This window comes from Hyla sarda, chromosome 13, assembly GCF_029499605.1.
Source record: "Hyla sarda isolate aHylSar1 chromosome 13, aHylSar1.hap1, whole genome shotgun sequence".
In the NCBI taxonomy this organism is placed as follows: Eukaryota; Metazoa; Chordata; class Amphibia; order Anura; family Hylidae; genus Hyla; species Hyla sarda.
Window position 1 is genome coordinate 15,081,805 of NC_079201.1, and position 288,358 is coordinate 15,370,162.

The following is a 288,358-nucleotide window of genomic DNA, read 5'->3' on the forward strand; positions in this document are numbered from 1 at the left end:
AGATGGATGCTAAAGAGGTTATCCAGGATTAGAAAAACAGAGGTGATTACTTCAAAATACAGCACCACCCCTGTCCCCAGGTTGTTTATGGTATTGCAGCCCATTTCAACTGGAGCCAATTTGCAATACCACACAAGTATATGTGCGGCACTGTTTTTTAAAGAAATGATCCCCCCCCCCCCCATGCCAAACATTTTGTTTTCCGATTTTTCCATCTTCACCTTCCAAATAATCTCTTTTTTTCCCATTGATAAAGCCTTGTGAGGACTTGTTTTTTTTTTACTTTTAAATGTTACAATTTGGGGTTCATATATATTTTAAGTTACCGTAAGTCTTCTTATGATGTGAAAATAGAAAAAATTTTGATTTTGACATTTCTTAGTTAAGTTTTAAATTTACACCATTCACCATACAGTAAAAAAAATATTTGGGAGATTTACCAAAACTTGTACAGAGGAAAAGTTGCCCAGTTGCCCATAGCAGCCAATCAGATCGCTTCTTTCATTTTTAAAAAAGCCTCTGAAAAATAAGTGATCTGATTGGTTTTTATGGGCAACTGGTTAACTTATCTCTACACAGGTTTTCATAAATCCTTACCTTTATTCCGTGGGTCAGTACGACTATATCGATACCAAATGTAGATTTTTTTTCTTACTTAAAAAAAAAAAAAAAATTATAATAATAATAATAATTTGTGTCGTCACACTACAAGACCTATATCTTTTTTTTCCTTTGATTTTTTTTCCTCTGATGACACGATGTAAAGGGTCGTTTTTTGTACCATTTTGGAATACATATTTTTGTTATTATTGTTTTCTTTTTTTGTTTTGTTTATCGCATGTCAAAAAAATACAATAAAAAAGGTGTTTTTTATTTGTTGTTATTGTTGATATTTTTCTTTATGTTTTAGGGAAAATGTGTGATTTATTTTTGGATTTTTCTATTACCTTTTATTTTATTTACATTTTAGTACTTTTTCACTTTTTAAAAGTCCCCTCAATGCAAGAATATAGGAGAGGGCGTGGTGGCTGCTACGCCCCCACCCATAGACTTGCATTGAGGGGGCGTGGCATGATGTCACGATTGGCGTGGCCGTGACTACATGAACCCCGCAGCCTGCACCCAGCTCTTTACCAAGCTCGCCGGCTTCAAAGTAAATTCTACCTCAAGTCTGTACCGTCTAAATTGTCTACTATATTTTATAGATCTGCAACCAGTTCAGTTAAGTTTAAAGGGGTACTCCAGTGGGGAATTTTTTTTTTTCAAATTAACTGGTGCCAGAAAGTTATACAGATTTGTAAATTACTTCTATTTAAAAATGTTAATCCTGCCAGTACTTATCAGCTGCTGTATACTCCAGTTGTGTGGTTCTTTCCAGTCTGACCACAGTGCTCTCTGCTGACACCTCTGTCCATGTCAGGAACTGTCCAGAGCAGGAGAGGTTTGCTATGGGGATTTGCTTCTACTCTGGACAGTTCCTGACACAGACAGAGGTGGCAGCAGAGAGCACTGTGGTCAGACTGGAAAGAAATACACAACTTCCTCTGGAGCATACAGCAGCTGATAAGTACTGGAAGGATTAAGGGGGAGATTCATCAAATCTTGTGCAGAGGAAAAGTTTACAAATCTGTACAACTTTTTGGCACCAGTTGATTAGAATTTTTTTTTTTGCCGGAGTACCCTTTTAGGTGATTATCCAACATCATGGCATTTGAGGCTTTATTTCCTGGCACCGTGATGCAGATGACGGCTTTATCGGAGTCGTGGTAAGTGGAAATTCCCACAGCACTACAACCACCATTATCACTGCAGGTCCAAACCACTGCCACGCTCCTGGCATCACAAACAAACCACTGCCAGCCTGGTAACTCTCACATAGAGACTGCTCATATACAACCATTGACACCTCACTACAAATCTTTGGCGCTATTGCACATGCATTACGTTTTAGAGAACAGCAGACTATAGAAAAGCTGGTTTTCCCTCTATCCTTAAAGGGGTACTCCAGGGAAGAATATATATATGTGTATATATATATATATATATATATATATATATATATATATCCATCCAGGAAAGTATATAAAGGGGTCCTCCAGGGAAGTAGATATATATATCTCCAAAGCCACCACACTACTTGGTTATGTTTCCTGTAAATCATCCTGACTCATATTTATGGCTCCTGTGGCCCCTGTTGTCTTATCTGGCTGCTTAATATTCTTTGCCATAATTCCCTCCCCTTGCTAACATCTCCCAGCAATCATTGCTGCTCTGCTCTGCCAGACAGCTCACTCTCTGAGAGTAGCCCCCATCCTCCTGCTCTGATCAGCAGAGAGAGGTTCAGTATCTGATTGGTTGAGGCTGCATACACCTCCCAGTTCTCAGCAATAAAGAGAGAATGACTCATCAGTGCAGGGCAGAAACCACATGGTCTGTGTCTCAGGAGGGTGGGGGCTGCTTTCAGAGAGGGATTTAGACAGAGACAGAGTGGATGGTTGGATGATGTAATTTCCTCACTTCATATATGTAAGAGGGGAAATTGCTCTATATAGCTAATAAATTATATTTAGACAATTAAATAGGTTGGTGAAAGGAAAAGGATGAGCTATGGGTTTAGTTCCCTGGAGTACCCCTTTAAGACAATGCAGATAATAGAATGTAAGACAATTTAATATTATTGTAACAGTAAAACATCCATTGCTCATTTATGACACTTGATTCTCGCCATGTAGTTGTTTTTGTAAACACTATGGCATATATATCCCGGGTGCATCCCCAAAATAAACCTAAACCTCGGCGGCTTCCTCATTCTTTAGGTTCCACTTCATATTCAGTATTAGAGATGAGCGAACTTACAGTAAATTTGATTCGTCACGAACTTCTCGGCTCGGCAGTTGATGACGTTTCCTGCATAAATTAGTCCAGCTTTCAGGTGCTCCGGAGGGCTGGAAAAGGTGGATACAGTCCTAGGAGACTCTTTCCTAGGACTGTATCCACCTTTTCCAGCCCCCCGGAGCACCTGAAGGCTGAACTAATTTACGCAGGATAAGTCATCAACTGCCGAGCCGAGAAGTTCGTGACGAATCGAATTTACTGTAAGTTTGCTCATCTCTATTCAGTATATATAATTTTCTGCTGTATTTCTACCTAGATCACTTGCAGCAAAGATGGCACCGGGGTATACACTGACCATGGCGCTCTGTGTGGTTCTGCTCGGAGCAACATACGCTGGAAATCCTGGACTCGTGGCACAAATCAGCCAGAAAGGGCTTGAATATGGTAAGATTCAACATATATTATTTGTGTATAAGCTGTATATACAGTAAATATATATATTTATCATTATATCCTTGTATTGAGTAATAAAAGGAATGGGTGCTTCTCTGTTCCTCTAATCGAGTGTTTCCCAAATATTGTGCCTCCAGCTCTTGCAAAAATGTGGAAAACTACAACATGCTGGAAGTTGTAGTTTTGCAACAGCTGGAGGCACACTGGTTGCAAAACTACAACCCCCATTCTGTCCTAATAACGTGTGGGTGTCCTGTTGTAGTTTTCCACATTTTTGAGATTTATGATATAAAATATGTAGGTAGGTGGATAGGTAGATAGCCAGGTAGGTAGGAACACAGGTAGGTAGATAGCTAGATAGGTAGGTAGCTAGGTTTCCAAGTAGTGTGGTAGATAGATAGCCAGGTAGATATGAAAACATGTAGGTAGGTAGCTAGCTTGCCAGGTAGGTAGGTAAGTAGTCAGGTAGGTAGCTGGGTTGCCAGTTAGGTAGGTAGTTAGGTAGGTAGCTAGGTAGGCAGGTAGATACGTAGGTGGGAATACAGTCAGGTAGGTAGGTAGCAGGAGACGGAATAAAACTCTCAGAAAGTAGCATGGGTAATACAGTGTTTCTCAACCAGAGTGCCTCCAGCTGTTGCAAAACTACAACTTCCAGCATGTTGTAGTTTTCCACATTTTTGAAATTTATGATATAAAAATATGTTTTGAATTAATTCTGCTTTCTACCTATCCAGATTAGTAACTGCACTCGCCCAGGGCACGTAAAGGGAGTTGGCATGTAAAGGGAGAAGGGTTTATTCATGCACTTGGTTTGCAAGAAAACAACAGCAGCAGGATCACAGCAAGGAAAGGGTTACACTAAGCACCGATCTTCTACTGTTGTTGATGCGGCTGAGAAGCTACAGGGAGGAAGGAGATTACACTGCAGCACTGTGAACAAACAGCATTAGGTACACTGCTATTTACACAGGGGACAGCTACCTTGAGTGTCATCGTTGGCGAGAGATGGGAGGGAAGCCTTCATTTACCTCTTAGGGAACAGTGTGGGTCTTCTTTAGCAAACTGGCTCAGCTTGCAGGTACATTACACAGCACATGCTAAGCCCCACTCCCACTTCCTGTATTTTGTCCTGTTACTGGAGACAGAATTCCCCTAACAACAGGTAGAGAAGAGTAGATTGCAGGCACGGGAGACACCTAGAAACCAAGACTTCATTTCTGGAGGGAAGTTTGAAACAACAGTGACCATTTAACCATTGGTAGCACTGAAAGATCTAGGATGAACCATGTGTTGACCGACTCAATGAGATCTCAAATTGGTTGTTCCCAATTGTTGGAGATATCAGCGTTGTGCTCTATAGAAAAACTCTGTAAACAAGGCACAATACCTAGCAGTGATCTGCACAGCATGCCTTTTCTACCACCTCCTATACATGGATGTGCACAGATTCAGCCTTCCCAGCCTACAATTTTGTTTCTGGTGTCCTTCGACAGCTCTTTGGTCTTGGCCATAGGGGAGTTCGGAGTGTGACTGTTTGAGGTTGTGGACAGGTGTCTTTCATACTGATAACAAGTTCAAACAGGAGCCATTAATACAGGTAACGAGTAGAGAAAAGAGGAGACTCTTAAAGAAGAAGTTACAGGTCTGTGAGAGCTCAAGTAGAAAAAAGGGCACTTCTAATTAAAAAAGGTTTGTAAAAACCTTACATATGTTAACACAACACAATTTCTGACGTAAGGGACCTCTGGCAGTCATGTCAGCTGAATGAGACAATTGGAATAAATCCCGGCACTCACTTATCTTCCTATAATGCAGAATGAATTTTCATTACGCAAGACGCGTTTCGGCTACAAGCCTTTGTCAATTGCAAACATATATCAGCAGAATGAGACCGGCATCACCCCATGGAGATCCCAATCAGAGAGGGAATTATGGGGCATGTGCATTAAAATGGCAGGGCCTCAAGCCCCCTTTTGAGTCTATGTGTGCACATCCCTGCTCCTATATGTAGGTCATCTTCATGGGGGTTGCTTAGGTTTATTTTCAGAACGGGGGGGGAGGGGTCATAGTTTTCCAAGGACTGTATTGAATAGAGATTAACCAACGGAATGGGGTGAGGCACAAGTTTGTATTCCATATGTTAGGTCTGTAAATTCTACGTAAAAATCCAGGAAAACCAGTTGGCCAGGTATTTTTTTTCCATTCATGCTCATATGTCATTTGTGAGCACATTGATAACATCTGAGCAGATATTCATATATATCATATATCTTCCATTGTTTTCACAGCACTAGCTTACTGCATGCCACAAAACTACAACTAGAAGCATGCCCGGACAGCCTTTGGCTGTCCGGGCATGTGTCACGATTCGGCTGGCAGGAGGTGGATCCTCTGTGCCAGAGAGGGATTGGCGTGGACCGTGCTAGTGGACCTTTTCTAAGCTGCTACTGGTTTTCACCAGAGCCCGCCGCAAAGCGGGATGGTCTTGCAGCGGCGGTAGCAACCAGGTCGTATCCACTAGCAACGGCTCAACCTCTCTGACTGCTGAAGATAGGCGCGGTACAAGGGAGTAGACAGGAGCAAGGTCGGACGTAGCAGAAGGTCGGGGCAGGCAGCAAGGATCGTAGTCAATATGGCAATAGCAGGAGGTCAAGTACACAGTATGGACAAACACAGTAAACGCTTTCTCTAGGCACTAAGGCAACAAGATCCGGCAGGGGAGTGCAGGGGCAGTGATCAGATATAGCCAGGGAGCAGGTGGAAGCCAATTAAGCTAATTGGGCCAGGCACCAATCATTGGTGCACTGGCCCTTTAAGTCTCAGAGAGCTGGCGCGCGCGCGCCCTAGAGAGCGGAGCCGCGCGCGCCAGCACATGACAGCAGGGGACCGGGACGGGTAAGTGACTTGGGATGCGATTCGCGAGCGGGCGCATCCCGCTGTGCGAATCGCATCCCCGACGGCCATGTCAGAGCAGCGCTCCCGGTCAGCGGGACTGACCGGGGCGCTGCAGGGAGAGAGACGCCGTGAGCGCTCCGGGGAGGAGCGGGGACCCGGAGCGCTCGGCGTAACAGTACCCCCCCCTTAGGTCTCCCCCTTTCTTTGTGCGGTAACTGCTTCCCATGGGATGAGGACACCGGGAATGATTGAAGGGTTTCCTCAAAGGCAGGCCGTACAACAGGAGTGGGAATGGGGAGGGAGGGCAGAGGGTGAAGCTTGGCACGGGGCAGGATGACACCAGGACGGGGGCCATGAGGAGGCACTGAGGCTTGCCTGACGGGACTGGGAGGGAGGGAGAGGCATTTCTTGTGGCAAGCAGGGCCCCAATTCTTGATCTCCCCGGTGGTCCAGTCAAGGGTGGGAGAATGAAGCCGGAGCCATGGCAGACCGAGGAGGACCTCAGAGGTACAGTTGGGAAGGACGAAGAACTCAATGACTTCATGATGGGGTCCAATACACATCAGGAGGGGTTCTGTGCGGTAACGCACGGTGCAATCCAACCTGACTGCGTTGACCGCGGAAATGTAGAGCGGCTTGACGAGACGGGTCACCGGGATGCGGAATTTATTCACCAAAGAATCCAGAATAAAATTCCCAGAGGCACCAGAGTCCAAGCAGGCCACGGCTGAGAGGGAGGAGTTGGCTGAAGGAGAAATCCGCACGGGCACCGTGAGACGTGGAGAAGCAGACTTTGAATCAAGAGACGCCACACCCACGAGAGCTGGGTGCGTGCGTGCGTTTCCCAGACGTGGAGGACGAATAGGGCAATCCACCAAGAAATGTTCGGTACTGGCACAGTACAAAGATTTTCTTCCCTACGGCGATTCCTCTCTTCCTGGGTCAGGCGAGACCGATCCACTTGCATGGCCTCCTCGGCGGGAGGCCCAGGCGTAGATTGCAACGGAGACTGTGGGAGAGGTGCCCAGAGATCTAAGTCTTTTTCCTGGCGGAGCTCTTGATGTCTCTCAGAAAAACGCATGTCAATGCGGGTGGCCAAATGGATAAGTTCTTGCAGGTTGGCAGGAATCTCTCGTGCGGCCAGCACATCCTTGATGCGACTGGATAGGCCTTTTTTAAAGGTCGCGCAGAGAGCCTCGTTATTCCATGATAATTCGGAAGCAAGAGTACGAAATTGGATGGCGTACTCGCCCACTGAAGAATTACCCTGGGCCAGGTTCAGCAGGGCAGTCTCGGCAGAAGAAGCTCGGGCAGGCTCCTCGAAGACACTACGGACCTCAGCGAAGAAGGACTGGACTGTGGCTGTGGCAGGATCATTGCGGTCCCAGAGCGGTGTGGCCCAAGACAAGGCCTTTCCTGAAAGAAGGCTCACTACGAACGCCACCTTAGACCGTTCTGTAGGAAACAAGTCCGACAACATCTCCATATGCAGGGAACATTGAGACAAAAATCCACGGCAGAGTCTAGAGTCCCCATCAAATTTGTCCGGCAGGGACAAGCGGAGGCTAGGAGCGGCCACTCGCTGCGGAGGAGGTGCAGGAGCTGGTGGAGGAGATGGTAGCTGCTGTTGCAGATGCTGTAGCTGCGACTGAAGTTGCTGCACCATGGTGGACACTTCCGACAGCTGGTGACTTAGATGGGCGATCTGTCGGGATTGCTGGGCGACCACCGTGGTGAGGTCAGAGACAGCTGGCAGGGGAACCTCAGCGGGATCCATGGCCGGATCTACTGTCACGATTAGGCTGGCAGGAGGTGGATCCTCTGTGCCAGAGAGGGATTGGCGTGGACCGTGCTAGTGGACCGGTTCTAAGCTGCTACTGGTTTTCACCAGAGCCCGCCGCAAAGCGGGATGGTCTTGCAGCGGCGGTAGCAACCAGGTCGTATCCACTAGCAACGGCTCAACCTCTCTGACTGCTGAAGATAGGCGCGGTACAAGGGAGTAGACAGGAGCAAGGTCGGACGTAGCAGAAGGTCGGGGCAGGCAGCAAGGATCGTAGTCAATATGGCAATAGCAGGAGGTCAAGTACACAGTATGGACAAACACAGTAAACGCTTTCTCTAGGCACTAAGGCAACAAGATCCGGCAGGGGAGTGCAGGGGCAGTGATCAGATATAGCCAGGGAGCAGGTGGAAGCCAATTAAGCTAATTGGGCCAGGCACCAATCATTGGTGCACTGGCCCTTTAAGTCTCAGAGAGCTGGCGCGCGCGCGCCCTAGAGAGCGGAGCCGCGCGCGCCAGCACATGACAGCAGGGGACCGGGACGGGTAAGTGACTTGGGATGCGATTCGCGAGCGGGCGCGTCCCGTTGTGCGAATCGCATCCCCGACGGCCATGTCAGAGCAGCGCTCCCGGTCAGCGGGACTGACCGGGGCGCTGCAGGGAGAGAGACGCCGTGAGCGCTCCGGGGAGGAGCGGGGACCCGGAGCGCTCGGCGTAACAGCATGCTTCAAGTTGTAGTTTTGCAACAGCTTGTATAGCTTATAGTGCGGCGGCAGAAGCTGATAACATCACCTACACAACCCCCAACAGGATGCTAGACCCTCCCAGAGAGTTCTTTTTAAATGGGCACTCTCATAAAATTTTTTGCTACTGCACTCCTTATGGAAAATAAAAAATCTTTCTAATATATTTTGTTTAAAAAAAATGTTTAAAAAAGTTTTCTAAGGACGCAGGGCGTACCTGTACACCCTGCGCCCGGTTCCAATATATAACGCGTGGGTCACGAAGCGATCCCGCATCATACCGGGTCAGTCCCGGCGGCTTATGACAGCCAGGACCCTGGGCTAATAAAGTGCGGCACCGACCGTTGTGCCGCGCGCTATTAACCCTTTAGATGCTGCGTTCAAAGTTGATCGCTGAATCTAAAATGAAAGTAAACGCTTCCCGGCAGCTCAGTTGGGCTGATCAGGACCATCGCGGTGAAATTGCGATGTCCTGATCAGCTAGAACATGAGCAGAGGTCACCTTACCTTCCTCCGTCGCGTCCGATCGGCGATTGATTGCTCCAAGCCTGAAATCTAGGCTTGAGTGATCGAATGCTGATAACACTGATCTTTGCCGTGTTAATGCACGGCAATGATCTGTGTATGAGATCGGTATGTGCAGTGAAATAGCCACTAGGGGGGAAAAAAAGTGTAAAAAAAAGTTAAGAAACATCATTTAACCCTTTCCCTAAAAAAATTAAGAATCACCCTCCTTTTTCCATAAAAAAAAAAAAAAACAGTGTAAATAAAAATAAACATATGTGGTATCGCCGCGTGCCTAAATGTCCAAAATATAAAAATATATAGTTCATTAAACTGCATGGTCAATGGCGTACGTGCAAAAAAATTCCAAAGTCCTAAATAGCTTATTCTTGGTCACTTTTTATATCATGAAAAAATTAATAAAAAGCCATCAAGAAGTTCAATCAATACAAAAATGGTACCGCTAATAACTTCAGGTCACGGCGCAAAAAATTAGCCCACATACCACCCCATATGCAGAAAAATAAAAAAGTTATAGGGGTCAGAAGATGACAATTTTAAATGAATACATTTTCCTGCATGTAGTTATGATTTTTTTAGAAGTAGAACAAAATCAAACCTATATAAGTAGGGGATCATTTTAATCGTATCGACCTACAGAATAAAGATAAGGTGTCATTTTTACCCAAAAATGTACTACGTATAAACGGAAGCCCCCAAAATTTACAAAATGGCATTTTTTCTTCAATTTTGTCACACAATGAATTTTTTTTCTGCTTCGCTGTAGATATTTTGATAAAATTACTAATGTCACTGCAAAGTAGAATTGGTGGCGTAAAAAATAAACCATCATATGGAATTTTAGGTGCAAAAGTAAAAGCGTTATGATTTTTAGAAGGTTATGAGGAAAAAATGAAAATGCAAAAACGGAAAAACCCTGCGTCCTTAAGGGGTTAATAAAGCTGCCACTAGGTGTCTCCCTACTTGTCCAGAGCACATTTCCCCCCCATCTCTTGTACAGACTTTGGACTCCTGCTGGTCTGGCAGAAGTCCAAAATCAGGTATACTGGTGTATACAATATTACCATAAATATATGTAAGACTTGTTGTGTTCCCTTACAGCTCGTGAACAAGGGATTACTGTTCTTCAACAGAAGCTCTCAACTATTCATTTGCCGGATTACTTGGGATCTTATGAGTTCCTGCTGGTAGATGTGGACTACAACTTTAATAGGTGATGAGCATGAATCCACTTCAGTAACTGTGCAGTCATTTATAATAATAACCAAATAGGTCAATGAATAATTGATAGAATCTATTTACCTTAGCAACATGGCTTCCACCAAAGCTTCCATTTGTAATAGATGTATATTAAAGGGGTACTCTGGAAGGAAATGTTTTAAAATCAACTGGTACCAAAAAAAAGTCCTTCAGAGTACTTACAGTGGGACAAAAAAGTATTTAGTCAGCCACCAATTGTGCAGGTTCTCCCACTTAAAAAAGATGAGAGGGGCCTGTAATTGTCACCATAGGTTATAACCTCAACTATGAGAGACAGAATGAGAAAAAAAATCCATAAAATCCATTCTCTGACTTTTTAAAGAATTTATTTGCAAATTACGGTAGAAAATAAGTATTTGGTCGATAAGAAAAGTTCCTCTCAATACTTTGTTATATCCCCTTTGTTGGCAATGACAGAGGTCAAACGTTTTCTGTAAGTCTTCACAAGGTTTTCACACACTGTTGCTGGTATTTTGGCCCATTCCTCCATGCAGATCTCCTCTAGAGCAGTGATGTTTTGGGGCTGTCGCTGGGCAACATGGACTTTCAACTCCCTACAAAGGTTTTCTATGGGGTTGAGATCTGGACACTGGCTAGGCCACTCCAGGACCTTGAAATGCTTCTTACGAAGCCGCTACTTCATTTCCTGGGCGGTGTGTTTGGGATCATTGTCATGCTGAAAGACCTAGCCACGTTTCATCTTCAATGCCCTTGGTGATGGAAGGAGGTTTTCACTCAAAATTTCACGATACATGGCCCCATTCATTCTTTCCTTTACACGGATCAGTAGTCCTGGTCCCTTAGCAGAAAAACTGTACCAAAGCATGATGTTTCCACCCCCATAATTCACAGTAAGTATGGTGTTCTTTGGAAGCAACTCAGCATTCTTTGTCCTCCAAACACGACGAGTTGAGTTTTTACCCAAAACTTCTACTTTGGTTTCATCTGACATTCTCCCAATCCTCTTCTGGATCATCCAAATGCTCTCTAGCAAACTTAAGACTGCTCCGGACATGTACTGGCTTAAGCAGGGGAACACGTCTGGCACTGCTTGATTTGAGTCCCTGGTGGCTTAGTGTGCTACTGATGGTAGCCTTTGTTACTTTGGTCCCAGCTCTCTGCAGGTCATTCACTAGGTTCCCCCATGTGGTTCTGGGATTTTTGCTCACCGTTCTTGTGATCATTTTGACACCACGGGGTGAGATCTTGCATGGAGCTCCAGATCGTGGGAGATTATCAGTGGTCTTGTATGTCTTCCATTTTCTAATAATTGCTTCCACAGTTGATTTCTTCACACCAAGCTGCTTGCCTATTGCAGATTCAGTTTTCCCAGCCTGGTGCAGGTCTACCATTTTGTTTCTGGTGTCCTTCGACAGCTCTTTGGTCTTGGCCATAGTGGAGTTTGGAGTGTAACTGTTTGAGGTTGAGGACAGGTGTCTTTTATACTGATAACAAGTTCAAACAGGAGCCATTAATATAGGTAACGAGTGGAGGACAGAGGAGACTCTTAAAGAAGAAATCTTGCTTGTTTGTAGGTGACCAGATACTTATTTGGGAAGCTACTACACTGGCATTTCTGAGGGCAATCTTAAAGTTTTAAAATCTCCTACCCCCTTAAAAAAGAATTCACAATTTGATGTTGACAAAAAGTATGACTGGTCCCAAAAAAAAAAAAAAATATTTATATATATATATATATATATATATATATATACATTTGAATCCAAACTGTAGGGTCTGTGGGTTTCAGTCTGATTTTCTGCCACAGTTTGGAGCACAGGCAATGCACCAGAATTGTGTCTCATAACCCCAGATAAAAGTGTGATTTCACAATAATAATCCCCATCATTGAGGCCTGTGCATTCACTCCACAATTTTGGCACTCTTTTTAGTGCACACAAAATACGCCCCCTTTCTAACCCCTTAAAGGGGTACTTTACTGAAACACATTTTGTTTTTTAAATCAACTGGTGCCAGAAAGTTAAACAGATTTGTAAATTACTTCTATTACAAAAATCTAAATCCTTCCAGCACTTATCAGCTGCTGTATGCTCCAGAGGAAGTTGTGTAGTTATTTCCAGTCTGACCACAGTGCTCTCTGCTAATACCTCTGTCCGTGTCAATAACTGTCTGGAGCAGGAGAGGTTTGCCATGGGGATTTGGACAGTAACTGGTATGAACAGAGGTGGCAGCAGAGAGCACTGTGGTCAGAATGAAAAGAACTACACAAATTCCTCTGGGGCATAAAGCAGCTGGATATTATAGCAGTACTGGAAAGCCAAAGACTGTCCAGGCATGCTGGGAGTTGTAGTTTTGCAACAGCTGGAGGCACTCTGGTTGGAAAACACTGCTCTAATCGTCTAACTGTGTCTGTCAGGCATTGCAAAACTTTGTAATCCCCTTGTTCAGTGTCTCTATATGAACAGACAAGACACTGTTCAGTATAATATCTATTACCTGCCAGCAATAATTAAATAAAAACCTTGTTTATTACCAGAGGATGAAAATCCCTTCCAGTCATATGGTGATTTATAGACATGTGCACGAGAAAAAGTTTTGTTTTGTTTCTTTATATTTTTTGTGTTTGGGTACTTTTTTCGGTTCAGCATTCTTTTTCGGATTAGATTTTTCAGATAGATTCCGTATTCAGAGTATCATATACATTATTTGTTTAACTTTTGTTAAAGGGGTACTCCGGTGGAAAAAATTTTTTTTTAATCAACTGGTGCCAGAAAGTTTAACAGATTTGTAAATTACTTCTACTAAAAAATCGTAATCCTTCCAGTACTTATTAGCTGCTGAATACCACAGGGGAAATTATTTTCTTTTTGGAACACAGAGCTCTCAGCTGACATCACGAGCACAGTGCTCTCTGCTGACACCTCTGTCCATTTTAAGAACTGTCCAGAGTAGGAGAAATTCCCCATAGCAAACATATGCTGCTCTGGACAGTTCCTAAAATGGACAGAGATGTCAGCAGAGAGCACTGTGCTTGTGATGTCAGCAGAGAGCTCTGTGTTCCAAAAAGAAAAGAATTTCCTCTGTAGTATTTAGGAGCTAATAAGTACTGGAAGGGTTAAGATTTTTTAATAGAAGTAATTTACAAATCTGTTTAACTTTCTGGCACCAGTTGATTAAAAAAAAAAAAAAAAGTTTTCCATCGGAGTACCCCTTTAAAAAAAAAAAAAAAAAAGAAACCTTGTTTAAGTTACTTTGTTTTGTTCTTTTTCCGTTTTTGCCCTTTTGCCGGGGTACCACAAAAAAAAAAAATGCTGTAGGGAAACGAACTGTTAAAAAAATTATTTTTTATTTATAAGCAGGGGGGCGTTATCGGGAGCGGGTGCAGGAAACAAGGGAGCCGCAGAGTTAGGAACAATGGAAGACAGGTAAGACAATGTTTAATGTTATGTGATTTATTTATACATAATGTAATGTTGAATGAATGAATGATTGATGTGTTTGATCGATGTGTTTCATTGACGGGTGATTTATGTATAACGTGTCATGGTGGTTATTTTTATTATATTTTTTTATGTAGATATTTATAGTAAAATATGTGATTTTAATATATACTTATTGTTAATACATTAATTTTTATGTAATGTGGATTTTTTTTAAACATATAAAATATGTTGGATACGTGTTTTACACTTGTGCTAACCCAGTGATTCACAACTAGGGTGCCTCCAGCTGTTGCAAAAACTCTACAACTCCCAGCATGACCCGATAGCCAAAGGCCCTGGCATCACGAAATAGTTAATTCACACATTACCCTCACCCGATACCACAATTGTATGTGCTGTCGGACTCAGGTGGATGCTCCCGACCTTTCTATGGGGTTTGGTTTTTAAAGGGGTACTACGCCCCTAGACATCTAATCCCCTATCCAAAGGATAGGGAATAAGATGTCTGATCACGGGGGGGGACCCCTGCAATCTTGGATGCGGCACCCCAGCATGGAGCAAACTTCACTCCAGGACAGATGACCTCTCGTCACAACACGGTCACACCTCTTGTGATGTCACAGCCATGCCCCCTCAATGCAAGTCTATGGGAGAGGGCGTGACGTCAGTCACGCCCTCTCCAATAGACTTGCATTAAGGGGGCATGGGCATAACATCCCAAGGGGTTTGTCCATGCCACCTCAAGCCTCCAACACTTTACCCGACACTCTAAACTAACGCCGGGTGCAGCAGGGAGATCACGGGGGTCCGATCAGACATCTTATCCCCTATCCTTTGGATAGGGAATAACAAGTCTAGTGGCAGAGTACCCCTTACCCCTTGTTGTATGTATTGATTCCATGATAAAGATATTGTACTATTGTGGTATACAGTATAGGGTCAGTTATTAAGGATCTTATATTTGTATTTGACATATAAGAAACATGTACCAACTTTAAACAAGATTTCTCCAGCTATGAGGTTATGCTGGATCATACATTGGCCCTGTCCATAGTTACCTTAAGATAATGCATATAAAACATCCATTGTTCATTAATGAGACTTTATTCTTGCCATGTTGCTGTTGTTGTTGGGTATAATATCACATAAATATCCCAGGGACGTCCCCGAAATAAATCTAAACCTCGGCTTCCTCATTCCCACTTTAGTATTTAAGCTTCACTTCATATTCGGTACATAGTTTTCTTCTTTCCATCTCCTTCTATATTGATGCTTATATCACATGCAGGAAAGATGGCACCGGGGTATACACTGACCATGGCGCTCTGTGTGGTTCTGATGGGAGCAACATACGCTGGAAATCCTGGATTCGTCGTACGCATCACCCAGAAAGGGCTCGAATATGGTAAGATTCTATGTACTTTATCTGTGTATTAGTTGAATATGCATTTATATATCCATTAGCCCAGACCTCTGATGAAGCTCTGAGGAGTGAAACCTGTCAGGGGGTGCTAAAGTAACATGGAGCCGCCCCACCTGGTGTCCAAAGGAGCCGCTAACCCTGGCACAGGTAAAAAGTAGTACAGAACATGTCATACCTCCCTATACTGTAGGGGGCGCTACCAGACACTAGTCAGTGCATACACTTCAGTAATACAGGTAAAGAGTACAGAACATGTAATACCTCCCTGTACTGTAGGGGGCGCTACCAGACACCAGTCAGTGCATACACTTCAGTAATACAGGTAAAGAGTACAGAACATGTAATACCTCCCTGTACTGTAGGGGCGCTACCAGACACTAGTCAGTGCATACACTTCAGTAATACAGGTAAAGAGTACAGAACATGTAATACCTCCCTGTACTGTAGGGGGCGCTACCAGACATCAGTCAGTGCTTACACTTCAGTAATACAGGTAAAGAGTACAGAACATATAATACCTCTCTGTACTGTAGGGGGCGCTACCAGACACCAGTCAGTGCATGCACTTCAGTAATACAGGTAAAGAGTAGTACAGAACATGTAATACCTCCCTGTACTGTAGGGGGCGCTACCAGACACCAGTCAGTGCATACACTTCAGTAATACAGGTAAAGAATAGTACAGAACATGCAATACCTCCCTGTACTGTAGGGGGCGCTACCAGACACCAGTCAGTGCATGTACTTCAGTAATACAGGTAAAGAGTACAGAACATATAATACCTCCCTGTACTGTAGGGGGCGCTACCAGACACCAGTCAGTGCATGTACTTCAGTAATACAGGTAAAGAGTACAGAACATATAATACCTCCCTGTACTGTAGGGGGCGCTACCAGACACCAGTCAGGGCATACACTTCAGTAATACAGGTAAAGAGTCTAGAATAATGTAATACCTCCCAGTACTGTAAGGGGCACTACCAGACTCCAGTCAGTGCATACAATTCAGTAATACAAGTAAAGAGTACAGAACATGTAATACCTCCCTGTACTGTAGGGGGCACTACCAGACACCAGTCAGTGCATGCACTTCAGTAATACAGGTAAAGAGTAGTACAGAACATGTAATACCTCCCTGTACTGTAGGGGGAGCTACTAGACACCCGTCAGTGCATGCACTTCAGTAATACAGGTAAAGAGTAGTACAGAACATGTAATACCTCCCTGTACTGTAGGGGGCGCTACCAGACACCAGTCAGTGCATGCACTTCAGTAATACAGGTAAAGAGTAGTACAGAACATGTAATACCTCCCTGTACTGTAGGGGGTGCTACCAGACACCAGTCAGTGCATACACTTCAGTAATACAGGTAAAGAGTAGTACAGAACATGTAATACCTCCCTGTACTGTAGGGTGCGCTACCAGACACCAGTCAGTGCATACACTTCAGTAATACAGGTAAAGAGTAGTACAGAACATGTAATACCTCCCTGTACTGTTGAGGGGCGCTACCAGACACCAGTCAGTGCATACACTTCAGTAATACAAGTAAAGAGTAGTCCAGAACATGTAATACCTCCCTGTACTGTAGGGGGCGCTACCAGACACCAGTCAGTGCATACACTTTAGTAATACAGGTAAAGAGTCCAGAACATGTAATACCTTCCTGTATTGTAAGGGGCGCTACCAGACACCAGTCAGTGCATACACTTCAGTAATACAGGTAAAGAGTACAGAACATGTAATACCTCCCTGTACTGTAGGGGGCGCTACCAGACACCAGTCAGTGCATACACTTTAGTAATACAGGTAAAGAGTCCAGAACATGTAATACCTTCCTGTATTGTAAGGGGCGCTACCAGACACCAGTCAGTGCATACACTTCAGTAATACAGGTAAAGAGTAGTACAGAACATGTATTACCTCCCTATACTGTAGGGGACGCTACCAGACACCAGTCACTGCATGCACTTCAGTAATCCAGGGGTTTAGCAGTGAATGCTCCTTCTGATAGGTCCGATCTACCTTATGTAGTTAAATCTCTAATAATAATGAAGATGCCTTTTCAATGGAAAATTGAAAGCTGTAATCCGGTTATGAGGTTACTGCTCCCCTTTATTCTGAACTCAACTTTACAAATAAGGACTGGTGTACACACTATTACCATAAATAAATATGTCTTTTCATGTTTTCTTACAGCCCGTGAACAAGGGATGACTGTTCTACGACAGAAGCTCTCAACTATTCATTTGCCGGATTACTCGGGAGTTTATTCGGGATTCATGGGAAAAGTAAAGTACAAAATCAATAGGTGATGAATAATAATAACCAAATAGGTCAATGAATTATTGATAGAATCTATTTACCTTAGCACCACGGCTTCCATTTGCAATATATGTTTATTAAAGGGGTATTCCGCTGCTCAACGTTTGGAGCAAACTGTTCCTAACGCTGGAGCCGGCGCCGGGAGCTCGTAACATCATAGCCCTACCCCCTCATGATGTCACGCCCCGCCCCCTCAATGCAAGTCTATGGGAGGGGGCGTGACAGCTGTCATGCCCCCTCCCATAGACTTGCATTGAGGGGGTGGGGCGGGACATCATGAGGGGGTGGGGCTATGTCTTCACAAGCTCCCGGCTCCAGCTCTCGGAACAGTTTGTTCCAAACGCTGAGCAGCGGAATACCCCTTTAACTAATAAAATGAATGCCAGAGGTAATAGCAGATGACATTGACCTTACAGAAATTCTTTGCTTAAAGGGTTTCTCCACTCCTCAGCGTTCAAAACAAAATGTTCTGAATGCGCAGAGTCGGCACCAGGGCTCGTGATGTCACTTCCCCGCCCCCTCCTGACGTCACAATCCGCCCCCGCAGTGTCAGTCTATGAAAGGGGAGGCGGTTTGCTGCCCCGCCCCCTCCCATAGACTTGCATTGAGGTGTCGGGGCGTGATGTCACGAGGAGCGGAACCATGACGTCACGAGTCCCAGAACTGGCTCTAAGCGTTCAGAACATTTTTTTTCCGAATGCTGAGCAGCGGAGTAACCCTTTAATGCAATACCTACTAGTTAGAAGCCCCCCCCCACACACACACACCCAGTATAGGGTATATGTGTAATGGCTCAACCTAGTTTTGCCCAAAGGGCACGCCCCCTCCCATAGACTTGCATTGAGGGGGTGGGGCGGGACATCATGAGGGGGTGGGGCTATGTCTTCACAAGCTCCCGGCGCCGGCTCCAGCTCTCGGAACAGTTTGTTCCAAACGCTAAGCTCAACCTAGTTTTGCCCAATGGGGTAAACCTTTCTAGTCTGTGTCAAAACTTGTGGTTCTCGTGGCAACTGGCCCTGGCCTATCAAGTCTGTTTTTTCTCTGGTTGAGCCTACACTCTGCATTTTGGCTATTACAGTTCTCAGTTGTCTCTTAGACTTACTCTAACTTACTCTACGACTTTGGCTCTGAAATTGGTTAACACTTTTTGCTTTCATTCAAGCCTTAAAGAGGTACTCCCCAGAAAAACATTTTTTTTAAATCAACTGGTGCCAGAAAGTTAAACAGATTTGTAAATTACTTCTATTTAAAAATCTTAATCCTTCCAGTACTTATCAGCTGCTGTATAATACACAGTAAGTTCTTTTTTTTTTTTTATTTCCTTTCTGCCTGACCACAGTGCTCTCTGCTGACACCTCTGTCCATGTCAGGAATTGTCCAGAGTAGGAGCAAATCCCCATAGTAAACCTCTCCTACTCTGGACATTTCCTGACATGGACAGATGTTTCAGCAGAGAGCACTGTGGTCAGGCAGAAAGGAAATTAAAAAATAAAAGAACATCCTGTGGAGCATACAGCAGCTAATAAGTACTGGAAGGATTAGATCTTTTAAAAGAAGTAATTTATAAATATGTTTTGCCCCTTAAAGGGGTACTCCACTGGAAAACATTTTCTTTTAAATCAACTAGTATCAGAAAGTTAAACAGATTTGTAAATTACTTCCATTAAAAAAAACTTAATCCTTACAGTACTTATCAGCTGTTGTACACAGAGGAAGTTCTTTTCTTTTTGAATTTCCTTTCTGTCTGACCACAGTGCTCTCTGCTGACACCTCTGTATATTTTAGGAACTGTCCAGAGTAGGAGAACATCCCCATAGCAAACCTCTCCTGCTCTGGACAGTTCCTGAAATGGACAGAGGTGTCAGCAGAGAGCACTGTGGTCAGACAGAAAGGAAATTCAAAAAAGAAAAGAACTTCCTCGTGAGCAATCAGCAGCTGATAAGTACTAGAAGGATTAAGATTTTTTTATAGAAGTTATTTACAAATATGTTGAACTTTCTCACACCAGTTGATTTAAAAGAAAATGTTTATCAGTGGAGTACCCCTTTAACGAACACGGACGTATATTTACGTCCATGGCCGGCTCCCGATCTGTGAAGCGTACTCAGAAGCTGAGCAACCGGGACCCGCGATCGTGCTGATGTCCGGTATTAACCCTTTAGATGCTGCAATCAAAGTTGATTGCAGTGTCTAAAATGGGAGTAATCCATTCCGGCTAGCTCAGCGGAGCTGTTCGGGACCACCTTGTTGAAATCGCGGCGTCTCGAACACCTGGAGGCTCCCTACCTGGCTCCACGCTGTCCGATCGGCGTTTGATTGCTCCAAGCCTGAGATCCAGGCTTGAGCAATCAAGTGCAGATAACACTGATCAATGCTATGCTGTTGCAAAGCAGTGATCAGTGTCTGCAATCAATGTATTGCATGTTATAGTCCCCTATGGGAGCTACAACATTGCAAAAAAAAGTGTAAAAAAAGAGTTAATAAATGTGATTTAACACATTCCCTAATAAAAGTTTGAATCACCCCCCCTTTTCCCATTAAAAAAAAAAAGAAAACAGTGTAAAAAATAAATAAAAATAAACATATGTGGTATCACCGCGTGTGTAAATGTCCGAACTATAAAAATATATAATTAAACCGCAGAGTCAATGGCGTACGCGCAAAAAAAATTCCAAATCCAAAATAGTGTATTTTTGGTCACTTTTATACCATAAAAAAATTAATAAAAAGCTTTCAAAAAGTCAGATCAAAACAAAAATGGTACCAATAAAAACTTTAGATCACGGCACAAAATATGAGCCTCATACCGCCCCGTACGCGCAAAAATGAAAAAGTTATAGGGGTCAGAAGATGACAATTTTTAACATATAAATTTTCCTGCATGTAGTTATGATTTTTTTCCAGAAGCACGACAAAATCAAACCTATATAAGTAGGGGATCATTTTAACTGTATGGACCTACAGAATAAAGATAAGGTGTCATTTTTACCGAAAAATTTACTGCGTAGATACGGAAGCCCCCAAAATTACAAAATAGCGTTTTGTCTCCAATTTGACTCACAATGATTTTTTTTTCATTTTGCCGTAGATTTTTGGTTAAATGACTAATTTCAATACAAAGGAAAACTATTGGCGCAAAAAAAAAAAGCCCTCATATGGATTTTTAGGTGCAAAATTGAAATGCTAATAAAAAAAAAACAGAAAAACATTTGGTCCTTAAGGGGTAAACTTTCTGGCACCAGTGGATTTAAAAGAAAATGTTTTCCAGTGGAGTACCCCTTTAAAGGCTTGTCCCATCTGAACAGAAGCTTTCTATGGGATCTGTTAGACATAGATGGTCATCACCAGGGATCTTTCACTCTATACTATCCATGCTACAATTTTTTTGACGAGCACCGTGCCCTATGTTATGTTTCATATGTATTTTGTGGCAAAGTTTGGTGCTGATTCTCAGGCTGGTATGACGGAGTAGTAGAACTTGCCTAGAACATATACAAAGTCTTAAAGGGGTACTCCACCCCTATACATGTTATCCCCTATCCAAAGAATATGGGATAACATGTCTGATCGCGGGGGGTCTGACCATTGGGAACGTAAATCAGCTTTGCAGTCACGGAAGCCTGGGGCTTAGGTGATCGTAATATCACGCCACGCCCCCTCCATTCATGTCTGTGGGAGGGGGCGTGACGGCTATAGCCGTCACGCCTCCTCCCATAGACATGAATGGAGGTGGCATGGGGGCTGTGTTTGCCAGTCATCCGTCACGGAGCAGAGTTCACTCCGTGCACCGCAGCAGAGATAGGGGGTCCTTTGGATAGGGGATAACATGTCTAGCAGTGGAGTACCCCTTTAAATGTAGCAGAAGTCACATGATGCAGATATCTGATAATAATTGTTCACATTTGGTCAGTGAGGTTGGGATATTTATCCTAGACTATGGTCACTCTTTATTATTATCATCCTCAGATATCAAAGAGGTATCCAGCTAGGCCGATAAAGCTCAAGATTTTATCGCCTTCTGCTCCGTCTCTGGCCGTGAAACCGGGAAATTTGACCCTTTCACCAGTTTTGGACATCCAGGCTTATGCAGTATTACCAAAGTCAGCTCTGGCTCCTCTTTTCCGAATAACCTTGGTAAATTATTTCCTGAACTGAAGAAATAACAGTGTGAAGAAGATGTTAAACTGGATCTGTCATGTTTACCATATTGCCCCTGTGTGTGGGTAGATTGCTATAGGCCGGCTGTCAAAAACTATGTCACACTGTCCTCCAAGTGCATACCCCAGCAGGAGCCAGGGTTCTCATGTTACCAATAGGATTGCATGTTCAATATGACAGATTCTCTTTAAACACTATACACCATGCATTTCACAGCCATCTGGCTTGGATTTGTGCCGAGTTTTACACTGTTTACTATATGTCCCACAGAGATAAGTGGCAATGCTTTGCATCGCCACTTTACTACCTTACACTCAATGGGCCAAAGGAATTTAAAGTACAATCTGAAGTGAATTTGATGGCTCCTTCTATCTACCGTAACCTCCCAAAACAACTCTTGTGAGGCTCTTTTAATATAAAAAATATTCATCAGTCATCTCTCCTCATTGGTGTGTATACTATTGTAATGTGTGTGTGGTCATATCGCAATCTTTATAGAGATAATCTGTTGGATTTTTTTTATTTTTTATTAACTGGTGCCAGACAGTTAAACCGATCTGTAAATTACTTTTATTTAAAAATATTAATCCTTCCAGTACTTATCATCTGCAGTATGTTCCAGAGGAAGTTGTGTATCCTTTCCAGTCTGACCACAGTGCTCTCTGCTGACACCTCTGTCCATGTTAGGAACTGTCCAGAGCTGGAGAGGTTTCCTATGGGGATTTGTTTCTGCTCTGGACAGTTCTTGAAAAGGACAGAGGTGTCAGCAGAGAGCACTTTGGTCAGACAGAAAAAATACTCAACTTCCTATGGAGCATACAGCAGCTGATAAGTACTGGAAGGATTAAGATTTTTATATAGAAATAATTTACAAATCTTTTAACTTTCTGGCACCAGTTGATTTAAAAACAAATTGTTTTCCACCCGAGTACCTGTTTAACTTCAAGACCTTTTTGTTTGTTTTTTTACAGTCAACTCATGCTGTGGCAAACGTGAGAGTGAATTCAAACAGGATTGTGGGGTTCCTGGTGCTTAACAGGTAAATAATAAAAAGATTTAAAAAATTGAAATTATTTGTATCATTCAAGAATAAAACTTAGTTAAGGAATTATTTACAGTATTTAGTTAGTTAGTTAGTATTAGCTATAATAGTGGTCTCCACATGTTGGACCTCCAGATGTTGTAAAACAACAATTTCCACTGCTAGGGCTACCTGTGATCACATGGAACCTAATAGAAAGTGTTCAGTTTTCAATAAAAATTACACCTTATCTTTATTCAGTAAGTCCATACAGTTACAAGGATACCCAACTTAGATTTTATTTTATTTAACTTATAATTTAATTATTTTATAAAAAAAATTAAAAATTATTTAATTAAAAATTATAACTACATGCACCAAAATTAGTATGTTTAACCCCTTAAGGACCGGGGTTTTTTCCGTTTTTGCATTTTTGTTTTTTCCTCCTTACCTTTAAAAAATCATAACTCTTTCAATCTTTCACCCAAAAATCCATATGATGGCTTATTTTTTGCGACACCAATTCTACTTTGTAATGACGTCAGTCATTTTACCCAAAAATCTACGGCGAAACAGAACAAAAAAATAAATGTGAGACAAAATTGAAAAAAACACCATTTTGTAAATTTTGGGGGCTTCCATTTCTGCACAGTATATTTTTCGGTAAAAATGACACCTTATCTTTATTCTGTAGGTCCATACGGTTAAAATGATCCCCTACTTATATAGGTTTGATTTTGTCGGACTTCTGGAAAAAAATCATAACTTCATGCAGGAAAATTTATACGTTTAAAATTATCATCTTCTGATCCCTATAACTTTTTTTTTTTTCCGTGTATGGGGCGGTATGAGGGCTCATTTTTTGCCGTGATCTGAAGTTTTTAACGGTACCATTTTTGCATTGATAGGTCTTATTTTTATTCATTTTTTTCATGATATAAAAAGTGACCAAAAATGCACTATTTTGGACTTTGGAATTTTTATGCGCGCACGCCATTGATCGTGCGGTTTAATTAACAATATATTTTTATCATTCGGACATTTCCGCACACGGCGATACCACATATGTTTATTTTTATTTACACTTTTTTTTTTATGGGAAAAGGGGGGTGATTCACACTTTTAATAGGGGAGGGGCTAAATGATCTTTATTCACTTTTTTTTTGCAGTGTTATAGCTCCCATAGGGACCTATAACACTGCACACACTGATCATTGTTATCCCATAGGGACCTATAACACTGTACACACTGATCATTGTTATCCCATAGGGACCTATAACACTGCACACACTGATCTATTACATTGATCACTGGTTTCTCATAGGAAACCACTGATCGATGATTCTGCCGCTTGACTGCTCAAGCCTGGATCTCAGGCACTGAGCAGTCATTCGGCGATCGGACAGCGAGGAGGCAGGTAGGGGCCCTCCAGCTGTCCTGTAAGCTGTTCGGGATGCAGCGATTTCACAGCGGCTATCACAGCCCACTGAGCTAACCAGCATGGTTTCACTTTCATTTTAAAGGGTTAATAGCGCGCGGCAGAAAGATCAATGCCACGCGCTATTAGCCACGGGTCCCGGCCGTGGCCCCACGTTATAGATCGGGAGCGGACTCAGGGCGTACAGGTATGCCCTGGGTCCTTAACAGGTTAAAATTGTCATCTTCTGACCCCTATATTTTTTATTGTTCCATATACGGGGATGTATGAGGGCTCATTTTATGTGCCGGAAGTTTTTATTGTTACCATTTTTGTTTTCATGGGACCTTTTGATCGCTTTTTATACATTTTTTTATGGTATACAAAGTGACCAAAAATACGCAATTTTGGACATTGGAATTTTTTTTTACGAGTACGCCAATGACTTTGCGGTTTAATTAATTATATATTTTTATAGTTCGGACATTTATGCACGCGGCGATACCACATATGTTTATGTATATTTCTGTTGACATTTTTTTTTATGGGAAAAGGGGGGGGGGATTCAAACTTTTATTAGGAAAGGGGTTAAATCACATTTGTTAACTTTTTTTTTAAACTTTTTTTTACACTTACTTTTAGCCCTTATAGGGGACTATTACATGCAATCATTAGATTGCATATACTGTTCAGTGCTATGCCATAGCATAGCATTGATCAGTATTATCTGTGCTCGATTACTCCAGCCTGTGAGCCTGGTTGGAGCACCGAGGCACAGATCGGACGGCGAAGAGGCAGGTAAGGGCCCAGCTGATTGGGATATTGCGATTTTCCAGAGATGATCCCGATCAGTCTAATTTCGGAATTTTAGACACCACAATCAACTTTGATCGCAGCGTCTAAAAAGTTAATGCCGGGCATCGGCCAGTCCGCCGATGTTCGGCATTAGCCATGGGTCCTGGCTGCTGATAGCTCACTTCATAGATCTGCCGCACGACAGCGCCATAAATATAAAGGGGTTAAAAGAGATATATCACAAACAAAAATTTACCCCCTATCCCCGCAGGATAGTGGATAAGTTTCAGAGCACGGGGGGTGGTCTGACTGCCGGGACCCCCTGCAATCTCCTGTATGAGGTTCCTAATCTCTCAAGTAAAGGGACATGTAGAGGGAGCCGGGACCCAGTACAGGAGAACGCAGGGGGTCCCAGCAGTCGGACCCCCTGTGGTTTAAAACGTATCCTCTATCTGCAGGATAGATTTTGTTTATGATACTTTTCCTTTAAGCATTGCACAATGAAATCTATGAGCTGCAGAACAGTAAGTCTTCCAGAGCGAGAGAAACTCTTTGCTGCCACTGTTAACCTTCTAGAACAATGTTTCCCTAGCAGAAATCCTGAGAACATGACCTGCTAAAGTAGTGGCTGTCACGCCCCCTCCCATAGACTTGAATTGAGGGGGCGGGGTGTGACATCATGAGGGGGCGGGGTTATGACGTCACGAGGTCCCGGTGCCGGCTCCAGTGTTCGGAAGAGTTTGTTCCAAACGCTGAGCAACAGACTACCCCTTTAAGGGAAGTTGAGGACCGCATTTGGGAAGTATTGTTCTAGACTATAAAATGGGTTTTCTTAATCAGTATCCCCAATAAACGGAAACTGTCATCAATGTCACCTGCACTAAACTGATGGTACAGGTGTATAGTGCAGGTGACAATGATGATACCATACTTACCTACCCCCATTCCGCGGTCCCATTGGCCCGTTATTTTCCTTGTTGGGCAGCAGAATTGGGGAGGCAGCAGCGGTGACGTCATGGTGTTCCTCAAGCTCGGCCCATGCACCAAGCCCTCTACATGAATGAGGAGGATAACGGACGAACAGGACCATGGATCAGGGGTAGGTAAGTATGGTTATTATCAGTGTCATCTGCACTTTTCACCTGTACGAACAGGCAGAGGCGTAGCTTGTAGCTTTTGGGCCCCAATGCAAAATATGCAATAGGGCCCCATATGCCAAATATAATACTGGTCTTTTATAGGGCAGTTGTGCTTTGGGGCCCCTGTGCGACTGCTACCTCTATAGCTACGCCCCTGAGAACAGGTTAGTGTGGGTGAATCTGATGACAATTTCCCTTCTAAACATATCATATATGAAAGTCCAAACACTCCCTTCCAGCAGATACTAGAATTCAGGAGTCTAAACTTGTGGACCCTCTGCAAGATGATTGAACTAATCAATACTCTGGTTTTAATGCATACAATACATATTCCCAAACCCAGTCCTCCACACCCACCAACATTCTGGGTTTTTCAGTTACTCCGTTGGAATAAAACAGAAAAAATTCCAATCCTGGACTTTTGGCGGTCCTGGAGGACCAAGCATGTCTATGAATTACATGGGCAGCCGACTAATTTCAATGAACTCTATGTAATGTTTCCTTTTTCCTGTGGGGGTGCTACAGGGGAATCATACACATGCTCACACATAATCTGATCTCAGGGGCATCCTATAGTCAGCTAATTTTTGGGAGGACTCTTTTAGCAACAAGGATTGTGAAAATATTAACGCTTCTACTGCATATTGAGTGTAATTGAAGACCTTCGTACAAAATTGTTTCTTGTATATTTTTTCTTCTCCAGCATAAAGATTGATCTCAAACACTCAGATGTGGGGCCCTTCCCTGTGAGTATATGTCTGTGTATATATATATATATATATATATATATATATATATTTATTTATTTATGTAACCCAAAAAATTATTTGTGCAAATTCCTTCTGCTATTATTGATTGATGGCCATTATTATTATTGTCACTTACCTGACCAGTTTTCTCTAACCACAAGGCCATGGTAATCTTCTCTACTTGCACTCGGGCCATGCTCCCTCCCATTGTCACGCCTGTAGGTGGTGCACAATCCTTTATTCCTCCCTATCGTTTGTGGGACGGGTGGCGGTAGGACTAATTACATTGAGGAAGCCCGCACCCTGGCGTCACGACAATTAAGGGTTAAACCTATACCCTACACTACCACTCTGCAACACCCCTGTTCACTATTACCCCTACAAGCTCACCACATAGCGACCTGGTCGTCTTCTACAACAAAGACCAAATCTTTATGGATGAAAACAGGAGACTACCCTGTAGTGGTCAAAAGTAACACAGGTTTAGGGTGCACAGTGGGTCCGAACCTTTTGGTCAGTATTCAAGGATTCAGTTAAATCTCAGCATTTATTTACTATTCCACAAGTCCCTTTATGACTTATTCAATAAGAATCAGGCTTATTATTCTGTCTGATGGGACTGTATTATAAGAACTGTAAATCATTTTTACATTATCCGTTTCAACCAAGTGTTATATCTCTATGGTTCTATCTCTATATCTTCCAGGTGGAGCTTCTAAACTTGGTTCTGAACTATTACATCTCACATATTCTGCTTCCCCAAGTTAATGGTATGTACACGATTGTCCATTTATACTGAAATTTGCCAAAATTAGTATTGAAATAAATGGATACATTCCTATAGTGAAGAACACTCTCTTGGGTTGACATATAATGAGATCTATCTTTTAGGTTTAATTCTTAAGTCCGTTTGATGCATCTTTGGAGTCCCCAATGTTTAGTGTTAGAGCTGGCTCTGTCAGAAAAGTTTAATTCTATTTAAGTTGCTAAGTCTAGTAAGCTCTGGGTCGGTTGGAGTGAACCACATTATTGCGTGACACTTAAGAGTTGTATAACCAAAGAACTGTCTCCAGTCAAAGCTAAAGGAGTATTTACCGTATTTTTCGCCCTATAGGACGCACCGGCATATAAGACGCACCCAATTTTAAAGGTCCAAAATCTAGAAAAAAAAAAGATTCTGAACCCAGCAGTAATCTTCAACCTGCGGACCTCCAGATGTTGCAAAACTACAACTCCAAGCATGCACGGATAGCCAACGGCTGTCGGGGCATGCTGGGAGTTGTAGTTTTGCAACATCTGGAGGTCCGCAGGTTGAAGACCACTGGTATAGGAGGTAGTACTCACATGTCCCCGCCGCTCCAGACCCGTCACCGCTGCCCTGGATGTTGCTCCATCGCTGTCGCCGCGTCCCCGTGGTGACCCCGACACTCCGGACGTCTTCTTCCCCCGGGATCCACGCTCTCCGTCATCACGTCGCTATGCACGCCGCTCCTATTGGATGACGGGACGGCGTGCGCGACGACGTGATGACGTCGAAGGAGAGCGCCGGCCATGGAGGGGATCCCGGCCCGAGGAGGCAGGTAAAGTCCTTCCCGGTGTCCTGTAAGCTGTTCGGGACGCCGGGATTTCACCGCGGCGGTCCCGAACAGCCCGACTGAGCAGCCGGGTTAGTGTTATTTTCGCCGGGTTAGTGTTATGGCCGCAGGTATTCGCCGTATAAGATGCACCAACTTTCCCCCCAACTTTTTGGGGAAGAAAAAGTGCGTATTATACGGCAAAAAATACGGTACTTCTACAATTGTTTTCCTACTCTGAAAGGAGAAAGTTTCATCCCAGAAGAGATAGAAGCTGTACAAGTGCTTTTCTGCTTCAATAGGACTCTTTGTTTGTTGTAGTCAGAGCCATGTCTTACAAGACACAACCTTTTCACCTTACGCCCTGCTATAGGGAATTGTAATGCAGCACAGGGAGCTTAAATGTAAAGGCTCCTCTCAGTAGAGTTAATCTTATCTGGACTGAGGGTATATTTTAAAATACTTCCAGTGTTGTCAGAGTCTTATTACCGTACTTCTTCTACCAAAGCTACAAAAGTGGATTGTGCCCAAAACATATACACTGAAATAAAAGAGTGTATACATTACTTAGTACAGTACTCTATAAGGAGTCTATCATAGTTCCCACCTGTGTCTGGTTCAAGTCATTTTCACCCACCATCATGGGCACACCAGCACCCAGACCCTGAGGGTAAATGGCTTCTTTTATTGAGTAGCCCCCCATTACAAAAGTTGCAGAGACCACAGGAGGATATTCAGGGCTCAGCTAGTCCACTAAGCTACTGTGAACTTATAGGCTTTGCTAGGTGAACTATTACCCCTAGCTGGCCCTGCACTACAAATCCCATTATCCTTCTGGGCATCACAGGTAGAAAAATGGAAGAACAAATTGAAATCTCCAGATCTTGCATTCTACTTTTACTTCTATTTCTTCTAGAAATTCTGGCGAATGGCTATCCTCTCCCCCTGCTTGATGACGTTGGACTCTCCAATGTTGTGATAAAGCTACATGAGGTATGTCCATGAGTTACTCGTTCGAAGACCTTACATGCTGATTCAAACATATGAAACAAGCAAGCACAAATTATTATTGTACTTGTATGAATCCTACAGGACATGTTTAGATCATTTTTCTGTTTAAAGGGGTACTCCGGTGGAAAACTTTTTTTTTATTTTTTAAATCAACTGGTGCCAGAAAGTTAAACAGATCTGTAAATTACTTCTATTAAAAAATCTTAATCCTTCCAGTTCTTATTAGCTGCTGAATACTACAGAGGACATTATTTTCTTTTTTGAACACAGAGCTCTCTGCTGACATCACGACCACAGTGCTCTCTGCTGACATCTCTGTCCATTTTAGTAACTGTCCAGAGTAGGAGAAAATCCCCATATCCCCATATTTCCTCTGTAGTATTCAGCAGATAATAAGAAATCTGTTTAACTTTCTGGCACCAGTTGATTTAAAAAAAAAAAAAAAGTTTTCCACCGGATACTACAGTGGAAATTCTTTTTTTTTTTTTGGAACAAAGTGCTCTCTGCTGACATCACGAGCACAGTGCTCTCTGCTGACATCTCTGTCCATTTTAGGAACTGTCCAGAGCAGCATATGTTTGCTATGGGGATTTTCTCCTACTCTGGACAGTTCTTAAAATGGACAGAGATGTCAGCAGAGAGCACTGTGCTCGTGATGTCAGCAGAGAGATCTGTGTTCCAAAAAGACAAGAATTTCTTCTGTAGTATTCAGCAGCTAATAAGTGCTGGAAGGATTAAGATTTTTTTAATAGAAGTAATTTACAAATCTGTTTAACTTTCTGGCACAAGTTTATTTAAAAAAATAAAAACAATCTTTCCCCCCCCCGGAGTACCCCTTTAAAGGTCACTTTATTTGAACATTGAGCGAAGGAATAAAAACAAAAAATCTAGCAAAACGCATTTCACTTAAGTTATGAATTGATTTGCATTTTACTAATAAGTATTTGCACCACACTAAAACAGAAAAAACTGATTGTGAATCGGCACTCATATATCTGACTGTCCTTGTTTGTCGGGTGGGGATTAATTGGATGTGCTGATAAATGAACCGGGATCTCGGGAGGTGCTCACGCGCAACTAAAAGACTCCAATGAATATCAAAACATAAACAGATGAGTGAGTGTTCCGATAGATAACGGAGCACCCACCCGGTCAAACGTCCCAGGCTGGGAAACTGTCACCGACATGTAGTCATATTTTGGCAGGGAGGCGGTGGATGGTCTGGGGGGAGTTCGGACGCCGGCCACAGACCGTATCACGCCACTTGGTGCACCGAAGCACCGGTGCGACCTGACGAAGCGCCAAGTGGCATGATACGGTCCATGGCCGGCGTCCGAGCTCCTCCCGGACCATCCACTGCCTCCTGTCACGATGCCGGCTGGCAGGTAGTGGATCCTCTGTGCCAGAGAGGGATTGGCGTGGACCGTGCTAGTGGATCGGTTCTAAGTCACTACTGGTTTTCACCAGAGCCCGCCGCAAAGCGGGATGGTCTTGCTGCGGCGGTAGTGACCAGGTCGTATCCACTAGCAACGGCTCACCTCTCTGGCTGCTGAAGATAGGCGCGGTACAAGGGAGTAGACAGAAGCAAGGTCGGACGTAGCAGAAGGTCGGGGCAGGCAGCAAGGATCGTAGTCAGGGGCAACGGCAGGAGGTCTGGAACACAGGCTAGGAACACACAAGGAAACGCTTTCACTGGCACGATGGCAACAAGATCCGGCAAGGAAGTGCAGGGGAAGTGAGGTGATATAGGGAAGTGCACAGGTGAAGACACTAATTGGAATCACTGCGCCAATCAACGGCGCAGTGGCCCTTTAAATCGCAAAGACCCGGCGCGCGCGCGCCCTAGGGAGCGGGGCCGCGCGCGCCGGGACAGGACCGAGGGAGAGCGAGTCAGGTACGGGAGCCGGGGTGCGCATCGCGAGCGGGCGCTACCCGCATCGCGAATCGCATCCCGGCTGGAAGCGGAATCGCAGCGCCCCGGGTCAGTGGATCTGACCGGAGCGCTGCAGCGGGGAGAGTGTAGCGAGCGCTCCGGGGAGGAGCGGGGACCCGGAGCGCTCGGCGTAACAGTACCCCCCCCCTTGGGTCTCCCCCTCTTCTTAGAGCCTGAGAACCTGAGGAGCAGACTTTTGTCTAGGATGTTGTCCTCAGGTTCCCAGGATCTCTCTTCAGGACCACAACCCTCCCAGTCCACTAAAAAAAAAGTTTTCCCTCTGACCTTTTTAGAAGCTAAGATCTCTTTGACAGAGAAGATGTCCGAGGAGCCGGAAACAGGAGTGGGAGGAACAGATTTGGGAGAAAAACGGTTGAGGATGAGTGGTTTAAGAAGAGAAACGTGAAAGGCATTAGGGATACGAAGAGAAGGAGGAAGAAGAAGTTTGTAAGAGACAGGATTAATTTGACACAAAATTTTGAAAGGACCAAGATAGCGTGGTCCCAACTTGTAGCTAGGGACACGGAAGCGGACATATTTAGCGGAGAGCCATACCTTGTCTCCAGGGGAAAAAACGGGAGGAGCTCTTCTTTTCTTATCCGCGAACTTCTTCATGCGTGATGAAGCCTGTAAGAGAGAATTTTGGGTCTCTCTCCATATGATGGAAAGGTCACGAGAAATTTCATCCACAGCGGGCAGACCAGAGGGCAAGGGGGTAGGGAGGGGGGGAAGAGGGTGACGGCCGTACACCACGAAAAATGGGGATTTGGAGGAAGATTCAGAGACTCTGAAGTTATACGAGAATTCGGCCCATGGAAGGAGATCTGCCCAGTCATCCTGGCGGGAGGAAACAAAATGTCGCAAATAATCACCCAAGACCTGGTTAATTCTTTCTACTTGTCCATTGGACTGGGGATGATATGCAGAAGAAAAATTTAATTTAATCTTGAGTTGTTTACAGAGAGCCCTCCAGAATTTAGACACGAATTGGACGCCTCTATCCGAGACGATCTGCGTAGGCAACCCGTGAAGACGAAAAATGTGTACAAAAAATTGTTTAGCCAACTGAGGCGCTGAAGGAAGACCAGGAAGAGGGATGAAATGTGCCATTTTGGAGAATCGATCAACGACCACCCAAATAACAGTGTTGCCACGGGAAGGGGGTAAATCAGTAATAAAATCCATACCAATCAGAGACCAAGGCTGTTCGGGGACAGGCAGGGGATGAAGAAAACCAGCGGGCTTCTGGCGAGGAGTCTTATCCCGGGCACAGATAGTGCAGGCTCGCACAAAGTCCACAACATCCGTCTCCAGAGTCGGCCACCAATAGAAGCGGGAGATGAGTTGCACAGATTTCTTGATGCCCACATGACCTGCGAGATGGGAGGAGTGACCCCATTTGAGGATTCCGAGGCGTTGGCGTGGAGAAACAAAGGTCTTTCCTGGAGGAGTTTGCCTGATGGAGGCTGGAGAAGTGGAGATCAGGCAGTCAGGTGGAATGATGTGTTGCGGAGAGAGTTCAACTTCTGAGGCATCCGAGGAACGAGAGAGAGCATCGGCCCTAATGTTCTTATCGGCAGGACGAAAGTGAATCTCAAAATTAAATCGGGCAAAGAACAGAGACCACCGGGCCTGGCGAGGATTCAGCCGTTGGGCAGACTGGAGGTAGGAGAGGTTCTTGTGGTCGGTGTAAATAATAACTGGAAATCTTGATCCCTCCAGCAGATGCCTCCATTCCTCAAGTGCTAATTTAATGGCTAGAAGCTCTCGATCCCCGATGGAGTAGTTCCTCTCCGCCGGAGAGAAGGTCCTAGAAAAAAACCCACAAGTGACAGCATGCCCGGAAGAATTTTTTTGTAGAAGAACAGCTCCAGCTCCCACTGAGGAGGCATCAACCTCCAATAGGAAGGGTTTGGAAGGGTCAGGTCTGGAGAGCACGGGAGCCGAAGAAAAGGCAGACTTGAGTCGTTTAAAGGCGTCTTCCGCTTGAGGAGGCCAAGACTTGGGATCGGCATTTTTTTTGGTTAAAGCCACGATAGGAGCCACAACGGTAGAAAAATGTGGAATAAATTGCCTGTAATAATTGGCGAACCCCAAAAAGCGTTGGATAGCACGGAGTCCGGAGGGGCGTGGCCAATCTAAGACGGCAGAGAGTTTGTCTGGATCCATTTGTAGTCCCTGGCCAGAGACCAAATATCCTAGAAAAGGAAGAGATTGGCATTCAAACAGACATTTCTCAATTTTGGCATAGAGTTGATTGTCACGAAGTCTCTGAAGAACCATACGGACATGCTGGCGGTGTTCTTCTAGATTGGCAGAAAAAATTAGGATATCGTCCAGATATACAACAACACAGGAGTATAACAGATCACGAAAAATTTCATTAACAAAGTCTTGGAAGACAGCAGGGGCGTTGCACAGGCCAAAGGGCATGACCAGATACTCAAAGTGTCCATCTCTGGTGTTAAATGCCGTTTTCCACTCATCCCCCTCTCTGATGCGGATGAGGTTATAGGCACCTCTTAAGTCCAGTTTAGTAAAGATGTGGGCACCTTGGAGGCGATCAAAGAGTTCAGAGATGAGGGGTAGGGGGTAGCGGTTCTTAACCGTGATTTTATTAAGACCGCGGTAGTCAATGCAAGGACGTAGGGAGCCATCTTTTTTGGACACAAAGAAAAATCCGGCTCCGGCAGGAGAGGAGGATTTACGGATAAAGCCCTTTTTTAAATTTTCCTGGACGTATTCAGACATGGCAAGAGTCTCTGGGGCAGAGAGAGGATAAATTCTGCCCCGGGGTGGAGTAGTGCCCGGGAGGAGGTCGATAGGACAATCATAAGGCCTGTGAGGAGGTAGAGTCTCAGCTTGTTTTTTGCAGAAAACATCCGCGAAGTCCATATAGGCCTTAGGGAGACCGGTTACTGGAGGAACCACAGAGTCACGGCAAGGGTTACTGGGAACCGGTTTTAGACAGTCCTTGGAACAAGAGGGCCCCCAACTCTTGATCTCCCCAGTGGACCAATCCAGGGTTGGGGAATGAAGTTGAAGCCAGGGAAGTCCAAGGAGAATTTCCGAGGTGCAATTGGGGAGGACCAAAAGTTCAATCCTCTCGTGATGAGATCCGATGCTCATTAGAAGGGGCTCCGTGCGGAAACGTATGGTACAGTCCAATCTTTCATTGTTTACACAATTGATGTAAAGGGGTCTGGCGAGACTGGTCACTGGGATGTTGAACCTGTTGACGAGAGAGGCCAAAATAAAATTTCCTGCAGATCCAGAGTCCAAGAAGGCCACAGTAGAGAAGGAGAAGGCAGAGGCAGACATCCGCACAGGCACAGTAAGACGTGGAGAAGCAGAGTAGACATCAAGGACTGTCTCACCTTTGTGCGGAGTCAGCGTACGTCTTTCCAGGCGGGGAGGACGGATAGGACAATCCCTCAGGAAGTGTTCGGTACTAGCACAGTACAGGCAGAGGTTCTCCATGCGGCGTCGTGTCCTCTCTTGAGGTGTCAGGCGAGACCGGTCGACCTGCATAGCCTCCACGGCGGGAGGCACAGGAACGGATTGCAGGGGACCAGAGGAGAGAGGAGCCGAGGAGAAGAAACGCCTCGTGCGAACAGAGTCCATATCTTGGCGGAGCTCCTGACGCCTTTCGGAAAAACGCATGTCAATGCGAGTGGCTAGGTGAATGAGTTCATGTAGATTAGCAGGAATTTCTCGTGCGGCCAGAACATCTTTAATGTTGCTGGATAGGCCTTTTTTAAAGGTCGCGCAGAGGGCCTCATTATTCCAGGATAATTCTGAAGCAAGAGTACGGAATTGTACGGCATACTCGCCAACGGAAGAATTACCCTGGACCAGGTTCAACAGGGCAGTCTCAGCAGAAGAGGCTCGGGCAGGTTCCTCAAAGACACTTCGGATTTCCGAGAAGAAGGAGTGTACAGAGGCAGTGACGGGGTCATTGCGGTCCCAGAGCGGTGTGGCCCAAGACAGGGCTTTTCCAGACAGAAGGCTGACTACGAAAGCCACCTTAGACCTTTCAGTGGGAAACAGGTCCGACATCATCTCCAGATGCAGGGAACATTGGGAAAGAAAGCCACGGCAAAACTTAGAGTCCCCATCAAATTTATCCGGCAAGGATAGGCGTAGACCAGGAGCGGCCACTCGCTGCGGAGGAGGTGCAGGAGCTGGCGGAGGAGATGACTGCTGAAGCTGTGGTAGTAACTGCTGTAGCATAACGGTCAGTTGAGACAGCTGTTGGCCTTGTTGCGCTATCTGTTGTGACTGCTGGGCGACCACCGTGGTAAGGTCAGCGACAACTGGCAGAGGAACTTCAGCGGGATCCATGGCCGGATCTACTGTCACGATGCCGGCTGGCAGGTAGTGGATCCTCTGTGCCAGAGAGGGATTGGCGTGGACCGTGCTAGTGGATCGGTTCTAAGTCACTACTGGTTTTCACCAGAGCCCGCCGCAAAGCGGGATGGTCTTGCTGCGGCGGTAGTGACCAGGTCGTATCCACTAGCAACGGCTCACCTCTCTGGCTGCTGAAGATAGGCGCGGTACAAGGGAGTAGACAGAAGCAAGGTCGGACGTAGCAGAAGGTCGGGGCAGGCAGCAAGGATCGTAGTCAGGGGCAACGGCAGGAGGTCTGGAACACAGGCTAGGAACACACAAGGAAACGCTTTCACTGGCACGATGGCAACAAGATCCGGCAAGGAAGTGCAGGGGAAGTGAGGTGATATAGGGAAGTGCACAGGTGAAGACACTAATTGGAATCACTGCGCCAATCAGCGGCGCAGTGGCCCTTTAAATCGCAAAGACCCGGCGCGCGCGCGCCCTAGGGAGCGGGGCCGCGCGCGCCGGGACAGGACCGAGGGAGAGCGAGTCAGGTACGGGAGCCGGGGTGCGCATCGCGAGCGGGCGCTACCCGCATCGCGAATCGCATCCCGGCTGGAAGCGGAATCGCAGCGCCCCGGGTCAGTGGATCTGACCGGAGCGCTGCAGCGGGGAGAGTGTAGCGAGCGCTCCGGGGAGGAGCGGGGACCCGGAGCACTCGGCGTAACACCTCCATGCCAAAATATGACTACACATCGGTGACAGTTTGCCAGCCTGGGACGTTTGACTGGGTGAGTGCTCCGTTATCTATCTTTATGTTTTGAAATAAGTATTTGAACCTCTATTGATCAGTAAGAAGTAATGAGCTGAGATTAGGAGCATCTCAATCATTCAGATGATCATTGGTAAACCTCAGCTAGTCCTGTACATGTGATTTCTTGAGCAGGGGGACCTTGCGGACACTGCAGGATTTCAGTCCTTCACATCATAATGTGTTACCAATTGTTTTCTTGATGACCATGGTCCCAGCCATCTCAAGACCCTCCCTTGTAGTTCTGGGCTGATTCCTCACCGTTCTCTTGATCATTGAAACTCCACGAAGTGAGATCTTACATTAAGCTTCCGACCGAGGGAGATGGACAGATTATTTTGTGTTTGCTCCATTTGTAAATAATGGCACCGACTGTAATAAACTTCTCACCGATCTGCTCGGCGATGGTCTTGTAGCACATTCCAGCCTTGTGTAGATCTACAATCTTGCCTCTGACATCCTTTGACGGCTCTTCGGTCTTGGTCATGGTGGAGAGTTTGGAATCTGATGGATTGCTTCTGTAAACAGGTGTCTTTTTTACAGATAATAATCTGAAATTAATAGCACTCCCTTCAAGAGAGTGCTCCTAATCTCAGCTACTTACGTGTATAAAAGACACCTAGGTGACAGAAAATAGGAATTATTCTTCACCATTAATTCGGTTTCCATGAATCATTCATGACTGCGTCATCACTATAGGTACAGGAAACAAAGAAGCCTGCCATAGACACACCCCGGTGCTACCAAATTACTACCAGGATGAAGCCAACAACATTATTAAAGGGTGAGAATTGTGGTGGTGCCGTCATGGGGGAATCTTGTAAACCAATTTGACTGTCAGGAATAATTCCTATTTTCCACAGCATCCCCCTTCATGATGGCACCATGACAGAGCCCTAAGAGATAAGTAGCTCTAGGGCGGGACCACTGCTAGAAGGACATTATACCCCAAAAGAGCAGTCTTTATTGCCAAACCTATAATGACAAGCATTGTAAAAATACTCAACCCCCATGGCTGCCCTGCAGATTTGTTCCGAATTTAGTTCCGAATGCTGTGTACAGGGTGCGGTGGTCGGCCATGCCCCTTTGTGACATCAATGCAAGTCTATGGGGGGGGGGGGGGCGTGATGGCCACCACGCCCCCTCCCATAGACTTGCATTGAGGGGGCGTAGCATGATGTCACAAGGGTGTGTGGCTGACCCCCGCAGCGCACACACAGCGTTCGAAACTAGATGTTCCTAACGTTGGCCAGTGGAGTACCCTTTTAACTCCTATGCGCGGGAAAATGGAATTATTATAATACATCAGAAACCCCTACCATGGGGTGGAACACATCGGTTTTTACAGTCAGGGGACCCCTGTCCAGAGAAGAACTAGCTATGGAGGGAATCTAGTGGAGGAAGGAGACCACAAAGACCCAGATTGACCACCCCTCCCTGTAGGGAAAGAAAGAACTGGGGTGTGTCTGGGGACTTTCCTGTCCCCACAGGGATGAGCGAGCATCCTCCACCATGCTGCCCTCATGAAGGGCGATGCTGTGGAAATCTTGCTGATTGATAGGGGATCAAATACTTATTTCACGCAAATCAATTCATTTTTTATTTGAAATTCGTTTTTCTGGATTTTTTGGTTGTTGTTATTCTGTCTCTTACTGTTGGAATAAACCGAATATTTACATATTTATAGACTGATCATTTCTTTGTCAGTGGGCAAATATACAAAACCAGTAGGACTATTTAGCGGTTCTCACCGCTGTGGTGCCCACACTGCACAGTGTCCGGGGGTGGGGGACCGTGTTGCTGGAGGTCAGCTCCCATTTAAGTGAATGTGAACTGAGCTGCAGTAACCAGGCCTGGCCACTATGTAGTGAATGGTGCATGTGCTCTGTAGCTGCGCCTAACAGCTGATCGGCGGGGTCTGTTGTATATCAGCACCCAACCAGCAAGTGATTGATTGCCTATCCTAAGAATAGTCAATCCATTATATTAGCCTGGTGAGGAAAAAAAATTCATATCAACTTGCTCCAGTAAATTAAACAGATTTGTAAATTACTTTTATTAAAAAATCAATCATAATCCTTCCAGTACTTATCAGCTGCTGTATGCTCCATATCTAATACTTACTATACAGAAGGTATCAACTTATTATTACTAAGGATCAACTCTCTAGTGACTGCAGCCCTTTCTATGGGTTTTCTATCAGTCCCTTTATAGAAACCCATATAGTTCAGATTTAAAGTGGCACTCTGGTGTAAAACATTTATTTATTTTCAAATCAACTGGTGCCAGAAAGTTAAACAGATTTGTAAATGACGTCTGTATAAAAATATTAATCCTTCCAGTACTTATCAGTTGCTTTATGCTCCAGAGGAAGTTGTGTAGTTCTTTCCAGTCTAACCACAGTGCTCTCTGCTGACACCTCTTTCCATGTCAGGAACTTATAGAACAGGAACAAATCTAATCCCCATAGCAAACCTCTCCTGCTCTGGACAGTTCCTGACATGGACAGAGGTGTCAGCAGAGAGCACTGTGGTCAGACTGGAAAGAACTACACAACTTCCTCTGGAGCAGAAAGAAGCTGATAAGTACTGGAAGGATTAATATTTTTATACAGAAGTAATTTACAAATCTCTTTAACTTTCTGGCACCAGTTGATTTGAAAAAAAAAATAATAATGTTTTCCACCAGAGTGCCCCTTTAAAGCTGAAATATATGGGTTTCTATAAAGGGACTGATAGAAAACCCATAGAAAGGGCTGCAGTCACTAGAGAGTTGATCCTTAGTAATAGTAAGTTGATTCCTTGTGTATAGTAAGTATTAGATATGCTGTGGGGGGCAAAATGCAATTGACTCATTGTAAGATGACCTTATTATTTTAATATGATTCTATTTCTTCACATTCTAGCATTACCTTCTTCTGGGAGCAGATGTCAAGTATGGATAATTTTGCGGCGGCAAGAGCTGAAGATCAAAGTATCCTGACACTCCCTCCAAAGATGATAATAAATAATAGACCTGAGAAAATTAGAAAATATACAGAAAATGAGATGGGGGCCGACCGGGGTGATGACTCAATATTAACTTTGCTCGATAATAAAAATGTATGATGAAGATGACCTCATCTTAATCAATATATGATGGTACCTTGCGGGGCCCAAGCCCAGACCCCATGTGTGTCCCTTGCTTTTGAATTTCACCGGAGCCCCAGCCCGGCTCCCGAGTGTCTCCACTCCCAGTACTGCTGGCCCCCGACCAGGCTCCCAATAGTGCCTAGCATTGGGAGGAAGTGATCTTTCACTTGGTGAAGTCACTTACAGCACTCTATGGTACAATATATGCAACAGAGCAGCATGGGAGGGAAGCTCCTGGAGTCGGAATGGCTGAATTCAGTTCAGGTATACCATGTAAAAAAAACACCCACTTCCCAACGACTGATTGAAACTTGACTCGTTTCGAGCGCATGCGCTCGAAACGCGTCAAGATTTTAATCAGTCATTGGGAAGTGGGTGTATTCTTATTCATGAGGATTATAATAAAGCTGTGTATTTTCCCAAAGTGCTGGATCATCTTTTTCTTTGTTTCATTGGATTCGACACCATGAGCCTGAGTGTGGATCAGTGCACGGGAACTCGTGGAGGGGAGCTGGCACTTTTTTCAAATACTGTAGATTGGCCATGAAATAGGAAGGATTAAAGTTCATTCCTCCCCATTCCATATCCAATCAACTCCATTGGATTGGACATAAAAGGGGGGGGGGGTCATCTTAAAATCAGGATTGTCTTATAATCGAGCAAATACGGTACTTGATAAAATGCCGCTGTAAATAGTTGGCTGTCCCGACACCGATACCAGACATTTGCACCAGTACTTGTACGAATGTTACTGATACCCATCCCAATACCAGTAGACCATAAAAAAAAAAAGAAGAAAAATCCCTCTCACGCTCCATTATCTGGAGTGGTGTGGGACCTGCCGCACAATGATGTCATTTTATTGTGTGGCAGGTCCTGCACCACTCCGGCTTGCAGAAGGTCCTGCAACACTAACAGAGCAGAGGATATCCAGGTCTGTTCAGCCTGGGAGAGGAGAGACAGTGGGAGTGAGATTTTTATAATTTTCTTTTGAAAAATACTTATTGGGGGAAACTACTTAATGGTGGCATCTACCTAATAGGAGATTCTATACCTACCTGATTACCTAATTACTGGGGGGCTTCTACCTAAAAGGGGAGGATTCCCTATCTATCTTCTAGGGGGCTTCTACCTAATAGGGGTAGATTCCCTAGCTACCTACTTACTGGGGCCTTCTACCTAATGAAGGGGGGTATTCTCTACCTACTGGGGGCTTCTACCTAATAAGGGGGGGGGGGGGGTATTCTCTACCTCGTTACCTCGCCTAGCAGGACTGCCTCCCTTTTTATACTATTGGTATTCTCTACCTACTGGGGGCTTTTACCTTATAGGGGAGGAGATTCCTTACCTTCCTACTGGGGGTATATCCTAATTATGAGTGTCAGTGAGGGCCTCATGTTCAATATTTGCCTAAGGCTTCACAAAGTCAACAGCCACCTCTACTGTCACATGACATAAAAATGTATTGGTAATTGGTATCGGTGAGTTCTTTAAAAATAAGTGTTCGTACTCGCACTGGGTCTTAAAAAATGGCACCGAGACATCCCTAATTTTTTGTAATAATTTTCCTGCATATACAAAACATGTTTATTATGGATGATACATGTAAAGTGATTAATAAAGATTTTTATTTATATTCAAAAAATATCAGTGCATCTCATACTGAATCTTTCTCCTATTAAAGGGGTACTCCGCTGCTCAGCGTTTGAAATAAACTGTTCCAAACGCTGGAGCCGGGAGCACGTGATGTCATAGCCCCGCCCCCTCATGATGTCATGCCCTGCCCCATCAATGCAAGTCTATGGGAGAGGGCGTGACAGCTGTCACGCCCCCTCCTATAGACTTGCATTGAGGGGGCGGGGCATGGCATCATGAGGTGGCGAGGCAACGACATCACGAGCTCCCGGTGCCGGCTCAAGCGTTCGGAACACTGAGCAGCGGAGTACCTCTTTAATCTTTCCTGTGGCTATTTAGGGTACTCCAGCATTTGATAACTTATCCTATATCCCCTGTGGATAGGGGATGAGTTATCGAACGCTGGAGTACCCCTTTAAGGTAGTGGAGGTTTATAGTATTGTGGTGACTAAAAGGTGGCGTGTTTGGTGTACTGTGTGGTGTTGTGACTGTGACTAGAGTTCGTGACGCCAGGAGTGTTAACCATCACACTACCAAGGATAAGCGATTGCCGGTGCCAAGTGCAGGGTAAAGAAATACCTCAGATGCCAGATTAGGGAAACCACTTTAACTTTACTTCAGGAATCTGCAACATTGTACAAAAAGGAACAATTCACTTTAGTGCAATATTCGCTGAACAATGCTTTTGGGAATCACAGTTTCTTGGCACTTTGGGACTGCTAGTCCTTTCTGACTAACTTGTGACTTGGAATGGTGTGAACCTGACTTGGACATACTTGACTTGACTGACAGACTGAAGACTTGTTTGGAGACAGTGGAGAAGACAAGAGGTTCCAGGGTAAGGGCTTACTGTCCAGGATCAACCTATTTACCCATCTACAGTCTGCTATTACATCTATAGCCAGGTGCCGTTTACAGTTTTTCCATAGTGAATATTGGCCCCAAAGAGAAGGAAATCCTAAACGAAAAGAAAAGTATTGTTAGAAATGCCACTAAATAGTATTGTTAAATTAAATGAGATTTAAGAACTGTTCTTTACAGATTCACATAAAATTTAGGCCCAGGCAAACTGACAGCACAAAGGCAAACTGACAGCACAAATGGTTGATAGAGCAAACTGTCCAAAAAAACTTTATTGGGCAAAAAAAGCTGCGGTCCGATGTTAGCTGGGAGTCAATAGAGAAATCTGAAACACTAGACCAACTTAGCTTTTTTTTACTATTCATTGGCAATTTTCAAAATCGCAGCATGCTGTGATTGTGGCATTCTTTCAGGGTATCTTGTCGTGTTTTTTTTTTCAATAGACTTCTATGAGAGGAAAAAAAGCCAAGAAAATCGCATAAAATCCTTGAGTCACATGATGAAAAAAAATCACGCGACTTGTAATGAGAAAAATGCAGAGGGAAAAAACACCAAGACTAAAAAAAAAACATTTTTTGAAAGAAAGAAACAAACAAAACACCACAAAGACGGCTTATTGGGAGAGCATAATAAGGGGGGCAGATTTTAGTGGCTTTATTTTTCCAGGTCAAAAAAAAAAATAGCAAGAATAAAGTTGTGTGAAAACTTAGCCTGATGGTAGGGTTACACGAAGCATACATGCAGCATAAGTCACGTTGCGCACAATCCGCTGCAAAGCTGGAAATACACTGTGTAGTCTCCTATGAGCAGACACACATGGTTACCTGGGGGCAACCCTTTGTGCGCAGTGAGTTTTGGGTAATGTCTCTTTGATGCCTCCAAACCTCACTGCGCACACAGGGCTGATGTGGGCAGCAGATATGCTATGTGTGCCCTACCCTTAAAGGGGTTTTCCAGGACATTGATAGTTCATTAATGTTTGAGAGGTCTGTCACCTTGTGCTTCTCCTAATAAGCAAACTTAAAGGGTTACTCCACTGGAATTTTTTTTTTTTTTTATCAACTGTTGACAGAAAGTTAAACAGATTTCTAAATTACTTCTATTTAAAAAATCTTAATCCTTCCAGTACTTATCAGCTGCTGTATGCTCCAGAGGAAGTTGTGTAGTTCTTTCCAGTCTGACCACAGTGCTCTCTGCTGACACCTCTGTCCATGTCAGGAACTGTCCAGAGAAGGATAAGTTTGCTATGGAGATCTGTTTCTATTCTGGATATTTCCTGACATGGACAGAGGTGTCAGTAGAGAGCACTGTGGTCAGACAGAAAGGAAATTAAAAAAGAAAATAACTTCCTGTGGAGCATACAACAGCTGATAAGTACTGGAAGGATTAAGTTTTTTAACACATCTGTTTAACTTTCTGGCACCAGTTGATAAAAAATAAATAAAAATAAAGTTTTCCACCGGAGTACCCCTTTAAAGGGGTTTTCCAGGACTTTTTCATTGATAGGCCATTAATGTTTGAATGGTCTGTCACCTGGTGCTTCTCCCAATAAGCAAACTTAAGAGTATATTCACACGGACAGGTTACAAACAAGTGTGTTTTTTGTTTCAGATTTGAGCAGCAAATTTGTAGCAGATTACATTGACCTGAATGGGAAATTCCACTGCAAAAACACCCACAGCGGCAAACACGCTCGCAACTTGCCTGTGTGAACGTACCCTAAAACACAGTAAATGAGGCTGATGGCAGAAGGCTTTATACCAGCAGTACTCAACTGGTGGACCACGGTCCAGATCCGGACCACAGCCGCCAGTCATCTGGACCGCCCACTGGTTCTCCCCTCATTCATTTGTTTAGGTGTCTCTAAGACAGTATTATATTCAGGGGCACAGTGTGTGGCAGTATTATATTCAGGGGCACAGTATGTGGCAGTATTATATTCAGGTGCACAGTGTGTGGCAGTATTATATTCAGAGCACAGTGTATGGCAGTATTATATTCAGGGGCACAGTGTGTGGCAGTATTATATTCAGAGCACAGTGTATGGCAGTATTATATTCAGAGCACAGTGTATGGCAGTATTATATTCAGAGCACAGTGTATGGCAGTATAATATTCAGAGCACAGTGTATGGCAGTATTATATTCAGGGTCACAGTGTGTGGCAGTATTATATTCAGAGCACAGTGTATGGCAGTATTATATTCAGTGGCACAGTGTGTGGCAGTATTATATTCAGGGTCACAGTGTGTGGCATTATTATATTCAGGGTCACAGTGTGTGGAAGTATTATATTCAGGGTCACAGTGTGTGGCAGTATTATATTCAGGGACACAGCATGTGGCAGTATTATATTCAGGGGCACAGTGTGTGGCAGTATTATATTCAGGGGCACAGTGTGTGGCTGTATTATATTCAGGGTCACAGTGTGTGGCAGTATTATATTCAGGGTCACAGTGTATGGAAGTATTATATTCAGGGTCACAGCGTGTGGCAGTATTATATACAGGGGCACAGCATGTGGCAGTATTATATTCAGGGGCACAGTGTGTGGCTGTATTATATTCAGGGGCACAGTGTGTGGCAGTATTATATTCAGGGGCACAGTGTATGGCAGTATTATATTCAGGGGCACAGTGTGTGGCTGTATTATATTCAGGGTACAGTGTGTGGCAGTATTATATTCAGGGTCACAGCGTGTGGCAGTATTATATTCAGGGGCACAGTGTGTGGCAGCATTATATTCAGGGGAACAGTGTGTGGCAGTATTATATTCAGGGGAACAGTGTATGACAGTATTATATTCAGGGGCACAGTGTGTGGCAGTATTATATTCAGGGTACAGTGTGTGGCAGTATTATATTCAGGGGAACAGTGTGTGGCAGCATTATATTCAGGGGAACAGTGTGTGGCAATATTATATTCAGGGACACAGCATATGGCGGTATTATATTCAGGGATACTCAATGCGGCAGTATTATTTTTAGGGGTACAGTATGCGGCAGTATTCAGAGAATACAGGAAACAGTATATTTACATCCTCCACACTTCAGTTGAGTACCGCTGCTCTATACCATTATGTATTAGGCCTGATCTGCAGTAACTTAGCAAGGCCATTATACAATGTACCATCTTTTGACTTGTACTGTGTAAAAGCCTGGAAAACCCATTTAGGGTACAGTCCAACATTACGTTGTGCAAAATCTGCTGCGCAGTGGGAAATACGCTGCGTATTCTCCGATGAGCATACACACAGGGCTATCCAGCAGCCCTGTGTGTTCAGTGAGGTTTGGAGGCAGGGTCGCGTGCGGCCCCGCCTCCAGACCTCACCGAACACCCAGGGCCGTTAACGAGTTTAACTTTCATGACAGGAAAAAAATTGTTTGCATTTGTTTCCACGTGTTCTATTAACTATACTTTTTTTATTTCAGTTTTTGCATGACATAGCTACTGTAACCGCCCGGAATCGGACCCGGTCTTCCAAGGATAAAACCACTAAAACTAAGTCAGCCAAACCTATTTATATGGCTAACATATATATATATATATATATATATATATATATATATTTGTCTCTTTACCAGTGAAAATATGGCAATACCTATATTTGCCATTTAACCACTGATGAAGAGACATAAAGGTCTCGAAACCCGTTTGGCACTGGCGATTAAATATCTATGTTAGTCAACTGAATGAGCTGGAGGTACTCAGGTTAGGAAACACTGGCAAAAACAAACCTGCTGCGGCCTTAGGACCACGTCTGACAGCTGTACTTTATCCAGAAGCGGGAGAGGAAACCCCTTGTTCAGTCTCTCTATATAAGCAGAATAGACATAGTTCATCATCAGGATATATTGAGGAATACATGGACACATAGTATAATATCTGTAACCTGCCAGCTATAATTAAATAAGAATTTTGTTTATTACCAGAGGATAAAAATTCATTTCAGTCATATGGTGTTTTATGATATGCAAAATAGAGCCAGTACTGTAACTGTAATGAGTGGTGCCTCTATGTAATAGTCACATGACCACAACATGTCTAGGAAGCAAGCAATGATGGTTTCCATTTAAAGGGGTACTCCGGTGGAAAACTTTTTTTTTTTTTAATCAACTGGTGCCAGAAAGTTTTGTAAATTACTTCTATTAAAAAATCTTAATGCTTCCAGTACTTATTAGCTGCTGAATACTATAGAAAAAATGCCTTTCTTTTTGGAACATAGAGATCTCTGCTGACATCATGACCACAGTGCTCTCTGCTGACATCTCTGTCCATTTTAAGAATTGTACAGAGTAGGAAAAAATCCCCATAGAAAACATATGCTGCTCTGGACAGTTTCTAAAATGGACAGAGATGTCAGCAGAGCACTGTGGTTGTGATGTCAGCAGAGAGCTCTGTGTTCCAAAAAGAAAATAATTTCCTCTGTAGTATTCAGCAGCTAATAAGTACTGGAAGGAGTAAGATTTTTTAATAGAAGTAATTTACCAATCTGTTTAACTTTTTGGCACCAGTTGATTTAAAAAAACAAAAAAGTTTTCCACTGGAGTACCCCTTTAACGACAGCATCAACAAGCCAGATACAAATCCTGCGCATCAAATCTGCGCAGAATCCTGTACGTGTGAACGTACCCTAAAGAGAAGTAAGCACTGAAGAACTTACCGTTAACCTGAGGCAATAATACACTTGATAAGTAATAGTTCACAGCTACATTCAGTAATGTCACCTGTAACATAGAACAGATAATACTTACACATTTACCAGTCATCTAGAACAATTTGTAATACAGAACTGAGGTCAGGGAATATTTTAAGTAAAAACATAAAATAGTACTAGCAAATAATACAGCCACATCCTGACCACATATTACTACTGCCACTATACACAGACCAACATTAACGCCCTGGAATTACAGTGCAGTTACATTCAGTGACTTACAGGTGGCGTCTTCTTTGGAGTCATAAAGATTTCTTTCAGCCATCACTAATGTCCTAAGAATTGGACAGGCAAGTATCTAACACCATCCTACTGATTAACCCACACAGTGTCCCAGATGGTTATAATGTCCCCCCCTTGGTAAGTAAGTAGATCCCCCCACCACCACCACCACCGCCGCCAGGGGAGTATGAAAGGTGAACAGGTGACTTATCTGCCCAATGGGGTCTCTCTAAACTGTCCCCCTTATATAGTGAGGTCAGGGTTCAGCTCACTTTCTTAGAGCTGAGGTACAGTGAAGACAAGTCTGAGGAGTCTGTGGAGTGATCCTGAAGGAGGCCTGAGGCCTAGTCCAGCAACCTTCTACTTCAAGTCAACCCCTGCACCGTGGGTGAAAGTCAAAGCCCACGGTAGGACCTAAATATATTGGGAATTCTGCTGAAGTCCAGTCATGTCCAAGTAGTCAGTAAAGTCAGTCTGTTAATTACCTGGCACAGGTAAAGCTGGGCTGCTTTGGGTGGTGTATAGATCAACCATGCCCTGGTGTCACGAAGAGGTTAATACACACATTACCCTGTCCAACACCACAGAGCTACTCCTAGTAGGTATAGATGCCACCCTAGTATATAGAATGACAATTAGTAGGTGGAGTTGCCCGCCCCTAGTAGGTAGAGCTACACCTAGTAGGTATAGTTGCCCTTCCTAGTACGTAGAGCTACACCTAGTTGGTATAGTTGCCCCCCCAGTAGGTATAGGTGCCCCAAGTAGGTATAGTTTACCCTCCTCCAGTAGATATAGGTGCCCCTACTAGGTATAGTTTCCCCTCCTCCAGTAGATATAGGTGACCTTAGTAGGTATAGTTTCCCCTCCTTTAGTAGATATAGGGGCCTCTAGTAGGTATAGTTTCCCCTCCTCCAGTAGATATAGGTGCCCCAAGTAGGTATAGTTTCCCCTCCTCCAGTATATATAGGTGCCCCAAGTAGGTATAGTTTCCCCTCCTCCAGTAGATATAGGGGCCTCTAGTAGGTATAGTTTCACCTCCTCCAGTAGATATAGGTGCCCCAAGTAGGTATAGTTTCCCCTCCTTTAGTAGATATAGGTGGCCCTAGTAGGTATAGTTTCCCCTCCTCCAGTAGATATAGGTACCCCTAGTAGGTATAGTTTCCCCTCCTCCAGTAGATATAGGTACCCCAAGTAGGTATAGTTTCCCCTCCTCTAGTAGATATAGGTGCCCCTAGTAGGTACAGTTTACTCCCCTCTCCAGTAGATATAGGTACCCCTAGTAGGTATAGTTTCCCCTCCTCCAGTAGATATAGGTACCCCAAGTAGGTATAGTTTCCCCTCCTCCAGTAGATAAAGGCACCCCTAGTAGGTATAGTTTCCCCTCCTCCAGTAGATATAGGCACCCCTAGTAGGTATAGTTTCCCCTCCTCCAGTAGATATAGGTGTCCCTAGTAGGTATAGTTTCCCCTCTTCCAGTAGATATAGGTGCCCCAAGTAGGTATAGTTTCCCCTCCTCCAGTAGATATAGGTGCCTCTAGTAGGTATAGTTTCCCCTCCTCCAGTAGATATAGGTGCCTCTAGTAGGTATAGTTTCCTCTCCTCCAGTAGATATAGGTGGCCCCTAGTAGGTATAGTTTCCTCTCCTCCAGTAGATATAGGTGCCCTTAGTATGTATAGTTTCCCCTCCTTTAGTATATATAGGCACCCCTAGTAGGTATAGTTTCCCCTCCTCCAGTAGATATAGGTGCCCCTAGTAGGTATAGTTTCCCTTCCTCCAGTAGATATAGGCACCCCTAGTAGGTATAGTTTTTCCTCCTCCAGTAGATATAGGCACCCCAGTAGGTATAGTTTCCTCTCCTCCAGTAGATATAGGTGCCTCTAGTAGGTATAGTTTCCTCTCCTCCAGTAGATATAGGTGCCCCAAGTAGCTATAGTTTCCTCTCCTCCAGTAGATATAGATGCCTCTAGTAGGTATAGTTTCCCCTCCTTCAGTAGATATAGGTGCCTCTAGTAGGTATAGTTACCCCTCCTTCAGTAGATATAGGTGCCCCTAGTAGGTATAGTTTCCTCCCCTCTCCAGTAGATATAGGCAGCCCTAGTAGGTATAGTTTCCTCTCCTCCAGTAGATATAGGCACCCCTAGTAGGTATCGTTTCCTCCCCTCTCCAGTAGATATAGGTGCCCCTAGTAGGTATAGTTTCCTCTCCTCCAGTAGATATAGGTGCCTCTAGTAGGTATAGTTTGCTCTCCTCCAGTAGATATAGGTGCCCCTAGTAGGTATAGTTTCCCCTCCTCCAGTAGATATAGGTGCCCCTAGTAGGTATAGTTTCCTCCCCTCTCCAGTAGATATAGGCAGCCCTAGTAGATATAGTTTCCTCTCCTCCAGTAGATATAGGCACCCCTAGCAGGTATAGTTTTCCCTCCTCTAGTAGATATAGGTGCCCCTAGTAGGTACAGTTTCCTCCCCTCTCCAGTAGATATAGGTGCCCCTAGTAGGTATTGTTTCCCCTCCTCCAGTAGATATAGGTGCCCCTAGTAGGTATAGTTTTCCCTCCTCCAGTAGATATAGGTGCCTCTAGTAGGTATAGTTTCCTCCCCTCTCCAGTAGATATAGGTGCCCCTAGTAGGTATAGTTTCCCCTCCTCCAGTAGATATAGATGCCCCTAGTAGGTATAGTTTCCTCTCCTCCAGTAGATATAGGTGCCTCTAGTAGGTATAGTTTCCTCTCCTCCAGTAGATATAGGTGCCCCAAGTAGGTATAGTTTCCTCTCCTCCAGTAGATATAGGTGCCCCTAGTAGGTATAGTTTCCTCCCCTCTCCAGTAGATATAGGTGCCCCTAGTAGGTATAGTTTCCTCTCCTCCAGTAGATATAGGTGCCTCTAGTAGGTATAGTTTCCTCCCCTCTCCAGTAGATATAGGCAGCCCTAGTAGATATAGTTTCCTCTCCTCCAGTAGATATAGGCACCCCTAGAAGGTATAGTTTTCCCTCCTCCAGTAGATATAGGTGCCTCTAGTAGGTATAGTTTCCTCTCCTCCAGTAGATATAGGTGCCCCAAGTAGGTATAGTTTCCTCTCCTCCAGTAGATATAGGTGCCTCTAGTAGGTATAGTTTCCTCCCCTCTCCAGTAGATATAGGTGCCTCTAGTAGGTATAGTTACCCCTCCTTCAGTAGATATAGGTGCCCCTAGTAGGTATAGTTTCCTCCCCTCTCCAGTAGATATAGGCAGCCCTAGTAGGTATAGTTTCCTCTCCTCCAGTAGATATAGGCACCCCTAGTAGGTATCGTTTCCTCCCCTCTCCAGTAGATATAGGTGCCCCTAGTAGGTATAGTTTCCTCTCCTCCAGTAGATATAGGTGCCTCTAGTAGGTATAGTTTGCTCTCCTCCAGTAGATATAGGTGCCTCTAGTAGGTATAGTTTGCTCTCCTCCAGTAGATATAGGTGCCCCTAGTAGGTATAGTTTCCCCTCCTCCAGTAGATATAGGTGCCCCTAGTAGGTATAGTTTCCTCCCCTCTCCAGTAGATATAGGCAGCCCTAGTAGATATAGTTTCCTCTCCTCCAGTAGATATAGGCACCCCTAGCAGGTATAGTTTTCCCTCCTCTAGTAGATATAGGTGCCCCTAGTAGGTACAGTTTCCTCCCCTCTCCAGTAGATATAGGTGCCCCTAGTAGGTATTGTTTCCCCTCCTCCAGTAGATATAGGTGCCCCTAGTAGGTATAGTTTTCCCTCCTCCAGTAGATATAGGTGCCTCTAGTAGGTATAGTTTCCTCCCCTCTCCAGTAGATATAGGTGCCCCTAGTAGGTATAGTTTCCCCTCCTCCAGTAGATATAGATGCCCCTAGTAGGTATAGTTTCCTCTCCTCCAGTAGATATAGGTGCCTCTAGTAGGTATAGTTTCCTCTCCTCCAGTAGATATAGGTGCCCCAAGTAGGTATAGTTTCCTCTCCTCCAGTAGATATAGGTGCCCCTAGTAGGTATAGTTTCCTCCCCTCTCCAGTAGATATAGGTGCCCCTAGTAGGTATAGTTTCCTCCCCTCTCCAGTAGATATAGGTGCCCCAAGTAGGTATAGTTTCCTCTCCTCCAGTAGATATAGGCACCCCTAGTAGGTATAGTTTCCTCTCCTCCAGTAGATATAGGTGCCTCTAGTAGGTATAGTTTCCTCCCCTCTCCAGTAGATATAGGTGCCCCTAGTAGGTATAGTTTCCTCTCCTCCAGTAGATATAGGTGCCTCTAGTAGGTATAGTTTGCTCTCCTCCAGTAGATATAGGTGCCCCTAGTAGGTATAGTTTCCCCTCCTCCAGTAGATATAGGTGCCCCTAGTAGGTATAGTTTCCTCCCCTCTCCAGTAGATATAGGCAGCCCTAGTAGATATAGTTTCCTCTCCTCCAGTAGATATAGGCACCCCTAGCAGGTATAGTTTTCCCTCCTCTAGTAGATATAGGTGCCCCTAGTAGGTACAGTTTCCTCCCCTCTCCAGTAGATATAGGTGCCCCTAGTAGGTATTGTTTCCCCTCCTCCAGTAGATATAGGTGCCCCTAGTAGGTATAGTTTTCCCTCCTCCAGTAGATATAGGTGCCTCTAGTAGGTATAGTTTCCTCCCCTCTCCAGTAGATATAGGTGCCCCTAGTAGGTATAGTTTCCCCTCCTCCAGTAGATATAGATGCCCCTAGTAGGTATAGTTTCCTCTCCTCCAGTAGATATAGGTGCCTCTAGTAGGTATAGTTTCCTCTCCTCCAGTAGATATAGGTGCCCCAAGTAGGTATAGTTTCCTCTCCTCCAGTAGATATAGGTGCCCCTAGTAGGTATAGTTTCCTCCCCTCTCCAGTAGATATAGGTGCCCCTAGTAGGTATAGTTTCCTCTCCTCCAGTAGATATAGGTGCCTCTAGTAGGTATAGTTTCCTCCCCTCTCCAGTAGATATAGGCAGCCCTAGTAGATATAGTTTCCTCTCCTCCAGTAGATATAGGCACCCCTAGAAGGTATAGTTTTCCCTCCTCCAGTAGATATAGGTGCCTCTAGTAGGTATAGTTTCCTCTCCTCCAGTAGATATAGGTGCCCCAAGTAGGTATAGTTTCCTCTCCTCCAGTAGATATAGGTGCCTCTAGTAGGTATAGTTTCCTCCCCTCTCCAGTAGATATAGGTGCCTCTAGTAGGTATAGTTACCCCTCCTTCAGTAGATATAGGTGCCCCTAGTAGGTATAGTTTCCTCCCCTCTCCAGTAGATATAGGCAGCCCTAGTAGGTATAGTTTCCTCTCCTCCAGTAGATATAGGCACCCCTAGTAGGTATCGTTTCCTCCCCTCTCCAGTAGATATAGGTGCCCCTAGTAGGTATAGTTTCCTCTCCTCCAGTAGATATAGGTGCCTCTAGTAGGTATAGTTTGCTCTCCTCCAGTAGATATAGGTGCCCCTAGTAGGTATAGTTTCCCCTCCTCCAGTAGATATAGGTGCCCCTAGTAGGTATAGTTTCCTCCCCTCTCCAGTAGATATAGGCAGCCCTAGTAGATATAGTTTCCTCTCCTCCAGTAGATATAGGCACCCCTAGCAGGTATAGTTTTCCCTCCTCTAGTAGATATAGGTGCCCCTAGTAGGTACAGTTTCCTCCCCTCTCCAGTAGATATAGGTGCCCCTAGTAGGTATTGTTTCCCCTCCTCCAGTAGATATAGGTGCCCCTAGTAGGTATAGTTTTCCCTCCTCCAGTAGATATAGGTGCCTCTAGTAGGTATAGTTTCCTCCCCTCTCCAGTAGATATAGGTGCCCCTAGTAGGTATAGTTTCCCCTCCTCCAGTAGATATAGATGCCCCTAGTAGGTATAGTTTCCTCTCCTCCAGTAGATATAGGTGCCTCTAGTAGGTATAGTTTCCTCTCCTCCAGTAGATATAGGTGCCCCAAGTAGGTATAGTTTCCTCTCCTCCAGTAGATATAGGTGCCCCTAGTAGGTATAGTTTCCTCCCCTCTCCAGTAGATATAGGTGCCCCTAGTAGGTATAGTTTCCTCCCCTCTCCAGTAGATATAGGTGCCCCAAGTAGGTATAGTTTCCTCTCCTCCAGTAGATATAGGCACCCCTAGTAGGTATAGTTTCCTCTCCTCCAGTAGATATAGGTGCCTCTAGTAGGTATAGTTTCCTCCCCTCTCCAGTAGATATAGGCAGCCCTAGTAGATATAGTTTCCTCTCCTCCAGTAGATATAGGCACCCCTAGAAGGTATAGTTTTCCCTCCTCCAGTAGATATAGGTGCCCCTAGTAGGTATAGTTTCCTCCCCTCTCCAGTAGATACAGGTGCCCCTAGTAGGTATAGTTTCCCCTCCTCCAGTAGATATAGGTGCCCCTAGTAGGTATAGTTTTCCCTCCTCCAGTAGATATAGGTGCCCCTAGTAGGTATAGTTTCCCCTCCTCCAGTAGATATAGGTGCCTCTAGTAGGTATAGTTTCCTCCCCTCTCCAGTAGATATAGGTGCCCCTAGTAGATATAGTTTCCTCTCCTCCAGTAGATATAGGCACCCCTAGAAGGTACAGTTTTCCCTCCTCCAGTAGATATAGGTGCCCCTAGTAGGTATAGTTTCCTCCCCTCTCCAGTAGATACAGGTGCCCCTAGTAGGTATAGTTTCCCCTCCTCCAGTAGATATAGGTGCCCCTAGTAGGTATAGTTTTCCCTCCTCCAGTAGATATAGGTGCCCCTAGTAGGTATAGTTTCCCCTCCTCCAGTAGATATAGGTGCCTCTAGTAGGTATAGTTTCCTCCCCTCTCCAGTAGATATAGGTGCCCCTAGTAGGTATAGTTTCCCCTCCTCCAGTAGATATAGATGCCCCTAGTAGGTATAGTTTCCTCTCCTCCAGTAGATATAGGTGTCTCTAGTAGGTGTAGTTTCCTCTCCTCCAGTAGATATAGGTGCCTCTAGTAGGTATAGTTTCCTCTTCTCCAGTAGATATAGGTGCCCATAGTAGGTATAGTTTCCCCTCCTCCAGTAGATATAGGTGCCTCTAGTAGGTATAGTTTCCCCTCCTCCAGTAGATACAGGTGCCCCAAGTAGGTATAGTTTCCTCTTCTCCAGTAGATATAGGTGCCCCTAGTAGGTATAGTTTACCCTCCTCCAGTAGATATAGGTGCCCCTAATACGTATAGTTTCCTCTCCTCCAGTAGATATAGGTGCCCCTAGTAGGTATAGTTTCCTCCCCTCTCCAGTAGATATAGGTGCCCCTAGTAGGTATAGTTTCCCCTCCTCCAGTAGATATAGGTGCCCCTAGTAGGTATAGTTTCCTCCCCTCTCCAGTAGATATAGGTGCCCCTAGTAGGTATAGTTTCCCCTCCTCCAGTAGATATAGGTGCCTCTAGTAGGTATAGTTTCCTCCCCTCTCCAGTAGATATAGGTGCCTCTAGTAGGTATAGTTTCCTCCCCTCTCCAGTAGATATAGGTGCCCCTAGTAGGTATAGTTTCCTCTCCTCCAGTAGATATAGGCACCCCTAGTAGGTATAGTTTTCCCTCCTCCAGTAGATATAGGTGCCCCTAGTAGGTATAGTTTCCCCTCCTCCAGTAGATATAGGTGCCCCTAGTATATATAGTTTCCTCCCCTCTCCAGTAGATATAGGTGCCACTAGTAGGTATAGTTTCCCCTCCTCCAGTATATATAGGTGCCTCTAGTAGGTATAGTTTCCCCTCCTCCAGTAGATATAGGTGCCACTAGTAGGTATAGTTTCCCCTCCTCCAGTAGATATAGGTGCCCCTAGTATATATAGTTTCCTCCCCTCTCCAGTAGATATAGGTGCCTCTAGTAGGTATAGTTTCCCCTCCTCCAGTAGATATAGGTGCCCATAGTAGGTATAGTTTCCCCTCCTCCAGTAGATATAGGTGCCTCTAGTAGGTATAGTTTCCCCTCCTCCAGTAGATATAGGTGCCTCTACTAGGTATAGTTTCCCATCGTCCAGTAGGTATAGTTTCCTCCTCCCCCAGTAGGTAGATGTGCCCCTGATAGGTATAATTGCCCACCCTGTAGTTCGTTACCCCCTATAAATAAACTCATCTCTGTTCCCAGTCACGCACAAAGACTGATTTTATCCTGTGCAACTGCACCACTTCTGTCTCCAAGGGGAAAGAAAAAAGCTGTCGGACTGGGTAACTTACAATGATCTTCTTTCACCCGCTTAAACCACTGTGACTGTAGCTTAGTCAGTGTTGGCTGACTGACTATTTGTCCCTCAGTGGGTGGAGATACCCCTAGTAGGTTTAATTGCAACCCCAGCAGGTATAGATTTGTCCCCCAGTAGGTACAGGTGCCCTCCACAGTAGGTAGAGCTACCCTTAGTAAATATAGTCCCTTCCAGTAGGTAGAGCTACTCCTAGTAGGTATAGTTGCCCCCTAGTAGGTAGAGCTACTCCTAGAAAGTATGGTTGCCCCCCTGCCCACTGTGAGTGTAGCTTAGCCAGTGTTGGCTGAGTCAATGATGGGATAAGCGGTGTAGAGGCAGCACCGTAGCCTCCCCCACCAGAGAGCCACATTCTTCCGTCTGATGTTAGATGCTCAACTCGCCTCATGACTGTGGTAAGTATTTAGTAAAGCAAATGTTTCCCCTTCAACCTCAGTTTACACTGTCTAACCACTGCATGTCACTGAATGCCAGTCACCTGAGTAAGCTCTGTGCAGACATTGAGGAATTCTGGGAAATTTCAGTTCTGAATGCCCCATAATTGTGATTAAAGCCACAATTAAATCCATAATTCAGGGTCTGTACAAAATAAGTAATGTAATACATGTACAAAATGGCTTTAATTAAATGGGACTTTTGGTATACTTACAGAGAAAGGTCCAACATCAGAGTGTTTGAGATCCATATGCACCCTGGGAAGAAAAGCAAGAAAAAAAAAGTTCAAAGTAAAGTCTACATCACTGTACATGTGCCCCCATAGTGTGGCAGAATCCCATAAAGATCAATGGAAGCGGAACTTCTGCAGTGTGAACAGGTTCTTACTGTTCCTGGCTATAGGGGCATTTGGCTTAGAGTATTAGATGTATAGAAGCTAACAATAAGGGGGCACTGTGGCAGACCCTAAGGGGAGGTGTCACGATCACACCCTATCGGTCCAGCCAAGACATTAGAGAGAGTGTGATGGTGCAAGGGTTAAAGCCGCCAGACCTCTGGGTATCCACTACAAGTCCCAGCAAATCACCAAATTAACCCTTAGATAAACGTGTTTTACCAGAGCCTCCTTCAGAAAGGTGAGCTCCTATATTTAGAGATCAAAGACCAGAGCTGATTAATTAAACATTCAATCTGATAAAAGGTATCACAGTGCTGACTATATAAAAATACAGGAACAAATGACATACAGGTATAACAATATATAAAAGACAAAAGCGAAAATAGAAGATAGTCAGCTACTCCTTTCCTTCCGGAGTGCCGGTATGTGTACTATCCTGTTACCTGTTTATACCTCTTGAATAAATCTAAAGACCGTGCGCTGGCTCTTGCTTTCTTTCTTAATATATAAAAGAGTTTAGCAAGGCAAGTTCAGAAAACAAAAGATGAAGTTCTTACAGCATGATGATATAGCAGTCCATGAGAGTGAGTTCCAGCTGTACTTAGGATGGTCTTGTCAGCTTGTTGCACAGCATTGAACACCCTGAGTCTAGCATTGTTAAATATTATATATCTGCCTTTTTGGAGGGAGACTCCATTCCCCTCTCCCCTCTGATCCCACCAGGGGGTCTTCTCTCTTCCTGGCCCCTTATCTGTTTGATTATATGATGGGACCAGAGTGCATGACTTCAAAAAAGCCTTTGACTTCAAAGGAGATGTAAACAAACAGCCAGACCCCCAAATGAAATGCAATACACAAAAAACAAAGGATACACAGTCTGAATTACCCCTCACCCATAGCTTGGATAATACATCACACAGTTATAATTATAATACACATATAGGATTTTAATAATCAGGCCTTGGGCCTGACACCTCCCCCTTAAGATGGGGACACAGAGATCTTGCCTGTCCAGGCTGATTGTTCTGTCTCCCTTAACCATCTATTTCTTTTCTTGACACCACAGGCCCTGCATTCCCAGGCAAAGATGGCACTGAAGGGGCCTAGTACCTGATTAAGCTGCCTCCTCCTTTCATCTGAGAGCTGTGTATTGATCTCCACATCCTGAAGGGATCCCTGGCTCTTAGCCTCCTCCACTAGGTCTAGTAGGGGATCACTACCCAGCCCTTCCTCTGGTGCACTGCATACACTGAGTACCACCTCCTCAGGGTCATAGTATGCCATATTAATGTGGTACTGTCTCTGCCTCTGACCTTTCTCATCAAGGGCAACTACATATGTGGAGGGTTCTAGGCGCTGCAGAATGGGGAAGGGACACTCCCAGGAAGCCTGCAACTTATTCTGCCTGATGGGGTTCAGAACCATTACCTTCTGTCCCACTTCATAGACCCGATCCCTTGCATTGCGATCATACCAGTACTTCTGCCTGGACTGTGCTGCTGTGAGGTTGTCATGTACAAGCCCAGTCAATGCCTGCATCATGTCCCTGAATCTCAGAACATACTCCACCACAGAAGTCTCAGGGGCATGTAGCCCCCTTTCCCATTTTTCCCTAACTAAATCTCGGGGTCCCCGCACTTTGTGACCATATAATAACTCAAAGGGCGAGAAACCTGTAGACTCTTGGGGTACCTCCCTGTAAGCAAATAACAGATGGGGTAAATACTTTCCCCAGTCTCTGCCCTCCGATTCTACAAATGTTTTTAGCATTTGTTTCAAGGTGTCATTGTTACCGGACACCCTGTCCAACCAATGTAGAGGGTTGTGATCAGTTATGACAGTAAAATCCCTCTCATACAGGTATGGCTGTAATTTTTGCAAAGCCCAGACCACAGCTAGACATTCCTTCTCTATGACCGCATAGGCCACTCCCAAATGTCCTGCCAGGGGGGTCTCATGGGCCAACCTCAGCAGCTCTTTCCTGTACTGCCTAGGAACCACTAACAGCCTTTCTCTCTCCTGGGCCCCTAGCATGCCTTTGGAAAGGGACTCCCAGTACTAGATTTCATTTTCCCAATATACCCGATGCCCCTCTGTGTCAACACCTGTATGCTCAGCACGTTGTCTCAGCCCTTCAAGAGAAGGGGCACTGCGCAGAGCTTCCCGGAAATGCAAATTTTCCTCCCCCCATCTCGCGGTATCAGGGAGCACATTTCCCCCAGGTGAACTAGCATCTCCACCTTCCTCTGCTGGGGCTTGCAAGTCACACAGCTTGCCCCTTGCATCACCATCCTCCCTTCCTTTTAAAGCTGCAGCCCTGGCACGCTGCTGACGCGTTACCACTGCCACCATTGGTATGCCTCCCTGGGGTTTACCTTCCTCCCCCTCAGTTCCAGACATAACAATACAGGCATCATACACAGGGCTATCGCTCCTTCCCTCCTCCTCCTTAGGCTCACAGGATTGGGACATATCACTCACTGCTGGTCCCTCATCCTTACATGTCACCAGGGGCACACCAACCCCTCCCCCTAGCCCATCTCCACTAGGTTTTGGCATTGGCAATGCATTGTCACCACATTTTACAATACACCCCATTCCACTTTTGGGAAACATTACTGGTTCAGTCACAGGTAAACAATTATCAATCCCCTGCACTCCCTCCCAGTTTCCACATTTCGCTGCGTCTCCCAAAGTCTCGCACAGTACCTCAGAATGAACAGGGCTCTCTCCTAGCCCATCTGGTGTGAAGGTAGTGTCCTCTGGAGCATAATGACAGAGCATCCGACCCAAATCATTCCCCAACAGAACATTAACAGGGATGTCCTAGGAGACCCCACCTCCCGCAAACCTTGGCCTGTACCCCAATCCAGGTACACACGGGCCATGGGCACAGCAGGCCGCACACCTCCAATTCCTTTTAAAGCCATGGTTCTTCCAGGGATGATGTCCTCTGTATCCACCACTTCAGGCCGCATCAAGGTAAATGAGGCTCCAGAATCTCGTAACCCCACTGTCACCCGGTCACCCACAGTTACACTTTGCAGGTTATCCGCTCTTTTCTCCACCGCTCCGGACACCAGAAGAACGGCTGTGTGTTCTCCAGCTACTGGTGGAGAATTCTTTTTGTTGGGGCAAGTGGCACTCAGGTGCCCAATATTGTTGCATCTGTAACATCGGCGGGTGTCCCCCTGACCCAATGTGGCTCCTGTTGCTTTTGGGAATGATGGCAAGAATTTCCCGGCTGACCTGGTGGTGCTTTGTGGTTGTGTGGCTCCCCTCTAGGTACTTGCTCCAGCTTTTGCAGATCCACGCTTTGCTGCTGGCGCCCGGTTGTTGGCAAAGTCATCTCCTAGTTCTGCTACTTCCATGGCTGTCCACTCTCTGGCTTCAAAGCTCTGTGTTTGGAGAAACTGATCCAGGACCATCAAGTCCTCCAGGGCCTCATAGGTAGTGACTTGTAGGCCCCCAGTCCATTGCCTGAATGCAGTCCTTAGCTGACCTGCATGTTGAGTGCAGCTTTCTGTGGCACTTTGTTGCAAAGTCCGAAACTTTTTCCGATAAGTCTCTGGAGTCAGATTAAAACTTTTGAACAGGGCAGATTTTATTGCCTCATAGTTCTGGTCACTCTCAGAGGAGAGAGAAGCAAACACATCCAGAGCTTTTCCTCGCAACCGTGCGGTTAGATATCGTCCCCACTGTTCCTTAGGTAGATGGAACTGCCGGCAAACCTTTTCAAATCCCCGGATTAAGCATCCCCTCTCAGCCTCAGAACCTCCAGTTCATGCCTTCGCTGGGCCTCTATTTCTGCGGCTTGTGCCTCTCTCTCAGCAGTTTGGTACTGGAGAAGCAGTTGGAGTTTCATATTAGCATCCACATTCCCAAGGTGTTGTAAGGCAGTCCGCATATAAGAGTCCAAGGCCTCATGTGGAGTACTGTCCTGATGGGGAGTAATGTTGTATTCCCCAGGAGAGATCAGTCCTTGGATGGCAGTTCCAGCTGTAGGACTTTGTCTCATGTCACTCAGCTCTTCTGCACGGGCATCATACTCCACAAGATCAGCAATAAGTTGTTCCTTGTTCTTTCCTGCAGTAGGGATGTCCTTTTCTTGGCACATTAGCTCCAGTGCAGGCTTGGACTGCTTGCGATATGCCTCCATATTTCAGAGATGAGACAGAGGAGGTAAAACAGGAGATGGGGAGGACAGAACTGTCTTGCACTCTTTTTGTATGTCTTTTAAACCAGCACTGAGCTCTGTCTTTGAAATTTACACACAAGAAGATGTATGCAATTTCTTTTTAGTGCTAAGATTTCCCTACAGGTAAAATCCAGCAAGCACTAAAAATCTCTAAATATATCCCGACGCTACCACCAGTTGTCACGATCACACCCTATCGGTCCAGCTAAGACGCTAGAGAGAGTGTGATGGTGCAAGGGTTAAAGCCGCCAGACCTCTGGGTATCCACTACAAGTCCCAGCAAGTCATCAAATTAACCCTTAGATAAATGTGTTTTACCAGAGCCTCCTTCAGAAAGGTGAGCTCCTATATTTAGAGATCAAAGACCAGAGCTGATTAATTAAACATTTAATCTGATAAAAGGTATCACAGTGCTGACTATATAAAAATAAACATATGACATACAGGTACAAAAATATATAAAAGCGTTTAGCACGGCAAGTTCAGAAAACAAAAGATGAAGTTCTTACAGCATGATGATAGCAGTCCATGAGAGAGTTCCAGCTGTTCTTAGGATGGTCTTGTCAGCTTGTTGCACAGCATTGAACACCCTGAGTCTAGCATTGTTAAATATTATATATCTGCCTTTTTGGAGGGAGACTCCATTCCCCCCTCCCCTCTGATCCCACCAGGGGGGCAACTCTGTTCCTGGCCCTCTTATCTGTTTGATTATATGATGGGACCAGAGTGCATGACTTCAAAAAAGCCTTTGACTTCAAAGGAGATGTAAACAAACAGCCAGACCCCCCCCCAATAAAATGCAATACACAAAAACACAGTCTGAATGACCTCTCACCCATGTCTTGGATAATACATCACACAGTTATAATTATAATACACATATAGGATTTTAATAATCAGGCCTTGGGCCTGACATGAGGGTATTGTTAATACTAGTATTGAGGCAATACGGCAGACATTAAGCAGTGTTAAGGGCACGGGGACTGGTCTGGGGTGTAGCTGTAGGCTGTACTGGCTGTAATGTAATGTCTGCTTTACGATTGGACACAGAGTGCCGAGGTGAGTGTACAGTACAGTGCAGATATGTAAGTGTACAGTACAGTGCAGATGTGTAAATGTACAGTACAGTGCAGATGTGTAAGTGTACAGTACAGTGCAGATCTGGAAATGTACAGTACAGTGCAGATGTGTAAGTGTACAGTACAGTGCAGATGTGTAAGTGTGTGTACAGTGCAGATGTGTAAGTGTACAGTACAGTGCAGAGGTGTAAGTGTACAGTACAGTGCAGATGTGTAAGTGTACAGTACAGTGCAGATGTGTAAGTGTACAGTACAGAGCAGATGTGGAAATGTACAGTACAGTGCAGATGTGTAAGTGTACAGTACAGTGCAGATGTTTAAGTGTACAGTACAGTGCAGATGTTTAAGTGTACAGTACAGTGCAGATGTGTAAGTGTACAGTACAGTGCAGATGTGTAAATGTACAGTACAGTGCAGATGTGTAAGTGTACAGTACAGTGCAGATGTGTAAGTGTACAGTACAGTGCAGATGTGTAAGTGTACAGTACAGAGCAGATGTGTAAGTGTACAGTACAGTGCAGATGTGTAAGTGTACAGTACAGTGCAGATGTGTAAGTGTACAGTACAGTGCAGATGTGTAAGTGTACAGTACAGTGCAGATATGTAAGTGTACAGTACAGTGCAGATGTGTAAGTGTACAGTACAGTGCAGATGTGTAAGTGTACAGTACAGTGCAGATCTGGAAATGTACAGTACAGTGCCGATGTGTAAGTCTACAGTACAGGGCAGATGTGTAAGTGTACAGTACAGAGCAGATGTGTAAGTGTACAGTACAGTGCAGATGTGTAAGTGTACAGTACAGTGCAGATGTTTAAGTGTACAGTACAGTGCAGATGTTTAAGTGTACAGTACAGTGCAGATGTGTAAGTGTGTGTACAGTGCAGATGTGTAAATGTACAGTACAGTGCAGATGTGTAAGTGTGTGTACAGTGCAGATGTGTAAATGTACAGTACAGTGCAGATGTGTAAGTGTACAGTACAGTGCAGATGTGGAAATGTACAGTACAGTGCAGATGTGTAAGTGTACAGTACAGTGCAGATGTGTAAGTGTGTGTACAGTGCAGATGTGTAAGTGTACAGTACAGTGCAGAGGTGTAAGTGTACAGTACAGTGCAGATGTGTAAGTGTACAGTACAGAGCAGATGTGGAAATGTACAGTACAGTGCAGATGTGTAAGTGTACAGTACAGTGCAGATGTGTAAGTGTACAGTACAGTGCAGATGTGTAAGTGTACAGTACAGTGCAGATGTGTAAGTGTACAGTACAGTGCAGATGTGTAAGTGTACAGTACAGTGCAGATGTGGAAATGTACAGTACAGTGCAGATGTGTAAGTGTACAGTACAGTGCAGATGTGTAAGTGTGTGTACAGTGCAGATGTGTAAGTGTACAGTACAGTGCAGAGGTGTAAGTGTACAGTACAGTGCAGATGTGTAAGTGTACAGTACAGAGCAGATGTGGAAATGTACAGTACAGTGCAGATGTGTAAGTGTACAGTATAGTGCCGATGTGTAAGTGTACAGTACAGGGCAGATGTGTAAGTGTACAGTACAGTGCAGATGTGTAAGTGTACAGTACAGATGTGTAAGTGTGTGTACAGTGCAGATGTGTAAGTGTACAGTACAGTGCAGATGTGTTTGTGTGTACAGTACAGAGCAGATGTGTAAGTGTACAGTACAGTGCAGATGTGTAAGTGTACAGTACAGTGCAGATGTGTAAATGTACAGTACAGTGCAGATGTGTAAATGTACAGTACAGTGCAGATGTGTAAGTGTACAGTAGAGTGCAGATGTGTAAGTGTACAGCACAGAGCAGATGTGTAAGTGTAGAGTACAGTGCCGATGTGTAAGTGTACAGTACAGTGCAGATGGGTAAGTGTACAGTACAGTGCAGATGGGTAAGTGTACAGTACAGTGCAGATGTGTAAGTGTACAGTACAGTGCAGATGTGTAAGTGTACAGTACAGAGCAGATGTGTAAGTGTACAGTACAGTGCAGATGTGTAAGTGTACAGTACAGTGCAGATGTGTAAGTGTGTGTACAGTGCAGATGTGTAAGTGTAGAGCACAGAGCAGATGTGTAAGTGTACAGTACAGAGCAGATGTGTAAGTGTACAGTACAGAGCAGATGTGTTTGTGTGTACAGTACAATGCAGATGTGTTTGTGTGTACAGTACAGTGCAGATGTGTAAGTGTACAGTACAGATGTGTAAGTGTACAGTACAGTGCAGATGTGTAAATGTACAGTACAGTGCAGATGTGTAAATGTACAGTACAGTGCAGATGTGTAAGTGTACAGTACAGTGCAGATGTGTAAGTGTACAGTACAGTGCAGATGTGTAAGTGTACAGTACAGAGCAGATGTGTAAGTGTACAGTACAGTGCAGATGTGTAAGTGTACAGTAGAGTGCAGATGTGTAAGTGTACAGCACAGAGCAGATGTGTAAGTGTAGAGTACAGTGCCGATGTGTAAGTCTACAGTACAGGGCAGATGTGTAAGTGTACAGTACAGTGCAGATGTGTAAGTGTACAGTACAGTGCAGATGTGTAAGTGTGTGTACAGAGCAGATGTGTAAGTGTACAGTACAGTGCAGATGTGTAAGTGTAGAGTACAGTGCCGATGTGTAAGTCTACAGTACAGGGCAGATGTGTAAGTGTACTGTACAGTGCAGATGTGTTTGTGTGTACAGTACAGAGCAGATGTGTAAGTGTACAGTACAGTGCAGATGTGTAAGTGTACAGTACAGAGCAGATGTGTAAGTGTACAGTACAGAGCAGATGTGTAAGTGTACAGTACAGTGCAGATGTGTAAGTGTACAGTACAGAGCAGATGTGTAAGTGTACAGTACAGTGCAGATGTGTAAGTGTACAGTACAGAGCAGATGTGTAAGTGTACAGTACAGTGCAGATGTGTAAGTGTGTGTACAGTGCAGATGTGTAAGTGTACAGTACAGAGCAGATGTGTAAGTGTACAGTACAGAGCAGATGTGTAAGTGTACAGTACAGTGCAGATGTGTAAGTGTGTGTACAGTGCAGATGTGTAAGTGTACAGTACAGAGCAGATGTGTTTGTGTGTACAGTACAATGCAGAAGTGTTTGTGTGTACAGTACAGTGCAGATGTGTAAGTGTACAGTACAGTGCACATGTGTAAGTGTCTACAGTACAGTGCCGATGTGTAAGTGTACAGTACAGTGCAGATGTGTAAGTTTACAGCACAGAGCAGATGTGTAAGTGTACAGTGCAGATGTGTAAGTGTACAGTACAGAGCAGATGTGTAAGTGTGTGTACAGTGCAGATGTGTAAGTGTACAGTACAGTGCAGATGTGTAAGTGTACAGTACAGAGGAGATGTGTAAGTGTACAGTACAGTGCAGATGTGTAAGTGTACAGTACAGTGCAGATGTGTAAGTGTACAGTACAGAGCAGATGCGTAAGTGTACAGTACAGTGCAGATGTGTACAGTAAGTGTACAGTACAGTGCAGATGTGTTTGTGTGTACAGTACAGAGCAGATGTGTAAGTGTACAGTACAGTGCAGATGTGTAAGTGTACAGTACAGAGCAGATGTGTAAGTGTACAGTACAGTGCAGATGTGTAAGTGTACAGTACAGAGCAGATGTGTAAGTGTGTGTACAGTGCAGATGTGTAAGTGTACAGTACAATGCAGATGTGTAAGTGTACAGTACAGTGCAGATGTGTAAGTGTACAGTACAGTGCAGATGTGTACAGTAAGTGTACAGTACAGTGCAGATGTGTACAGTAAGTGTACAGTACAGTGCAGATGTGTAAGTGAACAGTACAGTGCAGATGTGTAAGTGTACAGTACAGAGCAGATGTGTTTGTGTGTACAGTACAGTGCAGATGTGTTTGTGTGTACAGTACAGAGCAGATGTGGAAGTGTACAGTACAGTGCAGATGTGTAAATGTACAGTACAGTGCAGATGTGTAAGTGCACAGTCCAGCAGGGCTGTGTGTGTACAGCACAAAACTGTGTGTCTACAGTACAGTGCAGGGCAGTGTGTGTACAGTACAGTGCAGAGCTGTGTGTGTACAGTACAAAATGGTGTGTCTACAGTACAGTGCAGGGCAGAGCTGTGTGTATACAGTGCAGAGCTATGCAAGTGTATAGTACTGAGGTGTGTGTGTACAATACAGAGCTGTGTGTGTACAGTGCAGAGCTGTGTGTACAGTACAGAGGTGTGTGTGTGCAGTATAGGGCTGTGTCTCTTCAGTACAGTGCAGGGCTGTGCAGAGTCCTACTACAATTACAATACTGCTGTGACAGTCCGGAGCTTCAGACAATCAGCAGCGTCCTAGGTGAAGAGCCGCCCCCTACCCTCCCAAAGATGCAGATTTTTATCAGACAGGAGGCAGTTAAAAAAAAAAGTGTAATTATGATTAGAGCGCCGCCCTAGGCACTGGCCCTTCACTGCCTAGTGGCTAATACAGCCCCTGTGATCCCAAAAACTAAAGATTTCACAAGGATCTTAAAATGTTATCCATGTTAAACTAGTAAATATATAAAACATAATGTTAAATGTAGAAATGCATATATATAAAATAAGAACTTCCATGTGTTCTCATGTACATACCTGCTAAGCTCTAGGTTACCAACAATTCTCCCCGCGTTAACAGCCACTTTGGCCAGAGCTGTGGTCGTCTAAAGAAAATAATATGAAAACTGAGAATTATCATTTAAGGAAGAATACATCTTAAAAATGACACCCTGGATATCTACATGTTGACCACTTCATATAGATACTTTGTATATTGTATAGTTTTGATACTTTAAGGGGTACTCCAACATTTAAAAACTTATCCCCTATGCACGAGACAGGGAAGAAGTGTCTGACCATTCAGACCCCACACAATGTAAAAAACAGGGGTCTGAACATGCTCCATGCATTCTTTCTGAAGGCACTGGAGATACCAGAGTACAGTGTTCGTGTATCTCTGGAGCTCTAATAGATAATGAATGTAGTGTGCGCCGACCCCTAATCTGTACCTGTTGTAATAGGCAGCACCAACCTATAACTACAAGCATAATTAGCACAGCTGGTGGCGCTATGCTGCTTTTGCAACTCTCATTTTGGCTTCCTGACTACCTCCAGTGGCCGCAAACAAGAAGAGATTAAAGGAGTAGTGCAAGGAAACATAACTTATCCCCTATCCAAAGGATAGGGGATAAGTTATAGATCGCAAGGGGGGTCCCAGTGGTCGGATCTCCTGAATAGGGCCCCGTCAGTCTGCTGGAATCAGCCATTCCGATCTCTGCAGAAAGTTGCAGCCAACGCATCCCCTCCATATATCTCTATGGGAAATATGGAGGGGGCGTGTCCACCACCGTTTCCATGTGTTGATCAACACGCCCACTTCCAGCAGACTGCCAGGGCCCTTTTCAGGAAATCAGGTCCCAGTGGTGCCCCCTCGCAATCTATAACTTATCCCCTATCCTGTGGATAAGGAATAAATTATGTTTCACTATAGAACCCCTCTAAGACATGAGACTACCCCTTTAAGATTTCTCTTTCTTTGGATGGTGTAAAATCTTACCAGGTTTAGAAGGAAGGCCGGTGCCAGAGAGGAGTTGGGCAGGATGACATAGGCCTGAATATCTAGTTTCGGAGAAAGGGTCAGATTCCCCGGCTTGATGTCCAACATTGGAGCGGAAGTGGACGAAATCTGCAGTTTCATTAGCATATCGGGGTACATCTTTGACAACTGTAACAAAAAACAGATGATAACGTGAAAAACGTTATTGTGTTGAGTCAATGTATTATATATGTGGCGTCCCGGTACCGGATTGCATCCGTTACCTTGTGGTGAGGTCCCCAAAGTCAGAGTCCCTAGGTACCAGTGGGATCCTCATCTATAGTTAGCCCCTAGTCACCCCTTTAATAATTAAAATTATTCAAATTCTAATTGTCTATATGTATATAAAGTGTACTTACCTTGTTGTTGGTGTCGCAGGACCTGCGGGTCACGTGATGCGTTCCAGAACTCTATGGTTTTTACTCAAGGACCTTTGGAGGTAGTCAGGTGATCACCCTCCATGCTTTGTAACGGTGAGTGACAGCTGACATGGACCAATCCAAAACGGCCCTGCCCATATAAGGGAGCGGCGGCCATTAATCCTCGTGGGCTGCTGATGAGGACGGATCTGCGCAGCTATCATCGGCAACCACTAGGCCAAAGCCTTGCGGCAACGGCCATCATTCCAAAACTGTGAGTTACTTCAATTCCCTATTACTGATCACTGGACCTAAACAGACCCCTAAATCCAGCGGATCTCTGCAAAACCTAATTCTACTAATCTCAGGATAACTTATCGGTCCTAAGCATCTCTCAGTCACTGCTGCGCTGATAATAGACTCTGTTACTAAGACTGTTACCGTTACTGAATGTACCGCAATTCATCAGTAAAGTTCATGCAAGTTCAAGTTCAGCACTGCCGTGGACAATCGTTTATTTCTGCACGCACCTATCGTTTCTGGGAAGGGTGGCGATAGGCCTACAACTACATCAGCGTATTAACCCTCAACCTGGCGTCACGAGTGACAAGGGTTAAATTAACCCCTCATATTCCAACACAGCAACACCCCAACTACCCTATACCCCCCAAGGGCTACCACATATAGGTAACATAAGTGATCTTCTTGAAGGTTTCTTACCTGAGGGATCAGTGTCCCAAATGAAGTAGTGTTTAGGCGAACGTTGAAATCCTTAGGAATCTACGGTGGGGACAAAATCGCAACGCAAACAACGTTAAAACAATGATAAAGAACCTTAAGATCCAATGTTGTTCTAGTGAACTAATACTTGTACTATCACCATATAGACACTTGCCGCTTTTGGTCTTGACATCATGCCACACCCCCCTTGTGACGTGACGGGTGACTACTGGGACCCCGTGATCAGACATCTTATCCCCAATCCTATGGATAGGAGATAAGATGTCTAGCACTGTCAGTGCACACTGTCAGATCCAAAAACGTTTTATATGTTGTTACTGATGAAAATTTTAGAATATCATAAAGAAAACGGCCCCTAAAAATCCCACCACTAGGGGTCCCCATATCTATTGGGGCACTAAGCAGACCTGCAGCAGCATCAGGCTTGTCCATGGGTCATGGACAAGAGATGAGTCATGGACAAGGCTGCATGAGCAGGGGCACCTATCACCTTCCACCACCACAAGGGAGGGACACTCCCCCTCCCACTACACACCAATCAACTCCCACCACCACAAGGGAGGGACACGTTCCCTCTCACTACACATCAATCATCTCCTACCACCACAAGGGAGGGACACATTCCCTCCCATCACACACCAATCACCTCCCACCACCACAAGGGAGGGACACGCCCCCTCCCACCACACACCAATCACCTCCCACCACTACAAGGGAGGGACACGTTCCCTCCCAGCACACACCAATCAACTCCCCAAGGGAGGGACACACCCCCTCCTAATACACTCCAATCACCTTCCACCACCATAATGGAGGGACACGCCCCCTCCTCACCCCAAACATCTCCCAGGCAACCAACACCTGTGTACGTTTACAATGACATACCATGCTGTCAGTGACATCAAAGACAAGCTTTCCAGCCGAGAAATAGACAAAACCGGCAGTGTTAAACAAATAGTCAGAGACTCCGAAGTAAACCATGAGGTTGTGGTCATCGGGCAAGGCCAGGGTTGGTGGTGAGAAAGGAGGAGGAGTATGATGGGACAGTGCGAAAAATTCCCCCTGTGAAGACAAACAGTTATAACAAATGATGAGTGATTGCATAGGAGTAAGTGCACATGAAAATTCATATATTTGTACACGTAGCATAGATGAATGGATTGGTCTGTAACATGCTGTAAACTTTCACTGTATAAATCATCTTCACGTGTGGGTTCAAAAACGGATATGACATTAAAGGGGTACTCCGCCTCTAGACATCTTATCCCCTTTCCAAAGGATAGGGGATAAGATGTCTGATCGTGGGTGTCCCGCCGCTGGGCTGTGGCATCCCAGACATCCGGTGCATGGAGCGAACTTAGCTCCATGCCGAATGACTGGCGATGCGGAGGCTCGTGATGTCACAGCCACGCCCCCTCAATTCAAGTCTATGGGAGGGGGCGTGGCGGCCCTCCCATAGATTTGAATTGAGGGGGTGTGGCCGTGATGTCACAAGCCTCTGGAGCTGCACCCGACGCTCTAAACGAACGCCAGGGGCAGCAGGGAGATCGCAGGGGTCCAGACATCTTATCCCCTATCCTTTGGATAGGGGCGGGAACCACTTTAAAACGTCTCCCTTAGTTAGCACACACAAGTTTTAAGGCTGTAATTGTTACGACTGTGAAATAAAACCTATTCAATATCCACAGGATGAGGAATAAGTGTCTGATCGCGGGGGTCCGACTGCTAAGACTACAGGCAATCTCCACAATGGGACCTGTCAGGCCAGCCACAGAAGTGTGCTACCTCAGACAGTGGCCTGATCAGCAGTCACGGTCAAGACCAGTTTGTTTCGGAAGGTGGGGACGGGAGTGCTCAGAGGTAAGAGACAAGCCCCGTTTTTGAGATTGCTTGGAGTCCTGGCAGTCAGACCCCTCACGATCAGACACTTATCCCTTGTAATGTGAATAGGGGATAGGTTTTATTTTACAGCCATAGCAATTACAGCCTTAAAATGTATATGTGTGGTAACTAAGGGGGACGTTTTACCATCAAGTTTAATTTAGCGTAAAACAGCTTTTTTGGGGGCAGACCAATGTCCCCCAAAAATTGCTCAAAACATAGTGAGAACATAACCTTACAGTCCCATATGTATTTTTAGGTGCAAATCAGTACATTCCTGTAGGCTACCTGTGGGATCATGTGACACTTTTCTACAGACAACTTTATAGTTCAGAAAATCCCTTTCAGCCAATCAGCATGTAGAATGCTCTTCCTTTTTACTCCCTAAATTTGGCATTGGGGGACAGTAGGGGGGTATTACCACTAGCATTTAGGGCAGGGGATTTATTTTTATCTATTTTTTGTCTTTGCTCCTACACATCTAATCACCTTCAGCTGAACATCCACATAATCTGCTATCACTGGCGGGGGACCGGTCAGAGAGTAGTCGATAGCAGCAACATTGTCTATCTTTGCCGTCACTGAAAAAAAAATAAAGTCATTGTATGGTATGTTGAACCTTTTTTGTGTATACTTCATTAACACACTGCCACATTCACTGGAAATTACAGACGGAAATACTGAATATTACACTTTAAAGAAGAACTCCGTCAGAAAAAATCGTATCCCCTAGACAAAATTCTAGACAAGGATAAGGATAAAATAACAAAGGTATATTGGGTTGGACAATGGATTTTGACGGCTCTGTCCTCTTCATCAGCTCCAGAGTCTTTAAAATGTGTTGTCCAACCAAACAAACCTTTGATTTTTAACCTTATTCTTATTCGCATTTAGAAAGCTTCAAATCTGACCAAGAGGGCTGTGCCTTTGAAAATTATTGTCCAACCCAATTAACCTTTGTTATTTTATCTTTATCCTTGTCCGGAATCAGACAACTTATTTCAAAAGCTCTGGACCTGACGAAGAGTGCCAAGCCTTCAAAATGCGTTGTCCAACTCAATAAACCTTTGTTATTTTATCCTTGTCTGAAATTGAACAACACATTTCAAAAGCTACGGACCTGGCTAAGAAGATGAAGCCTTCAAAACCCGTTATCCAACCCTACAAACCTTTATTATATTATCCTTGTTCAGAATTACCGTAGACAACGCATTTCAAAAGCTATGGCCCTGAAGAAGGCGAAGGTGAACACCTTGTCCAACCAAAAAATCTTTGTTATTTAATCCTTGTTTGGAATTGAACAACACATTTCAAATGCTACAGACCTGACGGAGGGTGCAGCCTTCAAAACGTGTTATCCAACTCAATAAACCTTTGTTATTTTATCCTTGTTTGGAATTGAACAACACATTTCAAAAGCTACGGACTTGACGAAGAGGGTGCAGCCTTCAAAACCCCTGTCCAACCCATCAAACCTTTGTTATATTATCCTTGTTCAGAATTGGACAACACATTTCAAAAGCTAAGGACCTGAAGAAGAAGGTGGATCCTTCAAAACCTGTTGTCCAACCCAATAAAGCTCTGTTTTATCCTTGTCCGGAATTTTGGGTGTATGTATAGATTTTTTCTTAACAGCCAGGAGCGCCATCTTTGGGCATCTATCCATTTACTTTTCGAGGATCTTCTGAGGCTTTTTCAAGGGTCTATTCCTTTAATTACAATTACCGCCTCAACTCTCCTGAGCCCCCTCCCACCAGCTGCATAAACTTTCTTCTCTGAAAATCAGCTCTGCTTTGTTCTGTGTCTGCAAGACACACAATACAAGTCTATGGAGGGGTGAGGAGGGAGCTCCACCTACCAGCTCGGGGAGAACTGCTTACAGATGAAGCCTGCAGAGCATAACCCTGATAAAAAAAATACTATATACAAGTTATATAGTGGCCAGAAATGGTGCTGCTCCTCAAGTACACACACAGGGCAACGCTTTAACATATGTCTATAACCAACTTTGCTTGCAGTAGTTAGCCTACCTGGTAAAGTTTGCAGTACCGGTTGCAGTTTGCTGGTTATAGCATTACTAACCAGAGGGCAGATCTGATGGGATAAGCAAACAAAATGATGTAAGATAAAGAAAATTACTGGATAGTGACAACAGGTAACTTTGTATCTATAGCAGTGTTTCACAACCAGTGTGCCTCCAGCTGTTGCAAAACTACAACTACAACAGCCAAAGGTTGTCCGGGCATGCTGTGAGTTCCAGTTTTGCAACAGCTGGAGGCACACTGGCTAAAAGACACTGATCTAGAGGATGTATACGAAAGAGGATTGTTAATGGTTTATAATGTAGCCAGTTTTGAACTAAGAAGGGGTTGGGAACCACATCAAATCTAGGATTAGAAAAACAGAGCTAATTTCTTCTTTAAAAAAAAACAGCGGTATTATGGTATTACAACTTAGCCCCATTTGCTTCAATGGAACTGAGCTGCAGTACCACACACACAACCTGAGGACAGGGGTGGCGTTGTTCGTAGAAGAAATTAGCTCTGTTTTTCTAATCCTGGAGAAAAACATGTCAAAAAAAGCATTTTCTACTAACCTGATTCTCTATAGCTTTTCTTAATGAATTTTCAACATTGTGGCGGAAGAGATCAACCATCCAACTGCAATAGAGCAAGAAAGACCTTATTGCTGTGTAAGAAACATATTATCTATTTCCCCTCCTGAGTTTATGCAGTGTCCCGGTACCTTTCCCAGTATAGGATTGTCGTATGGCTGAGGAACTCCTTTCCAAAGGCCTAAATCTTTACCGGATTGTCACCCTGCCATTTTGGTATCCACTGAGGTATTAAAGAGGTGTAAGGGTTAACATTTGCACTCTTTGCTGCCACCATTGCTGGATTACACGTATAAAGGATGGGTGGAACATTGGTCGCATTACTCACCCACAAGGTTTCTAATAGAAGCCTATGCTAGGCACTGTGGTTGGAGTCTTTCTATAGTTCAACCATTTTTCCCTGTATTAGAACCAGTCTCTGCAAACCTTAGTCCAACCCTCTCTCCAGGGGGATAGAACCCAAAGTCCAGCTTTAAAGGGCACTCCACCCCTAGACATCTTATCCCCTATGCAAAGGATAGGGCATAAGATGTCTGATCGCGAGGGTCCCGCTGCTGGCACCCCCTGTGATCTCCCTGCAGCACCCGCCGGCGCAACTGAAGGCTTTTGACATCACGGTCATGACTCTCGTGACGTCAGGGTCATACCCCCTCAATGCAAGTCTATGGGAGGGGGCGAGGCGACCGTCACGCCCCCTCCCATAGTCTTACATTGAAAGGGCGTAGCCATGATGTCGCGAGGGTTGCGACCGTGACGTCATGAGCCTCCGGTGCCGCCGGGTGCTGCAGAGAGATCGTGGGGGGTTCCAATGGGGGTTCAAACTGTGATGTCACGTCTCATCGCTAGTCATCAGGCACGGAGGGAAGTTCACTCCATGCACCAGATGACTGCGTTGCCGCAGGAGAGATCGCAGGGGTCCCAGCGGCGGAACCCCCACAATCAGACATCTTATCCCCTATCCTTTGAATAGGGAATTAGATGTCTAAGGGTGGAGTACCCCTTTCATCTGGCTTAGGTCAAAGAAGTGTGCACATCTAGTCAGAGTATTTCTTGCTAGGACCATTCGGTAAAGTTCAGGCCTAGCACACAACCTGTTTCAGTTCAAGCCTTGTAAGTAGATGGACATGCAAAGATGGAGCTTTGGACCATAAAGTAAAAAATCTAAACCTATACCCGAAACTCCGGACAAGGATAAAATAAAGTTTTATTGGTTTGGACAACGCGTTTTGAAGATTCCACTGTCTTCGTCGGGTCCGGAGCTTTCAAAACGCATTGTGCAATCCATTATATGTTTGTTATTTTATCCTTGTCCGGAATTCGGCAACGCGTTTCGAAAGCTCTGGACATGAGGAAGAGGGCTAAGCCTTTTAAATGCATTGTCGAGACCAATAAACCTTTGTTATTTTATCCTTATCCAGTCCATGTTATAAGGGCATTTTTTTCCCAAAAATCTACCAGTCAGTGAAAAACCAGCTGAGCAAGGGCCCTTCTGCACACACTAATCTCTTTGTAAGCACCCAGCAGGAGTTAGTGCCGCGTGGCCAAACACATCACAAAAGGTTCTTCACCTTGCACCCTGGGGTAGGGTATCATGCCGCAAAGCCGTCAGTAAAGTCTTCAAGCATTTTTTTGCGCCACAGTCAACCAACCTGTGTAGGCCCTCCACATTAGACTTGAAACTTATTGGACTGTACCTGTTCCTGTAGCTTTACACCACCACTAGTATCAAAAAAGCAAGAAGCACAAGAGACTTTAGACAGTATAACTGCTACCAAAGTTTTCCTAAAGGGAACTGTGACCAAATTCCATCCGGGAGTTGTAGTTTTGCAACATCGGGGGGCAGGGATGTGCATAGACATTTTGGGGGGCAGGGGCTTAATTAGAAAAAAGGGGCACTTCTAATTAAGCCCCTATATACATAATATATAATATATCTGGCAGTCATGTCAGCTGAATAGGACTCACATCACCCCATAGAGATCCCAATCAGTGAGGGCATTATAGGACAAGTACATTAAAAGGCAGGGGCTCAAGCCCCCTGCACATCCCTCGCAGGAAACACTGCTGTATATACTTCTGTACATGTATAGATCCGAGGACAGTACCCTTACAATATTCTCTGGATACCGTAGAAATGATAAAAAAAATTTAATTGTACCTTAATGCCCCTGACACATGGATACTGACATCTGAGATGTGGCTGCTGCAGTCAGAGAGGCCAATGGTGGGTCTTCCTGCTTCGTCACTTCCTACTCTCAGCCCCACAGATATGCTGATTCCTTGCACCTTCAGATCGAAGCCGCCTGATGTGGAACTATCAATAAAATAAAAAATAGAATAATTTCAGAACAATAACCTAAATAGTCAATGGGCAAAAAAAAATTAGACATTCAATAAGATTGGTACACAGATGCCAGAAGAACATGGGTGTCAATGAGCAAGTACTTTCTAAGGAACTTTTTAAGGAACTAAACCACTTACCGAGAGAGATTTGTGGCCGGAAACCCGCCAGATATGATCTTCCCCTTTCCTTTAACCACAGTATTCTTCTACTTGTTACATGAAGAGTTCCATCTAGCACACAGTTAAAGGGGTACTCCCGTGCCCCAGCATTCTGAACATCCTGTTAGGAATCTTGAAGCGGGCGGCCGCGGTCAAGACGTCACGGCCACACCCCCATCGTGACATCATACCATGCCCCCTCTATTCATGTCATGTCCATAGACACTAATAGAGGGGGCGTGGTGTGACATCACGAGGCGGCATGGCGGTGACGTCACAAATACGGCCGCCCACTTCAAGCTTCCTAACAGAATGTTCAGAACGCTGGGGCAAGGGAGTACCCCTTTAAGGGTCCTCAAGGGTTCCTTGGGTTAGTAAAGGATAGTGGCAGAGGAAGGGGGCATGGCGCCATTTTGGAAGTTCTACTGCACACAAAGGTTTATAATTGCCGCTGACTAATGCTGCAAAATAATGCTCCCTTCTGAGCTGGTTATGTAACAGACCACCCAAAATTGCATTGGAAAAGTTGTCTACCGTACTTGTAAGTGGTTTTCTCAAAGAAAATGGCCACTGTGCAAAATATATGGTGGACTGAAAATGTGTAACACAGAATCTGGTCGGGGTAGGAGGTCTTCTCTAAGGGGTGGTCTTTTAAAGACATTTTACTATATCTTGCAGCCCTCGTTCTAGATACACCCTCTTTTTATGTTTTTACTTGGTCAGCACTCTGACCCTCCCCCTCTGCCCAGGCCTATATAAATTTGGCAGGAAGCTGCATAGGGCCCCATTCTTTCTGGCACTCTCCCAGTCTCTGACTGGGAGCACATGGTAAGTAAGCTTTTACACGTGTTCCCACTGGTGCGGCGTCCATTGCCCTGTCTGTGGGGAGGCGTGGCCTTGGGACTGGTTTGAGTGGCATTGCGGCTGCTCTGCCAATGGGTCGTTCCCCCTGTGGGCACTGGTGTTGCGGCGGTGGTGGTCGCAGGCTTGGACTTCATGATCATAAAGTACATTAAGGACCCGTTAGTTTAATAACTGTTGCTGAGAAGACTTAGATCATTGTGCATGTTGTGGATGTGCGACCATGTCTGTTTTCTCTATTTGAATTCACTAGGGGCGGAGTACCCCTTTAAGCTCTTGTAGGTGAAAAATGGAGCTGTCCCTGTTGGACCATATAGTGTATACTGTGTGTCCCTGGAACTCTTCCCAACCCTCTTACATGGTCAGTCTGAATATCTCCATCTTCCACCATACTGATAAGTTCTTGTTCCTGCTGTAGAGATGCAGATCTAAGTTTTTTCCAGCCATATAGGTTTTCTATGATCATTACGTGGCCAATGTAATGGCCCTATACAGAGCTTGTTTCCAAGGAAAATAATGATGATGTGACATTGTAAAAACAAAAGGAATATAACTATAATGTTTCGATCTCTTACAAGATCCATGTCTTCTTGACTCGCCATCTTCCAGTAATCTCGATATAGGCTCCAGAGATTGACAGCTTCAATCCAACATTGGGGATGGGGCTGATCTGGGAGCTGGGTAACTGGAATTTCCGGATAGTCATGCTGTAAAAGAATAACACACCAGGTTAACTATTAACTCAGTTCTCCTGTATAACTTTAAGAAAAATAAATAATGCATGCCAAGGCCGATACAGGAGCAATGTTTCAGACTCTTTTATAGTGAGAGGTAATTTATAGCTACTGAAAGAAGGGAAGAACTAAAACAATTAAAGGGGTACTCCTGTGCTCTTGTGTTCTGAACATTTTGTTCAGAATGCTCGGAGCCGGAGGCCATGATCGTGACATCACGGTCCCTGCCTTTCGCGATGTCACGCCACACCCCCTCCATTCATGTCAATGGGAGGGGACGTGCCGACAGACACACCCCTCCCATAGACATGAATGGAGGGGGCGTGGTGTGACGAGGGGGCGTGGTTGTGACATCACGGACCACTGGCGCAGGAACCCGGCGTTGTTTAGAACATGAAGTGCTGTGGGAGATCGCAAGGGGCTCCAGCAGCGGGACCCCAAGATCAGACATCTTATCCCCTATCCTTTGTATAGGGGATAAGATGTATAGTAGCGGGGTACTCCTTTAAGGTCAGAAACTAAGCAATGTATCATAATTTGAAATGAAACAGTGAACACTTGAAGAAAGGAAGGTGCAAAAAGGCATGGAAAGCCAAGACAACCATAATTAAAGGGGTATTCCAGGCAAAAACTTTTTTATATATATCAACTGGCTCCAGAAAGTTAAACAGATTTGTAAATTACTTCTATTAAAAAAATCTTAATCCTTTCAGTACTTATGAGCTTCTGAAGTTAAGGTTGTTCTTTTCTGTCTAAGTAATCTCTGAGGACACCTGTCTCGGGAAACACCCAGTTTAGAAGAGGTTTGCTATGGGGATTTGCTTCTAAACTGGGCGTTTCCCGAGACAGGTGTCATCAGAGAGGACTTAGACAAAAAAGAACAACCTTAACTTCAGAAGCTCATAAGTACTGAAAGGATTAAGATTTTTTAATAGAAGTAATTTACAAATCTGTTTAACATTCTGGAGCCAGTTGATATATATAAAAAAGTTTTTGCCTGGAATACCCCTTCAAAAAGCAATTCTGAAGAATGATCAGAAGAGTTGTCCGAGAGCCAAGGACACTTGTGGAGAGCTTCACCTGGAATTATCAGGCACTGTTGTCTCAAAGAAACAATAAGTGAGAAAAATGGCGACGTGTTCAATACTTATTGCACCTGTTGTATGTAAGCATACAGGATACTCCAATATATACAGTATTTTTCACTTCTGTAGGACATGTACAGTATAATTCAGAATTTTTTTTTTTACCTATAAAAACTGTATTTGACTTTACCCACAGGGGTATGTGCATAGCCTGTGAAATCTGGAAGATGAATTTTAGCCAGTTCCTGTTGCAGAACACCCATTCCCTCCTGCCGAGCTGAGGAAACAAAATCAAGAAATCCAATGTACAGGATGTAATGGTGCAATAGCTTATAGGGTCACATGTAGCAGCGCGGTTTGGTGGTCACGTTCTGTATGAACAAACACACAAAATGTATTAGAATTGAAATGCTACCCAGTAATATCATGATTTATTAAATCTGTTCCCCACTTCCTTAGATCAGGCATATAGCAGTCTTGCAGCAATAACACTTAGAAGACACATATAGAGTTACCAATACCATAGGGTCCTCTTCCCTGAAGTGATTGTTATATAGCTTCCAACTGAACGGGTTTTGCAGTGCTCCTGGACTCCTTCCTCAGCAGTAGAAAAGGTTTTGCAGCTGAGGAAGGAGTCTAGTAGCACTGCAAAACACAGATACTTGTATAGAAGGAGCTGGAATACCAAGCATAGCCATACCTAATCAATCTAAATTATGCTATATAAGATCCAAAATGTAAAGAATATATTCTCACCACCAAACATTAAAGAGGAAAACTTTTTTTTTTTTTTTTTTTAAATCAACTGGAGCCAGAAAGTTAAACAGATCTGTAAATTAGTTTTATTAAAAAATCTTAATCCTTCCAGTACTTTTTAGGGGCTGTATACTAAAGAGGAAATGCTTTTCTTTTTGGATTTCTCTTCTGTCACAACCACAGTGCTCTCTGCTGACCTCTGCTGTCCATTTTAGGAACTGTCCAGAGCAGCATATGTTTGCTATGGGGATTTTCTCCTGCTCTGGACAGTTCCAAAATGGACAGCAGAGGTCAGCAGAGAGCACTGTGGTCGTGACAGAAGAGAAATCCAAAAAGAAAAGCATTTTGTCTGTAGTTTACGCTCCTAAAAAGTACTGGAAGGATTAAGATTTTTTTAATAGAAGTAGTTTACAAATCTGTTTCACTTTCTGGCACCATTAAAAAAAATATCTGCCCTAAAGTTTACCCCTTTGCGTGGCTTCACCTCCTGTCCAGTCCTAGTTTATATTGTGAAACTCTTCTAGTAGGAAGTTCACATTTTGCAATAATAAAGGTTTTACTATTTCACAATGGATAGTTTATAGAGGGACACATGAAGGGATTTTCCCACTGAAATGTTTCTTAGACAATAAACCGAGTGTAGTATAATAGTAATGCTATGTACACTACTATTATTCTACTTTTTATGCCTTCAGATGAAGAACACAGGTAAATGCTTGGTGCACCTTTTTTGCAACCATTTTTATTACTGCATTGCATCGAAAATGAAAAGAAAAAAAGAACATTTGCAATAATAACAACAAAACTTGCTAACATTTATTTTTCCATTGTGTATATTACACCTGACTTTATTCCATCTCAGTTTTCTCAGAAGCAGTGGCAGTCCTTTCTGGGAGCCAAGTCCTCGTTTTAGGCAGCCTCCTTCACTCCAGTTCAAGCTTAAAATGGAACTCCGCCCCTAGACATCTTATCCCCTACACAAAAGAGGCGGGATCCCTGCGATCTCGGCTGCGGCACCCCAGACATCTGGTGCACGGAGCGAACTTCGCTCCATGCCAGATGACTGGCGATGCATGGCGGAGGCTTGTAACATCGCAGCCACGCCCCCTCAATGCAAGTCTATGGTAGGTGGAGTGACTCCATCACACCCCCTCCCATAGACTTGCATTAAGAAGGCGTGGCCATGACGTCTCAAGCCTCCGGCTCCAATGCTCTAAATGAATGCTGGGTGCAGCAGGGAGCCCCACGATCAGACATCTTTCCCCCTCTCCTTTGGATAGGGGATAAGATGTCTAGGGGCTGAGTACCCCTTTAAATCCCACTTACTTTTACCTATAGTTCTCTTACTATGGCTGCATAATAGAATTATGTTGCTAAGGTTACCTGCGCCCAAACCTGATGCCAAACCTTGTGGCCTACCTAATGGGGTCTCATTCTGGGACCCATCCTGCTATGGACTAATATTACCTCTGCCTCACCCCTTGGATTGCTCGTCTGGTACTTGTTGTTCTACTTATGGATCTAACCTGACTATGCTCCTGTCTCATACTCTGGTCTGTAACATCTCAATCCCTCTCCTGGTAATACCCTTTCTGTTCCAGTGTTAACTCCTTGAGTATTCTATGGACTGCAACCTGTCAATCCTCTTGAAGCACAGTCAACGCCTCCTTGCAAAGTTTAAGACTGGATATAAGGTGATCCCTCAGATCAGAGGTCCCCAACCAAAACCTCAAGACCCACCAACAGTCCAAAAATTTTAAGTCTCCTGTTCTATACCAATGGACCGTTTCTTAGCAGGAATGAGCTATGACAGCAGATACTGTACCAACTTCAATGCCATTGCTGTCTAAAGCAATGGTCCCCAACCCAGTCCTCAAGGCCACCAACAGTCCAGATCTATATATGAGTGGTACAAAGCAGAGGTCCCCAACCCAGTCCTCAAGGCCACCAACAGTCCAGATCTTTATATGAGTGGTATAGAGCAGAGGTCCCCAACCCAGTCCTCAAGGACACCAACAGTCCAGATCTTTATATGAGTGGTATGGAGCAGAGGTCTCCAACCCAGTCCTCAAGGACCACCAACAGTCCAGATCTTTATATAGAAACATAGAATGTGTCGGCAGATACGATCTATATATGAGTGGTATAGAGCAGAGGTCCCCAACCCAGTCCTCAAGGCCACCAACAGTCCAGACCTTTATATAGAAACATAGAATGTGTCGGCAGATAAGAACCATTTGGCCCATCTAGTCTGCCCAATAAGTTTGCCCAATATGAGTGATATAGACCAGAGGTCCCCAACCCAGTCCTCAAGACCACCAACAGTCCAGATCTTTATATGAGTGGTATAGATCAGAGGTCCCCAACCCAGTCCTCAAGGCCACCAACAGTCCAGATCTTTATATGAGTGGTATAGAGCAGAGGTCCCCAACCCAGTCCTCAAGACCACCAACAGTCCAGATCTTTATATGAGTGGTATAGAGCAGAGGTCCCCAACCCAATCCTCAAGGCCCCCAACAGTCCAAATCTTTATATGAGTGGTATAGAGCAGAGGTCCCCAACCCAGTCCTCAAGGACCACCAACAGTCCAGATCTTTATATGATTGGTATAGAGCAGAGGTCCCCAACCCAGTCCTCAAGACCACCAACAGTCCAGATCTTTATATGAGTGGTATAGAGCAGAGGTCCCCAACCCAGTCCTCAAGGTCACCAACAGTCCAGATCTTTATATGAGTGGTATAGAGCAGAGGTCCCCAACCCAGTCCTCAAGGCCACCAACAGTCCAGATCTTTATATGAGTGGTATAGAGCAGAGGTCCCCAACCCAGTCCTCAAGACCACCAACAGTCTAGATCTTTATATGAGTGGTATAGAGCAGAGGTCCCCAACACAGTCCTCAAGACCACCAACAGTCCAGATCTTTATATGAGTGGTATAGAGCAGAGGTCCCCAACCCAGTCCTCAAGGCCAACAACAGTCCAGATCTTTATATGAGTGGTATAGAGCAGAGGTCCCCAACTCCGTCCTCAAGACCAACAACAGTCCAGATCTTTATATGAGTGGTATAGAGCAGAGGTCCTCAACCCAGTCCTCAAGGCCACCAACAGTCCAGATCTTTATATGAGTGGTATAGAACAGAGGTCTCCAATCCATTCCTCAAGGCCACCAACAGTCCAGATCTTTATATGAGTGGTATAGAGCAGAAGTCCCCAACCCGGTCCTCAACAGTTGTTTTTGTGGCAAATGAGGCATTTTTGGCGGCATTTTTTTCTCTTATTACGTACCGTAGTCCAGGCCTTTCTGGGTGAGCCTCACCACAAAGCCGGGGTTCCCAGCACCCGCTGCAGACAGACAGACCGCCAGGGAAAGCAGCAGGGGTGTTATAGAGGAGGACGCCATCTCTGCAGGTGCTGTCCCTCCGTCCTGGTCCTGCAATACTGCCGGAGATCTGAACTATTGTATTTATACAGAGGTCTATGGGGAAACCCAACAAGGAAGTAAGAAAAGAATGAGGAAGTGTCACATTGTTGTTAGCAACATAGATAGAAGCCATGAAGAACAGAAAGCTTTTCTTTCTTTTCATTAAACAACAAATACGATCAACAATGCAATATTCCGTGACAATTATAGGGTAAAGAGAGGACCAAAGAGCTGGTAGCAGGACGGGGGCAGTAAGGTTCATACAACAAAGCTCAGGGCAACAGGGCAAATTGCATGGCCCAAAGGAGGATGACCAGCTCCGATAGTAAATTGTGAGCCTTGGCGGGCAGGGTCCTCTCTCCCTTTATTTATTTTAATTCATTAGTATTCTATTTGCTTTTGCCTTATATTATGTATTTTAAACCCTGTTATCTTATATACAGCACCCAGGAAATAATAGGTAATAATAATTGTAATAATAATAATAATATCTATAATAATTATAATAAAAATTATAATAATAATCATAATAATAATAATAATGATAATTATCATTAAAATAATTATAATAAAAACAATTATCATTAAAATTATAATAATAATAATAATAACAGAAATTATAATTATCACTAATAATAATAGCATGGAAAAAAATGAACATCCTGAAAAAGTCTATTAAATATTTAAGACCAGTGTTTCCCAAACAGTGGACCTCCAGCTGTTGCAAAACAACATCATTCTTTCATTATTTAAAGGGAAAAAAAAGACAATAACAGGTAAGTTATATTTTTTATTTTTATTTATTTTGTTGCATTAAGCTGTAAGGGATACAGTGTAGCGGAGACAAAAACGTGGCGTGAACCTTTTCCAAAAATGTTGTGCAGATCATGACCAGCAGAGGGCAGATTAGTCCTTGGTTTGGACTTTTACTGCTCAGCATGACCTGATCTCATTTAGTCTTCTCACCTGGTTAAGTTGTTTCTGATCTTTCCCAGTGAACTCTGTATCGTAGCTCAGTGTTTCCCAATCAAGGTGCCTCCAGCTGCTGAAAATCTACAACTCCCAGCATGGACAGCCAATGGCTAAAAATTGTAAGGAAGTTGTGTAGTTCTTTCTATTCTGACCCCAGTGCCCTCTCTATTGACACCTCTGTCCATGTCATATATATGTATACACATATATAAATATTGGGTATAGTTATAAAGTATATAGTTTTCTATTATTGTACTACTTTAGAAAAAAAAGAAAAAAAATTTAAGAAATGAGTATGTTTAAAATTGTCGTCTTCTGACCCCTATAAATTTCTTGTTTTCCCATATACGGGGATGTTTGAGGCTCATTTTTTTGTGCAGTGATCTGTAGTCTTTATCGCTATTATCTTTGTTATGATGGGACTTTTTGATCACTTTTGATACATTTTTCATCTCATATATAATGTGAGCAAAAATCGTCATTTTTGTCGCTTTTTTTTTTTTTTTACGTTTATGCCATTCACCGTGCGGGATCATTAACATTTTCATAGTTTGGAAGATTCCGTAGACGACGATATCAAACATGTTTATGTGGTTCGTCACAGGGTGTGATGTGAGGTGTAAGGGGGCAGATGTTATGGCCCCAGGGGTAGATGGTATTAACCCGTTCTTGTCATGACACGAGGGTGTGGTTTGGCCTTATAACGACCCTAAGGTAGTACCGCTAATCCTAGGTTAGGCAGGCGCGATAAAGAGTCCAAGGCCAGGCTGAGGTAGACAGATGGTACAGTCTATGCAGTTCAGCCAATATCCCGGAGAGGTGGCCAATGACACAGGGAGACCTCGTAGGCTTGCTGGGACTTGCAGTGACTTGACAGACTATAATGCAGGCCATGGTGACTATAGATGACTTGACTTGAGATGGTGACAGACAATTTAGATGACTTGACTTACTCAGGACAGACTGGTGGCTGCAGTAATTTAGACTTGAGGCCTCCAATGGCTGGACACAGACACTGGAACACTTGACTGCACTGGACCTCACCAGGAACTCAAGAGCATGGAAAAGAGAGATTACAGCCCCTTCCCATATTATATAGGGGGCTGTGCAAGGAGCCCATAGGTCACTTGGGAGGTCACCTGGTCACTGTGTTTCTCTGGGTAACAATACAATCATGTTAGATAAAAATATTCTCCAAATACCAGCAGGATAAAATCAAGCGCTGAGACCAGGATAAAATACGGGATGTTTAATAACCCATAATGCAACGCGTTTAGCGGAAGTTGCATTGTGGGTAATTAAACATCCCGTATTTTATCCTGGTCTCAGCGCTTGATTTTATCCTGCTGGTATTTGGAGGAGATTTTTTTTATCCATCATGGTTATGTGAGCTTGGAGCAGCTGCAGAGACCTTCACCTTTGTCACCTTTATCCATTGTTGTACTTGGAACGAGTGCAACATCATCTGGTAAGCACAGTTCACATTGTGAAGATATTACACTACAGAGCACATCCTTTTGTCTTTATAATACAATCATGTGGTAGAGATGTAAAGGTATATTACACTTATAATACATAACTACATATAACCTGTAAATACTATAGGGTTTGCTGCAGGAGAGTCCCAAGGCAGAAGTACAGTACGGTAACATCCCGTACTGGGACATTACAAACCCCCTTACTTAAATGAAGTCACTCTCGACACCAGTCCTGGAGGGCAGAGGAGCTAGGTGGCCACGGGGCCGCATGCAGTCCTGCGGCATTACACTTAACATCCATATCCATTCTGTACTTAAAGAGAATGGATGATGATTAAGAGTCTCTTTACAAATGTCCATACATGCTCTGACAACTGATAATCTTGTTAACTGCAGGACTATCGGAGAATAAGGACTATATATGACCAACAACATACTTATGTTATAAACACGGCTTATGAGACTATGACTATGCATATGACAACTATACATATGACTACAACTGAATATTTACTTTAGAGACAGAATGATTGCGGATTGGATTGCCTGATGCTTTCTGCCCAATGCCTTGGCTACTGGGGTCCCTCTGCAATAAACACTTCTCCCCAGAACACTTGATATATAGATTCTAGACAACAATTGACACTTGTTATCTTAGACTTTTTAGTTACGTGCGTTGCAGGTACAGGAATACTGTCACGATTCGGCTTCCAGGTAGTGGATCCTCTGTGTCAGCGAGGGATTGGCGTGGACCGTGCTAGTGGACCGGTTCTAAGAGGCTACTGGTTTTCACCAGAGCCCGCCGCAAAGCGGGATGGTCTTGCTGCGGCAGTAGCAACCAGGTCGTATCCACTAGCAACGGCTCTACCTCGCTGACTGCTGAGAAGGCGTGGAACAGAAGGACTAGGCAGAGGCAAGGTCAGACGTAGCAGAAGGTCGGGGGCAGGCGGCAAGGTTCGTAGTCAGGATGGGTAGCAGAAGTTCAGGTACACAGGCTTTGGACAACACTAAACGCTTTCACTGGCACAAGGCAACAAGATCCGGCAAGGGAGTGCAAGGGAGGAGACTAGATATAGCCAGGGAACAGGTGGGAGCCAATTAAGCTAATTGGGCCAGGCACCAATCATTGGTGCACTGGCCCTTTAAGTCTCAGAGAGCTGGCGCGCGCGCGCCCTAGAGAGCGGAGCCGCGCGCGCCAGCACATGACAGCAGGGGACCGGGACGGGTAAGTGACCTGGGATGCGATTCGCGAGCGGGCGCGTCCCGCTGTGCGAATCGCATCCCCAACGGCCATGACAGTGCGGCGCTCCCGGTCAGCGGGACCGACCGGAGCGCTGCAGGGAGAAAGACGCCGTGAGCGCTCCGGGGAGGAGCGGGGACCCGGAGCGCTAGGCGTAACAGTACCCCCCCCCTTAGGTCTCCCCTTCTCTTTGTCCAGTAACTGCCTCCCCTGGGATGAGGACACCGGGAAAGAATGGAGGGTTTCCTCAACGGCAGGCAGTACAGCAGGAGTGGGAATGGGGAGGGAGGGCAGAGGGCGAGGCCTGGCACGGGGCAGTGTGACACCAGGACGGGGGCCATGGGGTGGCACAGAGGCTTGCCTGACGGGACTGGGAGGGGGGGGAGAGGCACTTCCTGTGGCAGGCAGAGTCCCAGTTCCTGATCTCCCCGGTGGTCCAATCAATGGTGGGGGAATGAAGCCGGAGCCAAGGCAGACCGAGGAGAACCTCAGAGGTACAGTTGGGGAGAATGAAGAATTCAATCCTCTCAAGGTGGGGTCCAATAGACATGAGGAGGGGCTCTGTGCGGTAACGCACGGTGCAGTCCAATCTGGCTCCGTTGACCGCGGAAATGTAGAGCGGCTTGACGAGACGGGTCACCGGGATGCTGAATTTATTAACAAACGACTCCAAAATAAAATTTCCTGAGGCACCGGAGTCCAAGCAGGCCACGGCTGAGAGGGAGGAGCTGGCTGAAGAAGAAATCCGCACGGGTACCGTGAGACGTGGAGGAGCAGACTTGGAACCAAGAGACGCCACACCCACGTGAGCTGGGTGCGTGCGTGCGTTTCCCAGGCGTGGAGGACGGATAGGGCAATCCACCAAGAAATGCTCGGTACTGGCACAGTAAAGACAGAGATTTTCTTCCCTGCGGCGATTCCTCTCTTCCTGGGTCAGGCGAGACTTATCCACTTGCATGGCCTCCTCGGCGGGAGGCCCAGGCGTAGATTGCAACGGATACTGTGGGAGAGGTGCCCAGAGATCTAAGTCTTTTTCCTGGCGGAGCTCTTGGTGTCGCTCAGAAAAACGCATGTCAATGCGGGTAGCTAGATGGATGAGTTCTTGCAGATTGACAGGAATCTCTCGTGCGGCCAGCACATCCTTAATGCGACTGGATAGGCCTTTTTTAAAGGTCGCGCAGAGAGCCTCGTTATTCCAGGATAATTCTGAAGCAAGAGTACGGAATTGTACGGCATACTCGCCAACGGAAGAATTACCCTGGACCAGGTTCAACAGGGCAGTCTCGGCAGAAGAAGCTCGGGCTGGCTCCTCGAAGACACTCCGGAGTTCAGTGAAGAAGGCCTGGACTGTGGCTGTGGCAGGATCATTGCGGTCCCAGAGCGGTGTGGCCCAAGACAAGGCCTTTCCTGAAAGAAGGCTTACTACGAACGCCACCTTAGACCGTTCTGAAGGAAACAAGTCCGACATCATCTCCATATGCAGGGAACACTGAGACAAAAATCCACGGCAGAGTCTGGAGTCCCCATCAAATTTGTCCGGCAGGGACAAGCGGAGGCTAGGAGCGGCCACTCGCTGCGGAGGAGGTGCAGGAGCTGGCGGAGGAGATGGTTGCTGCTGTAGCAGAGGCAGAAGTTGCTGTAACATGGCGGTCAACTGCGACAGCTGCTGTCCTTGTTGGGCAATCTGCTGCGATTGCTGAGCGACCACCGTGGGAAGATCAGCGAGACTTGGCAGCGGCACCTCAGCGGGATCCATGGCCGGATCTACTGTCACGATTCGGCTTCCAGGTAGTGGATCCTCTGTGTCAGCGAGGGATTGGCGTGGACCGTGCTAGTGGACCGGTTCTAAGAGGCTACTGGTTTTCACCAGAGCCCGCCGCAAAGCGGGATGGTCTTGCTGCGGCAGTAGCAACCAGGTCGTATCCACTAGCAACGGCTCTACCTCGCTGACTGCTGAGAAGGCGTGGAACAGAAGGACTAGGCAGAGGCAAGGTCAGACGTAGCAGAAGGTCGGGGGCAGGCGGCAAGGTTCGTAGTCAGGATGGGTAGCAGAAGTTCAGGTACACAGGCTTTGGACAACACTAAACGCTTTCACTGGCACAAGGCAACAAGATCCGGCAAGGGAGTGCAAGGGAGGAGACTAGATATAGCCAGGGAACAGGTGGGAGCCAATTAAGCTAATTGGGCCAGGCACCAATCATTGGTGCACTGGCCCTTTAAGTCTCAGAGAGCTGGCGCGCGCGCGCCCTAGAGAGCGGAGCCGCGCGCGCCAGCACATGACAGCAGGGGACCGGGACGGGTAAGTGACCTGGGATGCGATTCGCGAGCGGGCGCGTCCCGCTGTGCGAATCGCATCCCCAACGGCCATGACAGTGCGGCGCTCCCGGTCAGCGGGACCGACCGGAGCGCTGCAGGGAGAAAGACGCCGTGAGCGCTCCGGGGAGGAGCGGGGACCCGGAGCGCTAGGCGTAACAAATACCTTCTGGCCAGCAAAGTATTGTGAGCACCTGGACACAAGAAAATCACATTAGACATATGACAATTTAAAGACATTTATATGGACTGATGTGTGGTAGTGTTACAGTCCTAATGACATGACTGATACATGTATGTGATGTCCCAGTATGGGATATAGTCCCGTACAGTACTTAGGCCCTGTCAGGTTGAGTCCTTCCATGTCCTAGGGGCCCTCCTGCAGTGTGTCCCCCAGAGTAACATATATATATATATTGTATAGCGTTAGGTGTGTTATGTATTAAGGACCTTTGAGTTAGTCACATGATAATGTGTTCACATGATGTGTTTGTTACCCAGAGAGCACCAAGTAACCAGGTGACATGCAGCTTGACCTAAGGGCTTCTGGCTCAGCCCCCCTTTATAAGAAGCGCAGCCATTACAATCTCTCTCTTACACCTTACCTGCTGCTGAGGTACAGTAAAGAACATACTTCTCAGAGCTGATGCTACAGCCTCATGCCAGCAAGTCAAGTCATCTATGTCTATTGTCTCTACCTACAGTCAAGTCTATAGTCAGCGTGTCTGTCCTAAAGTCTGTCAAAGTCACTACAAGTCCCAGCAAGCTGCGAGGCCCTTCTGTGTTACTGGCCTCTCTGGGACTATTTCCATCTGTCTACCTCAGTAAAGCTACCGTTAACCCTAACCTGGTCTTGGAATATTATTGCCCTGCCTAACCTTGGGATAGCGGTACTATCGTTCAGGTGGTTACTGGGAATACCACACCCTGGCGTCAAGAACATTTAGGGGTTAATAACACCTTGCCCCTGGGTTAAAACATCTTCCCCATACACCTCACCTTCACACCCCAAGACACCACATGTACATGACTGTCTGTACTTAAGGACTTTGTGTGGTACTAGACTGTACATGGTGTTAATCTTTGTATCTGGCAGGTAGCTGACCCTGGGTAGACTGTTGGTATCTACGTAGCACCACCTCTTGTGAATCAGGAACACTTCCTTCTTCGGGAGCTCTTGGCACGACTGGAGTGATAGAGGTCTCTTGAAGATCCATTTCCAGAGTTGGAGCTGGTTCTGGACTATCTGAACTCGGACTGGCTGGCAAAGATAAAGGAGACATGGAGACAGGAGTGTAGACTGGTACCAAAGGTGACAGGACTGGAGCCGATGGGGTGATTAGAGGTGGCTGCACCGGCCCCTGACATGACATGACACAGAAGATTGCACGTTGACTGGGAGAGAACACGGGGACATTCAAGGATGGGTGGATCCCTTTTCCAGGCACGTACTCCCGTGTAGGTCTGACAGCTGGTGGAGGAGGCAGGCAGGTCTTCCTTGCAACATAACTTTATCCGGTTACGGTGGACCCTGCTTTATGGATTGCGTACAAATCTGGGAAGGGTACGGCCGTCACCATGTAGGGCTCTGTTTCCCAGGTGAAGTCCAGTTTGTGGGTCCTCGGGAACTTCCGCAGCCAGACCTTGTCGCCTAACTGGAGGGGTTTGGCAGAGGCAAGACGGTTGTAATCTTGCTGTTGCCTTTGCTGAGCCTCGCCCATCTTTTTATTGACAATCTCTTTTGCTTCCTGGGTCCATCTTTGGTGGTCAGAGACCCATTCCATAGAAGCTTGCGGAGAGTTGTTGAAGGGAGCTTGAAGTCCAAACGTCCGATCTTTTGGCAGCTGCCCGTGTTGACCAATCAAGTAGAACGGGGTGTATCCAGTAGACTGTGTTATTATAAATTTCCAGCAATTTGGGCACCAACCAAGGCCACTCTTTGTGCTTTGACATGGATGTTGATTGCAGCATGTGGATAAAAACGTAATTGATGCGCTCACAGAGCCCATTCCCTTGAGGTTGGTAAGCAGTAGTCTGCAGTTTTTCATACAGGCGTGGAACTGACATTGTTCCTGGAAGATTTAGGCCTCAAAGGCCGTTCCTTGGTCCATTAGGACAGACTCTGGAGACCCAAGGATTTGTACCCAATGAATATAGAACATCTGGGCCGTGGTATTGGCTGTAAGGTCCTTAACGGGCACTACAACAACCCACTTGGAGTAGTGGTCCACCATGGCGAGAGCATAAGTGTACCCGGACCGGGTATGAGACAATTTGACATGGTCTAGCTCGACCAACTGGTTAGGCCTTTCACTCTGGATGGAATGGAGGGGTGCTCTGGCGTCCTTGCGCCTGTTCTTGGTGACGTTGCAGACGGCACACTCACTGCACCATTTCTCGATGTCGCTCCACATCCCAGTCTTGTGGAACATTTGTCAGACAGTAGCTTTGGTTTTGTGGACTCCAAAGTGTCCCGACTGATCATGGTTGAGGACCATCGCTGCGTCTCTTCGGGGAACCAGAATCTGATGAAGTTGATCACCAGAAACCGGATCCAAAGGGTTTCGGTACAAGAGGAACAGTCGCTTCCTCTGTCGCTAAAGACATTCCAACTCGTAGTCACACTGGGCCCGACAAAGACGGTAGTCCAAAAGATCCCCCATTACTCGACTTTCCTCTTGTAGAGTCTTCCAGGTGTATAGGTCTTCCTGGACCTTCTCACACCTGGGTTCACTCTTTTCAAGGGTGCCGTGAGGGGTTCTGCAATGTGAGCGAAGTGGAGAATGAAGTGGCAGTAGTAGCCGTCAAATCCCAGGAAGCTCCTGATGTCTTTCACCGTGTGCGGGGTAGGCCAGTTCTTGACAATCTCTACATTCTCAGGATTAGGCTGGACTCCCTCGGTGCTGACAACATGACCTAGGTAGTGTACCTGAGGTTTGAGCAGATGACACTTTGATGGCTTAATCTTCAGCCCATGTTTGATCAAGACTTGGAAGACGGCTGACAGGTGAATAAGGTGTTCCTGGTAGGACTTGGGGTACATGATGACATCATCTAGGTACAACAGGACACTTTGAAAGTTTGGATGGCCCAGGCACCGCTCCATGAGATGCTGGAAAGTAACAGGGGCATTGCACAGCCCAAACAGCATACTCTTGAACTCGAACAGTCCCATGGGTGTCACGAAGGCTGTCTTTTCTTGGTATTCCTAAGCCATAGGCACTTGCCAATACCCACTGGTTAAGTCCAGGGTGGAGAAGTAAGCAGCCGACCCAAGGACTGTAAGTGACTCTTCGATTCTTGAAAGAGGATAAGCGTCCTTATGTGTGACAATGTTCAGTTTCCTGTAGTTAACACACCAGGAAAACCCTCTGGCCAGTAGAGTACCCTGTACACGATGGACAGGAAAATAGTTAAACATTAGATATGACATTGAAGGTCTGATGTGGACTGAGAATATAAACTGGTTAGCTACAGTCCTAACTAGACATGACATTTGACTAGTTTATACACACAAAACACTATGTACACTACTGATTCTTTCTCTGTACATAAAATGAAATTAGAATTAGTTAGAATATTTATTCTATACTGACTATGGGTATACTATGGACAAAACTTTTGTACAAAGGTACTATAATTCTCTGTACCTGGCTGGTAACTGTCATGGCAGTGAGGTAGTGGATACGCTTCACCTGACAGGGTCAGGATACCTCCTATACAATTGCCACGTGTGAAAGGACATTTTACACTTCTGACATTTTTGTATAAACATGCTATATACATTTTATTACAATGTGCCTTAAACAATACAACAATGACAATATTTGCATTCACTGGTGCCAAAAGAGTATACAGTGTATATATTACTCTAAATATATATATATTTTTCTTTCTGGAGTACCGCTCCACAATTCTGGTACATTTAGAGTTCTCAGTAAAGGATCTTGGCTAGAAGCCGGGCACATGAACTTACGTAAATGGTTACAGGAGTTCTTGGTGAGTCCACCAGGCACTTTTTCTTAACCGTTGCAGGAACCTGAAAACAACAATAATGCTTCACAAAACAAAATTAGTCTCTCAACGAAATAGCAATGACATTACACACATTCTTCAGCCTGGGAATTTTCCGTTCCAGCCTCGCCTATCAGACTGCTTCCTAGGCTGGGGCATACAATGGGGACCACGGGACGGGGCCCCCTCCAAAGAACTCACTTGGGTGTTCCAATTTACCCTGGTCAGGGTAGACTCAGTGATGGTGGGACTGATGGTAACCACCATCTGAACTGCAGCAGCTTGCACCACTGGGGGAACAGACGTTGATGCCTGGTGGGCCGGCAAAACCTCCTCCTCAGCAGGAGTAGGCCGAGGCACTTTAGTTGGTGCCCGCTGGTTAGGCCAAACCTCCTCAGCAACAGGAGAAGGCCTGGGCACATCCGCAGATGACTTGTGCAGGTACTTCGGTGCCATGACAGGCGCCACGGGCAGGTAGGTTTCTTCCTCTTACTCTGGACAAGACTCTTGGCGCACCTCATATGGTAGCATCTTCGGCACATACTCCTTCCTTCTTTGTGCCCTCATCTCCTCCACTATTTCGGCCACCTGGGCTTCTCTCGTAGCCCTCTCGGACAGGGTCGTTGGGACCTGGGGATGAGGCTTCCCTGACAGGGGTAAAAGGTTCTCTCTCACGTACTGGATCAAGCTGGGCTCATTGCCAAACAGCCACCGGGGCAGCGGTGGTGACCGGGGGCGTGCTGTGTGCTTCTGAACCTGGGGGGTTTGCTCTGGACTGGGAGTAGAAGGAAGGGTAGAGAAAGCAGCCTCAGCCAGGGTACTCACTTCTGACTCCTCTGTGTATCTCTGCCCAGGATCTCCAGGTCCGGTGACGAGGGGACAGCCTCACCAGCGACGCTCCTCTAGAAGATGCCGGCGTACCTTCCGCCGGCATTGCTGGACAGTCTCAATCATCCTCGGGCAGTGGAACTTTAAGATAGGCCTCCTCGGCCCTGATGGAGATTCTTTGCAGACGATCTGCCAGCTCTTGAAACATGTGCGCCGTGGCTGCGGCGAATCTCCAGGCCTCCGGCGCCATCTTGGGACTCTCCGATCTCATGCTTGCCTGATCCGCCATGTTGCTCCAGCAAACTGAGGAGGTCGAGCGACGCCATGTTGCTTCCAGCAAACTGAGGAGGTCGAGCGACGCTGCTTCTTTTATGCAGGACTTCTGGAAAATGGCCTCTGGACGGAAGTGCGTCAGCAGTGCAGCGCTAACTTCCACTCCCCCGGCAACAAGGGGCGGACCTTCCCAGTTCCACTTTGGATCTGACACAGCAACATGGCTTCCACGCCCAGGGGTGGGACGCTGACCAGCGCGGGACATTTTTGCACGCCTCTTCAGCAAATCTTTAACCCGTTCAGGTACAGACAATACTTTGTGACGTATAATAGCTTCGGATCTGATTTTACACATGGTTGGCACAATACTTGTACAATTCACAATGGCAGATAACAGTCATAAGCACCTCGGAATAAACACTTTTTTCTGACAAAGTCCCGTACACTTTCTGGCGCAATTTTTTTTCGCTTTTTTCGTTCAGACTGAGGGGTTCTTCTCGCATAAGGCGCACACCCGTATCCCGTTTGTGATGCCAAAAGTTGTGGTAAGGGTGTGATGAGGGAAGATGGAATTACCCTAGGGGCAGATAACATTAACCCCTTGTGTTCGTAACACCAGGGCGTTGTTTTACCTCTACACTACCTGAAGGTATACCGCTGGATCTTGGGCTAGGCACGGGGGCAAATAATGACTCCGACGCTGGTTACGGAACAACGGCAGCTATACTGAGTCAGACAGATGTAACATTCTATACAGCTTGGCTAAGCCCTAGGAGGAGACCAGTGACTTCAGATACCACAGGGCTTGCTGGGACTTATAGTGTACTTGGACAATTTGATGCAGGGCCACGCTGACTTGACAAAGACTTGACTTGGACTGACTTAGACTGACTATGAAAGACTTCACCCTGTTTGTAGCTAACGAGGCTCTGACTTTCACCTGTGGGGCAGTAGACTTGTGGATCCGTGGCTGCGTGGTAGACTTTAGGCCTCTTGAGGACACCAGATACTCTCTCCAGACTTGACCTCACTGCAACTCAGCACTAAAGAGACTGAGGAAGCTCCACTCAGGGCTTATATGGGGGAGACTCAGGAGGGGTCCCATAGGTCACATGGTCCAGGTACCTGTAGGTCACATGGTCCAGGTACCTTCCCTGTTTACAATCACATCACAACCACACTTAAAAGGTATATAACATTATATGTACATTACACTATATAACATAGGAATTTAGGAGAATACATAGGACATAAGTACAGGGGGGGGGGGGGGCAGGGGCCACGGAATGGAGTCTGCCAGACAGGGCAGCAAAGGTACAGGGGTGCAACTCCTGTACTGGAACACCACAAAAACAAAATGGAATCCTAGCCTGAATGTGTGTGGGGCTTAGTTTTCTGGTATTTTCCTTCACATTCTTCAATAGAAATCATTTAATCACCTGATCAAATTAACTTGTAATGAGAAAAATACAAGTAAAAAAACACCACAAAAAGGCATATACTTATACACACTATTTTAGTGGCTAAACCCCACAACAACTGCATTACGGGGAGACAAAAAGGGCAATTTTTTGTAGCTTTGTTTTTTTTCCCCCAGTCGAAAAAACACATGACAAAACTGTGACTGAAAGAAGCTTGAAGCAAACCCATCTCTTTTTAAAAAAAACCACTTCTGACATGTCAGTCATAGCACCTGGACATCCACTGATCCCTGAAACGAACGAGCAGCACCGCTCAGCTGAGTCTGTTTATATCTTCACCACTCCACTCTGCTCTGTTGGGCCAGATTCACACTTGACACTTTTTTGGAATACTACCACTGCAGTTTTTGAGCCAAATTCAGAAGTGAGAGGAGAAGGATCCACTTGGATCCTTTATATTTCCCATTTGTTTTGAAAACGTTTCTGTTTTTTTGTTTTTTTGTTTAAAAAACTATTTTCAAAAAATTGCCAAGTGTGAACCCAGCTGAAGTGCTGCAAGCAGTGTGCAACTAAATGGAGACTGCAGTATGCCAGGGAGACAAAAGCATAATTGCACTCTTCTCCTCACTCATTATGGGGGAGATTTATCAAAACAAAAATGCACAGTTGAACATAGCAACCAATCAGCTCACGTCTTTCATTTTTAACAGGGCCTCTGCAAAATGAAAGAAGCAATCGGAGTGGTTGCTATAGGCAACTGGGCAACTTTTCTTTGCACCGGTTTTAATAAATCTCCCCCTATAATCAATGGTGGGGGCCTCAGCACTGAGACCAGGACTGATCAAAACTTTTGACATGTCTCTGCAAGTATTTCCAAATAACAGGGACTCTTAAAACAGTGTGTAACAGTACTGCTGTCTTTTTTTTTACCCTCTTGGGTAGCGATGTGGAAAACAGAGTTTGGTAAGAATGTTGCTACAATAACATCAGCCACATGGCAGAAAGGGGGAAGGAGGAAGGATCACATGACCTCAGGAAATCCCATAATGCCTTTCAACAGCTCTCCAGCCAATCAGGAGATAGTGTAGGGGGTGTTGTCAAACCCACTATAAAAGCTTATGCTCATAGCTTCAGCAGCCATTTTAGAGATAGCAGTTGTTAGGGGAAGATCTCTGAGAGGGACAGTGAGCAGTGAACAACACAGATAGGAGTAAGAGCCACATATATAATAATTGTAGTAAAGCAGCAGAGAGCGTTCTCCATTTTTCACAGCTTTTAACACCTAAAATGGGGCGGAGAGCATGCCCATATGCAGTCTCCTGCTTGTATTTTGATCTACTTGCGTATGTAGAACTTTTGAAAAGTTTGTTCCACTCTACTATTGGGGCACCAGCCAAGTTTGTTGGATGATCATAACTAGTGATGAGCAACATAGGCCATATTCGAATTTGCGATATTTTGTGGATATATGGGCAAATATTCATCCTATATTCGCAAAATTCACCCGTTTTTTTTTTATGCGCAAAATCGTCATGCGAATATCGCATATATTAGCATAATGCGCATAACGAAAGTATGCGTATGCACACAATGAAGTATGCAAATGTGAATACTACTACCGAAGTTTGTAGGTAGCACATGGCTGAAACATGGTTGGGGATCAATATTCACGAATTATCGCACATGCGAATATTCTCGCGCCAGTCTCACACAGTAAATAATACTGGAGCCTTCTTTAGACCACAAGCTGGAAGCAGGAATGGATGATCACTGTGATGTGTACTGTGAAAAAAAAAAATTTGAATATTCGTAATTGCAAATATATAGCGCTATATTCGCAAATTCTTATATATATATATATTGGCTTCAGACACTCTACTTCCCTCACACGGCTCTCTAAGGCTAGGTTCACAATGAGGAAAATTGGCGGCCAGAGATTCCGAGTGCACCCAATGTCAACTGAATGTTAGCACCTAGTCCACGTGGACATTGAGGTCTCCATAGACGTCAATGTATTATGTGCAGATTCTACCTAAAGAATGGCTGAGATCACTCTTTTGGTGGTAGAAACTCAATAGTGTGGACTTCATAAGAAAGCTGCAGTATCCATGTGTCCATTGTTTAGAGGCCTAGCCACAGCACTGTTCATCACACCCACTCACCTGCTTTGGCACATCAATACTTCTTATAGCCTTGGGCGCCACCTCCTGGAAGAGGTGCAAAATGATTGAACCCTTCCAGGCACCTGATCACCTATTGGACTCTAGGTACTACCAGGACCCAGCTGTAAACCAGGTACCATGGCTATTAAAGGGGTAGTCCGCTTCTCAGCGTTTGGAACAAACTGTTCCGAATGCTGGAGCTGGCGATGTCATAGCCCCGCTCCTCATGACATCACGCCCTGCCGCCTCAATGTAAGTCTATGGGAGGGGGTGTGACGGCTGTCACGCCCCCTCCCATAGACTTGCATTGAGGGGGCGGGGCGTGATGTCATGAGGGGACAGGGCTATGATGTCACGAGCTCCCGTCGCTGGCTCCAGCGTTCGGAACAGTTTGTTCTAACGCTGAGCAGTGGAGTACCCCTTTAATTGTATTCAATGGGATTCTGCTACACTGTGTTTTCCGTTTTCACAGAAATAATGAACCTGTCCATTCTTTCTGCAGACACGGCACAGAATGCATAGCTGTGTATGAGACAGCGCATTCCCGTGCAGTCCTAGCACCGGCATATTGTGTGGGGCCTGCAGCCTTTGGAATGTCCGCACAGAGATTTTCCATGAGGAGATTCTGGATGTATGAACATGGCCTTACTAGTGGGTTCAAATGCTAGCAACTACAGTAGTAGATGGAATTAAAGGGGTACTCCGCTCCTAGACATCTTATTCCCTATTCAAAGGATAGTGGATAAGATGTCTGATCGCAAGGGTCCCGATGCAGCACCTCAGACATCCGGTGCACGGAGTGAACTTTGCTCTGTGGCGGATGACTGGCGATGCGGAGCGTAGACTCGGGACATCACGGTCACGCCCCGCATGTGATGTCACGGCCATGCCCCCTCAATGCAAGTCTATGGGAGGGGGCGTGGCCGTGATGTCATGAGCCTCCAGCACTGTACCTGATGCTCTAAACCAGGGGTCCTCAAACTTTTTAAACGGGGGGCCAGTTAACGGTCCCTCAGACCGTTGGAGGGCCGGACTATAGATAAAAAAACATGAACAAATTCCTATGCACACTTATATATCTTATTAGTGGACTACCCCTTTAAGTACGCAGCACAGTTCCCCCACATTAGGTGCAGTAAAATTCCCCCACATTAGGTACAGCACAATTCCCCCACATTAGGTGCAGTACAATTCCCCCACATTAGGGGCAGTTCAATTCCCCAACATTAGGTGCAGTACAATTCCCCCACATTAGGTGCAGTACAATGCCCCCATATTAGGTACAGTTCCCCCACATTAGGTGCAGTACAGTACCCCCACATTAGGTGCAGTACAGTTCCCCCACATTAGGTGCAATATAGTTCCCCCACATTAGGTGCAGTATAGTTCCCCCACATTAGGTGCAGTATAATTCCCCCACATTAGGTGCAGTATAGTTCCCCCACATTAGGTGCAGTATAGTTCCCCCACATTAGGTGCAGTATGTTCCCCCACATTAGGTGCAGGATAGCTCCCCACATTAGGTGCAGTATAGATTCCCCCAAATTAGGTGCAGTATAGTTCTCCACATTAGGTGCCCAGTACAGTTGCCCCACAGGCATACAGCCTCCAGCCATACAGTGTATGGCTGGAGGCTGTATGCCTGTGTTCTGCCCCACTTCAGTGCTCCGACCACCGCTCCTCCGGTCCGGCCATAGCACCGAAGCTGACGTGCCGCTGGTAACACTTACCAAACTGGCCAGCGCACGTCCTCATCGCTGCTCCGCGCTCCGTTGCTATGGACGCACACACGAGACACCAGTGATGTCGCTGCGTGCGCCACCTTCCTGGCGGCCCCTGCATTTTTAAAGTAAACGCGGGGCCACCGAGAGCGCATCCCTGTGTCCCGAAAACATCTTTTGGGACACAGGGATGTCCCAGGCCGCGGCGGGCAGGATAAATGTCCTCGTAGTTTGAGGACCCCTGCTCTAAACGAACGCCGGGTGAAGCAGGGAGATCGCTGGGGTACCCAGCAACAGGACCCCTGTGATCAGACATCTTATCCCCTATCCTTTGGATAGGGGATAAGATGTCTAGGGGCGGAGTACCCCTTTAATGGACATAGAAAGGTTATTAAAATTGTGGTCGAGTTGGAAACCTATGGGGGGAATCACATAATTTGGTCACATTCACAAACAATCTACAGACACATAGGAGGGCTTGGTTGGTGTAAATCGGTCTACCATTCAGTAATATGTCTAGGCCAAGGACGACTCACGTCTCAGTCTCAATGACCCATCAGTGAATCTTCTAATGTGACACCGTGTGGACCCAAGCACATTCATTAGATAAGAGGCGAATTCCTGGCACCATGTCTGACTCATGTTCCGGGGTCACAGCTCGCTGACTCAGTTCTAGTTGTTTATCCACATGTCTCAGAGGGGGAACTTGACTTTTAGATATGGAACAGTCCTTGCACAGGGAAATAGAAGCAGGAATACAGAGATATTTTACATTTTTTGCTAAACGGCAACAGCATTTCTAAAAGTCAAATAAACACAGGAACAGTCTGGAGAAATGCCGGCCAAGTGTCCATTGGTATTTACAGCAAGATTCCCTGGCTGTCTCACATACAGTAGCTGAATAGACAGCAAGCCAGGGATAGCATTCCAGCGGGTACGGCTTATCGCGGACAACTACCTAGATGGGATATGTGGTGGGAGATCCATTGCAAGCCTAGCGGAGGGAGTGCTCAATACTTCAGCTGCCATATTTATTCTTCTATTATCACCAGGGCCAAAAAAAAGATTAGGTGCAGAAGGTGACCGCCTAGGGAGCAGAAGGTGACCACCTAGGGAGCAGAGTATGGATTAATGGCTTCTTACACCTCATCCTTAATCCCAGGTTGGCACTACAATGCAAAGTCTGGTGCTGCTCTGTATTAAATATCAACTTGCATGGAGTGTAATAAAAGACTTGCACAAAGGAATGTGGAGTTGTTGTCCATAGCAACCATCTTGCTAGTTTGCAGTATTTGTCCCATTTAACAGTATTTGGACTTGCAGCGGCAGGCGGCACCCAGGTCGCTACCCCTGACACGACTCGTCCACACAGGCAGCTGAGGTGTAACGTGGCACAGGAAGGATGAGGCAGTTTACGTAGTCAGGACAGGCAGAAGGTCAGGGCAAGCGGCACAGGTGTAAGGTCAAGAACGTAGCTAGGAGGTCTGGTACACAGTAAGACGATACACAATCGGAAACGCTTTCTCTTAGGCTAGTGAGCACAAAGATCTGTCAGGGAACAGCAGGAAGTGCGGGGTTAAATAAGGTCAATTCCAGGGAAACACCAATCAGTTGTGCACTGGTCCTTGTTGTGCACTGGAATTGGCGCGTGCGCACTCTAGGAGGCGGGTATGTGCGTGCTGGCCACCAGGGATGACAGAGGGAGCAGGAATATGGCGAGGCAGGTAAGAACCGGCTGACCGAGCACTATCGCATCATGTGAAGCGCATTGCGGCCCGTGCAGGGAGTGGGGCAGAGAGTGCGCCCACGGCCAGCGGTGCTACACATAACACATATTCTGTACTCTTTACCTGTACCAGGGTTAGCTGCTCCTTTGGACACCAGGTGAGGGCGGCTCCATGTTACTTTTTTGGGACACTGTGTGTATTGTACAGGACCTTGAAGAAGGTCCTGTCCTCCACATAGACAGTGATTACTGCTCCCAGCAGCTCTTTATTACTTTTATATGTAAGGAATTGTTTTATCTATATTAGTTATCTACTTATTTTTCTTTAAAGTGGTTATCCAGGAAAAAAACATATATATCTCAACTGGCTCCAGAAAGTTAAACAGATCTGTAAATTACTTCTATTAAAAAATCGGAATCCTTTCAGTACTTTTGAGCTGCTGAAGTTGAGTTGTTATTTTCTGTCTAAGTGCTCTCTGATGACACCTGTCTCGGGAACTGTCCAACTTCAGCAGCTGATAATTATTGGAAGGATTACGATTTTTTAATAGAAATAATTTACAAATCTGTTTAACTTGATATAAAAAAAAAAAAAAAGGATTTTTCCTTGAATACCGCTTTAATCCTCCCTTTTTCCTATTTTTGGATGACATTTTAGGGCTTCAGGACCAATTAACAGGTTTCCATAGAGTTATGATCTCAACATACAATGGCCATCCTGGAACCAATTAATATTGTAACTTGAGGGATCACTGTACTTCAGCATAGCCATGGTAGCTAGGGCAGACCTACCGGCCGCATGGACCTTGCTAGCTCAAATAGCAGTGGTTATAGGGGGACTGCACCAACATTTAGGTGATGCAGGGCCGCCCCCACCTATAGGCTAAGGAGGCAGCTGCCTATAGCGCACTTTTGATGGGGGGCGCACTGCCCGCAGCAACAAAGTTCCTGCACAGTGTCACACCAGCACTTCTGCACAGAGCGCTAAGACATCAACCCGCCCCGATATATTACATTCCACTTGTCTGCTGATGTTGTCACGTTAGGTTGTGAAGTTGTTTCCCTCAAACAACACTGGCGGTGCTGCGCTTCTCTATCTGTCAGGAGCGCAGCACTGTCACATTACCCCTCCTCCTTCTCAGCAGGCTTTATAAATGCTGGTGGTATAGGACCTGTGATGAGGTCATCATCATGTGACCTGTCATTATGTTGGGGGCGGAGCTGGCAGGATAGAAGAAATGAAGACTGAAGGACCTGTGGTATGCTGTGGAGGAGAAAGAATGCGTTTGGGGGGGTGTTGCGGTGGGGGTGGTGCGATGCGGTGGGGGGGGCGGTGCGGTGGTTGGGTGGGCGGTGCGGTGGGGGGAGGTGGTGCGGGGTGCGGTGCTGGGCTGGGGGGGGGGGGCATTATCGGATTATCGGCAAGGTAATTGCCGATACCGATAACGTCCAAAATCGTGAATATCGGCCGATAATATCGGCCAAACCGATAATCCGTCGATCCCTACTCAAAACCTGACTAAACTGTATCAAAACGTGTGTACAAATTTCAACCCGTATACGGTTAAAAACATTTACAGTTTGAAAAATGATGTCCGGTTGCATCAGTTTTTTTAAGAAAAAAACCTATACTTTTTTAATTTTTCAGTCCTCTTGGAATAAAGTTTAACTTGTTTTGTTGAAATTCCAAGAAAAAAAATCTGTGCAAAGTCAAAAGCCATATGGTGCAACCCGGATGGAACCGTAGTCACATACGGTTCTGTACGGTTCCCATTGAGTTCTTTTTACCCAACTAGAGAACTCTACCCAAGAAGGATCTAGTAAGCCACATGTGTGGAAAGACCTATGGACTTCTATCATAGCCTTATATCAAGCTAAAGAAGCTTTTTCTACACAGTGTAGTTTACAATTCTTCTTGCTGACTGTTTACAGCAGATGCAGTCGGCTCCGGCGGCAAAGTGTCCCCACTGTAGGGAATGCCAACTTGTGACCTCAAAAGTCTCATATAAATTCCTTGCCAGCTTCCAGTCTATGCAAGAGGAGACCACTGGCCATAAAACTAAGAATGGTCCTCTCTGTGATCTCGGACACCTGCTATATGCTACGGAACTCCTCTATTCATGATATCTCCTGGTGGTGACCTCACCAGGTTATCTCAGCTGTTCTGCCAGGGTCAGCAATACGTGATGGACATGCCAGTGACACATGGCACGTCATTTCCCCCAATGGTAGTTGAGCGTTGAGGTTGTCTTGTAGCTCCAGGGTCTTCGGCGTTGTTCTAAAAAGGACAGTACAGCACTGTGTTTGCTAAAATTATTGGGTATTAATGGATATTTTGGTGTTCCAATATGCTTAGAATAATATTATAGGAAATGTGCCGTACGTGTAAGGCTCCCTGGGGACAGTGCGTTCTTCATACAACATATACAGACATGGTGGAGCTATCTACATGCCTTTAGGACCAAAGGATATGAGTATTATGCCACTTCTTTAAAAAATATATGGTATAGAAGATTCAGTCTGGCACTACTGGTATATGAGACTCAGTTCACATTATTGGGAAGGCTGTGCCAATAGATGATGCAATTCAAAGCCACTACTCTGGAGGTGCTCTGTTCACAGTGTATCTCCTATCCAAAGGATAGGGCATAAGCAGGTGTGGAGAGCCATGGGGGTGAAATGTGAGGTGTATGGGGCAGATGTTGTAGCCCAGGGGAAGGTATTAACCCCTAAATGTTCATGACGCCAGGGCAGGGATTTACCGAGAACCACCCGAACGGTAGCACTGCTAGTCCTAGTTAGGCAGGGCAAATAAGAGTCTAAGGTCAGGTCAGGGTTAACGGTAGCTTTACTGTGGTAGACAGATGGAAATACTCTTTACAGCTAGGCCAGGATCCCAGAGAGGTGGCCAGTAACACAGAAGGACCTCGCAGCTTACTGGGACTTGTGGTGACTTTGACAGACTTTATCACAGCCACGCTGACTATAACTGACTTGACTTGACTGAAGGTAGTGACAGCAGACATAGATGAGTTGACTTACAGACTTGTGGCTGTAATTTAGGCTTGAGGCCTCCAGATGTGTTGGACACTGGCTCTGAAATGTCTGGACTGGACCTCAGCAGAAAGAGAATCACAAGAGAGGGATTGTAGTACCTCCCCCTCTTATAAAGGGGGCTGAGCAAGGAGCCCATAGGCTAGCTGCGGGTCATCTGGTCACCTGATGTTCTCCGGGTAACAAAACATGTGACTTTCACATGTGACAACATTATCATGTGACCAATAATCATGTGACCATATCAAAGGTCCTTAACACATAATTTACAATTATACAGATTAAAGGGGTACAATGCAGGTGTGCCCTGGGAACGTGCAGGGACTCAAGCTGATAGGACTGTGGGATGCATATACTGTACTGGGAGATCACACTGGCGAAAGCTAATTTTGCCCCCCTTGATTCGGCCCATTGGCTCTGCCCTTTGACACACCCCACCTTACTACTGGGGTGACAAATTGTATGAAACCTCCTCCTCATGGGGCAGATGTATGAAGGACCTGCCTGTCTGGCCTTGGAGGTGGCACTGTTCTCCTCCAGCAGGCTCAATAATGCAGATTATTATGGTACCAGGGGGAGAGTTGCGACAGTGGTGCTGGCTGGGCGGGTGCTTTGGATGCTGGCTGCTAACTTTCTTGCAGCGAGCAGAGTGGCGCCTCCATCAAGAGGGCCCTCTAGGTGGTTGTCAATTTGAAGAACCGGCCCTGGGGATATGTGTCTTATCGCGGGAGGTCCAACTGTTGGGACCCCCTATGATCTCCTGCCCGGCAACCAGCTCTCTTCGTGCACAGAACGATCTCCGTCATCCCCTGCACGAAGCTGTGGTCAACACACCCTCTTCATGCATCTCTAGGGGAGAGCTGAAGATACACAAACGGCTCTCCCATAGAGATGCATAGAGGGATGTGTCAGCCACCTCTTGCTGTGGGGGTCAACACAGCTCCATTCATGGGGAGAGCTGGAGTGCTGTGTAGGAGATCGTCGTAGGTCCCAGCATCGTCGTAGACCCCCCGCGATCAATCACTTATCCCCTATCCTTTGGATAGAGGATAAATTTCCTGCACCACGGTACTCCTTTAAAATTTGTAATAGTAGATACAGAACAAGAAAATACCTAAAAATACAATAGGTTGATAAAGAGTGTAAAGAAAGGTAGGAACAAATAACGAGAGAAGGATAGGTTTGGGGATAGGTGAGGTGGGTTAAAGGGGTACTCCGCCCCTACACATCTTATCTCCTATCCAAAGGATAAAGGATAAGATGTCTGATTGCGGGGGTTCTGCCGCTAGGGACCCTGCGATCTTGGCTGCGGCACCTCAGACATCCGGTGCACGGAGCGAACTTCGCTCCGTGCTGGATGACTGGCGATGCGGGGCGGAGACTCGTGACGTCATGAGCATGCCCCGCTTGTGACGTCACGGTAATTTCCCCTCAATGCAAGTCTATGGGAGGGGACGTCCGTCATGCCCTCTCCCATAGACTTGCATTGAGGGAGCGTGGCCATGACGTCACAACCCTCCGGCGCTGGACCGACGCTCTTAATAAACACCGGGTGCAGCAGGGAGATCGCGAGGGTCTGCACCGGCAGGACCCCCGCAATCAGACATCTTATCTCCTATCCTTAGGCTAGGGGATAAGATGTCTAAGGGTAGAGTGCCCCTTTAATTTGAGCCATGAAATGTTAGGTCAAGTGATAATGAGCAAAAACATGTAGGGTAATGTTGTGCTAAGTGGTACCCTAATGGCAGACCAATCTAATTACAGTTTAGACTCCAAACAAACGTTACAGTGATTGAATACGAATATTTTTTCCCGGTATGTTTTATAGTAATATGTGGTGGCCCAGTACGGGATGGTGTTTCCCCATACCTCTCCTGCCCTGTCCGGCAGTGTCCCTTCATGTCCCCAGGGCCCCCCCTCCAGTGTTACCCACAGTGTACATATGTTATACATTAAAAGTGGAATGTTTCTTTAATTGCAATGACCATGTGATTGTTACCCAGGAGTCACTAGTGACCAGGTGACCCCCCAAGTGATCTATGGGCTCCTTGCACAGCCCCCCTATATAACCAGGAGAGGGGCTGCAATCTCTCTCTTTGCTCATTGCTATTTCTGCTGAGGTCCAGTGCAGTTGTCTCAGTGTCTGTGTCCAGAGCATTGGAGGCCTCAAGCCTAAAGTCTGCAGCCACAAGTCAGCTCAAGTAAGCTACCCTGCATTGCACCCCGCTGACACCACAAATACATAGGGTAAAATGTGGTGTCCCATGGTGATGACGGGACCACGGGGTGTAGCGGTGTAGGTGGATGGTGCAAGATGGTATTAACCCCAGGGTCAAGGTGTTATTAATCCCTAATGTTCGTAACACCAGAGTGGTTTTTGGGTACTGGAACCACCCAAACCATATCTCCGCTATTCCAATAGCTAGGCAGTGAAATTGAGAGTCCACAACCAGGTTATGGTTTAACGGAGGCTTTACTGAGGTCAGATAGGTGTTATCATATTTACAGCTAGGCCGGAATCCCAGAGTGGTGGCCAGGAACACAGAAGGACCTCGCAGCTTGCTGGGACCAATAAGACTTGTAATAGACTTTAGATAATTGACTTGAGGCTTGACTAGACTGTAGATAGTGACAGCAGACATAGACTTGACTTACTGGAATGACTGTAGATTTGAGGCCTTCCAGGTACTGGACACTAGCACTGAGATCTCTGGTGTCTGCTGGTCTCAGTAAAGTGATGATGGTACAAGAGAGAGAATTGTAATGGCCGCCCCCTTATATAGAGGGGGGCTGGGCCAAAGCCCATTGGTCAAGCTGCGGGTCATGTGTTAAACTGGTGCCCTCTGGGTAACATGTGATAACATAAACATAACATGTGACATTTCACAGGTCCTTTAGACAATTACTGGAGTCCTCCAAAGGTCCTTTATACTGACTATACATTGACATACTGACTATAATCATATTACATTAAATAACACTATAATAACAGCTGGGAGACACTGCAGGAGAACCTCCAGGTCACCGAGGGACTCAACCTGACAGGGCCTAAGAGTAGTGCAGGACCATGTCCTGTACTGGGACATAGCAAAAACATGTGCTGATATGGCCCTAAGTGCAATGAGCCAGACTGGTAATAAATGTGTCACTGCTGTGTGGAAATGGCTTCTGTTTGTTCTCGATGACAGCTACATGATGTCCTACACAACAGTGGAAACACTGAAGACACTGATGGGAGGAGATGAAGTCGATCACTCTGACCATTTATGTCATCGAGGGCACAGATAGTGACTCCACCTTTTTTCCATGGCTAATAAGTAAAATTAGGAGATGTGAATATGAAGACCACACATCATTCAAGAACAGTTTTTGTACCCAAGGCCAACCTTCTGCCATGTTGTTCATTAGATCTTTTTTTGCCCACAGAATTAAAGGGGTACTCTGCCCCTCTGAAGGATAGGGGATATGATGTCTGATCGCGGGGGTCCCGCCGCTGGGGACCCCCGCAATCTCGGCTGTGGCGCTTCAGACATCCGATGCATGGAGCGAACTTCAATCCGTGTCAGATGACTGGGGATGCCAGGCAGAGGCTCAAAACGTCACGGTCACACCCCATTCGTGACGTCACGGCTGCGCCCCCTCAATGCAAGTCTATGGGAGGTGGCGTGACGGCCGTCACACCCCCTCCCATAGACTTGCGTTGAGGGAGCATGGCTGTGTTGTCACGAGCCTCCTAAACTGCACCCGACATCCTAAACAAACTCCAGGTGCAGCAGGGAGATCAGACATCTTATCCACTTTCCTTTGGATAGAGGATAAGATGTCTAGGGGCGGAGTACTACTTTAAAACACAGGAACTTGAATATATTTACAATGCATTCAAAAAGTTTTCAGACCCTTTCACATATCAAGTTTCCCCCCATCATTCTGCACTCAATACCCCATAATGACAAAGTGTAAACAGAATTATACTGTAGAATAATACATACACTAAGGTAGAAGAATATAGGGGAGAGCACTCCCCGTATGCTGTCCAGGGATCACGGGACAGCATACCGGGATGTGCTAAAGCGCTCAGAGGCTATGCCGGTCATTTCACGCGACTATGCGCGCCTCTTCCGGCCTCTGAGCACTTTGGCACATTTCGGTACGCTGTCCCATGATTTCGGACCTTTGGATGCCTAGACACTATCCTAGCGGTGAGTGCATGCTATTGTTCTTGCTTTGTCAGAATTATAGAATGTTTTGCAAATTTAGGACACAAAATTGAGCTTAAATTATTAGACATAACATGGAAAGACAAAGCCCTGTGTATATAAGGTCTTACAGCTGACAATGCATATCAGGGCAAAAAAAGAAAAAAAATTTATGAGGTGGGGGACTGCCTGTAGAGCTCAGAGACAGAATTGTGTGGAGGCACAGACCTGGAGAAGGGGACAAAACCACTTTTGCTGCACTGAAAGTTCTCAAGAGCACAGTGGCCTCCATAATACTTGGATGGAAGAAGTTTGGAACAACCAGGACTCTTCCAAGAGCTGCCCCCCTCCCCCCCCCCACCAAACTAAGTAATCGGGGGAGAAGGGCCTTGGTAAGAGAGATGACCAAGAACCCAATGGTCACTCTGTTTGTGCTCCAAATATTTTGAGTACAGATGGGAGCAACCTCCAGAAGGTCCAGAACCATCTGCAGCCTCTACCAATCTGGGCTTTATGGTTGAGTGGCCAGAGAGAAGTTTCTCCTCAGTAGAAGATACATGAAAATCCTAATGGACTCTCAGACTGTGAGGATCAAGACTGTGGGTACAATGGGTGCAATGCTCATGAGTGCCGTGACTACTATACACATCTGATCAGTGGGGGTGCTGAGGACCTGACCCCTCAACAATTTAATATTATTGGTCTTTACTGGCGATAAGCCATACATTTTTAACGACTGGATAACCCCTTTAACAAAAGAGGCTACCAGTCCTTGTTTAAAGGGGTACACCCCTAGACGTCTTATGTTCAGAATGTTGGGTCTCGGCAGCCATGGTTGTGATATCACGCCATGCCCCCTTCATTCATGTCCATGGGAAGGGGCGTGATGGGCGTGGAGGGGGCGTGGCGTGATGTCATGACCATGGCCACCCAAACCCAGCGTTCTGAACATAATGTTCAAAAAGCCTCTATGCCGGCCCGAATATCGCAGGAGGTCCCAGAGGCCGTATCCCCCCGATCAGACATCTTATCCCCTATTCTTTGGATAGGGGATAAGATGTCTAGGGATGGAGTACCCCTTTAAATGTTACACTTGCCTCTATCCATATTCCTGTTCTTTACCTCCTTAATCCTATTTCCAGCTCTGATTTCTTTTCTTTCATCGTCATCAGAATAATCCATTGCTTCTCCTCCCATATTGGCCTCCTCAATGTTTCCAACATTATCGAGGAACATCATGTTATTGAGAAACGTTGCAAACGCCAGACCGAGAAGTCATTGGTTACAACAACATGCACTTCCCAAGGGATCGGTGATAGTACGTGTAGTACAACTGTGTTACTATTATGTCATTTTTTGGGTGCGTACCACCCAACCAGGCATAAGAACATGATGTATCTTTTAGTAACAGTTTTACGGTAATTGTGATAGTAAACTATGGCGGGGACATATTTTCCATATAAAAAACATCCAATCCAGACCGGCACTAATATCAACACCACAATGCTGAGGTTTCCAATAAACATTCAATAAAAGTATAAAATAAACCAAGGATTCCCTATTTAACTGGAATATATTGTCAATTGCTGATTCATGATGCCCATCACCAATTGCTAGAACAAGGGACACCATCGCTTTTAAATGTTCAATGCACTGTGCAGGTTCTGGTACTCAACCCCATTCATTACTGGGCTTAATATAAATGGCATCCAATGAGACAATAGATGACAGAGACGGCACTCACCGAAAATGGTCTTTATTCAAATTCTGCGGTGCATACAGACAAGGGCAGGTAGAAGTGAGAGGGCAAAGATGTGCCCATCCGCTCTAAATGACAGATCGAAAACTTGGAGCCAGTCCCTTCCTTGCGCTAAAGTACATGGGCTTACAAAACAAACAAAAAGTCTCACTCACTCCTAGACAGACGGATTAGCACAAGGCTCAGAACAGGATTCTATCGTCCGAGTTGCAGGAACAAACAAGGTCAAAAAAGGACTGACAAAACGCACAGTGTGAATACAGACTAAGGCAACACAAAGCAAATGCAGAACGAACATACATAAATACTAAAACTCGACAAATGTACTAAAACAAAGCAGGCTAAAATCTATATATCAAACAGGTCATATAACCATGGTTAAAACTCAGCATATGTGCTCAGACAGACATAGCTAAGATGCATCATAAACAAGACATGGTTAGAGTTTGTGTCTAATCCAGCACAGAATTCCAGCAGAGCTAGGGTCTAAATAACCCAACCCGGGATCCCATAGGCTGGAAGCATTAACTCTTCCCCAACCAGGGAGAATTGACACAGAAACTGTTCAGACACAAACGTAATGTCTGAACAGGACCCAAAGCAGAAAAATCCAAAAACACAGAAACGGATATTACAGCTGGTCGTTACAATGAATTTCTATAGATCCACCATATGTCTGGGCTAAATTTTACATTGCCATCTGATTTGTTAATTTACTATATTGCCTCTGTGTTCACTTTGCGTGTTGTTTAAGGGTGTGGTGCCCTTTTGGGTGTCTCTCCTGGAGGTCTGCATTTTCAACTCTTTGGCTGAACTTGGATTGGAGCCCAGTGGTAGCCAAGAGCATCATTGGTCTAGAATCTACATTACCTATTGTCCGAGCTATGGACAATGGGCGATGTAGATTCTAGGCCCTTGCAGGTGCCTTCTGGCCCGGATGGTAAAGGATGGTTTGTGTGGGTCTCTCTCCTTTCGGAAAAGGGCTTGCGATAGAACGGATCCTTGTGCACTTTGTGTGTGACATGTCGGCATATTTTATCGACTTCATCATCATCATTTTGTCAGATAGGAACTATATTTTATACATGCCAATTCCCAGAGCGGACTAACTTACAGTCTCCTCAACTTAAAGGGGTACTCCGGTGTAAACCATTTTTTTAAAATCAACTGGTGCCAGAAAGTTATACAGATTTGTAATTGACTTCTATTTAAAATCTTAATCCTTCCAGTACTTAGAAGCTGCTGTATGCTCCACAGGAAGTTCTTTTCTTTTTGAATTTCCTTTCTGTCTGACCACAGCGCTCTCTGCTGACACATCTGTCCATTTTAGGAACTGTCCAGAGTAGAAACAAATCCCCATCGCAAACCTCTCCTGCTCTGGACAGTTCCTGACATGGACAGAGATGTCAGCAGAGAGCACTGTGGTCAGACAGAAGGGAAATTCAAAAAGAAAAGAACTTCCTGTGGAATATACGGCAGCTGATAAGTACTGGAAGGATTAAGAATTTTTAATAGAAGTAATTTACAAATTTGTTTAACTTTCTGGCACCAATTGATTAAAAAATAAAAAGGTTTTCCAGTGGAGTACCCCTTTAATGCTGGGTCTCTGCATGTAGAATAAGTACATGTCCTAGTAAGGATACCTTCACTTAGATCGCGGCCACCTATATAGGTGGAGCTTAATAGACACATTTATGAAGGAAATAATTTTTGCACACTGTATCTAGGAGGAAACAGATGTGACACCTGCACTAGTTCCACTTCACACTCACAAAGCACATCTAGGAAACACTGACCAACACTTCCTAATAGCTATGGTTACAATGTTATTCCTGAACTGTACAATGATGTGTGAACCTGCAAAATGATCTCTAACGCCCAACGATTATTAGATTATGTCCATGGAATATCTTCCATTATTTTCTTCAATTTACCTTCCACACAGATATGTAAAGAGAAGTCGCTGTGTTATGGTCATTTCCAGAAGTCAGAGGCTGAACTGAATCGGAACATGCTTCATCCTAAGGTAATCTTCTCATCGGATCAGGGCTTAAAGGGGTCCTCCAGAACAAAATTGTGTAATAGTCTAAGATCTGTATACATATATACTGCTGGGTCATATATATGTTATATCCTATTGGTATAGGCTACTAGCGCATATGGGTGCCATAGATGAAGTTCCCACATATGGGATCCATGTCTGTGAACCAGAGTGAAAGCAAATAAATGGCTTCTGCTCTGCTGGACTGACTTAGTGTGAAAAGCTATTATAATGTGTACTATACCTTTAATTTATTTGGGCAAGCAGTTGTCCCTCTTTTTAACATTGAGACTTTGAGTCTGAACACTGGGTGGAGCCTAAAGGGGTACCGTTAATGGGGTACCCCTAAACATCTTATCCCCTATCCAAAGGACCCCCGTGATCTCGGCTGCAGCTCCGTGACGGATGACTGGCGATGCGGGGTGGAGACTTGTGACGTCACGGTCACACCCCGCTTGTGACGTCACGGCCGGGCCCCCTCAATGAAAGGCTATGGGAGAGGGCGTGATGGCACGAGCCTCCGGAGCTGCACCCGATGCTCTAAACGAATGCCCGCTGCAGCAGGGAGATTGCGGGGGTCCTTTGGATAGGGGATAAGAAGTCTAAGGGCAGAGTACCCCTTTAAGTTATAGATGACTGTTTAGTGTAGTCTGGCTGTCAGCGACAGCAATGCATATCAGTCAGTCAGACTGTATAGTCTGTGAATGATAATGGAAGGAGATTACAGTTTGTGCCTAGGCCCTAGACCTCTGCCTGGCCTAGTAACTTACGTAGCTGCATTTTTAAAAACCTGCACCCCACAGTTGGGAATTTCAGTACAAGAAGTTGTGCATAAAAGAACTGTCCTACAAGAATTGCCTTTTTGACGTTTTGCACCCTGATGAGGGCATTGCAGTCAGGGAAACTGGTTGCTGAAATTTTGAGAAATTTAGTATTAAAAAAAACCTGATAACCAAGGGTTTTTTGGAGGGACACCTGTTCTTCACATGACAGTGTGATGTCTACTCATCTGCTCCTTTGACCGTATGATATTCACCTGACATATATATATATATATATATATATATATATATTGTTGTTGCAGCTGCTCTGTGTTTATTTGGAGTATTATTAGCACTAGTGTTTATTATGTTTTGGATTTCTTAATTATTTTCACTTGATATTTATTAGGATTTGTACTGTAGCAGCTAGATGTACTTATTGTATTCCTATATTGTGGGGCCATCGGTCAATAGAGAGGATAGTGTTTACATTTATTGATTAGAACACAGATGGGTGTCCTTGCTTTTTGAGGGGGAATCGCCAGATTAGTTCTGGGGTCACTCTCTGTGGTAGAGGTGGTCCAGTGTGATTCATGGGCCTCCTTTTTAAATGGTTTTAACTGTGTCAGGTTATATGTACCTTTTGATAATAAAGTAATTTCTGTATAATTTTTGGTGTGCTATTGTTTTCTGCTTTGCTTTTTTCTACTTGTTCGCATGTCTTGCACAAAAGCATAAATAAGCACCCAGTTGTTCTATTATTGTTTGAGGTAGAGCCCACTTCTTTTGGATACAGACTGTATAGTCTGTGAATGATAATGGAAAGAGATTACAGTTTGTGCCTAGGCCCTTGACCTCTGTCTAGCCTAGTAACTTACGTAGCTGCATTTTTAAAGACCTGCACCCCACAATTGGGAATTTCAGTACAAGAAGTTGTGCATAAAAGAACTGTCCTAAGCGAATTGCCTTTTTGAGGTTTTGCACCCTGATGAGGGCATTGCAGTCAGGGAAACTGGTTGCTGATATTCTGAGAAATTTAGTATTGAAAAAAACTGATAAAACCCTGCTCCAGCCTACAATGCCCACTGTTGGAAAATTACTTTATGTGCCTTCATCTTGTTTGGAAATGTTCTCTTGCCTATTATTTTGTACTCTAACACTAAAGGTACTCCACCTTCCTCCAGCTAGAAGATCATTGCAAGAGCAACCCACTCATCACTGTGCCAGCCCAGGGAGTTTTCTGGATTGGTGGAAGAGATCTCAGCTACTATAAACCTCCTAACCAGATTGTGTCAGGGGAACACAACACCATAATCCTGTCATTAGGCCACTGGGTCACCTCACACTCCCCCTGAGTTGCCACACATTCCATAGCAAGGATGGTTGTTCAATATGAATGTCACGATGCCGGCTGGCAGGTAGTGGATCCTCTGTGCCAGAGAGGGATGGCGAGGACCGCGCTAGTGGACCGGTTCTAAGCCACTACAGGTTTTCACCAGAGCCCGCCGCAAAGCGGGATGGTCTTGCTGCGGCGGTAGTGACCAGGTCGTATCCCCTAGCAACGGCTCACCTCTCTGACTGCTGAAGATAGGCGAGGTACAAGGGAGTAGGCAGAAGCAAAGTCGGACGTAGCAGAAGGTCGGGGGCAGGCGGCAAGGTTCGTAGTCAGGGGAGATAGCAGAAGTTCTGGTACACAGGCTTTAACACACAAAACGCTTTCACTAGGCTCAAGGGCAACAAGATCCGGCAAGGAAGTACATGGGAGGAGGTCAGATATAGTCAGGGACCAGGTGGAAGCCAATTAAGCAAATTGGGCCAGGCACCAATCATTGGTGCACTGGCCCTTTAAGTCTCAGGGAGCTGGCGCGCGCGCGCCCTAGAGAGCGGAGCCGCGCACGCCAGCACATGACAGCAGGGGACGGGAACGGGTAAGTGACCTGGGACGCGATTCGCGAGCGGGCGCGTCCCGCTGTGCGAATCGCGTCCCCAACGGTCATGACAGTGCAGCGCTCCCGGTCAGCGGGACTGACCGGGGAGCTGCAGGGAGAAAGACGCCGTGAGCGCTGCGGGGAGGAGCGGGGGCCCGGAGCGCTAGGCGTAACAATGAAGAATACATTAGGAGCCTGGGACTGCCATTCCCCTCAGGTGAAGTTCATCAAGTAGCAATAAATGGTGTCAATGGTAGCTAGAGTAAAAGCTGAACCAAGCAATAACACTGGGGAACACTAATACTAGTGGTGGTAGGGGGCTGCCATGTGTTGTGGAGGATGTTAGTGTGGTGTCCCAGTACAGGTACATTGTGTCAAGGTATTTTAGGCCCTGTCAGATTGAGACCTCCAGTGTCTTGGGGGCTCCCCTGCAGGGACTCAACAATTTCTAATGTGTATTTGCACTGTTATAACTTAGCAATCCGTTATTAGGTGTCTGTAGCTTTAAGTATGTTACTTAGCAACCTCATGCTCAGTCAGGGTATGTGAGAGTGGAGGACTGAGGGCTAGACTAAACTTTTGTGTAAGTTGTTATATTATGTTATTACTTGTATGTAACTTTATTGTAAATCCTAAAGGGGATACAGACAACTCTATGATCCACAGCTGCCTGGCCAATGGGCTTTAGTTTAGCCTTCCCTGATAAGGGGTGGCATTTCCTGTGTAGTTCAGTTCAGAAGCAGAGTTCAGAGGTGGAGTTCAGAGGCAGAGTTCAGGTGTGGAGAGAAGCTGAGTGGAGAGTAGTGCAAGAGTTCAGAGTGAAGAAACAGCAACTCATTTCAGTTCAGAGTACAGAGTGGAAAAATATCAAGCCTTTACTTCAGCCTTGATCAGAGAATTTCTAAAGGACAATTCAATATATTTCGGCGAAAAGCCACAAATCTACCGACACTTCAGTAAGTGACTTTAATCTCAAGCCTAATATAGCGCAGACCTAAAACTCCTAGTCCGGCCGTAAGAGCCAAGCATATATGCAATATCAAGTCCAGGCACTGCAAGCTGTGTGGTCCTCTAAAGACTGTCTGTTAAACCTTTGGGAGACTTTGGTTGAGCGCTGTGGAGTTGTACCACCTATCTTCAAGTTAGTAAAGTCTCCGTTAAACTGCAACCTAGTGTGGAGTCAATTCTTTCCTTGCTAGCCTGTGGGGAGACGGAGTTCCCCGGACCTGTAGTACCCCGGGAGATACCAAGACTACAGTGGCGTCACATGACATTAAGGGTTAATACCATCCGACCCTGGGTTCATAACCCCCCAAGAACCAAGTAGCTAACCCCAGCGTAGCGGTGGCTGCGGACCTCACCCGTGGCCACCACATTAGTCTCTTCTTTAGTTGTTCCCCTGGGACACTTCCTTGTGCAGTGCCAATGGTATCTTGTAGTGCCCTTAGTGATATAGTCGTGCAAATATAGCTGGGTCACCAGGAGATGGAAGAACAAGGCCAGAAAGGAGAGCATTTTATTGAGTAACATTACTTAAAGGGGTATTTCGGGCAAAAACATTTTATCCCCTATCCAAAGGATAGGGGATAAGATGTCTGATCGTGGGGGCCCCGCTGCTGAGACCCCCCGCGATCTCCCTGCAGCACCCGCATTCTATGCGGGTACTGCGTCTCTAGTTTCAGGAAACCTCCGGGTTTCTGGGACTGGGGACGTGACGTCACACCACGCCCCCTCCATTCATGTCTATGAATGGAGGGGGCGTGGCGTGAGGTCACGTCCCCAGTCCCCGAAACCTGGAGGTTTCCCAAACTGGAGATTCAGCACCCGTCAGACCTCGGCCCCCGGCCCGTCAGACCTCGTCATGTGGCCCGCGTAGCCACTGACGGCCGCCAGCCTTCACCAACATCTGCCCTCCAGCGCTCCTCCTTCGGTCCTCCTGGTCCTCCGCATCTATGGTTGTACGCACAGGACGTCAGTGACGTCCCGTGCGTACAACCATAGAGACGCGGGAGGACCAGGAGCACAGCAGGATCATCGCAGGAGGACGCTCTCCGGCCGGGGCCTGGTAAGTGACCGGCGGCACGTTATCTTCTTCTCTTCAGCATTCCGTTCACCGCTCGACCGGTCCTGCCACCTACTGCTATGGTCCATAGGCCATAGCAGTAGATTGTGACCCCGGGCCGGAGGAGTGGTGACTGGATCACAGTGGGGGCAGCACACAGACATACAGCTTCCAGCCATACACTGTATATGGCTGGAGGCTGTATGTCTGTGGGGAGGGAGGGAGGGGGGGTGCTGCCAACCTAATGTGGGGGTAACTATACTGCCAACTAATGTGGGGGAACATGCTGCCAACTAATGTGGGGGAACATGCTGCCTACCTAATGTTGGGGGGACTATACTGCCTACCTAATGTGGGGGGAACTATACTGCCTACCTAATGTGGGGGGAACTATACTGCCAACCTAATGTGGGGGAACTATGCTGCCTACTAATGTGGGGGGAACATGCTGCCCACCTAATGTGGGGGAATATGCGGCCTACCTAATGTGGGGGAACATGCTGCCTACCTAATGTGGGGGGAACTATACTGCCTACCTAATGTGGGGGGAACTATACTGCCAACCTAATGTGGGGGGAACTATACTGCCAACCTAATGTGGGGGGAACTATACTGCCAACCTAATGTGGGGGAACATGCTGCCAATCTAAGGTGGGGGGAACTATGCTGCCAACATAATGTGGGGGGGAACTATACTGCCAACCTAATGTGGGGGGAACTATACTGCCAACCTAATGTGGGGGAACATGCTGCCAACTAATGTGGGAGAACATGCTGCCTACCTAATGTGGGGGGAACTATACTGCCAACCTAATGTGGGGGGAACTATACTGCCAACCTAATGTGGGGGAACTATACTGCCTACCTAATGTGGGGGGAACTATACTGCCAACCTAATGTGGGGAGAACTATACTGCCAATCTAATGTGGGGGGAACTAAACTGCCAACCTAATGTGGGGGGAACTATACTGCCAACCTAATGTGGGGGGAACTATACTGCCAACCTAATGTGGGGGAACATTCTGCCAATCTAATGTGGGGGGAACTATACTGCCAACCTAATGTGGGGGGAACTATACTGCCAACCTAATGTGGGGGAACATGCTGCCAATCTAATGTGGGGGGAACTATGCTGCCAACATAATGTGGGGGGGAACTATACTGCCAACCTAATGTGGGGGGAACTATACTGCCAACCTAATGTGGGGGAACATGCTGCCAACTAATGTGGGGGAACATGCTGCCTACCTAATGTGGGGGGAACTATACTGCCAACCTAATGTGGGGGGAACTATACTGCCAACCTAATGTGGGGGAACTATACTGCCTACCTAATGTGGGGGGAACTATACTGCCAACCTAATGTGGGGAGAACTATACTGCCAACCTAATGTGGGGGGAACTAAACTGCCAACCTAATGTGGGGGGAACTATACTGCCAACCTAATGTGGTGGGAACTATACTGCCAACCTAATGTGGGGGAACATGCTGCCAATCTAATGTGGGGGGAACTATGCTGCCAACATAATGTGGGGGGGAACTATACTGCCAACCTAATGTGGCGGGAACTATACTGCCAACCTAATGTGGGGGAACATGCTGCCAATCTAATGTGGGGGGAACTATGCTGCCAACATAATGTGGGGAGGAACTATACTGCCAACCTAATGTGGGGGGAACTATACTGCCAACCTAATGTGGGGGAACATGCTGCCAACTAATGTGGGGGAACATGCTGCCTACCTAATGTGGGAGGAACTATACTGCCTACCTAATGTGGGGGGAACTATACTGCCAACCTAATGTGGGGGAACATGCTGCCTACTAATGTGGGGGAACATGCTGCCTACCTAATGTGGGGAGAACTACAAGGTACTGTACATTGCGGTAGCAGGGGTAGTCTTATATGGCGAGTATATCCCAAACTCTACATTTTAACTGTAAAAGTTGGGGGTCGTCTTATACACCCATTCGTCTTATACGCCGGCATATACGGTATGTGTGGGGGGGGAGGGGTCCTACAGATACAACCGGCCCTTTGAGGGTGACCAAACTGCTGATGCGGCCCCTGATGAATTTGAGTTTGACACCCCAGGTGTACAGTTAACCCAAGATTCAGTAATTGTCAGTTCCTGAGATGTTTAAAATACCTGAGATGACGAGCATCACACTGGTTTGCTCCTAATGGGGAGAAATCCTGAACCCAAGTGAATGTCCACCAATAATTCATATTTGTCAAGAGGTTTTTGACAAAATGTTATGCTCTCAGGCTAAGAAAACTGACACTGGACTTTATCTAGAAGAAAACTGTCCCTCAGGACAGAGCAAGGCTGGTATGCAGGTGGAGTTCCTTGCAAGAACATCGATTCGGTACTAAGTGACCCTGGGTAGGCATTGACAACTAACTTTTCTACTCTCACTTCTCTACCTACTTTCCTTTAGATTAATCTGCTCAGCTCCCCCTGCTCTATAACATGATACCTGCAGATTGTACTGTATTGTATATATCATCTGCTCAGCTCCTCCTGCTCTATAACCTGATACCTACAGATTGTACTGTATTATATATATCATCTGCTCAGCTCCTCCTGCCCTATAACATGATACCTGCAGATTGTACTGTATTGTATATATCATCTGCTCAGCTCCTCCTGCTCTATAACATGTTACCTGCAGATTGTACTGTATTGTATATATCATCTGCTCAGCTCCTCCTGCTCTATAACATGATACCTGCAGATTGTACTGTATTGTATATATCATCTGCTCAGCTCCTCCTGCTCTATAACATGATACCTGCAGATTGTACTGTATTGTATATATATATATATATATCATCTGCTCAGCTCCTCCTGCTCTATAACATGATACCTGCAGATTGTACTGTATTGTATATATATATATCATCTGCTCAGCTCCTCCTGCTCTATAACATGATACCTGCAGATTGTACTGTATTGTATATATATATATCATCTGCTCAGATCCTCCTGCTCTATAACATGATACCTGCAGATTTTACTGTATTGTATATATCATCTGCTCAGCTCCTCCTGCTCTATAACATGATACCTGCAGATTGTACTGTATTGTATATATCATCTGCTCAGCTCGTCCTGCTCTATAACATGGTACCTGCAGATTGTACTGTATTGTATATATGGAATAAGTCTGCAGCATGTGGAAAAGGGTTGTCCAGCATGAAGAACTTTAATATCTGTAAACATGAAGGGCTGGTTCTTGAAATCCCTCCAAGAAGGCAATAAATGTGTCATAATGAGGAGTTAACCCTTAGTCAATATATTTCCTGGTGGTAGTAATGTTCTGATGTTTGGATTCTGAAGTTAGTATACATCTAGACCAGTGGTCTCCAAACTGGGGACCTCCACATGTTGCAAAACTACCTCCCCCAGTATGCCCGGACAGCCAACGGCTGTCCAGGCATTCTGGGGGTTGTAGTTTTGCAACATTTAGAGGACCATTGATCTAAACTGATTTGTACTATAACCTGTATTTTAAATACTCGTTTCCTCTTGTGCGCTCAGCTTTTGATTATGATACAATAGCCTTTGTGTTTGCTTTTATTAGATACATTTTTCTAATGTTACGAATCTTCGCGTCTCGTAAGAACACTCGCGCCGATGCGTCTGTATTCTTCCTAATTATTCCTTTTATGATGTTTGAGGTTCCGGCAGGTGTGTAATTAAATAATCTATATATTTTATAGTATGCTTAAGGGAGTATAAAAATAAAACACAGGTTTTTTTTTTTTTTTCCTTTTATTGTAAGTCGTAAATGTTAATGCGATTCTTTTGTCAGGGAGTATTTTGTGTACTACTATTTTTGTTCAACATTTTAGTGAACTGTAAACGTCTACATTTATAATCCTTTCACTTCTTTGTTTTTGAAGAATAATGGCGAGCGCGTTAGATTATTGGCTTTTCGGAAGAATATTGCTCCATTATAGTCGGGGCTGGAAAATATACTTCAGGAGTCTCACTTTTGAATTAAAGGAGTACTCCAGCGCAACATAATTTATCCCCAGTCTGCAGGAAGTGCAGTTTCGTCCCCAGCAGAAAGCCGCGGCAGACACGCCCCCTCTATGTATCTCTATGGAGGGGGCATGTCGGCCGCCGCTTCATGGGGAATGGAACGCCCCCTTTCCAGCATACTGCCACGGCCCCGTCCAGGAGATCCCGGGGGGCCCCAGCGCTCGGACCCCCCGTGATCTATAACTTATTCCCTATCCTTTGGATAGGGGATAAGTTGTATTGCACTATAGATGTCCTTTAAAGGAGAACTCCAGGATGTAACAACTTTGCCCCTATCCTAAGGATAGGGGATAAGTGTCAGATAGCTAAGGGGTCCGACTGCTGGGACCCCCCACGATGTCCCGCAGAGCAAACCAGCTCTTTGCATAAAATGAGCGGTTTCAACCACAGCATAAAGCTGCGGCCAACACGCCCCCTCAATACATCTCAATGGCAGAGCCGGAGATTGCCGAAGGCAGCGCTTCGGCTCTGCCATAGAGTTGTATTGAGGGGGCATGTCAGCCGCCGCCTCGTGCGGAGGTCGACGCGCCCCCTTCCTGCGGGCTGTCGGGGCTCCGTACAGGAGATTGCAGGGGGCCCCAGCGGTCGGACCCCCCGCGATCTGCAACTTATCCCCTATCCTTAGGATAGGGGATAAGTTGCTCACCACTGAGTCACCACTGGACTACTCCTTTAAAAATAACTCTTCGGGTGCCATATTTAAATACATTCTGGTGGGGCTGGTGTTGGACCATGCAGGCATTGACCTCTAACAGCAGATGGAGACCACCGCAGTCTGGGTGCTAAGTTGTTGTTGACCTCTAGGCTCCTGGATGGATTGATGACTGTTTCATGGAGTGAGGTCAATGGCCAAAGATCTGACAAGACACTTAACATGGCAAATTACTTGTCACAGCTGAAATTCCTGAATCAATGGATAGTTGTAAGAACGCCACCCTGAAGTTCATCCTCAGCTCAGTTAGCGGAGGGCATGCTGGGAGTTGTAGTTTTGCAACAGCTGGAGGTCCACGGTTTGGAGACCACTGGCCTAAAAGTTCCGAGTGGACATTTTGCAGATAGTGGGCGCCACCAAAATATGCCGGCGCTCGGAAGTTCACCACCTCTATAGGCTGCAATGCATTTCCGAGGGAGGTATATCAAAACTTGTGCTGAGGAAAAGTTAATCAGTTGCCCCTAGCAACCAATCAGATCGCTTCTTTCATTTTCAGAGGCCTTTTTTTTTTTTTTTTAATGAAACAAGAGATCTGATTGGTGTACTGCTTATGTACCTGCTACCGGCGGGGCTGGGATTCGCATCGCGGGACACGCCCGCATGCGAATCCCAGCCCGTCACTTACCTCCCTCATCTTCCGCCTCTCCCTGTCCTCGCAGCCCCGGCGCGCGTGCCCCCGTCTCCTAGGGTGCGCGAGCGCCGGAGCTCTTTCACTTAAAGGGCCAGTGCTCAATTAATCAAGTGACTACACTTGTCCCCTGTCTTTAAGTATCAGCTCCTCCCTTTGTTCCCTGCCGGATCTTTGTTGCCTTTGTTTTCAATTAGAGGGGCAAAGGTTTAAAAGTAATATCAGGAAGTATTACTTTACTGAGAGAGTAGTGGATGCATGGAATAGTCTTCCTGCAGAAGTGATCGCTGCAAATACAGTGAAGGAGTTTAAACATGCATGGGATAAGCATAAGGCTATCCTTCATATAAGATAGGGATAGGCATAAAGCTATCCTTCATATAAGATAGGGATAAGCATAAGGCTATCCTTCATATAAGATAGGGATAGGCATAAGGCTATCCTTCATATAAGATAGGGATAGGTATAAGGCTATCCTTCATATAAGATAGGGATAAGCATAAGGCTATCCTTCATATAAGATAGGGATAGGCATAAGGCTATCCTTCATATAAGATAGGGATAGGCATAAGGCTATCCTTCATATAAGATAGGGATAGGTATAAGGCTATCCTTCATATAAGATAGGAATAGGCATAAGGCTATCCTTCATATAAGATAGGGATAGACATAAGGTTATCCTTCATATAAGATAGGGATAGGTATAAGACTATTCATCATATAAGATAGGGATAGGCATAAGGCTATTCTTCATATAAGATAGGGATAGGGATAAGGTTATCCTTCATATAAGATAGGGATAGGTATAAGGCTATTCTTCATATAAGATAGGGATAGGCATAAGACTATCCTTCATATAAGATAGGGATAGGCATAAGGCTATCCTTCATATAAGATAGGGATAGACATAAGGCTATCCTTCATATAAGATAGGGATAGGTATAAGGTTATCCTTCATATAAGATAGGGATAGGCACAAGGCTATCCTTCATATAAGATAGGAATAGGCATAAGGCTATCCTTCATATAAGATAGGGATAGGCATAAGGCTATTCATCATATAAGATAGGGATAGGTATAAGGCTATTCTACATATAAGATAGGGATAGACATAAGACTATCCTTCATATAAGATAGGGATAGACATAAGGCTATTCTTAATATAAGATAGGGATAGGCATAAGGCTATTCTTCATATAAGATAGGGATAGGTATAAGGCTATCCTTCATATAAGATAGGGATAGGCATAAGGCTATCCTTCATATAAGATAGGGATAGACATAAGGCTATTCTTCATATAAGATAGGGATAGGTATAAGGCTATCCTTCATATAAGATAGGGATAGGCATAAGGCTATCCTTCATATAAGATCGGGATAGACATAAGGCTATCCTTCATATAAGATAGGGCCAGGGACTATTCATAGTATTCAGATTATTGGGCAAACTAGATGGGCCAAATGGTTCTTATCTGCCGACACATTCTATGTTGTGCCCTAGAGAGATCTACTGTGTTCCTGTGCTCCTGATATCTGTGTACCTGTTCCTTGTTACCTTACCTACCCTGCACCTATGTTACCTGCCCTGACCTACTGCCATCTTGCCACGTCCTGCCAGTCTCCTTCTGTGCCACCTCCCAGCTACCTGTGTGGACGAGTCGTGCCGGGGGTAGCGACCTGGGTGCCGCCTGCCGCAGCAAGCCCGTCCCACTTTGAAAACCAGTGGCACCTTAGACTCCGCTCCCTGGCACGGTTCACGTCATCATCCACACGGGCCCAGAGGATCCACCACCTGCCGTGACCCGTTACAAGGAAATTCTTTTCTTTTTGGATTTCATTTCCGTCAAGACCACAGTGCTCTCTGCTGACACCTCTGTCCATGTCAGGAACTGTCCAGAGTAAGAGCTGACCCCAGTAAGATCAATGACTCCTTCCCCTTCTTACATACATCCGAATATTTATTTTCACAGTTATGTGGATACAAATAACATGAAAAGGTGGAACTAAACATAAAAATGTCTTTTAATATTTAAAGGGGTAATCCCATGGAAAACTTTTTTTTTTTTTAATCAACTGGTGCCAGAAAGTTAAACAGATTTGTAAATTACTTCTATTAAAAAAAATCTTAATCCTTCCAGTACTTTTTAGGGGCTGTATACTAAAGAGAAATCAAAAAAAGAAATGCATTTCCTCTGATGTCATGACCACAGTTGTTACGCCGAGCGCTCCGGGTCCCCGCTCCTCCCCGGAGCGCTCGCTACACTCTCTCCGCTGCAGCGCTCCGGTCAGATCCACTGACCCGGGGCGCTGCGATTCTGCTTCCAGCCGGGATGCGATTCGCGATGCGGGTAGCGCCCGCTCGCGATGCGCACCCCGGCTCCCGTACCTGACTCGCTCTCCCTCGGTCCTGTCCCGGCGCGCGCGGCCCCGCTCCCTAGGGCGCGCGCGCGCCGGGTCTTTGCGATTTAAAGGGCCACTGCGCTGCTGATTGGCGCAGTGATTCCAATTAGTGTCTTCACCTGTGCACTTCCCTATATCACCTCACTTCCCCTGCACTTCCCTGCCGGATCTTGTTGCCATTGTGCCAGTGAAAGCGTTTCCTTGTGTGTTCCTAGCCTGTGTTCCAGACCTCCTGCCGTTGCCCCTGACTACGATCCTTGCTGCCTGCCCCGACCTTCTGCTACGTCCGACCTTGCTTCTGTCTACTCCCTTGTACCGCGCCTATCTTCAGCAGCCAGAGAGGTTGAGCCGTTGCTAGTGGATACGACCTGGTCACTACCGCCGCAGCAAGACCATCCCGCTTTGCGGCGGCCTCTGGTGAAAACCAGTAGTGACTTAGAACCGATCCACTAGCACGGTCCACGCCAATCCCTCTCTGGCACAGAGGATCCACTACCTGCCAGCCGGCATCGTGACAGTAGATCCGGCCATGGATCCCGCTGAAGCTCCTCTGCCAGTTGTCGCTGACCTCACCACGGTGGTCGCCCAGCAGTCACAACAGATAGCGCAACAAGGCCAACAGCTGTCTCAACTGACCGTTATGCTACAACAGTTACTACCACAGCTTCAGCAGTCATCTCCTCCGCCAGCTCCTGCACCTCCTCCGCAGCGAGTGGCCGCTCCTGGGCTACGCCTATCCTTGCCGGAAAAATTTGATGGGGACTCTAAGTTTTGCCGTGGCTTTCTTTCCCAATGTTCCCTGCATATGGAGATGATGTCGGACCTGTTTCCCACTGAAAGGTCTAAGGTGGCTTTCGTAGTCAGCCTTCTGTCCGGAAAAGCCCTGTCATGGGCCACACCGCTCTGGGACCGCAATGACCCCGTCACTGCCTCTGTACACTCCTTCTTCTCGGAAATCCGAAGTGTCTTTGAGGAACCAGCCCGAGCCTCTTCTGCTGAGACTGCCCTGTTGAACCTGGTCCAGGGTAATTCTTCCGTTGGCGAGTATGCCGTACAATTCCGTACTCTTGCTTCAGAATTATCCTGGAATAATGAGGCCCTCTGCGCGACCTTTAAAAAAGGCCTATCCAGCAACATTAAAGATGTTCTGGCCGCACGAGAAATTCCTGCTAATCTACATGAACTTATTCACCTAGCCACTCGCATTGACATGCGTTTTTCCGAAAGGCGTCAGGAGCTCCGCCAAGATATGGACTCTGTTCGCACGAGGCGTTTCTTCTCCTCGGCTCCTCTCTCCTCTGGTCCCCTGCAATCTGTTCCTGTGCCTCCCGCCGTGGAGGCTATGCAGGTCGACCGGTCTCGCCTGACACCTCTAGAGAGGACACGACGCCGCATGGAGAACCTCTGCCTGTACTGTGCTAGTACCGAACACTTCCTGAGGGATTGTCCTATCCGTCCTCCCCGCCTGGAAAGACGTCCGCTGACTCCGCACAAAGGTGAGACAGTCCTTGATGTCTACTCTGCTTCTCCACGTCTTACTGTGCCTGTGCGGATGTCTGCCTCTGCCTTCTCCTTCTCTACCGTGGCCTTCTTGGACTCTGGATCTGCAGGAAATTTTATTTTGGCCTCTCTCGTCAACAGGTTCAACATCCCAGTGACCAGTCTCGCCAGACCCCTTTACATCAATTGTGTAAACAATGAAAGATTGGACTGTACCATACGCTTCCGCACGGAGCCCCTTCTAATGAGCATCGGATCTCATCACGAGAGGATTGAACTTTTGGTCCTCCCCAATTGCACCTCGGAAATTCTCCTTGGACTTCCCTGGCTTCAACTTCATTCCCCAACCCTGGATTGGTCCACTGGGGAGATCAAGAGTTGGGGGCCCTCTTGTTCCAAGGACTGTCTAAGACCGGTTCCCAGTAACCCTTGCCGTGACTCTGTGGTTCCCTCAGTAACCGGTCTCCCTAAGGCCTATATGGACTTCGCGGATGTTTTCTGCAAAAAACAAGCTGAGACTCTACCTCCTCACAGGCCTTATGATTGCCCTATCGACCTCCTCCCGGGTACTACTCCACCCCGGGGCAGAATTTATCCTCTCTCTGCCCCAGAGACTCTTGCCATGTCTGAATACGTCCAGGAAAATTTAAAAAAGGGCTTTATCCGTAAATCCTCCTCTCCTGCCGGAGCCGGATTTTTCTTTGTGTCCAAAAAAGATGGCTCCCTACGTCCTTGCATTGACTACCGCGGTCTTAATAAAATCACGGTTAAGAACCGCTACCCCCTACCCCTCATCTCTGAACTCTTTGATCGCCTCCAAGGTGCCCACATCTTTACTAAATTGGACTTAAGAGGCGCCTATAACCTCATCCGCATCAGAGAGGGGGATGAGTGGAAAACAGCATTTAACACCAGAGATGGACACTTTGAGTATCTGGTCATGCCCTTTGGCCTGTGCAACGCCCCTGCTGTCTTCCAAGACTTTGTTAATGAAATTTTTCGTGATCTGTTATACTCCTGTGTTGTTGTATATCTGGATGATATCCTAATTTTTTCGGCCAATCTAGAAGAACACCGCCAGCATGTCCGTATGGTTCTTCAGAGACTTCGTGACAATCAACTCTATGCTAAAATTGAGAAATGTCTGTTTGAATGCCAATCTCTTCCTTTTCTAGGATATTTGGTCTCTGGCCAGGGACTACAAATGGATCCAGACAAACTCTCTGCCGTCTTAGATTGGCCACGCCCCTCCGGACTCCGTGCTATCCAACGCTTTTTGGGGTTCGCCAATTATTACAGGCAATTTATTCCACATTTTTCTACCCTTGTGGCTCCTATCGTGGCTTTAACCAAAAAAAATGCCGATCCCAAGTCCTGGCCTCCTCAAGCGGAAGACGCCTTTAAACGACTCAAGTCTGCCTTTTCTTCGGCTCCCGTGCTCTCCAGACCTGACCCTTCCAAACCCTTCCTACTGGAGGTTGATGCCTCCTCAGTGGGAGCTGGAGCTGTTCTTCTACAGAAAAATTCTTCCGGGCATGCCGTCACTTGTGGTTTTTTTTCTAGGACCTTCTCTCCGGCGGAGAGGAACTACTCCATCGGGGATCGAGAGCTTCTAGCCATTAAATTAGCACTTGAGGAATGGAGGCATCTGCTGGAGGGGTCAAGATTTCCAGTTATTATTTACACCGACCACAAGAACCTCTCCTACCTCCAGTCTGCCCAACGGCTGAATCCTCGCCAGGCCCGGTGGTCTCTGTTCTTTGCCCGATTTAATTTTGAGATTCACTTTCGTCCTGCCGATAAGAACATTAGGGCCGATGCTCTCTCTCGTTCCTCGGATGCCTCAGAAGTTGAACTCTCTCCGCAACACATCATTCCACCTGACTGCCTGATCTCCACTTCTCCAGCCTCCATCAGGCAAACTCCTCCAGGAAAGACCTTTGTTTCTCCACGCCAACGCCTCGGAATCCTCAAATGGGGTCACTCCTCCCATCTCGCTGGTCATGTGGGCATCAAGAAATCTGTGCAACTCATCTCCCGCTTCTATTGGTGGCCGACTCTGGAGACGGATGTTGTGGACTTTGTGCGAGCCTGCACTATCTGTGCCCGGGATAAGACTCCTCGCCAGAAGCCCGCTGGTTTTCTTCATCCCCTGCCTGTCCCCGAACAGCCTTGGTCTCTGATTGGTATGGATTTTATTACTGATTTACCCCCTTCCCGTGGCAACACTGTTATTTGGGTGGTCGTTGATCGATTCTCCAAAATGGCACATTTCATCCCTCTTCCTGGTCTTCCTTCAGCGCCTCAGTTGGCTAAACAATTTTTTGTACACATTTTTCGTCTTCACGGGTTGCCTACGCAGATCGTCTCGGATAGAGGCGTCCAATTCGTGTCTAAATTCTGGAGGGCTCTCTGTAAACAACTCAAGATTAAATTAAATTTTTCTTCTGCATATCATCCCCAGTCCAATGGACAAGTAGAAAGAATTAACCAAGTCTTGGGTGATTATTTGCGACATTTTGTTTCCTCCCGCCAGGATGACTGGGCAGATCTCCTTCCATGGGCCGAATTCTCGTATAACTTCAGAGTCTCGGAATCTTCCTCCAAATCCCCATTTTTCGTGGTGTACGGCCGTCACCCTCTTCCCCCCCTCCCTACCCCCTTGCCCTCTGGTCTGCCCGCTGTGGATGAAATTTCTCGTGACCTTTCCATTATATGGAGAGAGACCCAAAATTCTCTCTTACAGGCTTCATCACGCATGAAGAGGTTCGCGGATAAGAAAAGAAGAGCTCCTCCCGTTTTTTCCCCTGGAGACAAGGTATGGCTCTCCGCTAAATATGTCCGCTTCCGTGTCCCTAGCTACAAGTTGGGACCACGCTATCTTGGTCCTTTCAAAATTTTGTGTCAAATTAATCCTGTCTCTTACAAACTTCTTCTTCCTCCTTCTCTTCGTATCCCTAATGCCTTTCACGTCTCTCTTCTTAAACCACTCATCCTCAACCGTTTTTCTCCCAAATCTGTTCCTCCCACTCCTGTTTCCGGCTCCTTGGACATCTTCTCTGTCAAAGAGATCTTAGCCTCTAAAAAGGTCAGAGGGAAAACTTTTTTTTTAGTGGACTGGGAGGGTTGTGGTCCTGAAGAGAGATCCTGGGAACCTGAGGACAACATCCTAGATAAAAGTCTGCTCCTCAGGTTCTCAGGCCCTAAAAAGAGGGGGAGACCCAAGGGGGGGGGTACTGTTACGCCGAGCGCTCCGGGTCCCCGCTCCTCCCCGGAGCGCTCGCTACACTCTCTCCGCTGCAGCGCTCCGGTCAGATCCACTGACCCGGGGCGCTGCGATTCTGCTTCCAGCCGGGATGCGATTCGCGATGCGGGTAGCGCCCGCTCGCGATGCGCACCCCGGCTCCCGTACCTGACTCGCTCTCCCTCGGTCCTGTCCCGGCGCGCGCGGCCCCGCTCCCTAGGGCGCGCGCGCGCCGGGTCTTTGCGATTTAAAGGGCCACTGCGCTGCTGATTGGCGCAGTGATTCCAATTAGTGTCTTCACCTGTGCACTTCCCTATATCACCTCACTTCCCCTGCACTTCCCTGCCGGATCTTGTTGCCATTGTGCCAGTGAAAGCGTTTCCTTGTGTGTTCCTAGCCTGTGTTCCAGACCTCCTGCCGTTGCCCCTGACTACGATCCTTGCTGCCTGCCCCGACCTTCTGCTACGTCCGACCTTGCTTCTGTCTACTCCCTTGTACCGCGCCTATCTTCAGCAGCCAGAGAGGTTGAGCCGTTGCTAGTGGATACGACCTGGTCACTACCGCCGCAGCAAGACCATCCCGCTTTGCGGCGGCCTCTGGTGAAAACCAGTAGTGACTTAGAACCGATCCACTAGCACGGTCCACGCCAATCCCTCTCTGGCACAGAGGATCCACTACCTGCCAGCCGGCATCGTGACAACAGTGCTCTCTGCTGACCTCTGCTGTCCATTTTAGGAACTGTCCAGAGCAGGAGAAAATCCCCATAGCAAACCTATCCTGCTCTGGACAGTTCTTAAAAGGGACAGAGGTGTCAGCAGAGAGCACTGTGGTCGTGACAGAAAAGAAATCCAAAAAGAAAAGAATTTCCTCTGTAGTAAACAGCCGCTAATAAGTACTGGAAGGATTAAAAAATTTTTTTTTTTATAGAAGTAATTTACAAATCTGTTTAACTTTCTGGCATCAGTTGATTAAAAAAAAATATATGTTTTCCACGGAGTACCCCTTTTAAGGACTTTTTTTGTAACCATTTAACAATGTATTTTTTTCTTTTTTGGTTGCATAAGATGATAATAAATGTTCACACTGGGGACCAAAAAAAAAAAAAACGTATTCTTCTATGAAATGACACAAATGTGTCATAAAGTGATAAAAGTGCCGGAAGGGCTGAGTGTGGGACCTCCAGTCCTCAGAGGAGACACAATATAGCCAAGTATGAATCATCTGCCATCTCCTGTGCTTCACTACACCCACAGTACCTGTGCGACGACCTGGAACTTGTTGCAAAGCCGTCGCCATGGCAACACGAAGTCAGCAATAATTGCTTCCGTCACGACGCCCGCTGCGCGCATGCACTGTGGGTACATACCAGCACCGGGAGGGAATCTTGCTAATAAAATTAGTGCACAGTGAGATTTCTATTAAAAATAATAACATTAGGAGAAATCTTATGGTTTGGTGACGGTACGAGATCTGCCAGATATCATGGTGTAGACTGTGAGCAGCAGCAAGTCAGACGCACGTGAGGAGGTGGGCTGGGACCCACTGAGATTACTGCGGAAAATTACTTATCACATCCAACGGGAACTAAATGTGCAGGTGTACGCCGCTGTGCTCGCAACGCATAACCAAACAAACACGAAAAATGCAGCGAAATACTGCCAGCGCTAAAACATTGTTAATTAATAATGTAACATATAAACAACATAAATCGAAAAAAAAAATATAAATACTCTTATATATGTAAATATATATATATATATATATATATATATATATATATATATATATCTTACACACATGCAAACATTGGATTATTTTTCCGCATTGTACATTTAAAGGGGTACTCCTCTGGAAAAAATTTTTTTTAAATCAATTGGTGCTAGAAAGTTAAACAGATTTGTAAATTAACCAAAATAAGCCAAGTAGCGCGTGTGCGGCGTGCGTCTAGTGCAGAGTTTCCCAATCAGGGTGCCTCCAGCTGTTGCAAAACTAAAACTCCCAGCATGCATCAAAGTGAGCAGGGGAGTTGCATAACTCTGCAGCTAATTATTGCACGTAGGGAGTTGTAGTTTTTCCAACAGCTGGAGGTTCACAGTTTAGAGACCACTTGTACTAGAGCAGGGGCTCTCAAACTTTTTAAACGGGGGGCCAGTTCACGGTCCCTCAGACCATTGGAGGGCCGGACTATAGATATCAAAACATGAACAAATTCCTATGCACACATATATCTTATTAGTGGACTACCACTTTAAGTACGCAGCACAGTTCCCCCCCCCCCCCCCCACATTAGGTTGTAGTTCCCACACATTAGGGTTGGCAGTACAGTTCCCCCACATTAGGTGCAGTACAGTTCCCCCACATTAGGTGCAGTACAATTCCCCCACATTAGGGTTGGCAGTACAGGTCCTCCACATTAGGTGCAGTACAATTCCCCCACATTAGGGTTGGCAGTGCAGTTCCCCCACATTAGGTGCAGTACAATTCCCCCACATCAGGTGCAGTACAATTCCCCACATTAGGTGCAGTACAGTTCCCCCACATTGGGTGCAGTATAGTCCCCCCACATTTAGTGCAGTACAATTTCCCCACATTAGTTGCAGTATAATGTTCCCCCACATTAGGTGCAGTATAATGTTCCCCCACATTAGGTGCAGTATAATGTTCCCCCACATTAGGTGCAGTATATATCCCCCAAACTAGGTGCAGTATAGCTCCCCACATTAGGTGTTGCATGTTTCCCCACATTAGTTGCAGTATAGATCCCCCAAATTAGGTGCAGTATAGCTCCCCAAAATTAGGTGCAGTATAGCTCCCCACATTAGGTGCAGTATAATGTTCCCCCACATTAGGTGCAGTATAGCTCCCCACATTAGGTGCAGTATAGATCCCCCAAATGAGGTGCAGTATAGCTCCCCACATTAGGTGCAGCATGTTCCCCCACATTAGGTGCAGTATAGATACCCCAAATTAGGTGCAGTATAGCTCCCCACATTAGGTGCAGTATAATGTTCCCCCACATTAGGTGCAGTATAATGTTCCCCCACATTAGGGGCAGTATAGCTCCCATTAGGTGCAGCATGTACCCCCACATTAGGTGCAGTATAGATCCCCCAAATTAGGTGCAGTATAGCTCCCCACATTAGGTGCAGCATGTTCCCCCACATTAGGTGCAGTATAGTTCCCCCACATTAGGTGCAGTACAGTTCCCCCACATTAGGTGCAGTATAGTTCCCCCATATTAGGTGCAGCATGTACCACCACATTAGGTGCAGTATAGATCCCCCAAATTAGGTGCAGCATGTTCCCCCACATTAGGTGCAGTATAGATCCCCCAAATTAGGTGCAGTATAGCTCCCCACATTAGGTGCAGTATGTTCCCCCACATTACGTGCAGTATAGTTCCCCCACAGACATACAGCCTCCAGCCATACAGTGTATGGCTGGAGGCTGTATGCCTGTATTCTCCCCCACTTCAGTGCTCCGACCACCGCTCCTCCCGTCCGGACATAGCAGTAAGTCCCGGGACCGGAGGAGCGGTGGTCGGAGCACCGAAGCTGACGTGCCGCTGGTAACACTTACCTAGCTGGCCAGCGCACGTCCTCATCGCTGCCCCGCTCCTCCGCGCTCCGTTGCTATGGGCGCATGCACGGCGTCAGTGAGGTCCCTGCGTGCGCCAGCTTCCCGGCGGCCCCTGTGTTTTTAAAGTAAACGCGGGGTCTCCGAGAGCGCATCCCTGTGTCCCGAAAACATCTTTCGGGACACATGGATGTCCCAGGCAGCGGCAGGCCGGATAAATGTCCTCGGCGGGCCGCCGTAGTTTGAGGACCCCTGTACTAGAGCATCTGCACACAAAAAGAGACAATCAAAGTGAGCAGGGGAGTTTTATAACTCTGCAGCTAATTATTGCATGTAGGGAGTTGTAGTTTTGCAACAGCTGGAGGCACCCTGGTTGGAAAACACTGGTCTAATGTGTAAGCATTTTGTTGATGTCATATCTCACCTGGCCACCGAAAAGAGGTAGAGGAGGAGCCGAGCCACTTCTCTTACCGAACACCACGTGGCATCCCAAGCTGTGCTGTCTGTGGTCACTTGGATGATGGCCCTGCCCAGTTTATTTCGACTTCCTAAAATCATACATATTAGGGTTAATACAGAAGAATAAAACCAATATGTAAGTATTCTACATTTAAAGGGGTACTCCGGTGAATTTTTTTTTTTTTTTTTTTATCAACTGGTGCCAGAACGTTAAACAGATTTGCAAATTACTTCTATTTAAAAATTCTAATCCTTCCAGTACTTATCAGCTTATCAGGAAGTTCTTTTCTTTTTTAATTTATTTTCCGTCTGACCCAGTGCTCTCTGCTGACACCTCTGTCCATTTTAGGAACTGTCCAGAGTAGGAGCAAATCCCCATAGCAAACCTCTACTGCTCTGGACAGTTCCTGACATGGACAGAGGTGTCAGCAGAGAGCACCGTGGACAGACAGAAGAAGAAATCCAAAATGAAAAGAACTTCCTCTGTAGTATACAGCAGCTGATAAGTACTGGAAGGATTTAGATATTTTAATAGAAGTAATTTACAAATCTGTTTAACTTTCTGGCACCAGTTGATTAAAAAATAATGTTTTCCAGCGGAGTACCCCTTTAAGTGCCCGACTGCGTTGCGTGAATGCCCGACTGAATGCCCGGATGCGTGAATGCCTGACTGCGTAGCGTGCAGGTCAAAGAGGTGGGTGCAGAATGGCGGGACCCACGCGGTCAGACATCTTATCCCCTATCCAAAGGATAGGAGATAAGATGTCTTAAGGCCGGAGTACCCCTTTAAAGAAGCACTTGCTTATATAGTGCAGCATAGGTTATTATTAGAGAACAATATAAAGGCTCTTGTGCATACCTTATGCTTACCTGTATTAGCTGATGTGGAGTTTGCAGCCATACTGGTTGCAATCCTATCCCTGAAATGATTTCCCAGCGCTGCCTACATTTCTCTATAAATCCTCAGGCTCCGTATATTGTGTAGTGGCCGAGCTGAGTTACCTCCCTTTGAAGTGAATGGATGTTGGTTCACTGTGTGCATAGCAGAATCATGGCTCTGGCAAACAGCTGATTGGTGAAGGTGCTGGGTTTCGGCACCCCACCAATCTTATATTGGTGACCTAACCTGAAGATAGGTCATCAATATATTTTGTTCAGAAAAGATACTTTTACATTACATATCCTGTATTCATAATGAAGGATATTAAATGGGTTTTCCAGGCAGAAGCTTTTATCACCTTTACACTATACAGTGGTCCCTAAAGTTACAATATTAATCTGGGACGACCATTGTATGTTGAAACCATTGTATGTTGAGACCATAACTCTATGGATACCTGGTAATTGGTTTTAAAGGCACCAAAATGTCATCCAAAAATAGGAAAAAGTGAGGATTAAAGGAAAATAAGTAGAAAACTAATAGGGATGTAAGAAAAAATAGATTTGCGCGATTATCGTGATTTTTCACTTGGCGATACTGAATCGATTCAAAATATTTTTGAATCGATCCTTTTAGGGATGTGGAATTTGTAACTCCTGACTCCCTGAACAGCATGTCCCGGACATCCGGAGATACAAATTCCACATTTGTGGAACAGGGCATGCCGGATCTGACGCGGCGTCGCTCTGGGTGTATGGAGCGGGCTCCGACTTGTGCCCGCTCCGTACTCTGCGGCCCCCCGGCTGATTTCAGTAGCCGGGGGCCGCTGAGGCATCACCACCGCTAATATCCAGCATACGGTGCTCAGCAGTCTGTATGGACCGGGCTCCGGACTCGTGCCCGCTCCATACTCTGCAGCCCCCAGCTGATTTCAGTAGCCGGGGGCCGCCGCTAATAGCCAGCATGCAGCGATCGCCGCGGCTGGCTATTAACCCTTTAGATCGCCGCTGTCAAAGCTGACTGCGGCGTCTAAAAGGGATCTGTGAATGCTCCCTGGTGGCCTAGTGGTGTTGATCGGACCCCCCCCCCCCACGCAGCTTTGATCGTGGGCGGGTGATCCACTGTGGAGGTAGCCGGAGGGTGTACCTCTGCTTCCTGCTGTCCCATGGCTCTGTCATTGATAGATCATGGCTGGACCAGGCTCTATCAATGGATCGCAGATCAATGTAGTTCAATAGAACTCTATTCATCTGTCTGAGGAATCTAATGATTCCTCCTAAAAGTCTAATAAAGTGTCCAAAAAATTAAAATAAAGGTTTATTAAAAGTGTAAAAGACATTGTTTTTTAGACAGAATCGGGATATATCGCGATGTATCGTCACCTAGACGGTATCACGATATATCGTGATATATTCAATCGCCACACTGGTATCGCGATTCAATCGTATCGCCAAATTCTTGGCGATTCACACCCCTAATAACTAATATAGATAAAGCAAATCCTTACATATAAAAGTGAGAAAGATCTGCTGGGAGCTGTAATCACTGTCAAAAGGCTGTCCGGGCATGCTGGGAGTTGTAGTTTTGCAACAGCTGGGGGCACCCTGCTTGGGAAACACTGGTCTATGTAGATGACAGGAGCTTCTTCAGGGTCCTGCACAGTACATGCAATGTCCTAAAAAAGTAATGGAGCTGCCCTCACCTGGTGTCCAAAGGAGCAGCTAACCCTGGTACAGGTAAAGAGTACAGAACATGTAATACCTCCCTGTACTGTAGGGGGCGCTACCAGACACCAGTCAGTGCATGCACTTCAGTAATACAGGTAAAGAGAACAGAACATGTAATACCTCCCTGTACTGTAGGGGGCGCTACCAGATACCAGTCAGTGCATGCACTTCAGTAATACAGGTAAAGAGTAGTACAGAACATGTATGTTATGCCGAGCGCTCCGGGTCCCCGCTCCTCCCCGGAGCGCTCGCAGCGTTCTCTTATTCACAGCGCCCCGGTCAGACCTGATGACCGGGTGCGCTGCGATATTGCTCCCAGCCGGGATGCGATTCGCGATGCGGGACGCGCCCGCTCGCGATGCGCATCTCGGCTCACGTACCTGACCTGTTCCCCATCTGTGTTGTCCCGGCGCGCGCGGCCCCGCTCCTTAGGGCGCGCGCGCGCCGGGTCTCTGCGATTTAAAGGGCCACTGCGCCACTGATTGGCGCAGCAGGCACTCCCTACTTATACCTCACTTCCCCTGCACTCCCTCGCCGGATCTTGTTGCCATTGTGCCAGTGAAAGCGTTTCCTTGTGTGTTCCTAGCCTGTGTTCCAGACCTCCTGCCGTTGCCCCTGACTACGATCCTTGCTGCCTGCCCTGACCTTCTGCTACGTCCGACCTTGCTCTTGTCTACTCCCTTGTACCGCGCTTATCTCAGCAGTCAGAGAGGTTGAGCTGTTGCCGGTGGATACGACCTGGTTGCTACCACCGCAGCAAGACCATCCCGCTTTGCGGCGGGCTCTGGTGAATACCAGTAGCAACTTAGAACCGGTTCACCGACACGGTCCACGCCAATCCCTCTCTGGCACAGAGGATCCACCTCCAGCTAGCCGAATCGTGACAATGTAATACCTCCCTGTACTATAGGGGGTGCTACCAGACACCAGTCAGTGTATACACTTCAGTAATACAGGTAAAGAGTGCAGAACATGTAATACCTCCCTGTACTGTAGGGGGCGCTACCAGACACCAGTCAGTGCATACACTTCAGTAATACAGGTAAAGAGTACAGAACATGTAATACCTCCCTGTATTGTAGGGGGCGCTACCAGACACCAGTCAGTGCATGCACTTCAGTAATACAGGTAAAGAGTAGTACACAACATGTAATACCTCCCTGTACTGTAGGGGGTGCTACCAGACACCAGTCAGTGCATACACTTCAGTAATACAGGTAAAGAGTAGTACAGAACATGTAATACCTCCCTGTACTGTAGGGGGTGCTACCAGACACCAGTCAGTGCATACACTTCAGTAATACAGGTAAAGAGTACAGAACATGTAATACCTCCCTGTACTGTAGGGGGCACTACCAGACACCAGTCAGTGCATACACTTCAGTAATACAGGTAAAGAGTACAGAACATGTAATACCTCCCTGTACTGTAGGGGGCACTACCAGACACCAGTCAGTGCATACACTTCAGTAATACAGGTAAAGAGTACAGAACATGTAATACCTCCCTGTACTGTAGGGGGCGCTGCCAGATACCAGTCAGTGCATACACTTCAGTAATACAGGTAAAGAGTACAGAACATGTAATACCTCCCTGTACTGTAGGGGGCGATAAAGGTGTTTTACGAGTAAATTGCCCATTCTGATTGGTCGGTTCTTCCGGCAATTGACATGTTTCACAGATCTGGACTGTCTGTACATTGTATGGTGAGTCTGGTTTCAACTTAAAATGGTCCAGAAAAGACCATTGTATGTTGAAACTATTGTATGTTGAGGCCATTGTAAGTTGAGGGATCACTGTATAGGTGATTAATGCTAAACCAGATATTCCAACCAATCACTGATGGTTAGAACCAGGGATCTCGGTCACTGCGGATAGAAGGAACATGAAACGTGTAGTAACCCAGCATGTTCAGCGCTATACCTGGCTCTTTCCATCAGTGCCAGAGATATTGAATGGAGCAGCTGGGTACATGCCGGACCGCTATTCCATTCAAACTCCCCCTAGGCGGGATCTTGTGGCTGGAGGGAATAGAGGACTTGGGCCCTCTTTTCTGACAATTGGTGAAGGTCCCAGCAGATGAACCCCCATCAATCTAACAATTATCACCTAGGCAGCAAAGAGTTAATAATAGAAGTCATGTGACTGTTTAACGTTACCCTATAGCTGTGTTGGTAAATGGTTTTGAGGATAACACTAGTGCAGTGGTTCCCATCCTTTTTCTTTTTGCCCTAATACCCCTTCGCAGCCCATTTAGAAAAACTGTACCCCCCACCCCAATTTTAGCGACAGTTTTAATTAATATAGTTGCTGCTGTTTCAAATGTATATGCTTTTCTTTAGTCTACACCACTCGAGGTATGGCCGCTGGTAGAGATGAGCGAACTTACAGTAAATTCGATTCGTCACGAACTTCTCGGCTCGGCAGTTGATGACTTTTCCTGCATAAATTAGTTCAGCTTTCAGGTGCTCCTGTGGGCTGGAAAAGGTGGATACAGTCCTAGGAGACTCTTTCCTAGGACTGTATCCACCTTTTCCAGCCCACCGGAGCACTGGAAAGCTGAACTAATTTATGCAGGAAAAGTCAGCAACCGCCGAGCCGAGAAGTTCGTGACGAATCGAATTTACTGTAAGTTCGCTCATCTCTAGCCGCTGGTTCCTGGGCCAGGCACGGGGCAAATAATCACTCCGATGCAAAGTTACGGAACAACGGCAGCTTTACCGAGGCAGACAGATGTTATAGTCTTTACAGCTCAGTTTAGGCCCAAGGAGATGACCAGTGAACTTCAGGAGGCTTGTTGGCTCTCTGGGACTTGTAGTGGACTTGGATCAATTATGCAGTCCCACGCTGACTTTAGACTTGACAGACTTGACTATGCCGACTAGACCTCTCCCCTGTAATTGCGTTTACCAGGCTTTGACTTTCACCTGCAGGGGGTTTCACGGATAGGTGCTGCATGACTGCATGATTTTGTTCACGTGTACCCCAAGGAGAACAGCTAAGTACCCCTGTGGATACATGTACCCCAGGTTGGGAACTGCTGCACTGGTGGATTCACCAGCTCCTCAGATGGTTGGTTTGCCTTTATGACTCCCTCTGGAACCCCATATAGTAGTAGGCTTCCTCCAAACAGTAGTATGCCACATATAGTTATAGGCACCCATATAGTAGTAGGCTTCCTCCAAACAGTAGTATGCCACATATAGCTATAGGCACCCATATAGTAGTAGGCTTCCTCCAAACAGTAGTATGCCACATATAGTTATAGGCACCCATATAGTAGTAGGCTTCCTCCAAACAGTAGTATGCCACATATAGCTATAGGCACCCATATAGTAGTAGGCTTCCTCCAAACAGTAGTATGCCACATATAGCTATAGGCACCCATATAGTAGTAGGCTTCCTCCAAACAGTAGTATGCCACATATAGTTATAGGCACCCATATAGTAGTAGGCTTCCTCCAAACAGTAGTATGCCACATATAGCTATAGGCACCCATATAGTAGTAGGCTTCCTCCAAACAGTAGTATGCCACATATAGCTATAGGCACCCATATAGTAGTAGGCTTCCTCCAAACAGTAGTATGCCACATATAGCTATAGGCACCCATATAGTAGTAGGCTTCCTCCAAACAGTAGTATGCCACATATAGTTATAGGCACCCATATAGTAGTAGGCTTCCTCCAAACAGTAGTATGCCACATATAGTTATAGGCACCCATATAGTAGTAGGCTTCCTCCAAACAATAGTATGCCACATATAGTTATAGGCACCCATATAGTAGTAGGCTTCCTCCAAACAGTAGTATGCCACATATAGTTATAGGCACCCATATAGTAGTAGGCTTCCTCCAAACAATAGTATGCCACATATAGTTATAGGCACCCATATAGTAGTAGGCTTCCTCCAAACAGTAGTATGCCACATATAGTTATAGGCACCCATATAGTAGTAGGCTTCCTCCAAACAGTAGTATGCCACATATAGTTATAGGCACCCATATAGTAGTAGGCTTCCTCCAAACAGTAGTATGCCACATATAGTTATAGACACCCATATAGTAGTAGGCTTCCTCCAAACAGTAGTATGCCACATATAGTTATAGGCACCCATATAGTAGTAGGCTTCCTCCAAACAGTAGTATGCCACATATAGTTATAGGCACCCATATAGTAGTAGGCTTCCTCCAAACAGTAGTATGCCACATATAGCTATAGGCACCCATATAGTAGTAGGCTTCCTCCAAACAGTAGTATGCCACATATAGTTATAGGCACCCATATAGTAGTAGGCTTCCTCCAAACAGTAGTATGCCACATATAGCTATAGGCACCCATATAGTAGTAGGCTTCCTCCAAACAGTAGTATGCCACATATAGCTATAGGCACCCATATAGTAGTAGGCTTCCTCCAAACAGTAGTATGCCACATATAGTTATAGGCACCCATATAGTAGTAGGCTTCCTCCAAACAATAGTATGCCACATATAGTTATAGGCACCCATATAGTAGTAGGCTTCCTCCAAACAGTAGTATGCCACATATAGTTATAGGCACCCATATAGTAGTAGGCTTCCTCCAAACAGTAGTATGCCACATATAGTTATAGGCACCCATATAGTAGTAGGCTTCCTCCAAACAATAGTATGCCACATATAGTTATAGGCACCCATATAGTAGTAGGCTTCCTCCAAACAGTAGTATGCCACATATAGTTATAGGCACCCATATAGTAGTAGGCTTCCTCCAAACAGTAGTATGCCACATATAGTTATAGGCACCCATATAGTAGTAGGCTTCCTCCAAACAGTAGTATGCCACATATAGCTATAGGCACCCATATAGTAGTAGGCTTCCTCCAAACAGTAGTATGCCACATATAGCTATAGGCACCCATATAGTAGTAGGCTTCCTCCAAACAGTAGTATGCCACATATAGTTATAGGCACCCATATAGTAGTAGGCTTCCTCCAAACAGTAGTATGCCACATATAGCTATAGGCACCCATATAGTAGTAGGCTTCCTCCAAACAGTAGTATGCCACATATAGTTATAGGCACCCATATAGTAGTAGGCTTCCTCCAAACAGTAGTATGCCACATATAGTTATAGGCACCCATATAGTAGTAGGCTTCCTCCAAACAGTAGTATGCCACATATAGTTATAGGCACCCATATAGTAGTAGGCTTCCTCCAAACAGTAGTATGCCACATATAGTTATAGGCACCCATATAGTAGTAGGCTTCCTCCAAACAGTAGTATGCCACATATAGCTATAGGCACCCATATAGTAGTAGGCTTCCTCCAAACAGTAGTATGCCACATATAGCTATAGGCACCCATATAGTAGTAGGCTTCCTCCAAACAGTAGTATGCCACATATAGTTATAGGCACCCATATAGTAGTAGGCTTCCTCCAAACAATAGTATGCCACATATAGTTATAGGCACCCATATAGTAGTAGGCTTCCTCCAAACAGTAGTATGCCACATATAGTTATAGGCACCCATATAGTAGTAGGCTTCCTCCAAACAGTAGTATGCCACATATAGTTATAGGCACCCATATAGTAGTAGGCTTCCTCCAAACAATAGTATGCCACATATAGTTATAGGCACCCATATAGTAGTAGGCTTCCTCCAAACAGTAGTATGCCACATATAGTTATAGGCACCCATATAGTAGTAGGCTTCCTCCAAACAGTAGTATGCCACATATAGTTATAGGCACCCATATAGTAGTAGGCTTCCTCCAAACAGTAGTATGCCACATATAGCTATAGGCACCCATATAGTAGTAGGCTTCCTCCAAACAGTAGTATGCCACATATAGCTATAGGCACCCATATAGTAGTAGGCTTCCTCCAAACAGTAGTATGCCACATATAGTTATAGGCACCCATATAGTAGTAGGCTTCCTCCAAACAGTAGTATGCCACATATAGCTATAGGCACCCATATAGTAGTAGGCTTCCTCCAAACAGTAGTATGCCACATATAGTTATAGGCACCCATATAGTAGGAAAAAATATGCCTATGATAATAGTACGGTCTGCATATGACCAATATATTCCCGGATAATTGAAGTAGAAAAAATCAACAAAAAGTAGTAATATTTCTTGTGCTGATCGGAGGGGAACTCCATAAAATCTAGCTTTTAATGTTTATAGTTAAAAGCCACCAGAGTAATCAGAGAGGAGTGCTCAAAACTAAATCCAACACCAAATCATAAATCAAAAGGATTACCACATGTCAATGTGGATTTATCAAAAATGATCCCATTCTAATGCTCGTAGTGTAGACCCAACGCGTTTCTACCACATTTGTGTGGTGTCATCAGGGGACTAAAGAAGATACTAGTATGAGGCTATTTGTTCTAAGCCTACCATACCATGCACTAGAAGTAGTACAATTAGAAAAAAGTTTAGAAACTGAGAACCACGATTACTCATGGAAGGGGTACACCCGATACATAGTGTGCCCCATGCAAACTTTCAGGACACGGACTCCTAAGCAACAGAGTTAGTTGTCATCAGTGGATCTGTAAAGAAAACGTACACAGAATAGATGGTTTCAATAAACATTCCTCAACAGTACTAGTGGATTCCACTTATAAAATCACTCACATAGCCCTGAAGAGTCCAAAAGTACCTAGAGGGAAATAGAATATAACTTCCATAAGTGTACTGCTTATGTGTACCTGAAAGGAAAAGGGTGCAAAACGCACCAGCAGAAGTACTCACTGTTAGGATGTACTTGCTTCCGGCAAATAGGGTCTCAGTGCTGCGCTCCAACCCGCAGTGGCGGGGAGCCGTCTAGTAATCACGGCTGCTGAGCGCACACTGAGACCATGCCGGCGTCTGACGTCATATCCGCTGCCAACCGGAAGCCGCGTCTTAGCGCCCAGCCCTCTAGACGCGAACAGAGGGCGGCGCTAGGTGAGACAAAACAGCGTCCTTAGTAACCGCAGCGATATAATGATATTAATCTGACAATATGCCTGATAAACAGAGGGAACCCCAATGTGTCACTATATATGTATATACTCGGAGCGAGATAAGTTAGTTCCTAACAGAGGACAAATCATTAGAGACCAAAGCGTGTAAGAATTACGTCACAGACAAAATTAGGGGGTTTGTGTGCCTAGCTAGGAGAGGAAGGGGAGAACTGCAGCGCATCCATGACCTTTAAAAGGGATGCAAGGTCCCGCGAGCTAACTAAGCAGTAAAAACCCATGAATTATGACTCTCCTCACAAAGTAACCCCCATTTAGGTGGAAGAAATGATTGGACTATGATCTAGAGCACCCACATGTCTCTATGCTATTCTAGAGTATATGTGTATATAAATATAGATGAATACTAACCCCCACACACAAAAATGATAATCGCTGGTGTGAATAAGTACAATAGGGGTAAAAGACTCTTGGTCCATATCTCTAGAAAAATAAACGGTCATAGTAATACCAAAAGGAATGGTAGTTATTGATATAGTGAATGATTAGAAAAAGATAATGACTAGAGAAAGCGCATGACCTGCAAGGATCAACCCAACCAATAATTGAGGAATATGAGCAAGACCTGCAAGGATCAACCCAAACAATAAATGAGGAATAAGAGGTCAGGGTAAATAGTACATATGGAGATTGATCCAACTATGTGGACCCTAATTAGATATCCTAAATAGGTAGATTAGGAAATTCAAAAACCAGATGGTTAGAGGCTCAAGAGCTGGAGCGGCTTGGAAATCCCAAGGGGGGGGGGGGGGGGGAGGGGATAACATGCGGGGGCCCCCCTTGTGACCTGCAACATACACCAGGGCAAAAACTAGAGGAGAGTGACAGGGGATAGACAGGGGCCTAGGGTGCCTAATCTATCCCTGATCTAGCTAGAATGCCCTAATCCCTAGGCAGGGTGGACGCCCTAATAAGGGCGGCCCCGCTCACGTACCTCCTACTTGGCCTCATAGAGCCCTAACTATATGGTGATACTAACTGATAGGCCCACTAGGGTCTCCACTAACTGCCTAGGGATCACCATAAAGGTGAGAGCAGGTCACAGGAAGCACGCATAATTAAGTTGTTCATTTAGCCCCTCCGGGCCACAAGTACCTAATTCATAGATCCAGCGACACTCTTTCTGTAATAACCGTTGATCGAAATTTCCCCCTCTGGGTGAAGGTTCCACTTTTTCAATCCCAAAGAACTTTAAATTGTTGGAGTCATTCCTGTGAAAACAGTTCATATGTCTAGCTAAGGGAGTATCTCGGTCATGCCTCACATCTCCAAGGTGTTCAAGGATCCGTTTCTTAAATTCTCTAAAGGTTTTTCCTATGTACTTTTTAAGGCAGGGACAAATGGCCATGTAGATGATGCCTCGTGTGGTACAGTTAATAAAATTACGGATCCTGAACTCTCTACCTGTGCTTGCACTTCGAAAGGATTTATTCCTGAGAATATAAGGGCATGCTTTGCAATGACCACAAGGGTAGTTACCCATTGGTTTATGTGTTCTATCCAGCCAAGTCAACCGATCCGATGTCACTGGGGAGAGATGGCTATTAGTGATCATATCCCCCAGGTTACGACCTCTTCTATATGTGACCTGGGGGTAATCAGGAATTACGTCCTTAATGTCAACATCCATTTGAAGGATGCCCCAATATTTTTTCAGGACATCCCGCATATAGGTGGCACCTTGGTCAAAGGTGGCGATGACACGCATAGATGGAATAGTATCCGGGCTTTTCTTAGGTACTAGAAGTGTGTCTCTGGGGGTCCTCAGGGCATGTTGATATGCTGATCGTAAGGTGTATTGAGGATAACCTCTATTGGTAAATCTCTTCCTCAGGTCATGCGCTTCTCGAATGAAATCATGTTTGTCAGAGCAATTCCTCCTGAGGCGGAGGTACTGTCCCCGCGGTATCCCCCTTTTAAGGGGGACCGGGTGACAGCTCTCCCACCTCAGGAGAGAATTGGTAGCAGTGGCTTTGCGATGTACTGTGGTACGGATGCTACCGTCAAAATTCTTATGTATGGCTATATCCAGGAAGGAGAGGGACTGTTCATGATATTCATAAGTAAAAGTTAAACCAATATTGTTCACATTTAGTGACTCCAAAAATTGCTCAAACTGCTGCGTGTTCCCCTGCCAGAGAATAAAAATATCGTCAATATAGCGTGCCCACAATAGGGCATGCTCAGTAAACTGTTCTCTGAAATCATAAAAAACTTGGGTAGCCTCCCACCAGCCCAGAGTGAGATTCGCATAACTGGGGGCACAAGGGCTCCCCATAGCGGTCCCTCTGAGCTGGTGGAAGAATTTCCCATTAAATAAAAAATAATTGTGGGTGAGTGTGAACTGCAGCAGTTCGAGAATGAAATCATTATGTGCCTTATACTGGTTACCTCGAAATGCTAAGAAATAGGCTACAGCCTTCATTCCTATTTCATGGGGTATTGAAGAGTACAACGCTTCCACATCGATACTAGTTAAGATAGTGTTCCTATCTACGAATATCCCCTCTAGTTTTTTGAGGAGGTCGGTTGTATCTCGAGTGTAGGAAGGAAGAGCTTCTACAAAATCTCTTAGTATCCGGTCAATGTAAATCCCAGCATTCTGTGTGAGACCTCCTATCCCTGCCACTATAGGTCGTCCTTTAAGGGGCGTAACACCCTTGTGGACTTTTGGCAGGGCATAGAAGGTCGGAATGGTGGGATTTTTTGTTAGTAAAAAATCTAATTCCTGGTCACTAATCAGTCTCCTGGATCTAGCTTGTGTCACAATAGTCTTTAATTCCTGTTTATAAATATTCGTAGGATCTAAGGTCATTATCTCATAAGTAGATCTATCGTTCAATAATCTATTACACATATTAATGTACTGGAAACGATCCAGTACAACGATGTTGCCACCCTTGTCTGCAGTTTTTATTATCAGATGTTCATTTTTTTGTAATTGCTGGATGGCTTGTTTTTCTACACGAGAAAAATTCATCCTAGATGCAGATAGGGTGGGTACCTCCATCATCTCCATATCTTTACAGACAAGTTCTAGAAATACATCCATACAAGACGTCTCTCCAATCGGGGGGAAGGCTTTGTTAGATAGTTTGCAAGTAGTAAATGGTCCCTCACCTCGAATGTTGGGGTTATCGTCAAGCAGAGATGCTAGGTCACGTACCACTGGGAGTTCTTGAATACCGATTCCTAGTTCTTGGCATTCCTTTCTTTCTCGAATTTTATGGAATTTATGCCATTTCAATTTGCGTATGAACAGATGGAGGTCCTTGGTCCACGTAAAACGGTCAAATCCCACAGTTGGGACAAATGACAGACCACGGCCAAGGACCCCCATCTGTGCAGGAGTAAGCGTGAATTTAGATAGATTAATCACTTGTAATGAACCCTCATCATTGTAGTTTATTTTCGGGGTTCCCTGACTCGCTGAGGGTAGGGGTCCCTGGAGGTTTCCCGAGAATCCCCCCCTAAAAAAGGCGGAATAAAGGATGAGCCCGAGGGAGAGGGCCCAGAGGAATTTTCGCCAGACCATTCTGTACCTGGATAGGGCTACCCATATAGTAGTAGGCTTCCTCCAAACAGTAGTATGCCACATATAGTTATAGGCACCCATATAGTAGTACGCTTCCTCCAAACAGTAGTATGCCACATATAGTTATAGGCACCCATATAGTAGTAGGCTTCCTCCAAACAGTAGTATGCCACATATAGTTATAGGCACCCATATAGTAGTAGGCTTCCTCCAAACAGTAGTATGCCACATATAGCTATAGGCACCCATATAGTAGTAGGCTTCCTCCAAACAGTAGTATGCCACATATAGCTATAGGCACCCATATAGTAGTAGGCTTCCTCCAAACAGTAGTATGCCACATATAGTTATAGGCACCCATATAGTAGTAGGCTTCCTCCAAACAGTAGTATGCCACATATAGCTATAGGCACCCATATAGTAGTAGGCTTCCTCCAAACAGTAGTATGCCACATATAGTTATAGGCACCCATATAGTAGTAGGCTTCCTCCAAACAGTAGTATGCCACATATAGTTATAGGCACCCATATAGTAGTAGGCTTCCTCCAAACAGTAGTATGCCACATATAGTTATAGGCACCCATATAGTAGTAGGCTTCCTCCAAACAGTAGTATGCCACATATAGTTATAGGCACCCATATAGTAGTAGGCTTCCTCCAAACAGTAGTATGCCACATATAGTTATAGACACCCATATAGTAGTAGGCCTCTGCAAAGTAGTAGGCAGTCCCCGTACAGTGGAAGGCCCCATATAGTTGTAGGGCCCTATATAGTAGTAGACAGCCCCTATATTGTAGGCTCCTCCTCTCTGCCCTCAAATAGTTGTAGGCCCCCAGTACCTAGAACTAAGAGCCAATTCCACTGTATGGGCCACTTTAGAAGTATTGAACAGTGGCTGTGGATGCCATTATTGATTTTTTTATGCGTACAGCTAAGTACCCCTGGGGCCTAATGGTTGTCTTGCCTCTGGTGGGGCCAATTCTGCACATACAACCGTCTACCACAGTAAATCTGAATTGTAAATCTACATGGAGATGATGTATATCCGTGGTCTCAAACTGTGGCCCTCCAGATGTTGCAAAACTTCAACTCACAGCATGCCCGGACAGCCAACGGCTGTCCGGGCATGCTGGGAGTTGAAGTTTTGAAAAGAGAAGCCTTGATTTACCTTTCATGATCAGTGGAAATCCTGTGGAGGAGACAGACAGGTGTTTGACTGTCCGGGCATGCTGGGAGTTGAAGATTTGCAAAAGAGAAGCCTTGATTTACCTTTATTGATCAGTGGAGATCCTGTGGAGGAGGCAGACAGGTGTTTGACTGTCCGGGCATGCTGGGAGTTGAAATTTTGCAAAAGAGAAGCCTTGATTTACCTTTCATGATCAGTGGAGATCCTGTGGAGGAGGCAGACAGGTGTTTGACTGTCCGGGCATGCTGGGAGTTGAAGTTTTGCAAAAGAGAAGCCTTGATTTACCTTTCATGATCAGTGGAGATCCTGTGGAGGAGGCAGACAGGTGTTTGACTGTCCGGGCATGCTGGGAGTTGAAGTTTTGCAAAAGAGGAGCCTTGATTTACCTTTCATGATCAGTGGAGATCCTGTGGAGGAGGCAGACAGGTGTTTGACTGTCTGGGCATGCTGGGAGTTGAAGTTTTGCAAAATAGAAGCCTTGATTTACCTTTCATGATCAGTGGAGATCCTGTGGAGGAGGCAGACAGGTGTTTGACTGTCCGGGCATGCTGGGAGTTGAAGTTTTGCAAAAGAGAAGCCTTGATTTACCTTTCATGATCAGTGGAGATCCTGTGGAGGAGGCAGACAGGTGTTTGACTGTCCGGGCATGCTGGGAGTTGAAGTTTTGGAAAAGAGAAGCCTTGATTTACCTTTCATGATCAGTGGAGATACTGTGGAGGAGGCAGGTAGGTGTTTGACTGTCTGGGCATGCTGGGAGTTGAAGTTTTGCAAAAGAGAAGCCTTGATTTACCTTTCATGATCAGTGGAGATCCTGTGGAGGAGGCAGACAGGTGTTTGACTGTCTGGGCATGCTTAGTTGAAGTTTTGCAACATCTAGAGGGCCACAGTTTGAGACCACGGAACATTCTTTATGATTTGGAGACTTCTAATCTTAAGTAATAATCTTCCACCTGTTCTTGGTAATGGATCCTCCCCATAGTACCATTATTCAGAATCTGTTCGAGCAGATCCATTATCCATTCCCCAGCAGGACCATTCGGGCTAGAATATCGTCTCCCGCAAATAACAGCTGTCTGCTTTGTAGCGATCGCGAAAAGAAGAGACGAGGAGACCCTAATGGTGTCTATGACCTCAGCCGACTCGTTTCTCTATCTTGTTACTGTTTGCACTTGACAAGGATTCTGCAAGGCTCGAGTGGTGTCCACTTAACACTGTCATGCAGGGTGGGTGTTGGGATCATAATAATAGAGAGATGAAGAGTTAAAGGGGTATTTTTTTTTTTTAATCAACTGGTGCCAGAAAGTTAAACAGATTTGTAAATGACTTCTATTAAAAAATCATTACCCTTCCAGTACTTTTTAGCAGCTTTATGCTACTTACAAGTGAAAGGTTAGAATACATTTGTTCTCGCAATGTTATAGAACTCTGTATGTCTGAGGACACCCCCGCCCCCTTAAAGGGGTACTCCGGTGGAAAAATTTTTTTTTTTTTTAAATCAACTGGTGCCAGAAAGTTAAACAAATTTGTAAATGACTTCTATTAAAAAATCTTTAACCTTCCATTACTTTTTAGCAGCTGTATGCTATAGGGGAAATTCTTTTCTTTTTGAATTTCTTTTTTGTGATGTCCACAGTGCTCTCTGCTGACACCTGATGCCCGTATCAGGAACTGTCCAGAGCAGGAGAAATTCCCATAGCAAACCTATGCTGCACTGGACAGTTCCTGACACGGACAGAGGTGTCAGCAGAGAGCACTGTGGACAAGCCAAAAAAGAAATTAAAAAAGAAAAGAATTTCCCCTATAGCATACAGCTGCTAATAAGTAATGGAAGGGTAAAGATTTTTTAAAAGAAGTCATTTACAAATTTGTTTAACTTTCTGGCACCAGTTGATTTAAAAAAAATGTTTTCTACCGGAGTACCCCTTTAAGGGGGCGGGGTGTCCTCAGACATCCAGAGTTCTATAACATTGCGAGAACAAATGTATTCTAACCTTTCACTTGTAAGGCAACACTTTTTACTGTTCTTTTAAAGGGGTTATCCAGGGAAAGAAAAACAGAGCAAATTTCGTTCAAAAACCGCTCCCCGTCTGTCTCCAGGTTGGGTTTGGTTCTGCAGCTCAGTTCCTTTGAAGTAAATAGAGCCAAGTTGCAATACCGCACCCAACCTGGGGACAGACGTGGAGATGTTTTTAAAAGAAACTAGCTCTGTTTTTTTTATTCCTGGATAAACCCTTTAATGTGTTACTCTACCCCTAGACATCTTATCCCCAATCCAAAGGACCCCTGCTGGGGACCCCTGCGATCTTGGCTGCGGCACCCCAGACATCCAGTGCACAGAGCGAACTTTGCTCTGTGCCGGATGATTGGCGATGTGGGGCGGAGGCTCCTGACATCACAGTCATGCCCCCTCCCATAGACTTGCATTGAGCGGGTGTGGTCATGATGTCACAATCTGGGCGCGGTCGTGACGTCACGAGACTCTGGCACGGCACCCGATTCTCTAAACGAACGCCGGGGGGATCGCCGGTGGCCCCAGCAGCAGGACCCCCACGATCACACATCTTATCCCTTTATCCCCTATCATAAATGACCGCGCCAAGATTTTTGTAAAATAGGCAGAAAGTGATGGATTGGTCAGTAAAATAGCTTAACATTGGCGCAAATTTTTTTTTTTATTGCAATAGCCCCATGTTTTTTTTTTCACCTAATTGAAACGGAAACACGATAGTATATAAAACTTTATGTGTCAGGCTCCTTATAAACTGCAGCGTTCAGACAGCGATTCATAGTCTTGGGAAACTTTAGCCGGGTCATCCGGTATTTTTTCGGCGTTCTCTATTCTTATGGCTTTTGTTTTATTGGAAGTCCATTGATTCTATAGGATTATGCTCCTTAGCATTAATACTACGACGACCACAATTGCTATCACTACTACTATAACCACAATAAGGAATCTGAAGAGTATAATAGTATAATAAACAACCCCGAGAACCCCATCATTACTTATAGTTCTCATATACCAAGCCTTATAGTTTCCCACACCTTAAAGGCAAAAATAGCGTTGCTTCGCTTTTGCATGCTAAGAATCTACCCCGACGGAGTGAGACAAAAGGGGGATTTTCCAAGACAAAAGGCGACCATTTCGGGATACAATGGCTACTTCTTAAACTGCTGGCCCAGCTGCTCTCTCGGTCCGAGGGTCTTATTCTTTCTGAATGGGAGGGGGGGGGGGGGGGGGGGGGGAAGTGGTGAGCCTTAAAGGATTGCAACAAGTGAGTTCGTGGAATGGGAACGGGGAAAAAAACAAAAAGCTTACATGCAGAAATAGATATATACACAGTACAGTGGTCCCTCAAGTTACAATATTAATTGGTTCCAGGACGACCATTGTATGTTGAAACCATCGTATGTTGAGACCAGAACTCTACGGAAACCTGGTAATTGGTTCTGAAGCCACCAAAATGTCATCCAAAAATAGGAAAAAGTGAGGATTAAAGAGAAATAAGTAGATAACTAATATAGATAAAGCAAATCCTTACATATAAAAGTAATAAAGATCTGCTGGGAACTGTAATCACTGTCTATTTCAGTGTTTCACAAAGAGAGTGCCTCCAGCTGTTTCAAAACTACAACTACCAGCATGCCGGGAGTTGTAGTTTTGCAACAGCTGGAGGCACTCTCTTTGGGAAACACTGGTCTAGGTAGAGGACAGAAGCTTCTTCAGGGTCCTGTACAGTACATGCAATGTCATAAAAAATAGTAAAATGGAGCAGCCCTCACCTGGTGTCCAAAGTAGCAGCTAACTCTGGCAGAGGTACAGAGTACAGAACATGTAATACCTCCCTGTACTGTAGGGGGCGCTACCAGACACCAGTCAGTGCATACACTTCAGTAATACAGGTAAAGAGTACAGAACATGTAATACCTCCCTGTACTGTAGGGGGCGCTACCAGACACCAGTCAGTGCATACACTTCAGTAATACAGGTAAAGAGTACAGAACATGTAATACCTCCCTGTACTGTAGGGGGCGCTACCAGACACCAGTCAGTGTATACACTTCAGTAATACAGGTAAATAGTACAGAACATGTAATACCTCCCTGTACTGTAGGGGGTGCTACCAGACACCAGTCAGTGCATACACTTCAGTAATACAGGTAAAGAGTACAGAACATGTAATACCTCCCTGTACTGTAGGGGGCGCTACCAGACACCAGTCAGTGTATACACTTCAGTAATACAGGTAAATAGTACAGAACATGTAATACCTCCCTGTACTGTAGGGGGCGCTACCAGACACCAGTCAGTGTATACACTTCAGTAATACAGGTAAAGAGTACAGAACATGTAATACCTCCCTGTACTGTAGGGGGCGATACCAGACACCAGTCAGTGCATGCACTTCAGTAATACAGGGGCTTTACCAGTGAAATTCCCATTCTGATTGGTCGGTACTTCCAGCCATTGACACGTTTCGCAGATTCCATAGCATTGTATGTTGAGTCTGGTTTCAAGTTACAATGGTCCAGAAACGACCATTGCATGTTGAAACTAGTGTATGTTGAGGCCATTGTAAGTTGAGGGATCACTGTATAAGAATGAAAGAGCACAAAGTAGCAAAAAAATAAATAAAAAAAAACCTCGGGGGTCGTGACGCCGAGAACAGCCGCGTGTTCCATAAAGTTACATAAACAGAATAACACCCCAAGCTTCGCCGCGTTGTATGTTATGAAAATGGCATAATAACAGTGATACATTGTTTACATCAGTGTTTCCCAAACAGGGTTCCCCTAGCTGTTGCAAAACTACAACTCACAGCATGCCCGGACAACTTTGCTGTCTGGGTATGCTGGGAATTGTAGTTTTACAACAGCTGGAGGCACCCTGGTTGGGAAACACTGGTGTAAACTGCTTGAACAGGCTAGAAAAGCTGAGTGCTGATAACACTGATCAGTGCTATGCTAGGACACTGCATCAAACAGTGATTGCAATCGAAAGATTACATGTAAAAGTCCACCCTAAAAAAAAAAATTAAAAAAAAAAAATTGTAAAAATTAAAAGTGTTTATGGTGTTATCCCCCCAAAAAAGAGGTAATTAGAAAAATAAAAATAAAAACAGCGCCACCCCTGTCTTTAGGTTGCACGTGATATTGCAGCTCAGTTCCATTAAAGTGAATGGAGCCTAGTTGTACTATCACACACATCCTGAGGACAGTGGTGGTGCTCTTTTTGAAAGAAATTTGCTCAGTTTTTCTATTCCTGCATAACCTCTCTTTAATAAAATAAAAATAAAAAAACAAGACCTCATATGGGTCTGTAGGTGGAAAATGGAAATATATAGCTATTAGAAAATGAGGAGAAAAAAACAATAATAATTTTAAAAAAAACTGGAAAAATTGCTGGGTTCTCAAGGGGTTAAGGTTGGGATATAAAGCATGTTATTAAATGAACTAATGGGAACCATATTATATCTCCGTATGACTCCTGTGTTCTGCAGGGGCGTAACCTGAAGCTTCTGGGCCCATAAACTAATATTTGCTATTGATAATACTGGTGTCTTCCTATGTAGTAGGGTGTGCAGCAGAAGCAATTGCACCTGGGTTATGTTCCTCCACCACCAGGGTGCCTCCAGCTGTTGCAAATCTACAGCTTAGCATGTATTCCTATGAGATGCAGCTTCAGCCTGCCTTCGTTTCTCCCAGTTCGCATTTACCTGCATTTCATAGGACACACCATAGCAGTGGTCTCCAGACTGTGATCTCCAGCTGTTGCAAAACCACAACTCCCGGCATGTATTCCTATGAGATGCAGCTTCAGCCTGCCTTCGTCTCTCCCTGTTAGCTCTTACAAAAACACAGGGGAGATCAACATTTACCTGCATCTCATAGAACACACCAGAGCAGCGGTCTTCAGACTGTGATTTCCAGCTGTTGCAAAGCTACAACTCCTGGCATGTATTCCTATGAGATGCAGCTTCAGCCTTCCTTCGTTTCTCCCTGTTCGCACAGGAGAGATCAGCATTTACCTGCATCTCATAGGACACACCACAGCAGTGGTCTTCAAGCTGTGGGCATCCAGCTCTTGCAAAACTACAACTCCCAGCATTGCTGGGAGTTGTAGTTTTGCATCACCTGAAGGTCCAAACTAATAAGAATTCTGAATTCCCTGGGTATTTTTCTTTTTTGCATCACCATTAATGTTTTACAAAGACCTGCAAACACAATAACTAGACTATAAATTGCAGCAAGCGCTGCTCGTAATACTCTGACAGGTCTACAGGGTTCATACTGGGAATTTGTAAAACAGTGCGGACTATTATTAGAACTCTCATATGGTTAAAAGTAGAAATTCGAGTTATAACGTTATATTATTGTTTTTCTATTTAGGTGGGTGCTCCACAGCTTCAGCTAAAAAAATGGTCTCCAACCCATGTCCTTAAGGCCCACCAAAATTCTGGGTTTTTTCTATTCCATTGGAATAGAATAAAGAAATATTCAAAACCTGAACTACTCATGCTGGGAGTTGTAGTTTTGCAACCGCTGGAGGCCCACAGTTTGCAGACCACTGCTCTGGTGTGTCCTATGAGATGCAGGTAAATCTCTCCTGTGTGTAAGATGTAACAGGGAGAAAAGAAAGCAGGCTGAAGCTGCATCTCATAGGAAAAGATACTTGGAGTTGTAGTTTTGCAACCGCTGGAGCCACCCTGGTTAGGAAACACTGCTGTATATCCTTCAATGCAAACTCCCTAATAGCTGAATGACAACCAACATATACACTCTTTCCCAGGGGGCTTCTACTCAGCTTTCCCTGGCTCCTGGATGGCTCATTTGGTTAACAGTATAATTTATACAGTGAAATGGGAAAGTGGATGCATTGCCACAGAGCTGTGAAAACTATCATGGAAGCCGACTTACCCCTAGTTTTCCTACAGCCTAAGACAGTGTTTCCCCAACCAGGGTGCCTCCAGCTGTTGCAAAACTACAACTCCCAGCATGCTCAGACAGCCTTTGGCTGTCCGGACATGCTGGAAGTTGTTGTTTTGCAACAGCTGGAGGCACACAATTTTGAGACCACTGCTTTGGTGTTTCCAATGAGATGCAGGTAAAGGCTGATCTGCCTTGTGTGTAAGAGCTAACATGGAGAAAGAAAGGCAGGCTAAAGTTGTATCTCATAGGAAAACATGCTCGGGTTGTAGCTTTGCAACATCTGGGGGTCCACAGTTTGGAGACCACTGCTTTAGTGTGTACTATGAGATGGAAGCAAACAATAATAGGGTAAGAGGTAACAGGGAGAAAAGAAGGCAGACTGAAGCTGTATCTCATAGCAAAACATGCTGGGGGTTGTAGCTTTGCAACATATGGGGGTCCACAGCTTGGAGACCACTGCTCTGGTGTGTTCTATGTGGTTCAGGTAAACACTAACAGGGTAAGAGGTAAAAGGGAGAAAAGAAGGCAGGCTGAAGCTGTATCTCATAGGAAAACATGCTGGGGGTTGTAGCTTTGCAACATATGGGGGTCCACAGTTTGGAGACCACTGCTTTAGTGTGTCCTATGAGATGCAAGTAAACACTAATAGGGTAAGAGGTAACAGGGAGAAAAGAAGGCAGACTGAAGCTGTATCTCATAGCAAAACATGTTGGGGGTTGTAGCTTTGCAACATATGGGGGTCCACAGTTTGGAGACCACTGCTCTGGTGTGTTCTATGTGGTTCAGGTAAACACTAACAGGGTAAGAGGTAACGGAGAAAAGAAGGCAGGCTGAAGCTGTATCTCATAGGAAAACATGCTGGGGGTTGTAGCTTTGCAACAGCTGGAGGCGCCCTGGTTGAGAAACACTGGCCTGAGAAAGAACCAAACAGAAGAGGACAACTTAACGTATGTCTGTGCACCGGAGAGAATTGCGCTGTAAGTATTTGCATTCAGGCGGCTTAAGGAAAAGCAGCTTGCCAAGGCATATGTACATAAAGGCTAAGCCGCCCCGGGATAGTTCAGCGGCTCATTCATGGGAAAATAATCTCTTTTCCCAATGATCATTCACTTAGTATAGGGCGGTTTATATCAGCGAGAGTTAAAATTGCGCAGCCGAGTGACCAACTCCCCCCCCCCCCCCCCAGTATAATTGCTTTGCATGGAATCTATTGGTAGATTACGCCTCTAATTGGAAAAAGGCTTTTTTTAACGGAACGCAGGATATTACATTTTTAGGAGATTCCGGAGGTTATTAGCTCAGAGCGCAAACTGGCGAAGCAACAAATTTGGATGTGGATAACTAATGCCAAGACGTTCAGTCCCAGACAAGCAATGGCCTGCGTCCTCCTGCCCTCAGTCTATAAATCTGATGGGTTATGTCATCACAGGAATGACATCATAGCCCCACTATAGCTTTTCAGCGTTCCTTGCCCGGGGGGGGCGGTTTATCACCGAGCTGTTGCTTGTTATGTATGAGTTAATTCTTGGACTAATAGGCAACATTAAAAGTGATAATAAAAATCAATATCTGCATTTTAAAGAAGTTTTATGTAAACAAATGCAACTAATACGCATTGTGCTTCAATTCTGAGCTCTGTACAAGATCTCTGCTTGCTGCCAGTGAATAGAAATATCAAAGTTTAAACACAAAGGCTGAAAAGCAGGACAAGTCTAAGGCTATGTTCCCACGGTGGAATTTCTGTGATTCCGCTTAAAGGGGTACTCCGCTGGAATTTTTTTTTTTTATCAACTGGGGCCAGAAATTTAAACAGATCTGTAAATTACTTCTATTAAAATATCTTAACCCTTCCAGTACTTATCCGCTGCTGTAAGCTCCACAGGAAGTTCTTTTCTGTTTGAATTTCCTTTCTGTCTGACCACAGTGCTCTCTGCTGACACCTCTATCCATTTAAGGTACTGTCCAGAGCAGGAGAGGGTTGCTATGGGGATTTGCTTCTGCTCCGGACAGTTCGGAATAAATGGACAGAGGTGTCAGCTGAGAGCACTGTGGTCAGACAGAAAGGAAATTCAAAAAAGAAAAGAACTTCCTGTGGAGCATACAGCAGCTGATAAGTACTGGAAGGGTTAAGATTTTTTAAATAGAAGTAATTTACAAATCTGTTTAACTTTCTTGCACCAGTTGAAAAAAAATAAAAAAATTTCCAGGGGAGTACCTATTTAATTTTTGGGTTTTGCGGGTGTAAAAAAAAGCTAAATGTAGGGAAACATAAGTAAATATTGCGGAAAAAAAAATTGTAGGGAACTAAAACCCACAAATAAATCTACACAACACTCTTAGTAAATCTGGGACAATGGGCAGTAAATATCGCAGAATTTCCGAGTGGAATTTTCTGGCAATTTTTCGGCAAAAGATCTGTCAAGGTCAAAATATGGTGGATAAATATGCTAATTGATGGTCTAAATCAGTGGACTCCAAACTGTGGACCCTCAGCTGTTTCTAAACTACAACTCCCAGCATGCCCGGCCAGCCAGTGGCTGTTTTCATGATGCAATCTTCTATAGCAGTGGTCTTCAACCTGCGGACCACCAGATGTGGCAAAACTACAACTCCCAGCATGCCCGGACAGCCAACGGCTGTCCGGGCAAGCTGGGAGTTGTAGTTTTGCCACATCTGGAGGTCCGCAGGTTGGAGACCACTGTTCTATAGCTTTCTGCCGGAGATAAAAACTGAGAAATCCTTGATTTGTTAAACGAACCACATGACTTGTAAGGAGAAAAAAAAGCAGAGCATAAAAAGCCCCTAAAAAAAGAAAAAAAAAAAAAATAATGAAAAAGAAAAGAAAAAAAAACGCCTATACTAATACACACGATTTTTGGGGAGAAAAAAAAATTCAACAAAAATTGCATCTTGGCAGCACCAGAATCTGCATTAATTCAACCCCCCAAATTGCATCCTGTTATTTTCAATGGGAATTTGCATTGTATCTTTTACTGTTTCACTTACTCCTAGTATACGGATTATCTCTATTCCATTAGCCTAAGCCTCTATTCACACGGTGCTTTTGTGGTGTTCGGCGGGGAACCTCCCGATAGATACCTCCACCGTATAGCTATGGCAGATGCCACTTAAAGGGGTAGTCCAGTGGTGAGAAACTTATCCCCTATCCTAAGTATAGGGGATAAGTTTGAGATCGTGGGGGGTCCGACTGCTGGGGCCCCCTGCGATCTCTCTGTACGGGGGCCAGGCTCTCCAGCCAGATACCGGGTGTCAACCACCGCACCTCAATACATCGCTATGGCAGAGCCGGAGATTACCGAAGGCAGCGCTCCGGCTCTGCCATAGAGTTGTATTGAGGGGGCGTGTCGGCCGCCGCTTCGTGAGGAGGTCGACACGCCCCCTTCCCGCGGGCTGTCGGGGCCCCATACAGGAGATCGCGGGGGCCCCAGCGGTCGGACCCCCCCCGCGATCTGCAACTTATCCCTTATCGTTAGGATAGGGGATAAGTTGTTCACCACTGGACTACTCCTTTAACACTGTCATATATAGACTCCGTTGTTTAACAATAAATGTTTTTTTTTTTGGCTCTCCAGCTTGGATTCTTGAAAGTGTTCAAGATCTCTGCTTGCTGTCTGTAAATGGGAACAGTCTTCTTCTCAATGTCCTGACCCAAAGAGTTGCTCACAGTGGGACTCAATGCAGTGGGTTGCACAGGGAAAAGTAGCAATTTGCAATCTTATCATGATCCAACATGGCGTCCTTAGTGAGTCCATCACAGTCGGACCCAATGTAATGGGTTGCATGGGGTTAAGAAGTGATTTGCAACCTGATCCTGACCCAACATGGCGTCCTAATGAATCACTCACAGTCGGACTCAATGCAGTGGGTTGCAAAGGGTTAAGTACTGACTTGAAACCTTATCACCAAACATGGCGTCCTATGAAAGGGGTACCCCGGTGAAAAACATTGTTTTTATTTTTTAAATCAACTGGTGCCAAAAAGTTAAACAGATTTGCAAATGACTTCTATTTAAAAATCTTAATCCTTCCAGTATTTATCAGCTACTGTACGCTCCACAGGAAGTTATGTAGTTCTTTCCAATCTGACCACAGTGCTCTCTGCTGACACCTCTGTCCATTTTAGGAACTGTCCAGAGTAGGAGCAAATCCACATAGCAAACCTCTCCTGCTCTGGACAGTTCCTGACATGGACAGAGGTGTCAGCAGAGAGCACTGTGGTCAGATTGGAAAGAACTACACAACTTCCTCTGTAGCATACAGCAGCTGATAAGTACAGGAAGGATTAAGATTTTTAAATCGAAGTACATTTACAAATCTATTTAACTTTCTGGCACCAGTTGATATATATATATATATATATATATATATATATATATATATATATATATAAAAATGTTTCCCACTGGAGTATCCCTTTAAAGGGGTACTCCGCTGCTCAGCGTTTGGAGCAAACTGTTCTAAACACTGGAGCCGGCGCCGCTAGCTTGTGACGTCATAGCCCCGCCCCTCATTACATCACGCAGGGCCCCCTCAATGCAAATCTATAGGAGGGGGCGCGACGGCTGTCACGCCCCCTCCCATAGACTTGCATTGAGGGGGCGGTGCGTGACTTAAAGGGGTACTCCGCTGCTCAGCGTTTGAAGCAAACTGCTCCGAACGCTGGAGCTGCTGCCGGTAGCTCCACCCCTCATGACATCACGCACCACCCCCTCAACGCAAGTCTATGGGAGGGGGCGTGACGGCTGTCACGCCCCCTCCCATAGACTTGCATTGAGAGGTGGGGCATGACGTCATGAGGGGGCGGGGCTATGATATCACGAGCTGCCGGCTCCAGCGTTCGGAACAGTTTGCTCCAAACGCTGAGCAGCGGAGTACCCCTTTAAGTCTCACATGGTAGGACGTCACTATCACCCCCAGCACGAGCCTTGATGCTTCGTTTATTTGTGACAACAAACAAGGAGAGACGCGAGGAGTTTATTTGCCTCGCTGTTTGTTCTCAGGGCCTTACAACGTCTTGTCAAGGGAGATGCCCAATAAAGCTCCAGGTCTGTCAACACTTCTGGATAGTAAAGGGTAAATATGGTAGTGAAACCGCACATGCTGTATACTGCGCTTTCTATAGCAAGCAGGTTTATATATAAACATTCCGTAGATACTGAGGGAGAATTACTCTCGCAGGGCTTTTGGTACAGGGCGCAGATATTCTGCGCAATTTTCACAGTCTATCAGCTGATCAGACATTACTATGAGGGATACGTCCCGTAATAAGGTTCAGCTAGAGTGGATTAAAAAAATACCGGCAGTGCTAATTTGCATAATTAATTATATATGCGTGACATAATCATATGCAGGGGAAATTTTGTCCTACTCTGGACTTTTTTTTATTTCTCCTTATACGGCCTGTATTAGGACATATTTTTTGCGCCCCCGATCTGTAGTTTTTAACAGGACCAGTTTTGTTTTGATGTGACTTTTTAATTGCTTTTTTTAAAATTAAATTTGGGAATTGCAGTTAGTTACTAACTACAACTCCCAGCATGCCCTGATACAGCCTGTGGCTCAGCAGCTGCCCCAAACGAAAACTACAACTCCCAGCATGTTGGACTATATAGTAGTATATAGTATAGGTCAGTGTTTCCCAACCAGGGTGCCTCCAGCTGTTGCAAAACTTCAACTCCCAGCATGTTGGACTATATAGTAGTATATAGTAGAGGTCAGTGTTTCCCAACCAGGGTGCCTCCAGCTGTTGCAAAACTACTACTCCCAGAATGTTGGACTATATAGTAGTATATAGTAGAGGTCAGTGTTTCCCAACCAGGGGTGCCTCCAGCTGTTGCAAAACTTCAACTCCCAGCATGTTGGACTATATAGTAGTACATAGTAGAGGTCAGTGTTTCACAATCAGCGTGCCTCCAGCTGTTGCAAAACTACAACTCCAAGCATGTTGGACTATATAGTAGAATATAGTTTAGGCCAGTGTTTCCCAACCAGGGGTGCCTCCAGCTGTTGCAAAACTACAATTCCCAGCATGTTGGACTATATAGTAGAATATAGTTTAGGTCAGTGTTTCCCAACCAGGTGTGCCTCCAGCTGTTGCAAAACTACAACTCCCAGAATGTTGGACTATATAGTAGTATATAGTAGAGGTCAGTGTTTCCCAATCAGGGGTGCCTCCAGCTGTTGCAAAACTACAACTCCCAGCATGTTGGACTATATAGTAGAATATAGTTTAGGCCAGTGTTTCCCAACCAGGGGTGCCTCCAGCTGTTGCAAAACTACAACTCCCAGTATGCCCGGACAGCCAGTAGACTCCCATTATTTTCAATGTAATCATCATGTATGGGGCAGTGTTTCCTAACCAGGGTGCCTGTATCTGTTGCAAAACTACAGCTCCCAGCATGCCCAGACAGCCAGTAGATTCCTATTATTTTCAATGTAATCATCATGTAAGTCTATGGGGCAGTGTTTCCCAACCAGGGTGCCTGTAGCTGTTGTAGCAAAACCACAACTCCCTGAGAAAACATGGAGAAAAAAAAGACAGGCTGAAGCTGTATCTCATAGGAATATATGATGGGAGTTGTGGTTTTGCAACAGCTGGAGGTCCACAGTTTGGAGACCACTGCTCTCATGTGTTCTATGAAATGCTGGTAAGCACTGATCTCTCGTGTGTGTGTGTGTGTGTGTGTGTGTGTGTGTGTGTGTGTGTAAGAGCTAACGAAGAAACGTAGACAGGCTGAAGCTGCATCTCATAGGAATACATGCTGAGCAGTAGTTTTGCAACAGCTGGAGACACCCTGGTTAGGAAACACTGTCTTAGGCTGTAGGAAAACTGGGGGTAAGTGTGCTTCCATGATAGATTTTACAGGAAATATGCAATAATACATCGGCCCTACAATGGTGCCTCCAGCTGTTGCAAAATTACAACTCCCAGCATGCCCGGACAGCCGGTAGACTTCCATTATATACAATGTAGTCATCATATAAGTCTATGGGGCACAGTTTCTCAATAAGGGTGCCTGTAGCTGTTGCAAAACTACAACTCCCAGCAGGCCCGGACAGCCTTTGACTGTCTGGGCCTGCTGGGAGTTGTAGTTATGCAACAGCCGGAGAACCACAGGTTGGAGAGCACTCGCTTTTGATGACAATGCACTTTTTGCATTCAACTCATTCATAGAACAACGTTGCGGAAACAGCAGAGTTCTTCTGCAGAGGGTCCACTAGCTGAATCCTTGCACGTTTTTTTGCACTATAATCTCAGGGTGTGTGTGTGTGAATGGGTACAAGTCCCAGCAGGTGACTGTTGATACAACTGTTCGCTTGTGATCAGTGCCAGCGAGTGAGCTGTGGGGGGAAGGGAGGGGGCTTCTATTAAAGTCTGACAGCCTGACACCAAGCTCTGTCTCCACATTCCTCTGTCTTTGGTGCAGCTAAATTCGGAACGCAGCCCTCCAATCACATCAATGGAAGGCGCAGGGAGGGGGTCCTACTAGGGAAGGCTTGGTTGACCGTAGGTGCTTGGGGGGGGGGGGGTGTCTCCTTGTCCCTGTGTATCTTTTTTGTCTTTTTTTGTTGTTGTGTGGCAGGAGCAGCTCGGGCGACTGGAGGTGTGTGAGAGGCGAGCTGAAGCTGGCAGCCCCTCCTGGGAAGTGCGGGCGAGAAGTTTGGTTGCGGGCGTCCATCTCTGGAAGGTACTCCATACTTCTCATGCTTCATTAGGTGTAGACTAAGTGACAAGGGATGTCGCTCGTCGCCCCGCACATGCTGGCTTTCTAGTGCACTTCACTCTTTTTGTGTAGTTTTGTCTTTGTTGTTTTTTTTTTTTTTACGCCTCAAGGCTACTTTCCCAGAATGCACTGAGCCGCATTGTCAGCCATAATGGGGATTCAGAGATTACTGCTCGTATTACGAGGCGGCACTACCTGTACAAAGCACCTGTGACTAAGGGTTCTGTATACAGTCAAATTGAAAGGGGGGGGGGGGGGGGATACATGTTTTGTGGGCTTATAGTCCCCTCGCTGTATGGATGGGATAGTTTGCATCTATAGACAACTATGTATTTTACTACATTCAGGTAGATACTGCATGTTTTTTTCTTTAATTTAACATTATCAACCTTTTAAGTCATGTTTTTTGCCTTACTGTTTTGCCCCGAAAGTGTACGTAAACTTTTGACACGTTCTAGAGACACGGCAAAAGTTCAAAGGGTCGGAGAAAGTCCCATAGACTTACATTGGGAGTCCGACTCTGTTATGTAGAACAGACTTTGACACATCCTAGAGACATGGCAAAAGTTAGGAAGGGTTAGGGTCTAAACACGCGAAGCAGAGAGTCCCATAGACTTACTTTGGGAGTCCAACTGGGTTACATAGAACCGAATGGGAGTCTGAACACCGACCATCCGAAAAGTTTGATATCTGTCTACAACTTGTTGGGTCTGAGTGTTCAGACCCCGACCGATTGTTAAAATGATCAGGGAGAGAAGCATGTGGATGTGCACGCTCTCTGTGCACGCAACCGAGACGGTCCCATAGGCCTAAATTAAGGGTCCATCCTAGTTACGTGGCACAAAGTTGGGAGAGAACATGCATAGTATTTTCTTTTCCCAGCTCGTTCTTGTGATGGGAACACCCTGACCCTATGCGATCAAAACTTTTGACATCTCCCTACGAACTATCAAAAGGTTTTTTAGTCTTTTTTTCAACTGACAGTCTGGGTTTTCTAAAGTCGGGTTAACATATGCCATTTGCCATGCAGACACTAAAGCAGAAAACATGGCCTGCAATATTTTTTGATGCATGGAAACTATACCGATGACCCCAGGGGCCAGCGCTGTGCCCCATTTTAGCCTATGGGACAATGGATGGGACGCCAGATGCAAAAGGTCCACCTTCTTGATGGGTTTTCCATTGTGGGCCTATGTGCACCCAGCATAAGTTGCTCAATTTTGGTTCTGCTATCTGTTCGCGCTGGGTCCTGAATTCGCATCACCTTGTATTTTCTATATCATCTCCCTCTGGACAGTGTTTACCAACCATTGTGTCTCCGGGTGTTGCAAAAATACAACTCCCAGCATGCCCGGACAGCCGTTGGCTGTCCGGGCATGCTGGGAGTTGTATTTTTGCAATAGTCGGGGGTACTCTGGTTGGGCAACACTGCTCTAAGAACTCAAACAGGTTTAGGGATGGACGGCGGTGCCCTGTGCCATACATTCTTTGACAACATGTACCCTTTTGGTTGACCATTGGTGAACAAGTTATATACTGCACAAATAACTCTACCATACAAAATCTCATTACCACTGCCATACTACACCCGTGTTACACCACCAGACGGGACGGTTAGTGCATCCTAAGCAGCTTTCTTTCCATAGGTACGGGTATGAAGTATGAAAGCAGGGGGGTAGGTGACAGTTGCCCGAAACTTAGTACCCACTTTATCATTGACGCCCAGGTTGTGCATTCCCAAATCCATCACATCCCTTGATGTAGTCGCAATGAACTGGTCATATATTCTATAGAGGAGACAACACCGGAACTATGTCCATGGTTGCCCAGGAAATCGTAATGCGCCATAAATGGAACCGAAAGATGCATCGGTACCTTTGCAGCATGTGCTTAGTACTCGGCTCCATTCATCTCTCGGTAGGTGGATAAATGCCAATGAACTCCTGCTAAACAAACATTTATTTTTGCCTCGCCATGAAAAATAGAACAAGGCACACAGGAAAATGCAAACATACAGCCAGGGTTTCTGCTATTTATCACAGACTTTGCTTGCACAGTGTCTACGTCCATAAAGCATCATTTTAATTCCATTTATATTCTTTCGGCAGGTCTCCTGGTTGCTGTGGCGTCGCTTCATTACAGAGTGATTACAAGGCGGCTTAATGTACTGTTTAATTGCCGCCTCCATGCTGAGTGCTTGGTGGCCGCGGCATGGCTGGTCCCCATATGGATTCATAAGAGGAGACATGCACTGGAACGTTGACTCTGCCCCATCTTCTCGGGAGTTGCTTGAAGATGTTAACAGGCCTTGACAGGATCGGGCTGTTCATTACGTTGACATTTACATAGCGACACAGATTATTTTTTTCGTTCAAGCAGAAATCTCATGTAATTGAATTTCTCTGTGGACACATTCCTGGAGATGGTGGTCAACGCATAAAACATACTGTGGCTGCAAGACCAATTTCGAAGGGAATTCTGAATGCACCAAAAAGTTTGTTGTCTACTTTGCCTCATCTCTGCCGCCCCCACCTCAATAAATAGGATCTGATAGATTATGTCATAATTCTTCAGGACCGATGTGACTCTAACGTCCATGCAGAACAAATCCTCATATTCCTTCATAGACTTGTCCAAGCTTGAAGCGCTCCTAGGCCAGCCCGACGATCTGATGACACCTCACTTGGATGATACAGCGGACAAAGATCTGGAAGGAGACTATGTGGACCTTTTAGAAACTGCTGTCACGGCAGAAAATAGAGCATCCGCTTCTTGTCACCAGGAAATGGGGGATTCTACCAGGGTTCCAAAAGTCAACGGAGATCCTGTTTCAAGTGTTGCTAATAATAAGTGGGTGTGTGGGAGAACTCAGACCAGTGAGGAAGGGGTGTGCACCCCATGCCTTAGGAGAAAACTCAACAAAGACTTAACCGTCAAGGAATCAAAGTGTCGTTTCCGCCAGTCATACCTTGCGGCTCTTAAAAATCCAGTTAGGTTCATCTCAGCACCAATGGCCGAGATTTGGGAAGAAACCATGAGTAGGTCCAGCACATTTGCCGCCTTGGAAAGCCCTATTTGTTCCCGTCGTAAACCTCAAAACCAAACATCTTCTTCTTGGCTTTTCCCTGGAAAAACAGACTCCAAATCTGGAGATATACAAGTACCAGGTACTTCAAGGAATCCAAAAACCACTTCTTCACCTGGCTCAGACTCTTCTTCTCCATCCATAGTCCATAGATTCTCCTTCCTAAAAGGACAACGTAGCTCCTCATCATCATCAGGAGATGGCCTTAACATGGACAATAGCACAAATCAGTATGGTGGAACCTGGAGAAGGGTATCTGCGGTCTGCTCTCCTAGACTTAGCCGGGCTAAGTTCTCTGGAAAAGGTATCGGTAAGAAATAAGTGTAATTTTATATGCATTCATATTTATACATGCATTTAAAAGTGCAGTTTAAAGGGGTACTCTGCCCCTAGACATCTTATCCCCTATCCAAAGGATAGGGGATAAGATTTCTGATCGTGGGGTCCCGCAGCTGTGACGCCCACGATTAGACATCCACGATCACGACCACGCCCCTTGTGACATCACACCAGGACCCCTCAATGCAAGTCTATGGAAGGGGGCGTGGCAGTCGCCACGCCCCCTTCCATAGACTTGCATTGAGGGGGCATGGTGTGACGGCACAAGTGGCATGGCCTTGACGTCAAGACCTCCGCCGCCGGCACCCAGCATTCTAAGCGAACGCTGGGTACTGTACAGAGATTGCGGGGGTGCCAGCTGCGGGACCCCCACAATCAGACATCTTATCCCCCATCCTTTGGATAGGGGATAAGATATCTAGGGGTGGAGATCCCCTTTTACCAGTCTGATACCATGATATTCTTTGGTTGTCTAAAGTTTGTGGCCAATATAGAGGCAAAAAATCAAAATAGACCAAAAGGGGACTAAAGAGGCCAAGAGACCAGCTAATTACCTAACCCCAAGGCCGTAGCCTGGGGTATAATACACCTCTAAATAGTACCCCCTAAAACATAGCTTTTATTGTATATCCAGATAAAATAAGAATTTATTTAGTTTTTAATTTTTAAACCCAGTGAAATCAATATTAAAACTGAATGTCAGGTAGGTTAGTGTCTGTGGAATCTGAGCAACATTGCTCCACTATAAGGGGTTCTGCAGTAGCCCAATATGCCTACTCTGACATTGACTAAAAACTAGATTGCCGCCTCTACATGTTTCGCCGTCCCCACGGCGTTCTCAAGAGGCAAACCAGTGGTTGTTGCCACTGGTTTGCCTCTTGAGAACGCCGTGGGGACGGCGAAACATGTAGAGGCGGCAATCTAGTTTTTAGTCAATGTCAGAGTAGGCATATTGGGCTACTGCAGAACCCCTTATAGTGGAGCAATGTTGCTCAGATTCCACAGACACTAACCTACCTGACATTCAATATAGAGGCAACCCGATACCCGAGGGATAGTTAAACTGCTTTCAAGTTGGTGATCGTTCTCCCAACCTTGTGTTTGCATTCACAGAGACCATAGCTAAAGCACAGCTGCACATCAGTCCTCAAATAGTACATCAATGACTAATGGGTTAAGCACATGTTTCTGACAGCTCCAAAGTTTGTCACCCACACACAGGCACGTCCATTTAGGAAGTGTTATAGGTTGTCATAGCATGGATGTACGGAGGATACCTCGGGAACAGGGTCGTTCACACATTGACAAGAAAGGGGGCTTGAGCCCCTGCCCTTTTGACACTGGGCAATGGGGCATCATTATGTGGGCATTTAAATAAATAAATTATAACAAGTGCCCTACTTTGACTTCAGGCCCTACCCTTTAAAATGTCTGTCCACGTCCCTGCTCGGGAACACTGTGAAATACGGTAGAATACATTCAATAAACCTGAGGGGGCTAGACATTTAGGGACCTATTGTTAAAGGGGTACTCCGGTGGAAAACTTTTTTTTTTTTTAATCAATTGGTGTCAGAAGGTTAAACAGATTTGTAAATTATTTCTATTAAAAAATATTAATCCTTACAGTACTTATTAGCTGCTGAATACCACAGAGGAAATTCTTTTCTTTTTGGAACACAGAGCTCTCTGCTGACATCATGACCACAGTGCTCTCTGCTGACACCACTGTCCATTTTAAGAACTGTCCAGAGCAGCATATGTTTGCTATGGGGATTTTCTCCTACTCTGGACAGTTCTTAAAATGGACAGAGGTGTCAGCAGAGAGCACTGTGGTCATGATGTCAGCAGAGAGCTGTGTGTTCCAAAAAGAAAAGAATTTCCTCTGTAGTATTCAGCAGATAATAAGTACTGGAAGGATTAAGATTTTTTAATAGAAGTAATTTACAAATCTGTTTAACTTTCTGGCACCAGTTCATTTAAAAAAATAAAATTAAAAAAACATGTTTCCACCGGAGTACCCCTTTAAGTAGCAAATGTGGAATTCCTACTGAAAACCTATGTAGTGAGGTTTAACTTAAATTTTATTCTCTATATTTGTATTCTCCAAGAGGCCCAGTTTGGTCTTTGTGTATTCACTTATAATAATGTATTCGTGAAGGAGATAATCTAAAATTCCGGGGTCTTCATGCAAAATCTCAAGGCCCCTAAAGAAGCGCATGTCATCTAATATGTCTCCTCATATGGGGCACGGGACCTTTAAAGCCACTTCAGCTTCAGGGCTTGAAGTAGGACTGTGACCTCTTTGCCCCCTATTGTTACGCCCCATCAGCTCGGATCTGTCACAGGGGCACAGTAACATTTATTGAGTTATGTATGATGTCTGAACCACCATGAATTAGCAGCACCTGGTCTTTTGAGGAAGGCTCCTCTTCAAAGAATAGTTTTACATGTTCTTCAGTACACTCTACCATCTTCTGACAAGGTATTATAGTATTTTTAGGTCTTTTGGGATGGGATAGAGTTTTGCCTTTCATAGTGGAGAAAGCAACTAGTAACCCCTGTCATGGAGGAAAGATCATTGTGTGGTAGTCACAGGGTGTTAGGAGAAATACTTTATCACTTTGTGACGCCAGGACACTGTTAATCTATACACGGTCCGAGGTTGGAGACAGCTTCTCCTGGGCCAGACACAGGGAGTAAATGAACACACCGATTTCAGGTTACGGATAACTGTCTTTACTGAGCTGATGCAGATGGTAACGCACAGACAGTCTTGTACCGGGTGAGAGGATGCAGCATAACCCCTTGGGAGCCCTGTTGCCTTGCTGGGACTTGTGGTGCTTTCACCAAATGAATTGATACTGACGGGTAGATGGATCCTGGTAGGTAGGGTTCTGTTAAGGTTTTGTAGCCTTCTCCACCGGGGCATGAACTTCCATCGTGCGGGCGATCCTTGCAGAATGACCGGATGAATAAATTTGATCTTGGCCTTCCCTTGAGGCTTCTGCACACAACACACCTTACACCTTAAAGGGTTACTCCGCTCCCCAGCGTCTGGAACATTGAGTTCCGAAAGCTGGGTGCGGGCTTCCGTGTTCATACCTGCCACCTCGTGACGTCACACCCCGCCCCCTCAATTCAAGTCTATGGGAGGGGGCGTGGCTGCCGTCACGCTTCCTCCCATAGACTTGCATTGAGGGGACCGGGCGTGACGTCACAAGGGGGCGGCTGCGAACACGGAAGCCCGCACCCAGCGTTCGGAACTCAATGTTCCAGACGCTGGTGAGCAGAGTAACCCTTTAATCAAACTGGAGCTCTGCTCAGGAGCCTAGCTTCCTAGGTCTGCACACAGCAGAAAATGAAACTAAACTGGGGTAACTCCTCCCCCTCTACAATATATGGGGAAGAATTTCTCCATTGGTAGGCAGGGTCACATGGGGTTTACACAGCTCCTCTCTTAAAGGGGTACTCCACTGGAAAATATTTTCTTTTAAATCAACTGGAGCCAAAAAGTTAAACAGATTTGTGAATTACTTCTGATAAAAAAAATCCCAATCCTTCCAGTACTTATCAGATGCTGTATAATACAGAGGAAGTTCTTTTCTCTTTCCTTTCTACCTGACCACATAGCAGTCGAAAAGCGGAGCCATTGTCATCAACACGTTTCATTAAAGAGGACCTGTGGCCAACCCCCACAAATTGAGATGTTACCATGATAGAAAAGCTTAGGGTGCCCCCAGGGGTGTGTTAATGTTGTACATTGAAGGGCATGCATGCCTAATACACACTCCCTGACTGCAGGGCTGGTGCAAGGATTTTTGCCACCCTAGGTGAAAGCCAATTTTGTCACCCCCTTGAACCCGCCCTTTGACACTCCTCACTTTACTACTGGGGTGACACACTGTAACAAACCTCCTCCTCATGGGGCAGATGTATGGAGGTGTGCGTAATGTCAGAATGCTGGACGGACCTGACCTGTCTGGCCTCAGAGGTGGCACTGCGCTCCTCCAGCTGGCAGAAGAATGCAGACGGTGCGATGGTCGTGCGCAGGTGCTGCTGGCTGGGCGGGTGCTTCGGATGAGCAGCAGGTGCTTTTGATGCTGGCTGGCTACTAACTTTCTTTCAGCGTGCAGAGCGGTGACCCCATCAAGAGGGCACTCTAGGCGGCTGCCTATTTTGCCAATAGGCAGAACTGGCCCTGCCTGACTGTATAATCCCGCCCATCACTCCCATTATACTACCACCCCTACTACTACCACTACCATTATGTGTCTGTCATACTACTACTACTACCAACCCTGTTATACTATACTAGTGCAAAATATTGTTGGTCATACTACTACTACCACCCCCATTATACTATACTGGTGCTGTATGTGTTGGTTATACTATTACTACCACCCCCATTATACTATACTAGTGCTGTATGTGTCGGTTATACTATTACTACCACCCCCATTATACTATACTGGTGCTGTATGTGTTGGTTATACTACTACTACCACCCCCATTATACTATACTAGTGCTGTATGTGTCGGTTATACTACTACTACCAACCCTGTTATACTATACTAGTGCTGTATGTGTCGGTTATACTACTACTACCAACCCTGTTATACTATACTAGTGCTGTATGTGTCGGTTATACTATTACTACCACCCCCATTATACTATACTAGTGCTGTATGTGTCGGTTATACTATTACTACCACCCCCATTATACTATACTAGTGCTGTATGTGTCGGTTATACTATTACTACCACCCCCATTATACTATACTAGTGCTGTATGTGTCGGTTATACTATTACTACCACCCCCATTATACTATACTAGTGCAAAATATTGTTGGTCATACTACTACTACCACCCCCATTATACTATACTAGTGCTGTATGTGTTGGTTATACTATTACTACCACCCCCATTATACTATACTGGTGCTGTATGTGTCGGTTATACTATTACTACCACCCCCATTATACTATACTAGTGCAAAATATTGTTGGTTATACTACTACTACCACCCCCATTATACTATACTGGTGCTGTATGTGTCGGTCATACTACTACTACTATCCCCTTTTACTGTACTAGTGCTGTATGTGTCGGTCATACTACTACTACCACCCCCATCATGCTATACCAACGGCTGCTGGGAGCATGCTGGGAGTTGTAGCTTTGCAACAGCTGGAGACACCCTGCTGTAGGCACTGCTATAGACAGTTTTGGTTCCCATCATGGCCAAAGGCTTTCCGGGCATGCTGGGAGTTGTAGTTTTGCAACATCTGGAGGTCCACAGTTTGGAGACCACTGTTCTTGTATGTGCAGGTAAACACTGATCTCTCCTGTGTAAGAGCGCACAGAGAGAAAAGAAGGCAGGCTAAGGCTGTATCTCATAGGAATACATGCTGGGAGTTGTAGTTTTGCAACATCTGGAGGTCCACAGTTTGGAGACCACTGTTCTTGCATGTGCAGGTAAACACTGATCTCTCCTGTGTAATAGCGCACAGAGAGAAAAGAAGGCAGGCTAAGGCTGTATCTCATAGGAATACATGCTGGGAGTTGTAGTTTTGCAACATCTGGAGGTCCACAGTTTGGAGACCACTGTTCTTGTATGTGCAGGTAAACACTGATCTCTCCTGTGTAATAGCGCACAGAGAGAAAAGAAGGCAGGCTAAGGCTGTATCTCATAGGAATACATGCTGGGAGTTGACGTTTTGCAACAGCTGGAGGCACCCTGGTTGGTAAACACTGCTATAAGGGGACATCTGTCAATCACAGGTATGAGGCAGGTGTAACCAAGGCATCTCATGAAAACATCGGACTGCTAGTCACAATCAGTAGATGGGTCCACAGGTTCAGCGACCCTGATTATTGTCTTTTCCTCTCATTACGTGTGATCACTCCGTGCGGGTCAGATCGCAGTCTATCAAAGGTGTCATTCACAATCCATTTATAGTGGGCACAGAGGTTACTAGAGAACATGCCAAGAAAGTGCAGAGATGTTAAAGGGGTACTCCACTAGAAAACTTTTCTTTTTTTTTTAATCAACTGGTGCCAGAAAGTTAACCAGATTTGTAAATTATTTCTATTAAACAATCTTAATCCTTCCAGTACTTATCAGCAGTTGTTATGATCCACAGGAAGATCTTTTCTCTTTGAATTTCCTTTCTGTCTGACCACAGTGCTCTCTGCTGACATCTCTGTCCATTTTAGAAACTGTCCAGAGTAGGAGCAAATCCCCATAGAAAACCTCTCCTGCTCTGGACAGTTCCTAAAATGGACAGAGGTGTCAGCAGAGAGCATTGTGGTCAGACAGGAAAGGAATACAAAAAGAAAAGAACCTGATAAGTACTGGAAGGATTAAGATTTTTTAATAGAAGTAATTTACAAATCCGGTTAACTTTCTGGCACCAGTTGACTAAAATAAATGGGGTACTCCGCTGCTCAGCGCTTGGAACAAACTGTTCCGAACGCTGGAGCCGGGTGCTCGTAACGTCATAGCCCCGTCCCCTCATGATGTCTATGGGAGGGGGCGTGACAGGGAGCGTGACAACGGGACAGCGATGTCCCGCCTCAGCCGGTGATAGGCTAAAGCGCTGTGTGATGCACCGGACTAAGGGTAATAGGAAGAAGACAGCCCGGCCGACTGATCAGCTGTTGCGGATTAGCTGTGGCCCTCCAGATGTTGCAAAACTTCAACCCCCAGCAAGCCTGGACAGCAGAACACCTGTCTGCCTCCTCCAGAGGATCCACACTGATCAAGAAAGGTAAATCAAGGCTTACCTTTTGCACAACTTCAACTCCCAGCATGCCCGGACTGAGGGTCCACACTGATCAAGAAAGGTAAATCAAGGCTTCCCTTTTGCAAAACTTCAACTCCCAGCATGCCTGGAGAGCAAAACACCTGTCTGCCTCCTCCAGAGGATCCACACTGATCAAGAAAGGTAAATCAAGGCTTCCCTTTTGCAAAACTTCAACTCCCAGCATGCCCGGAGAGCAGAACACCGGTCTGCCTCCTCCAGAGGATCCACACTGAACAAGAAAGGTAAATCAAGGCTTCCCTTTTGCAAAACTTCAACTCTCAGCATGCCCGGACAGCCGTTGGCTGTCCGGGCATGCTGGGAGTTGAAGTTTTGCAACATCTCGGAGTATTGTTATCTATGACCTTCTTCAGCTTCGGTTCCATACCCTTGCCAAGTGGTCAGGATGATGATCTTGCTGTGTAGAAGCTTTAAGTATTTTTTCAGGAATCAGATCTCCTCGAGATTTAAAAATAGGCTTTGACCTCCCGTGGCCCTTGAAAAGCCCAACATATTTCTGTGACACACAGAAGCATAGGCTCCTCTTAGGAATTGGGGGTTCACATTGTGTCACTTGCTTTTAATAGAAATGTCCCAGCTTGGAAGTTATGCAACTTAAAGGGAACCAAGCAGTAGATTTTACCATATACAACACTTGGCCCCAGGGCGGGGAGCTATACTTACCAGGCCCCATTGCTTCGGCCGTAGTGACGCCCCCGTTGGCGTGATTGACGGCCCACATAATCGCTCTGCTTCCTAAGAAAATGGAGCAGAGTAGGGATGTGGGCCATCAATCACACCAAGGAGGGCATCAATACGGCCAGAGCAATTGGACCAGGTAAGTATAGCTCCCCGCCAAGGAGACTACTTACAGGGCAGCCGGAAGGGAATTTATAACTTCATATCCTCACCATCCCTGGGGGCAAAGACGTCCCCCGGGATGGTGAGGGTAAACATTTTCCCATGTATAACAGCTTGCCAAATGTTATATGTGGTAAAATCTACGACTTGGTTCCCTTTAAAGGGGTACTCCTCTGGAAAACTTTTTTTTAATCAACTGGTGCCAGAAAGTTAAACAGATTTGTAAATTACTTCTATTTAAAAATCTTAATCCTTCCAGTACTTATCAGCTTCTATTTGCTCCACAGGAAGTTATTTTCTTTTTGAATTTCCTTTCCAGTCTGGCCACAGTGCTCTCTGCTGACACCTCTGTCCATTTTAGGAACTGTCCAGAGCAGGATAGGTTTGCTATGGGGATTTTCTCCTACTCTGGACAGTTCCGAAAATGAACAGAGATGTCAGCAGAGAGCACTGTGGTCAAACAGAAAGGAAATTCAAAAAGAAAATAACTTCCTGTGGAGCAAATAGAAGCTGATAAGTATTGATTACTTTTAATTTCTGGCACCAGTTGATTTTAAAAACAAATTATTATGGGGAGAACCCCTTTAAGGAAAAGCCCTCAATGCTCAAGGTTTTAGCAAGAGCTCTGTATTAAAGGGGTACTCTGGTGGAAAACTTTTTAAATCAACTGGTGCAAGAAAGTTGAACAGATTTGTAAATTACATCTATTAAAAAATCTTAATCCTTCCAGTACTTATTAGCTGCTGAATACTACAGAGGAAATGATTTTCTTTTTGGAACACAGAGCTCTCTGCTGACATCACGAGCACAGTGCTCTCTGCTGACATCTCTGTCCATTTTAAGAACTGTCCAGAGTAGGAGAAAATCCCCATAGCAAACCTATGCTGGTTTGGACAGTTCCTAAAATGGACAGAGATGTCAGCAGAGAGCACTGTGCTCGTGATGTCAGCAGAGAGCTCTGTGTTCCAAAAAGAAAATAATTTCCTCTGTAGTAGTCAGCAGCTAATAAGTACTGGAAGGATTAAGATTTTTTAATAGATGTAATTTACAAATCTGTTTAACTTTCTGGCACCATTTGATTAAAAAAAAGTTTTCCATCAGAGTACCCCTTTAAACTCTAGTCTACAGTATGGTCACATGTTCTTGAATATTTCTTACTGAAAAGTTGTCATTCTTTTAAGCAGGATCAACCGCAAATACCAATCCAAGTATCGAGGTGACGTCTTCTGTCCAAAAAGTGCCGTCCAAGACTGGACTATGGGTATCCATCGTAGGATCTCCATCAAGAGGATCCATTCCCTGGGAAGCCATTACGGATCTTCCAATCCAGTGCCAGGATCTCAGTGCCAAGCTATTGTATTCTGGCATTGCCTGTCTTCCAGGTTTGTCCATTATCCTGGTTATTTATATTGATTTAGAGTCTAAATTTCATAAAATGTTCAGATAACTTATATACCCTAGACTGGCATTAGGGGTATGTTGCTTATTCAGTCACACAGGCTGGATATCCTGATACTAGTGGACCTGAAGGGGGCGCTACTGATCCTGATGACCTTGCCAAGCTTGCGGCCAAAAACCTTACTTAGTGCTTGATCGAAGGTTCTACATTTGGGTGGTCTTATGTGCGCACTGCATTGCCGTCAATGGTGATATGATATCTCGGCGGCAGCTACCAGATGGAATTTTACCAGCAGAGATTTCGTACCGTTCACACTACGGAATCTCTGCTGGTGAAATTCCATCTGGCAGCTGCCGCCGAGATATCATATCACCATTGACGGCAATGCAGTGCGCACATAATTCCGCTGAATGAATGAATATTTTCTTTAGTGTTAACATACCCTTAGACATCTGCCCTGTCCACTGTATGGCTGCACTATAATGTACACTATAAAATGTACACAGGGCACCATCTTACCCAAGGCTGATCCTGGCCATACAACAATATCTATAGACACTTCTTATGGCATTCACATGTGTGGTGTCGGGGTGTGAGGTAGATGTTATAACCCAAGGGGCAGATGTTATTAACCCCTTCTTGTCGTGACACCAGGGTGTGGTTTAGCCTTAACCACCCAGAGGTAATACCGCTGGTCCTGGGCAAGGCACGGGGGCAATGAAGACACCGACGCCAAGTTACGGACAACGGCAGCTTTACTGAGATTAGACAGGTGACACAGTCTATGCAGTGCAGCCAATATCCCAAGGAGGTGACCAGTGACACAGGGGGACCTCGCAGGCTTGCTGGGACTTACAGTAGTTAGACTGACTTTGGTGCAGGCCACGGTGATTATAAGGTGGACTGGACTTGGCTGACTTGATGACTGACGATTAGATGACTTTGGCTTACTTGCAATTGACAGGTGGCTGCAGACTTTAGGCTTGAGGCCTCCAATGCTCCGGACACAGACACTGAGACGACTGCACTGGACCTCAGGAACTGAGAGATTGCAGCCCCTCCCCTGCAAGGAGCCCATAGGTCACTTGGGGGGTCACCTGGACACTAGTGCCTCCTGGGTAACAATCACATGGTATAACAATTAAAGAAATGGTACATTATTAATATGACAACTTATATACACAGGGGATAATACATAAAGGGGGCCCTGGGGACATGGAGAGACTCTGCCTGATAGGGCAGGAGAAGTACGGGGAAACACCATCCCGTACTGGGCCACCACACAGTCTTTTCCGGTCTTGGTATGCATTCTTCCATAAGAATTATAGAGACCACTGTGCTCTTGTGAACTTTCATTGCAGCAGAAATCTTTTTGTACCCCTCTCCAGATCTGTGCCTCCACACAATCCTGTCTCTGAGCTCTACGGGCAGCTCTTTCTGCTCATGGCTCAAGACCTTATATAGTCTTTCCAATGCCTGTCCAATCAGCTGAATTTACCACAGGAGACTCCACGGGCGACACGGACAGAGGTGTCAGCAGAGAGCACTGTGGTCAGCCTGGAAAGAACTACACAACTTCCTCTGTAGTATACAGCAGCTGATAAGTACTGGAAGGATTAAGATTTTTTTTTAATAGAAGTAATTTACAAATCTGTTTAACGTTCTGGCACCAGTTGATTTTAAAACAATTTTTTTTCACCGGAGTACCCCTTTAAATGTAGAATACTTACATATTGGTTTTATTCTTCTGTATTAACCCTAATATGTATGATTTTAGGAAGTCGAGATAAACTGGGCAGGGCCATCATCCAAGTGACCACAGACAGCACAGCTTGGGATGCCACGTGGTGTTCGGTAAGAGAAGTGGCTCGGCTCCTCCTCTACCTCTTTTCGGTGGCCAGGTGAGATATGACATCGACAAAATGCTAACACATTAGACCAGTGTTTTCCAACCAGGGTGCCTCCAGCTGTTGCAAAACTACAACTCTCTACATGAAACAATTAGCTGCAGAGTTATACAACTCCCCTGATCACTTTGCCTGTCTCTTTTTGTGTGCAGATGCTCTAGTACAAGTGGTCTAAAAACTGTGAACCTCCAGCTGTTGCAAAACTACAACTCCCTACATGCAATAATTAGCTGCAGAGTTATACAACTCCCCTGATCACTTTGCCTGTCTCTTTTTTGTGTGCAGATGCTCTAGTACAGTGGTCTAAAAACTGTGAACCTCCAGCTGTTGCAAAACTACAACTCCCTATGTGCAATAATTAGCTGCAGAGTTATACAACTCCCCTGATCACTTTGCCTGTCTCTTTTTTTGTGTGCAGATGCTCTAGTATAGTGGTCTCCAAACTGTGAACCTCCAGCTGTTGCAAAACTACAACTCCCTATGTGCAATAATTAGCTGCAGAGTTATACAACTCCCCTGATCACTTTGCCTGTCTCTTTTTTGTGTGCAGATGCTCTAGTACAGTGGTCTAAAAACTGTGAACCTCCAGCTGTTGCAAAACTACAACTCCCTATGTGCAATAATTAGCTGCAGAGTTATACAACTCCCCTGATCACTTTGCCTGTCTCTTTTTTTGTGTGCAGATGCTCTAGTATAGTGGTCTCCAAACTGTGAACCTCCAGCTGTTGCAAAACTACAACTCCCTATGTGCAATAATTATCTGCAGAGTTATACAACGCCCCTGATCACTTTGCCTGTCTCTTTTTTGTGTGCAGATGCTCTAGTATAGTGGTCTCCAAACTGTGAACCTCCAGCTGTTGCAAAACTACAACTCCCAGCATGCCCGGACAGCCTTTGGCTGTCCGGGCATGCTGGAAGTTGTAGTTTTGCAACAGCTGGAGGAACCCTGGTTGGGAAACACTGCACTAGACGCACGCCGCACATGCGCTACTTGGCTTCTTTTGGTTATTAAGTGTGATTGAGCATTTACAATAATAAAGAACATAAAATGATACATTATTAATGTCTCTTCTTTACTTACAGGAAGGAGATTAGGGACCTGGGACTGATGATTTTAGTGGACGCCAGAAAGCATCCTCCATCCCCCTGCCTCTATGCAGCACTACAATGCGCCCAGGTGAGTGCCCAGCAGAAATGGGCAGAAGCAGGGGCATAACATGATGGGGTGCAGAGAGCAGTGGCAACAGGGCCCGGATTCCTAAGGGGGCCTCAAAGGTCCCTCAGCCAAAATTCTTGTCCTATAAATGGCACATGGCAAGTGAGAGCCCTGGAGCCTCAAGCTTCAGCACCTAATCGGTTAACATTTGCGATTCAGGGTGCCCAGCCCAATAAAAAAAAATAAAAAAAATGACATTTGCAGATTAATTGTCCCCATTAGACAGGAGGGTCCCATAAAGTTTATTAGGTGGTAATAAACGAGACCGCCCGTTAAAGCGAGACCGCTTCCTAATGCGTTTAGACGGCTTCTTAAATGATGTACACGCCGACTCTAAATTTAGAAGACGGAAACACTTACGGCGAAACTGCATCTAATTAATTCCCGGAATGAATGATAAATGCGGAATAATTATCTTCTTCCATCGGCTGAGGAGCGGTCGTGATGAATACTCTCATATACCGAAATGATGCCGAATATGGGGGGATGGGGGGCTGATATCAAAACACTGGTGCAATGAGCTGTTACGTATCAGGGATTATTGCAGAAAGAGATGGAGGTCTTAAAAACGGACGACGTGGCGGTGGGTGGCGGCCATTTTTCTTCTTCTATTTTTACGCTCGTTGTACTTTGCGGCAACACGACGCGATGCGAAATGACATTCTATATAAAATAATCATTCATACGGAATACAGATCAATCAAGGGAATAGCTGTAGGCCTCTCCAGCTGTTGCAAAACTACAACTCCCAGCATGCCCCGACAGCAGAAGACATGCTGGGAGTTGTAGTTCTGCAACAGCTGGAGGGCTACAGTTTTCGGGGAACTGTGCTGAAGGAATCTTAAATAATGTATATAGAGCAGTGTTTCCAACCAGTGAGTCTCCAGCTGTTGCAAAGCTACAACTCCCAGCATGCCCGGACAGAAGAAGACATGCTGGGAGTTGTAGTTTTGCAACAGCTGTAGGGCTACAGTTTTCAGGGAACTGTGCTGAAGGGATCTCACATAATGTCAGTATATAGACCAGTGTTTCCCAACCAGGGGGCCTCCAGCTGTTGCAAAGCTACAACTCCCAGCGTGCCCGGACAGCCGGAGACATGCTGAGTGTTGTAGTTCTGCAACAGCTGGAGAGCTACAATTTAGGGGAACTGTGCTGAAGGGATCTCACATAATGTCAGTATATAGACCAGTGTTTCCCAATCAGTTGGCCTCCAGAAGTTGCAAAACTACAACACCCAGCATGCCCCGACAGCCGGAGACATGCTGAGTGTTGTAGTTCTGCAACAGCTGGAGGGCTACAGTTTTCGGGGAACTATACTGAAGGGATCTCACATAATGTCAGTTTATAGACCAGTGTTTCCCAACCAGTGGGCCTCCAGCTGTTGCAAAGCTACAACTCCCAGCATGCCTGAGCAGCCGAAGACATGCTGGGAGTTGTAGCCTTCGGCTGTCCATACATGCTAGGAGTTGAAGTTTTGCAACAGCTGGAGGCACACGGGTTGGGAAACACTGACGTAGACAGATGGGATGATGGGAGTGGTAGTTTTACAACTGCTGGAGGGCTACAGGTTGGGGAACACTGCTATAGGGGACGCACAGTTAACAGTCACATCCGGGCACTGCACTGTGCAGTCAGCCCCACTGGCGCCTCTGTTCACACTGCGGAATCTCTGGCGAGAAAAATTGAATTAGTCAGCGCTAGGAGTGCGCATACATTTTCTGATCCCATAGACGGCAGGCAGATTCCGCCGAAAGAATGACCAAGATAATTCTTTAGGCGGCGGAAAGTCCGCAATGTGCACTGGACATCGAAATCCCATTGACAGCAATGAGATTCTGCTGCATCGGAATTTCCGTAGTCTCTAAGCGGAATTACTGGCTCCGGAAAGTTAAACAGATTTGTAAATTACTTCTATAAAAAAATCTTAATCCTTCCAATAGTTATTAGCTTCTGAAGTTGAGTTGTTGTTTTCTGTCTAACTGCTCTCTGATGACTCACGTCCCGGGAGCTGTGCAGTTCCTATGGGGATTTTCTCCCATCATGCACAGTTCCCGGGACGCGACATCATCATTGAGTAGTTAGAGAGAAAACTTCAGAAGCTAATAACTATTGGAAGGATTAAGATTTTTTAATAGAAGTAATTTACAAATCTGTTTAACTTTCCGGAGCCAGTTGATATATATAAAACAAAGTTTTTGCCTGGAATACCCCTTTAAATGGGTACTCCATTACTTGCCGTCGGAGCTCCGCTTTCCATCGTCCGGAAGTTATTGTTCCGAACGGCTGTGTGCGGGCTTCCGTGTTCAGGGCCACCCCTCGTGATGTCACGCCCGCCCCCTCAACGAAAGTCTATGGGAAGGGGGCGCGACGGGCGTCGCGCCCCCTTCCCATAGACTTTCGTTGAGGGGGCGGGCGTGACGTCATGAGGGGGCGGGCGTGACGTCACGATGGGCAGTCCTGAACACGGAAGCCCGCACACAGCCGTTCGGAACAATAAACTTCCGGACGCTGGGGGGCGGAGCTCCGACAGCAAGGTAACGGAGTACCCCTTTAATATTACGTCTGTTGTGATTACGGCTGTAAAACTAAACCGACATGTTCAATGTTGGATATAATGTATTTCAATGGGGGAAAATACAGACATTTGTAACGCTTTACATCTCAAAATGGTGTTAACAAAGCCTTGTGATAAGAACAAAGGGGGCCCATAGCAACCAATCAGAGCTCAGCTTTCATTTTACCATAGCTTGCTACTAAGGGGCCGCTGTGCTGTGACTGGCTGCTATTCTGATGCAGGACACGCTGACTGTGACTGACTGACTATACCCCGCTGACTGAACACAGATGACTGTGACTGACTGACTATACCCCGCTGACTGAACACAGATGACTGTGACTGACTGACTATACCCCGCTGACTGAACACAGAAGACTGTGACTGACTGACTATACCCCGCTGACTGAACACAGATGACTGTGACTGACTGACTATACCCCGCTGACTGAACACAGATGACTGTGACTGACTGACTATACCCCGCTGACTGAAGACAGAGGACTGTGACTGACTGACTATACCCCGCTGACTGAACACAGAGGACTGTGACTGACTGACTATACCCCGCTGACTGAAGACAGATGACTGTCACTGACTGACTATACCCCGCTGACTGAAGACAGATGACTGTGACTGACTGACTATACCCCGCTGACTGAAGACAGATGACTGTGACTGACTGACTATACCCCGCTGACTGAACACAGAGGACTGTGACTGACTGACTATACCCCGCTGACTGAACACAGAGGACTGTGACTGACTGACTATACCCCCCTGACTGAACACAGAGGACTTTGACTGACTGACTATACCCCGCTGACTGAACACAGGTGACTGTGACTGACTGACTATACCCCGCTGACTGAACACAGAGGACTGTGACTGACTGACTATACCCCGCTGACTGAACACAGATGACTGTGACTGACTGACTATACCCCGCTGACTGAAGACAGGTGACTGTGACTGACTGACTATACCCCGCTGACTGAACACAGATGACTGTGACTGACTGACTATACCCCGCTGACTGAAGACAGATGACTGTGACTGACTGACTATACCCCGCTGACTGAACACAGGTGACTGTGACTGACTGACTATACCCCGCTGACTGAACACAGGTGACTGTGACTGACTGACTATACCCCGCTGACTGAAGACAGATGACTGTGACTGACTGACTATACCCCGCTGACTGAACACAGATGACTGTGACTGACTGACTATACCCCGCTGACTGAATACAGGTGACTGTGACTGACTGACTATACCCCGCTGACTGAATACAGATGACTGTGACTGACTGACTATACCCCGCTGACTGAACACAGATGACTGTGACTGACTGACTATACACCGCTGACTGAAGACAGATGACTGTGACTGGCTGACTATACCCCGCTGACTGAAGACAGAAGACTGTGACTGACTGACTATACCCCGCTGACTGAAGACAGATGACTGTGACTGACTGACTATACCCCGCTGACTGAAGACAGAAGACTGTGACTGACTGACTATACCCCGCTGACTGAACACAGATGACTGTGACTGACTGACTATACCCCGCTGACTGAACACAGATGACTGTGACTGACTGACTATACCCCGCTGACTGAAGACAGATGACTGTGACTGACTGACTATACCCCGCTGACTGAAGACAGATGACTGTGACTGACTGACTATACCCCGCTGACTGAAGACAGAAGACTGTGACTGACTGACTATACCCCGCTGACTGAACACAGATGACTGTGACTGACTGACTATACCCCGCTGACTGAACACAGGTGACTGTGACTGACTGACTATACCCCGCTGACTGAAGACAGATGACTGTGACTGACTATACCCCGCTGACTGAACACAGATGACTGTGACTGACTGACTATACCCCGCTGACTGAAGACAGATGACTGTGACTGACTGACTATACCCCGCTGACTGAAGACAGATGACTGTGACTGACTGACTATACCCCGCTGACTGAAGACAGATGACTGTGACTGACTGACTATACCCCGCTGACTGAAGACAGATGACTGTGACTGACTGACTATACCCCGCTGACTGAACACAGGTGACTGTGACTGACTGACTATACCCCGCTGACTGAACACAGGTGACTGTGACTGACTGACTATACCCCGCTGACTGAAGACAGATGACTGTGACTGACTGACTATACCCCGCTGACTGAACACAGATGACTGTGACTGACTGACTATACCCCGCTGACTGAATACAGGTGACTGTGACTGACTGACTATACCCCGCTGACTGAATACAGATGACTGTGACTGACTGACTATACCCCGCTGACTGAACACAGATGACTGTGACTGACTGACTATACACCGCTGACTGAAGACAGATGACTGTGACTGGCTGACTATACCCCGCTGACTGAAGACAGAAGACTGTGACTGACTGACTATACCCCGCTGACTGAAGACAGATGACTGTGACTGACTGACTATACCCCGCTGACTGAAGACAGAAGACTGTGACTGACTGACTATACCCCGCTGACTGAACACAGATGACTGTGACTGACTGACTATACCCCGCTGACTGAACACAGATGACTGTGACTGACTGACTATACCCCGCTGACTGAAGACAGATGACTGTGACTGACTGACTATACCCCGCTGACTGAAGACAGATGACTGTGACTGACTGACTATACCCCGCTGACTGAAGACAGAAGACTGTGACTGACTGACTATACCCCGCTGACTGAACACAGATGACTGTGACTGACTGACTATACCCCGCTGACTGAACACAGGTGACTGTGACTGACTGACTATACCCCGCTGACTGAAGACAGATGACTGTGACTGACTATACCCCGCTGACTGAACACAGATGACTGTGACTGACTGACTATACCCCGCTGACTGAAGACAGATGACTGTGACTGACTGACTATACCCCGCTGACTGAAGACAGATGACTGTGACTGACTGACTATACCCCGCTGACTGAAGACAGATGACTGTGACTGACTGACTATACCCCGCTGACTGAACACAGATGACTGTGACTGACTGACTATACCCCACTGACTGAACACAGATGACTGTGACTGACTGACTATACCCCGCTGACTGAAGACAGATGACTGTGACTGACTGACTATACCCCGCTGACTGAAGACAGATGACTGTGACTGACTGACTATACCCCGCTGACTGAACACAGATGACTGTGACTGACTGATTATACCCCGCTGACTGAAGACAGATGACTGTGACTGACTGACTATACCCCGCTGACTGAACACAGGTGACTGTGACTGACTGACTATACCCCGCTGACTGAAGACAGATGACTGTGACTGACTGACTATACCCCGCTGACTGAACACAGATGACTGTGACTGACTGACTATACCCCGCTGACTGAACACAGGTGACTGTGACTGACTGACTATACCCCGCTGACTGAAGACAGATGACTGTGACTGACTGACTATACCCCGCTGACTGAACACAGATGACTGTGACTGACTGACTATACCCCGCTGACTGAAGACAGATGACTGTGACTGACTGACTATACCCCGCTGACTGAATACAGATGACTGTGACTGACTGACTATACCCCGCTGACTGAACACAGATGACTGTGACTGACTATACCCCGCTGACTGAAGACAGATGACTGTAACTGACTGACTATACCCCGCTGACTGAACACAGATGACTGTGACTGACTATACCCCGCTGACTGAACACAGAAGACTGTGACTGACTGACTATACCCCGCTGACTGAACACAGAGGACTGTGACTGACTGACTATACCCAGCTGACTGAAGACAGAAGACTGTGACTGACTGACTATACCCCGCTGACTGAACACAGAGGACTGTGACTGACTGACTATACCCCGCTGACTGAAGACAGATGACTGTGACTGACTGACTATACCCTGCTGACTGAACACAGATGACTGTGACTGACTGACTATACCCCGCTGACTGAACACAGAGGACTGTGACTGACTGACTATACCCCGCTGACTGAAGACAGATGACTGTGACTGACTGACTATACCCCGCTGACTGAAGACAGATGACTGTGACTGACTATACCCCCCTGACTGAACACAGGTGACTGTGACTGACTGACTATACCCCGCTGACTGAACACAGAGGACTGTGACTGACTGACTATACCCCGCTGACTGAACACAGATGACTGTGACTGACTGACTATACCCCGCTGACTGAACACAGATGACTGTGACTGACTGACTATACCCCGCTGACTGAAGACAGAGGACTGTGACTGACTGACTATACCCCGCTGACTGAACACAGAGGACTGTGACTGACTGACTATACCCCGCTGACTGAAGACAGATGACTGTCACTGACTGACTATACCCCGCTGACTGAAGACAGATGACTGTGACTGACTGACTATACCCCGCTGACTGAAGACAGATGACTGTGACTGACTGACTATACCCCGCTGACTGAACACAGAGGACTGTGACTGACTGACTATACCCCGCTGACTGAACACAGAGGACTGTGACTGACTGACTATACCCCCCTGACTGAACACAGAGGACTTTGACTGACTGACTATACCCCGCTGACTGAACACAGGTGACTGTGACTGACTGACTATACCCCGCTGACTGAACACAGAGGACTGTGACTGACTGACTATACCCCGCTGACTGAACACAGATGACTGTGACTGACTGACTATACCCCGCTGACTGAAGACAGGTGACTGTGACTGACTGACTATACCCCGCTGACTGAACACAGATGACTGTGACTGACTGACTATACCCCGCTGACTGAAGACAGATGACTGTGACTGACTGACTATACCCCGCTGACTGAACACAGGTGACTGTGACTGACTGACTATACCCCGCTGACTGAACACAGGTGACTGTGACTGACTGACTATACCCCGCTGACTGAAGACAGATGACTGTGACTGACTGACTATACCCCGCTGACTGAACACAGATGACTGTGACTGACTGACTATACCCCGCTGACTGAATACAGGTGACTGTGACTGACTGACTATACCCCGCTGACTGAATACAGATGACTGTGACTGACTGACTATACCCCGCTGACTGAACACAGATGACTGTGACTGACTGACTATACACCGCTGACTGAAGACAGATGACTGTGACTGGCTGACTATACCCCGCTGACTGAAGACAGAAGACTGTGACTGACTGACTATACCCCGCTGACTGAAGACAGATGACTGTGACTGACTGACTATACCCCGCTGACTGAAGACAGAAGACTGTGACTGACTGACTATACCCCGCTGACTGAACACAGATGACTGTGACTGACTGACTATACCCCGCTGACTGAACACAGATGACTGTGACTGACTGACTATACCCCGCTGACTGAAGACAGATGACTGTGACTGACTGACTATACCCCGCTGACTGAAGACAGATGACTGTGACTGACTGACTATACCCCGCTGACTGAAGACAGAAGACTGTGACTGACTGACTATACCCCGCTGACTGAACACAGATGACTGTGACTGACTGACTATACCCCGCTGACTGAACACAGGTGACTGTGACTGACTGACTATACCCCGCTGACTGAAGACAGATGACTGTGACTGACTATACCCCGCTGACTGAACACAGATGACTGTGACTGACTGACTATACCCCGCTGACTGAAGACAGATGACTGTGACTGACTGACTATACCCCGCTGACTGAAGACAGATGACTGTGACTGACTGACTATACCCCGCTGACTGAAGACAGATGACTGTGACTGACTGACTATACCCCGCTGACTGAACACAGATGACTGTGACTGACTGACTATACCCCACTGACTGAACACAGATGACTGTGACTGACTGACTATACCCCGCTGACTGAAGACAGATGACTGTGACTGACTGACTATACCCCGCTGACTGAAGACAGATGACTGTGACTGACTGACTATACCCCGCTGACTGAACACAGATGACTGTGACTGACTGATTATACCCCGCTGACTGAAGACAGATGACTGTGACTGACTGACTATACCCCGCTGACTGAACACAGGTGACTGTGACTGACTGACTATACCCCGCTGACTGAAGACAGATGACTGTGACTGACTGACTATACCCCGCTGACTGAACACAGATGACTGTGACTGACTGACTATACCCCGCTGACTGAACACAGGTGACTGTGACTGACTGACTATACCCCGCTGACTGAAGACAGATGACTGTGACTGACTGACTATACCCCGCTGACTGAACACAGATGACTGTGACTGACTGACTATACCCCGCTGACTGAAGACAGATGACTGTGACTGACTGACTATACCCCGCTGACTGAATACAGATGACTGTGACTGACTGACTATACCCCGCTGACTGAACACAGATGACTGTGACTGACTATACCCCGCTGACTGAAGACAGATGACTGTAACTGACTGACTATACCCCGCTGACTGAACACAGATGACTGTGACTGACTATACCCCGCTGACTGAACACAGAAGACTGTGACTGACTGACTATACCCCGCTGACTGAACACAGAGGACTGTGACTGACTGACTATACCCAGCTGACTGAACACAGAGGACTGTGACTGACTGACTATACCCCGCTGACTGAACACAGAGGACTGTGACTGACTGACTATACCCCGCTGACTGAACACAGATGACTGTGACTGACTGACTATACCCAGCTGACTGAAGACAGATGACTGTGACTGACTGACTATACCCCGCTGACTGAACACAGATGACTGTGACTGACTATACCCCGCTGACTGAAGACAGGTGACTGTGACTGACTGACTATACACCGCTGACTGAACACAGATGACTGTGACTGACTGACTATACCCCGCTGACTGAACACAGAGGACTGTGACTGACTGACTATACACCGCTGACTGAACACAGAGGACTGTGACTGACTGACTATACCCCGCTGACTGAACACAGATGACTGTGACTGACTGACTATACCCCGCTGACTGAAGACAGATGACTGTGACTGACTGACTATACCCCGCTGACTGAAGACAGATGACTGTGACTGACTGACTATACCCCGCTGACTGAATACAGATGACTGTGACTGACTGACTATACCCCGCTGACTGAACACAGGTGACTGTGACTGACTGACTATACCCCGCTGACTGAATACAGATAACTGTGACTGACTATACCCCGCTGACTGAATACAGATGACTGTGACTGACTGACTATACACCGCTGACTGAACACAGATGACTGTGACTGACTATACCCCGCTGACTGAACACAGATGACTGTGACTGACTGACTATACCCCGCTGACTGAACACAGATGACTGTGACTGACTGACTATACCCCGCTGACTGAACACAGATGACTGTGACTGACTATACCCCGCTGACTGAACACAGATGACTGTGACTGACTGACTATACCCCGCTGACTGAAGACAGAGGACTGTGACTGACTGACTATACACCGCTGACTGAACACAGATGACTGTGACTGACTGACTATACCCCGCTGACTGAAGACAGATGACTGTGACTGACTATACACCGCTGACTGAACACAGATGACTGTGACTGACTGACTATACCCCGCTGACTGAACACAGATGACTGTGACTGACTATACCCCGCTGACTGAAGACAGATGACTGTGACTGACTGACTATACACCGCTGACTGAACACAGATGACTGTGACTGACTGACTATACCCCGCTGACTGAATACAGATGACTGTGACTGACTGACTATACCCTGCTGACTGAAGACAGAAGACTGTGACTGACTGACTATACCCCGCTGACTGAAGACAGATGACTGTGACTGACTATACCCTGCTGACTGAAGACAGGTGACTGTGACTGACTGACTATACCCCGCTGACTGAAGACAGATGACTGTGACTGACTGACTATACCCCGCTGACTGAACACAGAGGACTGTGACTGACTGACTATACCCCGCTGACTGAACACAGAGGACTGTGACTGACTGACTATACCCCGCTGACTGAAGACAGATGACTGTGACTGACTGACTATACCCCGCTGACTGAAGACAGATGACTGTGACTGACTATACCCCGCTGACTGAACACAGAGGACTGTGACTGACTGACTATACCCCGCTGACTGAACACAGAGGACTGTGACTGACTGACTATACCCCGCTGACTGAACACAGAGGACTGTGACTGACTGACTATACCCCGCTGACTGAAGACAGATGACTGTGACTGACTATACCCCGCTGACTGAATACAGATGACTGTGACTGACTGACTATACCCCGCTGACTGAATACAGATGACTGTGACTGACTGACTATACCCCGCTGACTGAACACAGATGACTGTGACTGACTATACCCCGCTGACTGAATACAGATGACTGTGACTGACTGACTATACCCCGCTGACTGAACACAGATGACTGTGACTGACTATACCCCGCTGACTGAAGACAGATGACTGTGACTGACTATACCCCGCTGACTGAACACAGAGGACTGTGACAGACTGACTATACCCCGCTGACTGAACACAGATGACTGTGACTGACTGACTATACCCCGCTGACTGAACACAGATGACTGTGACTGACTATACCCCGCTGACTGAACACAGAAGACTGTGACTGACTATACCCCGTTGGTGACTTACCAGCTCTGACTAGGACCTGGGGTTGTGGACTTGTGGCTGCTTGACTGACTTTAGGCCTCCTCTGGACTCCAGACACACACCTAGGACTTGTCTGCACTGGACCTCAGCTAAGACTTGAAAAAGTGGAGTGATGTTCCCACAGCAACCAATCACAGCTCAGCTTTCACTTTACCTCAGCTCCTCAGCTGAGCTGTGATTGGTTGCTGTGGAGATGGGGGAAATCCCTCCAGTTTTTCTCTCACACAGTTTGATAAATCTGGGCCAAAGTCTCCAAAGAGAAGAGAGCGAAGAGACTCCTCCCGGGGCTTATATAGGGGAGACTCTGGTGGGGTCCCATAGGTCACATGGTCACTGACACCTCCTGGGTAACAATCACATGATAGATGTTTTATATATGTTTTATAATGTATGTATATACATTTTATATACATTACTTTTACATAGCATAACAATAACTGTACAAGGGGAACAGATGCAGGGGACACTGCAGGGAGGCTGCCTGACAGGACAGCAAGGGTACAACTCCTATACCGGGCCACCTCAGATAGATAGATAGATAGATAGATAGATATGAGATAGATAGATAGATAGATAGATAGATAGATAGATATGAGATAGATATGAGATAGATAGATATGAGATAGATAGATAGATATGAGATAGATAGATAGATAGATAGATAGATAGATATGAGATAGATAGATAGATAGATAGATATGAGATAGATAGATATGAGATATATAGATATGAGAGATAGATATGAGATAGATAGATAGATATGAGATAGATAGATAGATATGAGATAGATAGATAGATATGAGATAGATAGATAGATATGAGATAGATAGATAGATAGATATGAGATAGATAGATAGATATGAGATAGATAGATATGAGATAGATAGATAGATATGAGATAGATACATATGAGATAGATAGATATGAGATAGATAGATAGATAGATATGAGATAGATAGATATGAGATAGATAGATAGATATGAGATAGATATAGATATGAGATAGATAGATAGATAGATAGATATGAGATAGATATGAGATAGATAGATAGATATGAGATAGATAGATATGAGATAGATAGATATGAGATAGATAGATAGATATGAGATAGATAGATATGAGAGATAGATAGATATGAGATAGATAGATAGATAGATAGATATGAGATATATAGATATGAGAGATAGATAGATATGAGATAGATAGATAGATATGAGAGAGATAGATAGATAGATATGAGAGAGATAGATATGAGATAGATAGATATGAGATAGATAGATATGAGATAGATAGATAGATATGAGATGGATAGATATGAGATAGATAGATAGATATGAGATAGATAGATATGAGATAGATAGATATGAGATAGATAGATATGAGATAGATAGATATGAGATAGATATGAGATAGATATGAGATAGATAGATATGAGATAGATAGATATGAGATAGATAGATATGAGATAGATAGATAGATATGAGATAGATATGAGATAGATAGATAGATATGAGATAGAGATAGATAGATAGATATGAGATAGATAGATATGAGATAGATAGATAGATAGATATGAGATAGATAGATATGAGATAGATAGATATGAGATAGATAGATAGATATGAGATAGATATGAGATAGATAGATATGAGATAGATAGATAGATATGAGATAGAGATAGATAGATAGATATGAGATAGATAGATATGAGATAGAGATAGATAGATATGAGATAGAGATAGATAGATATGAGATAGAGATAGATAGATAGATATGAGATAGAGATAGATAGATATGAGATAGAGATAGATAGATATGAGATAGAGATAGATAGATAGATATGAGATAGAGATAGATAGATAAAATAAGAACCTGGGCCATGTTGCATCTGATCCTGTATTGGGTTGAAAACAGACAAAGCATTTTTGTTATAAAAAATAAATAAAAAAAAAAGGCATACTTGGCACATGGCATTTTTTTTTTAGTAAAAAACACTGTGGACAAATGTTAGCTGGGAGTCAATAGGGAAACAGCGGCATTTTTAGTCTACGTTCTAGTGCAGCAGCCTCCTATTGTTTCCAATGGGATTCTAAACTGCTACATTTCTATAGTGGAAAATTCCACAGCGGAAATTTAACCCCTTAAGGACTCAGCCCATTTTGGCCTTAAGGACTCAGACAATTTAATTTTTACGTTTTCATTTTTTCCTCCTCGCCTTCTAAAAATCATAACTCTTTTATATTTTCATCCACAGACTAGTATGAGGGCTTGTTTTTTGCGCGACCAGTTGTCCTTTGTAATGACATCACTCATTACATCATAAAATGTATGGCGCAACCAAAAAACACTATTTTTGTGGGGAAATTAAAACGAAAAACGCAATTTTGCTAATTTTGGAAGGTTTCGTTTTCACGCCGTACAATTTATGGTAAAAATGACGTGTGTTCTTTATTCTGAGGGTCAATACGATTAAAATGATACCCATTATTATATACTTTTATATTATTGTTGCACTTAAAAAAAATCACAAACTTTTTAACCAAATTAGTACGTTTATAATCCCTTTATTTTGATGACCTATAACTTTTTTATTTTTCCGTATAAGTGGCGGTATGGGGGCTCATTTTTTGCGCCATGATCTGTACTTTTTTTTTATACCACATTTGCATATAAAAAACTTTTAATACATTTTTTATAATTTTTTTTAATAAAATGTATTAAAAAAGTAGGAATTTTGGACTTTTTTATTTTTTTTCGTTCACGCCGTTAACCGTACGGGATCATTAACATTTTATTTTAATAGTTCGGAACTTTACGCACGCGGCGATACCAAATATGTCTATAAAAAAAAAATTACGCTTTTTGGGGGTAAAATAGGAAAAAACGGACGTTTTACTTTTTTATTGGGGGAGGGGATTTTTCACCTTTTTTTTACTTTTACATTTTTTTACATTTTTTTTTACACTTGAATAGTCCCCATAGGGGACTATTCATAGCAATACCATGATTGCTAATACTGATCTGTTCTATGTATAGGACTTAGAACAGATCAGTATTATCGGTCATCTCCTGCTCTGGTCTGCTCGATCACAGACCAGAGCAGGAGACGCCGGGAGCCGGACGGAGGAAGGAGAGGGGACCTCCGTGCGGCGTTAGGAATGATCGGGTCCCCGATTCATTCAAATCGTGCACTGCCGCAGATGCCGGGATCTGTATTGATCCCGGCACCTGAGGGGTTAATGGCGGACGCCCGCGAGATCGCGAGCGTCGGCCATTGCCGGCGGGTCCCTGGCTGCGATCAGCAGCCGGGATCAGCCGCGCATGACACGGGCATCGCTCCGATGCCCGCGGTTATGCTTAGGACGTAAATGTACGTCCTGGTGCGTTAAGTACCACCGCACCAGGACGTACATTTACGTCCTGCGTCCTTAAGGGGTTAAATTCCGGACTTTGTTCATTCTTTCAATGGAATCCACTCAGGCATGCATTGCCGTCTATGGAGATGGTGCATGTACGAGCGGTCCTAGCGCCGACTGGTTCAGTTGGCCCTAGGACCGCATTAACATGTGCCATCTCCATAGATGGCAACATTGTAGTCAGAGATCCCTTCTGCTGCCAGAGATCGCTATTTTTCCGAGCAGAGATTCCATAATGTGTATGTAGACTGAGGCCTAAGGCTACGTACACATTATGACATCTCTGCTCGGAAAAATAGCAGACTGGGTATGGTGTTTATAGGTTAAAAATACCATACCCAGAGCAGTTTATAGATAAAAAAAAACAAATTTCAGGTGTTCATGTACATTATGTTGGTGCGGATTTTTGTCAATTCCTCTAATTCTTTAACAGAAATCCTTGAGTCACAAGATGAAAGAATCCATGACTTGTAATGGGAAAAAAACACAGGATAAAAACGACAAAAAAAATAAATAAATATACATATCTGTGAAACTTGTCAATGGCCGAGAGAACTGACCAATCAGAATGGGCAATTTACTGGTAGAACACCTGTATTACTGAAGTGGTGTCTGGTAGCGCCCCCTACAGTACAGGGAGGTATTACATGTTCTGTACACTTTACCTGTATTACTGAAGTGTATGCACTGACTGGTGTCTGGTGGCGCCCCCTACAGTACAGGGAGGTATTACATGTTCTGTACTATTTACCTGTATTACTGAAGCGTATGCACTGACTGATGTCTGGTAGCGCCCCCTACAGTACAGGGAGGTATTACATGTTCTGTACTCTTTACCTGTATTACTGAAGTGAATGCACTGACTGGTGTCTGGTAGTGCCCCCCTACAGTACAGGGAGGTATTACATGTTCTGTATACTTTACCTGTACCAGGGTTAGCTGCTCCTTTGGACACCAGGTGGGGCGGCTCCATTTTACTTTTTTAGGACACTGTGTACTGTACAGGACCCTGAAGAAGCTCCTGTCCTCTACATAGACCAGTGTTTCCCAAGCAGGGTGCCCCCAGCTGTTGCAAAACTACAACTCCCAGCATGCCCGGACAGCCTTTGGCTGTCCAGGCATGCTAGGAGTTGTAGTTTTGCAACAGCTGGAGGCTCCCTGCTTGGGAAACACTGACATAGACAGTGATTTACAGCTCTTAGCAGATCTTTCTTACTTTTATATGTAAGGACTTGCTTTATATATATATTAGTTATCTACTTATTTTTCTTTAATTCTCACTTTTTTCCTATTTTTGGATGACATTTTGGGGCTTTAGAACCAATTACGAGGTTTCCATAGAGTTCTGATCTCAACACACAATGGTTTCAACATACAATGGCCGTCCTGGAACCAATTAATATTGTAACTTGGGGGACCACTGTATACTAATACACAATTTAAAAAAAAAAAAACTTCACCACAAAAACACCATCATTGAGGGTGAAAAATAAGGGGCAGTTTTTTGCAGGCAGCAAGGCTGAAATAAAGCCAAACAAAAGCTGTGACCCGGTAAATTCCCGAAGGAACTCCGAATAGCGCAGTCTGACGGCAATGTAAACGAGGCCTTAGAAAGACACCAAACAGCAGAACTCCATGTGCGGCCAAACAAGCTGTCCCACGTGCGGGATTCCTATATGGAGGCTTTTGGATAGTGCTATAATTACTAAGGCTAGTGCTATAATTACTAAGGCTAGTGCTATAATTACTAAGAGTTCACACTATGCGTTTCAGGAATACAATGGCATCCTGTCAAAAGGACGGATGCCAAGGTCTATCATGGCGCTCTGCAGGGAGCCCATTTTAATGGCTTTCGCATAGTAATCATAGTGACTTCATTTGAGGCCGCACATATATACGATTATTTAGCGGGACTGAAGAAAACCAAAAACGTAGTGTACTATTCTCCTGACTCTCTCACTTTACTTTACAGGCGTCCTCTCCCGGTTCTATACACAGCATTGTCATTCTTGTAGAAAAGGACATAGCCCCACAGCTGGACAGGATGCCTGGACTACAGGTAAGTCCTAAGTATCCGTATTTTACCCTCCTATTGTATACCTTGTATATAAATAACAAAATATTAAAGGGGTATTCCAGGCCAAAACTTTTTTTTATAAATATCAACTGGCTCCGGAAAGTTAAACAGATTTGTAAATGACTTCTATTAAAAAATCTTAATCCTTCCAATAGTTATTAGCTTCAGAAGTTGAGTTGCTGTTTTCTGTCTAACTGCTTTCTGATGACTCACATCCCGGGAGCTGTCCAGCTCCTATGGGGATATTCTCCCATCATGCACAGCTCCCGGGACGTGACATCATCATTGAGCAGTTAGACAGAAAACTTCAGAAGCTAATAACTATTGGAAGGATTAAGATTTTTTAATAGAAGTCATTTACAAATCTGTTTAACGTTCTGGAGCCTGTTGATATATATAAAAAAAAAGTTTTTGCCTGGAATACCCCTTTAAGGGAGTACTGTGAGCCCTACACTATGTACTGCTTACCATCCAGCTTTGCTAGTCTCCTGAAGCCCCTATGCCTTCTCGCTGCCCTCGCACTAACTATTCTCTACACCTGCCTGCTGGACTGTTAAATCATACTTTACTCCCCCCTAACTCTTTTCTCAGCCCATAATAAATCTTCTCTCCATGCCTGCCCCATCCCCTCTCTCTGCCCTCACACTAACTATTCTCTACACCTGCCTGCTGGACTGTTAAATCATACTTTACTCCCCCCTAACTCTTTTCTCAGCCCATAATAAATCTTCTCTCCACGCCTGCCCCATCCCCTCTCTCTGCCCTCACACTATCTATTCTCTACACCTTCCTGCTGGACTGTTAAATCATACTTTACCATGACGCTGGTCCAGTTGCAGGATGTTTAAAACTTTCAGGCAATCTCTGCAGCCCAAAAGTAATACCATCAGATGGACCGGAAGTTCCATAGACATGCATAGAACTTCCGGTACATCTCCTGATCACATTACAATTGAGCTGTGGAGACTTTTAAACAACCTACCACTGGACAACCGGTAAAATATAATTTAAATCTCAGAGCTGTGTTTAACTCTTGGGCCTCTGAGATTGCCAAGGTTTTTTAAACATCCTGCCGCCGGACCAATGTCATGATAAAATATGATTTAACTATCCGGACTGCGTTTAATTCTCAGGCTGCAGAGATTTTCCAGGACTTTTTAAAATCCTGCAGCTGGAACAACATCATGGTAAAATATGATTTAACTGTCCGGGATGTTTATAATTCTTGTGCTACGGAGATTGCCCAGGACTTTTAATCATCCTGCCGCCGGACCAACGTCATGGGAAAAAAATATTTAACCATCCAGGCTACGCTGTTTTACCCTAAGGCTGCAGAGATTGTTGGTATAGTGTCATCTACTCTATATATATAAAACGCAATGTGTGTATGTATGTGTGTGTATGTTCCACAAAAACTTCCAAACGGCTAAAGATATTAACATGAAACTTGGCCACATTTTACTTATATGTCAACAACAAACATAGGATAGGGGATTTAACCCTTACTCACCCCCATTTGCCAGGGCCGGGGTTTTTGTTTGAAGTCCCATACAAGTCTATGGGAAATATATGTTACTGCATAACTTCCAAACGGCTGGAGATATTTCGATAATACTTGGTCACATGTTACTTATATGTTCACTTAAAATATAGGATAGTTATTTTAACCCTTAACTACCCCCATTTGGGAGGGTCAGGGTTTTTGTTTAATGTCCCATGAAAATCAATGGGAAATGTATGCTCCCACATAACTTCCGTATGGCTGGAGATATTTCAATACCTGGTACACATATTACAGGTCGGGACATAAGGACGGGATGGGAGGTCCAGATAGGAGGTCAAGATAGGAGGACGGGATGGTCGGGATAGGAGGACGGGATAGGAGGTCAAGATAGGAGGTCGGGATATGAGAACTGGATAGGAGGTCTAGATAGGAGGACCGGGATAGGAGGACGGGATAGGAGGTCGGGATAGGAGGTCGAGATAGGAGATAGAGAAAGGAGGACGGGATAGGAGGTCGGGAAAAGAGGTCAGGATAGGAGATTGGGATAGGAGGTCAGGATAGGAGGTTGGGATAGGAGGTCGGGATAGGAGGATGCGATAGGAGGACGCGATAGGAGGTAGGGATAGGAGGACGGGGTAGGAGGATAGGATAGGAGGTCGGGATATGAGGTCGGGATATGAGGTCGAGATAGGAGGTCGAGATAGGAGGAGGGGATAGGAGGACGGGATAGGAGGTCAGGATAGGAGGTCGGGATAGGAGGTCGGGGTATGAGGACGGGATAGGAGGTTGGGATATGACAACAATATATGAGGACGGGATATGGGGTCGGGATATGACAACAATATATGAGGACGGGATATGAAGTCAAAAGCTTCCTCTTTTGTTGATTTTCCTCCCCAACAAGGATGAGGAAGGAAAAACCGGGCAACGCCGGGTACTCAGCTAGTTTGACATATTAGAAACATAAAATTCTCCAGCTCTTCAGAAGTTATGTGGGAACATATACACATATGTTGACTTTTACATATATACATATATATATATATATACACAGGGCTGGTGCAAGTATTTTTGCCACCCTAGACAAAAGCTAATTTTGCCACCCCCTTGAGTCCGCCCATTGGCACGCCCCACCTTACTACTGTAACAAACCTCCTCATGCTGCTGGGTGATCAAGTGGTTCGGATGCTGGTTGTCTAACTTTCTTGCAGCAGGCAGAGCAGCGCCCCAATCAGAGGGTTCTCTAGGCGGCTGTCTGTTTTGCCTATAGGCAGAGCCGGCCCTGTATGTATATGTATGTATATATATATATATATATATTTTAATGTCTGATAACTCTGAAAAATGTATCTGATCTTTTTGAATGTTTTTGCCTTTAGGTGGAAGTCCTGACTTCATTGAAATCTATAGGCAGATACGTGGACATTGGACAGCTGACCTGGGACCTTGGAGGCACCTACCCCTACTGCCACAGCGAGTGGGTCCAGTTCTATCAGGTGCCACTGCATGCTAACAAATCACTCGCAGCCTGGTCGTTCTACTGTACTGAAGCTTCTTGTGTTGAATCTTACATCTTGAGTTCTCCAGCGAGTCTCTCTTGTGTGTATCAGGAACCTTGATCAGTAGGACGGCTGTCAGGAATATGCTTGTTATGCCGGATTTACACGGCTAAAGTACATGTCCTGAAATCTCAGCAGCCTTATTATGTTAGTTTCTCTCTGATCTCGCATTAGAACAAAAAATTGTTGGTTTGTCGGTGAAGATTTACAAAAACTGTGGCAGGGAGGACAACAGGAGTTTACAGTTCTGCTGCTTGATGCTACAAACAAACAAACAAACAAAAAATAATATATATATATATATATATACTACATGGACGCAAAAGTGTTGGGACACCTCCAAATTACACCTTAAGGGGTTTTTAAAGGGGTACTCCTGTGGAAAACTTTTTATTTATTTATTTTTTTAAATCAACTGGTGCCAGAAAGTTAAACAGATTTGTAAATTACTTCTATTAAAAAAATCTTAATCCTTCCAGCACTTATTAGCTGCTGAATACTACAGAGGAAATTTTTTTCTTTTTGCAACACAGTGGTCTCTGCTGACATCACGAGCACAGTGCTCTCTGCTGAGATCTCTGTCCATTTTAGGAACTGTCCAGAGTAGGAGAAAATCTCCGTAGCAAACCTATGCTGCTCTGGACAGTTCCTAAAATGGACAGAGATGTCAGCAGAGAGCACTGTGGTTATGATGGCAGCGGAGTGCACTGTGTTCCAAAAAGAAAATAATTTCCTCTGTAGTATTCAACAGCTAATAAGTACTGGAAGGATTAAGATTTTTTTAATAGAAGTCATTTACAAATCTGTTTAGCTTTCTGGCACCAGTTGATTTAAAAAAAAAAAAAAAAAAAAAGTTTTCCACCGGAGTACCCCCTTTAAAACCCCCTTTAGGTGTAATTTGGAGGTGTCCCAACACTTTTGTGTCCATTTAGTATATATATATATATATATATATATATATTTATTTATTTTTTGTTTGTTTGTAGCATCAAGCAGCAGAACTGTAAACTCCTGTTGTCCTCCCTGCCACAGTTTTTGTAAATCTTCACCGACAATCCAACAATTTTTTGTTCTTAAAAAAGTTTTCCACCCGAGTACCCCTTTAAGAAAACCCATTCTAAATCCATAATCCTTAAAGGGGTACTCCCCCCCACACACTAAAGGATAGGGAATAACATTTAAATTCAGGGGGGTTCCTACTGGTCGGACCTCCACCAGATTCCTAGGTACTAGTTCTAACATTATTTGTTCTATCCTCTTTTTCATCTTTTCTTGCATGTTTTATGATGTTTGAGGGACATGCCGCCTGTGCTGAACTTAGAGGCAGTCTGTCGTATAGTGCATAGAACTCGTTTCCTACACTACATCTTATCAGACTTGTTATTCCTTTCACTCATACAATCTTTATGCTTTATATATTTCAGAAGCTCGATGCCTTCTCCGCCGACCTCCGAAAAGCCTCTGATTTACTGCAGCATGCCATTCAAGAACTGGGTGAAGGCAGCGCTCTGCAGGACTCAAAGGTAATGGTCATGTCCTAGAAACTCAGCTGTCCTTCTGAGACAAGTGTATGCCCCCCCACCTGCTGAACATGTAGTATTTTATGTATTTTTATAGGAAGCAGAGGAGAAAATGGGTCAGTACCGGGAGCTCATGAAGGTGGTGTTAAGTGACTTTCGCTTAGTTTCCTTACAGCGTGAAGGAGGGACAACGCTGGCAAGACTTCGCAAAGAGGCCACTCGCTTCTACTGCTCTCAGGACGTCAGGTGACTAAAGAAGAACCAACTTTGTTAAACGGGTACTCCGGTGGAAAACTTTTTTTTTTTTTTTTATTTACTGGTGGGTGCCAAAAAGTTAAACAGATTTATAAATAACTTCTATTAAAAAATCTTAATCCTTCCAGTACTTATTAGCTGCTGAATACTACAGAGGAAATTAGTTTCTTTTTGAAACACAGAGCTCTCTGCTGACATCATGACCACAGTGCTCTCTGCTGACATCTCTGTCCATTTTAAGAACTGTCCAGAGTCGGAGAAAATCCCAATAGAAAACATATGCTGCTCTGGACAGTTCCTAAAACGGACAGAGGTGTCAGCAGAGAGCACTGTGGTCGTGATGTCAGCAGAGAGCTCTGTGTTCCAAAAAGAAAATAATTCAGCAGCTAATAAGTACTGGAAGGATTAAGATTTTTTAATAGAAGTAATTTACAAATCTGTTTAACTTTCTGGCATCAGTTGATTTAAAAAAAATAATAAAAGTTTTCCACCGGAGTACCCCTTTAATGTGCCAGTATAGAGCTACACATGATGGAACTGTCTCTTACATCATTTAGTAAGGTCAATTAGATTCTAGGCCAGGAGAGGTTAGTAGTATTTTTGGAGATCTGGAGCTATCCCAGATGGGAATGCTGCATACTACATGCTGGATCTGTGTCCTATCTGATGCCCCATGGGCCAAACTGTGCCCCTAGATAGATGGCAACTATAACAGGTTACTGGTCATATGCAGGGCTGTCATTGGGGCAGGACTGGCCCTACAGGGCTTGGTCCAAATGAAAGATATAAAGGGGCCCACTGCCTGGTCTTTTTTACAGCTTTTGGTAAGGTATGTGTGTGTGGGGGGAGGAGCAGGTGCTTCAACTGCATCGGGCCCCAACATTTTTAATGGTGGTCCTGGTCATATGTATACCTGACCTAGGCCTTTAGAAGAGAAGTGATCTGCTTGTTTTTGTTTGTTTATGCTGTATTTATTTATTACCATTTTGGAGCCACAAAAAGTTGTCCTTCATTGCCTGTATCTGATGTTTTGTGTCAGATGACAATATTTTCAAAGTCACTGGACAGAAAAGTGTCCGAAACTTTGAATAGTGTCCTGAAGAGACAGGGTACCAGGGAGTGGGTAGGGCCAGATAGTATTCATTGGTATATGGGTGTTCCGGAGCGTGAGTTTTAGATTAAAAAGTGCTCTAGGTGGGGTAAAAAAGAGGAAAAAAAAGCGCATTTGCACCTGCTCCTGATTTGTAAATTACTTCTATTAAAAAATCTTAATCCTTCCAGTACTTATTAGCTTCTGAATACTACAGAGGAAATTGTTTTCTTTTTGGAACACAGAGCTCTCTGCTGACATCAGGAGCACAGTGCTCTCTGCTGACATCTCTATTCATTTTAGGAACTGTCCAGAGTAGGAGAAAATCCCCATAGCAAACATATGTTGTTCTGGTCAGTTCCTAAAATGGACAGAGGGGTCAGCAGAGAAGAGACAGGTTACCAGGGAGTGGGTAGGGCCACACAGTATACATTGGTATAGGGGTGTTCCAAAGAGTAAGTTTTAGATTAAAAAGTGCTCTAGGTGGGGTAAAAAAAGAGGGGGGGGGAGTGCATATGCACCTTCCCATGATCTGTTCTACATCTTGTTTAACCTGCTAGCAGATTCCTCTGCTGCAGGCACTCTTTGAACCAAGACAGACTGTTCCTCTGTACCCTCTCTCTGCTCTCTCTCTCTCTCTCTCTCTCTCTCTCTCTCCCACTGAACTCTGAACCAAGATGGCCAGAAGCACATGTCCAAAGACTCCTCCTTCCCCAGCTTTAGTCACTGCTCAGTTAATTTTCTTGTGCATTCTGCCATCTACTAGACACTTAATACAGAGTAATACACAACAATATCCCAGGGGGTTATATTCCAAAATATGTTACAGGTCCCATTCAACAAACCTGACTATTGTTTACTCTGATCCCAATTCTGATTTAGATGTGCCCTGTGATTGCCCATGCAAAGTATCTCCCAGAGCAGGGACTCCATTCCAAGGAAAGGTGTCCCTGCTCTTGTATAGTACACTAGGCTGGGTGCAAAAAGCATTGCTGCTCAATATACAGGGGCATGGACAAAACAAATCCAAAATGAAACACAAAAAATCTAACAAATCAGAATTTTGGAGGAAATTTGTATTGAGTACAAATTGGCGCAAATCGATTTGCTCATCCCTATCCAGGAGCCATGGGTGCCGATGCTTATTTTGTATGAAACAAAACCAAAAACTCTACTTAGGACCCTTTAGATATTTCTCTTTCCTCTGCAACCGATTGTAAATATTCTTTCTTTTTCTCCTTTATTAGTAGTTTGTATCTTTAAATATTCTTTCGACTCTTGCATCGTGTCCGTCTCCACGAGGTGGCACTGCAGCACAGCTCTGCTCTCTTCTAACCAGGAGCTGGAAGAAGCCAAGCTTGTTCTCACTGGGGAGTGATAGGTGTTAAATACTGCTCATTACATGTCCTCAGAACACTCCGCTCTTGTCAACAACCAGCCCTTAAGCACAGCCAGGCCCGTAGGAACTTACACATGAAATCCTGCTCCTGACAGTGACTCACACAGCACTGGGTCAGCAGTCAGAAAAGAGCAGAATGAAGGATTAAACCAGTAAACTCAGGTTAAGGTATACTAACATAAGAAACCAAGTGGCACCGATACCTCAAACACTCAGCTCCTCGAGATGGATCATGAAACGGCAATGCAGGTAACCAGGACTATCCAAGCGTGGCAGTGCTAGGACAATACGATAATAGCAATCAATAATAGTAATACTCAAGAGAAAGACAGGCGTCCTGCACTCACCACATAGGCTCTGGTCATTCAGCTCCCATCTCGGGCTGTACATCCGGACCGCCTGATAAGGGGCTCTGGTCATTAAGCTCCCATCTCGGGCTGTACTCACGGACCGGCTGATAAGGTAGCGTGGGGCGCTCGTGAGCGCCCCACGCTACCTTATCAGCCGGTCCGGAGGTACAGCCCGAGATGGGAGCTGAATGACCAGAGCCTATGCGGTGAGTGCAGGACGCCTTTCTTTCTCTTGAGTATTACTATTCAGGTTAACGTATACTCATAGGACTATATTACACTGCATCTTAGCAAGGTTACGTTAACCATTGTAGCATCAGATATATCTGTATGATTCCACTGGGCCATCTAACTGGTTTGAAGATAGACATGAATGGAGAGACCGACAAGCGGCGCCTTGTGTATTACCCCAGGATGTACATGAAGGGTGAGGGGAGTAGGGGATGACCCCACGGGGCTTATAGATGGCCGCTCACCTCAATGTATATATAATAGGCATATAACCCCTATATAGCGGGGTATCATCAGTAGTATGTCGCTGCCAATTCGGCCATTCTCCATCTAACTGGTTTGGCTTTGGGCACTGAGGGCACTGTATAAGGGGTCCCCATTTTTTTTCCTTTCAACCCTCTACGAAATAAAGATCTAAGCTTTGCTGCAGAGGGCCACCAGGTTGTTATTTCAAGAGTGATCCCGGGATAAATGACGGTCAATCGACTCAGTTCAGTCTGAGGAAGGGGGATGCAACCCCAGAAATGCGTAATTGTTTCTTGCTTATTTTATCTACAATAAACACAAGCCTTCGCCCTGCTTTGCCAGTCATCCGGCATGGAGCGAAGTTTGCTCCATCCATCGGATGTCTGGGGTGCTGCAGCCGAGATCGCGGAGGTCCCCAGCAGCGGGACCTCCGTAATCAGACATCTTATCCTGTATCCAAAGGATAGATGTCTAGGGGCGGAGAACACCTTTAAGCTGCTTTACTCTGTAGTCATGCGGTAAGGAGGAACGTGGCACTTCGGTCTCCCATCATAGTGATCGGTTAGGAACCCATCTAGAATCAAAAACTAGTCATATGTATAGATATTTTTGAAAAAATTTATGTTTCACACAACGAACCATAAATTTCCCTACACTGTATAACTATCCAAAAGTGGAAACTGAATTCCAAATCACAGGGGATTTCAGCTCCATCCTGATACCCCTCATATTTTACCCTAATCCATAAAAAATGCTCTAGTCCTGTGAAAATGGAGAGAAAATCTAACAATTTATTAGATCTTTTAAATAAAATGGGTTAAAATGATCGACTGCGTCTATTTTCCTACGGATATTCTGCGCGCGCTCCGACACACAATGAAGTAAGTCGCCCTTATTGTGCAACGTCTTAAATACCACAAAACACTAAAACTCGATATAAATGTCTCCATAGAGAGGTTTATAGTGGTTTACAAGCCTGGCAGACGTACAATATTCATGAGCCATTGAAAAGGAGAATCCATAAAATTCTATATTATGTACTTTAAAGCGGGATAATAAAACAAGACAGGAGTCCTTGGATCTAAAGGAAGGACAATTAGGCAAATCCATCCCGATCTCCACGTTCACATTAAAGGTCAGTATGTAGTTTTATGTAGAGAGAAATGCTACTGTTAGTTAATGGTAGTATTAAGGAGACCTGCTGAGAGATACAGGGCATCTCTGGGAGTCTATAAACAGGAGTGAAATAACCCTACGCTAAATTCATCTTGTGGTATAGCAGTGTTGAATTGAGATCTCTGAGCTTTCTAGTATAATGTATAGTTTGTAAGCTCTCACAGTCTCTTTTTTAGTATTGAGTCAATGGCACTCTGCGTGGTGCCTCCTTTTGTTGACACTATGTATTACTGTAATACTAAATGCATTGGGTTAAGTATAAAATAAGAGGCAAACAGAGGTGTGATATAGACCTCTGGACTTTTATGGATGCAGTACTATGGCTCTGTAAATACAGCCAATTGCATGGGCACTAATTGTTAAAGGGGTAATGCAGTCCCAGAATAAAATAAAAAATTAGGGTGTAGCGGGTGTGTCTGCCTCTTGTTCTGTCAGGAGTTCCCACCTCTCCTGTGTTTGGCTGTGGCGTCACTCGTTGCCTGACGACACCCGGGTCAATCAGGGTTATCTAGTGTGTTACTGTGTTCTCTGCATTTATTTATTTGCTCTGTCATCTGACAGCCCTTCTGCCTTCTGATTCTGTACCGTGCCACTATCTTGGTTTTGACTTGACTTGCCTGACTTCTCTTTATCTGTCTGCTTGTTCATTGTCTGTTTAACCCATGTTGTCCTGACCTGCTCCCTAAATTCTGTACTTCTGTACTTGTGTATTTTTTATTTTTTTTTACATTGTTACGCCCTGCATTTTACTCAGAGTATGGACCGTCGCCAAGCTGGGGTCCATTGTTAAGGGCGGATCATCAAGTAGGCAGGGTCAAAGCTTGATTCTTACAGACCCATATGGAATTCTAGAGATTAAAAAAAGAGACTTGACAATCATATTAGAAAGGTATTCTCTCAGTGCCATGCAGAAGCACCATATGGTGGCACACAGACTGCCTCGCGAGGGACTGCATGTGCCGAAACATTAACATTACTATGCATGATAGATACCAACATTTTGTAGAATTAAAAGTGTTACCAGTGAATGTGAATTGTTCTTAATCTTTTAGGAGTGCAGTGGAGTCAGCTGTGCAGATGTACAACCACTTGGAAGAACGCGTGCATGGTCTAGTTACTAAGTCCAACCGTAGACTGGAACTTCTGGAGTCATTGTTGAAGATCCAGGAGTTGGAAAAACAATTTAACCAGGTAAAGACGGCAATGAATAAGTAAATGATCTACTTGTCAATAATGAGTAAAGAATTTAAGTCCTCATAAGAAAAAGTGTCAGTATTGACATTGAAAAAAATATACTGGTAAATTTATAGTAAGAATGTTCTGACCATTTGTTTCAAAGTTAAGGAGTTTGAAAAGCATAAGGAAAACATGGCTGCCTTCTACAGGAAATGGTTGCTTTGTTCAGTGTGTTGTGTCTCAGAAGGGAGTTCAGCTCTATTGAATTGAAAGGGGCTTAGCGGCAATACCAGGCAAAATTAGGGACATATATGGTCTCCTATAACACCATTTTTTTGCCCCTACAGCTTAGCTTGTGGATGGACGGAGATGGAGAAAATCAATTAAATGAGATGGACACTATGGAATGGGCATTAGAAACTTTGGAGAAGTATCACAAGAAGTTTAAGGAATTTTTTCTCCAAGCCACAGTAAGTATTTTATGAACATATGAATCATTTTTATCCATTGTCAAACTTTTACATGTGATTTTTGGGCTTGGATGAACTCTTAGGTGTATATATCCATTTTTCTCAAAGGTGCATTATAACCATGGGCTGGTCCTACTGGATGATGCAAATAAGTTCAGTGGATCCATGTTTCCAGAGATGGAGGCTTTCAAGGTTACAAGAGGAGCCTTCCAGACCAAACTAAACAGCTTCTACATAAACGTTGAAAGACAAAAAGAAGAACTGGAAAAGCTTCTGAATTTGTACAGGTTTTGTGACAAGGTATACCATAAAATATCATATACTGTATCAGCATGCTTTATTGTGGTCATCTGGACACACCATTATGTACCAATGTCCTAGTTGTAATTGTTGGTTTATTTTGTCCACTAGATCACCCAGCTCACCATGAGCTGCAGCCGCTATGTGGGACAATTGAAGATGGCGGAACAAAGGCTTTGCCAGCCGGAGACCCAGCAGTGCCTGGAGACTTACCTTCAGAGATTGACAGACGAACTGTCCGATGACAAATTTCAAGAAATGAAAGAAGAATCCTACAAACTGAGCAGCTGTAGAGGACTGGCTGTTTGGAATGAGACCTGGCTGAAATGTCAGGAAGCGAAGCAACTAATAGAAGAAACTCTAGAGAGGTGTAAAGACGAGCAAAATGCAGCCTTAGCATGGAACAAGGATACCACTTTGTCTTCTAGTGTCAATAAAGGTGAAGACACAGTAGAGAACTTCTCAGCTGAAGTTGCACAAGGAAGCCGAAAGGAGGACGAGGAATTCAGGCATCGGGGTGGCATGAGATCAGCAGAGTCGACGATGATTAACTGCTGTAGCTTTGGTCTCCATGCTAGTTCCATGGGCCTTTTTCTGAAAGCATCCAGAAGTCAAAGGAACGCAAGAGCAGCAAGAGAAACTTTGATTTCCCAGGGATGTTCTACCAGTGAAGATACCAAGAACAGCAATGGGTCTGACCCCGACAGCACTGAGCTCATGGCTCAGAACTCCAACAATGAAGCTCTAGAGATTTTACATACTCCAAGTCCAAAGCTTCCTAGGCCAAACCAAGTACAGCCATCCTTTGCAACAAATGCGGACCATTTCTCATGGGCATCTTATGGTAGGGCCAACAGTGATGACTCAAGTATTCTGACTCAGAGTGACTGTAATAAAATGAAGCAATCTGGTAGAAGATGTGTCCTTTCTAGGCATGCCAGCTTCTCCACGGGGGACTCAAGTTCCCATTACTCCTCAGAAAGTTCTTCAACTGTTTCTCCCTTGCTTCCAATGGAACCACTTACCTCTCGTATGCCTTGGATGAGAAGAGCCATGACTGACTCATCTAGAGACAGTGACTGGACAGCAAAGTATAACTTCGCGTAAGTTAGCCTTAACATTAGGTTAGGTGTATGCTTCAATAGATATAAGCTACCTACAAGTCCCTAATACAGCCCATGCGGCAGCCTTCAGGGTCAGCAATTTCGGCTATGCTGCGTTGCATCTAAGGGAACTTAATTGGGTTGCGTTGTAACCCACAAATGGAGGTAACCAGGACCTGACAAGAAATCCATCAGAGATAGACTATCAAGTTGTGGTCATGGCCACTTTTTGGTTGACCCCATTGACTGACCTTAGCTGCAAGGCAACACAACCACTGCAATGTGCCATGGAAATTTTTGGGCCCATAAACCCTTTCACTGCCAAAATCACCAAGTAGCCCTATTCTTAAAGGGATACTGCTCTACCCCATCATTCGTAACATTTATCGCCTTTGGATAGGGGATAAGATGTCTAGAGACGGAGTACCTCTTTAAGGAGGTATATAGCCTGTCCCATCATACAACAATACTTAGCAGATAACAAAACATTCATAATTTTGACACAATCTAGAGCATCAGTGAATATATATAAATGTATTTTAGATCAGTAAATTCTTTTGTTTATTTCCTTTCTAGTAAGCTCCATCGGATAATGGAGGAACTGCTAGCCACAGAGCGCGACTATGTCTGTTCCCTGGGTTATGTTCTTACCCACTACCTGAATGAAATGGATCAGCCAGATCTCCCTCCTTCCCTACGCGGGCAGCATGCTGCCATATTTGGAAATTTGGAAAAACTCTATGAATTCCATAGCCATATTTTCCTACAGGAACTCACAAGCTGCAGAAGGGACCCAAGCCATGTGGGGCGCTGTTTTATGAAACATGTAAGTGTATTTCAGAGACTTTTCATTAAGGATTCGTGCTTAAAAAAAAAAAAAAAAAAAAAAGGTTTAAATGGGACCTGACAGCTTTAATTAATATCCTGTAGAAGCTTTCTTATTCCTTCCGGAAATGTATAAATAAATCAACAAACTGGGTGTTACTTTTCCCACTCATCAATAGTGGGTGACTACGGAAAGTCTAAGGGTCTATTCACATGGCAGAATTTCCATTTGTGGAATTCCATCTCAAATCAAAGCGCATAGACTTCTATGGGATTCCGCACTCCCATTCACACTTCTGAATTTCCACGTGCGGAATTCAGCTAGCATAAATTCAGAAGTGTGAATGGGAGTGCGGAATCCCATAGAAGTCTATGGGCTTTAATTTCAGGCGGAATTCCGCAAGCGGAAATTCTGTCGTATGAATAGACCCTTAGGCTAGGTTTACACTACAGATTTTTCGCCTACAATTTGAAATTGCAGGCAGAAATTCCGCTTACTAAAATGTATAGTATAGTGAATGGGTTTCCGTTCACAAATTCACACTTCGTTGGCGTTGCTCATTCTTCAGGTGGAAATACTTGCGGAACACATTGCAGTCTATTGGAGACTGCAGTGTCCGTGCAGTCCTAGCGCTGACTGATTCAGTCGGCGCTGGCCGCACTTGGAATCTCCGGGCGGAAATTTTCTGCCCGGAGACTCTGTATTGTGAACCTAGCCTTTCACTGTCTCTAAATGGGGTCAAAGAGCCATGCCTTGTGAGGATCACCACCAAACTGTCAAGAACTCACCTGGTCACGCTCCCAAGCTGGTCATGCACCGTACCTGTCTTCTGTCATGTACTCCATGAGTGGCCCCCTGGATATCATGGGAACAAGCACCGTGCAACGTGGTGCCACTATCCCTGCAATGGGCATGGAACGCTGGCCAATTAGGAGGCTAGTACTCTTGGTCAATCAGGAACAACACTGGCATACAGGGATTCCCAATAGTGAAGTGGGTATTAATGGGCTTCTCCTGGCCACAGATGCAGGTGATGGGTCTTCTATTGTTGTCACTAGCAATCCCAAACACTCAGCTTTCCCAGTATCCTGACTGAGTTGGCCATATCAACCAATCAGATCACGTCTTTCATTTTTGAAAAGGCCTCTGAAAAATGAAAGAAGCGATCTGATTGGTTGCTATGGGCAACTCAGCAACTTTTCCTCTGGACAGGTTTTGATAAATCTCCCCCTTAGTGTAGGAATTGTCTACAGGTTGGGGGCTGCCATTTAGGGCGGATCCCCCAAATAGTTGGGGTGAGATTGGGATAATATTGGTTATGCTTCAATTCAATCACTCTAATACAGATATTGGGCATCTACAAATCTGTAAATTCTGTAAAATTCTTAAATTCCGTTTGAAATTTACATCTGATTTGTTTTTACTTTATAGAGGGAACAGTTTGGACTTTATGCTTTTTACAGCAAGAATAAGCCTCAATCTGACCGACTACTACAGGATCAGGGAGCAGCGTTCTTCAAGGTACGGTCCACAAGACACATTAAACGTAGGGATATCAAGTGTTAGCGACAATATGATTTTTTTTACATTGTTTGGCCAATTGGAAGCAAGAGAAGAATAAAGTTTGAATTGAATGTTGACCCTTTTTTCCCCATTCTCGGTTCTCAATCCACTGACACCTTGGTGCTGAGCTGAAGAAACTTGAGACAGGCTGGTTGCTAGGTAAAAAAAATACCTGACAACCGTATATAGAGACGGTTATATGGCGTTGTATCCATAGCATTAATACTCTCTTAACTTTTCAGCTTAAGCTCGATTCACACACTCAGCTCTGCTACATACACACATTCACACACTCAGCTCTGCTAAATACACACACACACTCAGCTCTGCTACATACACACACTCACACTCAACTCTGCTACATATACACACCACTCACATACTCAGCTCTGCTACATATACACACTGCTCAGTGAAAGGGAAAAGAGTTTTGGCATCAGTCAAGCCATACCAGCTTTTAATAAGTTATCCCCTATCCACAGGATAGGGGATAAGCATCTGATCACGGGGGTACCTAACAGGTAAGTACACCACTGTGGTCAATGATTGACTGAGTCACTGCCGAGTTTGTCTCGGAAGATGAGTGCCAGGGAAGATTCGGATGATGTTCTGGAGATAGTGGGGGTCTTACCTTTGGGACCCCTGTGATCTCCAGACAGGATAGGGGATATGTCTTTAAAGGGGTACTCTGCCCCCAGACATCTTATCCCCTATCTAATGGATAGGGGATAAGATGTCTGATTGTGGTGGTCACGCAGCTGGGACCCCCGCAATCAATGCGCAGCACCCCGCGATCGTTTAGAACGCTGGGTGCCAGCGGCAGGGGTTGTGACATCATGGCCACGCCCCTCATGATGTCACACCATGTCCCTTCAATACAAGTCTATGTTGCCACGCCCCCCTTCCATAGACTTGGATTGAGGGGGTGTGGTGTGATATCAGAATGTCCGTGGTCATGACGTCACGACCCCCGCCGCCCGCTCCAAGCGTTTGGAACAAAATGGACCCCCGCGATCTCTCCTGCAACACCCCTGTTCATGAGGTGCACGGAGCGAAGATGACTCCGTGGCTGATGACGGGCGATACAGGGGCTGGGGTATTGTGATGTCACAGCTCCGCCCCCTCAATGTAAGTCTTTGGGAGGGGGCATGATGGCCATCACACCCCCTCCCATAGACTTGCATTGAGGGGGCGGGGCGTGACCTCACTAGGGGGCGGGGCTGTGACCTTGCGATACCCCTGCCCCTGAATCTCCCATTATCAGCCACGGAGCGAACTTCGTTCCGTGCAGCTCATGAACGGGGGTGCTGCAGGAGAGATCACGGGGGTCCCCAGCAGTGAGACCCCCCCCAATAAGACATCTTATCCCCTATTCTTTAGATAGGGGATAAGATGTCTGGGGGTGGAGTACCCCTTTAAAAGCTGGGTAACCCCTTTAATTTGTCCTTTTTTTTAGAGGTAGGTTAAAGCTCTTAGATTCCCTTAGTAACCAGACTACACACAGTGAGGGTAAAGATAGGATGAATATTTATTAAAAAGTACACAGTATATATATCCAAACTGATCTGATAAGAAGTATAATCACTACAACAATAGCCCATTCAGGCGGCCTGGCGCCATTTCACATGTCATTTTCTTACTTCACTGAGTACATTAAACCTTCTGCAGGTGCTGAATGAATTACATATAGAAAGTCTTCCATAAAAATCAAACGCAACTAGTTAACTGGCACCTCCGCTGACAAAAGAGAGAGACGATGTGACTATAGATACATTAAATACTACAACAACAACAAAAAGTCCAAATTAAATGCCATGTATAGTCCACCGCAGCCCTATTCCTGTGAAAATAGGTTTATTAGTACAGAGGTTCATCTTGAAGGGGGACTCCGCCCCTAGACATCTTATCCTCTAAGATAAAATGTCTGATCGCGGGGGTCCCGCCGCTGGGGACCCCCGTGATCTCCCTGCTGCACCTGGTGTTCGTTTAGAGCGTCGGGTGCAGCGCCGGAGGCTCGTGACGTCACGGCCACACCCGCTCATGACATCATCGTGAATGTGACCTCACGAGCCTCTGCCCTGCATCGCCAGTCATCCAGAAGTTTGCTCCGTGCACCGGATGTCTGGGGTGCCGCAGCCATGATCATGAGGGGTCCCCAGGGGCTGGACCCCGCGATCAGACATCTTATTTCCTATCGTTTGGATAGGGGATTAGATGTCTAGGGGAAGAGTACCCCTTTAAGAAACAATATTAATTGGTTCCAGGAGGAGATCATAATTCTACGAAAACCTGGTAATCAGTTCCAACATCTCCAAAATGTCAACCCAAATTATGAGAACATTAAAATGAAAGAAAAATTGTAAGAAAAAGCAAGTCCTTATATGTAAATGTCTGTCGTAGCTTCTAAAGCCTTAAATCACTTTATACATAGAGTACAGGAGCTTCTTCAGGGTCCTGTAGAGTACGCGCAGTGCACTGGAGATACATTATGGAGCTGCCCTCACCTGGTGTCCAAGGGAGCAGTTAGTCCTGACACAGCTAAAAAGTAGTGCAGTACCACACTATGCTGTATAGAGGCGCTACTAGACACCAAATCAGTGCATGCTCTTCAGTAATACAGGGGTCTTACCAGTGAAATGTCCATCCTGATTGATCAGATCTTTCAGCCATTCACAAGAGCCACCGATCCGGACTGTTTTTGGCATTGTATGTTGAGTTTGGTTTCCAATTACAATGGTCAAGGGAAGACCATTGTATGTTGAAATTATTATAACCTGAGGCCATTGTGGAATCACTATATATATCATGGGTGGCACGAGTGATCAGTGCATCATGGACTGGGGCCAGGTCTCCTATTAATCAGCAGTAAGTAAGGGAATATAGTTCAGAGAACCTCACAAATGTTGATTCAAAAGGATTTGGAGTAAATTGGCAGTTTCCATTCAGACTTGGTGTCTGTAAACTCACCAAGCTGGGCATAGAGCTCCTGGCCCAGTGACTGCACTATTGACTAAATGCTCATTAATAAACCATCACCACTGGTGTACAGTGGCAGGGACTTCTGTCAAAGACAGGTGTTCCTGCTCCTTTCCATACTGAGCAGGGAGGCATACATTGTCCCCGCCTTTCAGTTAACATTTGCTTTGCCAGGCACAGAACTGATCATCACCCTGTTTTGGATGCGTTCCAGGTGATACCTCTAGGTTGATGTCCTGAGCCAAATTTGATAATACGTGCACGGAGAAAAACACATTGACACACGATTGAGTCAAAGTGGTTCTCTGATTTATTGTATAGCGTGCACACAAGATATATCCTTTAGTAGGGCGTAGCACATTGTGTAAGCATTCTAATTGGTTAGCAGACCACTTCACATAAGCATTGCATCATATTTTCTGTGCCAAAAGGGGATGGTCACACAGGGAGTAGGACAGGATGCAAACACCATCTCAGAAGAATGATCTTCATTTTGTATCTATTATCCATAACAACCCTTTATCTGTGGCGGACAAAGACATGAATTTGATTCATTCAGAATCATTTCACTCTAGTAGGGATAACTGGGTCACTGCTGCCCCTTCACCACAGTACCCAAAATAGTGATGCTTTGTCTTAGTTCATGCTCCTACACACGCTTCTGTTATAAGTATACGTTTAGAGGACTTCCAAGCCAAAACCTCATACAGAAGACTACAACGTTTAACACGAGAATGTCATACAGTACCAGGCATAAACACATGAACTTTTGATATATTATAGATTAATGTATGCAGAATGACTTTCCAATTGCATGTTATTAAAAAATATACTTCTTTCTATTTAATTTTCCACTTTGAAAAAATGAACACTAGAGGTCTCCCTACCAGTCCTGGCCGCAAGCCCTTTTTATAGATTTCAGACTCATGCTGGAGTCCTAAATCTCAGACTGCAGCCGGGACACAGACAAGCTCAGCTGGCAGCTCTGAATCTTCTTTCTGTTTACCACTGCATGTGCAGAGAGAAGAAAGTTCGGAGCTCAGATGAAATGAATGAGGGCATGCAGTAAGGCAGAGTCAGGAGTATGTCCTGCTGTGCTATGAGCACAGTGCTGGCTCTGATTGACAGGCAGGGAGCAGTGCTGAACTTGTCCATGTCCCGGCTGCAGTCTGAGATTTAGGACTCCAGCATGTGTCTGAAATACCGTATTTTTCGCCGTATAAGACGCACTTTTTCTTCCCCAAAACTGGAGGGAAAAAGTCGGTGCATCTTATACGGCGAATACACCCCTATCGCGGCGGTCCCTGCGGCCATCAATGGCCGGGACCCGCGGCTAATACAGGACATCACCGATCGCGGTGATGCCCTGTATTAACCCTTCAGACGCGGCGATCAAAGCTGACCTCCGCATCTGAAGGAAAAGTGACACTAACCCGGCTGTTCAGTCAGGCTGTTCGGGACCGCGGCGATTTCACTGCGGCGGTCCCGAACAGCCCAACTGAATAGCCGGGTTAGTGCTTACAGGACACCGGGAGGGACCTTACCTTCCTCCTCAGTGTCTTCTCCGTTCAGGGATCCCCTGTATGCCGGCGCTCTCCTTCCTCGTCATCACGTCGTCGCGTATGTGCGTCGGCGTGCGTAACGACGTGATGGCGGCGACGGATAGCGATGATACCCGGCCGGCAGCAGAGACGTTCCAGAGCGACGGGGACACGGCGACAGCGATGGAGCGACATCCAGGGCAGCGGTGACGGGTCCGGAGCGGCGGGGACACGTGAGTATTACCTACTATGCAATGGTCTTCAATCTGCGGACCTCCAGATGTTGCAAAACTACAACTCCCAGCATGCCCGGACAGCCAACGGCTGTCCGGGCATGCTGGGAGTTGTAGTTTTGCAACATCTGGAGGTCCGCAGGTTGAAGACCACTATTGGGTTCTAAAATCTTTATTTTTTAAGATTTTGCCCCTAAAAATTGGGTGCATCTTATACGCCGGTGCGTCCTATAGGGCGAAAAATACGGTATATAAAAAGGGCTTGTGTCCAGGACTGGTAGGGAGACCCCTAGTGGTCACTTTTTCAAAGTGGAAATTTTAATAGAAAGAAGCATATTTTTATTAATAACATGCAATTGGAAAGTAATTCTGCATACATTAATCTATAATATATCAACATTTTTTTTTGATGAAAGGTACCCTTTTAGATATCATCTCATGTATTGCTGTATTGTCCTTGCCCCTCATCATACCTAGGCTGACATTTAAGAACATTTTGCATCTTTTTCAGAGGAAGCAGCAGGAGTTAGGAGACAAGATGGATCTCTCCTCCTATCTCCTTAAGCCCATCCAGCGTATCAGCAAGTACAGCCTTCTCCTGCAGGACATGGAGTGGGAGTGCAAAGGACAAAGTAACAGGGAGGCCGAGCTGAAGGCAGCACGAGAGGTTGTCCGATTCCAGCTACGTCACGGGAACGATCTACTGGCCATGGATGACATTCAGGATTGTGATGTAAGAAATGTATCTAGAAGGTTCCTAGGTGTGTGTATGTGTGCGTGAACCCTTTACTTCCCCCTACCTAATACAACGCAGTTACAATAGTACGAACGACAAAAAAACAACAATACGAAAGTCACCAATATCAGAAACACAGTGACTTGACTGGGGGATATTATAGCTGCTATAACCTACCTCCCAACCAACCCAAGTGTCCCCATAAAAACCCCTTACCTTAAACACGACAGACACAATGTTGGTGGTAACAAGGCCACAGCAGCCCCTTTATTAAATAACACAATTAAAACGTTGTAAGGCAACCATAGTATGAACATCATACATAAACATTGTATAAACACCCTTAAACATAATTTGACATAACTTAACATGTCCCTAATACAGGAGGAGGAGGACCTGAAGGGACTGTCACCGAGCCCAAACTAGAATGGGGCCTCCCTTACTCCTAGCCGTGAGCACCTGCACAGGAGCACCGTTTGTGAGGCCCCCCGACCATCCTGGGACCCATGTCCCCTTGAAGAATTTCTCCATCGGGCTGGGAACCGCTCCCGGCCCACCTCCACACTGTATCCCATCACCTCCATGCCATCCACATGTACCTCCAGGTCTCTCTCCTGCCACCGCTGCCGCGACAAGAAAACAAGGGCGGGCGGGTACACTTTCCTTCCTGCGTCCCGACTGACCCTAACTTCCTTATTCCTTCCTTATACCCCCCTCCTAACTCCTCCCTTTCCTCTACCAGCTTCCCGCTCTAACTCCTTTTAACCCTATCCCTGCTGCATAATCCCCCTGTCATGTGCCCCTCCAGTACTATTCTATCCCTTCCAGGGCATTCTGGCCAGACAACACCCAACCACAGGCCCTGCAGGGATCCAAGTGGGGCACTGCGCTATTCCTAGCTCACAATGGCTGATGCTAGAACCCACACAGCCATTTAACCCTTTTGTACTGTAGACTAACTTCCTAGCACTAGCTGGACTATTCGGATCTTTCTAGAAGGTTAAAGGGGTTATCCAGGAAAAAACTTTATATACACACATATCTATATATAATATTTTATTCTACTGTTTATACTGATGATGTCACTGTGTACCCACCTCTTTGTGGGCGTGCTGTACCCTATATATACTGTTCATTTGCACCTTATTGTATGCTTGAAAAATACCTAATTGAGTGGGTTGAAACGTCGCTACACATTTTGGGTGAATAAATATCACTTTATTACGGATCGCCCTGTTCATTTTGGATATTATATATATTATATATAAATCAACTGGATCCAGAAAGTTAAACAGATTTGTAAATTTCTTCTATAAAAAAAAAAAATCTTAATCCTTTCAGTACTTATGAGCTGCTGAAGTTGAGTTGTTCTTTTCTGTCTAAATCCTCTCTGATGACACGTGTCTCGGGAACTGTCCAGAGTAGAATCAAATCCCCATAGCAAACCTCTTCTACTCTGTGCAGTTCCCGAGACAAGCAGAGATGTCAGCAGAGAGCACTGTTGCCAGACAGAAAAGAAGAACCCAACTTCAGCAGCTGATAATTATTGGAAGGATTAAGATTTTTTTAAATGAAGTCATTTACAAATCTGTTTAACTTTCTGGAGCCAGTTGATATAAAAAATAAAGTTTTTTCCTGGAATACCCTTTTAAAGCAGAAATACTGTAAATAAAGCAGTTTAACCCTTCACATGCATACGTATTCAATCATTGGCTACAGGGGTAGTACACAATCTCTTTGTGTGGATGACGCCACTTCAGCTTCCTATTATCAGGGTTAAAGGGGTATTCCAGGCCAAAACTTTTTTTAATATAACAACTGTCTCCGGATAGTTAAGCAGATTTGTGAATTACTTCTATTAAAAAATCTTAATCCTTCCAATAGTTATTAGCTTCTGAAGTTGAGTTGTTGTTTTCTGTCTAACTGCTCAATGATGATATCACGTCCCGGGAGCTGTGCAGTTCCTATGGAGATATTCTCCCATCATGCACAGCTCCCGGGACGTGACATCATCATTGAGCAGTTAGACAGAAAACTTCAGAAGCTAATAACTATTGGAAGGATTAAGATTTTTTAATAGAAGTAATTTACAAATCTGTTTAACTTTCCAGAGCCAGTTGATATATATAAAAAAGGTTTTGCCTGGAATACCCCTTTAACCTAACCCAGGCCCACTAAATAAGTTGTTTTTCTGCCACGGCCTCCATGCAAATATTCACCTTTTTTTGGGAGTAAGAGTTTAGTAATGCAGGATTTGCTTCTTACATCCCCTTGAAAGATGGCAGGAGATAGTTGACAGGCAGGTTTTAAATTCCCCGTGAAATGTAGCGAGGAAGATGTAATATCAAGAACGTCAAAGCATTTATGGCTATTAGAGTTAAAGTGGATTACCTGCACGCGAGAGGGGACATTAGGGAGAGCGAGACGTATTGAGCAGTGTGAGTAACTGCTCGAAACGCAGCGGCGGGGAGACAAGAGGAGGAGTGAGATTAATCGCGTACACGCAGCGGTGGACTAGGGGCGCAGCGGAGACATCACACAGGGACAGAGACAAAGTACAGAATTACATAGACACGGTTGTGGAAGAGCGTCATTTACAATAGGGGAGAAATCCCAGGCTAGGGACAGAGAGACTGAGGTCAACCGGGGGTAACCAGGCTACCGATTCGACTACAAACAGCTTTGAGAGCCTCCTGTCCCTCAACACGTGTCAGAAATGCCGCGCCTGTGCCTCATGTCACCGATTTCGTGTCACTTGTCACTAAATCTCCACATCGGCCTCCAGCGGATGAATGGGTATTGTGCGAAATGCAATCCCATAAGCCTCGGCCTTTAGCTACAAGCAGATGGGTTCTGTGCCCGCCGTACAGGATTGCAGAGATATTGCTTCAATTTAGAATTATAATAAGTAGGGATGTGTTTGTTTACATGTCCCCCCCCCCCACCAGACGGACCATGATCAAATAGGACACATCTGGGACCACCAAAGTAATCTACTAGAGATGAGCGAACTTACAGTAAATTCGATTCGTCACGAACTTCTCGGCTCAGCAGTTGATGACTTATCCTGCATAAATTAGTTCAGCTTTCCGGTGCTCCCGTGGGCTGGAAAAGGTGGATACTGTCTTAGGAAAGAGTCTCCTAGGACTGTATCCACCTCTTCCAGCCCACCGGAGCACCTGAAAGCTGATCTAATTTATGCAGGATAAGTAATCAACTGCCGAGCCGAGAAGTTCGTGACGAATCGAATTTACTGTAAGTTCGCTCATCTCTATGATCTACACCTAAACATTTCGCTTTAGGGAGACCCCTTCCCTGACTAAAGAATCTTTGCAAAAAAAACTCTCCCCACTCTTTTTGATTGGTTTTCCAAACAGTGAGTCTCCAGCTGTTGCTAAACTAGGACTCCATCCTGTTTGTAACAGGAAGAAAAAAGGCAGGCTGAAGCTATAGTAGTGGCCTCCAAACGGTGGACCTTTAGCTATTGCAAAACTACAACTCCCAGCATGCCCAGACAGTCAGAGGCTGTCTGGGCATGCTGGGAGTTGTAGTTTTGCAACTGCTGGAGGCACCCTGCTATAGACAGTTCCGGATCCCATTATGACAAAAGGCTGTCCGGGCGTGCTGAGAGTTGTAGTTTTCCAACAGATGGAGGCACCCTGCTATAGACAGTTTCTGATACCATCATGGCCAAAGGCTGTTCGGGCATGCTGAGAGTTGGAGTTTTGCAACAGCTGGAGGCACCCAGTAGTAAGGAGATTACATGAGGAGGGGGTTTGTTACAGTGTGTCACCGCAGTAGTAAGTAGATTACATGGGGAGGGGGATTTGTTACAGTGTGTCACCCCAGTAGTAAGGAGATAACATGAGGAGGAGGCTTGTTACAGTGTGTCACCCCAGTAGTAAGGTGATTACATGAGGAGGAGGTTTGTTACAGTGTGTCACCCCAGTAGTAAGTAGATTACATGGGGAGGGGGGTTTGTTACAATGTGTCACCCCAGTAGTAAGGAGATTACATGAGAAGGGGGTTTGTTACAGTGTGTCACCCCAGTAGTAAGGAGATTACATGAGGAGGGGGTTTGTTACATTGTGTCACCCCAATACTAGGGTGATTATATGAGGAGGAGGTTTGTTACAGTGTGTCACCCCAGTAGTAAGGTGATTACATGAGGAGGATGTTTGTTACAGTGTGTCACCCCAGTACTAGGGTGATTATATGAGGAGGAGGTTTGTTACAGTGTGTCACCCCAGTAGTAAGGAGATTACATGAGGAGGGGGTTTGTTACAGTGTGTCACCCCAGTAGTAAGGTGATTATATGAGGAGGGGGTTTGTTACAGTGTGTCACCCCAGTAGTAAGGAGAGTACATGAGGAGGGGGTTTGTTACAGTGTGTCACCCCAGTAGTAAGATTACATGAGGAGGAGGTTTGTTACAGTGTGTCACCCCAGTAGTAAGGTGATTACATGAGGAGGAGGTTTGCTACAGTGTGTCACCCCAGTAGTAAGGAGATTACATGAGGAGGAGGTTTGTTACAGTGTGTCACCCCAGTACTAGGGTGATTATATGAGGAGGAGGTTTGTTACAGTATGTCACCCCAGTAGTAAGGAGATTACATGAGGAGGGGTTTGTTACAGTGTGTCACCCCAGTAGTAAGGTGATTATATGAGGAGGGGGTTTGTTACAGTGTGTCACCCCAGTAGTAAGGAGATTACATGAGGAGGGGGTTTGTTACAGTGTGTCACCCCAGTAGTAAGGTGATTACATGAGGAGGAGGTTTGTTACAGTGTGTCACCCCAGTAGCAAGGAGATTACATGCGGAGGAGGTTTGTTACAGTGTGTCACCCCAGTAGAAAGGAGATTATATGAGTAGGAGGTTTGTTACAGTGTGTCACCCCAGTACTAGGGTGATTATATGAGGAGGAGGTTTGTTACAGTGTGTCACCCCAGTAGTAAGGAGATTACATGAGGAGGAGGTTTGTTACAGTGTGTCACCCAAGTAGTAAGGAGATTACATGAGGAGGAGGTTTGTCACAGTGTGTCACCCCAGTAGTAAGGAGATTACATGAGGAGGAGGTTTGTTACAGTGTGTTATCCCAGTAGTAAGGAGATTACATGAGGAGGAGGTTTGTTACAGTGTGTCACCCCAGTAGTAAGGAGATTACATGAGGAGGAGGTTTGTTACAGTGTGTCACCCCAGTAGTAAGGAGATTTAGAGATGAGCGAATTTACAGTAAATTCGATTCATCACAAACTTCTCGGCTCAGCAGTTGATGACTTATCCTGCATAAATTAGTTCAGCTTTCAGGTGCTCCGGTGGGCTGGAAAAGGTGGATACAGTCCTAGGAGACTCTTTCCTAGGACTGTATCCACCTTTTCCAGCCCACCGGAGCACCTGAAGGCTGAACTAATTTACGCAGGATAAGTCATCAACTGCCGAGCCGAGAAGCTCGTGACGAATCGAATTTACTGTAAATTCGCTCATCTCTAGAGATTATATGAGGAGGGGGTTTGTTACAGTGTGTCACCCCAGTAGTAAGGAGATCACATGAGGAGGAGGTTTGTTACAGTGTGTCACCCCAGTAGTAAGGACATTATATGAGGAGGGGGTTTGTTACAGTGTGTCACCCCAGTAGTAAGGAGATTACATGAGGAGGAGGTTTGTTACAGTGTGTCACCCCAGAAGTAAGGTGATTACATGAGGAGGGGGTTTGTTACAGTGTGTCACCCCAGTAGTAAGGTGAATACATGAGGAGGAGGTTTGTTACAGTGTGTCACCCCAGTATTAAGGAGATTACATGGGAGGTTGGCTTCACCTGTTGACTCCATGTTCTTCTTCTGTACATCGATTTCAGGTCAACCTAAAGGAACAAGGCCGACTCCTGCGTCAAGGAGAGTTTGTCATCTCCTACAGAAAGAGAAAGTGCCTGAGGAGGGTTTTTCTCTTTGAGGATCTGATTCTTTTCAGCAAAACAAAAAAAGCTGCATCGGGGAGAGAGATCTATGTGTATAAGCAGTCCTTCAAGGTAATGGTTATTGTTGTTCATCACTAGATAGTGTCGACACCTCACATTATATCGCATACAGGTCCCAGAGGTTATACATTTTAGGACATTAATCTTCTTATAACATACATGTGACTTTACCTATTATTTTATATAGAAATGTGTTGGCTAATAGGGTTAAAGGGGTATTCCTGCTTTATACATCTTATCCCCCATCTTATCCCCCATCCATCTTATCCCCCATCATAAGATATATGATCGCAGAGGTCCCGACGCCCCTAATGACATCATGCCACGCCCCCTCCTTTCATGTTTATGTTTACGGCATTCTGTTCCAGGTGCTGCCTCTGAGACAGGGACGTGACGTCACTGCCACGCCCCTAGTGACGTCAAGCTACGTCCCCTCCATTCATGTCTATGGGAGGGGGCGTGACTGCCGTCACGCCCCCTCCCATAGACATGAATGGAGGGGACGTGGCTTGACGTCACTAGCGGCGTGGCCGTGACGTCCCTGTCTCAGAGGCAGCACCTGGAACAGAATGCCGGGGGCTGCACCGGGATCACGGAGGTCCCCAGCGGCGGGACCCCTGCGATCATTAATCTTATCCCCTTATCCTTTGGATAGGGATAAGATGTATAAAGCTGGAATACCCCTTTAAAAACCAAAGACAAGTTAACCAAAATGTTATTGTGATGTCCCAGATATCATCCTTCAGTTCTATCTGCTTGAGTCCCTGTACGTCCTCAGGGCTCATCTGCAGGGTTCCCCCATAAAGTGTATAGGTTGTACATAAAGTGTGAAGGACCTTTGATATGGTCACATGATTATTAGTCACATGATAATGGTTGTCATATGTTAAAGTCACATGTTTTGTTACCCAGAGAGCACCAGGTGACCAGATGACCCTCAGCTAGCCTATGGGCTCCTTGCACAGCCTCCCTTTATAAGGATGGGAGGAGCTGCAATCTGCCTCTTTTGCTTCAATCACTCTCTTTCTGCTGAGGTCAAATCCAGTCCAGACGTCTCAGAGCAAGTGTCCAGCACATCTGGAGGCCTCAAGCCCAAGCAAGCTGCGCGGTCCCCTGTGTTACTGGTCACCTCTCTGGGATCCTGGCCGAGTTGTAAAGACTGTACTATTTGTCTACCTCCGTAAAAGCTACCGTTAACCTTAACCTGGCCTTGGACTATTATTTGCCCTGCCTAATCTAGGACTAGCGATGCTACCTTCGGGTGGTTACAAAGGCAAACCACGCCCTGGCATCACGAACACTAAGGCGTTAACACCATCTACCCCTGGGCAACACCATCTGCCCCTACACCTCACATAGCACCCCAACACCACATTATAAAATATAGTTGATGTTTTAGATAACCTTTCAGGCTAAGCTGTCCTGTGTGTGTCCATTTGGAGTGCAGTAGCACTATTTCTTCCCATTATGCAACTTGTCTATGGAATTTCCACCAGTTTTACCTTTTTCAGGCACCAACTATAGTTTTTGGTTGTCCCTGAGCTAGTGGGTAGAGACTGGCTTCTATGATGTCTCCCATACACTAAAGAGAGGAGGTAGTCCTGCTCTCCTATCTCTTCATAGTACACCCTAAGAAACAGCAGCAGCATTGAGGACGTTATAGAGGAGTCTAAGCTGTGAATCAGATTTTCCAACCAAAGTAACTTCTTGAATGACTCATTTTTATTGTGTTTTTGCACATTCTTAGACTTCTGAGATTGGCCTCACTCACACATTGGGCGGCAGTGGACTCTGTTTTGAGATTTGGTTTCGAAGACGAAAATTGGAGGACACGTATACTTTTCAGGCTCCCTCTCCCGATATCAAGGAGGCCTGGACTGGAGACCTTCAGAAAATTCTTTGGGACCAGGCTATAAAAAATCGAGGTAAACTATGTGAAGCCTTGTCATATCACCATTATTGTTCATTTTGGAAATCGGTTGAGCTCCGAGATCATGACTCCATCTCCACACCATTACTACCCAATCCATAAACAAAACAGCCAAGGCCCCTATTAATGTATAAACAAATCCAGAGGTATTAGGCTTTCTCTCTAGATCTTGGTCTCCATTGTGTTTGAAACCTGGAGTCACAGAGTCTTAGATTATCTATTCTTTTTTTTTTTTCTCTTTTTATTGTAAAATACAATAGATTTGACCTATCTATTCAGCATCATTTATCAATAACAATATTGGCTATTACAACTTTAGATTTCATTCTCTTATATTTTGAGCCAATTGTCATACTTGCTGTAAGACATTTGCAAAGTCCTAGTTATATTTGGAAATTCTAAGTTTCACCTACTGGGAAATAACATGTACAACCAATCCAGCTAACTAAGGCTTAAAGGGATACTCTGGTGGGAAAATAAATGTTTTCAAATCAACTACGGTAGTGCCATGAAGTTATACAGATTTGTAAATTACTTCTATATAAATATCTTAATCCTTCCAGCACTTATCAGCTGCCGTATGCTCCAGAGGAAGTTGTCAGGGACCGACCAGGGGACAGGGACAGTGAGCCTTAAACTGACCCTAAAACCGCTCTCCCTGCCTACTTGCCCATCCACCCTTAACGGTGGATCGACAACTGGGCGCCGGTCCCTCCCTGAGCTAAAGTGCAGTGGCCTTAAAAACACATACTAATAAACAAAATAGAGTTCAAAACACCAGAGAAGGAAACGGATGAGTCTAAACAGACTCCAGGAACAAAGGAATAAGATTAATCCCCTAGAAAACCTCCAGTAGACACAGGGATAACAATACCCTCTGAGTCCCCCACACAAAGGTAAACGGGATCTATTGTTAAACAGGAATAATCGCAATCCCTCAGAACCTCCAGTAGACTAAGATTTTTATATAGAAGTAATTTACAAATCTGTATAACTTTCTGGCACCAGTTCATTTGAAAATATTTTTTCCCCCCCGGAGTACCCCTTTAAGCTGTCAATAAACTTTTTCTGTATTTTTCACCTTTTTGGGTAAGTACTGGCTGTCGTGAGTGCACTGGGGCTCAGAAAATGTTTTACTAGAATAAATAGAACTTGTCAATTGTGCAAGTGGCGCATATGACAGAAAACTACTACCTGACATGTCAGAGCAGTATTTAGCCTATAAGCAAGCCAAGCATATGCGGTTATAGAAGTGAGTGGGAGGTAGCGCAAAATCATGGCAGTGGAATGCAGAAAGAATGTGCTGAGGTGTAGATACTAACAGTATATTGTACAATAATATACACTAATATAAATATAGACCTGTATACTGTACCAAATATCAAGGTAAAATGTGCATAACAAAAAATTTGACACTTATCTGACTAGTAAATACTGCAATAATTCATCACTGATTCCCTTCCCAGCTAGCATTATCCTATTTAGTCATTTCTACTGCTACTTTTCTTTCTGTCTCCAATATGGCTGCTTCACCAGACAGGAAGTCTCTTCAAAAGACTGGGAAACTGGGGAGTACTGTGATTCCTGAAGAGATTATCTGTATAAAGTAGCCATATTGGAGCTGTTCAGGAGACTGGAAAAGCTGGGTGGCACGCATACTGCGTGCCACCCAGCTTTCCCAGTCTCCTGAATCTCCAGTAGTAATAGACAGCTTGTCTTCTCTGCAGTAGTGCTGCCATGCTCTTTCGCTGCCCCAGCACTATGTTCTCTTCCCAGACTTGCAATAAATCCTTTCTCCCTTACCTGCTCCGTCCCCTCTCCCTGCCCCCTGCACTGACTATTCTGCCTGCCAGACAGTTAAATTCTACTTTACCATGGCATTGGTCTGGTGACGGGTTGTTCAAATCTCCCGGGCAATCTCCACATCTCGAGAGTAACTGGATCAGATGTACCGAAAGTCCCATAGACTTACATGTGATTTTTCGGGGATTTTACTGTTGGGCTGTGGAGATGGAGATTGTCGGTGTTAGGAACATCCCAAAACTGTCCTATATTTTTATTTGACATCTAAGAAACATGTGTACCAAGTTTAAAGGGGTTATCAAGGAATAGAAAAACCAAGCTACGCCCCTTCCATAGACTTGCATTGAGGGGGAGAGGCATGTTGTCACAAGGGGCATGGCCATGATGTCACCACTCCCACATCCCGCACCATGCGTTTGGAACTAAGTGTTCCGAAGGCTGGGACCGTGGAATACCCCTTTAAAGGGGTTATCCAGGAATAGAAAAACCGAGCTAATTTATTTCAAAAACCGCTCCCTGTCTGTCTCCAGGTTGGGTGTGGTATTAAACTGAGTATGGAACTGAGCTGCAGAACCCCACTCAACCTGGAGACAGACGGGGAGCTGTTTTTGAAAGAAATTAGCTCTGTTTTTCTATTCCTGGATAACCCCTTACTGGGTACTCCACTGCCCCACTCCATGGAGCGGGATGCGGGGGTCATGACGTCACAGCCACGCCTCTTGTGACAACACGCCACGCCCCCTCAATGCAAGTCTATGGGAGACGGCGTGACATCTGTCACGCCCCCTCCCATAGACTTGCATTGAGGGGGCGTGGTGTGTTGTCACAAGGGGCGTGGCCGTGACGTCACAAGCCCCGCAGCCCAAACCCTGCGTTTGGAACTAAATGTTCCGGACGCTGGGGCAGTGGAGTACCCCTTTAATCGAAATATCTCCAGCCATTATGAAGTTATGCTAGAACATACATACACACATACCTTGAGTTTTATGTATATAGATAATGTAACTTCCTACTATGCGCTGACACCCTCCATCAGCATTTCTCCTATATTTCTTTTTCAGAAATGCGCAGACAGGAAAGAGCATTCTCTGGTTTGGGATGTAAGCCGTTCACTGACATCCAGCCGAGTGAAGCCGCCATTAGCAGTAGAGCCATCCCGCTGACCGGCAATGCAGGTAGGAAAATCAATAATGGATTTTAGCAATTGTGTGATTTTCACATACCGTTGTAGTATCATGGAGCACAATGTCTATAATTTGATATAATGTGAACTTCTCTTCTTTTTCTCTTCCTCCACTAGATGAAAATCTTCGTTCCTCCCCTTCCGTTGCTTTACCATTCCCCACGTCCCCTCCTCCACTCCGCTCCATGTCAGTAGGCTCTCGGAGTAGTGCGAGCAGTGCTGTATCTCTTGGAGGGTGCTCTTCCACTTCCTCTGGCCATGGTTCCCTCAGCCCCCTACATGGATGTCCTGGATCGGATCAACCATGGAGATGCTGTAGGGTTGAGCCCTCCCACGATAAGGAACCCAGCATTTTCTTAAGTGAGTCTTATATAAATGAATGTCAAAACCAACTGTGAAGACCCAATTTGTAAAACAGTTTCTACCCTATTTGGGGTATATAGTATCTTAAAATGCACCAACAGAGAGAGATGTGCCAAATTTATTAAAGGGGTATTCCATGAAAAAAATATATAGATTTATTTTTTTCCATATCAACTGGCTCCAGAAAGATTTGTAAATTACTTCTATTAAAAAATCTTAATCCTTCCAGTACTTATCAGCTGTGGAAGTTGAGTTGTTCTTTTCTGTCTGATAACAGCGCTCACTGCTGACACCTCTGCCTGTCTCAGGAACTGTCCGGAGCAGGAGAGGTTTGCTTTGGGGATTTGCTGCTACCCTGAACAGTTCCTGAGACAGACAGGGATGTCAGCGGAGAGCACTGTTGTCAAACAGAAAATAAAAACTTAACTTCAGCAGCTGATAAGTACTGGTAGGATTAAGATTTTTTTTTTAATAGAAGTCATTTACAAATCTGTTTAACTTTCTGGAGCCAGTTTATATGAAACATTTATTTTTTTCATGGAATACACCTCTAAAACCTCTATGCCTCTAAAACAGTTATTCCATTGATCCAAAAATGTTTGCATGTCACTCAAGGTGCATTAAACAAAAAAACAAAAAAAAATAAACCATACTCACCCTGCCCCATTCCCCCACTGCTGCCATTTTGATAGCTCCCCATCTCCGCGGCTTCCCCTGATGTGTCTTTCAATCAGCCAGTCATTAACTGAGGTAGGTCACTGTTGCAGACAGTTTTTGCCTGAGTGGGCATTTCCTGCAGACACAACTTATCAGGGGGGACGGGAAGCAGGGAGGATCGGGAGCTGTCAAACCAGCAATAGCAGGGGATCCAGGCAGGTGAGTTTTTTTTTTTTTTTTTTTAAAGAATCCTAAGACAAATATAAAAAATTTAGAGTGCTGAAATAGCTCTTTAATACATCTGCTGCATCTTTATTAAGGCCAGTGTGTGAAACAGCGGTCATAGATAATTCTCCGCTATGTACTGCACAGAGTATAAATATGGTAATTGAACTAATGGCTGAAATAAATTAGGTATAGGTTGAGTAACTTTGTTATCAAGTTGCATCGGCAGCTAAGAATATATCTAAAAATAATCCTGCATCATCGGCAGCTTCAATTGCTGGGAGACGCCACAGCAGTGGTGGTGCAACATTGGCGTAACAAGGCTGCCGTTGCATGAAGATGACAATACCTACGCATTGTCTGCCAAAAGATTTCCAGCCAACAATTGACTGTTCCCTGTAGTGACATTTATCTCATCAGCTTTCAGAATAATTCCTGGAGATGTTTGCGAGCTGTTACCAGACATCTCAAACAACTTTTATCTCAAAAACAACAACTAAGTCCAACTGTATTTCCCTAAACTGAAGAACTTGATTAGGTACAACCAATGGCTACTTTATTTGGTCTACTTTGCTGGTCCAGGGTCAGACCCCCTTTTGCCTTTTTCTTGGTGATATATTTTCTACAAGGTGCTGGAAACATTCCTCCAAGATTTCGACCCATATGGACATGATGACATCACACAGTTCCTCCATATGGACATGATGACATCACACAGTTCCTCCATATGGACATGATGACATCACACAGTTCCTCCATATGGACATGATGACCTCACACAGTTCCTCCATATGGACATGATGACATCACACAGTTCCTCCATATGGACATGATGACATCACGCAGTTCCTCCATATGACCATGATGACATCACGCAGTTCCTCCATATGGACATGATGACATCACACAGTTCCTCCATATGGACATGATGACATCACACAGTTCCTCCATATGGACATGATGACATCACACAGTTCCTCCATATGGACATGATGACATCACACAGTTCCTCCATATGGACATGATGACATCACACAGTTCCTCCATATGGACATGATGACATCACACAGTTCCTCCATATGGACATGATGACATCACGCAGTTCCTCCATATGGACATGATGACATCACGCAGTTCCTCCATATGGACATGATGACATCACGCAGTTCCTCCATATGGACATGATGACATCACGCAGTTCCCCCATATGGACATGATGACATCACACAGTTCCTCCACATGGACATGATGACATCACACAGTTCCTCCATATGGACATGATGACATCACACAGCTCCTCCATATGGACATGATGACATCACACAGTTCCTCCATATAGACATGATGACATCACACAGTTCCTCCATATGGATATGATGACATCACACAGTTCCTCCATATGGACATTATGACATCACACAGTTCCTCCATATGGACATGATGACATCACACAGTTCCTCCATATGGACATGATGACATCACACAGTTCCTCCATATGGACATGATGACATCACACAGTTCCTCCATATGGACATGATGACATCACACAGTTCCTCCATATGGACATGATGACATCACACAGTTCCTCTATATAGACATGATGACATCACACAGTTCTTCCATATGGACATGATGACATCACACAGTTCCTCCATATGGACATGATGACATCACACAGTTCCTCAATATGGACATGATGACATCACACAGTTCTCCATATAGACATGATGACATCACACAGTTCCTCTATATGGACATGATGACATCACACAGTTCCTCCATATGGACATGATGACATCACACAGTTCCTCCATATGGACATGATGACATCACACAGTTCCTCCATATGGACATGATGACATCACACAGTTCCTCCATATGGACATGATGACATCACACAGTTCTCCATATAGACAGGATGACATCACACAGTTCCTCCATATGGACATGATGACATCACACAGTTCCTCTATATGGACATGATGACATCACACAGTTCCTCCATATGGACATGATGACATCACACAGTTCCTCCACATGGACATGATGACATCACACATTTCCTCCATATGGACATGATGACATCACACAGTTCCTCCACATGGACATGATGACATCACACAGTTCTCCATATAGACATGATGACATCACACAGTTCCCCCATATGGACATGATGACATCACACAGTTCATCCATATAGACATGATGACATCACACAGTTCCTCCATATGGACATGATGACATCACACAGTTCCTCCATATGGACATGATGACATCACACAGTTTCTCCATATAGACATTATGACATCACACAGTTCTTCCATATGGACATGATGACATCACACGGTTCCTCCATATGGACATGATGACATCATACAATTCATCCAAAGTGTTCCCAGAAAATTAACCCCCCCCCCCCCCCACACCACCACCATTACACCACCAGCCTGAAGCCGGTACAAGGCAGGAGGGATCCAGGCTTTATGGTGTTTACACCAAATTCTGATCCTGTCATCTGAATGTCACAGCTGGAATGGAGACTCCTCAGACCAGACAACGTTCTCCCATCTTCCATTGTCCAATTTTGTGTCTGTATGAATTGTAGGTCACACAGTTTCCTGTTCTTAGCTGACAGGAAGGGCCCCCGGTGTGGTCTTCTGCTGTTGTAGCCCATCTGCTTCAAGGTTGGACATGTCATACTGCATAACATGGTTGTAGCGGGTGGTTGTTGGAGTCACTGTTGCCTTTCTGTCATGCCAAACCAGTCTGCCCGTTCTCCTTTGACAACAACAAGGCCTTTTATACTCCGACCGGACCGTCTGGCACCAACAACCATGTAATTACCTTTCTTCCTTTTTTGAACTTCAGCAAGTTGTCTTGACCACGTCTACATGCTTAAATGCATTGAGTTGCTGCCATATGGTTGGCTGATTATCTATTTGTTTTAACAAGCAATTGAACAGGTGTACCTAATAAAGTGCCCAGTAAGTGTATATATACCTTCCCTTTTAATGTATTCTGACATCGTTTCACCTCCCCGTATACGTATATGGTGTATGTCACATGACCCCAGTCTCAATGTCTCACATTTATCTTCTTCTCTCACTGTTTCAGCTGCCAGTTCCGGTTCCTCAGAAGGAAGCGTCAGTGGATTTAGCTCCCCGGAGTCAGGCCACATACCTGTGACTCATATAAATACGTCTTACCCCTTGGAGTGCTGGCGCCCCCTACATGTTATTGATAAGCCCCCTGAAAACAACATCCCATGATTTCCAATGACAGAATCTACCGAAACGCGTCTACTGAATGAAATAATCTCTATTTATGTTCCGTTTTAATATATGTAAATACTATATCGCATTTTTGGTGAACGTTAAGATATTCTAATGCGGTTATACGTTGATGTTTTATAAAGGATAAAAGTCATAGGACCACTATATTAAATATGATTTATTGTGTTGGGGGGGGGGGGGGGGGGGTGCTGCCGTCTCTCAGAGGATCATTCATTAAAAGTGAATTGGAGATACAAAGCTTTTGTGTATTATATGTCTGGTTAACTATCAAAAGGATGTGTTATTTGACAATAAAAATGCAGTGGTCCGCAACCAGTGGACCTCCAGCTGTTGCAAAACTACAACTTCCAGCATGCCCGGATAGCCAAAGGATAGGAGATAAAATGTCTGATCGCGGGGGTTCCGCCGCTGGGGACCCCCGTGATCCCCTTGCTGCACCCAGCATTTGTTTAGAGCGTCGGGTGCAGCGCTGGAGGCTCGTGACGTCACACCCACCTCCCATAGACTTGCATTGAGGGGTATGACATCTCAAGCCTCTGCCCCGCAGAGGGGCGGAGTACCCCTTTAAGTGTTAGGTCGTACCCCCTGTGATCAAACACTTATCCTGTGAATAAGGGATACATTTTTTTATTAGGGCTGGAATACCCATTTAGTAATCTCTGATCTGTACAATTACCCTGACTAATCTCCATTCGTCATTTTTAATTAAAATGATTTCCAATCTTCACTGTGACACTTAATATTCTCCATTCTTCACAATGACCCTGAATATTCGTCTTTCTTTACCATTCTCCTGAATAACTTTTTTTTTTTTTTTTTGCACTATTTATAAAAAATTCCACCAGGAGGCAATCTATACATTGCCATCCTGTATCCAGACACGTCAAAGTGGCTGCATTCAGACAGACGACCGCACATTTCTTCTTATCTGCCATCTTAGAGGCTGATCTGCAGTGTCAGTCTGTATGGACATTTAAAAGATGACATGAAGGACATAACATGATGTATGGCCACGAGGACCTTCCGAGATTGTATACATCAGTTATTTCATTTCTTCCACTACTTTACCTGATGGAGAAGTGATTGTGCTGTCAAAAACGAATCCTATCTATCCTGACCTGTATAGTTTATCTATAACAGTGATGCCTATATGTAGAGAGACAAAGACAAGAGGGGATGGAGAGTCACATGGACGTCCAAATACCTCGGCGCCATTTAAGAAGACATCATGATTATAATTGGTGCACAGTACAGTAAGTAGGGGATTTTTAGAGTATCCAAGTAGAGAAAACAGACATGGTCGCACATCCGCAAATTGTATTTAGATCTAATTGCTTCTCAGCATAAATTCAAAAACTAACAGGTTGTGAGTTCACATTTTGATCAAAAAGTACAAGCCCACTCGCCACGTCAAGGCCACTCGCCACGTCAAGGCCACCTATTAAGAGTGGGTACCTAACATCCCTAGCATATAATGGCGTAGCACTGGGTGGCGACCACCACCGCCGTGACACCAGTGCCCACAGGGGAACGGCCCACTGGCAGAGCAGCCCCAATGCCACTCAAATCAGTCCCAGGGCCGCGCCTCCCCATAGACACAGCGCCACAGCAGCAATGGACGCCGCACAGTACCAAAGCAGTGTGAACAAGGTGTAAAAGCTCACTTACCATGTGCTTCCAGTCAGACTGGGAGGCTACCAGAAAAGAAAGGGCCCTGAGCAGCTTCATGCTCATTTATGTAGGGTTGGGCTGAGGGGGCAGTAGTCCAGTGATGTCACAAATGGCTCTGTGGCGGGTTGACCATCTATGTCCCCCTGTGGACTCTTGTGGCTGGTTGACCATTTATGTACCCCTGTAGACCTTTGTGGCTGGTTGACCATCTATGTCCCCCTGTGGAAATTTGTAGCTGGTTGACCATTTATGCCCCCCTCTGGACCTTTGTGGCTGGTGGACCATCTATGCCCCCCTGTGGACCTTTGTGGCTGGTTGACCATCTATGTCCCCCTGTGGACTCTTGAGGCTGGTTGACCATCTATGTCCCCCTGTAGACCTTTGTGGCTGGTGACCATCTATGTCCCCCTGTGGAAATTTGTAGCTGGTTGACCATTTATGCCCCCCTCTGGACCTTTGTGGCTGGTTGACCATTTATGTCCCCCTCTGGACCTTGACCACTTTGTTGATTTGCAGGAAAATTTAGTATTAAATGGTAACTATTTGTGGTGCCCACGAGGAGTATGTTTGGAGCAATCCAGGATAGTTTAGGGTAGTAGTCCAGTGTTGTCACAAATGGCTTTGTGGCTGGTTGACCATCTATGTCCCCCTGTGGACCTTTGTGGCTGGTTGACCATCTATGTCCCCCTGTGGACCTTTGTGGCTGGTTGACCATCTATGTCCTCCTGTGGATCAGTGCAACTTTTGTAAATGTGGGTCTACACAGTCCTTGACCCTGGGGTACACTCAGGTGAGGTGTCTGGGAGGGGTGTACCCATGAGGGTGAGTATGCAAAAGAATCAATTCCAGACATTTGGATAAACTTGCAAAACTGAAGTTTACTAAACTTTGATTTGGACATCCAGACAATAAATAATCCTTTTAGTACAGGGTAACAAAGTTACCATCTTTTGAATGGAGGCTTGAAATCTGGTCGCATTTTTCTTTAGTTGCTTTATTAGCAGTGTTACTGGCTGGAAAGTCTCTTATACTTAATACTTTTTGGTATTGCAATTCCTATGACCTCTGGCAGGGCATAAAATGATAATGATGTCATGATAAACATGAGAGAGATTTAACTGTGGCTGGAAGCCCAGGAGGAGTTAAGTGTTGGCAGAGGAGTCCTTGCTCAGCTATTCCCTTTTCAAGGTAGACAATTCTCTCTCCCGAAGCATAAACAGGATATTAGAGATGAATGCCCTCTCAGCATGGGCTGGAGACAGTCTTGGGTAAACCTCCTCAATGCCACATTGTGCCACGATCATGGTGACCCAGTGTTGACTCAAATTAGACTTTAGAAAAAAGAACTGGATGTAGATTATATGGCAGAACCTGGTTAATTTGCTTCACAGCAGGCTTAGCCGGAGAGATAAACTGGCCTAGAAGGACGCAGTCTGCTCACAATTCTCTGGCTAGGGCCAGACTAGTTGAGACAGGGTTCTGCCCTCTATGAAGATAGGGTTGGACTTAAGAGACTCCTCCCACCGCATCTTCCATAAGCTTCTAGCAGAAGCTAATCTAAGGGGAAGGTCAAGTGACCAATGTTCCTTGCATCCTTCATATATATGTATTAAAGGAGTATTCCAGTGCAATAAAATGTGTCCCCTATCCACAGGATAAGGGATAAGTTTTAGATTGTGGGGGGTCCGACCGCTCAGCGGTCGGACCCCCCACAATCTAAAACTTATCCCCTATCCTGTGCATAGAGAATGTGTTTTATTGCACTGGAATACTACTTTAACCCTTGCATATATTAAATGCCACAGTGTATGTAAAGATAGCAGTGTGACAGATAAAATGACAAGTTATAAATGTGAGAAATCTTTTTAGAGCCAAACAACAACCTTAAACTTCGTCACCTGGGAGATGGTACTGGGACACTGCACATTTAGCACCTCTACCGAGCAGGAAACCCCTTTCTTTGATATCCATATGCCCCTGGGGGTTGACAAAACCTTTAATACCAATGTAAACTGCATGACTCATTTGCATTTGAACGAATGCATTCCACTAAGATCTACAAAAAATGTTCTAGTGTCAGCCTGGAGACGTCTCTCGAAAGGTAAAAAGGCTTCGGATCGGCACATCTATAACTAGGGGGAAGTGATTTATTGCTGCTGTGATAACATTGTGATATAGCTCATTTATAAAAGACTTTTGTAGCTATAGGAACCTCTCGCAATAAGTTCATGTTGAGGCATGATGGGAGTTTTGCATGTAAGGTTTTATCAAACACCCACTCATCAGAACAAATTCCAATAAAATACTGAAAAAGATGAAGTGCTGTGATAAGCCCATCAATGAAAAGGGCCACCTGTGTTCCCTTTGTGTTCTTCAATTGTTAAAGGGGTACTCCGGTAGAAAACAATTAATTTTTTTTATTTTTATTTTTTACAAATCAACTGGTGCCAGAAAGTGAAACAGATTTGTAAATTACTTCTAATAAAAAATCTTAATCCTTCCAGTACTTATCAGATAAGTGCCCAGATAATACAAGCAATACAACTCAAGGCAATGTCATTAGAAAGTACTCCCCAAACAGGGTGCCTCCAGCTGTTGCAAAACTACAACTCCCAGCATGCCCGGACAGCCGTTGGCTGTCCGGACATGCTGGGAGTTGTAGTTTTTGCAACAGCTGGAGGCACCCTGGTTGGGAAACGTTGCCTTGAATTATGACTTCATCCAAGATTTTGCACATCTTTTTATTTAATCTGCTTGGTAACAGAGAAATTCGACATTTTCCGGGCATCGCCTTCATCATTTAGATTTGTTTCTAAGATGAAATGGAGTAAACTAGAACAGAACATATTTACAGACACTCACCGGTGGTGTTAGGAACCATCTTGCTACTTTTAAAAACATCAAAGTGTTTTATCTGCTACACAACATCAATGAGTTCTCAGAAGATACATCCTGAGGGAATGCACCAAGCAATCCATTATTTATTTAGTATAGAGAAGAAGTCATGTGTATTATTTACCCCAGAATATCAATGCATTGTGCAGGACTTTAATGCAGAATCTACATTGTAGATTTTTTTTTTTATTAATGCAAAAAAATTTTTATTGTATGGTTGTTGTTATTATTATTTCTTCTTCTTATTATTATTATTAATATTATTTATTATTTTTATTTATTCATTATTAATATTATTATTTAATTATTATTATTCATTAATTAATTATTTATTTAGAATAATTATAATAATATTAATAAAAATACTTATTATTATTAATATTACTATTATTATTATTCATGATAATAATACTTATAATTTTTATTATTGTTACTATTAATATTATAGATTTTTTTTAAATATTGTTTATTTATATTTTATACATCAAACAAGACACAGACAACAATACACAAAGTAAATACTTATTCTAACATAAGACATAACCCCAAACATGAACAATAATTATAATTATTATTTCTATTTTTATTATTTATTTCTTTATAATAATAATAATTATAATTATTATTGCAGTTTTTATTATTATTATTATTATTATTATAATTATTACGGTATTATGAAAAAGAAGAAAAATTATTATTGTTACTACTACTATTACTATTATTACTATTATTCATGATAATAATACTTATTATTATTATTTCTATTATTATTTATTATTTCTTTATTTTTATTGTTGTTGTTTTTATTATTATTACTATTATTATGACAAAAAGAAGAAAAAAATATTTATTATTACTACTATTATTATTATTCATGATAATAATACTTATTATTATTTCTATGAATATTATTGTTTCTATTATTGTTATTTCTATTAGTATTATTATTTTTTTTAACTTTAAAAATTCTTTATTTATATTTTATACATGACAACAATACACAAAATAAATACTGGAGATGAGCGAACTTACAGTAAATTTGATTCATCACGAACTTCTCGGCTCGGCAGTTGATGTCTTTTCCTGCATAAATTAGTTCAGCTTTCAGGTGCTCCCATGGGCTGGAAAAGGTGGATACAGTCCTAGGAGACTCTTTCCAAGGACTGTATCCACCTTTTCCAGCCCACCGGAGCACCGGAAAGCTGAACTAATTTATGCAGGAAAAGTCAGCAACCGCTGAGCTGAGAAGTTCATGACGAATCGAATTTACTGTAAGTTCAATAAATACATATTCAAACATAAGACTTAACCCCAAACATGAACAATAATAATAATAATTATTATTATTTCTATTATTATTATTATTTCTATTTCTTTTATTATTTCTATTATTATTATTATTATTATTGTTGTTGTTGTTAATAATAACCCTTTAAAGTGTACCTGTCATATCACAGAAAAAAATTATTTTCTATATGTATATTTACTAGATCATGCAGATGCTTTACATGTCTTTTTTATGTGTCTAGCTTCTATATTTGGCTCACAAATCCCTCCTTTCTGCTGCTCACTCATTCTGACATCCACTTCTCAGGAAGGGGCGTGTCCGAGGCAAGCACTGAGCCTGCCATCACTCACCAGGCATTCACTTCCTCCCTGAGTCTGCCGTGCTGTGCCCTTCATCCAATCACTGTAACCCCCTCCTCTCTGTTTTTATGTAGCAGTCTGATAGGACTGGAGTGATCACGGAAGAGTGCTAGTCCTTCCCTCACTTCCTAGACTTTGTCCCTTCCTGTGCTTCAGCTGAGACAAAGATGATGCTGCAGCCGAACAGGATTACGTTCTGGCTGTTTGGGCATGCTGGGAGTTGAATTTTTGCAGATTTCTGGTGGGCCACAGTTTGAGACCACTGTCATGGGAATGCAGGTCCTTGTGTGTTTCTGGCAGCCTGAAAGACTATACCAATGGCCCTAATAATCAGCAGGATGTGCAGACTCTTTTTTTTCCCTAATCTCTGGAAAACCCTTAAATGTAAGAAGAACCCCAATGACCTTTGCATCGTGGGGGGTTAGCTCAACTCTAGCACCATCAAAGTCTGAATTATTAGTCTTCTTAGGAACTGGACATTTCTGAAATACAGAAATGACAGATGTATTTGCTCTGTATTAAGGCAGCATTAACCTTTATTTTGCCAAGTATGCAAAAAAAAAAAAAAAAATATGAATGATTGTGAAAGTGTGTGAACAGAGATAAAAAAATAAAAAAAACCTGAATCATTCTGAAATAGGGATTGAAAGCAGAAGTTCTGAAGAATCAGTGGTCTAGAAATTGCAACTATTTGGATTCAAGCCAACAAGTAAGCTTTGTATGTACAAGGGTCGATTCTTGTGAATGGAGTCTGATCAGGCCATTAAAGGAGAAGTACCATGGGAAAAAATGTTTAGATTGAGGGGGTCAGACCACCGGGACCCCCGGTGATCTTCTATATGGGGCCCGGGCTCTCCGGCACCCCCATAGGAGGTTGTGGCGCACCTCTCTCAGGGAGAGCTGGGGCACTGTACACGAGATCGCGGGGGGTCCCAGCAGTTGTACCCCTTGCAATCCAATCTAAAACTTATCCGCTATCCTTTTGATAGGGGAAAGGTTGTCCTCATGATATACCTCCCTCAACACTTTAAAATCAAGGTAAACTGGTCCAATGTTTGACTTTGCATAATGTCTAGCCAGGGAAGAGTGGCAAACAGGGAAAAGGAGAGCTTCTTGGGGGGGGGGGGGGGTAGCCGGATTCCCACGTCGCTGACCGGCCCACCAATGAAATACCACCAAACGATTTCTACGACATTGACCAGACCACCAAAACCACTGATTGATTAAGACCATAATACAACGCGTTTCTCGGCTCAATGGCTGCTTTGTCAGGCATGCTGCTAGACGAAGCCGCCAACTGAGCCGAGAAACGCGCTGCATTGTGGCAATCCTGCTACACCCCCAAGAAGTTCTTTTTTCTCCTGTTTGCTTCGATTTTGGGCAGGAAGGCTGCAGAAGGATGGTCTTGCTAACCATTGTACACTAATACCATTGTTGTGTATGGTTTGCACAACTTTATTGGGTACTATTGCTGTTCACCCTTCCTTGATATAATATGCTATGGAGCACTGTTCCCTTTTGTTCTTGATTTCTGGGAAAGAGACACAATGGGAATGAGTCAGAGATACGGCTGCTACAATGGGAACAACAACAACAATACTAAATATTAAAGCCTACCACAGAGAGAGAAACAATAAGTTGGGCATTCTGAAATGTAGTTGTTCAAATTGATTAAAATGATTCTGATGACTGATCAATATATTAATACTTATATGCCATTACTAATGCTGCAGAAAGATATTTGTTACCTATCCTTAACCTATATATCAGCTTGCTATTTGCTTGTAACTAAGATGAGGACCTTGGGATGAGGCAAGAAGAAGCAAGATAAGAAGAGGATGGAAGTTGGGAGACAAAATATTTTAAGAAATATAGACTGTGCAGAAGGACAGAGATATCCGGAATTTTCTGGTAGAATAGGGAGAAGGCAACATAAGGGAACTATGGCCGAGAAAGAAATGAATGCTTCATATGCTAATATATACAGACGCATTACTCAAATAACCAATCAAAAAGTAACATGATGATTTTGACATGATAGCTTACCTGCCCTTTTTGTCAAATGTAAAAACCAATGTATATCCGTATAATAAACAGAACTCACAGAACTCTTTGGGACAGCTCCTGAGCTTCCTGCTGAGAAGGGGTTTTATAAAAAAAAAAAAAAATTCAACTCACTTCAACAGAGCATATAATACAAGGGTCAGGTATATAAAGTCAGGAAAAACAGGGATTGGACAGTGGAGCAGATTTGATGTGCACAGGTTGACTAGAAAGGGGGCTTGAGCCGCTGTCTTTTTGATGTCACTCCTAAAAGTGCCCTGGGCAGTCTGGAATTATTATGTGGACATTTATTTAAATAATTATTGGAAGTGCCCTTTTTTTCAGTTCAGCCCCTGCCCCCTAAAATGTCTGTGCCCGTCCCTGGATGTGAGAATAGTCCTGGCAAAGCAGGGTTTAAGTAATGGAGGACAAGCAGTATTAGGATGAGTTACAGTGAAGAGTAGTTAAAGAAACCTGGTTGAAACAAATGAAGTTCATAAGAATTAAAGGAGTACTCCACTGCCTCAGAGTTCAGAACATTCTGTTCCGAACGCTGGGTGCGGGCTGCGGGGGTCGTGACATCATGGCCACACCCCTTGTGACGTCACACCACGTCCCCTCAATGCAAGTCTATGGAAGGGGGCGTGGCGACTGCCACGCCCCCTCCCATAGACTTGCATTGAGGGGGTGTGCTGTGACATCACAACCCCCACAGCCTGCACTCAACATTTGGAACAAAATGTTCCAAAGACTCGGGCAGTGGAGTACCCCTTTAACGAGGCCAATCCAAAACTGGGCAAAAAACACTGGTTTGAAATGTTCTATCACCTTGTTGGTTTATGTTTATACTTGGACTGTACTTGTTTAAGATCGCGGGGGGTTCCCATGTGTAATGTTGAGGTTTCCTAGTCGCAAAGCTAGATGATGTGCCTTTTTCCATGTGAAATATACATATGTATGCTTCTACTTTTTATACTGTATAAACCTTTGTTTGTCATTTTGGTTGGGTTTGGAACCACAAAGGAAAGGAACCACAGCTGCTTTTAAAGGGGTATTCCACTGGAAAAAAAATATTCTAAATCAACTGGTGCCAGAAAGTTAAACAGATTTGTAAATTACTTCAATGAAAAAATCTACATAATTGTAATAATAAAAACTATATAATTGTAATAATAAAAACTGCATAATTGTAAAGACTCTTTCCTTAGCATTTCAAGTAAAAGTTCCAGTTTATTCAGAATCCCTGCTGTGGACATTCTGTGATGTCCCGGTACCGTATTGCATACCGTACCTAGTGTAGAGGTCCCCAAATTCAGAGTAACTACGCTCAGGTAGGGTCCCTCAGGTGGGACAGCCCCTAGTCGCCTCTCCTCTACTCTAATTCTCTAATGTTAATACATGTATATATTTGATAAATAATGTATATTTAAAATAATGTATAGTACTTACCTTGTTAAGCGTCGCAGGACCTTCAGTCATGTGACCATGTTAATATCCTCTATGGTATGTTGGAGGACCTTTGGAGGTCCTTGGGTCACATGTTGCCCACAATCCTTTGTAATGGTGATTGACACAAGTATTGGACCAATTAGCACTAGTCCAGCCCCTGCCCATATAAGGGAGCTGTAGCCAGTTATCACTCTCTTGGGTTGCTGCTCTCATGGATGCCGGACTAGCAGGACGGATCTGCGCAACTTGCAAAGACATGCTAGGCCTGAAAACCTATTGGCCTCAGCTGAACTAAAACCGTGAGTTCTAAACTACCCCCGCTAAAGCGTGATTACTGGACCGCAACTAAATAACCTAAAATCCAGTGGAACAGCGCATAATACCTTAAAGACTCTAAATTGCTAAAGTCCCAACCTTTGTCAATCTGCAAAGAAAGCAGTTGTATGCATAGAGACTGTTCCGTTTATGAAGCTTGCAGAAAATCTTCAGTAAAAGTTATACCTGTTTCAGAAAACTCTCTGGTTGTGGACATTCTATTATTATCTACCTCACTATCGCTCTTGGGAAGGGTGATGGTAGGACAAGCATTACTGAGGAGCCCTCACCCTGGCTTCACGAATAGCTAGGGTTAACAAGCACCCTTTAATCACCGCACAGCTACACTCCCTACACCCTACTCCCCCAGGCTATCACAATTCCTTTATTACAAAACCGTTTTGGGTTGGTTGACGGCGGTTACCAAACCGGAATAACCACATCCTGGCGTCACGAACACTAAGAGGTTAACAACAGCTTGCCCCCAGGGTTAATACCACCAGACCCTGCTACATACTGCAACACCCCAGTCACCATACATACATAATGATCTAATACCAAGAAGTACGTGACAGACCAGGAAGACCAGACCAGGTGCCCAGAAAGACCAATAGCTCTGAACGCTGTGAGAGCGCTCCTTCACAACCCTGCCTGTCACACACCATCACAGCTGATTTGTAAAAGACAGAAATTCTGTTTCAGTAATATTTAAAGGGGTACTCCGGTGAAAACCTTTTTTCTTTTAAATCAACTGGTGGCAGAAAGTTAAACATATTTGTAAATTACTTCTATTAAAAAAATCCTTAATCCTTTCAGTACTTATTAGCTGCTGAATGCTACAGAGGAAATTCCTTTCTTTTTGGAACACTGATGACATCACGAGCACAGTGTTCTCTTCTGACATCTCTGTCCATTTTAGCAACTGTGCATAGCAGATGTATGCTAAGGGCAGCATGGTGGCTCAGTGGTTAGCACTGCTGCCGTGCAGTGCTGGGGACTTGGGTTCAAATCCCACTAAGGACAACAATAAATAAAGTGTTATTATTATTATTATTATAATAACGTCAGAGAGAACTGTGTTCGTGATGTCATCAGAGAGCATTCCAAAAAGAAAAGAATTTCCTCTGTAGTATTCAGAAGCTAATAAGTACAGGAAGGATTAAGATTTTTTAATAGAAGTAATTTACAAATATGTTTAACTTTCTGCCACCAGTTGATTTAAAAGAAAAAAGGTTTTCACCAGAGTACCCCTTTAAGTATACCCTTCCCAACAGCGGACATATAGCTTGCTGTTATTGTTGTGATATTTCTGCAGTAAGGATGGGAAAATAAAATCCCAACCTGTGTCTGACCATGATTTATCACAGCGCCCCCTGAAACCGGACTCACAAACAGGTGGTCCACCGCTCTGCCTTCACCCTGAGCCTCCAGAAATCTAATTCCCAAAACCTTAGACCTGGACTTGATGCCGTTTTAGCGTAATGTGAATAAACTCATTGGATTTTATTGGGATTGTTTCTGACTTCATTTCCTATAAATCCCTATACTTAGCACTGGGACCAGCACAGAGCCGTAGTGTCCGCCTCTGATAGCTCGGTGACCTCGCCCTGAACTTCTCCCCCCCTCCACAAGACTTGTCATGGCCGAGGAGAAAGGGCTGGAGTAGGTTATGTAGGTTTGTTACTAGTGATGAGCGGCATAGGCCATATTCGAATTCGCGATATTTTGCGAATATATGGACGAATATTTGTCATATAGTCGCGAAATTCGCATATTCGTTATATCGTCTTTTTCTACATATTTATGCGCATATTCGAAAATATATGCGCATATTCGCAAATATTGAGCCCTCCCTTCTTCAGTGGTATAGGGAACTAAAGGGCTAGTGCAGTGGTCTCCAACCTGCGGACCTCCAGATGTTGCAAAACTACAACTCCCAGCATGCCCGGACAGCCGTTGGCTGTCCGGGACATGCTGGGAGTTGCAGTTTTGCAACATCTGGAGGTCCGCAGGTTGGAGACCACTGCACTAGTCCATTAGTTCCCTATACCATTAAGCCCTTGAGGACCCGGGGCTTTTCCGTTTTTGCATTTTCGTTTTTTCCTTAAAAAATCATAACTCTTTCGATTTTGCACCTAAAAATCCATATGATGGCTTATTTTTTGCGCCACCAATTCTACTTTGTAATGACGTCAGTCATTTTACCAAAAAATCTACAGCAAAACGGGAAAAAAAATCATTGTGAGACAAAATTGAAAAAAAAAAACGCCATTTTGTAACTTTTGGGGGCTTCCGTTTCTACGTCGTACATTTTTCTGAAAAAATGACCCCTTCTCTTTATTCTGTAGGTCAGTACGAATAAAATGATCCCCTACTTATATAGGTTTGATTTTGTCGCACTTCTGGAAAAAATCATAACTACGTGCCGGAAAATTAATACGTTTAAAATTGTCATCTTCTGACCCCTATAAATTTTTAATTTTTCCGTGTATGGGGCGGAATGAGGGCTAATTTTTTGCGCCGTGATCTGAAGTTTTTAGTGGTACCATTTTTGCATTGATCGGACTTATTGATCAAAAATTCACTATTTTGGACTTTGGGAGTTTTTTTTGCGCGTACGCCATTGACCATGCGGTTTAATTAATGATTTATTTTTATAATTCGGACATTTCCGCACGCGGTGATACCATATATGTTTATTTTTATTTAAACTGGTTTTTTTTTATGGGAAAAGGGGGGTGATTCAAACTTTTATTAGGGAGGGGGTTAAATGATCTTTATTCACTTTATTTTTTGCAGTGTTATAGCCAGTGTTATTTGCACTATAACCAGTGATCAATGATTCTGCCGCTTGACTGCTCATGTCTGGATCTTAGGCACTGAGAAGCCATTTGGCGATCGGACAGCAAGGAGGCAAGTAAGGACCCTCCGGCTGTCATGTAAGATGTTCGGGATGCCGCGATTTCCCCGCGGCGATCCCGAACAGCTCCCTGAGCTAACCGGGATGGTTTTACTTTCACTTTAGGCGCGGCGTTCAACTTTGAACGCCGTGTCTGAAGGGTTAATAGCGCGTGGCACCGCGATCAATGCCGCGCGCTATTAGCCACGGGTCCCGGACGTTGTTAGAGGCCGGGCCCGACCCGCTATGATGCCCCGCGTTATAGATCGGGAGCGGACTCATGACGTACCGGTACGTCATGGGTCCTTAAGAGGTTAAAGATGGGTGGGCCAGTGGCGTTGCTAGGGTTGGTGTCACCCGGTGCGGTAGAAAATGGTGTCACCCCCATACCTCCCCCCTCCCCCCAGTAAGTTTTTAGCCTGTTGTGACAGACACCACTGTTGTAGCGCATTGTGAGAAATTCCAGTATAATAATCAGATATACCAGTTGCCACAGAATAGGAAAGTGTTAAAGAAGTTTTCACCATTTAAATATACAGCTCCCAGAATTACTTAAAGGGGTACTCCACTGGAAAACATTTACTTTAATATCAACTGGTGCCAGAAAGTTAAACAGATTTTTAAATTACTTCTATTTAAAATCTTAATACTTACAGTACTTATAAGCTGGTGTATGCTCCACAGGAAGTTGCGTAGTTCTTTCCAATCTGACCACAGTGCTATTTGCTGACACCTCTGTCCATGTCAGGAACTGTCCAGAGAAGGATAGGTTTGCTATGGGGATTTGCTCCTACTATGGACAGTTCTTGACATGGACAGAGGTGTCAGCATAGAGCACTGTGGTCAGACAGAAAATAAATTAAAAAAGAAAATAACTTCCTGTGAATCGCTTATACAGCAGCTAATAAGTACTGGAAGGATTAAGATTTTTAAATAGAAGTAATTTACAAATCTGTTTAACTTTGTAGCACCAGTTGATAAAAAAAAATGTTTTCCAGTAGAGTACCCCTTTGAGCAGTGGTGAGGTTATGCTGGGAGTTGTAGTTTCACTGACCATAACTGTAGAACTGACAAGCGACTACAGCTCTGATAGGACATAGAGAGGAGAATGTACAATGATATCAGTGACTACAGGTGACGTCTTCTCTATAGTGAGGAGAATACACAATAATATCAGTGACTACAGGTGACGTCTTCTCTATAGTGAGGAGAATACACAATGATATCAGTGATTACAGGTGACGTCTTCTCTATAGTGAGGAGAATGTACAATGATATCAGTGACTACAGGTGACGTCTTCTCTATAATGAGGAGAATACACAATGATATCAGTGATTACAGGTGACGTCTTCTCTATAGTGAGGAGAATACACAATGATATCAGTGACTACAGGTGACGTCTTCTCTATAGTGAGGAGAATACACAATGATATCAGTGATTACAGGTGACGTCTTCTCTATAGTGAGGAGAATACACAATGATATCAGTGACTACAGGTGACGTCTTCTCTATAGTGATGAGAATACGCAATGATATCAGTGACTACAGGTGACGTCTTCTCTATAGTCTTTCCTTATCTAAATCAGATGGTACATACCGCCTGGTCCAGCTAAAACTTCTGTCTGTAGAATGTGACGCCCAGACGTCTCCTCACTATGTCAGCGCATTCTCATCCTCTATATGAAAACAATTATTATTATTATAAACCTGCCAGACACTGTATCCTCTAAATATAATACTACTATACACTATACTCTTTGATAATAAACCTTCCATACACCATACCCACTGAATATAATACTACCACACACTGTACATTCTGAATATAATACCAACACATACTGTACATTCTGAATATAAATCTGCCACATACTGTACCCCTGAATATAAATCTGCCACATACTGTACCCCTGAATATAATACTACCACACACTGTACATTCTGAATATACACACACCGTATCCACTGAATATAATACTACCACATACTGTACCATCTGAATATAATACTACCACACACTGTACATTCTGAATATAATACCAACACATACTGTACCCTCTGAATATAAATCTGCCACATACTGTACCCCTGAATATAATACTATCACATACTGTACCCTCTGAATATAATACTACCACACACTGTACATTCTGAATATAATACCAACACATACTGTACGCTCTGAATATAAATCTGCCACATACTGTACCCCTGAATATAATACTATCACATACTGTACCCTCTGAATATAATACTACCATATACTGTACCCTCTGAATATAAATCTGCCACATACTGTACCCCTGAATATAATACTATCACATACTGTACCCCTGAATATAATACTATCACATACTGTACACTCTGAATATAATACTATCACATACTGTACCCCTGAATATAATACTATCACATACTGTACCCTCTGAATATAATACCAACACATACTGTACACTCTGAATATATTACTACCACCCACTGCGCCCTCTGAATATAATACTTAGAGATGAGCAAACTACAGTAAATTCAACTCGTCACAAACTTCTCGGCTCGGCAGTTGATGGCTTTTCCTGCATAAATTAGTTCAGCTTTCAGCTTTTTCAGCTCCCGTGGGCTGGAAAAGGTGGATATTGTCCTAGGAGAATCTTTCCTATGAATGTATCCACCTTTTCCAGCCCACCGGAGCACCTGAAGGCTGAACTAATTTACGCAGGATAAATCATCAACTGCTGAGCCGACAAGTTCGTGACGAATCGAATTTACTGTAAGTTCGCTCATCTCTAATAATACTACCACAAACTGCGCCCTCTGAATATAATACTACCACCCACTGTGCCCTCCAAATATAACACTACCACCCACTGTGCCCTCTGAATATAATACTACCACAAACTGCGCCCTCTGAATATAACGTTGCCATACAGTGCACCCTCTGAATATAATACCACAACCGCAGTAACACCCCTCACCATCCGTTAGCTGATGCTATTACCACGGGAGGGGGGTATTGGTGGTGTTGCTAGTGGATGATCGGGGTGCTACTACTGGGGGGGGTGTTGCTGAAGGATGATGAGGGTGCTAATGGCCATCCCCCCTGGCAGTATCACCCCCATCATCCATCGGCAGGATCATCCTCCTGGCAGGAGCACCGCCATCATCCACCATCAGGATCTGCTGATGGAGGTGCTGCTGGGGGGGGGGGGTTAGTTGCTGGCGGATGATGAGGGTGCTATTGCCAGGGGGGGGGGAGCATTAGGTAGGCAGCAGTTCCCCCACATTAGGTAGGTAGCAGTTTCCCCACATTAGGTAGCATCGATTCCCCACATTTGGTACCAGTTTCCCCACATTAGGTAGGTACCAGTTACCCCACATTAGGTAGCAATTTCCCCATATTAGGTAGCACAGATTCCCCACATTAGGTATCAGCTTCCCCACATTATCTAGCATAGACCCCCCACATTAGGTAGCATAGACTCCGCACATTAGGTATCATAGACTCCGCACATTAGGTAGCATAGACTCCCCACATTAGGTAGCATAGACTCCCCACATTAGGTAGCATAGACTCCCCACATTAGGTAGCATAGACTCCCCACATTAGGCCGCAGGTTCCCTTGCAGGTTCCCCACAATGTGTCAAAGTCTCCCCACACACGCACACACACACACACAAAAAAAAAAAAAACACATACAACACAGAGAGACACACACACAAACACACAGTCAGAGAGACACACACTCACAGACAGACACAGAGTCACACAGAGTCACACACACACACACAGTCACACAAATACACAGAGTCACACACACACTCAGAGAGACACACACTCACAGACAGACACACAGAGTCACACAAATACACAGAGTCACACAAATACACAGAGTCACACAAATACACAGAGTCACACACACTCAGAGAGACACACACACACACACAGAGTCACACAAATACACAGAGTCACACAAATACACAGAGTCACACACACACTCAGAGAGACACACACTCACAGACAGACACACAGAGTCACACACACACACACACAGTCACACAAACACACAGTCACACACAGAGTCACACAAATACACAGAGTCACACACACACACACACACAGTCACACAAACACACAGTCACACACAGAGTCACACAAATACACAGAGTCACACACACACACACACACACAGTCACACAAACACACAGTCACACACAGAGTCACACAAATACACAGAGTCACACACACACACACACACACACAGTCACACACACAAACATAGATAGAGACAGACACACACACTCACCCATCCAGCGCAGCGATCCTTCTCACCGGGCGCAATGCGAGTGACGTAACTGACGTCCCCCTGCGCGGCCATGCGGTATGACGTCAGGCCGGCGCAGACGTGGGAGCGGAGGCCGGGCACAGTACTGGTGAAGGTGAGATGGGGGGCGTGATGACGGACGGGCGCACTGAAAGGGGGGGGGGGTTGCTAATGGACGGGTGCACCGCACACACAGCACAGGGGGGGGTGCTGACGGATGGGAGGCCGGTCGGGCACATAGGGGGGTGTCAGTGTAGCTGGGGAGGGGGTGTGGGTGCTGCGGAGCGTCTTGGTGTCACCCCACTAGGTTGGTGTCACCCGGTGCGGGCCGCACCCCCCGCACCCGGGTCGCAACGCCACTGGGGTGGGCTCAATATTCGCGGATATGCGCATATGCGAAGAGCAGAGAGGGATGCAGTGATCACTGTGATGTCTACTGTGGGAAAAAAAATAAGCGAATATTCGTAATTGCGAATATATAGTGCTATATTCGCAATATACATAGATAGTCAGTATAGATAGTCATGTGTTGGTGACCCAGATCACGAAGTCTATAGGTAACAAATAGTGTTGTTCGCGAATATTCGCAATTCGAATTTTAATCGCGAATATGCGATATTCGCGATTAAAATTCGAATTGCGAATATTTGCGAGCAACACTATTTGTTACCTATAGACTTCGTGATCTGGGTCACCAACACATGACTATCTATACTGACTGTCAATGGAAGCTATTCATCTGCTCAGCTGTTCTTCACACTATATGTCATGTGTTACGCATTTCACAAGCAAAGTGCACAGAAAGATCTGTCAACAGAAGATGGTTGATCGCACCGCGAATGATGACATATGACAATGTTAGATTTGCTTCCTATATAAACAAAGGTGGATTTGTTTTAACAGAACAATATCTTGCTTTATAAGGGACTAGAGTACCCGGTGTTGCCTGGTGAACAATGATATATATATATATATATATATATATATATATATATATATATATAAATAATCTCTTCAGGAGACTGGGAAAGCTTGGGAAGTACTGTGAGCTCTGAACTGTGTACTGCATGCAACCCAGCTTTCGTAGTCTGCCAACAAGAATGTGTCTGGTTAAGCAGCCATATTGTAGCTCTTCAGGAGTCTGGGTAAGCTGGGAGGCACGCATTACACAGTACAAGGCTCACAGTACTTTTCTAGTTTCCTGGTACTTTTCTAGTTTCCTGGTAAAGCAGCCATTTCGGAGCTCATCAGGAGATTTGAAAAGCTGAGTGGCATGCATTTCTCAATCTCCTGAAGCCCTAACAGAGATAGGCTGCTCATCCTCCTGGTACTCCTGTGCTGCCATGCCCTCTTCCTGCCCCTGCACCGATGTGTTCTCTCCCCTTACTATTCTCCTAGCCCACAATGAATATTCTCTTCCACTTCCACTTGTCCCCTCCCCCCCTAACCCCACACTAACTATTCTCTGCACCTGCCGGCCGGACAGTTAAATCATACTTTACCATAACAGCCTGAGGGCAGGATGTTTAAAACTCCCGGGAAATCTCCACAGGCCGAGAGCAATGTAATCAGGAGATGTACCGGAAGCCCCATAGACTTGCAGTACATCTTCTGATCCTGTAACTCTCGGGCTGCATAGACATCCCTAAACTGTACTATATTTTTCTTTGACACATAATAAACATGTAGAGCAGAGAGACAGAAATGCTTCAGCTCACCTCAGGTGCACACGGATAGGGCGTGGACCTCGCCCAAATTGCAGCAAGAAAAGGAAGGAGTCCAGCGTCCGATAACTCAGAGGATGATATTTATTTCACCAGATGGTCACATACAGGAACACAAGGTACAGTGACGCGTTTCGGCCTTAGAACAAGGCCTTAGTCATACACCAAATAAACATGTGTACAAAAGTTTAATGTTAAAGGGGTACTCTTTTTTTTTTTTTTTTTTTTTATTAAATCAACTGGTGCCAGAAAGTTAAACAGATTTGTAAATTACTTCTATTAAAAAATCTTAATCCTTCCAGTACTTATTAGGGGCTGTATACTAAAAAGAAATAAAAAAAATGAAAGAAATGCATTTCCTCTGATGTCATGACCACAGTGCTCTCTGCTGACCTCTGCTGTCCATTTTAGGAACTGTCCAGAGCAGCATATGTTTGCTATGGGGATTTTCTCCTGCTCTGGACAGTTCCTGATATGGACAGCAGAGGTCAGCAGAGAGCACTGTGGTCCTGACATCAGAGGAAATGCATTTCTTTTTTGGATTTCTCTTTAGTATACAGCCCCTAAAAACTACTGGAAGGATTAAGATTTTTTTTTAAAGAAGTGATTTACAAATCTGTTTAACTTTCTGGCACCGGTTGATTAAAAAAAAAAAAGTTTTCCATGGGAGTACCCCTTTAAGTATTAAAAGCCATTTTAGTGTTTAGTTCCACCTTTTCTTGTTATTTGTATCCACATAACTGTGAAAATAAATATTCGGATGTATGTAAGAAGGGGAAGGAGTCATTGATCTTACTGGGAAGCTGACATTGAGACACATTGCAGAGTAGTTGACACGAGTTCTCACACAGTCTGGAATTAAATTGAGATAGTTTTCTCCAAATCAGTTGCTTTCCCAGAAATACCATCAATACAAGCCGTCACTGATAACAAGACTCTCGGTTATACGTATTTCGGGAAAGAGGTTTCAAGCAGAGAGCACACAAATAGGAGAATTGGATATGAGCTGCTATGATCTCCAATGAGGATCATAGATAGGCAGATGGACCGTAGGAGTAGGAGATATCGGCGCTGGATGAAGGAGCCAGGAGGAGTAGCAGCATAAAATCAAGGCAGGTTTATTGGATGCAACGCGTTTCGCTGCGCATGCGCAGCGAAACGCGTTGCATCCAATAAACCTGCCTTGATTATAGAGTTATAGAGTTATACTGTAATCATTACAAAATGTCTCTAATATGGGGGTACAATTTTTTTGGGAATAGGCTGTCAAGGGTCCTTTAAGGTGTGGTAGACATGAAAGACAAAAAATTTTGGTTACTTGAGACAAATAAAATCTTTAAGTAGTCAAGTCACTCAGCTTCAGACAGACAAATTCCTCTCCAGCCAGTCTCATCCAGCACAATTCCCAGCTGTGCACTACTCAACTTCAGAACCACAAATCCCAACTGCGGGGTGAAGATCTTCCAGAAAAATGCAGCAGACCAGCAATCAGGTTTCTAGGCCAGGCTGGGAGCCTAAGAGGCCTTGACAAGGGCCGTGAGGTCCTTTTTTCCTACATTTCTCCTTACAAGCTTGTCTTGTCTGTCATCACAGACAACTTACACCTCTTCTAATCACTCTACAATGTCTTGGATTCAGCTTACTGACTAACCCCTGAAGAGCAGGCCAGGCGAACAATAAGCTCCTCCTCACTTCACCTAATTTTGCAGGAAGGGCTAATGAGAAACCTGTCTCAACACTTGCAATGCCTATACAAAAATATAAAGGCACAGTGTATAGTAAACCAACATTTCACAGTGTGTAATGTCATCGTGACATGTGGTGTATAAAATGAGAATAACCATTCTCCACTAGTATAGGGGATACCGCAAACTGGGTGGGGGAGAGTCAGGGCTCAAGACCTGCAGGAATGAATGGGAACTAAGTTCCTACACTTTTTCCACAGCATGAACACCATTCCCATTAGCAGGAGCAGCCCTTGAGTAGAAATCTTGGGTGAGTTCCCATGCTTTTTTTTCCCCAGGACTTGACCCCTGGGGAGAATCCACTGCTGGTGGCCGAGGCAGAACATCGCGGCGGCCGGCGATAGGCTGAGCGCCATGTGACGCTTCGTTACATCCAAAAGTATGAAGAAGATGGACCGGAAGACCGATCAGCTGTAGTGCCGCTCGGCGGGAACCCAGGAAGGTGAGAGATGGTTTATTTTCATTTATTTTGCAGCCCGGGCAGGACGGAGCAGGAATACTCTGCACCAGAGTACTGCTGCTCAGCATTTGGAACAAACTGTTCGGAATGCTGGAGCTGGTGTCGGGAGCTCATGACGTCATAACCACGCCCCCTCTTTATGTCACGGCCCGCCCCCTCAGTCCAAGTCTATGGGAGGGGGCGTGACAGCCGTCACGCCCCCTCCCATAAACTTGCATTGAGGGGGCGGGCCATGACGCTACGAGCTCCCGGTGCTGGCTCCAGCATTTGGAACAGTTTGTTCAAAACTCTGAGTACCCCTTTAAAAAAAAAACTAAAAAAAAATCCTATTCCCTGGCAGCACAGCGCCCTCATTCAATGTGTACTCTAGACCTGCGCCTACCTTGCCTATAGGTGGCGCCGCCCCGGTTTACACGTCAAAATGATCAGATTTCATCAAAGTTATGATTGTATAAACTAAATCTCAAAATTACTCGGACCTCTGCTTGTCAATAGGCGTGAAGGTATAACTCACACTACAAAGAAGAAATCGTTTTAAGCCTCCAAAAGGACGATTCACGAATTGCCTATTCCACGTCCCAGCTTGTAACATCAAGCAATCCGGCGATACAGTAGGAAAACACGGGGAACAGTGATCATAATGTCATCTCCGCTGATTCCTACAATTTACACCGTAAGAAAGAATGGCGAGTCAGTGCGACAATAACCGTTTAAGAATGTGATTTCCCCCCATGTTAGAGGTCAGCGATTCAGCGAGTAAATTGGGATGAAGCTTTCTTTATCAAGGACGAAAAACATAACTCGGAGTCGGCAAATGATTTCATGTGAAATCCACTTTACCAATTTATTCCTTTGAAATCAAGGCTATTGTGACTCACATGAAAGGCGAAAGGCAAGAGATGCCAGTGAAGAGTTAATTCATTACCGAGCGCGTGCGGAACAAAACAGTGGTGAACACGGAGAGACGGCGACCTTCCGCAGATTCCTCCTTTCTATTTCAATAATAAAAAGGGACATTTTCATGTTTCTGTACATCTAGGTATTCAATAGCTACTGTAAGTACTTGGAGGTTTTTCAGATTCGGTTGAATAACCACTGTGAAGAACCACTTTGGGTGAAGAACCACTTTGGGTGAAGAACCACTTTCTACTCCATTATTTTGCCTGTAAGTAGATATCCATTCCATTCATTCCTGACAATCCGAGCTCATTCACTGCTGGGGAGCATTCTATGGGTTGTTCCCAGAACCATTGTGACAATTAGCGCTCCAGCCGTACCTCCTGGCCGTGAGCGCATTGTTCCTCTCCCTTCCCCAGCTGTCTGGGCTGGGATTTGCATCGCGGGACACGCCCACATGCGAACCCGGACCCGTCACTCACCTCAGTCCTCTGCTTCTTCCTCTCAGCTCCGGGGCGCATGCCCCCCTCCTAGGGCACACGTGCGCCGGAGCTCTTAGATTTTAATGGCCAGTGCTCCCCTAGTTATGGTTTGCACTTTTAAGCTTCTGCACCTCCCTCATTCCTCTGCCAGATCTTTGTTTGCCCCAATGCCTTAGTGAAAGCGTTATACTGTGTTTCCTTGCCGTGTACCAGACCTAGTATTCCATGACCTGAACGTGTACCTTGCCGCCTGCCTACTGGCCTTCTGCTACATTCCTGTGTATGGTCATTTGCCGCCTGCCCTGACCTCCTGCTATCCAGACTACATCCTGTCTCTTCCCTTTTGTACTTGGCATCACCTCAGCCGCCTATGTGGTCAAGTCGTGCCAAGGGTTAGCGACCTGGGTGCCGCCTGCTGCATCAAGACCATCCTGCTTTGTGGCGGGCTCTGGTGAAAACCAGCGGCACCTTAGACTCCGCTCCCTGGCACGACCCACGTCATCTGCCACAGAGGTCCAGCGGATCTACTACCCCTCGTGTTCCAGACTACTGTGGTCCAGCGGATCTATTTCCTCCCAAGTGACAGTCAACTGTGGTGAGTAGTGTTGAGCGGCATAGGCCATATTCGAATTCGCGAATATTCGCGAATATATGGACGAATATTCGTCATATATTCGCGAATATTCGCATATTCGTTATATTCTCGTTTTATTTTCGCATATGCGAACATTCGCGTATGCGAAAATTAACATATGTGAATATTAGCATATACAAAATTAGTATACGCGAAAATTCGCATATAAGAAAATTAGCATATGCAAATTTGCGCATATGCGAATTTTCGCACGCCAGTCTCACACAGTAGTATTAGAGCCTTCTTTACACCACACAGGCTGGAAGCAGAGAGGGATGATCACTGTGATGTGAACTGTGAAAAAAAACAACAAAAAAAAAACGAATATTCGTAATTACGAATATATAGCGCTATATTCGCGAAATTCGCGAATTCGCGAATATGCGATATTCGCGAATAATATTCGAATTGCGAATATTCGTGAGCAACACTAGTGGTGAGTCTAACAACCATTTTGGTTGACTTTGCAGAACTACAACTCCCACCACCATCACAGTTGTTCTACTATGGAAGTCAGACAGATCGGGTTGGCAACACACAGGCACAAAGAAACAAAGACAATGTCAGAATTCAAAGGGAAATCAAGGGGCAAGCCAAAGGGTCCAAAACAGGAGAGCTGCACTGTACAAAATCAGAAGCAAGTGCAGAAGCAGGACTGTAAGACTCACAACATTAGGCTATAGCACTAGGGTAGTAGTGGATCCGCTGCACCTGTCTGGTAGATGACAAGGGCCGTGCCAGGGAGCGTAGTCTAGGTGCCGCTGGTTTTCACCAGAGCCCGCCGCAAAGCAGGATGGATCTGCTGCGGCAGGCGGCACCCAGGTCGCTACACCTGGCGCAACTCGACCACACAGGCGGCTGAGGAGATTCGAGGCACAGGAGGGTGACGGCAACTCGTGGTCTGGATAGCAGAAGGTCAGGGCAGGCGGCATAGGTGCAAAGTCAGGAATGTAGTAGGAGGTCAATAGGCAGGCGGCACTGGAGCAAGGTCAGTTTACGGAACAATGGGGTCAGGAACACAGCAAGGCAAGACTACAAATGCTTTCTCTAGGGCACTAAGGCAAACAAAGATCCAGTAGAAGTTAGTGGTAGGTACTGATACTTTTAGGATAGGTGCAGGTGTAGATCATAATTACGGGCGGACTGGCCCTTTAAATCTTAGAGCTCCGGCGCGAGCGTGCCCTAGGAGGCGGGAGCACGCGCACTGGTGCTGCGAGAGGACCAGAGGGACAACAGAGAGAAGAGGTGAGTGACGGGCTGGGATTCGCATGCGGGTGCATCCCAGCCCCGCCGGCTGAGGAGGAGAGTGGAGGAAAGCGATCACGGCCAGCGTGTCTGGCCAGAGCGCTGAACATTACAGTGACAAGCAAGAGTCAAACCGAGAGGTCTTCAAGGTACAGAATAACCATGCAGGAGAATAGACAGGTAACAGGCAAGAGATCAGGAATAGGCAATAGACAAGTAGGAATGGGGAGCGGGGAGACTAGTGAGGGATAATCCATGATCACAGGCAACTCAACTTGTGAGCTATCCATTTACATTTTAAATACCTACTGATTGGCTGGGTCGGCAGCATCACAATGTGACGAATGACGAGCAGGGCCGAGCACTGCCGGCCGTGATGCATGGAAGGCGGAGGCATGGCTGGATCTGGGCCAGGTACGATTATAACAGTGCCCATGTAGGTATTGTACAATACCAGTGCCAAGGTCAGTGTTTTCCAACCAAGGTGCTTCTGTCTTTTGCAAAACTACAACTCCCAGCATGCCCGGACAGCCTTTGGCTGTCCGGGCATGCTGGAAGTTGTAGTTTTGCACCAGCTGGCCTTCCATTTGTTAGAAATCTTACAGAAGCTTTCCTGCTACCAGTACTGGTTCTTGTTCAATCTCCTAGCAGATTCCTCTCTGCTTGCTCAGCTGGAACTGAAAAATCCAAGATGGCTGCCAGCACATGTCCACAAAACTCCTCCTTCCCTGGCCTTAGTCAATGCTCATTACATTTGTTTGAGCAGGATAATACACAATAATTATCCCGGGGGGGCAATACAGTTTATAATGCACTTAAAAGTAAACGCTCAGACGCTCCTACAGAGGGGGATGGACGCATGCTAGGAGTAGTTTTGCGGTAACTGGCGGCCCCCTGGTTTGGAAACGCTGGCCTAGGCCTTCTACTCAGCATAAAGCAATGTACTTTTGTGCTGTCATTTATCGACCCCCAACCTGGAAGCCTGAGTGCACATGCCGCTTGCACAAAGTCTGATCCTTCCATCACGATGCAAAAGAGACTTTCCTCCGGTGCCCAATAATCTGCTCTTTATTCTCTCGTGCTTCGATTCCCAATGGCGGGACACAGTATCTGCTGTAGGAACTAATCTCTGTTAACACCAATAACATTGTACGCGCTGAGATGACAGATTGTTCTATTCAGAATTTACGTATGATGTAAAAAGCTTCACAGTGTTTCCTACTCAAGGGACATTTTCCATTTTTCACTTCATTCTTTAACCCCTTCTTGTGCAAATTCTGAAGTGTCAACAGGAATGCGGAATCCCAAGTGTATTGGGATTTCATTTAAAGGGGTACTCCGATGGAAAACATTTTTTTTTTTAAATCACCTGGTGCCAGAAAGGTTAACAGATTTGTAAATGACTTCTATTAAAAAAAATCTTTACCCTTCCAGTACTTTTTAGCAGCTGTATGCTACAGAGGAAATTATTTCCTTTTTTTTTATTTATTTTTTGTCTCGTCCACAGTGTTCTCTGCTGACACCTCTGTTCGTGTAAGAAACTGTCCAGAGCAGCATAGGTTTGCTATGGGGATTGGGGATGGACAATTCCTGACACGGACAGTGGTGTCAGCAGAGAGCTCTGTGGACGAGACAAAAAAGAAATTCAAAAAGAAAAGAATTTCCTCTGTAGCATACAGCTGCTAATAAGTACTGGAAGGGTAAAGACTTTTTAATAGAAGTCATTTACAAATCTGTTTAACTTTCTGGCACCAGTTGATTTAAAAAAAAAAAAAAACATTTCCAATGGAATACAGCTTTCAGACGGAATTCTACCGTGTGAATAGACCCTAACAATTGTATAACAGCCGGGTTGTGTCACAGATGACACTTTATTCGAATGGTGTCATCCTGTCTCTTTTATCATTTGCTCCTGTCATTCTTTGCATTATCTTTGCCTTTATACCCTGGAGCTGGAGTCATTGAGGTGTTCACGGAAATCCTCCGTTCTTTAACAAGCGGATCAGTCTTTTCAGCGTGTCTGTTATAAAGCGGCAGGACAGAGATTACAATATTGGTTCAGTCATGACACGACCGAGGAGCCGCTGACAGATGTGGAGGGTCAATGTTCTATAAGAGAAGACACAATGACAGCTCCAGGCTGTGATCCTCTGACTTGACCGTCATCCCCGCAGCTGCCTCCTTTATTATAATCTGGTTGTGTGGCCATGTCAGTCTGTTGGCAGCGCCGAGAACAAATCCGTACAATTTGCCCTTTGGCGCGTCTTCAAAATCAATGTCACTTTTTTTACAGAGCGTGTCAAGCCGCGGTGACTTCATGCCGTTTGGCGTTATCATATATATGTAAGCTAAGAAAACCACCGCCCTTGGTAAAAGCTGGTCGTGAGCTGTGATGGGTAAGAACAGAAGCGATAATGTTAAGACTGGGAGAGATATTCCCTGTAGAAAGGTGAATAATTTATCATTACAGCGCAATTTATTACTAACAACGTCTCACCCTATAATTTAATTCTCTTTGCTTGACCAGGATCCTTAGGTGGTGCCGGCTGTGTCTATGTGGTCTACAAATGCAGCATGCGCTACCTCAGCCGTGTCCAAAGGGGAAGAAAAAGTGGCAGCCATTTTTTTTAAAGGGGTTATCCACCAAAAAGGTGATTTTAGTACATACCTGCCAGACAGTGATGGACATGCTTAGGAAGGATCCGTGCATGTTTTGAAGCTAAACGGCTGTGTTCTGAGTCAACCATAATGCTGAGGCTATCTTTTTGTGAACTGGTTATTTCCTGTTCGAGTTGCCTCCCTTCAACTACAAGTCCCATGATTTTCCTTTTGTTTTTACTTTGTAAGTGTGAGGTCACATTTCTCCCTCCCACACATCAGCCACCCCACCCATTGAAACACACCTGTGCTCCCTTCCATGCAATAGACCACTGTTTTCTGACCAAGGTGCCTCCAGCTGTTGCAAAACTACAATTTACTGCAGCATGATCTCCCTCCCATCCAGCGGTCGCTCCACCCATTGAAGAACATACAGGCTCCCTCTGAACACATGACTAGTGATTTAATGTTTCGGGCCACACTGCAACCTGGGAAAACCTGAGATGACACTCGTTTTGTATGCTGTTAAAAATAAACATTGGGGCAAAAATCACAGAATTGCAAGACCACCATGAAACACAGGTACAGACACTATATTATGAACTACACTAACTTTACAGCCCCTGTAGCATAGTCAAATAAAAAATATCACTTTAAAGGGGTACTCCACTGCCCCAGCGTCCGGAACATTTAGTTCCGAATGCTGGGTGCGGGTTGCGGGGGTCGTGACATCACAGCCACGCCCCCTTGTGACTTCACACCATGCCCCTTCAATGCAAGTCTATGGGAGGGGGTGTGATGGCTGCCACGCCCCCTCCTGTGGACTTCCATAGAGGGGGCATGGCATGAAGTCACGAGGGGCCTGGCCTGTTTTTGCAGCTAGGCTTGGATGCATTTCTTTGATAGAAAAAAAGGCTTCCATCTTACCATCCTTCCTCATAGCCCATTCATATGAATAATACAGGAGATTGTTTTTGAATGTAGCACACAGCCAGCACTTGGCGGAAATGCCTGCAGTTTCTTTAATGTTTTAGAAGGCTTCTTGGAAGCCTCCCTGACCACTTTTTTCTCCTCTTTTCATGAGTTGTGGAAAACTTTGCTCCCGGCGCTTGTGACATCACGGCCACACCCCTCAATGCAAATCTATGGGACTCCCGCCACACCCGATGTGGCTGTGACATCATGAGCAGGGTGGGGCTGTGACATCACAAGCCTCCGTCCCGCATCGCCAGTCATCCGGCACGGAGTGAAGTTCGCTCCGTGTACCAGATGTTAGGGATGCCGAGATCGTGGGGATCCCCAGCGGCCGGACCCCTGCGATCAGACATCTTAACCCCTATAAGAAAAATGCCTAGGGGCGGAGTGCCCCTTTAATGTCTATCATGCAATATTCAGCATTTTTGTCACATGTTTTCAATTACTATCTTACATGAACAATTATTATCTTATGTATGGTTATAAGCCTATTTGGGTGAATATATATATATATATATATATCGCATGTAAAGGTTTAAACATAAATGTGGCAGGTCGCACATGTCTATCTACACATTGAACATCTATATGAATCCAATTTTAGGCTTATTTGAAAGGATTCCATTACCAATATCTCACACATTTATGGTGGGTCGCATTGGTCTCCTCCTGAGATCTTTACAACAAACTGATGGTTTAGCAATCCCATACGCAGCAATGTATTTCCTTCTGCTCAGCTTTAGCACTTGAAAGGGTAGGAGTTGGCAGATGTTGGCAATGTCCTCCAGTTAAGCATGGTGGGTGTCTCCGAATCTACCAGGGGGCTCATCTCCTGTATTTATAGTCATGTTTTTGCAACATTTATGGAAAAGTACCTGCTACCCCTAGAAGGGTCAATGGGAGAAAATGTTACAGAAGACTCTGGGCAGAGGCGTTGCTTGTAGCTTCTGGGCCCCGATGCAAAATCTGCAACAGGGCCCCATATGCCAATAATAATACTGGTCTCTTATGAGGAAGATGTGCTTTGGGGCCCCAGTGCGATTGCTACCTCTGGTACCTCTATAGCTACACCCCCGACTCTGGGTGTGCAGCACCCTTTACCCGTTTGTTTATTCTATATCAAGTGTATCGTACTGCTTTGTTTTTAGATTTGCTTTAGGTTGAAGCAGAAGATACAGAAGATGTACCAGATGTCACATGGAAGACTGGGGGGAGGGGTTCTCCACATGTTCTGACGGTGTCCCAAATTGTTCCATTACTAGAGAGGAGTCACTTCTGCTATACGTGATCTTTTACAGTCTCCCCTAGTTTATGTTGTGGATGATTTAGCCGCAGGAGACAATGAACACTTGGCAGTAGCTCTTATTTTCTTTCTAGCCAAAAAAAAAAACTGTTGCAAAGTAGTTTATTAAAAGAGTAAACTGGTCGATCGCATTATATACACATGCATATGAAAAAAATTAATGCTCTCATGTGAAATCAGAGCCATTAGCAGCCATTTTAGAGACAGCAGGTGTTAGGTGAAGATCTCTGTGAGGGGCAGTGAGCAGTGACCAACACAGATAGGAGTAGAAGCAGAGAGCATTCTGCATCCATTCTGTCAGTGCAAAATATGTCTTTATTCAAAATTGTTTTTTTTTTTCCCGTTTTACACTAATTGGGAAAAAGTCCAATTCGTGTAATTTTTTGGCACTTTCTAGGAGGCTGATCCTGTTGCTACACACCAAAATGGGTATCATTTTCCACAGATTGTCAGTGCTTCTTACCTATCAAGGCACAAAACCTGTTGCAACTCCCAGAAAGGGATACATTTTTTTTTTTGGACCACTTGGAAAAAGTCATTGCTTCCCCCGTGTGCATATAAACATAGGCAAAGATATTAATATATTTGGACTTTAATTTTAACCACTTAAGGATTGGGCCAGTTTTCATTTTTGCACTTTTGTTTTTAACTCCGCCCCTTCAAATAGTCATAACGCTTCAATGTTCCACCTACAGAGCCATATGAGGGCTTGTTTTTTTGCGCTACTAATTGTTTTTTGTAATGACATCACTTAGTTTATAACCTTTTTATAAACTTTTTTTTTTAAACATTTTTTACATTCACCTGCAATCCTTGGATTGCAAACACTGAACAATGCTGTGGCATTGATCAGTGTTATCGGCGCTCCATTGCTTTAGGCTGACAGGGCTTTCTGGAACATAGGAGTGCCGATCGGATGGCAAGGAAGCAGGTAAGGGCCCTCCCCCTGTCCTTTCAGCTGATCGGGACTTTATAATTTTGCCACGGATGTCCTGATCAGCCCCACTGAGCTACCGCAGATCGATTTCTCCCATTTTGTGATCAACTTTGATTGTGTCCTGATCAGCCCCACTGAGCTACCGCAGATAGATTTCTCCCATGTTGCGATCAACTTTGATTGAGGCATCTGAAGGCATTAGCCCGATCTGTAATGTTTGGCATTAGCCGTGGGTCCCAGTTTCTGATAGCAACCGGGACCCAACGGACATGGAGCTTCATACAGTGGAAGCCGGCAATGAATCTGAATATACATCCATTGTGGTTAAAGGGGTACTCCGCCCCTGGACATCTTATTCCCTATCTAAACGATAGGGGATAAGATGTCTGATCGCAGGGATGCCTCCACTGGGGACCCACACAATCTCCGGCGTGGCACCCAAGTTTTCCGTGCATGAAGTGAACTCCGCTCCATGCCAGATGACTGGCGACTACAGCCACCACTCCCCCTCCATTCATGTGTATGGGAGGAGGCGTGATGGCTACTACGTAGCCATCACGCCCCCTCCCATAGACATGAATGGAGGGGGGCATGGCATGACGTCATGAACACGGAAGCTCCAAGCTTCCGTGTTCTGGATCCCACTGCTGCCGATCCAGAGATCCCCAGCGGCGGGACCTCTTATCCCCTATCCTTTGGATATGGGATTTGATGTTTTTCAGCGGAGTACCCCTATAAAGACTGTATACAGTGGTCCCTCAACATACGATGGTAATTCGTTCCAAATGAACCATCGTTAGTTGAAACCATTGTATGTTGAGGGATTCGTGCAATGTTAAATATAGGACGTTGTACTTACCTGTCCCCGCGGCTCCGGACCGTCACCGCTGCCCTGGATGTCTCCGCCCATCGCTGTCGCCGCGTCCCCGTGGTGTCCCCGCCGCTACGGACCATCACCGCTGCCCTGGATGTCTCCACCCATCGCTGTCGCCACATCCCCGTGGTGTCCCCGCCGCTCCAGACCGTCTGCGCTGCCCGGGATCGTCATTCCTTATTACCGTCATCATGTCGCTATGCACGCCTCTCCTATTGGATGACGGGACGGCGTGCGTGGCGACGTGATGATGACGATGGAGAGCGACGGCGATGCAGGGTATCCCGAAGAGGACGGTCCGGAGAGCCGGGGACATGTAAGTGATCGTCACCGGACCACACGGGGCACCGTAAACGGCTATCCAATGGTAGCTGAAGCAGTCTGAAGCATCGTATGTTGATGCTGCCTTTAACATGCGATGGCCTCTGAGAAATTGAAATTATCGTATGTTGGGGCCATCGTAGGTCGGGGGGGTCACTGTATAGGTAGACAGTGAGAAATGAGACATATGCATATGCTGGAACTGGCAAAAAAGACTCTTTTTAAAGGGGTACTCCACTGGAAAACATTTTTTTTTTAAATCAACTGGTGCCAGAAAGTTAAACAGATTTGTAAATTACTTCTATTAAAAAATCTTAATCCTTCCAGTTCTTATCAGCTGCTGTTATGATCCACAGGAAGTTGTTTTCTTTTTGAATTTCCTTTCTGTCTGACCACAGTGCTCTCTGCTGACACCTCTGTCCATGTCAGGAACTGTCCAGAGCAGAAGAGGTTTGCTATGGGGATTTGCTTCTACTCTGGACAGTTCCTAAAATGGACAGAGGTGTCAGGAGAGAGCACTGGGGTCAGACAGAAAGGAAATTCAAAAAGAAAACAACTTCCTGTGGATCATACGGCAGCTGATAAGTACTGGAAGGATGAAGATTTTTTAATAGAAGTAATTTACAAATCTGTTTAACTTTCTGGCACCAGTTGATTTAAGAAAAAATGTTTTCCAGTGGAGTACCCCTTTAACCCACTGAACTATCTGAACCCTAAGCAAAATGTACAAATGTAAAATGGAGCAGCTGGAACAACTGAGTCATGTAAAGAGCGACGTACACGGAGCAGTAGGTTCAGCCTTAGGTACTGCACCTCTTCCGTAATAAGCGCTTGCGCAATCGCACAAAGTTGAAAACGTTTGGTTTCACATCATAGTAAGCGAGGACAAAGAGTTCACACAGATAAACCGCAAAACTGCAATGATGGAAGTCTATAGGAATTAACCCCCTTCCCCCCAAATACACTTCCGTTTTGCGGTAGCCATAAGGAATGGTGAAAGAAGGGTTATGTTGAGGGTAGTAGTTCTTGATATATATTATGGCAGGGTGATGTAGCTAGTGTGATGCTCCCTTGTGACCCCACTATACTATTGTCAATGAAGCAGGGTTGTATGCAAGGTGCAGGGATGAGACCTCTGAGCACCAACTTTAAAAAGGCGAAACAACTTTAAAAGGGTACTCCGTTTGAAACATCTTATGCCCTATTCAAATGATAGGGGATGAGATGTTAGATCGTGGGGGTCCCACTGCTGGGGACCCCCGCGATATCCAGGCCGGCAGCGGCGGCATCCGGAACACGGGAGCTTGCAGCTTCCGCGTTCATGACGTCAGGCCAAGCCTCCTCCATTCATGGGGGCGTGACTGCTGGTACATAGCCGTCACGCTTCCTCCCATAGACATGAATGGAGGGGGTGTGATGGCCCGCGTCGCCAGTCATCTGGCAAGGAGCGGAGTTCGCTTGGTGCACCAAATGACAGGGGTGCCGCACCGGAGATCATGGGGGAAGATGTTTTCAGCAGAGTACCCCTTTAATTCTTTACAGAACTCTTTGTGCAAATCCAGTATTATACAGTCGCTTTGATATACCCTGGTGTGTTACGACCTTCGAGTCAGAAGAATTAATATTTGATCACTGTCCCTTTATTTAGTGCTTTAAAGGGATACCCCACTGCCCGAGCGGAATATTTTGTTCCGAACGTTGGTTGCGGGCTGTGTCGGGGTTGTGACGTCATGTCATGCCCCTCGTGATGTCACGTCACACCCCCTTAATGCAAGTCTATGGGAGGGGGTGTGGCAGCCGCCACAGTTGCCGCACCCCCTCCCATAGACTTGCATTGAGGGGGCGTTGCCGTGACATCACGACCCCCACAGGCCGTAGGTGCTTCCTTACCACATGTATGTGCAATGACTAATTCAGTTGTTTGTGCTTTTTGTTTCGCAAGCTGTAAGTCCAAGGTTACTGAAATCTATTGTTACGTTATGCGCTCCGGCCGCACACGCTGACCGTGAGCGCATGGTCCCGTTACCTGCTGCTGCCGGCGGGACTGGGACTCGCGTGCCCGCATGCAAGCCCCCGTCCGTCACTGACCTGGTGTTTCTCCTGCCCCAGCCTCTGCCTCACTGCCAGAGCTTTAAGATTTAAAGGGCCAGTGCCTTGAGGCTGAGAGAAAGCATTCCTGTTTCTGCCTTGCCGTGTATTTGATCCTTCGCTTTGTGACCCGACCTTGCTTCTCTGCCGCCTGCCTATTGACCTCTTGCTACGTCCTGACTACGCGACCATGCTGCCTGCCCTGACCTTCTGCTATCCAGACTACGAGCTGCCTTATCCCTCCTGTGACTCCAAAGGATAGGGGATAAGATGTCTGATCGCAGGGGTCCCACCGATGGGGACATCTGCAATATAGCATGCGGCAACCACCTGTTTCTGCTCTGGAAGTGCTGGAGGGTCTGGGTCCCGACCATGGGGATGGAAGTATTGTGACATCACACAGTCACGCCCCCTCCCATAGACTTGCATTGAGGGGGCGGGCGTGATGTTACATGGGGGCGGAGTCGTGACATCACGATCTTCCGTTCCCACGGTCGGGACCCAGACCCTCCAGCGCTTCCGGAGCAGAAACAGGTGGGTGCAGTCCCCAGCAGCGGGACCCCCGCGATCAGACATCTTATCCCCTATCCTTTGGATAGGGGATAAGATGTCTAGGGGTGGCTCAGCTGAACTTTCATGTATTCTCAGTGAAGAAAGGAGGGGTAAGCTGCTTTGACTCCTCTGGCAGTGGCTTATCTCTCTAAGAGGGTCAGGACATCCAACATGCCTGATCCTCCCCCAGACATCATCTGACAGAGATGAGTAATATAATACAAACTATTCTGGAATGCTGCTTTGGTTTTGCTGTATTCATGATAAATTCTACCTTTGCAAATCAGATTCCAATGGTAAAAATGGTTTCCAAGGACCCCTCACTGTCGGGGACCCCTGGTTTAGTGATGGCCCGGTATGATCCTGGCGGTACCCTAGCTAAAATTGGGCCTTTGGTTTGCAACTAAGGCAAAATCTTCTTAAAGGGGTACTCCACTGGCCAGCGTTTGGAACATAGGCCCTGATTTACTAAGAGTGTTGTGTAGGTTTCTTTTTGGGTTTTAATTCCCTACAATTTATTCTCCACGGTATTTACTAAGGTTTCCCTACATTTTCCACTTTCCCTACACTTTGCTCTTTTTACATATGTTCTGATCTGTCGGGTTTTCCTCAACTCAAATCCACCACATTTTCTGTGGAAACCTTAGTAAATATGTTGGGTTTTTGTGAAAATGTCGGGAACACACCCCTTTTTGGCAACCACGCCCCCTTTCCTTGACGGCCACGCCACTATTTTTGGTTTTCTTTGAAAAATGGAGAATTAGTCAGGGTTTTTTCAATTCTGGCGAAAATTCTGGCAGAATCTGGCGCACAACTTGACAAGACATGTCGGGTTTGCAATAGTAAATGAGGGCCAATGAGTTCCGAACGCTGTGTGCGCGCTGCAGGGGTCGGTCTTCATGCCCCCTCCCATAGACTTGCAAGTCTATGGGAGGAGCCCCCCTCAATGCAAATCTATGGGAGGAGGCGTGAAGACCGACCCCCGCAGCGCGTGCACAGCGTTCGGAACTAAATGTTCAGAACGCTGGCCAGTGGAGTACCCCTTTATGGCATACCCGTCATATGGTACGGGAACAAACATCCAGATTTTTTTGCAAGTATTTTTATGTGTCTAGCTCGCAAATCCCTCTGTCCTGCTGCTCACTCATTCTGACATCCACTACTCAAGAAGGGGCATGTCCGAGGCAAGCACTGAGCCCGCCCTCACTCACCATGCATTCACTTCCTTCCTGAGTCTGCTGTGCTGTGCTGAGTCTCTTCATCCAAGCTCTGCAGGCTGCTCTGTAACCCCCTCCTCTCTGTTTTCATGCTGCAGTCTGATAGGACAGGAGTGAGCACAGAGAAGTGCTAGTCCCGCCATCACTTCCTGGACTTTGTCGCAGCCTGTGTTCAGCTGGGACAAAGATGATGCATCAGCCGGACAGGATTATGCTCTGGATGGTATGGGGACCCCTAGTGGTCTTTATTTATAAGCCATGATTTCTATTTTTAAAAAAAAGGAGAGAACATTTTATGAAGTATATTAGAAAGTTTTTTTTTTTTTTTTTTACCAAGATGTACAACATTAACAGTGACCCTTTAAAGGGGTATTCCACTGGAAAACATCTCTTTTTAAATGAACTGGTGGCAGAAAGTTAAACAGATTTGTAAATAACTTCTATTAAAAAATCTTAATTCTTCCAGTACTTATCAGCTGCTATGTGCTCCCCACAGGAAGTTCTTTTCTTTTTGAATTTCCTTTCTGTCTGACCACAGTGCTCTCTGCTGACACCTCTGTCTATTTTAGGGACTGTCCAGAGTAGGAGCAAATCCCCATAGCAAACCTCTCCTGCTCTGGACAGAGGTGTCAGCAGAGAGCATTTAGCAGCTGATAAGTACTGGAAGGATTAAGATTTTTTTTTATAAAAGTAATTTACAAATCTGTTTAACTTTCTGGCACCAGTTGATTTAAAAAGAAATGTTTTCCAGTGGAGTACCTCTTTAAAGCAGTGTGTCCCAACCAGTATGCCTCTAAGTATTGCAAAATTACAACTCCCAGCATGCCCGGACAGCCAACGGCTGTCCGGGCATGCTGGGAATTGTAGTTTTGCAACAGCTGGAGTTGTATTTTTGTATTATGTATAAAAATAATATTATATGTATTATTTTTGTATTATGCTGGGAATTGTAGTTTTGCAACAGCTGGAGGCACCCTGGTCTTGGGACTAGTTATATTCTTTGTCCTATGGCGGCTGACACAACAGTGATACATATACGGTTAACAGGTAATAAAGCATGAATCACTAAAGTAAAGGAATGTAATAAAATCTGTCTTTTAATACACCCAGTTTTTCTTGGGGGTGGAGACCCCTTTTAATAGATAAAGACATCAATCTTGTAATATTTGGGACCAATTCCATATCTATCACAAAGGGCTGCCAAAAATACATTCTCGTGCCATCCAAGAATGAGGCGTAAATCAATGTGGAAGCTTTCGCCAGTGCAGTTCTGAAGAGAATAAAAAAAGAAAAAAAAAGAAAAAGAAAATAAAAAGAAAGGAAGAAAACAAAAAAAAAACTAAAAAAAATGTAGTTAAATAAAAGAAAGAAAGAAATAAAAAAAATTAAAAAAAATATAATAAAATAAAAAGAAAGGAAGAAAACAAAAAAAACTAAAAAAAATTTAAATAAAATAAAAGAAAGAAAGAAAAAAAGAAAGAAAGAAAATAAAATAAAAAAAATTCCGGAAATAGGCTGCGTGTAAAGTTTTCTGGGAAAGACAGGATTTTTTGCTTTTAATTCTAAGTAATGATTGTCACCTCTTTAGAATAATAACCTTCATTGTCACCAGGACATTGGATCCAGCGCTTGTCTAGGCATAATTAGCTGGAAATTGGGATTATGGCGCGTGATGATGCGTCTGTCATTGTGGAGGAGAAAATAATACAATTCGTAATACATAAAGTAGGGTTTCCCAACGGAATCCTGTCCGGCCGCAGCATCATCTTTGTCCGAGGCAGGGACAAAGTCCAGGAAGTGAGGGCGGGGCTAGCACTCCTCTGTGCTCACTCCTGTCCTATCAGACTGCAGTGGGAAATAGGAGAGGAGGGGGTTACAGAGCAGCCTGCAGTGAGTGGATGAAGAGATCCAGTACAGCACAGCAGACTAAGGGAGGAAGTGAATGCATGGGGAGTGAGGGCGGGTTCGGTGCTTGGACACGCCCCTTCCTGAGCAGTGAATGTTGGAATGAGAGAGCAGCAGAACAGAGGGATTTGTGAGCCAAATATAGAAGCTAGACACATTAAGAAAAAAACATCTGCGTAACTTAGTGAGTAATATAAAGAATGTCAGGTAGGATTTAAAGAAGTATTCCAGTTTTTTTTATCTGACTATTCTACAGGGGCGGTAAAGTTAGTGTAGTCCATAATACAGTGTCTGTACTGGTGTTTGATGGTGGTCTTGCAATTCGTATGAGATTTTTGCCCCAACTTTCATTTTTAACAGCCAAATGTGTGTTGTCTGAGGTTTGTCCCAGGTTGCAGTGCGGCCGAGACATTACATCGTTAGTCAGATTTTTAGAGGGAGTCTGTCTTTGCTACAATGGGTGAAGCAACCGCTGGGGTAGGGGGGGGGGGGGGCCTAGAGATCATTCTGCAAGAATTTGCAACAGCTGGACGCACTTTGGTGAGAAAACTCTGGTCTATTGCATTGAAGGGATCACAGGTGTCTTTCAGTGGGTGGGGTGGCTGATATGTGGGAGGGAGAAAAGTGACCTCACACTTACAAGCAAGGAACTATGGGATTTGTAGTTTGAGAGAATGAACTCCAACAGGAAATAGCCAGTTCACAAAAAGCGACATGTTGGATGTCGGGACCCTATTCTTCTACGAGAGATACAAAACCACCAGAGGAGGAGTCAGAGGAGCTCACCCCTCCGCTCATCACTGGGAATAAATTAATATTCAGCCAAGCATGCTGGGAGTTGTAGTTTTGCAACAGCTGAAGGCCCCCTGGTTGGGAAACATTGCCCTAGACAGAGCAAACGCAGCCGGACAGTGTTGAAATGCTCCAGATTCATCAAAGTGTATCAGAAGACAGTCTACTCTAAGTTTAGACAAACTATTGTTTGGTTTACCTCAAATTAAAATCATGTGCCCAAATTTTGGTGCATGGCGCATCTAAGCCATGCCTCCTTTACAGAAGCGTAAAAAGTGTCTTAAAGGGGTACTCCGGTGGAAAACATTTTTTTTTATTAACTGGTGCCAGAAAGTTAAACAGATTTGTATATTACTTCTGTTTAAAAATCTTAATCCTTCCAGGACTTATCAGCTGCTGTATGCTCCACAGGAAGTTGTGTAGTTCTTTCAAGTTTGACCACAGTGCTCTCTGCTGACATCTCTGTCCATGCCAGGAACTGTCCAGAGTAGGAGAAAATCCCCATAGCAAACCTATCCTGCTCTGGACAATTCCTGTCACGGACAGAGGTGGCAGCAGAGAGCACTGTGGTCAGCCTGGAAAGAACTACACAACTTCCTCTGGAGCATAGAGCAGCTGATAAGTACTGGAAGGATTAAGATTTTATTTATTTTTATATAGAAGTAATTTACAAATCTGATTAACGTACTGGAGCCAGTTGATTTAAAATAAAAAAAATAAAAATAGTTTTCCACCAGAGTACCCCTTTAAACTCTTACTCAAGGTGGCGCAAGTCACGTATGTCAATTTTTGGCATAAATTGCACCAGAATTCGGGTGCATTTCCAATACTTAATCTGAGAAATTGTGTGGAACATTTATACTTGTGCCCCACAAGTCCGGGTGCCTGACTAGGGCGAAGGATTTGCCAGGGCTGGCTAACCAGAGGCTGAAGGATAGGCCCATGAAATGGCACCAGGGACGGGCACAGACATTTTGGGGGGCAGGGGCTGAACTGAAAAAAAAAGGGCACTTCCCATAATTATTTGTATAAATGTCCACATAATGATGCCAGCACTGCCCAGGGCACTTTTAGGAGTAACATTAAAAGGTCGGGGGCATAAGCCCCCTTTCTAGTCAACCTGTGCCCGTCCCTGAATGGCACCATGCCAATGTGTATTTACACCTGCGGTTAGCCGAACCATTTGAGACAGAACCATAAACCAGACTTTGCTGTGTCCCCTCCTCCAAACAAAATCTAACAGGACAAGTGGGAACAAGTCCCAAGCGTTCGGAGGAGACGTGTTACTGTGTTAAAGGTGAAGCTGAGTGGTTGTCTTAAAAAGTCCGCTGTCCTGATCCAAGGAATTGCACTTAAAGGGGTACTCCACTGGAAAAAAATGTTTTTAAATCAGCTGGTGCCAGAAAGTTTAACAGATTTGTAAATGACTTCTATTTAAAAATCTTAATCCTTCCAGTACTTCTCAGAAGTTCTTTTCTTTCTGAATTTCCTTTCTGTCTGATCACAGTGCTCTCTGCTTACACCCCTGTCCATTTCATGAACTGTCCTACAGCAGGAGAGGTTTGCTATGGGGATTTTCCCCTGCTCTGGACAGTTCCTGACATGGACAGTGGTGTCAGCAGAGAGCACTGTGGTCAGACAGAAAAGAAATTCCAAAAGAAAAGAACTTCCTCTATATTATACAGCAGCTGATAAGTACTGGAAGGATTAAGATTTATTTTTTATTTTTTATAGAAGTTTATAGGAGCAAATCCCCATAGCAAGCCTATTCTGCTCCGGACAGTTCCTAAAATGAACAGAGGTGTCAGCAGAAAGCACTGTGGTCAGACAGAAAGGAAATTGAAAAAGAAAAGAACTTCCTGTGAAGCATACAGCAGCTGATAAGTACTTGAAGGGTTAAGATTTTTAAATCGAAGTAATTTACAAATCTGTTTAACTTTCTGGCACCAGTTGATTTAAAGATTTAAAAAAATATATATTTTTCCAGAGGCCTACCCCTTTAAAAGGTCTATTCACACGGCAGAATTTCCGCTTGTGGAATTCCGCAAGCGGAAATTCTGCCGTGTGAATAGACCCAAACGATGTTGGTCACATAGTGGTCACGGATGTCACTTTATTTGTGCTGCGTACACAACCTAGAGCTCATGAGAAACCATGTAGTCACAAGGCTGAGGTACACAAGTAGCTATTAAATGGGCGCTCTCATTAAATCTAATTTTTGATAATGCACCCCTTATGGTAAATAGAAAATCTTTCTAATGTACTTTGTTTAAAAAAAATAAAAATAAAGTTTTCTATGTTTTATTTGTGCTTAAAAAAGCTGCCGCTAGGTGTCTCTCTACTTGTCCAGAGCACATTTCCTCCCCATCTCTTTCACAGACTTTGGACTCCTGAAGTCCAAAATCAGGAAATGCAGTGTGGAGTGCTGAGGGGGGTGCAGCCTTAGCCAATCATAGCTCATCTCACACTGAACTGCTCTGGGCTGTGTGGAGCAGAGTGAGGGAGGAAGTTCTCCCCTGGATGGCTTCAGATGATGTCCCGCCTGCTGGGGAACGCCCCTTCCCAGTCTGTGAATCTAACTGAGACTGAGCAGAAAATACAGAGAGATATCAAGGTAGAAAACTAAAAAATAATAAAAAATAAAGGCCGGGGGTGGTTTATCATGATGGGGCGGTGATCTGGGAGGATTATAAAGATCATGAGAGGGAGTCTTTAAGTTGACAACCGGGTCACATTCCTCTGGATTTGTTTTGCCAAATGTCATGTAGTTTAAGGTTCCGGAAGGGAAGAACAGGAGAACATTCCTCCCGACAGAATAACATATTGTAAAGACAGCAGGTGAGAGACGGGACAATGGAAGTCATGCAGAAATAGTCACGCCGTGACCGACAGACAACCTAAAGCAAACAGTGAGCTCAGCCTGGAACACAAAGGCCTCCACATGCCCGAACCCGCCGCCGCCATGTTTTTCAGGAACATTTCAAGAAATGTGCAGTGAGGTTGGAACATTCCATTCCCTCAGGGGGAAATCAGTTCATTGGAAAAGAAGCAATGACTGTCACGATGCCGGCTGGCAGGAGGTGGATCCTCTGTGCCAGAGAGGGATTGGCGTGGACCGTGCTAGTGGACCGGTTCTAAGTCACTACTGGTATTCACCAGAGCCCGCCGCAAAGCGGGATGGTCTTGCTGCGGCGGTAGTGACCAGGTCGTATCCACTAGCAACGGCTCAACCTCTCTGACTGCTGAAGATAGACAGAAGCAAGGTCGGACGTAGCAGAAGGTCGGGGCAGGCAGCAAGGATCGTAGTCAGGGGCAACGGCAGGAGGTCGGAACACAGGCTAGGAACACACAAGGGAACGCTTTCACTAGGCACAAGGGCAACAAGATCCGGCGAGGGAGTGCAGGGGAAGTGAGGTATACATAGGGAGTGCACAGGTGAACACACTGATTAGACCCACTGCGCCAATCAGCGGCGCAGTGGCCCTTTAAATCGCAGAGACCCGGCGCGCGCGCGCCCTAGGGAGCGGGACCGCGCGCGCCGGGACAGGACCGACGGAGAGCGAATCAGGTACGGGAGCCGGGGTGCGCACCGCGAGCGGGCGCCACCCGCATCGCAAATCGCATCCCGGCTGGGGGCGGTATCGCAGCGCACCCGGTCAGTAGATCTGACCGGGGCGCTGCAGCAGCGAGGATGCCGCGAGCGCTCCGGGGAGGAGCGGGGACCCGGAGCGCTCGGCGTAACAGTACCCCCCCCCTTGGGTCTCCCCCTCTTCTTGGAGCCTGGGAACCTGAGGAGCAGACTTTTGTCTAGGATGTTGTCCTCAGGTTCCCAGGATCTCTCTTCAGGTCCACAGCCCTCCCAATCAACCAAAAAGAACCTTTTTCCTCTGACCGTCTTGGAGGCCAGTATCTCCTTCACTGAGAAGACGTCAGAAGAACCGGAAACAGGAGTGGGAGAAACAAGCTTGGGAGAGAAACGGTTGATGATGAGTGGTTTAAGAAGAGAGACATGAAAGGCATTAGGAATACGAAGAGAAGGAAGAAGAAGAAGTTTGTAAGAGACAGGATTAATTTGGCACAAGACTTTGAAAGGACCAAGATAGCGTGGTCCCAGTTTGTAACTGGGGACACGAAAGCGGACATATTTAGCGGAGAGCCATACCTTGTCTCCGGGAGCAAAATTGGGGGGAGCTCTTCTTTTCTTATCGGCAAACTTTTTCATGCGAGATGAAGCCTGTAAAAGAGAATTTTGGGTCTCTTTCCATATGGTGGAAAGATCACGAGTCACTTCATCTACAGCGGGCAAACCAGAGGACAAGGGAATAGGGAGGGGGGGAAGAGGGTGACGGCCGTACACCACGAAAAATGGGGATTTAGCAGAAGATTCAGAGACTCTGAAGTTATACGAGAATTCGGCCCATGGTAGAAGATCTGCCCAGTCATCCTGGCGGGAGGAAACAAAATGCCGTAAATAATCACCCAGGACCTGGTTAATTCTTTCTACTTGCCCATTGGATTGAGGATGATAAGCAGAAGAAAAGTTTAATTTAATCTTGAGTTGTTTACAGAGGGCCCTCCAGAATTTTGACACGAATTGGACGCCTCTATCCGAGACGATCTGCGTGGGCAACCCGTGAAGACGAAAAATGTGTACAAAAAATTGTTTTGCCAACTGAGGCGCTGAAGGAAGACCAGGAAGAGGAATAAAATGTGCCATCTTGGAAAATCGATCAACGACCACCCAAACAACAGTGTTGCCACGGGATGGGGGTAAGTCTGTAATAAAGTCCATACCAATCAGAGACCAAGGCTGTTCGGGGACAGGCAGAGGGTGAAGGAGACCAGCAGGCTTCTGGCGAGGAGTCTTATCCCGGGCACAGACAGTGCAGGCTCGCACAAAATCAACAACATCCGTCTCCAGAGTCGGCCACCAATAGAAACGAGAGATGAGATGCACGGATTTCTTGATGCCCGCATGGCCTGCGAGATGGGAGGAGTGACCCCATTTGAGGATTCCGAGGCGTTGGCGTGGAGAGACGAAGGTCTTCCCTGGAGGAGTTTGCCTGATGGAGGCTGGAGAAGTGGAGATCAGGCAGTCAGGAGGAATGATGTGTTGCGGAGAGAGCTCTACTTCCGAGGCATCCGAGGAACGAGAGAGAGCATCGGCCCTGATGTTCTTATCGGCAGGGCGAAAGTGAATTTCAAAATTAAACCGGGCAAAGAACAGAGACCACCTGGCCTGGCGAGGATTCAGCCGTTGGGCAGACTGGAGATAGGAGAGATTCTTGTGATCGGTGTAAATAATAACTGGAAATTTAGATCCCTCCAGCAGATGCCTCCATTCCTCAAGTGCCAATTTAATGGCCAGTAGTTCTCGATCCCCGATGGAGTAGTTCCTCTCTGCCGGAGAGAAGGTCCTAGAAAAAAACCCACAGGTAACAGCATGCCCGGAAGAATTCTTTTGTAGAAGAACCGCTCCAGCTCCTACTGAGGAGGCATCAACCTCCAATAGGAAGGGTTTAGATGGGTCAGGTCTGGAGAGCACGGGAGCAGAAGAAAAGGCCGACTTGAGCCGTTTAAAGGCGTCTTCCGCTTGAGGAGGCCAGGACTTAGGATTGGCATTCTTCTTGGTTAAAGCCACGATAGGAGCCACAATGGTGGAAAAATGTGGAATAAATTGTCTGTAATAATTGGCGAACCCCAAAAAACGTTGGATAGCACGGAGTCCGGAGGGGCGTGGCCAATCTAAGACGGCAGAGAGTTTGTCTGGATCCATTTGTAGTCCCTGGCCAGAGACCAAGTATCCTAGGAAAGGAAGAGATTGACATTCAAACAGACATTTCTCCATTTTGGCATAAAGTTGATTGTCACGAAGTCCCTGAAGAACCATGCGGACATGCTGGCGGTGTTCTTCTAGGTTGGCAGAAAAAATCAGAATATCGTCCAGATACACAACAACACAGGAATATAAGAGATCACGAAAAATGTCATTAACAAAGTCTTGGAAGACGGCAGGGGCGTTGCACAGGCCAAAGGGCATGACCAGATACTCAAAGTGTCCATCTCTAGTGTTAAATGCCGTTTTCCACTCATCCCCCTCTCTGATGCGGATGAGATTATAAGCACCTCTTAAGTCCAGTTTGGTAAAGATGTGGGCACCTTGGAGGCGATCAAAGAGTTCAGAGATAAGAGGTAGAGGGTAGCGGTTCTTTACCGTGATTTTATTAAGACCGCGGTAGTCAATGCAAGGACGTAGGGAGCCATCTTTTTTGGACACAAAGAAAAATCCAGCTCCGGCAGGAGAGGAGGATTTGCGGATAAACCCCTTTTTTAAATTTTCCTGGATGTACTCAGACATAGCAAGAGTCTCTGGGGCGGACAGAGGATAAATTCTGCCCCGGGGTGGAGTAGTGCCCGGGAGGAGGTCAATAGGACAGTCATAAGGCCTGTGAGGAGGTAGAGTCTCAGCTTGTTTTTTGCAAAACACATCAGCAAAGTCCATATAGGCCTTAGGGAGACCGGTTACAGGGGGAACCACAGGGTCACGGCAGGGAGTACTGGGAACCGGTTTAAGGCAGTCCTTGAAACAAGAGATACCCCAGCTCTTGATCTCCCCTGTGGACCAATCCAGGGTTGGGGAATGGCGTTGGAGCCACGGTAGTCCAAGGAGAATTTCAGAAGTGCAATTGGGGAGGACCAAGAACTCAATTTTTTCTTGATGAGGTTCGATGCACATTAGAAGGGGCTCCGTGCGGTAACGTATGGCACAGTCCAATCTTTCATTGTTAACGCAATTGATGTAGAGAGGTCTGGCGAGACTGGTCACTGGGATGTTGAACCTGTTGATGAGAGAGGCCAAAATAAAGTTTCCTGCAGATCCGGAGTCCAAGAAGGCCTTAGTGGAGAAGGAGAAGGTAGAGGCAGATATCCGCACAGGCACAGTAAGACGTGGAGAAGCAGAGTTGACATCAAGGACTGTTTCACCTTTGTGCGGAGTCAGCGTACGTCTTTCCAGGCGGGGAGGACGGATAGGACAATCCTTCAGGAAGTGTTCGGTACCGGCACAGTACAGGCAGAGATTCTCCATGCGGCGTCGTGTCCTCTCTTGAGGTGTCAGGCGAGACCGGTCAACTTGCATAGCCTCCACGGCGGGAGGCACAGGAACGGATTGCAGAGGACCAGAGGAGAGAGGAGCCGGGGAGAAAAAACGCCTCGTGCGAACAAAGTCCATATCCTGGCGGAGCTCCTGACGCCTTTCGGAAAAACGCATGTCAATGCGAGTGGCTAGATAAATGAGTTCATGTAGGTTAGCAGGAATTTCTCGTGCGGCCAGAACATCTTTAATGTTGCTGGATAGGCCTTTTTTAAAGGTCGCGCAGAGGGCCTCATTATTCCAGGATAGTTCAGAAGCAAGAGTACGGAATTGTATGGCGTACTCGCCAACGGAAGAATTACCCTGGACCAGGTTCAGCAAGGCGGTCTCAGCAGAGGAGGCTCGGGCAGGTTCCTCAAAGACACTACGAAATTCCGAGAAGAAGGAGTGTACAGAGGCAGTGACGGGGTCATTGCGGTCCCAGAGCGGTGTGGCCCATGACAGAGCTTTTCCAGACAGAAGGCTGACTACGAAAGCCACCTTAGACCTTTCAGTAGGAAACTGGTCCGACATCATCTCCAAGTGCAGGGAACATTGTGAAAGAAAGCCACGGCAAAACTTAGAGTCCCCATCAAATTTGTCCGGCAAGGAAAGTCGTAGGCCTGAGGCGGCCACTCGCTGCGGAGGAGGTGCAGGAGCTGGCGGAGGAGATGATTGCTGAAGCTGTGGTAGTAGCTGCTGTAGCATCACGGTCAGTTGAGACAGGTGGTGGCCTTGTTGCGCTATCTGTTGTGACTGCTGGGCGACCACCGTGGTGAGGTCAGCGACAACTGGCAGAGGAACTTCAGCGGGATCCATGGCCGGATCTACTGTCACGATGCCGGCTGGCAGGAGGTGGATCCTCTGTGCCAGAGAGGGATTGGCGTGGACCGTGCTAGTGGACCGGTTCTAAGTCACTACTGGTATTCACCAGAGCCCGCCGCAAAGCGGGATGGTCTTGCTGCGGCGGTAGTGACCAGGTCGTATCCACTAGCAACGGCTCACCTCTCTGACTGCTGAAGATAGGCGCGGTACAAGGGAGTAGACAAAAGCAAGGTCGGACGTAGCAGAAGGTCGGGGCAGGCAGCAAGGATCGTAGTCAGGGGCAACGGCAGGAGGTCTGGAACACAGGCTAGGAACACACAAGGAAACGCTTTCACTGGCACAATGGCAACAAGATCCGGCGAGGGAGTGCAGGGGAAGTGAGGTGATATAGGGAAGTGCACAGGTGAACACACTAATTGGAATCACTGCGCCAATCAGCGGCGCAGTGGCCCTTTAAATCGCAGAGACCCGGCGCGCGCGCGCCCTAGGGAGCGGGACCGCGCGCGCCGGGACAGGACCGACGGAGAGCGAATCAGGTACGGGAGCCGGGGTGCGCACCGCGAGCGGGCGCCACCCGCATCGCGAATCGCATCCCGGCTGGGGGCGGTATCGCAGCGCACCCGGTCAGTAGATCTGACCGGGGCGCTGCAGCAGCGAGGATGCCGCGAGCGCTCCGGGGAGGAGCGGGGACCCGGAGCGCTCGGCGTAACAATGACTGAGTCCATGTAAGGTTGGTTTGGCTTTCACACTATGTAAGGCTGCATTCACACCACCATTGCAGCCTACGGTTGCCGGATCCGGCTGGGGGAAGGGAAAACCGGGCGCTCCTGTACCCCAGCCGGAACGGCGCTGAAATCCTTTCACTTTAATGAGCTGACTGGAGTCAAACGTATACGGTTTTGTGACCGGACCTATTAGATGACTATGTGGTGATCAAACACCCCACCCTCAGTCAGAGGATTCATGGGAAATGTAGACTGCATTACATCCTGCAACCACATGACTGTTCATTTGTAAACCAAAATGGAGCCTATCCCATGCATGCCACATCGGCAACAAGAGGTAAGCAAAAGTCATACACAAGAACCTCCTTAAAGGGGTATTCCAAGAAAAACATTTATACATGTATATATATATATATATATATATATATATATATATATATATACGGGGTCAGTACTTTCCTCAGGGAGAGGACACCTCTTCAGGTGTAACGGAGATTCAGGTTAGGCCATTTAGCACTCCGCAGGCATTCTGGGTAACAGGAGCTAAGCTGATACCAGGGAACACTACCTGAAAAGGCTGTGTAATGAGCTGCTCTGCATATTCCCCTATATATATACATATATATATATATATATATATATATATGTATATATATATATATATCAACTGGCTCCAGAAAGTTAAACAGAATTGTAAATTACTTCTATTAAAAAATCTTTACCCTTCCAGTACTTATTAGCAGCTGTATGCTACAGAGAAAATTATTTTCTTTTTGAATTTCTTTTTTGTCTTGTCCACAGTGCTCTCTGCTGACACCTGATGCCCTTATCAGGAACTGTCCAGAGTAGGAGAGGTTTGCAATGGGGATTTTCTCCTGCTCTGGACAGTTCCTGATACGGACAGGGGTGTCAGCAGAGAGTAATGTGGACAAGACGAAAAAATAAATTCAAAAAGAATATAATTTCCTCTGTTGCATACAGCTGCTAAAAAGTATTGGAAGAATAACGTTTTTTTTTTTTTTTTTTTTTTTTTTTTTTTTTTAATAATAGAAGTAATTTGCAAATCTGTCTCACTTTCTGGCACCAGTTTATTTAAAAGAAAATAAAATAGTTTTCCACCGGAGTACCCCTTTAATATGCTGTAATAATAGCCTATGTTGGACTATATAACAAAAAATTTTTTTTCGGAATGCTTCTTTTTCGGACCCCCATCTACCATCTATCTGATATTGATAGCCTGTCCTAGGAATAAAGTGGTAATGAACAGTCAATTCTCCCGATTCTAAGGCTGCATCCACATCTCGTTTTTTCAATACGGTTCCCGTATCAGGTTTTTTGTTTAAAAAAAAAACGTATGTCTCAAAACCGGACCAAACCGTATACAACCGTATATACCTCTGTATCGTTTTAAACCGTATACGGTTTGAAAACGGATGTCCGGTTTTATACGGTTTAATACGTTTTTTGGAGAAAAAAAACGGATACGGTTTTATGTTTGTCCTTAACTAAATAAAGTTCTTCTTGTTCTATTTGTGGGAAGAACTTTGCGCATGTGCAAACTGCAAACCGGATGGAACCGTACGCACATACGGTTCTGTACGGTTCCCGTTGACCACCATTTAAAAAAAAAAAAAATACGGCTGGAGGCACCCTGGTTGGGAAACGCTGGGAGTTTTAGTTTTGCAACAGCTGGAGGCACCCTGGTTGGGAAACGCTGGGAGTTTTAGTTTTGCAACAGCTGGAGGCACCCTGGTTGGGAAACGCTCAGAGTTTTAGTTTTGCAACAGCTGGAGGCGCCCTGGTTGGGAAACGCTGGGAGTTTAAGTTTTGCAACAGCTGGAGGCACCCTGGTTTGGAAACGCTCGGAGTTTTAGTTTTGCAACATCTGGAGGCACCCTGGTTGGGAAACGCTGGGAGTTTTAGTTTTGCAACAGCTGGAGGCACCCTGGTTTGGAAACGCTCAGAGTTTTAGTTTTGCAACAGCTGGAGGCGCCCTGGTTTGGAAACGCTCGGAGTTTTAGTTTTGCAACAGCTGGAGGCACCCTGGTTGGGAAACGCTGGGAGTTTTAGTTTTGCAACAGCTGGAGGCACCCTGGTTTGGAAACGCTCAGAGTTTTAGTTTTGCAACAGCTGGAGGCGCCCTGGTTGGGAAACGCTGGGAGTTTAAGTTTTGCAACAGCTGGAGGCACCCTGGTTGGGAAACGCTGGGAGTTTTAGTTTTGCAACAGCTGGAGGCACCCTGGTTGGGAAACGCTGGGAGTTTTAGTTTTGCAACAGCTGGAGGCACCCTGGTTTGGAAACGCTCAGAGTTTTAGTTTTGCAACAGCTGGAGGCGCCCTGGTTGGGAAACGCTGGGAGTTTAAGTTTTGCAACAGCTGGAAGTAATTTGCAAATCTGTCTCACTTTCTGGCACCAGTTTATTTAAAAGAAAATAAAATAGTTTTCCACCGGAGTACCCCTTTAATATGCTGTAATAATAGCCTATGTTGGACTATATAACAAAAAATTTTTTTTCGGAATGCTTCTTTTTCGGACCCCCATCTACCATCTATCTGATATTGATAGCCTGTCCTAGGAATAAAGTGGTAATGAACAGTCAATTCTCCCGATTCTAAGGCTGCATCCACATCTCGTTTTTTCAATACGGTTCCCGTATCAGGTTTTTTGTTTAAAAAAAAAACGTATGTCTCAAAACCGGACCAAACCGTATACAACCGTATATACCTCTGTATCGTTTTAAACCGTATACGGTTTGAAAACGGATGTCCGGTTTTATACGGTTTAATACGTTTTTTGGAGAAAAAAAACGGATACGGTTTTATGTTTGTCCTTAACTAAATAAAGTTCTTCTTGTTCTATTTGTGGGAAGAACTTTGCGCATGTGCAAACTGCAAACCGGATGGAACCGTACGCACATACGGTTCTGTACGGTTCCCGTTGACCACCATTTAAAAAAAAAAAAAATACGGCTGGAGGCACCCTGGTTGGGAAACGCTGGGAGTTTTAGTTTTGCAACAGCTGGAGGCACCCTGGTTGGGAAACGCTGGGAGTTTTAGTTTTGCAACAGCTGGAGGCACCCTGGTTGGGAAACGCTCAGAGTTTTAGTTTTGCAACAGCTGGAGGCACCCTGGTTGGGAAACGCTGGGAGTTTTAGTTTTGCAACAGCTGGAGGCACCCTGGTTGGGAAACGCTGGGAGTTTTAGTTTTGCAACAGCTTGAGGCACCCTGGTTGGGAAACGCTGGGAGTTTAAGTTTTGCAACAGCTGGAGGCACCCTGGTTGGGAAACGCTGGGAGTTTTAGTTTTGCAACAGCTGGAGGCACCCTGGTTTGGAAACGCTCAGAGTTTTAGTTTTGCAACAGCTGGAGGCGCCCTGGTTGGGAAACGCTGGGAGTTTAAGTTTTGCAACAGCTGGAGGCACCCTGGTTGGGAAACGCTGGGAGTTTTAGTTTTGCAACATCTGGAGGCACCCTGGTTGGGAAACGCTGGGAGTTTTAGTTTTGCAACAGCTGGAGGCACCCTGGTTGGGAAACGCTGGGAGTTTTAGTTTTGCAACAGCTGGAGGCACCCTGGTTTGGAAACGCTCGGAGTTTTAGTTTTGCAACAGCTGGAGGCACCCTGGTTGGGAAACGCTGGGAGTTTTAGTTTTGCAACAGCTGGAGGCACCCTGGTTTGGAAACGCTCAGAGTTTTAGTTTTGCAACAGCTGGAGGCGCCCTGGTTGGGAAACGCTGGGAGTTTAAGTTTTGCAACAGCTGGAGGCACCCTGGTTGGGAAACGCTGGGAGTTTTAGTTTTGCAACAGCTGGAGGCACCCTGGTTGGGAAACGCTGGGAGTTTTAGTTTTGCAACATCTAACATCTGGAGGCACCCTGGTTGGGAAACGCTGGGAGTTTTAGTTTTGCAACAGCTGGAGGCACCCTGGTTGGGAAACGCTGGGAGTTTTAGTTTTGCAACAGCTGGAGGCACCCTGGTTTGGAAACGCTCGGAGTTTTAGTTTTGCAACAGCTGGAGGCACCCTGGTTGGGAAACGCTGGGAGTTTAAGTTTTGCAACAGCTGGAGGCACCCTTGTTGGGAAACGCTGGGAGTTTTACTTTTGCAACAGCTGGAGGCACCCTGGTTGGGAAACGGTGGGAGTTTTAGTGTTGCAACAGCTGGAGGCACCCTGGTTGGGAAACGCTGGGAGTTTTAGTTCTGCAACAGCTGGAGGCACCCTGGTTGGGAAACGCAGGGAGTTTAAGTTTTGCAACAGCTGGAGGCACCCTGGTTGGGAAACACTGGGAGTTTTAGTTTTGCAACAGCTGGAGGCACCCTGGTTGGGAAACGCTGGGAGTTTAAATTTTGCAACAGCTGGAGGCACCCTTGTTGGGAAACGCTGGGAGTTTTAGTTTTGCAACAGCTGGAGGCACCCTGGTTGGGAAACGCTGGGAGTTTTAGTTTTGCAACAGCTGGAGGCACCCTGGTTGGGAAACGCTGGGAGTTTTAGTTTTGCAACAGCTGGAGGCACCCTGGTTGGGAAACGCTGGGAGTTTTAGTTTTGCAACAGCTGGAGGCACCCTGGTTGGGAAACGCTGGGAGTTTTAGTTTTGCAACAGCTGGAGGCACCCTGGTTGGGAAACGCTGGGAGTTTTAGTTTTGCAACAGCTGGAGGCACCCTGGTTGGGAAACGCTGGGAGTTTAAGTTTTGCAACAGCTGGAGGCACCCTGGTTGGGAAACACTGGGAGTTTTAGTTTTGCAACAGCTGGAGGCACCCTGGTTGGGAAACGCTGGGAGTTTAAATTTTGCAACTGCTGGAGGCACCCTTGTTGGGAAAAGCTGGGAGTTTTAGTTTTGCAACAGCTGGAGGCACCCTGGTTGGGAAACGCTGGGAGTTTTAGTTTTGCAACAGCTGGAGGCACCCTGGTTGGGAAACGCTGGGAGTTTTAGTTTTGCAACAGCTGGAGGCACCCTGGTTGGGAAACGCTGGGAGTTTTAGTTTTGCAACAGCTGGAGGCACCCTGGTTGGGAAACACTGGGAGTTTTAGTTTTGCAACAGCTGGAGGCACCCTGGTTGGGAAACGCTGGGAGTTTAAGTTTTGCAACAGCTGGAGGCACCCTGGTTGGGAAACACTGGGAGTTTTAGTTTTGCAACAGCTGGAGGCACCCTGGTTGGGAAACGCTGGGAGTTTAAGTTTTGCAACAGCTGGAGGCACCCTGGTTGGGAAACACTGGGAGTTTTAGTTTTGCAACAGCTGGAGGCACCCTGGTTGGGAAACGCTGGGAGTTTAAGTTTTGGAACATCTGGAGGCACCCTGGTTGGGAAACGCTGGGAGTTTTAGTTTTGCAACAGCTGGAGGCACCCTGGTTGGGAAACGCTGGGAGTTTTAGTTTTGCAACAGCTGGAGGCACCCTGGTTGGGAAACGCTGGGAGTTTTAGTTTTGCAACAGCTGGAGGCACCCTGGTTGGGAAACGCTGGGAGTTTTAGTTTTGCAACAGCTGGAGGCACCCTGGTTGGGAAACGCTGGTCTAAGCAAAACAAAAAGTCTCCAGTAATCTCCGTCTTCAGTGAAATCTCCTCCAAGTGCCAAGAAAAGAGAGACATTTGTTAACTGGCACTGCCCCCCCAATTAGAAGTGTGTACAAGGCTAATGACTAAGCCAAATACAAGAACCAAGTTATACCCATGGGGCCAGAGGTGGGGGGGGGGGGGGGGGTCCTACAGGTTCCCGCTCTAATTAGTGTCAGTAATTATTATCATTTCCCTCTTGACATCTTGTAATTGGATAAAGATTTGTCTTCATTTGTTGATCTGATCATTCCAAACATAAGACATAAATTATCACAACATCGCAATCGCTCCGTAAACAATAATGGGGGGGGGGGGAGGGGCAGTGATTATCATGGAGGAGATCAGTGAAGACTTGGGGTACATTCACACGTGCGGATTTTTTTTTCGTATTTGAAAGTGGGCTGACCGCAGCAGATTGATTTTTCGCGGCGGAATGTACACTGCGGAAAATCCGCCGCAAGCCCCATTGAAGTCAGTAGGGACTGTGGTAGATTTTCCACAGCGTAAATTCCGCAGCAGCCGAGAAGAGCCCCCCCCCCCACTTTCAAATACGCAGAGGAAAACCCGCTAAAAAATGCTTCACATCACGATTTAAAGGGGTGCTCCCCTGGAAAACGTTTTTTTTTTATTTAAATCAACCAGTGTCAGGCCGGTGGAATTACATGGATACAGCTGATATCATTCTGTTTTCACGTGTGCTGCTGTCCACACTGCGGTCATTCCGCCAGCAGAATTCTGTATGCATCGAAGTCCTATTGTTTTCAATGGGATTCTGCTGCTCTGTGCATACTGTAGAATGGCCGCAGTAGAATGGACGTCCGATGAAAAATTCTATTGGCGGAATTCTGATAGACTGCATTGCCGTCTATGAGACATGCTCGCGCGGTCCTTTATCCGAGGGCCTTTTCAGTACCCACTGTCAGTGGACACTAAGAGCATTTAGGCCCTACAGGAATTCCTAATAGGATATTTAGGCAGATTTTGCGTACAGCAGCCCTCTCCGGAATCCTACTCCGCCCGTAGACATCTTATTCCCTATCCAAAGGATAGGGGATAAGATGAACTTCGATTTGTGTCGGATGACTGGCGATGCGGGGAGGAGGCTTGTGACGTCCGTCACGCCCCCTCCCATAGACGTGCATTGAGGGGGCGTGGCTGTGATGTCACAAGCAGGGCGTGACCGTGAAGTCAAAAGCCTCCGGCGCTGTACCCGATGCTCTAAACAAATGCCGTGTGCAGCAGGGAGATCGCGGGACCCCCACGATCAGATATCTTATCCCCTATCCTTTGGATAGGGGATAAGATGTCTAGGTGCGGAGTACCCCTTTATTGTCCATGGCAGTAAGTGCTGTCCTATTCACTACAGTGTCATTTTGGGACTTTTTGGATAGGGTCACATGTAACAGATTTTACGATGCGGATCCGCCGATGATCCGACCCTATAGTGTGCCCACAGCTGTTTTCCCCACATGTACTGCTCGCAGCGGCAATCCGCCACTACGAGCAGCCACGAAGGGACTTCCGCACGTATTCGTTGCGCAAGTGCTCCGCTGCACAGCCGCAGCTCACTGTTCTAAACCGGCCATGGCGCCGGCGCAGCCCAAGATGCTTAATAGCGTAGCGGACACTTTAACACAGTGAGCCTGCGGGCGGACGGCCCGGGTCTGATGAGGGACATAGCGCAAGTGACGTCCCTCCGCAGACCCGCGCAGGAGGACGTCAGTGACGTCAATCGTCAGGCTGCCACCGGAGAGGAGAAGCACGAGCAGGCCAGGTGAGTGTGTCTGTGTGTCTGTTTGTGTCTCTGTGTGTGTCTGTGTGTCGGGGGGGGGGGGGGGGGACTATGCTGCCAGGGAAATGTGGAGAAACTGCTATCTAATGTGGAGAAACTGCTATCTAATGTGGGAAAACTGCTACCTAATGTGGGAAAACTGCTACCTAATGTGGGGAAACTGCTACCTAATGTGGGGAACTATGCTACCTAATGTGGGGAATCTATGCTACCTAATGTGTGGAAACTATGCTACCTACCTAATGTAGGGAAACTGCTACCTACCCAATGTGGGGGAACTGCTGCCTACCTAATGCTTTTCTGCTTTCTTTCTTTCTTTTTTTTTTTTTGGGGGGGGGGGGGGAGATAGCATTTCGCTCTTGGGTCCAGGCTGCATAGTGTCTTGGGCCAGCCTTCACACATTGATTGCCAACTCTCCAGGTATCAGTATATATTGTCCATATTGTCATGACACACAAGTAATGGGATATCTCTGAATTAGTGGAGGTCGCCTGTGAACCTAAATACCAAGACAAGAGGAAGTGCTGTGAAAGATACTCGTACAGATTGGGCCGCGTACAGATTGGCCCCGCAATTTATAGACGACCTGTCACGTCTACTTTAAGCCATTGTGCACAGCTAGGACTTTGGCTGGTAGCACGCATACAAATGAAGGATTATCCAGAAATGCTGGCATCCTCGGCTGAGTCGAATTATCTTAGCATTGGTAAATTGAAGAACTTTTTTTTATTATTATTATCTGTTTATGCACATGAAGAAAAGCAAAACTGCATGAAAAAAAACAAGAACTGAAGATTAAAGGGGTACTCAGGAGGGAAGACAAAAAACATTTTGCCATAACAAATGGTGACAGAAAATTATACAGAATTGTAAATTACTTCTATATGAAAATCTCAATAGTTCCAGTACTTATCAGCTGCTGTATGCTCAAGAGGAAGTTATGTAGTTCTTTCCAGTCAGACCTCAGTGATCTCTGCTGCCACCTCTGTTCGTGTCAGGAACTGTCCAAATCCCCATAACAAACGTCTACGGTTCTGGACCGTCCCTGACACGGACAGAGGTGGCAGCAGAGAGCACAGTGGTCAGACTGGAAAAAAAACGACACAATTTCCTGTGGAACATACAGCAGCTGATAAGTCCTGGAAGGATTAAGATTTTTATATAGAAGTAATTTACAAATCTGTACAACTTTCTGGCACCAGGCCAGGACACAGGGTCGGTTCTGCCTATAGGAAAAATAGGCAGCTGCCTAGAGCGTCATCTTGATGGGGGTGACACTCTGCCTGCTGCAAGAAAGTTAGTAGCCAGCCAGCAGCATCCAAAGCATCCACTGCTCATCTGATGCACCCGCCCAGCTAGCACCACCGTCGCAACCACATATATACACGTATGTTGAATTATATACATTTTAACTCTGTGGTGTCGAGTGAGGGTAATGTGCAATTAATCTTTTCGTGATGCCAGGGCACAGTTAGCCTATACACCATAGCATAACATTGCATTATATAGAGTCCTGAGTAGTGTGGACCCAAGAAGGATACTGAAGGCAACATCTGCCACACAGGATGGTCAGTATGCTATATTCTGTACTGGGTCACCACATGTCCATTTACCATACCCCATATTTTATAGAGATAAGTTAAAACTATAGCTGGAGGGGATCAAGATGAATAGGATCAGTCACCACCCGCACCTCTGTGTAAACATAAGAGGTAAGATTAGTCACAAATCCAGGGATGAATTAGTCTCGGTTGATGGATAGGCGGTCATTACATCACACCGATTGCAGGGTTACCATATCCAGCCGGGAATCAAATCTAAAGAATTTTATGAGAATCCTGTTGAGCTGCCGAATTAACATGATGGCCATCTGTCAACGTTGCTTATTATACGTATTCGTGAACAAAGGCGAGTTAGGTGGAGGATCAAGTGGTTGTTCACCTACATTTCCGGGATAATCCTTACTGGGAACCACTGAAGCTTGGAATTCCCAAAAGTGATGATTTAGGTTTCTTTGGTCGATAACCTTTTTGCAGTCAGATGTGTAGCTGAGGTGCATGAACCATTGGGACATTGAGTGAAAAAAAAACATTAAAGAGGTTCCCCGCCCCTGGGCATGTTATCCCCTACCCAAAGGATCTCCAGGCCGGTGCTGCGGCGTTACTGAACACAGAAGCCTGGGGCTTCCATGATCGTGACGTCACGCCACGCCCCCTTCGTGCATGTATTTGGGAGGGGGCGTGATGGCTGGTCTATAGACATGAATGGAGGGGGCGTGGTGTGACATCCCCAGCCCCAGGCTTCCTTGTCCATAACACCACAGTGCGGGCCCGGAGATGGCGGGGGGTCCCAGCGGCCAGCCCCCCACGATCAGACAAGCTATCCCCTATGTTCTGAATAGGGGATAACATGTCTAGGGGCAGAGTACCCCTTTAAACCAAGAAAAATATATTGCCCGACTAAAGTACAAACAAAATGCCAGCTCATGCCTGGAATACGTGTACACCAATACTTTGTTTAAAAAGTAGCAGTGAGCGAATCAGTTGGGTATGATTTTGTTATGGTCTGAATTATACTACAGATTTAAGATTTATTAGAATTTGAACTTTTTTGTGAACCATTTCAGGGGATTTGCTCATATAAATGAAGGGACTCCTGTCAAAGACAAGAGTCCCTGCTCCTGTACAGTAAGTGGCATGGAGGTAAGTAGTGATGTATGTCCTTTGCATCCTGGCCAGCAAATGTGTATTGTACAGGAGCAGGGACTCCTGTCTTTAAGGGCCTTTACTTAAGGCAGTGGTCTCAAACTGTGGCCCTCAAGATGTTACAAAATTTCAACTCCCAGCATGCCCAGACTGCCAACGACTGTCCGGGCATGATGGGAGTTAAAGTTTTGGTACATCTTGAGGGCCACAGTTTGAGACCACTGGCTTAGGGCAATTTCAGGGCACTTCTGAATCTAAATTGGGATGGGGATGGGTAAAAGGGATGTGAACAACCAGAGTTAGGGGTTCCTCTCTCCAAGGGCCCCATAGCAGCTACTGTGGGGGATATTTATTAAAAATGGCTACTCCATATACTACATTCCTCTCCAGGCCATAGGCTCTGTTGAGAAATCTCCATAAGGATGGCGAAGTGACACAGGGGCCAGGGCCAGATCGGCCTATAGGCAAAATAGGCAGCCGCCTAGAGCGCCCTCTTGATGGGGCCCTCTATGTAGAAGACATAGACACTATTGAATGTGGTGGCCTCTGATACCAAGAAACCCATGTCCTTCTGTTGCCAAGGGGCAGCAATGCCATTGCCTACGACCATATTTTTGGAGTAAATGCATTAATAATTCTGCCCCTATATGTTCTGATGTTATATTATGTATATAGGAAAACCTATATCCAGAATACAGTAGGTTTTGTTATAAAAGCATACATCTGTAAGCTTAGATTTAGTGCCATCCGTCGCTGTTGTTTTGTAATCTATAATTCCCAATAGCCTTTGTGTAGTTTTTGGGTTTTATCCAATTCAATTCTGTGCAGAACAATCCATCAGAAAACCTCTCAGTGTAAATGATATAATCCAATAAAAGATCTTCAAAAAGTTGTTTTTATGTAACAAGGACAAAATTCTCATAGTGTATTTATAGAACAGATGGATATGGCAATGCCGCCAGGACCGCAAAGGGCCAAATAAATCCTAATATTGTCTTAGTCAACTACCCTAAATCACAGGAGGGCAAGAACAGATTCCTGGAACGTGACTATAGGAGTTCCGAAGACCAAAAGGCATCTAAAGGATATTTTGGGAGTGTTCACACCTAAAACATGGGCACTATGCAGTTGTGTCTCTTGTAAAAACTTCTGTTACTTTCATGGGTTAGGAAAGAAGAAACTGATTTGTACATTTCTTCTATATAAAAATCTTAATCCTTCCAGTACTTATCAGCTGCTGTATGCTCCAGAGGAATTTGTGTACTTCTTTCCAGTCTGACCCCCGTGCTCTATGCTGCCACCTATGTCCATATCAGGAACTGTCCAGAGCAGGAGAGGTTTGCTATGGGGATTTGCTTCTACTCTGGACAGTTCCTGACATGAAAGAACTACACAACTTCCTCTGGAGCATAAAGCAGCTGATAAGTACTGGAAGGATTACATTTTTTTAATAGAAGTAATTCACAAATCTATTTAAAGGGGTACTCCCGTGGAAAACTTTTTTTTTTTTTAGATCAACTGGTGCCAGAAAGTTAAACAGATTTGTAAATTACTTCTATTAAAAAAATCTTAATCCTTCCAGTACTTTTTAGGGGCTTTATACTACAGAGGATATGTTTTTCTTTTTGGATTTCTCTTATGTCACAACCACGGTGCTCTCTGCTTACCTCTGCTGTCCATTTTAGGAACTGTAGAGAGCAGGAGAAAATCCCCATAGCAAACATATGCTGCTCTGGACAGTTCCTAAAATGGACAGCAGAAGTCAGCAGAGAGCACTGTAGTCGTGACATAAGAGAAATCCAAAAGGAAAAAAAATGTAGTATACAGCTCCTAAAAAGTACTGGAAGGATTAAGATTTACAAATCTGTTTAAATTTCTGGTACCAGTTGATTTAAAAAAAAAAAAAAGTTTTCCATGGGAGTACCCCTTTAACTTTCTGGCACCAGTTGATTAGAAAAATAAAAACTTGTTTTTGCACCGGAGTACCCCTTTAAACCAAAAAGAAACTAGAGGTTCAAAATCTTGAAAGAAACAATGCACAAAATTAGATAGAACAAACAGGGAAAAACCGGGTCAAACCAG

General features: G+C 45.3%; 3 protein-coding genes across 10 annotated transcripts; 2 read left to right on the top strand and 1 right to left on the bottom strand.

Moving 5' to 3' along the window:
- The first annotated feature begins 15,212 nt into the window (after nt 1–15,212).
- Nucleotides 15,213–39,626, top strand: LOC130297678 (bactericidal permeability-increasing protein-like). The gene is made up of 8 exons (XM_056550391.1): nt 15,213–15,300; nt 17,518–17,609; nt 21,610–21,777; nt 22,773–22,840; nt 26,878–26,920; nt 27,630–27,693; nt 29,414–29,490; nt 39,490–39,626. The coding sequence occupies exons 1-8, from the start codon at nt 15,213–15,215 to the stop codon at nt 39,526–39,528; spliced, it is 639 nt and encodes a 212-aa protein (XP_056406366.1). The 3' UTR covers nt 39,529–39,626.
- Nucleotides 39,627–41,910: 2,284 nt separating this feature from the next.
- LOC130297697 (bactericidal permeability-increasing protein-like) lies at nt 41,911–188,528 on the bottom strand. Of its 4 annotated transcripts, none has more exons than XM_056550455.1 (17): nt 188,373–188,528; nt 132,424–132,547; nt 81,801–81,990; nt 77,927–78,038; nt 76,518–76,649; nt 74,738–74,893; nt 72,562–72,625; nt 71,996–72,059; nt 70,455–70,546; nt 68,970–69,146; nt 68,064–68,123; nt 66,946–67,113; nt 65,985–66,052; nt 55,938–55,980; nt 46,874–46,937; nt 45,948–46,024; nt 41,911–42,308 (listed from the first exon to the last, which is right to left on the bottom strand). In XM_056550455.1, the coding sequence occupies exons 3-17, from the start codon at nt 81,913–81,915 to the stop codon at nt 42,246–42,248; spliced, it is 1,455 nt and encodes a 484-aa protein (XP_056406430.1). In that variant the 5' UTR covers nt 81,916–81,990; nt 132,424–132,547; nt 188,373–188,528; the 3' UTR covers nt 41,911–42,245. The 4 variants fall into 4 exon arrangements, with proteins under 4 accessions (XP_056406430.1, XP_056406432.1, XP_056406434.1 ...); XM_056550457.1 differs by lacking the exon at nt 188,373–188,528 and adding an exon at nt 150,125–150,237; XM_056550459.1 differs by lacking the exon at nt 132,424–132,547 and having other exon boundaries at nt 188,373–188,518.
- KIAA1755 (KIAA1755 ortholog) lies at nt 161,290–229,732 on the top strand. Of its 5 annotated transcripts, none has more exons than XM_056550442.1 (21): nt 161,290–161,443; nt 163,588–164,874; nt 173,752–173,952; nt 175,747–175,870; nt 176,960–177,053; nt 193,780–193,866; nt 196,768–196,884; nt 198,372–198,470; nt 198,565–198,713; nt 204,267–204,405; nt 204,738–204,860; nt 204,969–205,160; nt 205,272–206,263; nt 206,840–207,089; nt 208,521–208,610; nt 213,914–214,135; nt 219,990–220,160; nt 221,857–222,034; nt 224,904–225,017; nt 225,140–225,385; nt 229,385–229,732. In XM_056550442.1, the coding sequence occupies exons 2-21, from the start codon at nt 164,076–164,078 to the stop codon at nt 229,537–229,539; spliced, it is 4,542 nt and encodes a 1,513-aa protein (XP_056406417.1). In that variant the 5' UTR covers nt 161,290–161,443; nt 163,588–164,075; the 3' UTR covers nt 229,540–229,732. The 5 variants fall into 5 exon arrangements, with proteins under 5 accessions (XP_056406417.1, XP_056406418.1, XP_056406419.1 ...); XM_056550443.1 differs by having other exon boundaries at nt 225,143–225,385; XM_056550444.1 differs by having other exon boundaries at nt 173,755–173,952.
- The last annotated feature ends 58,626 nt before the right edge of the window (nt 229,733–288,358 follow it).

What these genes read in the sequence shown, in the direction of transcription:
- LOC130297678 (XM_056550391.1), top strand. Translation starts at nt 15,213, where the DNA reads ATGGCGCTCTGTGTGGTTCTGATGGGAGCAACATACGCTGGAAATCCT. An exon ending in ATTCGGGATTCATGGGAAAA is followed by an intron (nt 17,610 to 21,609) that starts GTAAAGTACAAA and finishes TATCATCCTCAG; the next exon opens with ATATCAAAGAGGTATCCAGC. An exon ending in TTGTGATAAAGCTACATGAG is followed by an intron (nt 29,491 to 39,489) that starts GTATGTCCATGA and finishes TTCACATTCTAG; the next exon opens with CATTACCTTCTTCTGGGAGC.
- LOC130297697 (XM_056550455.1), bottom strand. Translation starts at nt 81,915, where the DNA reads ATGGCGTCCTCCTCTATAACACCCCTGCTGCTTTCCCTGGCGGTCTGT. An exon ending in CCAGAAAGGCCTGGACTACG is followed by an intron (nt 78,039 to 81,800) that starts GTACGTAATAAG and finishes TTGTTTCCTCAG; the next exon opens with CTCGGCAGGAGGGAATGGGT. An exon ending in TGGTCCTAAGGCCGCAGCAG is followed by an intron (nt 42,309 to 45,947) that starts GTTTGTTTTTGC and finishes CTTTTCGTTTAG; the next exon opens with GATTTCCTTCTCTTTGGGGC.
- KIAA1755 (XM_056550442.1), top strand. Translation starts at nt 164,076, where the DNA reads ATGCAGAACAAATCCTCATATTCCTTCATAGACTTGTCCAAGCTTGAA. An exon ending in GTTCTCTGGAAAAGGTATCG is followed by an intron (nt 164,875 to 173,751) that starts GTAAGAAATAAG and finishes CATTCTTTTAAG; the next exon opens with CAGGATCAACCGCAAATACC. An exon ending in ACAGCAAAGTATAACTTCGC is followed by an intron (nt 206,264 to 206,839) that starts GTAAGTTAGCCT and finishes TTTCCTTTCTAG; the next exon opens with TAAGCTCCATCGGATAATGG.